The sequence below is a fragment of the Cottoperca gobio genome, chromosome 4, assembly GCF_900634415.1.
Source record: "Cottoperca gobio chromosome 4, fCotGob3.1, whole genome shotgun sequence".
NCBI classification, from domain to species: domain Eukaryota; kingdom Metazoa; phylum Chordata; class Actinopteri; order Perciformes; family Bovichtidae; genus Cottoperca; species Cottoperca gobio.
This window is the reverse complement of record NC_041358.1, coordinates 19,049,264-19,300,698: the sequence shown is the minus strand read 5'-3', so window position 1 is coordinate 19,300,698 and position 251,435 is coordinate 19,049,264. Positions and strand designations below refer to the sequence as shown.

The following is a 251,435-nucleotide window of genomic DNA, read 5'->3' as shown; positions in this document are numbered from 1 at the left end:
CTCTAAGAAGATTATCCTTTGGATTCTCTTGGAATATCTGATGCATTACAGTGTCATTTGATTGATGCATGAGGAACATCTAAATAAAGTTGAGCCGTGCATTAAAACATTGGGATTGTTCCTCAGTTTATTCCACTGGAACGTTACTTACCATGACCTCCATTTAACACAGCTCTATGCAGCTACATTACCTCCCAGCTCTTACACAACCTCACTCCCTCCTTCACTCACCGCGGGAAAGGACAAAAAAATAAATAGTCTGAAAAGAAATGTGGTGTACTTGTGTCCTTCAGTGAACACTCTTCCCGTGAGGCTCAATATTTGAAAGATGAAAAAGAAGTGGAGAAAATGGATTAATTACCGCGGCCACTTTCCACCTACAGCCCAGGGGACTCGCCGTAGGACTGAAAGATCCACCTAGTCTCCCACCGCTCTTTCCATCTGCCATGTCACACCTACAGTTCACAGCCCGCGCACTGCAGCTTCTCCAGCCCACAGGGCACAAGGGCAAATTAGAAATACCTGGCTTGGCACAGGATGCTTGGAAACTCTGGGAGAAAAACAATGGTGAGGGTTAAGGGTTACGCACAGAGAGGAGAGGGTGAGGTTAAAGTGTCTCGACAAGAGCTTTGAAGCCCACCAATGTGTGTGTGTGTTAGCTGCTCCCTGTGAAAGCGCCACAGGGTTTGCCATATCTTTGGCAGTAAGCTCCCTACCAGAGAGTGAATGTCAGCGTGGCAATGCAATGTCCTGCTGCTACTCCGAGGCTTGTCATTCACACTGTGGACTTTTTTTTCCCTCAGCGATAACACACTCTTCATCACATTCTCTCTTTTTTGTTGATTCTACAGGAGTTTTTAACACGTCTCTCTAGAGAGTCAAGCATACTGATGGACGTTCAAGTGTTCTCGCACCAATGCTTCTACTACGGCGTCCCACATCGGCACTGACCTGAATTGAGAGAAGAGCACCTGGCCACTGTTGTCAGAATTCAGCACATCACAGCTTTGTCATGCTCTATAGCCACATGAAAACCTCTAAGGAACCCAGTCACTACACTGTAAAGTAATTACATTTTACAGTACAACAGTAAAAGGGACATTATGTAACCTGTGACTGGACTAGACTTTGTGTTTCGGTGGTTGACGCATGGATTATGTCAGTGTCAAGCCGGACAGTGTTACCTTCTCGTCCTGCTTCCCACTTCTGCATGGCCTTTTATTTTATTTCACTTTGTAATGTGTACAGCCTTTCTAAGCTGGAAGACTAGATGGCTACAGATTTGCTGTGTGTTGATTTGATCACTTACAAACAACATGTCAGCACAAATCTGACAATGTATGAGGAGAGACTTCAGATAATGATGACTGATGAAGACGCAGCGGTCTTTAAGTAAAGTTTTTTGCCTTTAATCCGTGTGTTTCGACCAATTATCTGAAGTCTCTCTTCATACATGATTGCCCTACTGTGAGACCGCCGGGCTAACATAATGATGGTGTTGAAACCATATTTTGACACAAGGACCTCTTCAGGACAGGATTGGTAATAAAGCAGGACCCACTTAAGGTCCCTGTTGTGAGGTACATATTCCCAAACACATTTTCAAATAGACAGTTCACACATGGTAAACCACAGAGCCCCTGGAGCTACGGGGCTCTGAGGCACTTGGCCGCTTTGCACAGTCGGGCATTTATCCTTTCATGTGTGGTATTTTTTTACTCTGTGAAGCTCATGTTTTTGGTTAAATGCTAAAAAGATAAACCCAGTCCCGTTTTACTTTTTCATTATTTAACCAAGATGACGATCTATGCACTGTGGGTTGCCACGACGAAATCATGAACCTGTTAAACATGCTTACTTATAAAACTAATAAAATACTTTGAGCACACATTTTGCTGATACAATCAATGTGATTTTTTTTTCCAGCTATGTTGATAAATAGAAAACATAGTCCAGAGGACATTATACATATTACTTATATTTGCTTTTGCAAAATTAGCTGTATATAAACATCATTTCTGGAAGACGGGGCGAACTTGTGTCATTGGCCTGTAAATAGTATTATTATTAATTAATAAAAACAATAAGTGAGCAAGTTAACTATTTAAAAATAAATAATGTAATATATTACAAGTGCAAATATTTAGATAATGCTGTCATTTGCTCTGCTGCGGCACGGCCCAGTTGCCTATTTTCATCCATAAAAAAAGAGCATAAAGGTCATAATGTAAGTTTTGAAAAGCAGATTACTCAGTGTCTGAAATGTTCAGTATTAAAGCCCTACAGATATACTGCTTTATTATGGTCATTTTCTGCTGTGGGATGGTAAAAATGCAGGCTTAATGTACTCTTAACAGCTACATATGGGAAGCGATATGTACGAGTGTGTGTGGGTGGCAAAGTGGAAGAAACATTTCTTTATTTCCCACTCCAAGGGTGAGAAAATAATGACTTTTTTGCCGCAGATCAATATTAATATCAATATTAACTCTGGCATAAGTTTCATGGTGTTTATCCACTGCAAGGGTAACATTCTCCATCATGTCCTCACTGTCTCCCCTTTTGAGGAAGTCTCAAAATGGAGCCTTCAGGCAGAGTTTGTCAATCGAGCGGTTTGAGTGTCGCCCTCACCGCAGGCAGAAATCCACTCTCACAGACTCCCCTGCTCCCCACAAATGTTTGTGGCAGATCTCTGGGCCATCATATTATAGAAAAAGGCACTGCGGGTTGGTCTGTCTAGCAAAAAAAACAATGGTGGTTTTTTTTTTTATGCTTCAGTTTGTTGTTTTACAACTAGAGCTCGGACCAGCAATGGATTTATGGATATCTATTTGTGATCGTTCAAATCTTTTGATAGTTTTTGCCCATGAAAAAGAAAAACATTCTGCCTTCTGATCTGACACGATACATTAAAAGATAATGCTGAAGCCACAAATAAACCTAAGTGTAGCATTAAGCTTCTTGTAACATGAATATGATGATGTACAGCTTATGTTTAACATGCTTGTCTTCGCTTTATTTTGTTCCAACATATCGACTTTTGAAACTCAAACCATCCGTACGGTAGTTAAAACTTCTAATAACGTGATAACAAAAATATTACATCACATTACAGTTCATTTAGCTGACGCTTTTGTCCAAAGCGACTTACAAAAAGTGCAAACAATCATGAGGATACAACTCAGCAAGAATCTTGCAAGTACATGAGCTTCAAAGAGGTACAATCGTATAAGTTTGGAACAACAGCTTCAAATAAGCCAAAGAAAAGTGCAACATGCAGAAACAATAGAATACAAATTAAACTATTAGCTACAAATAAGCCAAACCAATATAAGTGCAACATACAAAGAACCGTTTTTGTTTTGTTTTTCTTCATTCGCCGAGGTGCAGTCGATACAGGTGAGTTTTCAGTATGCGACGGAAGGTGTGTCCTGACATCAATGGGGAGGTCGTTCCACCATTTTGGAGCCAGGATAGCAAATGTTAAAATGGAAACATATATATCATATATGAAAGGATTTCATGTAGCGTTAGAAACAGGCCACAGTTTGTCATGTAAATACAGCGCAGAGGAAAACTAGGACATAAGCAGGTGATGGATGGTCGGATACATCTTCAACCATAAACAGATTGTTGTTTCAGTAGACTACACAAAACTCTCTAAAGTTGTCTCCCTTGACAGAATATGTGTAATATGATAAGATGAACAATAATATTTAAATACTGTTATCATTCATTACAGGTTTGAAAACAGAACAGAAACTTTTGTATACTCAAAACAAATAATGGAAGAATTATGTTCAAATGGAAAAAAAACGAACTGTCGCATAAGCGAGCCACATAACGTGACTCACTGTTGAACGATATGGAGCAGGGAAAATGAGGTGAACCATCTCACGAGGCAACTTGTTTTTGTGCAAAGATTTTGTAAATGCTCTTTTGGGACAGTAAACATAAACACATCAATAATCCTTGAGAAATTGTGTTGATATGTTAATGTGGAGATGTACCTATTCAGCTCTGAAATTCTCAAAATAAGCATCTGAAGACCTGGAAATAGTTTGAGTGATCATAGGCTGATACAGATAATGCTGTCTCAGCTATCATAAAAAATGTGTTAGGCTTGTTTGGGGGGGGGGGGGGGGAATACGCCTGTTGGAAGTGCACCGCAGCATTAATATGAGAGCTCTATCCTCCGAGCTCAATAATTTAAAATGTTATGCAGAAAAAGGTGTCTCCGCATGTACGAAACCATGTCACCAAGGAACACTCTGCACTATATTAAATTACAGTTTATATATTTCATCTCAGGTGGCAAATATTCCTTACATCTAAGTGGTTCTGGTATAGCGCGATGGGGTGACATGTTGAGAAGCAAAAAAAATCCTGACAGCAAAAGCAAACACTTGAGCTAAAAATATCACAAACACTGAATGTGACTTATAAAGAAAAGAGAGGGAGATATGAGGGAGGGAGAAAAGAGAGAATGACAGACGGGGAGATAAAAAACTGTCCCCGGCATAATAACTTTACATACACTGTTAACATCCATATCATCCGTACAGTGAACCCAAAGAGATAAAATGCTATTACATTAGAAATCTGTTCTGCATAAATATACGGATGTCAAAAATATGCTGCCGTAGCTGTTCTCTGCAGAAACAGTTACACTCTCCTCGAAAGCCTGGGTGTCTGTTGACTTCAGGGAGCAGTGACCTCTCTGTGCTGCTGCTGTGAGAAGAAACGGAACCTGCACTTTCCCATCCATGCACCCAATGGCAGTGTTAAATTCAATGTTTCCGCTCTCACACCCTGTCTGGCTGGAGCACGGTTTGTTTTGAAAGATTGGGTCAAGACAGGAGCAGCTTAACATCCCCTCTGCTTAAACAAGGAGCATAAGCGGACCCCAAACCCTGGGTAAATGATCTGTAACAGCAGCGCTGGGCTTCCTGCATAAACATGGGCCACTGTCTGACACTTTTTTACAGTCCCAATCTGACACAGTTTGATTAAACTTGTCAACACTCCTCTTCTCTTCAGCTTCCAAAGTGGTGGTGAATGCAATCACCACAGGATGGACCCGAGACTGCCGATCCCTGCCACTCACCTCAGGTCACTGTGATAGCATTGTGCTTTGTTCCTCCCCCGCCGTACAGCTAACCTCAGCAGAACTGGAAATACAGCGTTATCATATTATTTATGAGGGCTGGCCTTCTGGGATGCAACTCGAACAGGAATACCAATTGAGCTTTCCTGCCGTCCTGCTCCCGAGCCTGCCTCTTGGGCTACGCACTTGCACTTCGGGCTCCCCGGGCAGAGTGTTATCTTAAAGTTGAGGTTCAGTGAGTGTTATTTATTCACCATTTAAGCAGACGTCGTGCATACACTGTAGGTGCTTTTATTTGCAAAGCCCTACATTTGCATCTCAGTGGGGAACAAACTGTAAACCTGATTCGTGTTTTTGAGATCGTCTTGCGCCTGATGATTCTCTGTTAGTTTGCGTTGTTTATGAGGATTTGGTTAATATGCCTGAGCTCCACTGAAGCTCGCCGGTGCCAACACAAGGATATGATCTACTGTCTGTCTTGGCCACAGACAATCCGCCAATCTGTTCACTGGGATGTGAAACACGGAGCTTCTCCCAGTGTTTGGACTGACAGATTAGATTGTTAGCAGAAAGTCATTATTTCCAGAAAGCACACTAATCTGCAGGAGCTCTCCAAAAGCGAGACCTTGACTCATCCCTCCAACCACAAGATATTGTTTCAGAATTCACATTATAAATGAAACTAACAAATGTGATTGCAATAACATCAATACGTGAATATCAAGAAGTGTGTTGGAACTCTATTAGTCATTAATACCTCTTGGTTTTTTAGTTGGAGAGGGCTGATGAGCCTACATTTAATTTCTTTATGCTTACACAACTGATCATCAGACGCTCACAATCTCTCTTCTCCAAAATATTTAAAAGCCAAGTTTATTTGCATCTAACACTGCTAATTAAAAATACAGCCTTTTTTTTTTTATCTTGGATGTCAAAACATTATGAATTCATTCACTTGAAACAAATGTCCTAGGTGATAAGCCGTCTGAAACCTGACAACCTACAGTAATTCAGAGCAAATGAGGAAAAACAGTTTTAAAATATCCAGCAAGTCTTCAGTTTTTCTCTTGTAAGAAGTCATTTTGTGCATTGAGTGTTTCCTTGATTAACTCGTCTGAATTAAATTTCACCTAATAAATCTGCTTGGCATACTCCGCTGTCGGAGTGATTGCACATGCTGCTCGAGAGAAAAAAGGCTTTGAGTGTGTTCCTCTGCATGACAAAGAACTGGCCAAATCTGAAACATTTACATGGCTGAACAGTCAAAGTTAAAGGGATTCTGTTTCTCTGCATTATACGCCAAGTTTATTGTGTGAACTTGTGCTGAGTTAAGTCGGGTGAACAATACTTTTTTTTTTGTTGGGAGGACTGGAAAGCATTTGCCTTTTGTAGTGATTTAACTCAAACTGGCTCAACTACCACAGCGAGGGAAGTATCAGATTGAGGTAAAGATTTCACAATCCCCAACAATCCTCCCTCCTGTTCCACAACTCAATAGTAACAAAGACGAATCATATGTAGGCGGCATGCATGTCACACAGGACTGATAGTTGCAGACACATTGCAGAAATTGCCTCATCCTCCTGTGAGCTTTTTCCCCCTACTGTCCTCAACCGCAAAATACAGAGAAGCAAAAGGTTGTGGGGAGTGGCATCTTGGGAACACTCAGGCCTCAGCAGCATGTCTCCTTTCATGCCTCATTCATTCACTTTATCACCTCATTAGACGAATGTGAAGGTGTGGAGGAGAAGCCTTGTCACCCTGAGACAGGAAGGGAGGAGCCGTACTCCATCTTCTCCTCCCCTGGCCCAGCTCTCCCCTCCGCCTGCTAGCTGCGTGCGTGGCTAACATTACTCCGAGGGGGGGGAGGGGGGGGGGTTTCAAGCTGCCATATGAGCACACTTCATCAGGTGACACCCCAGCACACGTGATTTTATCAACAGACATTCACAGATGGGGGGGAAATGACGAAGCAATGTGAAAATGTAAATCCTCATTTATATATATATATATATATATATATATATATATATATATATATATATATATATATAATATTTCCTTTGTGCGCTTCATTTATTAATTGCAATTTGATTTATGTATTTGTTTAATTTTGCCTCATTGTATTTCCTTTGCACATTGATTTTTTTTAACTAAGTAATTAATTGAATTAATAGGTGTGGTATAATGTATCCGATTAATTTCCCTTAACACTAAGCACTGTTGGAAAGGATATTTGTCATGTTAATAAATGTGAGGTTTTGGTATGAAAATGGAAAGCTCCCACAAGCTAATTCAATCAGAAACCATTAAGTTCATATCAGTCAAATCACAGTCAGCATTTACATTTAAACAGGCGTGTACTGTATGTGAGTCTATAAGGCTATTCTGGTTCCACATCTGTCTTAACACAGCAAAGTTCCCCCTGTTGCCAAATCACCTCAGAGAGGAAACATAGCAGTAGTGAGTATCATACAGAGGGGATAAATTGCACCTACTCCCTGGTTTACAAGAGAACATCGGTCAGGCCTGCCCTGGATACATAACCCAGATGAAACCATGAATACACACACATACACACACACACACACACACACACACACACACACACACACACACACACACACACACACACCCCAAACAGAAAAACGAGCAATTTGTCATTTTTTGGATTAGAACAAAAAAAAAGTATGTCGCGACCAGATATGACATTAATCACGAACACCATCCACACTGATTTGGAAAAGGTGAGAGGACAAACTATTGTCCTCACTGTATCACAGGATCGCAGTGCAGAATACAAATGGAGCTTTTCATTTCATGTGTCGGAGTGTCGCACAGTCAGGAGGACAGCAGTGTAATGTAAGAGTTTTTAGGAGCTCTATCATTATGCTCAGCGTTTTTATTGATATCCTCTGGCCTCACGTTGTCTTGTGAATCCCTCTAGTACAAATTGCCTTCATATTATTGGGATATAGCCACGGCACAGGCCACTCTACAATTGTTTATTAGATGTGTACTTGGTTGAAATAGCTTTTTGCAGAGAATAAACAATAAGTAGCTCTGATGAGAGAAAATCCCCTTTGATGTTTGAGCTGTAGCCTTTATGTACCTAAGGGTTTATGTACAAGTAGATACACCAAAATCAAATGCTCCAAGGTAAAGTATAATCCTGCAGGAGTATATTATGTGTCTAAGCTTCCTCATGAATTGAAAGTAAGTGTTAGGACTTTTATTATGTAAATACATAAAAATCGGATGCTTATTTCTTTTTTTTTGAATGCCTTTAAAATAGATCTTCTGTCATAGTTGAAACAGTAACACCTAGTGGTTCTTACGGGTATGCTGATATGCTCTCTACAGGCACTAATAACAGTGGCTCCTTTAGGTATCACAGGAAATAACCTTTGACCTCCTCTAACCAGGAAGTGGGTACACATGCCATGGAAAGTAGCTTCCTTCAGTGTTTCAGTCCGTGTGTGGAAAGCAGCAACATCTGCACACATCTTATCATTTGTAAAATAATTTTGTGTTTATTCACTGTTGATAGTTCACTGTTTCACTCAATGTGTCACATTTGTAGATATTTTGTTAGGCCATGTTTGCTGATGTTGTTCAAGCTAGTTTGTGAATCAGGCTATTTTTAGTTCTTACCTTAGTGTATTTTTATCAAATTATAATATATGCAAAAAATCTTGCATAAAATGCACATATTTTTGCTGTTTTTGGTACAGATACAAATATATAGATAAGAAATCTACAAGGTTGAAGCGCTCAATGTTCGACAAAACCTTTTATCTGCCTACATTTCTAAAATTCTATTGTCGTTCTTTATAGTTTCACCAATTCTTCTTGAGAGTCCCGATGAGAGAAAGGCAGGGTTTGAGCGTCACCAGGCCGCCATGTTACAATTCCTTTGTTTAAATACTTTAATGCTGACTTTATTAGAATCTAAAATCTCAGCATACAGTGCACTTTGAAATTTCCTCTGTCCCAGCGAGATAAGCCGTCTAAAGGTGTCTGGATATGAATATGTTTGCTTTGGAGTTTGACAGGGTGTACTTTTTTATACATATAGATTTCAGATGTTTATTAATGTGACAACACTTAACCCCTATGAACTGCCAAATAGGAATGGAGATGTAGGACATTTATGACAGGCTACTTTGAATTCATAAACTGTCAAGGCCTAAGCATGGCTCAGTGAAAGCTTTTCCTTTATAAGCAATTACACTGAAGCATAACATGATCTTGAAGAAGACATCTTTGCATAATTCATCATGGGCAACAATGTTTGGCTTGTATGGAGAGGATAAATATCTAGTTTTTAGATTTTATAGATTTTCAATTTGGAATATATATATATATATATATATATATATATATAAATAAATAAAATAATCTTATTCTTGCTATGGCAGTATTCAATCACTGGTGGCGTTGGCAGTCTCTTATATTTTTGTATTATTCTTTTTCTCTTTTACTATCTCTATTTAATCTCTGTAGTGTTGTTTGGTCATTGATTTTTACCGACAATCAAATTAAGTTTTTTTTTCTTGTTGCTTGAAAGAAAGCTGCCACTGCTTTGTTTTTCTTTGATCATTAAAGTTAATTACCTAATCACTAATGTGGGTAACAACATCACTGTAATGAAAATATAATTATTTACTTGTGTGCGCCAACACTTTCCGACCGGTAATTTGCACTTTCACAGTTTTCACTTATTGTTACAACAGTCAGCACACAAATCCATCTGAAGTTAAGACATCAGACAGAGGACAATGTGTGGTTTAAAGAAATAAAAAAAGATGATGTGTATGTCATTTATGTCAGGACACAGAAGACAGGAGAGAGGGGATACTTGACAAAGGTCAAAGTGGGATTTAAGCTCACAATTTCAGTAGTAAATGGCACATACCTGGAGGCAGCGGGGTGTTGAATCCTTACCACCTCCATAGCAGGCATTCTGTAGCTGAGCTGACCTCTGACCTTCCTGTGAAAAGAACATTATAGTACAAAATTATTTGCCGGACCATGTTTTCCCGCACATTTAACAATTTAACAAACAAAAGTGCTTTTTTTCAGTTCCAATTGATAGACATGAAATGTCACAACCTTAGAATTTGTCCTCATTAAAACTGGTAACAACAGATACTTCCATCAAATTTAAATCATTATTTGAAAACCCGGCTGAACAGTTTGATTATGCTCCTTCCAGGCAGGTGGTCGAGTAATTTCCGAGAGTGCCTTTATGTGCGAGAGAGTTCAAAAATATTTATTAAATTGCAAATAATGTTATATGATGAGGAAAAGGTGTCCAATTAAACACTGAACACGTTCAATTAAAGATATAATTGCCTAAGGTAAGAAAAAAAAAGGCTGACAGTAAGGAGAGAAAGACTTGAAGTAGTGGTACCAAGAAGCAGCGCGAGCATTCAGATAAGGAAACTCCTCATTTCCGCAGCATGTGTGTGGTCAGACTGCAAAGCTGTAACTGTCCAGTTGAGGAAGGAAATTGGGGCTCTTGACTGTTTTCAGAATACAGAGTAACTTCTTACTAACATTAACTAATAACAGAGTAACTAAAACCTTTAACACAATGAAGATTACTATCTGTTCAAAAATGTGATATGGGATAAATTAAAAGCATTAATTAAAAGGTAAGCAGAGACTAAGTTAGTAAAAAATGAGTACTAATGGCAGTGCTGTATTTCCGGTTTAACTATGAGGTTAATTTCAGGTGATTAATAAAGAAATAATAAAATATAATATAAAATAAATATACCTGCAAAGGCACGGCTTTGGAAATGCTCTCTTTAAAAGATGTGTTAAATGGAAAACGTGCCTCATCTGTGAGATATTTCTCACTTTGAACACAGCCACGGCCGGATTGGCAACCTTTCATTTTAGTTTGGAGTGAGACAGTAAAATTACTTCAAATTTGACATGGTCATAGTCAGGGTCATTCTAAAGTTTCAGCAAACTATAGCAAAATATTTTTTTTATTTAATTTATGAGAGTTAAAAAATGAGCTACAATATAATTTGAGCTAACTTCCCCAGTAAAACTACTTATGGTCTTAATCAGGATCTTATTGAGCAGAAATCCTCCCACATAGTCCCACACCCGGGAATTATTTTTTAATTTTTTTAAATGGAAACTGTTTTAATTAGGAATTCTTTGCTGACATAGTCAACAAGACTTATTTAATATATGATGTGTAATATTGTGTCAATTTTATTTAGTAGCGTATATAAAAGTTGAGAAACTATTGCTGTGATGTCTTTCTTCATCCTTTTTTGGCCGCTCCAATTACCGCTTCTGTAACAGCACAAATAGACCTGCATCAAAATCCAAGTAGCAGCTGGCATGACCGGCCACAGTGTTTTGTTTGTGCACTCTTGTTGTGCTGTGCTGCTCTGTCTTGTCTGTCCGTGCATCTGCGTCCGCTCTTTGCGCTGCAGCTGCGATGTCATCGGTAATACATTTGTTTTTTAATTGCTTGAGAAAATGGACGTGTGGCGTGAGAGCGTGTCGATTGCATGAGTCTCGCGGTCAATTTGTTCAAGTTGGCAGCCCTGAGTGGACCGCTGCATGTAGAGATGAGAATTATGTGCACTGTTCAGATTTTGCATGCATCACCGTGCATATGCATTTGGTATGTATGGCCCTTCTGACTGTGACATCTTTTGGGTAGGTCTACTCTCTTTTTAAATCAAGTCATCTGGAGACATTCAAAAGTCACCCGCAGACGATGATTTCAACCAACTAATGGACCTAACGTTAGCTTAATTAGCGGGCAGAATTAAAAAGTGAGAAACCTGCTTTTGTCTGAAGTCAAGGACCCATTGTTTATTTAAATGATAATGCATTTTTAATGGTAAATTTGCCACCTGTATATATTCATCAATATACATCTGCACAAGTGGTGTGCAAGAATGGAAAGTTTTACGGGCGTAGTAAGTATTAGGCGGGGAAAGCTACGGTATATCTGATGAAACAAGAAACCCATTAGCGTTTGTCTCACCAGGAGCGAAATTTTTATAATTTACAAACCACATTGAATCTCACGATCTCTTCTCATGGAGCCTGCCGAGCATTCATCTTATGCAGCAGATACGTTCACATGGAATGCCTCAATCGCATTCTTCATGGATTAGGCCTCATCTACTATCAGTGTTCAGGGATTAGCTATCTAATCTGGCATTCAATCACACACAAAGACAGATGGGATGATTAGCTAACTACACTTGAACCGCTTTTAACCAATATTTTCCCAGCGCACTGACACGATTTCACATCACAGTCAAACGTCCATATTTTCTCACAGGTTACCTCACAAATCTGTGTACAGCGTAATGTTATTTCTCCTTGAGTGGCAGGCCACATAGAGCAGGGACCTCCCTCAGGAGATAGAGAGCATTTCATTTCACCCTGACATGTTCACCTCTATCCTCACCATCCCGCTGACGGTTGCCGGGGTTTGTCAACCGTGGGGAAATGAAAAAGGAACTGAAGCTTTTGCCGGAGTCAAAACAACATGAAAACTGCATTTGTGACCACAGAGCAAAGATGGTAACAAAATCGCTTGGATCCCTCTAGTTGGGCAACGTATTCATGTTGTTGTATTTCAATGTCCCTGTTCTATCTCTCTGTTTTCCTGCAAAATAGCCTGAGGATTTATATCACCCTCAAAAAAGGGTAAACACAGGGGGTATGAAAACACAGGTTTTGCTATATAGGAGGAATAAAGCTGTAATGCCTCGTTCCATTCCCCTTTGTATTTACATGCAAGAGGTGAAAATATACTGTATCTTTGTTTGCCTTTGGTCAAGTCAGGGTCAGCCTTCCAATAAAGCACACACAGAGGCTGGTAGCAGTCCAATAAATTGGATTTTATATGCTTGCCGTGAAAATAAGGCTCATCCAATCTGGAGACTACTCTGCACTTTTGAGAGCATTCATGATACCCTCAGGCTTTTCATCTCAGTGAAAAGCTTTGGCATATCACTTCTCATTATTTCTTGCTGAATCTTTCAATCTAGCCAATTCAAGGTAAAATACGACACATCCGTTGTTCTCCTGAGGTTGAATTTGCAAGGAACACTGGGCAGGAGGAAAAGAAGTGGAAGCATTAGCTGTTGTTTCCTGAGCTATTCATTCACATCATTTGTTCTTTCCCTATTCGACTCAACATGCATTCATCTGTTAATGAGCAGGAAGCTGATAGTCCTTTGTCAGTCAGGGTAAACAAGGTGATAGCTTTTTTATTCAATTACAGATTTAATTTTTTGTCACATTAGACTGCATATTTGATTGTTTATTCATTATCTGTTTATAGAAGCTGTTAGTTATAATCCATTGAAATAATATTTTTTGTGCCTGTATAGATATTAGTTGAGGATTTTATTAATAAATCTCCATTTTTGAGAGGAAAACTCTATTCTGTTGTTGAAATGTGTGGAAAAGCAGGAGGTGAGAAAAAAAACCCCAGTAAACAACTCTGTGCTCCGTGTAGTCATACCCCTTTTTCAAAAGAACACATTGAAGAGTTCTTCTTCTAATTTTAATATGATATGCAATTGTTCAGATGCACACAAGCTCATCCAATAATCAAATAGATTTGTTTTTGAAGAACACAGATGGACCTTATTGTTTCTCGTATTGATAAAATACAAAATACCTCTAATGTTATACACAAAGCTAATGAGAAGCCAGTCTGATGTCCTTTTTGGTATGCATAAGGCAACACAGGTAGTTAGAGCAGAAGCTCTGGAGGTGTGGTAGGTAATCTAATTTCTCTGTGCCAGAAGGTCAGACAGATTAAACTCCGCTATGAAGATCCCAGTTTTCCATGACAGCTGTCTGCAGGGGAGCCACACAGCTCTAAAACGGAGTCCTCATTGAGATGTAAAATTAACTTCCCATCTTCCAGTGTGAAGGTCATGCTTTTGTACCAAAAAAGATCGCTTAGCGCACCCTCATTGTAACTGATGCATTTTTCGAGGTCCACATTCAAAGGGGTGAGACTGAAGCCAAAGGGCTGAGTGAATTGTGAAACGGGCACTGAAGTGATCTGTATGTCACAATCATCAAGCTCCTGCTACATTTAGAGTTTTGGTCATCATTTCAATCTAACACAAAATTCTAATCTCCATAATCAATACCATACATGCTACATCAGCCAGAGCTCTATTATGCAAGAGATATATTTCACTGTCTTGTATTGAATGAGAACAATCATCCTTTCGAGATAATATTTTCTCTCCATTTCATTCAGACTTAGCCCCTCTTATCACTGTCGTTTTTCATTGGAATAATCACAGATAAAACTAAGTTCCACTGACATTATTATCACTATTAAGAATATTTTGTTCTGATGGTTTTAAAGGAATATATTTGGTCCTTTTCATCGTAATAACGTTATCTATGTAATAAAGACATTCAAGAGCCTAAGACAACCGTTCTGACCTTAGCTGGTGGGTGATTCCATATTAAGTGATTTTCTTTACTAAGCTTGATTGTTGTTTGGAATATGGTCAAAGGTCACAGCTCTCTAGGTATAAGATTAAATCCCAACAAATTTAATTTGTAAGTGACATTTAAGATCTTTTATTGCACAAGATGTCATTTATAACACATCAACTTAAACATGTTTTGTAATGTTTAAAGTGAACAACCAAACTGCTTTGTTTTTTATTTACAGGTTAAGATGCATGCTAAAAATGAAGGCATCTCATTTCACTGTTATGCAGACGACACACACATTTATCTGAACGATGCAAACTCTTTAAAACCACTGTCAGACTATCTCAACAACATCACAGCTCGGATGACCTTACATTTTTTTTTACTTTATTGACCTGATATTTGGACCCAGTGGTGTCTGTGATGCCCCTCGAACCAAAATGTAAATCTACTGTTAAAAAGTCAGTTGTCATTAAGGGATTTTGAAACGGTTATACATGCTCGACTTGACTATCGTAATGCCCTTTATGTTGTTGTTACCTCCCCCTTCACACTAGCACAGGGGTGGGGAACCTCCGGCCTCTGGGCCGTTTACGGCCCGCGAGACCATTTGATCTGCCCCTCCTAGGTAATTCATAAACACACGCAAAAAAATAGAAAAAGATATAATAATAATAATCTAGACAGAAATAGAATAAAACGAGCGACTGATTGTTTTTCCTGGCAAGGTCAGGGTCCTTGAACACAACACGTGGTCACGTCATGTCAAACTTCAATATTAAACGAGACGGTCATTGACATCAGTGAACACAGCGTGGCGAGTGTAAACAAGAGAAAGCTGGATGCGGAATGTCGCACTTTCCAGGAGAAATGGACGAAAGATGATTTCTTTGTGGAAGTAAAAGGCCAGTGTGTCTAGTTTGTGCGGACGCGCTTGCGGTGCTGAAAAATAATCTCGAGTGTCATTACAGCACGAAACATGCCGAACTGCACGAGCTGAAAGGATGAGTGCGTTTGGATAAAGTTAACGCTCTTCGGCGGAGTTTGGCCCAACAAGCAGCTCTCTCCAGAGCGTAACATACAAACATGGAAAGATAGAGAGGTAGACCACCACACCAAGAACAGACTGTTCCACCACTGCTGTGCAATTATCACTGCCATGTGCAATACTCACTTTACAACTTTCTATCAACCACTTGGTACTTATATTATTTTTTATTCTATTTAAATATTGTGTACTGCCACTTTACTTCATACGTATGTTCTTTTGCTGTAACAAGGTACATTTCCCCGTTGTGGGACTAATAAAGGATTTCTGATTTCTGATAAAACAGAAAGATACATCGATAAAAAAGTTGCTTTTTTACACAGCATGAAAGAAAGGTGAAATGAATGGGCTGTGTCTTTAAAAAAATGTGCAGAGGTTATGAGTTCAATAATTAGTATGGGCCTCGAAGGATGTTGTAAAAATTTAAATGGCCCTTGATAGGAAAAAGGTTCCCCACCCCTGCACTAGCAGGTGGTCCAGAATGCGAGAGCACATTTCTCCCATACTGTCCCCTATTCACTGGCTCCCTGTACGTTTTAGGATAGATTTTAAGATTGTATTGTTTACCTACAAATCATTAAATGGGCTAGCTCAAGCCTATCTCTCTGACCTTTTACAACCATACGTCCCATCAAGGTCACTCAGGTCAGCCGACCAGTTGCTCCTTGTTGTCTCTAGATCAAGGTTAACACATATTTATTCTCTGGCTTTTAAATCACTGTGATAGTTGCCTTTCTATAGTGTCTTCTTTTGTCTTTTAAACTGGTCTTTGTGTTTTACTTAGTAGTAGTAGTTTTTTTAAATAGTTGTTGCTATATTTGGATTGTACAGCACTTTGGTCAACTGTTTTTGTTTTTAATATTTAATAATGCCTTGATTTATTTTCAAGGAAACCTTCAAAAGAAATTCCCATTTTTTCGACAGACACTAAAGAGGGACACACTTCCCTTTGTCACAATAAGACAGCAATTTCATACTCGGTAGAGCGTTTAGTGGCATATTAAACATGTGAAATTCTAATTTAACGGCTCATATTATTCACTATGACACCAAGAATTTTCAGCCAAGGGAAAAAAAAACTATAATTTATTTTTTGGGAGAAAAGCAATATTGCACAGTATACAAAAGTTGTTTGATATCCATACATAAATACCTTTTCCTGTTTTTATATAAAAGTATAATGCATATAAACAGAAAGAGGTATTTAAAAGCTGCAATACTTGTGGGCTGTAACTCAGTGAAACTTTCAGAAGTACAGTATATATCCGTGTGTACACTTCCTCAACACATCTACACAAATACACATCTTAATCTACCCACATGTATAGTCTACATACATATGTGCACTTCTACTTCAATCTCTCAGCAGTGGTGTTTAACATTCTTACATGTACCCATCCCACACTCGTTTAAAAACATAACTATAGAAGCAGAGGAGCTTACATTTCTACTATTCCCATCAAGAAGAGGAAAGGAGCATGAAATGTGAGGAGACTCATACAAAGTCTGCTCGCATTGGGATTATGAATTCGATCGATTTATTCCAGATTTGATAGAATTTGTCTTTTTAGATCTTCAAAGAATAAGTAAACTTTTCCATTTTCAATATTTTCAAAATGATCCCATACCAATCTTCCCACGTAGGTGGTACTGGATTTAGCCACTTTCTAGTGATTGATTTTTTTTTTTACTTGCTGGGAAAAAGGAAAGTCAAAAGATTAAAGCAGACTATCAAGGTAGCAATAAAGAGAGGAAAACTGTTTTGATAAAAAAAAAAAGAATCAACTTCTGCTCGGTTTGCTACGTGCAATATTAACACTGCCTCGAGGCTCAACAGGCTCGAGTCAAAGAAAACTCGGCTGGAGCCGAACGCATCAATGAAGGTGATTGTTATGGTGCATGTTATAGTCACAGACAAGTGCAGGAATGTGTTAGAAGTAGAGAAGATAATGAAGAATAGAGATTAAAGCCTGGTGAGTGGCAATCAAATCAGCTCTGTACAGCCCTTGCCACAGATCGCCCATGCATGTTTACTGTGTCTGAGCTGCAACTTGAACTAGTAATGCGTACAAAAGATACATAAAAAGGATAAAGTTTGGTATTAAATGGGGCTCATGCTCACTTTTGTCCATCCCTCATTTTAATGATCTCATAAGAAAATAAGTTTTTGTTAGATCTAACTTCTTGGCATCGCCATCTATCAGCAAAAAACCTCTTGTAAAAAGTATTTAATTCTCTTCTTCAAAGTGACTACAGGATTATATAACCGCCCCCTCTTGATTATGCATCAGATGCACCATGCTTCCAGCCTAGATGCTTAATATAGGGATAGTACCTAAAAGGACCCTCTGTCCTGAGATTATAACTACGATGGTAGCACAGAAGGCACAATATAAGTAGTACCCTAGCAGCACTGGCTGCGTAATAACAGTAAAGAATATTCTTTGAGTTATTCTTTTTGTTTAAAAGTCATCACTACATGTCTGAAAAGTGCTCTCGAAAGTGTGAGGACATCCTTACAGAAATAGTGCAGAACAGCAACCAACGAAGCACAACTGACTGAGCAGTACTTTCTGGGTGATTGCTTAGATAAAACTTCCTTCTGATTGAGAGCCTTTTCTATCTACTCATTCTGCTCAAAGCACCTTTATAAATGACGGAAAGATTAGTCTATTAACAAAATAACGAATCAAACACAGCAGAACACTTCTTTTTTACATTGTCGCCCTCAGGAGTCACCTTAAGAAATGTATGATTTTGAATGGACCTTGTATCAACCTTGTGTTGAAGACATTGTGTTGAACAGAAGGAATATTGTAAAGGATTTTATTATGACTTGTATTTAAGCTGGTTTCTTTGAAGAAATAGCAGTTCAAAGTATTTAATCTTGGCAAATACACTAAACATTTACCCTGATGTAACACAAACTTTTTGGTACATACAGTAGGGGGGCTTTGCCATGCTAGCTCACACAATCAAAGAAAACAAACAGGAGCTGCTGCTTTGCCTGTGGCTGGTGTTTGAGCTGAACACAGAAAAAGAAAACCTTGAGAGCAGGAAGGCAGCGTAACCTTCTTTCCGACACAGTGAAGTTCTTAGATGCTTTACACTGCTATGCAACTACAGAAGTTTGTTCATTACAATAAATTCAGTGAGACGGCATGAATAAAACAATGCCGTCTCACTGCACACAAACAAATGTTTGTGTGCTTAGGAGTAAAGGTGATAATTCTATGGAAAAACAGATTGTTTAAATAATAGTTATTCAGTCAAGCTGAACTCATCAATCTTTTTTTAAAGTAACAATGGATCACATTACTGCTGTATGTGTAATGCAAAAGTATTCGCTTGTAGTGACGAACTTTCATAGAATTACCACCAAATGTTGCTGCGCACGTCAGCTCCCCGAAAGCTTTCAGCCTATTTTGGATCAAAGCCCACTTTCGTAAACCTCGTTTGCAGCAAAAAAGAAACACACTGTACACTACCTGCCCAGCACCAAAGAGCAAAAGTAGGGACTGGCTGGTACACATAAAAGAGCATAAGAAAAAAAAATCTAAAACTAAAGGAAGAGTGAATATTGGACTTTGGACATAACGGACATCTGCCGGGCGGCTATAAAATGTTCTCCATGTCCACTGGATGTGGTAATTGGAAACTGTTTGCTAACACATTTGCCATAACAACTTTGTAAGGTGACAATAGGTCAGTATTGTGTTTTCAACTTCCCTGCAAGTGGCTAAAAATACATTATTACAGCTTTAAATAAAGCCTCTGACTAACCCAACAGCAAGTGATAACTTCACATCCAGTCTTTGGCTTTGACTCGATGACTTTAGTCTAAGTCTCCACAACAATCGATCCTCTAGTAAGAGTTGCTAGTAAGAGTCATCTTGAAATAAATGAATAAAAGAGCCCTTTGGCAATGTTTCACAGAGAGTGGCACATTTTTAACACTCTTATTTCACTGCTTATTAATCAATATATTTAATTTCATCACATCAATCACGTCGGGTCTTCGATTTTTGTCTGCCTTACAGTTATAAAGTGTTTATTTAAAGTGTACCAATTGTTGTACTGTATTATTAAAAATAACTCGTCTGACTCAGGATCAGTAAATCATCAGTTTAGTGTTATGATGGTTTCATGTGTGGTTTTATCTACTGTTGTTTCCCAGAGTCTCATTATTATGTAGCCTAAAGCAAACTCGATCCACCACGGACCACTCTGCGTCCAGCCAACTGGGCACTCAACTGTTCCCGACAGCTGTTCCACATTTAAGCAATGAGAACTAACAAGAAACTACACTATGTCTTATAAAGATGTCAGTAAATGTCTCAGAGCTGTCTATTCTCAATATATTTTGTGACAAGATGAACTTTTCACTCCCTCCATCTTTTAATTTGACTTGTTTGGCTGTGCTGCACATCCTGGAGAAAGTTCAAAGTAAACGCCACTCTTGGGGCTAAAAGATCAGTTTCCTGATATCTTTAATGGCTCTGGAGAGCTTTTTGAACTATCCACCATGTATAAAATGTGTAGGTACTGTCTGAGAGTACAAATCAGTTATGACTCATGGGTGTTGTAGATTTCGTCCCACATGGGCAGTGCAGGAAAAGCAAAGAAAGGAGAGGCTCAAAATAAATCACTGCTGGAGGGCTACATATATCAAACTCCATAGTTCATTCAAAATGAGTTTTGTCCACTATATATGTGTGTTGTGCATTTGGACTTTGACAGTAAGGTAGAGTTTGAGAAATGTAACACATTACTTTCTACTCAGACAAGTGGCAGTTGTTGAACTATATAACATAATGGAATTTCTTATGTGAAGAACTCAGGGCCAAAAGCAAAGTCATCATGGTTGCCTTGTTTTGTATTTCCTAGAAAGTCAGGTCAGTCTCTTTTGAAAGCCGAATGTCACAGCTGAGATGGTGTTGATTCAAAATTTGCAGGTGGAGACGTTCAACCTACTTTTTGTTGCAAATCTATGCTCTATATATAGATATATATATATATATATATATATATATATATATATCTATATATATATATATATCTATATATAACAGCTTTTAGAAAGCTTCAAATCTATCACACGCCATGTTAGACTGTCAAAGGTTTACCAAACTCTCTTGTTTCAGGTGAATTCGTAGGCATTGACATGTTTTTATTCTCTTTTATTGAAATGATAGTAACATATAATTAATGACCTTGTGTGCATAACATTGTCTTTAAATAAATGTGGCCCCACTGGTGTCATTTTCAGAGGCATCAGTGCAGGAAGGGAGTCACTGCGCTGCAACCTCATGACCCCATGGGATCAATGCTCTGTTTTTTACTTTCTGTGAAAATCTTTGGATAGTATTGTGTTAGTATCGTTATGTTTAGATGAAGCCTAAAAAAGTAGAAGTTGTCCAACTAAAAATACTTATTTGCTGTCTTGAACTCACACCAGCCAGTAATGCCAATTTGCCTTGTAAAAATAAATAACATTTCAAAACTTGAGATGGAGGGCTGTTGTACAAGTTTTATAATTATTCATTAATTAAACACAGTCTTTGTATATTTGTAACTAAAACATTGATTGTTTTCTAATGGGGGGGGGGGGGGATATCAGTTTTTCTTACACGTTTTCCTCAGGGATCTTTCTTCTGTCCTGTAAACCCATACCTGCAGGGGTGCATTTAATAGAACTGCTCAGCATTCACATTTTGGTGTTAGTTGTGATCGATTGGCACACTTCCCTGCAGGATGTCCCTCATTATCATAATAGCCAACCAAATCACTATTACAGAAAAATGACCGTGCACTTACCTACTTCAGGAAACAATAGCTTTCATTATACTGCATTACTCAGGTTAATAAATGAGTCCCGTAAACTGAGGTTGGCATTGTGTGTAAAGCCAGAGATTGCATACCTGAACAAAATAGTGTGACAACATGCAATAAGGCAAAAAAAAAGAGCAATAAAAGGATCTATGCTAAGCCATTTTAGTTTAAGCTTATCATTCACTCAGAACAGTCAAAATAAGGCAGCATATGCTTGATTGTTTTTTGCCACATCGTTAGCATATATAATTAAGACAATAAGCGTTTTAATGCTGCCAATCGTCGTAGGATCCACTAAAACAGAAACACAAACGAGGCCATTCTTCTTGGGTTTATGCTTCACTTTTAAAGATGCAGATAACACTACGGGATAGTACTATATATTAAAATCTACTGGGGAAACATGTCGTCCTGAGAAAAATAATCAATGTGTCACTTCATTCACTCCCTTTTTAAAAGCAAATTGCATGAATTGATTTTGCTGTGGCTTTAAAAAGACGGCTAGTTATGAAAACTGTGAAGAAATGTCTGAGGTATCCATTACTCAGAACAGCTCAGGCATTGTGATAGCCCAGTGCCTGATCGCTTTCATCTTGTTCATAATTCCTTAGGTTATTATGAGTTGAATATTAGAGGCTGCCAGTCTTCTCTCCCCTTTGCACAGTGCACTAACACAAAATGGAGTCATTGTAATTATAGCTTTCATGCATGGGAAGGTTCATTTTCTGAGGTAATTTGAAGGGCTCAGCAAAAAATAAATAAAAAAATTAATAAAATGAATGTTTGACTGACAAGAGAAGGATGGAAAACATCTTACTGTCCCAGCCCAAAACACCTCTGTCACAAAACCGTAAAGTGTAAGTGTTGGTATTGATGGTACCATCACAGCTATTAACAGTAGAGGGAGCTTCAGTTATGCAAATTACAAGTGTGTTTGTGACAAGATGAACTTTTCACTCCCCCTTTGTTAATGCTGCTTGTCATGGGTGTTGAATACTTTTCAACAAAGTCAAAATGTTCCTTGTAACATCTGGAAACCAGCTCTTTGTCTCGGCCAAAGAAATGTATCCCAACGCCTACTCCCTCATACCATTGCGATAAACAATTTATCTCCTCAGATAAATAATAACCAAAAATAGAAAGGCAACTTCTCAACAAACCTAGAACACATTTATGGAAGATCAAGGCTCCTTTTCTGATTTTAAACTAAAAAGCAAGGCAATAGTCTAAAGCTTGTTTCAGTGTTAAAAAAGTTCACAGCCACTCAACCCCATTTAGTTTCCATGGAGCAGCTCCAGACAGTGCATCTTGATAACATCACAAAATGCTATCTTGGCTCTGTGGTCTGTGAGATAAGATTTTAAGACAAGATATCCTGAAACTATATTGATCATCTTGGGGAAATCAATTATAAAATAAGAATTATGTGTGAGAGTTTGTTATATAGAATTCAGAGGAAAAGAATAGGATACTTTTAGGATATAAAGAGAAAAAAGGGACAATACAATCAGCAATAAAACAACAACAAAACGAAACAACACCATGCAATTATTGCATGGGATAATATGTTACTTACTGGTTAAAGTACCACATTTGAATATCCCTACAGTTCATTTTGTATAATAATTTAGTAAGAGTCAATTTTAGGCACTTGCTCTCTGAAATACTGACAGAAGCTGACTGCTTGATCTTCTGTTACTATTCTATGAAAAATCCACAGGGAAGTTTTGTTATGTGCATAACAAGACATGTGTCATGTGCAATAATTAAGAGGGGCCATGCCAACATGTCACCTCAGACAAATGTATGTCATTTCCATGGATACGGCTGTACAGTCTGTTAAGTATTATGTAGGCTAAGTCAAAAGGCTTAAAGCAGCATGATGCAGTGGCTACAGCTCTAAAACAAATTTTGTATTTCCCCTGTGTGTCCATCTCTCTCTCAGAGAGTCAGAGTTGCAGTTTTCCTAGCTCAATGAAATATCACTCTAATATACCCAAGATCTCCCAAAAGGGACTTATAATATTGTCTTAATTGTATTTAAAAAAAAATATTTTATATTAAAAAGCTATATTACACACGTAGGCTATAAATGATGACATGAAATGATGCACATTTGAATAAACATTTTCTGAGATGTTGTTATAGTAGGCTATATTTCCCAAGAGTTTTCCTATGGGATACACTTGCGTCACCAACAGTAAACTCCATTTCCACCAAATGCTCAGATTTTTAATTTCCTTATGCAGAATAAATAGAGGGTGGTTCTGCAGTCGATATCTTTAATTGCTCCTGGGCTGTATCAATACCTTCCGGTTTTACTGCTCCATCACGAGCCACTGGGAACGGGTTGCCCGGGAAACGGCCGCATGGCAACAGGATCAGAGCCTGGGGGTTGTCTGCTTCTAGGTCTGCTCCCATTTTACATCGCATTTCCTCACTAGATGGTGTGCAAGCCACTGGAGAGTACACTTCCCCGCACAGTGGGCTCTACATCCAGCAAAAACAAACCTGGGAAACTATACGGCGGACCATTTCTTTACGGGGCTCCGAGGAGGAAAAGTGTGGAAATAAAGCGTCGTTTTCTTTTCTTTTTTTTTGAAGCTAACTCCTCGCTTTTTCTTTTTTTTTTGCAACAAGAAGACTTGGGAGAAAGCGGCAACAAAACACAGCTGCGATGGACATAATGATTGCGGTGCAGGATGCTTGTGTCTCTGGTCAGTGGCTTACTGCGATAATTCTCAGCTTGTGCTGCTTTCTGCCGTCCTGTTTGCCCGCTGGACAAACTGTGGACTATTCCTCGGTTGAAAGTGTGGTCAGCAGACAAGGCGACACGGCTCTACTGAGGTAAAACAAGCTAACACAACTTCACTTTCTCCCGCTCACACTCACTCGCTGTCGGGAGTTCTCCAAATCTCCCATCCGCACACGCTCCTTAAAACCAGTTAATCGTTTTAAAGAGGTCTATTAACTACTTTTTTTGAACGGGGTTATCGCCCAGCGCCTGTGATAAACACACAATAGGCCATTTACCCTCCATCCCGTCCTTGTTTTTGCCTGACAGGGGGGCGGTCAGTGCAGTGCAGTGGCCGCTACGCAGGACGCAGCTCTTGCGACAAGTGAAGCGGCTGGTTCTAACGACAAAGTTTTCTAACATACTTTCCCTGTGTGTACATGAGCTAACAGAGATGATGTGTATTAGGTGTCTATTTGATTTTTACAGCTGCTCGCAAGTGGGTAGATATCGCCGGAATTAAGCAAACTAATAGCCCACCACGGCCGAACGCTTACGTTATATGATGGTCGTTGATTCCCACATTTTCAAATGCTATGAGTGCTAAAAAGAGGAGCTGAAGATACAAAACAGATATTTATTCAGTGCTGGCCAGGCCGTTTTGCTGAATGTAGACTATAGTGTGATGTCGCAGTTTCAAAACGAGGCTGAAGAGTGTTTGTGGTCGCTGTTTATCAGAATCGAGTTCTGACAATGACGCGCTCTCTCCCCCATCCTCCCCCATGTTCCCTCCATCACGTATGCTACGATGCCAGCTGCACAGGTAGCTGCTCATTAAGGAACACATCTACTGGGCATGGGCGTGGCTTGGACCAGTGCACAAAGAAGTTTGTATAACATATTCTATATCTCAGTATATCATCAAACATTAGTTAACAGTTTAAATAATAATAGTACTTTTTTTTATTGCATAAGCTCCAATATACCACTCTTGCAGTTTTCTTTCTAGAAACTATAATTGCAAAAATCTCTGTGCATTTTATTTAATTTATCCCGAAAACTCCACACAAAACACAGAAAAAAAGATGCAAATCTTTGGAGGGCTGTGATAATATCTTCTACCAATATCAAATATCCGCTGTGATGACTCTCAGAAAAGGCTAAAGGGGGCAGGCCTGCCCCATTTCAATATGAATTCTATGGATGTTGACTGAGAGTTGCTCAGTGTGGACCTGAATACAGAGCAGCTAACCGTCTAAAGTTCCACTCAGCTTGGCTTTTAGTCATTGTTGTCTCATACTTGATTGCTGAAGAGCTGAATTGGTTCTGTGGCATAAGGTCGTCATAAGTGGCTGTATGGAGATAAGTGTCTTACTATGAGGGTGGTTTAAACGTGTGTGTTGGTGCTCATCATCACATAATTACCTTGGCAACAGCTAAGGGGTACTCACTATTTTTACCATGTTCTTTCCATGCCTAAAGGGACGACTTGTCAAAGAGACTTACACCTCTGACTGTCTCTTAAGAGAGGGCGCCTAATTCCCTGGTGTCAATCTGGGTTGGCTGTGATCAGCGGCAGAAGCTTTGCCTGAATCCCAATGTTTTATTGGACCAGAGATTATCCCTGGGCTATGAATCAGCTCAATAAACAAGTTTCCTCCCACCCTCTGAATAAGGCAACACTCTCCACAAGCGGGTCATCACCTCAGTAAATGCCATGTAGGAAATGGATAGGGAAAACATTTTCAAGATGCTTTCACTGCCAGGTTCTTATAGTTAATTAATGGGTTATCCAGCACTCGCTGTAACCATTCATTGGCTTTTTTCACTCACGTGAATGCCGCCACTGTGAAGTTATCACTTTGCTGAGCTCACACCTGTTGACCTAATAACAGAGATTGTAAATCTCTTAAACTGCTCTGCTTGCCTCTGGATCGCATCTAGTTGCAAAACACTGTCATCACCAAAGTGATGATAAAGGCCTGATCTGTCTTGCTTCAGTCATTTTCACAAACCACAATGAATCATTGCTTCTACTTTCTTTTTTTCTTTCTGATGTGAGAGCCAGGCATCAAAGCATGAACCATTTCTTTTAGGAACTCAGTGCTGAAAACAGTGCCTGTTTGTTGCATTTCTCTATTTTCAAGACCGCAGACTATTAGAGGGCAATTTTGCTGTGCCCCTAAGCTGATTGCCGGCTAAAAAATGTGAGCATTCTCAAATACTGACAAACCCAGAAGCATGCAATTAGTCACTGCCTCTGGATTATGGAGTAGCTCCCGTGAGGTGCGTCCGCTGTCATATGTTCATTTCCCCCACCTCTTTAATTCTTAGCGCTGCATTACTGCTGCCCTGATTCATGTTGGACAGTGGGTCCACATCAATTAAATGATTTGAACTTCTTGAAGATGAGGAATAGTACGCGAGTGTATCATCACCCTTTTAATCTTTTTTGATTACTTTAAAAGCCATTTTCAGCCTCTAACAAAGGGCCTTGTATTTGAAATGAGTTGTGCTGCTGCTTCTACAGTGTCTTACATGAGTGCATTCAAGTTATGCACGCATGCTGCATTCTTTTACATACTGGAAATCTATGAGCTTTCTATAGGCAGCACATTGTTTCAGAGGAACCACACATTCCTTTCTCCCCCATCCTTTTGCCGATTGCATGTCATTTGGATTCAGTTGAATAAACCTTGACTCTTCCCAGTAAATGACTCAACTGGCAACACATTTGAGGGGGACAGCCAGATGAAAAGACAGTTCCCCATGCTGTCAGGAAACACACAGTATCAGTGACAGACTCTTCCACATGGATAAGCAGCTGTAATCAACAGCAAAGAACGAGTGTCTGTAAATTTAGTCCAGGTAGACTGAAATCTTAAGCATAGTCTGCTATCATACAAATGCTATTTGCAGTACTATTGTTAAAATATGTCTGTCTTTTTATCCTGCTATTTTCTATTTTCCCAATTAAATATGTATGATAGGGTGAGAGCTACACCGATCATGCTTTAAAAGCGACATCTTACGTTCTTCAAAGGCAGAAAATAGAAACCAGGGAAATAAATAGGAGTGAGGCTGTACACACCAGGAATGAGACAATGAGCTTACCTTATTTTTGTCATTTACTTTGACAGTTGGCCCTCAGCCACAGAGAAAGGCCTGCACCACAGGCCCCAGACTCTGTAATGGTGCAAAATTGACCTGTCACTCGTTTGAAAGTCTGGTATTCGTATAAATATAAAATCATTGCCTCATGTCAACAGACCAGTTGATGAAAATCTTTTCTGGCTGTACATGATTGTACTGGAGCTTTGTTTTTTTTGTAGCCTTATCCAGGACAAAAACTGTGCCATGTATCATTTTCCTCAACTGTGTCATTATTATGGCTCTGAAAGGTCTTGACATTTTCTATAAGCACTTGTGCCAGAGACAACATCTAGTTCAAATGGCTCGGTGTCCCCACCCCAACGAAGATGCTGGTAAGGCGGACTAGAGGAATATTAAGTGTTTAAACTCCACAGGACACAATTTAAAGAAGGAGTTGTTGACTATCTCCTTAACGCAGACCACAACCATGGCTGAGAGGCACCCTCTCCACCTTCTCCACTTTCTGCATTTCATCATTTTTCTAATTAGGCCACAGCCAGTTCTGAAGAAGTATAAGCAAGGCTACTTCATCTCCAACAGCTTGGTTGGAGATATAGCAGATATAGTGTGCACATCAGTTAGCTAAAACAAAAAAACCTGGTTTACCTCTTTTGACACACACGAGTCTGTCACTGTTAATTAAATGCCATAATCCCCTCGCCTGTTTGCTGCACCACATGTTTAATATAATCAGTGTTGCTGTCAGCACAATGTTGCTTTGTTTCACAGTCCTTATGCTCATCGTGGTCCCCACTTCTCAAGGATCAAGTGCTGGGCAAGTAATTTGACCTCATTTTTGGCGAGTGAAAGACAGTATCATGATGCAAAACAATGGCCATGGGGGAGGGGCTCCCAGATGGAGTCACCCAGGCACAGATATAACTATTGCAGAGACACTCGTGCTGTCTTATGTAAAAAAAAAAAAAAAATGTGACATTTCCTTTTTAAACAGAAGAAAGCAGACATATTGCTATCATTTTGGGTATGTGCCCTGTTGCTCAAGGGAAGCTGGATATACTAAAGTATTCATCAGATTCATTACTCTGGCATCCATTTGCAATAGATGTGCTTTAGTACAGATGGAAATCCGCCAGTAAGGTGACATTCTAGAGCTTTCATAGCAGCTGCCTCCTTTAAGACCTCCAGTTAACCTCCTCTACAGCATCCATTTGAAAGTCAGAGCCTGCTGACATGTTTTGAATTGTTTTATTCAGCTTGTTTCTGAAATCAGCCGGAGCTCTCAAATAAGACAAGAAATGATCTCACATATGTGAACCTTTTTAGTCTTTTATGTCATAAAGAGATGAATCAAATGGCTCTTTGTGAATTTACAAATGAGCCATATGATAAAGTTCACTCCTCGTTTTAACAATGTACAATGTATATACAGACAATCCAACTAGTGATGGAAGGTACTTTTTTCTGGCTTCTTAAATAAGGAAAATGGCAGAGTTTCTTTTTGTATCATGCCATAATTTATGGCCTCATGTTGTAACTATGTAGTAGAGCAAACATATATTGAAAGCCAAATGAAACTCTGTAAGCCACTGTAAACCATTTCCAAACGGTATGGATTTATATTAATTATTTGTCAGGCAAGTCAATCCATTGTACTTTTTTTTTTAAATTAGGCATTTCTATTTCTAATATATTTCAATTAGCATTAAAGTGATTGAGTGCCCCGGTGAATTAAAGATTAAATAGAAATGTTTTCCTAAGGTAAATCCTTCGAGGCGAATAGATGCTATGCTAGGTTTTAAAGCGTCTTTCTAATATTCTTATAATCACTACAATTATAGGGGATAGGGAAAATGATTTGGGGTGGAAAATGGAGCTTTTACCCGTACCCAGCTGTGAGCATCCACATAATTGCAATAATTCTACAGGAAAATCTCAGAGGAGTGTTTGCGTGTTGTGAAAACGCTATAAACCTCAAAATAAAACTTGATAGAAAGCGACTGGAAAGGCAATAACAGGTTATCTTTTGGGAAATTTTTAAGTGAAGTTGCTGAAGTCTGCTGTGTAGGGAGACGTCTCCTTTTTTTTTTTTTTTTTTTTCACATCTTTTTTCACAGTTTGCTATTTAAATTGAGCATTGGACTGTGATTCGTCCACTTATTATTTACAAGTGTAATCATTACACGAGTGTGGAAGTCAAGTGCGTTAAGTGCTTCAAGAGTTTTTAACAGACTGCTTAAGCAGATAGTTGACTGCATTGATTGTCACTAGACCAATATGTATCAGAAATAACACTGGTTCTGTGCATGTTCTTGTGAATATATATTGTCTTTTTGTTTAGAAGATTAAGCTCCTTTCTCTGAGAGCCAATCCAGAGTAAATTTCTTTTTACCAGCTCTTTTGTTGAGCAGTGTACATCACTTTCTGATCTAAATCATATGCCAACACTTCCTGTCTTTCATCACAGAGAGCTCAAACGATTCCTCAGAGCCCCCTCAATTAAAATCCTTAATCAATCAGTTAGCATCTCCTTGTGTTTCATGATAATTAGTTGTGCTACTCTGACAACATTGCGTAATCTCATCTGGGCCTCCTAAATTGAGCCTACTTATATAGCAGCAAGTCTTGTTATGCCTCTCATGTCAGCAGGTTATAGACACAACTTGCTGACATCCGAGTTTGAAGCCTGTGTGATGTTGAAACTTTGAAACAAAGAGTGCAGGGGTATGTGTGGTACACTTTGCTTGGTATGCTTAGCATGACAAACACCTCCAACCTTTAGTAAGCTTCTGGGAAACGTGATATTTCCTGCTTGGAAATCTCTGCAGGAGGCATAATCGAATATTCCTGAAATCAGCTCTGTTGAGTCCTACTCAGAAAGTGAACTTGTCACGCAATTTCGTCAGACCAAAATCTCCATCTCACCAAGACAATGTGTTTCTGAATTTTTTAAGCCTACAGTATTTCCAATGAGTTTTAGTTGCAGAAGTGAGACTGAATCATCATCTTGGGAGATATTCCCCTAGGATAGAGTGGTTGGTGTCGTTATCTTCAATGTAAGATCTTTATGTGTGCGCATGGTTTGAAGCTGAAGGGACTAAAGGTAAACATTAGTTTGATCCCACAGGAATAATAAATCAGAAATGTTGACATTTGGTTGTCTTAGCGATGCCCTTCATTGAGTTAAAACAATCCATAGGGATTTCAGCTCTTGCAGAGCGTTTTCTCTTGTCCTTTAATGAAATTCACCATTAGCACTGTATCTTGAGTTAGCACTTGAAACATGCATTTCCCTCTTGAGGAAGCATGATTTCAGAGTTAGGAACAGTAAAGATGGCTTGCATGCTGTCCACTACATGTTGAGCATGATACGTGCGACCTTAAATCATCTTCAAAGCAAAGCTTGAATAGCCACTAGAAGCAAGCTAAATATCAGATGACGTGAACCATTGGATCGTTAAAGACTAGAAGAATTTCCATTACTTTTCTGGTTGCCATAGTTCCTCTCAATCAAAAATTGTCAATCATTTTTCAATACTAAGAAATCTTTATAATTACCTTTGTCAGTGTTTTCAACAGTCAATCAAGGAAATTCTCCAAATTAAGAAAGAAGTTTTAACTGTAACCTCTTTTTTAGCACTTCAGTTAGCTCACTCATTGTCACAGTCCACGTTAGCTCGAAACTCCAGCAGCTAAAGTAGATGCGCATTGTCATAATTCATTTGGCTCTTTGTTGGCATGGCTAAAGAATTTTAATTGGAGTCGCTCTGAGCAGGTTTTGGGTTTTGCCTCTCTCTCTCTCGCTCTCGCTCTCGCTCTCGCTTCTCTTCTCTTCTCTTCTCTTCTCTTCTCTCTCTCTCTTTCGCTCTCGCTCTCGCTCTGTCATCTGCATAATGAGTGTGTGGATTTCAGACTGCTGTAAATGTTTGTTGGAGCCGAGGTAATTGGAGAGTTTGCATTGGTAATTATTAGTAAATGGAGAAAGAAGCATTGGAGCAAATCAATATCACTGAGAATACTGCTACCTTTTGTTTTACAGTGGGGTCAGGAGTGAAGGTAACAGAAAGTGTAGGCCTAATTGTCTATGTGAGGTTGGAGTACTGTTGAAATACTGAAACATGTATTACTGAAAAGCTTTTCTTTTAATTTTGTTGTTGATTATATAGGGCCATGACAAATGCCCCTATTGGATACTTGCTGCTTACAGTAACGTAAGGGATTCCCTCATTGATCGGTCGCCGATTGAAATCGGCTGAGTTTTTAGTCCAAATATGCCATCGGGAGATTGTCATTAATGCTTTCCAGTCGCCGATCACGGCGGGGGGGGGGGGGAACAGCCTGCAGTGTGGAACTTTTACAAAGTGTGTGAGACAGATGTAACATATGCCATCTTCAATGTTGACAGAATAAAGATGCCTCGTGGGGGACGCAAGTTACAAACTTATTAAAGTGCTAGAAGACAGCGATGCATGGCAAGTTTGTTAAGCCGACAGCAGAGAGTAAAAAGAAAGGGGCGGAGAAAGCAGGACCCAAATGGCAGGAAAGCAAACCACCTTAGAGAGCACCTGCTCGTATGAGCGTGATAGTCAGAAGGCTAACAACCTCTTATTAAGGTTATATAATGAAGCCTCGAATGTCTGTTAATACAGGAGCGGGCCTCTATTTGTCTGTGTGCGGCAAGCTGGAGATTGTAACGTTTTTTTAAACACAGTGAAAATGTCGTTTTTGAAAGGCTAAACGCAGACAAATATTAATTGAAGCAAAAATATTTTGTTTGATAAAACGTGTTGTGAAGATTATATCTTTTTCTAAAAAAATGTGACTGTGTGTGTGTGTGTGTGTATTAGATGAGCGAGAGAAGACGGATAGATTGTACTGAATGTTTCTGTTTCTGTAAGTTTGAATGTCAACGTTATGAATGAAGCGTCAAAATATTCAGTACAGCCCTACGAGCCACACAACGATATTCAATCTAGGAGGAAATCATCAGGGAGAAAGGCCGAGGATGGATAAAGAGAAGTGGGAGCAAGAGAGGCGGTAATGCTAACGGTGTGAAGGAACACTGACAGGAGGGGAATATTTGTTAAAATATTAACAATCTTTTTCCTGAATCACAGACTCCACCTTAAGCAAAAGCATGTTGTTCACAGAATCCAACAAGTTTGTATTCATACTGTAGAGTCACCGATAATGAAATATAGCTATTCCAGCTGCTATAACCAAACAAAACAACAACAAAACGATCGGTATCGGTTGTGTTTTGGCCAATGTGGCTCATCGACGATCATGAATTGGCGTCTCTAGTAGATTAATAAAAATGTATTTACGCTATGCTGTTTTGGACAGATGGCGCAAATGTTTGTTACTGTAGAGTAATCTGATTTAAACAGGACACAATCTGGTGTTGCTGAAATTTAAATCAAAACAGTCCCCTCAGTACCTGACCTTTGGGAACACAGATCACTATCATCAGTCACAAAGGTTATGGCTGTGTTATGGAAAAGGCCCTCGACTTTCATTGTTTAATAGCATGTTTAGTTATGTGTACTGGTTAAACAACCCCTCTGGAAGCATTCAGTTCTTTAAGGAAGGAAACAATCTAATCTTTAGCCACAACAGACTGTGAAACTCTTGAAAAAAGATAGAGGATTGAGTCTAAACATAGAGGAAACACTTTGACATTAATAGGCTGTCAGGCTTTGTCCCAACCACACCATGGAAGGGGGATAGACTCAATCTGTGCTAATGTTAAACAGCAAATTCATCAACTGAGCTGTGAGACTGCCACTCATTAGGATTCTAATTTTAGACGCAGGGGGGGTGGTTCACTATTCATAATAGGACTTTGATTTTTGAGCACTTCTCTTACTCTGTCTCTTACTTCCCCTCTCTCTGTTTCACCTTAGCTTTACCTAGTTATCTCTTTCATTATTGGATCTAAAGGTAAGCAGCCAAGGCAAATGTAGTCGTGATCAGTTACTACCTACAAATAGATGAGCTCTCTGGTATTCTCTGTAAACACTCCAGACTTGGTTCTGTCTTTGGTCTGCTCGTATACAGCATGTCACCTTAGCCGTGTTCTGTTCTGTGTCATATTCAGCAGTCAACTCATTTTGCTTAATCAAAGGGATCACAATAAATCAGGGATGGGAAAATGAATAGAATAAACACAGTCAAGGCCCATATCAGTCATCAAATGATCAATTATCCCATTTGAGACCGAGACTGGAGGCTTTTAGACAATCTAATCACATATCACCATTATAAGAGAGATGCACACATAAAACCACCCTCTTTGGTACTTGCAACAAAACATTGATGAATCATTTTAATTTATTTATTTACATTTGCAGTATAACTGTCAAAGTATGTGTAATGACTGCAGAATATCTAACTATGATCTCAGTCTATGATGTGGGCACGGCGTTAAATGCCTGGTAAAAGGAGCCGCCATCATGTACGAGGTGTAATGTTCGCTCATATTGAAGTATGCGCCTGCTGCACGCACCTTTTCATGTTATGAGCTCAGTGTGGCGGATTCTTATTTTACCAAGGCTACAGGAAGCTGTAGCTGCTTCACAATATAACCCTGATGTGTTTGACCAGTGAACATTTTTCATTGTGAAGCAGTGACAGAAGGTCAGTTTTGTTTTAATAAAATGTACAAAAAATGTAGGCCAGAGCGGGAAGGTTTTTGCTAGTACTGTAGTAATGTTTCTCAATTGATGATGGTGAGCAGCGGGTGCTTGGTTAAGAGAAATAAACACTAGGGATTTCATAAAAAGAAATTGGAAAGACAAAAAGAAATTATGAAAAAAACTAAGATCCTACTGCATTTTGATATAATTGTAGTCTAATTTTCCATTTCTATGTATGACGGTAACCCAAATAATGCTAATTTTTCTTTTACAATGACTTTTGGTATCACCATAAACATTTGTGTCTAACCACTGAACCATCCAACCTTTTGATAATACAATATTGATACAATACGAGTGAGTATATGCCAACATTATCATTTATGGTCTGATTACATTTTTTAGGGCTGAAACAATTCGTCAATGAATTGATTAGTAGATCAACAGAAATATAATTATTTGATTTAAATTCATTAATCTGCAATTATTTTGACATTCACTTGCAACTACTATGGTGAGGATTGCTGCTTTTCTCAGTTTTACATTAGTGCAAACTTAATAACATAAGAATGTGGACAATTTGTCAAAAAAATTGGAAAGATGCCATCTTAAGCTCTTAGAAATTGTTCTGGGCATTTGTTACGATCAACTTATTAATGGAGAATATAGTCGTCCGATTAATCGATAATGATAATGAGCCTGCATGGGCATAAACACCCAACCAAAAAATTCAAGGCTGTAGCCCAGTTTCTTAGCAGCAGAATTAACTACATTGCTCTTCCACTGGTGTCTCAAACCCACAGAGTATGAGCTTGGCAGCATTAAAAGATATGCAACTAATTCAGAAGCTTTTGGACCAAGAAAAAGGATAGTATTTCTCTCAGGAGGTATTTTAACTATCCTCTTTAACTCCATCAAACTTACATGCAAGCTTTACAGAACAACATGGAATTAACCTCTACTAGGTTGTCTGTAGTGATGTCGGGCTCTGTTTCTCCTCCTTATTATATCCAGTTACCATTATGGAAAAGGGGATTACAGCTCCGAGCTTATTAGCATCCAGCCCTAGGAGCTACAAATGAAATGTATTTGTAGATAATACAGTGTATGTAGCTGCTATACCTACGTTGTGTTAGAATATGCATGCCAATTGTTGGATTTAACACACACTGTTTAATTTTTACTGTATTTTGAGAGACATAGTCAAGTGTCACAATAAAACTTCCCTGAGGCATGCAATCAGTTTCCAGCTCCTACAGTACATGCTGCAATCTCTAAAACAGCCAGTTGTCTTCAGTGGAAGTGTGTGGGCCACGTCTTTCTTCTGCAAACCTCAATCCAGGCACTGTCTTTGATTCCAACACAATGCCCCCGCTGCCTTCCTCTACACAGTGAGAGTGTCACTTACATTTCAGAATATTCACTCTCGTTTTTGCCAGTGCAGTCGCTAATGGGAAGTCTTTTCAAGGCCTGGAGAGGATAATCCTGTCATCTTTGTTTTCATGGCCACCTCAAGCCCATTCACCAAGTTCAAAAGGAAAAATGTGCTGTGCGGTGTTTGTGAGGCTCGTTCTCACTGTTGTATCTGCTATAACAGGCAGGGCTACATGTGGAAACAGGTGCTGAGCTGGACGACTTCAGCGCCATGTACTGGCTCGCTTAAGCGAACATCTTTATTATTATAAAACATTTTTTTATTCTGTTAATGTTGATGCCAGTAAAGTGCTGGGGTGGGAGGTGGTTCTTGAAACAGTTGCTCTCCTTGAATTTACCGCTTTCACGATTCATTTAGGCTTGATTAGGTTTACAGTCTCTATGGATGCCTCAGATTTTTCTTGTTTCCACTAGTGATGTACCGATTCATCAGCCAAACATCGGTACCGGCAGATACATATTGATCGCCGTTGGCCTTTTGCAAATAAGATAATGGCACCATGGTGTTTATCTGTTGTTTCACATCAACTTCGTGCTAGCTAAATTTTGTGCTAGTTATTTGTGGTCAGACTCGGTAGTAGCTAGCATATGCTGTCACTGCAGCTGCTGCTTCGGAGAAGAAGCCACTTGCTGGGCTGCAACTTTAGCAGGTTGTAAGAGAGCAATAGGTGCCGTGTGCACATGTGGTTTGTTTATTTATAAAGGTAAAATAAATTGTCAGCAGTGTGAGAGTATTACACTGCCTCGGAGAAAGATCAGGAACAAGAATGTTGTATTATATTTTGAAATGCTTCTCACAGCAAATATTGATATATGCCATTAATTTAGATTCATTTAGATTCATTAATCACAAAGCTTGTAATTAATTTCATCGCTTGACAGCCCTAATTATGTAAGAAAAACACAAGAGGTGATAGATTGCCCTATATGCAGTATGTTTTTTTTCACTTTTATCACTTTTATGTTTACATTTAACATATGTGCTGACCTTCTTCTCATTGAGCAGGTTGCTGTATAGCAGGATAAAGGCTTTTGAAGCAGTTATTTAAAAAAATAAATATTTTCAGGTTATTTGATTCATTTTTATGGTTGAAATTGTGCTCCGTCAAAGAAATGCTGAATGACTTAACAGCAGAACAGAATATTTATTTGTTTCCCTGGCTTAAAAGGGAGAATACACAACATAAACATTGGTATCGGCATCGTCTATCTGCCAAATTGTTATTTTAAACATCGCTGTGGGCCCAAAATTCAATTTGAGCATCTCTAATTTCCACAGTATTGGTATTTGTTATTTGGGAACAAAATGCTTTACCTTGAGGGAGTGGCAGTGTTTGAATTGATTGTAAGGACTTGGAAAAGAGCAACTTGTTCATTTCTGTTTGTGATGAGGAAATATTTTCAGGTAAGTGTAATACAGAAGCTCTAGAATCAGATTAGTTTCACATCAAAGCAAAACCACGGCTTCCTCGCTTGTCCCAAGAATAAAGACGTTGACTGTAAAGAGGTCTGAGACATGATTTATGAGATATTTTTATCTTACACAAAGAGTGAAAGTGCATGCATTTTTATTACAGTGAAAAATAAACCAGTATATATACGAGTTAAGTAAGCCAGGTTTTTGCATGGACATGATAAATCACATATATCAGGAAAACTGAATCTGTAATGAACACATTAAGTTCAAGGGTGGAAATAAATTAGATGATGTTAAAATACAACCTGCAGAGACAGTGTAGTTGTACAAGACATACATTACTATTTCTACACACACACACACACACACACACACACACACACACACACACACACACACACACACACACACACACACACACACACACACACACACACACACACGCAAAGTGTGGGAATATAACATTTGGCAACATTTTCATTATGTCCACTGAACTCAAAGCGAGGCAGCTCTCCACTCAGAAATAATGTGTGTTGACATGTGCATTCAAATTAATCTTGCCTATTAGATGTATTGTTTAGGCCCAGAAATTGCGTAGTCTTGCAAAAGGTTTAGTTACGGCATAGCTAAGAAAATTGATTGTGTGATAGTTTAAAAGGAGAAAGGACAATAAGCTGAGAGTTAGATGACATATAATACAGCCAGCCAGTAAAGGCCCTGTCAAACATATCCGTATGACAGAAACGTATGCGAAATATCGGCAATAGGTTGATATAAATTAAGGGTATGTTGTGATCGCTTGAAGGACGCAGACTTTACGCCGAACACGCCAGACATACACAGTTCCGTACGGCAGAAACATGCCGGCGTATATGAAAATTAGCTAAAAATGTCCAAATACGTTCAACTTTTGACAGACTTTCGTATGCGCCAGCATACGTTTTTATCATACGGATATGTGTGACAGGGCCTTTAGGAAGCTATTCCCTTCACTCAAGGAAAGTGGTTCAACTTTGTCTAATCAAGAGAACCTTGTTTCCTGTAATAAACTCCGATTTCAAACTTGATTATGGCAATCCGTGTAGTGTAACAACATTAGTAAAAAATGTATATAAATATTTTGATACTTCTTGTTTATGGTGCGAGGACTATGCAGCACTGATGCAACTCTCTTGGTTTTCCACTTGCGTTGGCAATGAACAAATAATGGGAACACATTTACAAAAATATCCAAAGTATTTGGAAAACAGCCTAGACTGACAAATATGTTCCATCAGGGTGTTTATGCCTGTGTGAGCAAAAAAACCTAACACTGTTACTGACTTATTTATACAGTATTTCACTCTTTACTGGTTTTATATTATACAGTATATCTATAGTACTTTTTATAGTATAGTGATATAGAGACTTGCTGCCGGCATTTCACCGTACCACATCTGACAGCAAGGAAACCTTCACTCTGTGAACGTTCAGAGCACTTCAGATGGACACATGCCAGTTCCTCCCAATTGATTTTTACTCTCTGCGATCAGCTCGAATATGCACTTCTGGTGTGTCAACTCAGCTGCTGCTTTGCCGAGTAAATTATTCCACAGATAGATATATTTTTTATCTCACAGTTAATAAATAGGGGGGGGGGGATACTGTATACAGCCGCATGAATAATTCATGCAGGCATTCCTTTGTAGAGATTAAAAGCGGAATAAGAATAATTCACGCTGTAAGCTTACATAAATGGTTTTAGAAACTGCTAATCAACTAGCAAGGCTGTCTGAGGCAAGGCAGCTACCTTACGTTTGTCATCAGAAGGGCCTGCTTAAGACCAGCTGAAAGCCAGCCAGAGAATAAATTCAAAGGATTCTGTCCATATCATCTCCACCTCCTCCTCCTCAGTATAAATTCTTATGATTTTCTCTTGGACGTGATGCGCTGAAGCCTTTTATGGTTTAGCCTATTCCGCCACTGAGGAGGTGACAGGTCCTAATTATACAGTCTGGCGGCCGAGAGACACTTAAAAATGAACAAATACGTTGGGATAAAAGCAACAGATAAAAGGAGCGGAATTATGAGACGAAAGCAAAGGCCAAGAGAGGGAAATGCAACAGAAAAGGGATTTATAAACAAAAAAAAATTACTTTTTGCTGATAAAGCAGCCAAGACATTGAGTTTGGGGAGAGCAACATGACAGTTATGGTTCTTTCGACGTGGTTCAATATTGTAATCAGATTTAGAGGCACATCATGTATATTTATTCAGGAAGGTTTTTTACATAATTTCTGCTCACCAATTGCACAGATAAGTCATGCCTCAGTGCGCAACAACAATTTCTCAACCCATAAGCTGAACCTTTGTCCTTCATTGAAAACCAGTGAACATACAGCAGACTGTTATTAGATTTCTTCCCAACCATATGGTTTGCAAGCTTAATAATTGCCCGGGCCTGCAATACAGAACATTGTGGATGAATTCATGATCTGAACATGCTGTGCTGTTTAGCAAACAGTTCGAAAGGACACTGGCCTTCTGTGTTTCTCTGCTCAAACCCTCCAAGCTCTAAATGGATTAATGATCCTGAGGTTGTCAGTTTAAACGCAGGCGCAGAGGATACTGCTGATATGTCCTTGAGCGAGGCACTTAATCTAAGTTGTGTCAGTTAATATCCATCTTCATAAATGTATTATACACATATCATAGGTTATGTAAGTCACCCTCGATGAAGTCAGCAGAAACAAACAATGTGAGCCCCAGATAGCACCTTGGCCCACAACACAGTCATGGGGAATATCAAGTGGCTGTTGTCTGGATTGTATTGCTTCGTCATTGTTTTGAGTCCCTATCATAATGTATTCTGTAAGTGCATAGGGAGCCCTTTTCTTGCAGTTAGATTTAAATAGTTTGACGGTTCTAAAAGGATACTCATATGTTCCTATCTTCTGTCAACATTTATGGTTTGTGGTGGCCGCCCTAATGTATGGCAAATGTGCACTACACAGTGAACATGAGCACGGTGTGTTGCTGACAGAGGGGGCTTGTGGGTAGTGCTTTATCAGAACAGTATAGCTCAGACACTTCTCTGAGTGGGTGGTTTGCTTAGACCCGGACCCCACATACTCTGGGAAGAGAGCAGGGTTGCCCAATTAGTGCTGAAAAGTGTAGCAGTGCGTCAGCAGGGAAGTGTGCACCAGAGGAGGCGTGTCATCAATCATCACTCCAGCTTCAGGCTTGTTCCAACCCTTTTTCCTATCTGGCAGAAGGAGAAAGAAGGAGAGGAGAGAATGACACTGGCCAGCCAACTCCAGGAATGACAACAGACTGCGCTGGAACTGACTACATTAAAGCCTAGCTTTAGGCATCAATAAAGTGCAAATATTTCTTTTGATCATTGTTTTATATCCTCAGAAGTAGATACAGAGAGGAAATTCATGAAATGTGCATTTAGTTAAAAAATACATAATGTTATGTTCTATAATTCCTTTTATTCTTTAACTATAGTAATGCTATGAAAAGAGCAAAAACAAAAATTAACTGACTGAACTAAGTAATTTATATAGCCTGTAAATTCAAAGCCTGACATAACTTATTCATCTGTAGTGCTCCAACTGACGATTATTATCATTATCATTTAATCTGCTGATTATGTTTTCTAGATTAATCAATTCATTGTTTAATCTATAAAATGTGAGAAAAGAGTGAAAAATGTCCATCCCAGTTCCTCAAAGTCGAAGGTTATGTCTTTAAATGTTGTTTTTTGTTAGTCCAAATCCCAAAGAGATCAACTTTAATATGATACAAAACAGAGAAAAACAGGACATTTTCTGACATTTGTGCATGAACAATTCCTTTAACTATTAATCGATTATTTCTGTCAATCGACTAATTGATTAGTCGACTAATCGTTGCAGCTTCATCTGTGCCATAAACCTTCATTGCGAAACATATCATCAGTGAGTCCCACCATTGAACAGGGTGATACTGTATACACCTTCATACTGTTCATACAGCTCACCAAATCCGTTGCTGAAATTTTACCACAACAAAGCAGTATTTAATTCTGTTTGAGTATTATTTGCTCAATACTACAGTGCCCAGCTGTTTTTAGGTAGTTATCTAGCCAGGGGCAGGTGCGGATCAGCAGGTAGAGTAAGGTGTCCCCTAAATCTACGGTTGGCGGTTTGATCCCCAGCTCCTGCTGTCCATGTCGGAGTGAGCTTTATCAAGACACGGAACGCCAAATTGCTCCCATGGTGCTGCCATCAGTGTGTATGCAAATTGGATTTTTTAAATATTTACGTATAGAGTAGGAATGAAGGGGATGGGGCTAAGAACAAGCTATGGAGGTTTTGCATAAATATGCATACAAATCTATTTAAAAATAAACCTATATATAAATATCTATAGTGCAACATATTAGTACTCCATGATATTTATAACTACCGAAGCTGTTTAACTGGATCTGTAAGGAAATCCAATTTGGAACATCATTAATTGTGTATTGTGGGCTTTTGTGTGGTCATTAAAAACAAACAAACAAACACTGCCAGTACGCAACATCGTGCATCATGACCTCCTGACAAATATTGTATTTCTTAACTCTTGTGTCAACTGTTCCTCCTTGGCTTTAACACTGTAACATAGTGCGCCCTTGGCTCTAAGATTTGTAACGTTTCCAAAAATGGGTACTTAGCTCTGTGCGGAGGGTATAATGATAATGACAGTTCATCATCATATAAAATGCCTCTCATTTAGTGAGTCTTCTCACTGCTTTGTCACAGTCTTGACAGTGTCAGCACCAGCTAATGAAAGCTTAAAAGAATCTTCTCTGAATATTATCTTTGAGGTATTTTATCATGTATGAAACTTCTAAAACTTCACATTTAAATTATGAGTCCTTTGTTTCTTTTAATGCCCTTTGCTCTATAGCAGAAAGTGTCCATGTGGAGAATGCTTAAAGATAATCTCTCTTTAGGGAGGTGTACAGTAATATAATACAGGATATAACAGAAGCTGCCCTCGCATGGAGCAGCACGACAAGGGCTGTGATAGAGAGAGGTTATCCAGATGATAATGCATTTGCAGTTATGGCTTTATTCAACCTTTTCAAAAATATCTGCATGTTCAAATTGCTCATTCTGGACTGTAATCTCATGACCAGGTTTGCAAACATGATATGGCCTATGGCTTACTGTCTAACTGAATGACATCCCTTCATAAAAGTCATCAACATTAGCTGAATTGTATAATTAAGTTTTTGTGCCTCCATTAAAGCAATATTTCATCACTTGCAAATTAACCTCACCAACATTAACTTTATGTTAATGTCCATATGGCATTCGGGATGACTGTACCACACTCACTAGCAGGGGTATAAAATGTTATTGTGCCAATGGAGATTTCTCTTGATTAGTGAAAAGCAAATGATATGACACCAGGATATCACTGAGGCTAGCCAGGTTGTTTTTTTTATGCCTATAAGGTCAGAGTTCAATGTCTTTGGTTATGTTTCAGAGAGCATGGCTTTGTAGCAGCATGTGCTCCTCATAAACCATCACACTCAGGCAGGAGAGGCATGTTGTTTTAGACCAAAAGTGTCTGTGGGAGAGTAGGATCTACTGGTAATAACCTCTTCTTTAAACCGACAGTCATGAAAGGCAGGGCTGACCTACATGCTGTAAGGAGGATTCTCGGTCTCTTGTTAGTGTGTACTGGTGGGGAATTGAGGTCTTTTCTGTCAGGAGGTGATACGCTGCAGACTATCTCAGCTAAGCCCAAGGAAAAAAATAAGAGAGAGATGTAGAGCGCAAGCTCTTTGAGAAGGAGCCAAACACTATTCAGCTCATGGGTGTGTCTGTGCACATGTATGATCGTGTAATGTGTTTCGGGGCAAGTGTGTACTTGGATGTGCGTTTGTCTGTGTATACGTGTGTGTATCGGTGCTTGTGTGTGTGTGTGTGTGTGTGTGTGTGTGTGTGTGTTCATGTGAGAGAGACAGTAGGAGGAGGGGTTGACTGACAGCCCTATCTCCCACAGCACTATGGAGCTCCATACATCATTAATCGTCGACAAAAATGAACATTCTGGTGTATGCTTTGAGGGCTAAAAGACTATACTGGCAGCTTTTCCTATTGTAAGACTGTGTGTGTGTGTGTCCAATACATGTTGTGTAGGTGAGAATTCACTACCTACTTGAGGTTTCTGACCTGTGTGTTTGGTTCAGTGCCACTATGATGGATGACATGGTTATCAGAATCTCGCCTTCAGGATGGGGGCTGTCCTATCTTGCTGTCAAGGTCAGTGGTTACTAGGTTTTATAACAGCGTGGCAACCTAGTGAGCTTTCTGAAATGCACCCTATATTCCATCGAACATCTATCATATCAAATGTCAGATTCAGTATGGCTGCTATCACCTTTACTCTCTTGCTCTTTTGCTGTAACAGCGTAAATTTCCCCGTCGTGGGACTAATAAAGGACTTCTGATTCTGATTCCTATTGGACAAATCTGACCCTAGCAGGGGGCAAAATGATTAGAATTAAAACTATATAGGATTATAAGTATGGCCTTATTGTGGCTAATCTTATCTGTACATCTTAATGATGATTAGATTTGTTTATTTACTCAGAAATAATGCAGCCCCTGTGTGTGCAGATGCATTCCAAAAGACGTGTGTGTGTGTGTGTGTGTGTGTGTGTGTGTGTGTGTGTGTGTGTGTGTGTGTGTGTGTGTGTGTGTGTGTGTGTGTGTGTGTGTGTGTGTGTGTGTGTGTGTGTGTGTGTGCCAGCCAATCAAATGGCAGCTTGGTTACAGCTTGATTGGGACTAATGTTGAGCCAGGGAATTAGCCTCTCCCATTAGTCCGCGAGGAGTTGATAACAGATTGCAGACTTTAATACTAAAATAGCCTCACCAGAAATGAGCATATACCATAGCTTCGACTGCAAAATCCACTTATTGAGTAATCACTCAGTGGTGAGATCAAAGGCAGCATCAAGACATTAGCCTGCATTTAGTCGAACACTGAGAAATATAAAAGCATGCTTGTTTCCTTTGAACTTGCTCAGGTTTGATTTGACGAAATGTGTCTGTGAAATATTTGTGGAAACACAAAAACAACCATTAGTTAGCAAAATGGTTTGGACTCATCAGTAATAATGTAGAAGTGTTTTTGCCTTAGTTTGCTTTTTGTAATACCTCTGTGGGATGCTCTCACAGACCACCTCGTGCTTTTTTCTTTTCACACTATTCTGCAAAGTTTGAATTTTCTCAGCTAACCTGCTGATCGCAATTTTGGTTGATTGCCTTCCGCTTCAGCTGCTACAGCTACTTTGAATCTCATGGGCCAGTGAGATCGCTGTCCATAATTCAGCAGTTTCTATTGTTTTCACTTTCAGGCTCTCCTACAAGTGATGGCCCTGCTATGCCAGAGCAGGTGTGCCCACAGTAATCTTATTCAGGTGCATTGTTTCGTCTGAGGGTTTTTTTTTCATTGCCAGAAAATTCAAAGATTATATAAATTACAAATCTTTAGCTCACCCTTTTCCTACATCTGTGTGCCTACCCTACATTGCAATACCCTCACCTTAGTAAAGCAAAGCATCACAACAATAGGCACATAATAACACTGTTCATACATGTAAGACTATGACATAAAATGTACATGATGTACAACATACATCTCTAACTGTAGTGGTAGGACAGTGCCTGGGTATACAGTATTATAGGAAGTGAACAAGCTCACGGAGCACATAAGCCAATAAGGTTTTCCTGCCTTCTTGCTTTCGGCTGTGTGATGCAGCCCACTGCACATGTGCATTACTGCTTGACCCATAAACACACTGGACTTCATGCACGCAAAAGTGACTCTTCTGAGTTCTAAGACAATGTAACGCATTAATGGTTTAAAAATGTATAATACAAAGAGTCATAATTTACCTTATTTTGCAGTTTTGAGATGATCCTGAGTGAGTGCAGTAAACCAGCACTTCCATCCTGAAGGGTTTTTCCTCCTTTTCTTCTACAATCTTTAAAGCTTCACCTCCTGTGACAAGAAATCAAAAACAAACACAATATGTTAGTGGACAGCTTGAATCAATTTAGCAGTGGCAGGACGTGTAATGTTTGCAACAATAAACAACAACTTACTGTAATTGCAGCCCCAATGGAGAAGATTTAAAAAAACAAACATTTTAAAGTTTTCTACCTTTAATGTTGCCTGAATGTTAAATACAATGGTATTCGCTTGCTTGAGATCAGAGAAAAAAGCAGTAATGAGCTCTACAACACAGTAAGTGTGCATTATGTGCTGTGGTATTGCAGTAATGGGATAACCTTTCCAACTATGTATTTATTGTTTTTTAAATTGCGAGCTGGTGCAGAAACCAGGGGTTCTTTTCAAAGCTACAGTAGAATATAATCATTAAGTGTCTTTGAAGATGAGCATTTTTGAAATTCGTGTGTGGGGGTAGGATGCATTGGCTTTGCTAAACTTAGTGGAAGATAAAAACACCTTATACAGGCTGGGCATCATTCAGAATTGTTATCATACACGTTCTGCACCTTATCAACAGTGTCAACGGTCAGTGCACCTCTGAAAACAGTCACCGGAAAGACATCTGTGCTGTGAAGGACTTGGCTCCTTCACAACGTAACCAAACCCCCGGATGATGGAAGCAAAAAGCAAGCAGAGCTCTGTTCAGCCATGCTATGCTAAGCTGTGTGTAAAAATAGATTCCATTAAGCCCTGATTTGCACAGTGTTGATATGATTTGCTTCCCAATGTGTAGGGTGAGTGCTTGCAATAACTCTTGCTAAATATTTTCTCCAATCGTACCCTAAAAAGGAGGCCAGCAAGATTGCCTCCAGGCTCTCAAGACACACTTGCGGCCAGATGTTTATAGTTAAATGAGCAACCCACAGTAGTTGGATTTTGTTTTAGCATTTATGTTGTGAGTGTTATATTCCAAAATTATTGAAGAAATTCCACCCATCCATCTCAAGGTGTCCAAGGCTCAAATTAAGAGCAAGGAAAGCATTCTTTCACATCTAATAGAAAGCATGTCAATGGAAAAACCCATTACATTTGCCTTTAGGCGCTTTCCTATTTAACACTGTTCTCTTTAATGGGGTTATTCAGTAAACCTTGCGGGCATCTTCAACTAATTGCATGTTTCATAAACTGATAAGGAGAAATCACACAGGTTACAGGCTGCAGCCCATACATCTTATTTAGATCCCTGCTCTTCTGTAACCATCCAATTTAAGAGCTTAGCTGAATTGACTTCTTATCAGCCATTTTACCTTCAGCCGAAATTACATACTTTATAAACTCGGTTTGTGAGAGCTAGAATTGGTGTATACGAGACACATTCCAGTGCTGTGATCTCAGTCATATGCATTATCAACGGGAATGAGTTTGAATCACAAAATCGTGTTGTGTTTCTTGTCAGTGTTTGATGAGGTGAGCTTGTATCTTGTGCAGAATCATCAAACCCTGCCGAGTACAGAATTGTGTGTTTGTGTACATGCTCATTTGCCATTGGTTGATTTGACTGTGTACAGTGTTCGTAATGAGCAGCCAGAGCTGTTGAGGCATTATAATACCCAAGGAAGGGATGAGATGGATTCTCTGCTGGTTGTTTCTCTTTTACCATTATTATCCTGGTTGCCAAGATGCTAAAGTCCGGGATGCTGCAGGAATTTAAATGGGTTTAATGAACCTGTTAGCTGAGACAGACATGCATTCTCCCCTTAACTACTGGCATGGGTGGAGAAGAATCGGGCCCAAATCCATCATTTAATAAGCTTTAGATAACAGCATCATGACAGTTAATATGTTATTGTGCCAGTGTGGTGCTGCCTTTAGAGCTGTGCTGTTGTCCCTGCCCGTTACAATGGCTTTATGCAATTGATTGGATGTGCTAAGCAAGAGGAAGAATTTTCTCCAGGATTTTTGATTGGTTTCGTCATTAAGGAGATTAAGTGGAAGAATAACAATTGATCAGGACTCTGGTACGTTATTGAATTAAACTAAATTGTTATGCGTTTGCTGCTGCACTTGGATGATTCTTTTTTTGTGTTTTAATAAGTTGGAAGATTATTGCCACTAATGCAAAACTTGTTGTATAATTTGGTTTCCGTTCTGCCAATGATTTTTTTTTTAAAAATCCAAACACAACGGGCTTGTCTGGGGAACATTTCCAGACAATAAGAGCAATTTCTTGTTCAACACAACAGTACCCTCATTTAGCTCAAACTAATTATGTTTAACAAGGTCATTTGGTAACAGGCAACTGTCACAAAAATGACAATGGAGGTTTTAGGTAAGCCAATGCCCTCCTGCAAAATACAATTATGTCATTTAGACTCCATAACTTTGCTTTTGCTATTAATTTTCTTTTAAAATGTCGGTCAATCATTTGTCAACATTACCAACATGTCTCAAAGTAAATTAAATTGCAGTTCCCTACCAGTAACTTTCTCTATAGACAAAACACCAGACTCGAGGCTTCTAGCTTACTACCTAATTAATTAAACTTACCGTTAAACTTACTATCAAATAACAGAATGCAAACGTAATGAAGGACTTGAATAGGGAGGGAGAAACCTAAAAACAGTCCTATGTTTATCATTAAACACAAATTGTTTGGTCCAGCCTACCTTGCACGCATCAGTCAGCTTTGGATTGTTTGACTGCCTCTTTAAAGCTGTGTACCAGTGTTAACACTCCTGGAGGAATAGGATTGTTTTTCACCCTGCTGCCCACCACTTCAGTGAGTAAGAGTAAGTGCAACAGACTCTGAGCCTATGTGGAGTGAGGTAAATAAGTGCCTCTCCAACCCATGTTGTGCCCCCTGTTGGCTGTCATCAGGAAGTAAGGTTTAGACTCTTCATTTTTTATGCCTTTCACGGTGTCCTGAAGTCAACCCAGTTGGACCACACACACACTCAGGCATATTGATATCTTTAATTGCAGTAATAGTTACTTCTACTATTACTGTATTACTATGTAGACCTTCCAGTGATTAAAGCAATTTTAGGAGTGGAGTATTTGCTCTATCAATAAAATTACTTACTCAAATCACTGTTATGAATCAGAGACCTTGTTCGTGGGACGGACCCTAAACTGAGCATAATCCTTGCCAAATGGACTAGCGATTAGCTTAACTAAGGACTTTTTGGTCCCTGCCAACACACAGGCTCTGCATTTTAAGCAGAGGAGCATTCATTGAATTTCTGTATTCATCCAACATTCTGCCGCCTCCTCCCATACAAACAGGCTAACGTGCATGCATATACATACACAAAGAAAAATATGAATGCTGAAAATGTCTTAACGTTTTTCAGTATTCACATCCATTGCTTTTGAATAATACATAGGAAAGTTTGATACAATGCATTCTTGCCTGCCGTTAAGAAATCTGCAGAACTCGGTCATGATAATTGACAAAGTACAGATTTATGCTACGGTCATTCCCTACAAACACCTCACGTCTATGCTCCATAACTCGGATATTAGTAGGCGCTTTGGATGAAGTCTTTCCTAATGTTTCATGGCGAAAGCAGGATGCCGAAACTGTTCATGCTGTACAACACAGTTCTTTCCCCCCCCCCACACTAAACTAGGAGAGGGAACCGCGCGTGTACTGCATGAATGTGTGTAACGCCACGAGACGGATAGAAAAAGGACTGTCCCACAATCAAGCAAGCACAAATAGGGCATGCAAAATATGACTATGCCCAAAGGGGCCTCTTCTCTGCAATGTATTTATTCCAATATTTGCAGATGACTGAAAGCAGTTAAGTGCTGTGGCAATTGCTTATTTCCCTTTGTCAGAATGATGAATGTGGTCGCACCTATCTGACTGTGCAGGGGTTCCAATGTCCTCTGACAATGAAGGATTGTCCATTTGTGCTATGGACAGAGCACATCAAAAAGGGTAGATAAAGCCCTGCAGGAAAGCAATAACAAACACTCCTTTGTTACTGTCATTGTTTATGACAGAGGGTTTTTAAAGCATGGCATTTTCCATGTCATCTGCAAACATTGAAGACCTCACATCACCTGACATTTGCCCTGATAGGAATCCAAATATCATGTTTATACCAATGTTCAGTAAATATGAGATATGTCAACAAGGGATGTAGCGAATAACTGTGGGCAATACAAACGCCACCTTTTTGTAGCCAAAACATTTCTGAAGCTATGGCACATGTTAAGTATGATTATGGTTTTTTGATCAATGCCGACTTGGGTTTCTAACGAGACTTAATTACGCTGTGTATATGGGCTGGAAATGGTAACCTGAGACGAAGCCCACAAGAGGTGGCATTTGTGGAATGAGAGTAAATGTAATACAATGCAATACAAAATAAAAGCATCCAAATATATATTTGCCAACATCTCGGATTTTCTTGAAAGCTTCCCAATTTTCACGGTTGTATATTTCAGTAGCAATTTCTCATATTTTACCCCATAGTAAAGCATTTTCCCTAATATCTAAATATATATGACCCTAACGTCATCATAAACTCGTGTGGCCCTAAAATCAAGTCTTTACCTTGTCAACCCGATTAATATGTTATCGATACAGCAATACACACTTCTTTTGCATTACTGCATTTTCTTTTTTCTAATTTTTATTTTAAACCCTGAAAAGGAATCACATATTATACAATATTTCATGCAGGTAACATACAGATGGCCTTTACAAGTGGTGTCTGTGTAGTATTAAGGAGTTAAATTCCAACATGTGGAGTGAACGTGTAGGGGGAGTCAGATGGTTGAGCCATCTCTGAGATATTTGTCCTGGCATCTATAAAATATGATCCCTGTTTCACTCTCCTCCAATTTTTCTGTATTACACATTTTTTTCTAATCGGTGCAGTCAGCAATCAACATGGACAATTGAAAAGGTAGGAATGTCAGAGAGCAGTTCAGGCTCTGCCCATTTTCATACCTTTGCACTCCAGCCCGTCACTTTGGAAACGGATAGTTACAAAAATGAATTACTACTTCCTGTATATTTGTATAAGTGTATAAGTGTATAATCTGGTGTGCTTTATTTTCCCTTTCTTTTCAGGGACAGAATAAATGTTACAATTAAGTACTCTATTGATTTTTCTTTGAAAGAAAAAAATTACTATTATCTATTTTTAATACTGTAGCATCTTCAGTGGAGTTGACCATGAGATCTAAGTTCTTTTTAAAGTTTTGAGGTATTATAATTGTCAGCTAAAAAGACTCAGCATGCCCCATTCCCTTTATAGCCATGGTCATTTGCAGTGACATTTAAAAACACAGCAAGCATAGCCTTTCTTGTCATCTCAAGATTCCTCACACAGTCTAGAGAGATTATATATACTAGGGATATCGGGGCCGATCAATGCATTCTTTAACTGATCGGTATCAGCTATATTGAGCTATTGAGGCCGATCCTTTTTTACTTTTTTTTACGTCAGCTGTCACTCAGATGTTTTTACTCACAAAGCTTTTATGCACAGCAACGTAGCCGTGCAGCCGTCGTCAACTCTCCAACTCTCCAACTCTCCAACTCTTCGCTGTCTGTTTTGAGTTCTGTGTAAGAACAGGGGCTGAGACTCGCCCGCGGCGAAACACCTCATACCATAAACGACAGCAAAACACAGTACGAGACTGTGTATTTATGTTATTTAGGTCTACCTCATGTCAACCTAGTGTGAGTGTCTCTTGCGCTTTGCTGTCATGTTTGGTGCGGTGTTTCACCGCATGGGGAGCCCCACAAGCAAAAAGCTAATATTAATGTAATCCGCGCAGAGATGCATAGACGACAAAAATACACACTCAACGTAATACAGTTAATTCAGGTAACTCAGGCAAAGGCTGCACGGAAACAACAAATACTGGAGGACACTTTTAAAAGGAGAGAGAAATTCCAAAAAGATTACAGGGAGAGAAAATAAAACATTATGGAACAGCTTGGATTTAGATAATTTTTTTCTTAATGTTATGCAGAGCTATTCAATTGGTGCCATGCCATTGTTCGGACTGCCCATTGATCTAAAACTCCAATAGTCCAACAAACGGAAGCACATATGGCTAATTATTATGCAGAATGACTGGGAAGGCATGTCCTGCCATACTCTGCCTCTGATTGGCTTACCCTGATATTCTTACCCTAACAGCAATCTCACCACCACCGCCTAAACCTAACCAACCCAGAAAATGAAGGCTGAAGGAAGCCTTCTAACCAATGACGAAGGAAGTACTAACCAATGAGATTCAGAATAGGGCGTAGTAGTAAAAAACATATCGCTGTCATTCTGCATAAAAATGTACCTTAAGTCTTGCTTTTGTTACAGGAAGAGAAAGTATTTTCTGAGCAACGGGCCTTCGAAACAATGGCTGTGTTTGTTTTCTGGTTATTGGGCTTTGGAGAAACGGGCTTTCAGTCCAATGGGACATTTTTTCGAACTATTGGGGTTTCGGAATAATGGACCTTCAGAACAATGGGAAGTCCCCATTTAATTTTCATGCATATACATTGGATTGATTTGAATAACTTTATTGTACTCATCAGATACTCAATATTACTCTGATTGGGATCAGGGGTAAAACAAACTTGGAACAGGACATCACCATCACAAACATGCTTGTTTGGGGCGTGTCTGATTTAGATTGGAGTTTAAGCTATATTATTGAGCACTGTAGACTCATCTGTAAACTCCAGGCAAACAGTCGGGGAGTGACTCCACCCCACACCCAGCCTTGACCTATCCCTCTGACTTCACTTCCCTTGCTCTCCCTGGCGAACTGCCAAGCCTGACCTGTCACTTGGGCGGTGAGTGGTGTGGGTAAACTGTTCAGCAGTAGAATACCCAACCAGGCACATACTGATGAAAGGAATCACCTCACACACACACTTCAAAGCACAAACAAATGAGGTAGAGGAGCGGACCTGAATAAGAATCAGTCTATTTTGAAAAGAAAATGCATTAAAGGTTCAATGTGTAAGATATGGCAGACTTTAAACTTAAACCATTAAAACAATTAACTAACATTATCAACAGAATGTGAAGAGGTACAGTTTTGACGTTATGTCAAAGACTTCTATGTGTTTTGTTGCAGAGATATCTACTGAAATCAGCATCTAACTGACTAGTGCCGCTCCGACCAGTCTTGTAATACCACATGTTCCTCTAGAGGTGATAGTGAGTCACTGTAGCGGCAGTCTGCCCTCAGTCCAGAGGGAGAAGAAGTATAGCTGCCTAACTCACTTGTAAATATTACAGCCATGTTCCATGTTTTATAGTTTGTTTATTGAATTACATTTAAAGTGGCAGAAACAAGAAAATCACCCGCTTTACCTCACTTTTGTCCTCACAGCTGCCAAGAGGCTGTTTTGCCCAGGAAACAGCGTAGCTTCAGTTAGCTGGAGTTCAGCCACAGCTCTGGGAATATGAGACGAATATGTGGTCGTTTTCTAGTTTCTGCCACTTTGGATTTAGTTCAATGAACAAGCTAACGTAGCGTTACACGGACTACAGCCTCCGGTTAACATTAGTGCCCCAGTAAACACAGATGAATGAGCCCCACATGAAAATAAGACAGCAGTGTTTTTTGACCGGCTCTCAGAGTTTCAGCAGTTGAAGCAGTCGGATTTTTTGTATTCTTGCCCACTGACCGACTGACAGGCATTACACAGGAGTAAATGCAATACACAATAAAAAGAATAAATTAAAATACAATAAATATGCCAAACTACTAGAACTAAAATATGAATGTTAGAAATTGTATGGACCCAGTTTAGAGGTGAAATACTGCCCCCTATTTCTTTGGAGCAGGTGGCTCAGAATTACACATTGAACCTTTTAAAGTGTAACATTAATCAATCATAAATCATCAGTCTCCGAGGTTACTTTTCTCAAAGTTAACCTAGTGCACATCTGGTTCTCACCTCAATAAACCATCACACTCTCCAAAAGCCACAGCATGTCGACCCACTTTCTGTGCTATGAAGTACAGCTGTCATTTATAAGTGATGTGAAACTCTTCAGCTGTCGTCATATATTAAGGACAATAATGTATCTTTCCACTGTGTGGTGTGTGTGGTGTGTGTGTGTGTGTGTGTGTGTGTGTGTGTGTGTGTGTGTCTGCAATACATGCTCAAGTGTGTTTGTCTTTGAAGTTGTAAAAGTAGAAGCTAGATAGAAAAGACTGAGAAAGGAGAGAGGAAGGTTGACAGGGAGTGAGGGATTAGGAGGACCTGGGCACAGATGGCTGTGGGAGGAAGATGTCCCTGCTGAGCTGTTCGGGGAAGTCCCTGCCAGCTCAGAAACGGTAACAGAAGTATGCAGAGCAAATAGGCTACCTCAGAACGGGTGGCTAGATTTGGGAAAGCAGATGCTAAAAAATTTGTTCCATGTTCGAAAATGTCACTAGAACCACAACATTACACGCAAACAGCAACCCTCTGAACAATTGTGTGAAAGTTTTAAATCCTCCAAAATATGTACAACAAAGGGGAAACAATATTTAGGATGCAATTGTTTGAATGATTTCTTGTGTTTTGTCTTTTGAGCAATTCAGCATTTCAGTAAGAAAAACAGCACTCAGATCTTTTGAAAGGTTTCCAGCAGCACAACACTATGGGAGCTTTTCCCAATGGTCTGAGTTTATAAGCCCTGCACCTAATACTGATTGGAATGACGCAGTAGCACATTAGTGAAACATTTCTGAAGATGTGCATGTTGCCAGCTGGTCTATATCAGCTCTCTTTTATAGTCATCAATTATTATTTTGTTAAATCAGACACGTTCAGTCAACGCATTGAGGCGCTCATTATGTTCGACAAGCTTTCACTCTCGCGCCTAATTGTTATGCTACTGTTGGAGGCTACGTGGTCTTCTCCTTCTGGCCATACAGTACTGGTTGCTGTGATTGATTTATTTTTATTCACCTCTTCAACTCCAGATGTTCTCGTTTCTTACCATACTTGGTGTTGGCATCTCTTGGAGTGTGCTTTCTGTTGGCTTCTGTTTCTGATCAATTGTCTTGTGTTAGTGGAATCACATCGTTATGACAATATTTTGGTATTGTAAATCCCTATTCTGTCTCAATAGGATGTTTGTTTACTTTTTTATCAGTGGCCTGTGGATACAGTCGCTTTCCCCAGAGATTTTACAAACCGTAGATAAATTATCTACTGGGTTGAGGGAGATCTTCCCGAATATTTTTCACACGTAAACAATGTGTGTAAAACATGTGGGAACAATTGGCGTATGGTAACATTCCATGGTGCCAGGGAGGGGTATTACTTTGCTCTCTTATGCATTGATGAATGTGGAGCTTAAAAGTTTAGTCCATTTATTGATAAGTTGATCAACAGCAATTTTGATAACTGACGAATCGTTTTCGGGTTCAAACTTCTCAATTGTTGTCAAATTGTTGCTTTTATTTTTTGTATCTTAAACTAAGTATTAGACAGTTGGTTGGGCAGGCTTTGGGGAATTGGCCTTTGAAAATATGTGATTTTTGTTTTCTACAATTTCTTTTGACATTTTATAGACCAATTGATTAATTAATCGTAATTAATAGTTTACGATTTACGAATAGATAGTTAATCGAGAAAAGCAACATATTTATTTATGATGAAAATAATTGTCAGTTGGAGTGTTTGATCATCAAACAGATAGAGAACATCCATAACAGGTAGGGTTGGGTATCCTTTGGATTTTAATGATTCCGGTTCTGCTTATCGATTTCGGTTCTTAATTTTGATTCGTTGAATGGGTCACAATAGGTCACATAATATTTCACAGAAAAAAGACGTATTTATGAAAACCTTTACACAGATGTATATTCATATTTACAATTCACTTCATAAGGATTATGTATGTATGCAAATGCATTGCATACAGTTTCATTTGGTTGCTGTTACTAAATAATATGATTCAATAATAATTTGTTCATTACTTTTTTCATTCACAAGTTAGTTCTGATTGGTGCCCGATCGTGTCACTGCTCGCAGGTACCCGGTACCTGGCCTTTTTGGAGTCGGTTCTTGCTTGGAACCCGAGTTTCAGTTCACAACCCTAATAATATGTAATCCGGTGTACTTTTTGCTTTCCACACTTTATACCATAGTTGAAATGAAATGAAGCATAATTAAAAACCTCCCAGGGCCCAGGCAACATTATACCACTCCAAACTCCATGTGTGCTTGTCTGGGGATGTCAACCACCCACTGCTTGCCTCCGTTTGATCTCAGGGTCTTTAATACACAGCAGAAATGTAGTTATGCTATATTCCTCCTTCCCAGTTATTGCATATAATCTCCCCTCCCTTATTTCCATATGGAAGGAATTAAACAGACATTCATTCATTCGTGGTGACTGTCAAATACCATTCACCCATTACAAGCTAACAATTGGTGCATTAATAAGAAATTACAAAATCTTGCGACTCTGAATGACTCTCACTGTTTTGGTGGGGAGCAGTGGAGTTTCATGGATGACCCAAATGTCATCCATGTTTTATAACCTTCCTAAAAAGTATTTGAACATTTTCAGTCGCTCTTCCTGCTGGAACCACATGGAGCTGGCGGTGTGCAGTTCAAACTATCTGTTTTGAAGGACAAGGTCATTTAAATTGGAGATACTTTGTTGGTGGTCTTTGCATCCACAATTAATTACAGTCACCTGAAAGATGCCTTTAGGGAAAAAGCAGTGCAGTTAGCTGTTCTATAGTTAATTTAGTGATGCATACAAGGCTATACCCACAGGGCTTTTCACTTGGAGTCCTTAATGCTGTTTTACAAGTTAACACAAGGTTAAAATCCTGTAACTGTAGTTTCAATAACCGCTCTCCTTTAACACATTAAGGTAGTGTTGGCCTCAGTAAATGACAGAAGTCTAATATTATCATTGAAAGAAGGATGATCTGAAAAGACACTGGCCATTGATACTCCCTCCTAATATTCTACTACTCGGACATTGAGTGTTGGTGGAGCACATTGCTTAGCTCACGCTCGCTCGGGAACAGAGCAACTCTAAGTCAAATTACTTTTGAAACATTTTTAAGTGCCTTTCTAAAATGAGAATAGCTTGGTACAATAAAGGGTATTATTCAAGAAGTCAAACTGTGCCTGCTTTGCACCGCAGGATGCCCGGAGCAAATTAAAATAAATGCAGTGATTTAAAATATGTCTTAAGCCTGCAGCATGTTTCAATTTCATGAAAGAAATACAGACTCATTCATCTCCTAAGTGTTTATCACTGTGAGTCATTGCTACAGGAAGTTCAAATGAGAACTGTTTACCAGTAAACCTGTTCAGGCGGTGTTCTCTTGTCCTTTGTTTGGATCGTTTTTAAGATGGCTGAATGTTAGAAAAATAAATGCTATTTAAGCAGAGATGCTTGAGTACTCTGTGTGAAGAAATCCTAATAGTTATCTGTATGTAGCGGTTGTGATTCAATTGTACTGATTTTGTGGTCCAATAGTGTGTTTACAGAAGTGCTATCTGACAGTGATATTGAATAACTGTAGAGGTTGCCTAAAGAAATACATTCCCAGACAACATTCTGTTTGTTTACCAGGTAATGGGGCAGTAGACTGCTTAAATGTTTGGTCGTGCTTTGTCTAGCTGGGTTTTGATTGTGACATTTAACAGTATCTGGGTGGTAACTGCACTCAATTTTGATGTGAATGTATTACACAGAGATCATTCACATATTTATAAGGGGGAATCGTCAGAGATGGAAAAATCTCACCCATTATCCCTCAGCAAAGGCTACTCTTTATCCTCTCAGAATTCCAGCTCCAAACTTTTTATTCAACCACTAATTTGTGAGCCCCATTCATTTTTATTCACTGGAAGTTGAATTCATTCAGTCAATGTCAATTCTCGCAAGGAAGAAAAAAAGGATTCAATAATGTGCATTAATCTAGAGATTACTCGTCTGAAGCTTTGAACAATTTTCTGTAGATTAATTGGTTTACTGAAAGACCGGTGTTAACTTGTATTTGAAATAAACAGCTTGTGAAATCTTGCACATGTGAAGGGTGTACTATTGTTCACACATGAGAGATGACCTTTTCTGAGTTACATATAGTGAATGGCTTTGACTCGGCTGCTTCCAGCATGTGAAACAAGACAAAACCATTCAACCGAAGCAATTCAAGCACAGGTCACTTAATTTGTATGCACTAGTAGGGAGCAGGGCAGGTTCACCTTGAGGGGACCCAAAGCTGGAGGGGACAAGGTGAGGCGTCACAAGGTTTGTTGTGTATAACTGCTGTGGTAACAACAGAGTGGGGGCATTGGTTTTACATGTAGTCAGGAGTCTGACAATTTCTTGATGCTCCCTCTGTCAAAGGCTCCATCTCAGTGTCGAAATGAAACAAAGAAAGAATTCAAACCAGATCAACCTCAAAGTCTCGACACTTGAAGTGAGATTTTGGAGTTTTTATCGGCTATGAGACAGTTGTTATACTGTTCTGTGTCTGTGATGTTAGGTGTTGGTTTCAGCATTGGGTCAGTGTGGATTATAGCTGGAAGGCTTCAGATGTGTCCCTCCGGCCACAGTCGACAGGATTATTTTAGGGATTAAGAGCCTGGTGCTTTGTACTTCAGTTGCACAGCAATACTGTATGTCCTCATTCTCTGCAGCAACTCAACAACCCACCGCTAAAATATCGAACCTCCAGCAGACAGACACAAACCTGCACCTGAGCTCAAAGAAAAAGGGAGAACCACCGCTACAAAAATAAATAAAAATGAAATTAGGAATGGATTGGACTTTCATGGAAGACAAACAAAAACGGCAAATGCTCACATACAACAAAGGGGAAACTAAGATCAGGGCTTTCCAAATGTGTATATATATGTGTGTGTGTGTATATATATGTGTGTGTGTGTATATATATATGTATATATGTATATATGTATATATATATATATATATATATATATATATATATGTGTATATATATATATATATATACACATATATATATATACTATATATATATATATAGATATATATATATACACATATATATATATATATATATATATATATATATATATATATATATATATATATATATATATATATATATATATATATATATATATATATATATATATATATATATATACACATATATACACATATATATATATATGTGTATATATGTATATCTATATATATATATGTGTGTATATATATAGATATATATATATCTATATCTATATATCTATATATCTCTTCTCCTCTGCAACCAGACATCTGCCTTTAGGCTTTGCAGTAAGGGCGGTAGCTCCTGCGACCCCCTCACTTAGCGTTCCTGTCGAGAGTAAAGGGCAAGCTTTAATGCTCGCCATACAATTACAATGTGAAAATGGCCAAGGCTGAGTTTAAGTGCAAACAAAATGAATACATATTACGTCAGTGGTATAAGAGGCTTAATGTGTGGCCGATAATGTGTCAATGATTGACAGAGATAGACGTGACAGCTGCTAGCCATAGAAGAACATAAGAAATTAGCTGTAAAGTTGACTTGTGTTAATAAATGTACAGTGTCACACACACACACACACACACACACACACACACACACACACACACACACACACACACACACACACACACACACACACACACACACACACACCCCCCCCACTTCTGTAATCGGCGTTGCAGCTTGGCAGTGCCTTCAGTGAAACAGCTCAACAGGTTAAAGCTTCACAGATCCACAGAAAAAGGCATTATATTAAAAGATCGGTCTCTGGATTCTATAAATTAATAAGGAATCATTATTATGAAGATTGATTTCCCCTAATAATGGCTATTCGATTTATCCAGAAAGTAATGGCAGATTAATTGATAATAAAAAATGTGTTAGTTGCAGCCTTTAGCTTTTGAAGATGTAACACCCTTTCTTTTTTCCATCATTTCTTTTATTCTTTAATGTAACTATAAAGTAAAAGTACCTTAGCAATCAAAAAAAAAAAAGAAATACCTCTCTGACTTCACAGCTGAAAAGACCTGGGATTTTCACACACTGATCACACCTAGCCTCCTTTCACTAGTGCTTCAACATCCAGTCAGTCAGTGTGAAATGCATTTTCTCATTTGAGGATTCATTGGACAGTTGAGCTCTGTTGAGGGCACTGAGTCGTTTTAAAGGTTGTAGAGCTTACATTGCAGGTACAGTCATCACATCATCACTCTCTTTATGTGTGAAACTGCCAAAATGGGTTGAAACATCCGTTCCTGACTTGTCGATTAAAGGCTTTTGCTCTTACATTTCAATGGCTGTATATCTCTCTCACTATACTCTTCAAAACACTTATTTTATTCAAGCCCGTTTACTGGATGTCGCTATTAACAGAAACTCAAAAGCATGGTCTTTTAAGCAGATGATTCACTACAATGATACTGTGCACCACTCATTTTCTAACATACTTCAGTTCAACACTCACTGGAAAGCGAAATATACCAGGTGGTCTTCTCAGTGACTGAAACATGATTAATACTTAAAAATGTCGCCGGACATATATGATACAGGGCTGGCTGTTGATAGATTTGAGTGTCGAGTGTTGCTTGTGAGTGTTAGTCATTTTTCCTGTACCTCTCTTTGATATACAATGCACCAGGCACCTTGTTGTCCTCCTCTCCCTTTGTTAAAACATTAAATTATTCCACTCCTTCAAATTATGCAATGTTTCAGCTTATAGTAAGCCGCTATTTCTTTGCAGAAACCTAGCAGGACTTGGCCTTTTAGTTGCTGTAGTAACAATGCACTCACTCTGTCATTATGTGACTTTGTACCACAGAATAAATTGGCCCCAAGTAATGCTATCCAATTAAATGTAGCTATAATCATTAAAAGTGACCAAATGATATGCCGATGTTAAAGCTACACTGATAAAAATAATTGCTGCTTTAACCTAAATTAAGTGTGGTTGCAAAAATGCTAACATTAGAATGGGGAAAACAAGAAACATCATGGGCCTTATTCAACATTTCACCTTTTGACAAAAAATAGTTACTAAACAGACCTCCATGCACCTCTTCTAGGGCGGTGCTTCCCGCCCCAGCAACGCCCCACCCCTGGAGATTCAGATGGGAGAAGATTTAGTCTTTGCACTGTTCCAACAATCACCAACTCTGGTTTGGTCAAAATATAACCTTAATTCATAGAGTTAAATGTAAAGATATGCCGGCTCTACCCAACTGTGGGCTGCACAACGGAATGACTGATGGATGATTCGCTGTCATCTGCGATAGGGCTGAACAATTAATGGGAATTTTTCTCAAAATTCCAATTTGGACGAGTGCAATATCCAAATCGCAGGACGAGCAATCATTGTTAAAGGCAAAATATGTGTCAAAATACCATTCTGAATTAAATATTGCGATGCGGCAAAGACAACCTCCTGACGACCTACAAATCATATTCTACATACTTCTGACACAATCTTTGTTTGGTACAGATCCTCACAAAAGAATCACAAATCATATATTTTTCAATGAAAATGTGGACAATGATGTAAAAAAATGTATTCCCCTCCAAATATGGTGATCGTATGGCCAAATATTCACAATTCTATATTTCTTCTACTTAAATGTTTTTATTTAATGCTTTTGCTTTGTTATATGGATAAATCACAGCTCCTTTGTTTTCACCCCCGTGCTGTGCCATGCAGTGCGTCAGCTCGTCCAGATGCTCGCCACATTTCTTTTTACGTTCATACCTCATAGGCGGGGCACAGAAACTCTTAGGCGCTGCATCTAAGCAATGGAATGGTAGGTGAAACTCTGAACTAAGAATATATCTCATCTACCGGTAATGTATTTATTAGAGAACATAAGTACTGCTGTAAGTCCCTTTTGATTTGAGTCAGGAAAAACGGTGATAAAAGTGAGCGTACACAGGGACTGCATGGCTTGCAGTTTAAATGTCCTGTGTATTTATTATGTAACTGTTACATAACAACAAATCTCAGACTATAGAGGGACTCATCCAGAAGTGTATTCATTTCTTCTGCCAAATAGAAGAAAGAACTGCTGAATGTGAACTCCTAGACTGTGAAACATTGAAATATGTTTACAAGACGAGATCTGTGGAGTTGGTGCCAGGAAGAAAATTTCCAGTTGAGCAATCTAGTAAACAATTTTATAAAGCAAATAAGAATCTGGGTCAGAATGATGCCCCAGTGTTAATTATGGCATTTGATCAAAGAGCTTGAATGAGTTTGGCTAAACGGATTACAATCTGCTTCTCTTACCAGCTGCCATACTGTAATTAATGATTTGTAAGGTGCTCAAACACCAGCTTATCAGTTTGCTTTTTTGCACATGGTGCGTAATCAGTGGGGTTTGAATTGAACTCTGTTATTTGTGAGCCAAAATCCCCCCAAAAAATCGCTTGTAATGAGCCTCGTTCCTCCGCAGTCACTCGTCAAAAGCAGGGATAAATAAAAGTATCAATTAGTGCATGTTTTAGATGTCAAAGCTGCTTCAGAGTAGATGCTCTGAGGTCTGGAATAATTACCTCAGCTTTGTATAAACCATGGGAAGTATGTATCCTGGTGGGCTCCTAAAGAAAGGGGGCTTGATGAAAGCAAAGCCCATCTTACGTGTTTGCAGTTGTGTGCTGCTCTCCCTGATTGAGGCAGAATAAAGAGACGATAACATGACTTTGCTGTGGTTTCATGATGTAACATGTTTTTAATGCCTGTGTTTTTCATGGTATATTCCATAATTACTTTGGACAGAAAGTCAAAGTGTGGAATGAAAGATGAAAAGAAAGTATTTTTTTTCTGTCAAAGCAAATGGAAAAACAGGATAAACCTGCCCAAGCAAAGTATTTAAAAAAATAAAGCATTGTAATCACTAAAATCCTTTCTTTCCACTGGCATTAAGCGGGATCTGTTCCGGCTTATGTTTATCTGTAAAGATGACAAGCAGGTAAACAGTCCAGCTAAATTATCTTTAATTCTTTATTTACAAGCACGATGAGGAGTGATTTAAAGCGAAATAAAAGTGACTTTGTAATAATCTGCAGCGAACTTACTCAAGTAAACCAGTATTGAATCTCTGGTGATTGCAGACATATCGAGTTGACAGAACTGATTTCAGGGAGTTTGTAGATGTTTCAGGCAGATTTAGGCCACTGACTATTCCAATTTAATCACAATACTGTATACCGTACAGACATGTTTTCCGTATCCATTGTTTTTTAGTTTTTTTTTATCATTGCTTTGCACAGTTATCCAACTCAGGGTTGTCAAACTCATGCCAGGGTTGTGATGAGTTCCAATGTAGTTGCTATTCCTATAAGATAACAGCAACAAAGGAATCATCCATAGTAAACAACAACACCTTAGACAATATGCTCTTGTAAAAAATGGCCTGTTTTGTTACACAGCTTTGCGAGGAGGTGGCTAGATACAGGCATCTGTACGACTCCTTGGTGTGAGATTACAAAGACGGTGAGATAACAATAATAATTTCAGGAGGGAGAGTGCAAAGACACTCAGCAGTGATAAGCAAACTGCAAAAACAGCGAAAGTAAATCAAGGACAGATTCATCAAGATGAAGGAAAATGTCAGGAGTCCAAGTAGAGATGCTGGCGAGGTGAAATGTCCTCCTGCCCTACGTCTGGGACTACGGCTTTGTTAATCCCATATCTATCCATGAAAGGTGGCTGGTAAATGTGTGTCCTGCTTCACAGACAGCAGCTGTTGTCAGCAGTGTATATAACCATATATTCCGCACGACAGTGACTTGAGACCTTTTGATAATTTTATAAGCCATAAAAAAAACCTGTCACCATTGAAGGACATAGTACCTGACAGATGACCACAGCTTCTGATCTCTTTTGAAGGAGTTCACTTTTTAACAGCCACCTTTCAAGCCTACACGGAGTGAATAAGTGATAATATAAGAACACTTTTGGATGAGAAAACAAAGAGAAATAAACCCGGAGAAAACGTTTTATAAGGTTACTCTGTTTTATGAGGATATAACGATGAAAGCCCAGCAAGTTGTTGACATCAGTGGTTGTGGGCTGAGCACAGGTGCATTGTGTATTGATGTTCAGCGGTCCCACAAAGGTGTGTTCAATTATTAGTCACTTAAGGTTTTGATCGTTGAGGTAGGCAGGTTGCAAGCCGCCTCACTACACTTCAAAGCTGTTTTTACATAGATCAAGTTTCAAAAATTGTGAGAGCTAAATCCGCACTTGACTTTTTTGCTGTCAATAATAAAAAAAAACAGAAAAAGAGGAAAGGCTGCCTTGAGGCTCCTTCAGTAAATCTTGCCTTAGGCCATGGAACACCATGACCTAGGTTGTCAATGGGCAAATCGACTGGTCCGTGAAGACTTTCTAAATGACCTGGACTTCTCTCTTGTGTTATTTTTATTACTAGCCTTTCTCCATTGTTTGCCACTTATTTTTCACAATTCCTCAAGGACAGTGCCTTCTCTAAGGGGAGAGCCTGGACTAGACCATTGTCCTCCACCCGCTCTCCTGACAGGCATTTTCTTGGCATGGTGGGTAAAGAGCTTTGTGGTTAGTGCCAAACTGATTTCCTCGGTGGCTTTTCTACTCGTGCTGGCGGTCTGGATGGCATGTTGACTACAGCTAAAGAGCCAAACTTGATTGCCTCTTTTCCCACTCATTATTACAGCATGTGTCAAAGAATATGATGCAGTTTCTTAAGTGCAAACAGCGCTGGAGTGATGAGTAAAACAACTGCCTTCAGACAACATGACCCAGCATCATCATGTTGTACAAGTTACAGACCCATTGTCTGCGCAATTAGCTTTCAAAAGTAAATTGCTTTGAGCTTGATAATGGTCACACAGGAATCTGGTCGTAGACTACAGCCGATTCAGAGATGTTTCATTACTTGTGGCTGAACTGAAGACCTCTATCTTCACCAAGATAAAACAAATAATAACTTGATGGGTCCCAGTTGTCCTTACTTGTTAAGTTTAAACACAAATCGAATAATATGTTGGTGCAGCTCGCATGCATGGACACAGTCATACCACAAACTGAGTGCAACATTACATTTACATCAGCTTTATGCATACAGAATCAGGTGTTATCACGCCACCTGGGAAGAGGAAAACAATGTTGTGTCTTTACTATGAACACATTTTTTGTACAATTTTGTGCAGATATAGCCAGGAGTTGTAATTGTAAAGTACAATATGCCCAATACTGTTTGCTTTTACTGATTAGCCTATTTACAGTCAGTCTACTGGATTCCTATTCTGTATTCCACTTTTTTGCAACTTTTGGTCTGATGTTTCATCCTATACACTGCATGAGTAGTTTTCAGTGGCCGCTGTACTTCTGATGCATTATTTACTGATGCAGTTATTTTTTTGGGCTTTTCATACCTTTATGATAGAGAAGTGCAGATTATGAAGGGGGGAGAGAGAGAGGGAATGACATACAGCAAACGCCACAGGCGAACCAGTGGCCACTGTGGGCAAGGACTAAGCCTTTGTATATGGGACGCCTGTGCTACCGGTTGAGCTACCGGGACGCCCCATTATTTACCATTTACTATTTTAACAGACTTTATGTATTATAAGTCGCTGCTCAAAGGTTTTCTTATTCAGTTACTTAACTTAGAAACCAATCTTTTCTGGGCTCTGAAAGGTGAACGTCCCAATTACAATGAAATGGTACTTGTGAAAGTGGAGCTAGATAGTTTCTTTCTAAGTGGTTTCTTACATTGTATTCCCCGAGATTGGTTGAAGGAAACTCTCTTAATGTTAACATTTCTTTTTAAATATAAATCTCAAACATTGGGATGTTTGTGACAAATACAGGTAGAAACACTCTAAATCAACTGCTTTAATAAAGATATCTAAGTCTGCTCAACCAGACCTTTCAACAACTTGTCAATGAAAATAATGACAAAGAAGCACTTTCACATTGCCCACTTAGAAGATCCAACAACAGCAAAGCCATCCTTATTCACAACTATTACTCATAGCTCTGGCTATTTTAGGCTTTGAATCTTAACACAGCTGTAACAGGTCTTTTATGACTCACTTTCTGGCACCTTACACATGCGGGCCTATAGCTAAAATGTGATACTTCCTTTGGTCCATATGCTCTCTGGCCTTGCATAAAGAAAAATCAATATAAGGCAAACATTTTCAGGATGTCTGGTTGTACATTAAACCTCAGAACCCACATAATCCTGAGCTAACAGTGAAATGTGCCTGCTGAGGAAAGAGAGATTATTTATTATCAAGAGGGATAACGGCAATGTTTCTAATGGAAACAATAATCTTCTGTCGGCAAACTGTCGAAATTCAAGAACGTCGACTTTCCTCACGTGTTTTTCAAAGTCGGACAACAAGCATGCGTCCAGATCTAACTGAAGTGTCTCTTGTCACTCTAGGTGCTACCTATTGGATGGGATCTCTAAAGGAGCCTGGCTGAACCGCTCAAGCATCATATTCGCAGGAAAAGACAAGTGGTCCGTGGACTCGCGTGTGTCCATCGTGTCCAGCGTCGGAGACAAACATGAGTACAGCCTTCAGATACAGAAGGTGGATGTATTCGACGACGGCCAGTACACATGCTCCATTCAGAGTGAGCGCAACCCACGGCCAAAGCTCCTCAACCTAATTGTAAAAGGTGCGTATAGATAGTCCTTTATGGGCTGAACTGGCACTTCTCCGTGCGTATGTGTTGTTTTCTTTGTTTGAATGAACTCAATTCTTCATTTGCCATTAGTAATTACTGATGGATTGCAGTTGTCTGCACCTCTATGCTCTCTGATATTTGATGAATAATTGCTTGCTTTTCTTTCTGTCCTCCTCTTCCTTATTTCAATCCAACATATATTTTGTTACTTATTACACGGATCATTTAGCTAACAGACTTTCCATAGCGTATCCGACAATGTCTAGTGTTGTCCATGTACCTAATGGTCACAGGTGTATCCGACACCATCTGTGCTGCAAACATGTCTTGTCACTCTCTTATACTGTGAGTAAGAACAAGAGCCTGAGCTATTTTTTGTGTGAAATAATAAAACAAAATCTTTTCATCAGAGAACTTTCTTCTTTGGAGGCGAACTGACATTGCAGGGTACATTTTGTGCCCGTGGGCTATGCAACACAAAGTAAAACTGTGTCGGTTTAAATGACTGGAGGCAGACTATGTAGCTTTAATCAAGCCTCCCTGGGATTTGTCACAGCAGGTAACAAATAAGATGTCGTCAGACTCTTAAATTAATTTTGTATTGTTATTGATATGCTGTATGTGTCATTGGTTGGCAGGTGTTAAAGCTTTGCATTTCAGACTTTAACATAATAAAAGTGCCTTTGAGCTCTTGAGAGGCCGTCCAAATTGGGATTCATTATCTGGATCTCCGCTTCTAACGAGGTCAATAGGTGTATTTGTGTTTTATGGGACATTAAGAAGGCTGTTGTGGGCAAAGAGAGCGAATTGACGACAGCATCCTAATGCCTACTTGTTGGGGTAATAGGGTGGTGGCTGAGTTTGTATGTTGATACCTCAGACTGTGGATTAGCAGCAAGAAAACAGCCTCATTGAAAATCCATCCTCCGAGTGCCATGTTCTATTTCTTTAATAGGCTGATGCGAACATTTACCACGTGCATGGTCCACTTGGCTCTGCATATGTTTAGGTTGGGAAATTAATGGCGTTGTCAGACAACCGGTCAAATGAGAAGACACTTTTTTCATCACTGTTTTTAATGTCAGTATTTATTTCACAACATGTGAAGACCTGCACTCATTGGCCACTGATAACACCCTAGTTGTATCCCTGAGCAGATATCAGATGTATTACAAGTTCATACCAAATTATTCTCATTCAGTTCAAGCCATGGTTAGGATTTCAAAGGAACATAATGTTGGAATATGCATACTTTCACACGGGCAGTATAGTATTAATAGAAGAGTTAAGGGTCAGACACACCGCTTGTAGAAGTGTGAGCTGTGTTATGTGAAATGTAAAAGTGGAAACAGCTCTCCAGCTGGTATTGCCATTAAGGCATATGGAGTAAGCTAAATAAACTACCCTGGTACAATAACACTAAAGGTTGTAAAAAAAGAGAAACAACTAGAAAAGTATCATCTATTCACAAACAACCTTGTTGACAGTTTTTTGGTAAAGTGTCATCCTGCGAGGTTGCAGATTTCACTGGGGATGAACAGAATAGTCATAACAAAGCAACATTTACCTTCTCAGGTGTCCATACCTGTTACCCCTCAGCTCATTTTTATTATTCCACATTTTCTAAGCTGCTGGATATCATATGTCAACATCCATCTTCTTGCACTGTAACTATAAAATTAAGTGGGTGTAGGGTTTTGTGCTGTGGTTTGATGTGGTTTTGTTTGAATGCCCTGAGTGACTTTTTTTGTTTTTTGTGGTTGGCTATTAAACTGGCAGGATGGCTGATGAGAAGAGTGCAACTCCCCTCACTACCCTCACTTACAGTGTTGGTTGTTGATACACACACATTAGCTCAATGCCTAACATATAAATGCAATGCTCTATCAGCACTTGTCAACTTGTCAGAGAACCACGGCCTTTGCAGTAACAGCGAATGTCCCATTGCTGAAAGGTCACAGGGGCAATCCCTTCCACTGCCAATGTGTCCATCAACAGCCTTATGTCTTGTTAAAGTTCCCTCAAGCTAACCTTCCGTGTGTACTGCACTCCACCCTTGTTTCCACTGTGTGATGGTTAAGTCACTCAATCTAACTTAAACTGATCTATCGAGCTCATTTAGATGTGTTTAGTTACTGCTCTTACATCCCGCCCTGAATGTGCTTCACAATAAATGCTTTTTAGATCCAAGGCAGTAGTAGGCTTAGAAAAATTATAATTCAAAGTTAATACAAATGGACTGTAGTTCTTCCAAAACTATATTTTCTGCAATTTTTGTAGGGAAGCTTTTATCACATCTTTAAGAAAGATATATCAAGGAGAACTTCTCCTTGGTATCATATCAGCACTTGGCAACAACAGATACCCAGAGTTTAGGCATCAGGAGAGAAAAAGTCATATCAGTGTATCCCGAGATGTTAGTTGCCGGTGGAGAGTTTATCATCAAATGCCCTAAGATGGTTAAAAAAAAGGTCTAACCGCAAGTCCAGTTATGACAGGCAACCCCTATGATGGATTAGTCAACAGAATTGGCTAAATGGTGCCCTATCAATGTCCAACTGTTTGTTTCCTTTAACTTATTGTGCTCCAGCTTTCAAAATTGCATCATTGTCAGTCCATTAAAACAGTGGAACTCTTTCCCGATGTACGGCCCTGTGAGTGAGTGGACTGTGTAGTGGCTGAGTTACAATTAGTGCCATTCACACTGACAGTTAGCAGAGCTGCTTCTCAAACAAACAGTCACTTTACCTTTGCTTCAGAGTGTACTGTGATTCTAAATATACATGTGACAAACCACAGTCAGCTGCTTGGCAGGCAGTAATGGTCACTACAGGACCATCATGTTTTTGTAGTTGTTGCCTTTCTGAAGTACATTCTGTAATGGGAATCTTACCAGGGGTGTTTCGGGTCATGGCGGCTCCTCGCCACTGGCCATATGGCCACAATCAAACTGAAGCTAATGTGCCAGCTGTCAGCTTTATAATACGTTTCGCGATGCCCAGAATTCCTAATGGATGTGACCTAGTGGCTAAGATTTGGCAATGGTTTGACCTACAAATAGCAATTGTTGCTCTACAGTTCACAAATGTAACATGTTAGTAATTTCAGTCAGAGGCATCTGTCACTTATATTCATATTCCACCAAAAAAGCTTTATTTGGTTAGATCAAGCTTAGAAATAGCACTTTGTTTTTTAACACCTGACCAACAGTCTACTTACAACTTCATACTTAACACATTTGCAACCAAGAGTCTTGAAGCCAGAGTCATAATTAGACAATGGTACAAAAAAAACAAAAATAATTGACAACAACAAAAAAAGATGTTTTCACTAAGATGACGATTGGACAATATAACAGTATGAAAACACATTTTTACATAGAGTTCTAAATAGGCTTTGTACTTGTTACTTTTACTGTTATCTGTTATTAACGAAGTATGATGGTGTTATGATTGTGTTATCTAAATCTGTTACTGCGGAGTCATCAGGCAAATGGGTCCTAGCCGTTGAGACAAAGCTGTGTATCAGACTGTGAGCTGCGGGCAGGAAGTATGTCGAAATACAGATGACTCACTCCAGCTGATAAATGACACGGCTCTCAAGGTAGTTAAAAATGTGCTTCATTCTATTGCCAGCCACTCTGTCATTTCTTTATTCATGTACGGCGACAACATATGTGTGCTGTTATGTTACCTCCATAACAGCACACCATATTGCACTTTTGTTTATTTGCTTTGTCAAAACTTCAAGTGTTGTGAATCATTACCTGTCACTGTGCGATACTTGTGTACATTTGCTTAAGCCCACTCATGGAGAACAGAGGGATTTCTTTACAGATGAGATGTAGCAAGGGAGCAGCTCTGTCATGTTGCAGATGCTTCTGGGAGCACGCTGTTTTTTGTTTTTTTTTATCTGGTGAAAGGGAAAGAAAAAAGCCAGACACTTTAATCTGGGCTTTTCAGTCCAAGCATACACCATTTATTAATGCTGCAACACGAATGTTACAGTTGAAGTAAAAGGATTTCATGGCTTTGGATTTTTTGGCACTTTTGCTTTGCTAGACAGTGCACCGTGAGGAGTAACACAGAACATTGGAGCAGGCAGGGATTACTGTATATGTATGGAAATATGCAATGGTCTCAACCCATTTCAGGTGCATGGCAGGGTCCTTGACCAGCTCATCCTCCGAGCAATTATGCTTATCTGGAATGTATATCTATGTCAGCGGTGCTGCGAGGCTTTCTCGTGTTCCGTCATGTTATTACTGTTCTGCCAACACATTTTATATTTCAACCCAGTGTTTGGGGCGTTGACAAAATAGAAGTGTGGAACTGTAGCTGTGTTTATTTAAGGGGAAGCCATCATTTCTTTAACCGATGATGGAGATGGAAAATATACTTAGCACTTTGCTTCATAAATTCCTAAATTCATGCATTTGTGAACAGTGACGAGTTAGTGGTTCGGGAACGCACTGAAGGTTCTAAAACTTAGAAGCATGTTCTTTTTTAGAAATGAGTGTTTCCCTTTATTTTGTCCTCCCTGTATCAGCAAATAGGTCTTTGGCAATGAGAAATAGCCATTCATTTTGACATTGGAGCCACAAATAATTCTTTGTCATACATCCCATGGGGTTTCTCCATAACTAAACATTACAACAGTTTTACAGGGATTTCTAGTTATCGTCACACTTCTTAACACATGAATCACATGCTGCTGCATTAGAGCAGGAGGTTAGATATGGCTCTGCCTGCTCACTCATCTTTCAAAAACATGTCATATCTGCGTGACATTTATCCCCCTCAGAGACCTAGTGTCACCTCTACAAATTAAATGTTTGCATCCGTGCATCCCCCTGCATAGCTTCATCACCATTGAACAGCGCCCATGAGAAGTGAGAAAATTGTGGAATTCCAACACACTATATCTTTGCTTTGAAATAAATCAAAAGTGTTATATGGTGGTGGTGAAAAATCAATCAATAGAATACAGTAGGTGAGATTCAGTATGATAGACAAGACGATAGAGAGAAATATATGAGAATAGTAATGTTCTGTACAGTGATGCAAAGGCAGAGTTGCAAAAGTGTTGCTGCGGCATCACAACAATCATCTTACAGGGCACACCATGAGCTCTACCAGTGTCGAAATGGGTCTCTCACATAATCTCAGCCAAGAGCAATAATCATCAGGTAATCATCAGGGCCATCAGGGTCTGCTGTATTAGTAAAAGGGTCCATGTTTTCCGCCAGGTACATTTGGCTCAGGTAACTGCTGAGCAGTTAAACACTTCCTTTAAATACTTGACTTAACAAGATTAAACTAAGAGGGTTCTGCCTCGTGGCCCTGCACTGATTACTGAGTAAAACTGCGATATCAGTGACATCACTGACAACCCAATGAACTATGACCATTGCAGACTCCTGGTCCACATCAGCCCAGCTCTTCTCTGCTTGTTTTACTCCTCTACTCTACCCCTGGTCTTCATCTGCATATCCTCATCTCCACCATGTATACACTGACCTATTTACAGTCTACCCTGACCATTATCTGATGTAGGATACAGAGGAATGAGAGATTGGTATCAGGCCCAATCCGCCCTTCTACACATCACATGACTACCCTCCATCTCAGCCGACAATGTCCCCCCCCCTTCCTCTCTGTTAATTAAGATTGTAGATGTGATAATGTATTAAATATGCACAGCACCTCTCATCTAAGAATATCTTGTCACAGTGAGGCGGGGGGGAAGAGGCAGACTTCCCTTCAGCAGGGACTGCTTACATGGGCATTGGTAATGTGTTTGAAAACTGTAGGCCAAGGTGTTGAGCTTTTATTAACACAAGTGCCTGTTCCCAGCATGCATCTGCTACCAAATTATCACAGGATCATGCCCTATCGAAATGAAGTGCAGTTTATCTTTAAATAATTTTATGTAAGGCTTTACAGATGCCTCAGGGTGATGCAGTTCCTCATAGGGTTAACGTTTTCAAAAATGTGAGGCATAATCCTGTATGTGATGAAAATGCTTTGGACATTAATATGGATCAGAGCGGATCCACAGTGAAAACTCATCGCCCACGCCCATTGAGTGAGTCAGTGAGGGAGTGTTTCTCAGCAAATAGTAAAATGGAGGGTTAAACCTCCAGGTCGTCGCTCCTCTCTTTGATGTCAGGACAGAGATGGAGTATAATTACACAGTACGGTATAATAAGGCCCAGCAAATCACAGTTTATTCTTAATATGCTATGATTCTGCCACTCTCTCATTAATTGCCGGGTGCATTTTTAAATATTAATTTTCTCTTGACCTCAGTCCGAAAATACATTCCTGTCGACTACACTTTAACACAGCTCTCTGAATTAATTCAGAGAATGAACACATTCAATGACATTTCTCCCTCATTTACCGTCGCTTTACTGTGGATTCCCCTCGAGTATTGGCTATATCAATACTATAAAGTGTAAGCATAATTGCGACCTAGCTCTACCTTGCTCTTTATTCAATTAAAAATAGATTGCACTGTGTGAACATATTGGTTAAACCATTTCCCATTTAAACTTGATGTTGAGTAGCTTAAACAGTTTAATGTTAAATCATCTATATTTCATTGAAACGTAGCAGGACATTTTGTCAATAGTCGCTGTGATTCACCCAAAGATGAAATTGAATGCTGCTATTAGACTGGCAATTTTCTATAATAGCCTATAAGTGTTATAAAAAATGAACAACCGAAGAAGTCATTCTCCTAACTGAACAGCCATTTCAGTAAATGAGGGCCCACCCACAGGTGTGCAGACTTAATTTCTTAACACCGATATAAAGTGGTTAATGTAGATCACTGGTTAATCTCCTCTTGCAAAATGCTTACATGTGCAGTATAGTATGACACATAGAGTAATATGTAAAGCAATGTGCTTACGATAACATAAATGTTATAGCCTTTTGACACAGCTTTGATTTTGCAAAGGGCGCAAAATGTACTTTTTTGTTCCACGGCCAAAAAGCTAGTAAAAGTTCAAAGTCTAGCAGCCACTCAATAGATCGTATTGATTGTTTGGCTGGTAAATGGTACTATCCCCATCAGCTGGGGAAGGGGTCGGCAACCTGCGACTCCGGAGCCACATGCGGCTCTTTAACCCCTCTGCAGTGGCTCCCTGAAGCTTTGACAAAGAAAAACATGGAAATAAATAACATTATTTTTATGTATGTTTTTGTTGCACAGTGGACAATCTTTCAAACGGAACAGCTCTTATCATGGAGTTCGACGTGATATTGTGACACTGAAATACATTTAATAAAATTTTTACATTTGGTCCACTAAAATATGCGTCACATTCTCTTGCGTCTACGGGCGCGGCACCTTTCCCTGCAGGTGGCTAATCTTGAGTTTCCGACCCCCGGCTAACTCGGTAAGCTAACAATGGATACAACTAAAAAAAGAAAAGTCTCGGGGGGAAAAAAGAGAGTTTAATTGTGCGTGGACAGATGCATTTGCTTTTACTGCCAACGACGCTGGCTCACCTGTCTGCTTGATATGTGGCGAGAAATTAGCTAACAACAAAAAATGTAATGTCGAAAGACATTTCAAGAACAGACACACGAGCATTTGCCGAAAAGTACCGAGCTGGAGATGTGCGAAAGAAACGCGATTTCTGAACTTCTGCTGAAAGCGGAGCAGAGCAAATATTCTTTCAAGAAATGGATGAAATCTTCAAACTCAACTACTGCTGCTAGTTTTGTGGCCGCTCAGGAGATAGTACGGCGTGGAAAGCCATTCACAGATGGAGAATACATGAAAGAAGCATTCTTAAAAATATCAGAACATCTGTTCCCTAACCCAATCTCAAATTGAAAATTTGAGATATGTCTCTCTCTGCAAAGACCGTCGAGGACAGGGCTATTAAAATGGCAACACACATCACCAAACAGCAAATTGAGCACATAAATTCAGATGAAGCATATTCAATCGCCTGTGATGAGTCAAGGGATGTAAATGATGTTGAACATTCAGCGCTGTTATGCAGGTATGTGAACTCTGATGTGGTGCAGGAAGAAATCATTGAGTTGATACCCCTAAAAGAGTTTGGTGTTGTCCTAATAACAATTACAAACAACAATACAATCTCAACCTTTCCTTTGTCTTTCTGTAATTTCATAAATGCAACAAATATAGTATAACTATATATACAACTTAAGCTGTGTTATGAAATATGTGTTGCGGCTCCAGACACATTTTATTTGGTGGAAGAGGTGGCAAAATGGCTCTTTTGATAGTAAAGGTTGCCGACCCCTGAGCTGGGGTGTAGTGCTATTTGTTTAAGTACAAGTCTGCGTGCGAACGGTTAAGTTGTCGCCCGTTTTGAAGGTTACTGTCAATTAACACTCTACAGCCAAAATCGGCAAAAGCAGGAAAGTCAGTAAATCTATGAATGAATATGGGTGATTCACACAGTATCTGCTGTTCACAACTTCTTTCTAGTATGAAAAGCTCCTTCAGTTCATGAACTCCATGACTGATGTGTTGATAAATCTGCAGCCTCTGACAAGTGCTGCGCCAGAGCACAGAGCCACTGTATTTACCTTCGATAAATCTGCTAAAATCGAGGCTGCTACAGTATAACGATCCTGCCCTGTACACATCATACTGCTCGGTTATAACTCAATATTCGGCTTTTCTATGAGGCAGACGTCCGGTTACCGGGACACATCATAGCCTCTTTTCCAACCTTCTTGTTTTAGCAAAAGTAGCATGTTTTATAATCGAATCACATTGTAGTGCTGTTATGTAACAGTAATTACTAAACTATGCGACCATGTACGAGGTGAGATACATTTGCATTATTCATAAAATAGCGACGGTCCGATATAATTATAGAAACCGTTTCACCAATCAATTTATTTCTATTTATTTTTCTATCACTATTATGAAAACTACCTGATGTAAAATCATACTCAATCTGTCTTTGGGTGCATATTTGTCGAAATGCGTGTTCATGTTGTGACGCTGAACCATCCAGAGAGCTTCCTGTTTGCTGAGCTGTTGTTATCACATTTGATTGGCACAGCTGTTTCACAGCTATTGAATAATCTGCACACCTGCTGATCTATATTTACTTTCCCCACATTGGCTCTCTTGCCTGACATACGCTTTAGTGATGATTGGATCTTCAAGCCTTTAAAAAAAGACGAATTTCAACCGGATTATCCAAACTGTGAATATTCTGTTTCCTCCAAAAAAAAAAAAAGAGCCACAACCAGGATATGTTGCTGTGGTTGAATGTGACATTATTCCAATTGAATTTGCTTAAACATACGCCTAAACTGATATTACAGCTACAATACAAAAATCTGTTTTCTCAAATGATAATAGCATCTTGTTTCATTTGTTAGTCGTCAACATAAATATGCCCATTAGTGATTGGAGATAATGATGTTGAGGTTATGGAGCTTTCCATAGTTTTGATTGAATAAAGATTTAGTGTAGCATTTGTCAAAATGTAATTTTGGTTGGTATCAAAATGAAGAAAACTGACACTGTGACCACCCTGTTGCAATAGTGCCTCATGACTGTAGGTGTTATAAGTGCTGTGAGAAGAGGATAGTGAATTGGTTTCGCTATTCCCACCTGGAATAATTGTGTATCAAAAGTCTCGGTGGAATAATAATGCATTAAAACAACACAGCCTGCCATTAATATTGCAGAGAAAGTGTAGAGAGAATATGAGTGTGTCTAAAGGAACAGATTTGCCATTATGGCCCCTGACATTTAGTTAGCCACTAATCATTGTCGTGTACGTGTGCGCGCGTGTGTGTGTGTGTGTGAGTGTGTGTGTTTGTGTATCCCTATCTTCGCCCCTGTAAATCTCTGTCCTCTCTAATGTGTGTGCATGTGCTTCTTCATGCACGTGTGGGTAGGTGATTGTGTGTTTGTGCACTCCCACTAATGTGAGTCCTCATCACGGAAATGGCTGATATTAGCCATGGTTAATTAAAATGAGTAAGGACAAAGGTCAGCCACTCAGCTCTCACGTCTCTCTTCTCTAGAGAGGGAATAGATACAACACAAGTGGAGAGTAACTTAGCCATTTTTATTTGGGAACTTGGAATAGGCGTTATAGGTAGCACAGCTTAACATAATAGTAGACTGTCGCACTGTCACTGCTGCACATTTATAGCACACATTTTCTTTCACCTAATAATGTTATTCATCTCAAATTCAGAGTGATCCATTATGTAACGCTTGATTGCGCTCTGCATGATGATTTTGGACCTGCTTTACTCACAGTGAATAGCAGGTTGATGTTTTTGTACTCATTTTTACTTTGAATTGCATGTTTACAATTGTACATCAAAATGAGCTTCAGATTATAATAATGGGGTTGTTCCAAAACAGGGAACGTAGAATCACTCCCCGAGTATATTCTTGGATGCTGTCCCACTTCAATTATGCTTCCTTTTCCAAAGTATTATCTACATGCCTGTACTTGTGGATAATATTGTATTATTTGGGCAGGACAAATTCATTTCAGTTGTCACTGACTGTTGATGATAGTAGTACATATTTAGTGAAACACAGCATGTTGTAACGGTGTGGAGTTTTTCAATTGTGATGATAGTTTTGATAATCAATTCATTGTTTAAGTCATTTTAAGCTGAAATGCCAACAAGGTCAATGGTTCCAGCCTCCGTTCTCGTTCCAAATGTTAATATTTGCTGGTTAAAAATACATCTACAAAGATAAAGTAAATATTTTTGGGTTTTGGACTGTTGGCCACACAAAAGTCAGACTGAGAAACTGCAATGGACATTTTTCACAATTATCTGGCATTTTTTTTTTTCAAGCAATTAATCAATTAAAGATGAACTAATAATCAAAATAATGATTATTTGCAGCTTTTATTTTATTCATATTCTGTTCCAGTGCCATGCAAGATGCCTATCCTTAAAATTAAGTGGACATGAACGTAAGCTTGTTCTAGTCCTTCATTTGTAAATGGCAGTGTATTATGTAGAGAAAATGTAATAAACTATTTACTTTTCATAAATTCCAGACATGCACGCCACTCTGGAAACGCCGGACAATCAAATTGAATTGTGAGAACAGTCTAAATGCAGAGTTTCCATCCACCAGTGGTGTTAGGTCATAGTGTTCATCATACAATACAACCTTCATCGATAGCGGGAAAGCTGTGAAACGGATTCGCTGGAGATGACGCATTGGCAGGCACTTCAGGGATACACTGGCCTTAATTGGGCAGATAAATATCACAGGCTGTGCTCCCTGGCCCTACGGCACTGTTGCATACATCACCCTAAATGCGGACTGACCACCAGCAGTGGGGTGCCGCCCGCCTGTCTCATCCCTGAATTTCATCTGTTGCCCAAAGTGCAATTAAAGTGCAATGAGAGATTTCCTCTATCAGTCTGCTTCCTTGACTTGTAGCTGTATTAGGGTCAAGTTGCAGAAGTCCTCCCGCTTTGCTCGGGAATCCAGTGGTCAGCTTTATTTATAGCGGCAGAGTACTATCAAAAGACATGTAATGAGAAACACTTTCTTATTTACAGTGATCGCTGATGTTCTCTATAAACATCATTATTTGAACAATCAGTGCTCTAGAGTAACACGGCAAACAAACAGCAAGAACTGACATCTGTATTCTGCAAAGTACAAGCACAGGGTTTTTATTAATGAGCAATTTATTGAATAGTCATGACTTTGGCCTTTCCAAAGCCCTCAGTGGGTACGAATCACATACGTGTTGTTTAGTTCAAATCTTCTCCTACCAGCCCCACGGGGCGGATCGTGAAGGAAAGCAGTCGATACCGAGGACCATTGGAGAATGTGGCAGCTGACACACGCAAACAACAATACACATACTGTATGCACACACACACACACACACACACACACACACACACACACACACACACACACACACACACACACACCCTCTGAGAATAATCACTAATCCTCTTTAGCACTTGGACCTTGACTTTGCCAGTGCAATGTATCATGCCTAATATTACTCACCAATGAGAGAAATCAGTCAGGAAGGATAAAAAGAGGAAGGGAGTGTTTGACAAACAAATGCACGAATGTGTTCGAATCCTCCTCCCACTACATAATGGCTTTATGTCATTTGAAATTGATTAAAAATAAAAGACAGGGCATTGCACATTGCTCCGATGAAGATAAGTCCTTGAGGAAGCCCAAACTCGGATATTTCAAAAGACTCTCTTCATAACTATCATGGGTACTTTGAGAAGGATGACGGTTGACAGTTTCTCTGAGAATTTGTTTCCCATGAGCAACTGGGGAGTTTTAATTAAACTGCATGTCTGAAAAGGCAGATTATCATCGTATACATCAAGTGGTTGTACTGTGGATAAAAATGCCCTTCATCTCATGGGGTTGGACTATCCACATTGTTTTTTGAATCTTGAATTTGGCCCCTAAATGTTGATGAATAATGACTGCAAAAACAGTGGCACTTAAAAGCCTTTTGTCTGTCTTGACTCATCACACAGTTGGAGTATGACAAACCGATGAGCAAAGAGCCAGTAAAGAAGGGATCCGCCCGCCCGCTGAGCTCCTTCCCTTTGACTGGATGTGCGTCTGTTTGCTGCCAACTGCTCTCTCCCCATTAATCATGACCCAGGTTCTAAAGTTTGAACTTTGACATTTAGCGCTGCATCAAGGCTCGGTGACAGATGGAGACAGAGCTCCGTGCCCTCCCATCAGATCATCCATTTCACACACACACTTGGAAACACACATGGGCCGAGAGCTGAGATGCACAGAGGATCACCCATGGCAACGGTCGTTTGGTCACAGACTGATATTTCGTTGTTGGAGAGCAGCTTGCCCTCTGACAGGCTCAGTGTTTCATTTCGACAATAAACTATTTGAAATGAGCCTTGTGCGTGGCTGCGCCTATCAAAGACACTTTGTAGCCACGCAGCTAATTGAAAAACCAGTGATCATCCTTGAAAGCGAAAGTGGCGTGGCCCATGCTGAGGCATTTTGTTTATCATAAGCAAGATGCTTAGGCTGAAAGACGCTGATTAGCATGAATAAATTAGAAACTATTTCAATAAGTGCGTGATAGCTTATCTTTGAATTACATGGCCAGCGCAACTCTCCCATTGAAGATTAATTGCCTCTCACAAGGTATTTCGAAAAGTTCATTTTCATCAATTGATTTCCCCTAATTCATGAATTCCCCAGAAGTGCATGAAATTGGTAACAAGCTCTCTGTAATCATGATTTCTGCATCGTTAACTTCATTGGCAATTACTCATCATATGTATTGGATGTGACATTTGCGGAAGCAAGTTATTTTTGCCCCATTAGGTCATGACAGCAATATTATCATAAACTAATGATTAATTACAAGTTGAACAGAAATGGTCTTCATAGTCACCCTGGATTTTTGCGAGGAGCTAAACTTTTTTTTCCAGCATTTTCAATAGTGAAACATTTGAATGTTTTATCGTTCAGCCTGATCAATCCACTATCTGCCATCATACATTAACAGTTAGTTTGGACCAAGTAATTTAATTGGACAAGAGGCATTTAATGAGTGCTGATACAAGAGTACAACAGCACTGGGACTTTTAACTAGGTATCACTCCGCTTTACAGGCGTTCCAATAACTGTTAATTACATTAACGTTGTTCCCTTTCTTAGATTGTAACAAACTTTGCACTGCAAAGATAAACGTATTTCAACAAATAACATTTGAGTTACATTATGAATGGCCGTCAGTGGAGGGAGAAGGGAAGAAAGGAATACTTTAGTACAAACCTCCAGGTGGACTCATATCACATCAGCCGGCTTAGACAAATTAGAGAAGAGCAGAAATAGAGCTAACAATGTAAGGTAAACAACCTGGGCTTTAACTGCTTTCAGACTTCAGTCCATTAAGAAGACTGAGCTAAATACAGTTTTGAGGCAGTTTTATGGATCCATCCGGACAACTAAAGGGGAATCAGCAGCTACCTTGGACTTCTGGATTAAAATTATATATACGAGCCTCCAGCTAGCCGATCATGGACATTAATCACCACTGCCGTAGTGTCTGATCAAGCTGTTAACTAAACTACAATTTACTAACTTTAAGTAGCAAGCCAGAAATGCATAAAGAACATCTAATCCTGGTGTGTAAGAAATAGTTTATGTGTTGCTCGGCAACAGTCCAGTCCCAGTCCAGTTGCGGAACCATTTGTGTTGGCGGAACCAAACAATGATTCAATGAACAAACAAATCCTAACCTATTGTCTCTTATTAATGTGCCGTTGTACTGAATATTAGCACATCTGTTATTGTCTTCGGCACTCTGCCGAATCACATATTGCTTCAATATAATTACATAGCGACAATTATTATGACCAATACATGCAGTACACATACATCGATGAAACTGCAGAGACTGTTCCAACAGATAACCAAGAACTTGGACATGGTGAAAATGATGTATGTACATTGCGGAGGACATCTTGGAGGCTCTTGGTTTCAAAATGGCCAATGTTTTTTCTTTCTCTAAAGCTATCAACACCTCACCAGTATAATATTGTTACAACAGTATTGGGGTCATTTCTGTTTCAGTCAGAGACAGGAATGCTGGCTTGAGGCAAACAAAAGTGGGCCACTGGTATAAACCGAGAGCAAAAGAAGACTTCAGGGTTACAACTGAAGTAATGGGGAAATATTTTACTGTAAGAATTTATGCCAGGTGCATTTACAGTGATACAGTGAGGTGTATGGGCTTAGGGAGACGCAGCTACAAAAATAGCAACTGGGTCACACCTACACGATAAAAGCTACGACAGAGGAATCCCATGTTAAAGACAACAATTTGCACTTGCGCTATATTAGACAAATGTTAATATCAAAAACACAAATCTCTGTTCTGTTGAAGTTAAATCTGATATACAGTATATCATTATACTGTACTGCTCCTACACTAAAGCACACTATCATTGGACCCTCAGGCAAATTCCTGTAGTATATTAACAGGGTAAATCACTGGATTCATCATATGTAATGATACCATTATGGAATAATGTCCATCAACTAATGTGCACTTGCTGGGAATCTATTTGTGTCTTCAGCCGTTTGCTCTCTGCTACAACTCCTCACATCTCAATTCTTAACCTACCTAACATCTTTGCCACAAGGAGATCGTAGAATATGAAGAGATGCCAAAACCAGACAAGCAATAAGGGCTAATGAGGTTTTATGTCTTGGCCCTCCCATTCCAGCACTTAGTCCACCTCCTCTATTGCTGCTGGGCTCAAATAAATGGAAAGAAAAAGAAAACATCCCTTTTTTTTGGAACATTTTTATTGCTTTTTATTATTGGCGTATGGTTGTGTGTGTTTTTCTGTCGAAAATGATAGAGATTGATATGTTTAGTAATGGTATGAGAGAGCAGCAGGCAATATTGGAGGTAAAGCTAAAGTGACTTTCAAAGTTTATGGGCTGAAAGTCAAGTACTGTATGTCATTTGTTTTAATGCAGGAACTGCAGGCACTTGAGCATGAGCCCATGCTCATACTTGGACACACCCTGCTGTCTATCCAACTTTTATCTTCAGAATTACACATATTTGTGTACAATACATATAGAGTAAGTCAACTGGCTATAAAACGATTATGTCAGCCATTTTTACACTAAAAATTGCTTAATTGGAAGGCCAAGGTTTTTCCAGCCACTAACGTTGGTTGTTTTTGTCATGTGAAGTGAAGTGATGAAAACCGTGCCAATATTGACAGATTTTTCTTTCTACTTGGATGAACTTTTTCCAAAGTTAAGTAGTACAAATTATCTGTCCCTGCTTTATGACACTGCAAATGGAAGTAATCCCTTTGAGTAATATAATCTGTCACTGTTTATGTTTAGCTTCCGTGTCTGACACCTCATTAACAGGCTGGAAGTTGGTGCTTTCTTGCTGCCTCCAGTGAGGAAAGGGAATTGAAAACCTTTAGGAATAGCTGTGTGCGAAATGTCTCATTACTGAGGTTTATATTACGTCCTACAAATACACATATATTTTACAGGTATATTATGATCCTTCCTTATCAATGTTATCTCAAACAATCTGCGGTTTGCGGAAGCTTTGGACTTGGTAAGTTTGGAATTGCGAGGAGCTTTTGAAAGATCACCTCAGGATTTATTCACTGTATCAAGCAAAACTGAAAAGGAAAACTCAAATCTGCTCCTAATCCAATTTCAAAGTGCTGCATGTCGTTGATTAAGGATGATCAGTCCTCAGATCAGTAAGCAGCTGCATTTTAATGAGACCATTACATCGTATTGTGTTTGGACAAGAAATATGCTTGGGGCACCTTGACTGCACCTTTTCCATTTCCACCATTTCCGCGGCGTGCGTAGGATGATGGTGGACAAATGAAGGATTTGAGTTACAGAAAATGAAGCAGGAATTTCTCTCATTCTATCTCTCCATCTCTCCTTCCCTCTCAGCTCTCCCTAACTTTACCTCCCTACCGCCAATACTGCCATCCATTACAACAAGTGGCCAGGCTTCCCCTCTGTGCTCTAATTGGAAAGCTGGATGGCAGTAGGTTTAGCCAGTAATGGGGTCCTGCAATTTGGTAGCAGAAGTCATCCTGGAGAGACCTGTCACAGTTCATAAAAGAGCCCAGTTGTGTGCATCCCACTTTGTCGCTCTAAAACCACTGCATTTTAATAGTGCAGCTGTAAGCATTTCCGTAATTCAAGGTGGCGTCATTAGAGCCTTATTTATTCACCCGAGGCGTCTGCCAGGAGGGAGATGATGCCGGCCCAGATCAGCTGTGGCAGCTCACTCTCAGCACCTCCCGCGGAGCTGGAGAAGGAGAAATTAGAGAGGAATGGGCAAACATGACAATCATAGCGTTGTTACTGAATTAGCACCTAAAGAAAACAACAAACTATGTGTAGGTATTGAGGGATGAGTTATAATGCTCTGTTGTTCAAGGAGCAGCACAGTCACGACTGTGGTGTTTCAAGAGGTGGAGAAGGTGGAAGAGGTGTACAAAGGATAATATAGGGCACTCAGAGAGATGCACCCTAGGAAGATAGGATGGTAATGGACTTTGCAGGCTTTCAAGATAATGTGGTAACCAAGAAATTGGCAAGCGAGGATTCTCGTAACAATGTCTAAAAGGCTTTTTACAGCAGGGACGAACATCCATGTAAATATATTGCACCTCAGACATGATCAAAATCTTTCTCTAACACACTGTAACCAAGGGGTCGCTTTTAGTCACAGCACAACAATAACCAGAGGAGTTTGTCAAAACACAACCTGATATAAAGGAATGTCTGGACTAAGGACATTTTTTAAAGAAAAGCTTGACATTTTGGGAAATGTGTTTATTTTGCTATCTGGCAGAGAGTTAGGTGAGAAGATATATACCACTCCCATATCTGTCCATTAAATATGAAACTACAGTGAGTTTAGCTTAGCTTGTCACAAAGGCTGGAAACAAGGAAAAATCGCTAGCATGTCACAAACTGTGTCTACCAACACCTGTAAAAATCACCAATTACCATGTTATATTTCACTTGTAGAGTCCGTACAAAAGGTGTAAAACCGACAATACGTAGGTTATGTGCCAGACAATTTCTAGTAATTTAATTTACTGGAGTCTTCGCTGGTTGCCTAGCAACTGTTCAGAACCAAGAAATAGCCCAACATATAATCCCTCGTAAAGCGATGAATTGTCATTTTTAGTCATCGTATGGTGAGTTATAACGCGTTAATTAATGAGTTTAAGAGGCAGATTTTGTAACCGATGGACAGACCATGCTAGCTGTCTCACCCTGGTATTAATCTTCTCATCTGAATCTCTGCCAGATAGTGAATGAACATATCTCCCTGGATGTGGAGCTATTCCTTTAAGAAAGTTTTTAAATAAATCAATACTCAGATATTTTTTTAACTAAGGTTTTCAGCATATTGTTACTCGTCTCTAGCTTTGGATCCTTCGCTTAACTAGGTGTCAGTGTAACAGCATCGCAGCGCTTTTGTACGGCAAAAATCCTTGATACATTGAGGTAAAAGCTGATTGACTTAAACACTTAGCAGAAACACATTTTGAGTCTTTAGTACTTATCCCACTTCAAGTGTATTATACTGTAGTATGCCAAGGTAAGGTAGGTATTACTTTGCTGCTTTTCTGAGGAATTGCGCTGCCATTCATTATGCTTAAATAAATCCATGATATCATTTCAGCTAAAAAGAGGAACATTGTCATTGTTGACACTATTTGTAGACTCTGTTCCTTTCATCAAATCCAGGTGCCTTTTCTCTATTTCCATGTGAAATGCAATGGGGAAAAAAGCACAAATCAACGAGCTGGTGTGACCAAAGGTTGGATACTGTAATTCTGTATGCAAATTTGTCCCATATTGCCGCTGAGTTTCTGCATCACACTGGTGTTAAAAAGCTTGAATGCTGTCATGTAAGATGATGGTAGAGCTACCTCAAACCCCATTCACTGGCATTGTCTTCACTACAAGGTGTTTTTTCTGCTGCTGTTAACTTTTAACATTGCAGATGTTGATAGTATGTACACTTACACCCATTCATTTATACAATTAGTGTGTGACATCAACAATTATAACTCAGTGTGCAATTACCCAATAATAATTTTCACCATTAAGAGCCAACACTGGAAAGTAGACGTAAACGGAACACTTTCCTTTCGGCAGCCACTCGGCCACAGTAACTTGATTTTCTCATTAGCGGGTTTGGAATTTCAAATACGTTTAAGTTTCTATTTGCCAAATGGAAACCCCTTTTAGCTCTCAATATCATGTGTTCATCCTATGGCCCCGCAGCAACAATGCAATTGCAATGTCTCAGCACTGTAACCTAGCAACGAGTCTCTCACTTATATAAGATCTTGTTTAGGATGTTTTTTGTTTTTATTTAATGAGGGACAACAGATGGCTGAATCATATTTTGTTTATGCAGTAGATGTGTCCGAAGTCGCTCTATCACTCGTTCACTATTCCCCACATACAAAATAAATGCTTACTGAACAGTGAGCAGTACAATAAGATAAGGAACACTTGGGAATCGTCAGCATTGTGCACCATACCTGACAGCCTAACTGCAAGAGCTTATATTGTGGTCATTTCTTTTATCAAAAAGTAGTTAACCTGCAATTATTTTTGTTCTGTTTTTGGAATTTCGTAAACTTGCCAATAATTCAAACTTAGAAATATGTTTTGTGGTGCCTCAAATAAAGATGCATAAACTAAATATCTGAAAAACTTGCTTCTTACCTAAAGCAGTTTTGGTTGCCCCCAGGTCTGTAGTGTTTGTTGGTGTCTAACGACAATAGCTTTTAAAGACATGAAACAAAAGCATAGTTGTTCATGTCTGGTGAACACATTGCTGTTCTGTTCTTCAAAGATATTCCCATTTGTCTAAAGTTTGACTAATTTCTATTGATCTTTTATTCTCTTTCCATGACTTTTTTGTTATTTTCTGCTGGAGCAAACAGTGTTATACAGTAAAACTGAGGGCTCTTCATCCGAACCTTAGAAAAGCTCTCAGTCCCTGCCAGGGAGAGATAGGATCAGTAGACAACCCCAACATTTTCAATTTTGTGCTATCAGACACTGAGGAGATGTGTCAACAGTGGGGTCCTACAGCAAGTAAACACAGGAGTCTGACAAGCAATAACCTCGATTCAACATCGCCTCCGGTCCTCCCACTCAAGGTTCGCCACTTTCATCTCATTTAGATTGAGATCTGTGGATCAAAATGACGCCTTTCCCCCCGCAACACAGAAAACACCAGTGATGAGAATGTTCTCCGGAGCAGACCCGCATATCTTTGAGGGCCTGTGTGCGACTGGGTCAATACAGGCCAGGGTGGTCATAGATGGGTTTTCCCTGCCCCCATGCATCATAGAGGTTCCAGTTATATCAGTCTTGATGCTTTTAATGATGCACCATCCTGTATTTGGCAGTAGGATATTTGCTCTTAATATACAATTAGTGCTCATACAGTCAATGCATTCAGAATGTGTGGGCTTAATGTTGATGGGAAGTAGTGGGTCCAGACCACAGAGCATTATTATTAGTACAGTTAAAATGTTAATTGGTTAACTTTTTATTTTTATTTTACTCCATAATACAATATATGAGGAAGACAAGAGCAGTAAAGTACATCTAAATCAGTGTAAAACATATGGTGGATATTTACATTATTCATATGGTATGTTCTTGCCCACATCCTCTGTATTGTTGCTCATATGGAGTGAAAAGGAGGGTGACTGCAGCTAAACTGGACAGAGCTCAATGACAAAAGAGACCACGTGACTACAAAAGGTGTTGCTGGGTCTAAAGAGGAACTCAGGAAATTGTTGAATCAACTTTTCTTTTGTTAGTTTTTTAGCAGGCATCAGGAGAGATCAGAGGGCAGAATAGTTTGAAGCCCCAGACGACTGAGAAGCCATTACTGTACAGCACAGTCCACTGCAGAAAAGCTCCCTTAGAGATTCAAATCTTGCAGATTAAAATAGTGCCTCATAAGCCTGTGTGTGTGTGTGTGTGTGTGTGTGTGTGTGTGTGTGTGTGTGTGTGTGTGTGTGTGTGTGTGTGTGTGTGTGTGTGTGTGTGTGTGTGTGTGTGTGTGTGTGTGTGTGTGTGTGTGTGTGTGTGTGTGCGTCTTGATGTGTGCTCAGTTGGTTGTGTTTAAATGCCTTTGTGGGTGGCTGCATGTGTTTTGATCATCCTAAATACCGAAGCTTTTAAGTGCACATAAACTTGTCTATTATGATTGTAAGTGATGTCCAGCAAAGACTGTTGATGAGCTGCCATCAATAAAAAAAAAGAACTTCACTTTTTATAAAGCACAGCTTCCAAACCACCTTAAGTATAGCCTGGTGCCAGACCTATGAATCACTGCCCACGTCTCTTCTTTTTTTTTTTGTTGAGTGATTCAAAAAGGTCTGCTTTTTGTTCTTGTGAATAAATGTTTCAGAAAGGACTGAGCCAATCAAAGGATTTGTGGGTGGGACTAACTGACTGCCAAGCTCTGTCAGGAAATATTAAACATAGTTACAGTCAACAGCTTAATCACTGCTCATGATTAACCGTGTCTAACTATGAAATACAAACAAATGAATGATGACCATAATGATCTCATTGTTTTAAAAGAAAGTTGAGTATATTACGCACAGTGAGCAGACACAGACTACTGCACACAGGCCTCTCTTTATTGCCTGGCTAACATTTGCTGGCAACATGTTAGCAACCAATAGAGTACTGCTTATTCCCAAAACGTTCTATTTTCCTCATATTATTATGATAAATATCAAGTTACGTGAGAAAACTATAGTAGCATGAGAAATTGGAGGCTAACCAGCATGTTACTGTCCGTCTGCTGAAAAGGAAATCATTATTACAATTATTTCTTTAGTTTTTTTATTTTTATTATCCAGTATGGCATTCTAAGTCCCTAGAATTGCCTATTATTTTCCGTGTTTGACAAGGGGAAAATCAAATCCTCCCTCATATAGAAAACATTTAACAAGATGACAATGTCAAACTGAATCATGCAGTATGAATATAAGTGGTTTTAACCCAAGTGATGATCATTTAAGTATAGCGTAAAAATGTATCTTCTTGTTCCAAACTGTTCTCACCTTTATCGATTTCCACCTTTTTACTCTCTAATGTAATATATGACATAAAGATCATGTTGGTGGATGAGCCAGAGGTTGCAGATTTGAAATGCTAATCTTGTTTCTGTATTTTATTTTCCTTCCTTTTTTTCCAGTTCCTCCCAAGATATATGACATTTCCTCTGACATCACGGTAAACGAGGGCAGCAATGTGTCGCTCATCTGTACAGCCAGTGGGAAACCTGAGCCGAGCATTTCCTGGAGACACATAACCCCATTAGGTGAGTTCACTTCACCTCTCACATACCTATGCTAATAAATGGGCAAGTGGATAAATGGATGGACGGATGAATTGTTAGAGGAAATGAGACATGGACAAGATCAATAGGTGATAGACTGAGGACGAGAGAGTCATGTTGCAGATCAAGAGATGGAAGGGGGAAGGGATGAGGTTGGATGTATTCATGACTAAAGGAGGGAGAGGGAATGGATATATGTAATAATATATTCAAGTAAACATACAGTATCATGGAGACCTGAGTCCATATTGAGCTGCTGCAATAATAATGCCATCTTAGGCCAGAAGCAATCGCAAATATGTTGTTTTTCTGTGAATCAGTTCAAGAAATAGTTTCCACCCACTAACCAACCGACATGCCTTATCTCTTAACAGCTGGAGAGATACAAGGTAAGATGAGAGAATTACTTCTTTACACATCTAAAAATTGCATTTATGCCCACTCAACCTCAGCTTAACTTGTGGAGATGTGTATATCTTGATTTACAATTAAATAACAATAAACTAGAATAGCACTCAGAAAGCGCAGACGGTCCGCCAAGGCCAATGGTGCATTCACATGCTCCTCAGACGGTCCCATTATTGGGAAGTCGTTATTTTGCCTTCGGTGAGTTCATGAGCTTTAAGTCATAATGTGGAAACAACAGGGACGCTACAAAGATGTGTTGCATTTTATTGCTCATAGTTCAAACAACAAGTTGATATGTTTCTGATTTGTGGCTTCATGCTCACCATATAAGAATCAAACTCTGGTCCAACATGTTTTGTTTTTTTACATAGTTGGACTTGAAAACAGATGTTATAGAACAACTTGTGTGCAGTGAACTTACATTCCCTGCATCATTGCACAAAAGGTTATTTAACAAATCCATGTGCAGGTTCTTAAAGAAGTTATGATTTAAAAAAACAACCAAATTAAAACAGTGTTAACCTTGTGAGTTGTGTGGCCTCCTAACTAACGCTATAATATATAATAAGTGCCTTTCCCAAGATGTTGAACTTTTCCTTTAACTCTAGGTTTGCACAACGTGTGTCTGGCATAATGAAAAATCTTCTTTGAGAAGACCATTTCACATGAAACTAGCACGTTCATCAGTCTGTATTAATATATCTATGACCCAGCTCAATATCTTAGTTTCTGCCTGCCAGTATGGAAACTCTCCGTGACTGAAGGTCCTCATGGTGTTATGAACATGACACAATAGGTGGGACTCAAAAGCAACAACTCAAGACGAGGTTTCAAAAGTAAAAAGGTCTTTACTCAAGATCGTTATAAATTACAACAAAAAATCACTCACTGAGGAAAAACATGGACAAAAGGAATTGCAAAAAACATGAACTTGATTTAGCCAATATTCTACAATGATTACGGATTCTAAAACGCTGGCTCTCTTAGTGGTAAGACACAAGACGAAGGGAGACAAGGACTATATATACACACACGAGGTAATGTGAAACAGGTGGCAACAATCAAACAAGCGGGAAACCTCACAGACAGGAAGTGCTCTGAAACGAGAGGGAAAGGTAATTTATAAAATAAAACAGGAAGTGCAACGACAGACGGTGCATGACGAGACGAGACATGAGTGACTGTAACTTAACAAGTGAACAATGAGACAAGACTAAACATAGACTCTAAACTAAACATGAAACATAACATAAATACATTTACACACATGACGGGACGTTACACATGGGGTTTTACTGCAAGTAATGAAATCAGTAGAAGAAAAATGTATCCCCTTTTTAAAGTACAATATATCTATCTTAAGACAATGTGTCTACATGCTGTAAAAGTAACAGTATTAAACAAATGAACATATCTCCTAAGATGTTCAATGTGTTACCTTAGCACATTCTGCCACAAAATCAAACATGCTGATGTGTATTGAGAATTTCTAGTATAAAGAATCACCACTGCAGGGGCAACTCTGATTTGCTTTGGCAGTTTGTAAACTATCATTTAAGGTTCATTAACACAGCTTTTTTAATTTCTAATATCATTATAATTAATTTAGTTGGCTCCTACTCAGAGCACACATACACTATTAAGTGCTTTGAATACTGAATCTTCCCTTTTAAAAAAACTAATTCCAAAGTATTTAACTGTTGCTCCAAAGCCCCCACCCAGCCATGTCTAGTCCTCCCTCATTTTCATATTAATGGATTAGAGCATGCTGTGCTTATCTGATAGCTGTGAGGATGACTGCATTTATCGTATGGCTGTCAAATCCTCCTCTCTGGTGTGCTTGCCCTGATTGCGTTAGGGGAGTTTTCAGAAGATGATCAAAAGAGCCATCCTCCGAGTCCGAGTGGCAGTCACTCATTCTACTTTGAAGTGTCCACACTTTGAAGTATACCGGGGAAGAAATGATATGCTGGTCAAATGAAAGGGCCCGGGACTAAATGTAATCACAGACTGTCTCCCAGCACATCAGAAAGGAAGCCATTTGCCATGGGATCTTTGAGTTGGTTATAATAGTAAGGGTGATTTGTCTTAAGGACGTGGCACAACTGAGAGGGTGTAATATGCTAATTACCTATCGATGGAATTCCATTAAATCTGTTGGATATGAAGAATAGTGTTCTCCAACCAGTGCACAGGCAACCTGAACTTGGGAGGAAGAGTATGATATAGCTGCTATAATGTCAAAGCTAAAATAGTTATGTCATCCACCACATTTAATTTGGAAATTGGGTTTGTGGTCAACTAAAGCTTAAAAACAGTTTTTTGGCCAAACAAGCTCATGCTTTTGTTTTTAATTGTCTCCAGTAAAGGTTTATGGAGATGAATTTAAACTGCAACCGTTCTAATGTAACAGCAGTACATATAGATACAGTACAAGTCATATACAACTAAGATGCAGAAAATACAAAAGAAATCGTCCAACACCACAAACGTTCCCCAGGAACTTAAAAACGGTCTTTTATCTACGAGCAGAGTATATCATTAGAAGGAATAGTATTATTTTAATTTGCAACAAAATCTAAAAGAAACACTTTTAGTATCAAGAAAAGGATAACACATTTTCCACTTATCATAGTTTATTTTCAGTCAAACTTTTTGTATTTTGAGTGTATCGAACAATGAGTTTTGTTTCATGAATATCTGATTGTATCGTTGTACCCCCGTCACAACATTTGGGTTAATAATATCTATATATAATATCTAATATATAGGAATTGCTTTCATTGATGTGAGGCCAAGCAGGTGAAATGGCAGTAAAGGGACAAACTTGTCTACATGGCAGGTTTTATTTGCCGACCCCACTCTCTTCAACTCTCAGCCATTTTGGGGTGGGTTTTTCTTTTTTGCACTGTGGATAGTTCTGCTGCAGCCGTCAGTGAAGTTTGACAGGATGATAAATTGCCCTGACTGACTGTCAAGTTTCTGTTCCCACTCAGACTGTTTTGTGTTTGCATTTTTTTTCTTCTCTCCCCTTCCTGCCAACCAGCAAACTGCCAGCTAATAATAAACGTTGTGCATCCAGTGAAGTGTGGCCGTAAACTGTTTATTGAGATGATAATTTAGCTCAGTATGTGCGCATATAAAGTCCATGCATACTCTTCATTTGGAGAGATTCAAACTATAGCAAGTACTTGTAACACACAGATCATCGTTGTTGACATGCTGCTAGCAGAAGACATGGTGCCAGCATATGTCTGCAGCTTAATGTGCTTAAATCATCATTGATGTTTTGTGTAACAGTTTAATTACCCGTGTCAAAACTGTGCTTGGCAGTGAAGTCCTGAGGAGTTTGGGATGATTGCTGCATGATAAAGGCACTCATGACTGGAAAGCCCGCGAAATCTGGATGTGCAAAGTGAATGTTTCATGCGTTCCCTAACCTTATTAACCGCTGTTGACGTGCCCTTGAGCATGGATTCTACCCCCGACTGTTTCAGTGCTGTAGCTCAGTCACCAGTTGAAAATAATTAATGGGAAGCTGCCATGTTTGTGTGTAATTAATGTGATCATTTTGGACACCACTCAAGGATTCTGATCTTCTCAAACAACTTGAATGGTTAAATAAAAGCTGAATTTAAAGGAGAAATTACCATTAGAAGAAGTACAGTGGTACTAGTGCCAGAAGCCACTCCGTCATTATTAATTTAGCTCTTGACATCTCTACTTACTTTACTTCTGTAGCTCACAATAGCTTGGTGACATGTCAGCCTTTCAGGGTATTGCTTACGCATGGAGTCCTGTGCTGTGGTTTCTCACCACTCTTTCATAGGTCATAGGGAGGGGGGTGAAATAGCCTTTAGTCTGTTTCAGTTCGGTTTGGTTGGGTGGATGGCTAGGCAAAATTGCTTTGATAAGCTTTTTCAATTGAGATTTGAATCCATGGGAAGTGTGACCTTTGAAAAGGCTGACTAGAATACGAGAATACATATTTGATTGTTTCCTGTGATAGGACTCAGTTGGGACATATTTTTCTTTCTCTCTTTCCAAGCAGTCACTGTACATATATCAACTACCCACTGGTTCTTTTTTTTTCTCGCCTTTCATTTAAGTGCACAAGGCCAGTCTTCACTAAAACATCCCTCCAGGAAACCGACAGCATCATCCTCTACACTGACAAGTCACTAAATGTGATGTGTACTGTAGCTTTCTCGAAGCGGGATCCAACAGAACTTGGTTGGTCCTGAAGCAAGTGTATAAGTACAGAAGCTCAGTTGTTTTCAATTTGAACGATGCAATGAATTATTCAAACTTGACTTTATCTCGCTGCTATACATGCCTTGAGTTGTGCCTGCTGGAATTTGGCAGCTCTTTAAGAGATGCTAAGTGCGTACGTTTCTGGCGGTCTGTTCACCAGGGATCTCTCATTCAGCTCTGGGTTCCTTTTCTCGTAGTTTGCAATGAACTGATGCGCAGTTCAAGGGCTGACACTTGAGCACGCTTTAAACACGATGGGAGGTGAAAGATAAAGAGTTAGGCGCTGCATTTTGAATTCCAGATATCAACAGCGGGAGCCATGTCTAACCCTTCCCCATTCAACTGTTGAGCTGAGTATTGCGAACTAAAGAGGTGCTCAATGGGCACATGCTTTATTGAAGTGTTAATAACATGATGACTAGTACACCTTTTTCTTTTATAAAATAAAATGTTGCTGCCACTCTACACATATTTAATGGCAGCTGGCAGCCATAGTTGATTTCATTCCAGGCAGCGGAAAAAAATGTCTTTCTTTTTTTACTCTTTAACACCGACCCCTCTTTGGAAGGAAGTTCCTCTGAATTAAAATAACTGAACTATTTTTGATTGTAAGACCCGTGGACATCACAGGACTTCAGAACTACGACTGATTATTTCCATTAGTGATTAATCTGGGCGGACGTGGCTCCGCAGGTAGAGCAGGTCGTCTACTAATCACAGGGTCTTTAAAAGATAACTCAACAGTACATCGTTGGGCTGCCAGATCACCATTTAGGGAGACACCATATTTATTTAAGGTTTTTGATGTATAATTCTTTTCTGCATTGTTCCTGAAATACCTTTTTAACAATTTGTGGAAAGATGAGAGTCTGATATATTCATACTTCATATTTAACTTTCAGCAGTTGGCCTAAATTTAACATAGTGCTTCCTTCCCACAGATTAAAAAGTGTGTGGGAAAAGGTTAGTGATAGTGTTTGAGTTGACTCTTCTGAATTAGATCCCTATATTACAACAATACTAACCCTGTCTATACATATATAAATATATATCTACATCTGTTTTTGTTTTGATCTTGTAACAACTACCCACTCTGAATACAAAACGGTACAACGTGGTGGCAAGAACAGTTAATTAAACCATAACAAGCACAGTTGAGATGTGGTATGGAGTCAACGCTTTGCAAAGTTGTTACGCACTACAGTTTGTTCCAATTTATTGGTAAAGTAAAACAAATTTCATATCTTGAACTCAAATCCTCTAGGATTAAGGAATTCATATACCAGTGCTTGTTTTATTTACCTCTAATTAACTACATTTCTTTCTCACCCACAAGTTATTGAGAAAATATGCCATACAGATTTTAGGAAAGCAAGTGATCTCTCAATCATTTTCACAGATGGTATTTTTTGACTTGAATAAACAGATTGAATGAATTGATGTGACGAGTTGATGAAATATTTTCCTCAGTCATACTTATTAAGCCTTTTTTTAAGCCTCGTTTAAGCTGTTTCTCTAATCCCACAGTCACGTAGATCTCTCAACCCAGCAGAGTCCAGCACCTGGAATTGTTGCTTCCCTGCGTACAGTTCATTTGGCTAAATATGTCAGCACAGAAGTAACAGGGAGGTGATTCTACTGGTCACTGAGGTGGCAGCATACCCAATCAGACATGACTTAAGGCTCCTTTTTCTCAGTTCCACTCTCTGGATTTTAGCGGCCTCAAATTGACAGCCAGGGATCAGGGTCGGGGTTATGTATCGAGGCAGACTAACAGCCGCTTTTTCAGACGGGCCCTGCACATCGTATGATTCTACCCCTAGTCCTGGCCCACACCTTGAGTTAGGGCCAGAAGGCAGTGGCACACAATGTAGCAGCGTGGGTTGTTCTCCATTTTCATGAGTTAAAAGGATAAATTGATGTAGAAAATGCTGCTCTATGCTATAATGGATTCTTCAGCGATGCCTGCCCTATCTGCGTATTGCAGCCCTGAAGGAAGTGTACTCACAGTTCCCCTACACAATGTGGGAAATTGCTTACTGCAACGGGACTTAGCAAGCATTGGTGCTGAATGTGAAATTAACCTCGCTATGATTTCTTTAATTTGCTCGGAGTGACATCTCCCTCAGGTGAGAAAGGCCTCTGTAAGTCTTTCAAAAATATCTCTCCTGTTTGGTCTCTTGGTGGTTTACTTACACCAACAGTAAAGGTTGTTTTCTTACATCTGTTCTTCTTCTTTTTTTTTATAATACGTAATGTTTTGTCTGTTTTTGTTTCCTGTTATGTCAAGGTTGAGCATTCAAGATATGATGTTCTTCAAAGTGCATATCAAGAAAACCATTCTTCTTTAATGGCTTCCGTGACCTTTGCAAAGCCCCCGTCCTGCTATAATCAATAGGAATAACATTTGCAGCCAGGGCAGGATGATGCAACTAAATATATTAGCTTTCTTGTTTCAAGAAAAACTGCAGCCTTATTAGATTCTTTTTTCACATTGAAATTTGTCAATATGTTTCGGAATTATCTGTATTATTCAAACAGGAGACCATATCGGCTTAGGAAATAAGGCAATCATGAGATAAAAGTTACAGTATAATAAAACCTAATTCGTCTTGCATTAATTTTCTAAATTAAGCCACACTTAATGCTTCATTTTATATGTGAATGATATGGGCTCAAAATAATATCCATTTTTTTTGCTGCATAATATTTTTAATGACAGAAATTGAATAAAGTAAATAAAACTCAAGTAAAATCTTTCAAGATTGACCTTTTTTTCCACTGCACTGCAGGGTAGTATTTGAATTACAGTACTGTCATAAATAAATAATATTTTGTTCTTCCATAAACAGATATGGCAGCAGAAATCAGTCAACAAATTACACCTTTATTGATACTTAGGGTCAATACAACAATCTCTCTAGCGCGACATTGGTCTACATTTTTACTCATATTTAGTATAAATCTTTTCACTTACTTGCCAACTTGTTTTTCCCTTGAGTTTCCTAAGCCTAAACACTGTAGTATTGCCGATTGATTTTTGGTATTCTTGGTTTTGTCCCATAAAATGTATTTAATCTTAACTTCAGCAACATAATTTGTCTGTGGTGCGAACATAGTTTGGCAGCACAGACACAGAAACAGGGGAGTAAAGCCATCCGATCATAATCAAATTTGCTCAGTGGGAACACAAGTAATGGTAATGGTTGTAGTGGTTATTACCTTACTGCACTCAGCAGTGCAACTATAGGTTGTATAAACTATCATCAGTGAAGAAATTTACAGTGTGGTTTCAGCTGTATTGTTATTACTATTAGCAGTTCTAGAGGGCTTTTTTTTCTTCTGTTAAACAGATTAAACACATTACATTTAGTGGTTACCCGCAGACTTTTTAGATTATTAGATTTGGATTTATTTTCTTTCCCGAGCAACCAGACACAAGAAGGCGCTTCTGCACAGCTCACAAAAAGCAGATTGCATCAAGACCAATGTTACATAAACAGTAAGAACAGGGACGTAAGATTTAAGAGCACACTAAATAATGCTTAGTGGCATTTTGTGGGCTTGGCAAAATTGATACAATCATGGTGATGATGTTATATCTTCCACCATACTTCATTCGGTTTATCTCATCTCGGAGGCATGACTAATGTTTTACCACATCAAAGATTAGAGGGTATATTCATGCTGAATCATTAGCACTCCACAATTCTCTTCTCATTTGCGAGCACTTGCAAGATACTGTAGCTCTATCAGTTTAATTGGGAGCCTACATACCACCTGTTGATATCACTAAAGGGTACTTTTGTATGTGGGAGTCATAATTACTCACACCTGCTCCTCATGGTTGTGCCAATTACATTGAATATATATATATATATATATTTATATTTATATAGTGTATGAAATGTGCAAGCAGACATTTTGACTTGCAGAAAAACCACAGGAAGGACTGATAATATTAATAATGGCTGCAATTTATTTTTATATACCAATTGTACGGTGCTGGTATTGTGTACGCAGGCTCACTGGCATGGCTTACTTGGACACCTAAAAAAAAAGTGGAGCCATCATTAATTTAATTAAGCACGCCTTTGCTTGACTTGGTATGACAAGTGAAAACGTCTTGCATGAAAAGGGTATTTTCCATGTTTAAAAAAAGTGTATCTTTCCTTTATATCTCCTTTTTGCTAATTACCATAATTAAGCACAGACAATAAAATTGTCCTGCTGTTTAAACTGGATACATACTGACATTATTCATCATTCCTTCTGTAAATGCCTCCTTCATTTATTTCCATTACCCAATTCTTCAGTGTGTATTTGATCTGTTCTGCATCCTCAATCTTCAGTGATACAGAACTTACTTTGTCTGCTGTATTTATATTGAATCAAACGCTGGGTTTTCATTTTGAAGCCAGTTAGCTGGAGGCCAGAATTGCTGTTTTACATCATATGGTCAACCAAGCATAGGCGGCCCATTTCATACCCACTCTCTTATTATGAAAGCTACAGTTGTTAGTGGCATTTCAGAACTCACTTTCATTTTCCTCTATTGATCTATCTTGAGCCTTAGTTGGCATTCTAATGTTACTTTGCAACGTCGGTAGAATACATATCATACGTCTCGTTGTCACAATCAGTTTTTAACTAAATGAAATCAATAGCTTTAGAAATTAATTTCTCAGACTTCATTAAAAAATGGCATGATTTTCTTTGACGTTAAGGCTTAAAGCCACAGGAAAAACGATTGTCCGGTGTCTGGTGCCGTGCAATTGGACATCAGGGGGAGCGGCGTCAGGCCGAAGAAAACAACTTCCGACCAAATTGAATCGGACAGTATCAGGTGAAACAGATGTGTCCAGTAGAGTGAAGTTGTGTTCTGCTGCCATTTCAAATAAAAGCTCAAAACTCAGAAGCTACTATGTCAGAAGATTTAACTAAAAATGTAATTACTTCATTGATTGCAATAGAAACGTTGTCTGAACACGGCTGAACGTGCACTGTATTGAAAGGACCATACAAATCCTACAAGCTAATATGGATGACGTTTTTTGTAAGAATGACACTGTTTAAAAAAACCTATTGCCGTGTCTTAGCTGCATTCAAGTGTACTGTGTTTATTTAAATGTTTACTGCATGAAACATTTACATCAAGAGTACAGTGCACCGTAGAAAATCAGATAAAACCACACTCCACATGAGAGGAGCTTGTGATTTTGCACAGGACTTCTGGCACTTCTGTCAACTAAAGCCAGGAAAATGTAATTTACATTTCTCCTGAGCGAGTGGAATCCTCTCCCTGATTTCAGTTCAACTGAGTGCAAAAATAGAGGCTTAGAGATATTATTGATTCTTTTCAAAAATCAATGTCAGTGGCATCCAGGCTCCTGTTACCTATAAAAAATATGGTCAGACCGAGGTAGCCGTGCAACACTGTTGGGCAGAAGGAAGAGAGCCTTCCTCTGTTCTCATCCTGCTGATCATAACATGCCTCACCACCTTCTCATAGAACATGACTCATATATTTCATACATAGGTTTCATTTGTATTTAACAATTATTGTTTTTGCACATTGATTGCTCTAACTTGGCCTATGCAATGAAGTGATTCATTGTCCCAGGATGTGAACAAGCTTTCCCGTGGACCCAGTGCATTTGATTCAGCCGGTTGGTAAATGGCATTGGAAGCATCAGGCATACTTGGTCTCATGGGTCACTGCTTTTGATTTCATTGCCCTAGTAAAAGATACACATAGACACAGTGGATTTCCACATCCTGCGTATCATAATTCCCCATTACAATGAAATACACTGGAACTGTGCATTAAGGGCAGTGTATAGGTCAACCATGTTAACTACTTGGTGTGAGGGGGAGGGCAAGGGGGTGGGCGGTGGGGGGATTTTACACATTGGTTCGGATGAAGTCCTGTGAAAGTCTGTAGTTGTTTTATAACCCATAACTGTGCAAATAAAGTGCATTTATATAACAGAAGTCAAAGCGCATCGCAATAATAGACAACCGTGCTGTGTGGGTTCTGTGATTTGTAGCATTGATCATTGAATGCAGTAAACAAGTGGAAGTGGACACAGTGGAACCACTAATGGTTCACACACATCCATTAAAGCTGTGTTTGCAGTATGTAGACATTTATTAGAAAGAATATATTAAATGTTTTTGCTTTGTCGTGTACAGTTGACATGAGTGTCCCTCTGACACACACACCAGCGACTGTACAGTTCTTCACACACATGACCTATTTCTATGAGTCAGTGGTGCATAATTAAAAACACAGTAAGTGGCACATAGTACCGATACACTGACACATGGCCAGGAGCATTACTCTTGGTAATTCTGTTGCTACATTTGCAAAGCACAGCTATGACCTGAAAATGATATTTGAGGGAATCAGTAGGTGTAGTATACCAGTATCAGTCATTACTAAATGATGCTTGATTTGCCTCGAAACGATCCCCCTCAAAACGATTTGCCCAGCCCAGATGTAATCTGAACTTGACTCTCATCTGCCTGCATCATAATGTTAAGTATGTATGCATCATTACTGATGATGTCGTATGTCTACTGTAGAGATGTTATTATATGGCCAATTTAAATCTCAATGAAAACTGCATTAATTATCAATACCATGCGGAGAGCGCTTGGTGCTGAAATTAGGTCTCGTCTACAGTTAAAGGTCTAGTGTCTAGGATTTAGTAGCATCTAGCAGTGAGGTTCTCAACCCTCCACTCACCCTTCCCTTTCCAAGAATGTCAGAGAACCTACGGCAGTGATCGCCAACTGGCCCGCCAAAGCTTCCCATCCGGCCATATTCTATTAATTTCTACTATTCACTTCTTACTCGCACGCGAAACAGACATTCTAGAAGTTTTAGCAGCGCACCAGTCGTTATAACAGCTGTAGCAGCGGCAGCATGCTAGTCGGCTTAGCCCGGTTAGCCCGGTCAGTGAAGCTCAGTTGGCAACCTCCGTGCTAAAGCAATAACTAAAGCTGTAAGATCGCTTCGTTTATGTGACCACACTCAATCTTAGAAAATACCAAATTAAATCATATAGTCAAAGTCCTTGAGCCTCACTACAATATGCCTTCACAAGTGGATCATGGTCAGTCTGTTGTGCATACCTTGTACAAACGAGTGCAAGCTGATGTTCAGGACTTGTAGGCCTGCACTCCCCAAATACATTTACGTAATTACAGATTGTAACCATCACTCCACAATGAACTGCTTCATTGGCAATGAAAAACAACATTAATTTGTTAATAAAAGTGACAATGATACGCTTATCAGGCCTACATTAAAAAATAATGTAGTTGATGACCCCTGACCTACGTTCTCCTCAGTCAGGTCACGTAGGTCTATCCGTTCTGGGCTACTTTAGAAACATGACAGTGCAACATTGGACCTTTTAAATAACATAAATAAAACCATTTCATTTGAATCAAACAGCGCTGTATCTTTTCATTTCAAACAAAGATTTAAGTCCACAGTTGTTAACCAAAAGAGATTTCCTCATCAGAAACACAAATGAGAAAGAGATTACATTATATTTTTTAAAGTGTTATTTTACAAGCAGCATTGTTGCAAGAAAGACAGCTGGCCAGTAAGATAAACACATGTGTTTATGTCTATTCCCCTTGAAAATCTATCCTATTTATTTGCAACGTTTTTTAAGAGGATGTGGTGTCTTTGTATCAGGAGTAGAAGAGCTGGCTTTGGCTGTAGCCTAGCATAGCAGGAGGCCTACTTATTCAGTGAAACAGATAATATCCAGTCCCCGTACGTCTGTCATAGCTTTAATTCTAGGTATTTTACTGAGGCTATAGGTCTCTGCAAGGCTACCGCACAGGCAATGACTTGCACTACAGCTAAAGGAAGAAACTGTCACAGTTGAAGTGAATTACAATGTATTCATTCAATTTGAATTAGATTTAATACTGAAAAACCCAGACATTGTGGATGATTTATCCAGTCCTTTCTTATTTATTTATTACTTGAGAAGAGAAAGTCACATTTCCCAGTATATTATTCACAGAAAGCATAGGTATGTCTGTTTATGTACACAAGGCTTAGGTAAAGTCATAGATACGTGCACGGTAGACAATGACAGTGAATTGCAACATGTTAACCTAGTCTGCATACATTTGTTGTTTTGTACGCCAAACTTGCACCATTTGATCCATACTGACACGTTCTGTACTGCACCCCCCCACTCAGTGGGATTAAGTTGTTAAAAAACAACTTTAAAATGCTTCTTCACTGTTGCGATGCCCAGCCATGAGCTATGCACCGCCACAAAAATAGAGCTCTTTGTGTCATTTCTCCATCCCTGTGCTCTCTTGGCATATTAACGGTTCTTTTTTTTTTCCCAGACACATCCGGTGCTTGTTTATGGATCAACATTTTTCTTTCCTTTGCTGTTGTTTGTGTAGTTACCAATATCTTTGCCAAGACTCTGGGACTTCATTGTTGTGTGAGAAGAGACAGGAAAGCTCATTATCGACAATGCCTTCAGTTTCAAGTTTTTTGACATAGTAGCTAGTAGATAAAAAAAAGCCACCATGGTTGCAGAATAACAAAGTGGCAATACATAAGAATTCAGCTCACTTGCAGCACAAAACAGCAGCATTTCCACTCCTGAAGAATAGATTGTCTAGATTCCTGCTCCTCTTTTATGAGGTATTGCTGAGTCAGTGTCGGGTCTCTGCTATTATAACAGTATTTTGAGCCCAGTTTTGCTTGATTGTGCACTCTGTTTGATCCCCATTCCTTCCAAACACATCCACACACCGTCCATCCCAAAGCACCATTACCACCCTGAAAAGTTGTTTATAAATAGATTTCACACTGAGCACCACTGGCTTGGAAATTAATTCTGGTCATGCAAGAATCTGCCACAGTCTCTCTAATACACATACACAGTGCTGCCTGCTGAGATCCTATAACTATTTATTATAGAGGCTCACCCAGTCAAATTGGTTACATTATTAGTATTCCAATTTCATATCTATCTATCTATCTATCTATCTATCTATCTATCTATCTATCTATCTATCTATCCAATCTAACTAATATTATGTCAGTAAATGCGCAATATTTGGGATCATCTGCAGGTGGCATATTGACTGTCATTACCAAAACTTTACTTAAAATCACTTCATGTTTATATGCCGGCCTGATTATCCTCGCAGAATTATACTGGACAGCAAACTTTATCTCATTATTGCTTCTTTCAAATGAGCATATTTTCACTAACAAGCAATACATTCACAAAAAAAATCTAGTATTTTACTACTATTTAGTTCTAAAGTAAAGTGCTATACTATTTTCTTGTTGATCGGAGTGGACATGTTTGTGTGGATTTGAGCTCCCTCCAGCTAATATGCCAGTCATGGTGCTTTGCTGCTGCTGCCTTTTGGCACCGTTGGCTAACTATAAAGCACTGACATGTGCATTGAGCCATCGAATCCGTCTGTCTTCCAGGAAGTAGCTCTAACTGCATACTGGTGTAGTGTAGTGCAAATGATGAGTGGATGACAGGCACTACACCATTATTGCATTTCCTGCTACCATATCAATATGAATGCATCAATGCACTGAGTAATCCTCTTGCTATTTTAGAATGAAAAGAAGGTAATCAGGAGTTCAGTACAATACCTACTCACATTGCATCTTCTACTCAGGCTTAAACTTAAAAGCTATTTATTCCAAATGAAGGATTTCTACACGCTCACCATAGGGTACAGAAAGCCTCGAGCTATGTACAGTATATTAATATGTATACTGTGTGTGTGTGTGTGTGTTTGTGTGCTCTGTTTGTATTCTGTATAGACACAGTGTAAGTACTTTGCTTCCATTCTTCTATTTCCAGCCAGGAAGTATGACAGTGGTGAATATCTTAACATCACCGGCATCACAAGGGACCAGGCTGGAGACTACGAATGCAGCGCTTTAAATGACATCGCCTCTCCTGACACCAGAGCAGTAAAAGTCACAGTCAACTGTAAGTGTATCTCTTTCTTCTTCCTTACTTCTTCTTTTTGTCCACGCTGGCCTTGCAGACGCATGAAAGACAGCGGGGCAGTCTTCAATGATACCAGTGTCATGTCCCTGACGGTGCACTTCAAGAAAGTACACCTTCTAGAAGTTTGAAAAAGTAGAAAGCTGGAGCTTGAAGTTTCTTAATATTTAATGTGAGAATTCCCTTTTTGTCTGTGCATGCGGGTGATTAATTCACACTAAAGAAAGGTCTGACTGTTCCAAGCACTATTCCATTATGCAGGTAATGAGTCTTTCAAAAGAGTGAGGAGACAGTAATGAGGAGCCAGGGCATTAATGAATGATACCGGACTTTAGGTGTCCTGGTCACATGGAAATCACCACTCGTAAGTTTTTAGCAAGAATGGGTGCTTGACAATTATTGCCAGGCCTTCTCCTTTTAAAAGTCCTCCTTTACTTTTGCTGTTATTCATGGAGGTTTCTGCATAGATGCCCTGTGCTAAATCTCACTTTTGGCAAAGCTTATCATGCAGTCGACTACAGAGACAGGGGGGGGGGGGGAGTGAAAGAAAAAAACACTCCCCCTGGCCCAGTTACTGGAGTCATATCCTGAAAGCTAATCATACAAGTTTTAGAATATAGAGTTATTTTATTTCATACACAGTATTTAAATGATTTACCTCTTCTTCTTTCTTCTTTTTGTTTAAATCCAATAATGGTTTAACTGTATTTCCACCTCTCTGAGTTAGGAATTTCATTGTGGCTTCGTTATAAAAAGCAAGCCACTGTGGCCATTATTTCTGTGTAATGTCTGGCTCTAATGAGCTGGGTCTGGGTGCTGGAGTTTTAGATGCCAGTTATTTATAGCTCTTCTGAGACATGGGTTCAAGGATGAAAAGTGCTTTGACAACTGGGAGTGTCTTTATGCTGCAGAACAATGGAGATATTCACAGTGATTGATAAGGCATGTCATAGTCAGACGTCGTGTTTTAAAGCGAGACAGCAGGGTTATGTGGGTTTAGTGTCCAAACTGAGTGAATTGATTAGGAGGACTTTCCTTTGCTGTCAGACAAAGTCACCACGGCTCGAGCACCGGAGCGATACTTTGGATGGGAGTAGGCTGTAGTTCGTCAAGTGTTAAGCCCGCTGCCAGAGTTATCTGAAGCCGACAGCTACAGAGCTGTTCCTGTCCCTGACCAGTAACTTACTCTTTATTATTGAGCACAATTGTCCAGATATCTTTTGTAGACTCCTTTTAATAATGGTGTGTTATAAATTGGCTTATGAGAACTGTTTATAATGTCTGCTTAATATAATATTTTTCATAATCCTTTTTGGTATAGCAAAAGTGTCTAAAGGAGGTAACTAAATAGGCTATAAACTCTCACACATTACTTCTGCCTTCTGGACGGAAAGATTGAGGTTCTGTATCTCACCAGTTTAACTGAAACACATTACAGGAATTTCTTGCAAATGCTATGTATTATAATAAATACATTGTTGGATACTTTTATTAAAAGCAGCAGCAGGATCCTAAGTGAATACACGGAAATGACACTTTTAGAGTCAATGTCCTCTGAAAGCGATTATCTCCAATGTGTTTATTTTCAGTACTAAGTAAAACAGCCTGTTGTAAGATCAATGACAATACATGTTTTAAAATGTAGGAGAAATACCATAACCCATAGCATGTAAATCATTATCATCGAAGATGGAGGTTCTGTAAATGTTTGATCCAACTGTGTTGAAAAGTGGCTCCAGTGGACATTAAATCTCTTTTTGTAACAGTTCTCAAATATATCATGTCTTCCTGACAAGTCTTTTATTCAAAATATGTCTGCAGTAATTAGTTTAGCAGCCTGTGTCTCCACATAGTGTAAAAGCCAGAGCTCGCTCCCACTTAATTTGCAAATGTTTCATAATTCTTGACGTCCTGTTTGAGCTCTGGCCAACATGTAATTCCATAGTCAGCCTTCTGTGTCCTCACAAGCCCCTCACACATGAAAGGTCCTGTGTTTTATTGCGGCTGTTTAGCATTCGAAGTGCTGCGCAACTATGAGACCTGCATAAACAAACCATGTCGCTGACATTAAGCAACACGCAGCACCGTTAGTTGTCGAGACCTTCAAATGGCAATGAAAGGTAGCTATTTGAAAAATCTTAACTTCAATACCTTGTGACTTTACGTTGTCACTTTTTTCAGCTCTGAAAACACTTTTTCAAAACATTTTGTTTATGCTTGTATTTGTCATGAAAGTTGCCTCGCCCATCCCTACGTAGAGACTTGTGACAAGTGCTTATTTACAAAGAGAAGGGGCAGAATAAATGAATTAAAGTTGTCCATTGGAGCGACTGATATCGCCACAGCAGGCAGAGCTTCAGCCAGCTGGTGGCCACTCTTCACTGCCTCCTCTCCACCCAGGTGCAATCCTCCCTCTGTGAAGGAAGAAGAGAAGAATTTGGACCATGTCCCAATCCACTGTATCATCCATGCTTTACTGTCACACATTAAGCTATATTCACCAAGCGCCCAGGAGCGGGGGGTATTGATGAGGGCCCAGTATGCCAAATACTGAATGAAGATAAAGACGTTAGCTGACGCAGAAACTCAAACGGGAGACGATAATTACATAGCAAGAAGCAAGAAATGAACGTTATTAAAAAAAAAGAAATACACTGTTTGGGCACATGTTCATACAGATGTTTTACTCGGCTGACAAACTCAGCCACTGAACTTCATAAAGGTTCTCCTGGGAGATTTGGCAGGTGTCACTTTTACTCTCTTGTCACTCAACAGCATGAAATGTGCCATCTGAAAGAGTTTTAGCTAAAAAATAACTTTTTTGAAGGATGAAAGCAAATAGGACTATTTTTCATGCAGTTGTTCAGGTTTCATTGGATGCTGTTGATAAATTATGTAGGAGGCTATGACGGTGTTCTGCCACTGACCCCATCAGAGTATCAGCATCAGTCCTCTCAGAGAGTCCTTCTTGTTAAAAGCAGTTTAATTGAATTAAGTCATAAACATCAATCATCCATGCCTGCACTATTTCTCCTTTATCGTTCTAACAAGCGAGCATGTGACTCTGACATTTCATGGGTTAACAGTCTAATTAAATACATGTCCAAACAATTTCTCTCTGCTTTCAAAACAATTTCCTTTTTTTTGTTAAGCTAACAGTATAGTTGACCTCTGCAGGCTAATTGCAGATTAAGGCCACTAATTAAAATAAGCAAACCGAAGTAATGAAAACAAAATTAAGCTCTAGCATGTTTAGAGTTTTAATAACACCAGACAGCCCATAACACTAAGCCTGCCATTTGGCTTTCTATGATATGATGAGTTTGAGGCGGAGGGTTCGAGGCATTGTCATTGTGCAGTCATTTCCAAGTGTTAAGTCCAGTACATGTAACCTCTGTTCGAATTTCACAAAGGCTCAAAAGAGGGCATTGATCAGCCAACATAATTGAGTGACTCTCCTGCCTTTTGTCTCTTGTCTTATCTTCCGGTGATAAATAAACGACGACTGAATACCTTTATGAGTTAAACCTGAAAACATGGCAGTCATCCAGAGGGTGGTATTGGAATCAGATTGGCTGAAAATTCCTGCTTGGCTGAAGGATTTTTTTTCAGAAGTGATTTTACCTGATGAAATCTGATCTCTGACCTACTTTTCAAATTTACATATTCATCTTCACTGCAGGTGGGTGACGTTATTGGCTGAAATTCTCACCGCACAGTGTGACACAAAGGCATAAATATCACATGGAGGTGGCTGAGTCAGAGGGATGAATGAGGAGGAAACAACCGTGGAAAACCTCCGCCTGAGATAAAAAGCCAGCGCTTGATTAATTAATGAAGCCACCTCATTGTAGAATGAAGGTGTCCATTACTAACTACATACACACAGAACAATAATAAAAACCTGTTTCCTTTTTTTCCAAAGCTGGGAAATCAAAGATGCCTGACTTTCCTTTGTAGTCTAGACAGAGAGAGCCGTCTGCCGTTCACTCCTTATTGGATGAGTGTCACTACAGAGATCATGTCGTAAGATGGGATTTGACAGTTTGCACAAACTTTAGTCACACGTGGAAAGTACACAGACAACCAACTGTCTTGTGCTACATTCTATCTGCTCGTCACTGTTTCAGGTGCTTCAACTAAAGCTGTCTGTAACCACGGCAGATGTTCTGATCCTCTCCCCATCTCTCCTCCAAGTAATAATCACAAAAGCTGCCACAAGTCAATTTGCAGGAAATAAATGTGTAAAGAAGACAGATCAGTTGATGCCATGTTAGCGCCACAGATGTGTGAATTATTGATGCAGTGTAGGAAGACCCTTGCTTTTGGGATATCTGTCTCTCTTGTATTTATGTTGATGCAAAATGTGTTTTATATAAAGCCACTGGTTATGTAACAGCCACATTTCCGAGAAAAGTTAGAGCAGAATATTCATGGCATGGTCTTTTGCTCGCATATAGAAGTTTAATTGGGTACCTCTGACACTAGATTCAACTTTCTTTGTGTGTGTGTTTTCAAACTGTTTGCCAGGGGAAGTCTGTATGATCTCGTCCCTTCCTGTTTCAATGTAGGGTTCAGGTTTAAGCCAGCGCAGGCGTATCCCTCTCTGTTTCTCCCTCCTTGTCTTCCTTCATGGCAAGGTTTCACTTGCTTTGCAGAGTGAAGCTATGCCCTGTATGCTTTCAAGTTTGCCAGCCATTTGTACGCCTTCTTCCTCCTCCAGCACCCTGCAGCTGCATATTCTGTACACATATTGACCGTGGCCGTAGTTCTAAAAAGAAGAGCATCTCATTTTTCCACCCTGCTTGCAGTAATTGGCCAACAAAACTGTGATCATCTTTAATTAATTATGAGCATGCACATTAAAAGTGCTTTAAGAAATTACAGCCATAGTGTTGATAGATTTCGGGGACTAATTGAAATGCAGGGGCATACTGTGAATACTTCAAATTCTTTACATCACCTTGTCTTTTGTTTGCTCCAACCCTGCCTTTCCCTTGAAAGTTCCCATCATCTGGGCCTGTTTGGAATTCAAATCCTGCCCTGTTAGATACACCCACAGCATGCCCCTCTCTCTCTCTCCCCTGACAGAGTTGTTCAGGGGAGTCATGGCCGTCTCCCGATAAATAAGAGGCTAAACCTGTTTACTTGTGGTCAGGAGACACATCTTCATGACCCCACAGTATTAGTGTTATTACAGTATGTCAAGTCATGATAAGAGAGTAAACAACTATTAGTGGAGTGTGAGCATGTTTGCACAGCATTAGCATTTCTTATTGAGAATCATTATACAATATAACATTTGCATAGCCGTACACACCATTTACATTCATGTCCTGCATTACAGTGCCCTTGAGTGTGTGTCCAGATCTGCCTCAGTGCAGGGCTGGATTGCACTGGTGGATCAAATGTACAATGAATTAAGTTCAATGAAATCTATTATTGGGAGTATCAGGCTCAGAGTCTCAGTTGAGCATTTGTCGACAGTTTGCAGTATCCATTGAAATACCGTGGCTTACAATTCAAAAGAGAAGGCTTCCTACAATTGGATTCTGATCCAATCCTAAGCAGAGTTAAAGCCAGTACCCTCGAGCTGTTTGGATGTAAATCCATCTCTCTACATCTCTCCAAAGCTCTTGTCTTGATTGCTATTTGGATTCCTTGCTGCATGCGGGGCATGAATAAGTGAGCATAATCTTCATCTTCTGCAGAATAAATGTTCTTGCTAGCACTGTTTTAAAACAGATTGACACACAGCAACTTCATCTTTTAGCTTGGTCTGCAGTTTTTTTGTGACTTCATAGCGTTGACAAAAGACAACGTCATTAACATTGCAGGCTTGCATCAAACTGTCTGTAATGTGTGTTTACTCACCTGGGGGTGACTTGCTGAACTCTCCTGTAGCGTTAATGATGTGTCCATGTGTTGCGGTCGTGGTGTGGTCTTCATCAGTGCAGCCCCACCATCTCATATGTGAATTTAGAAAAGTAGGTGGGATTTGTGTACCTTGAACTATTTAGTGTTGAACACAGACAATAGTCTGAAACCCTGGTGCTGTCGACCCACACAGTCCTGCACACTAAGCCGGTTATTTATATGCCTTGCATTGTATAAAAAGAAGGAACACAATGTTCCCTAGCTTTTCTGAATAGAAATCTTAATTAATTAATATATCTTGGCAGCAGAACCATTCCTGATCGACAAAAAAAACAGGACAATGAAGCCCACAGATGGCAGTGGGGAACAGTGTCTCTGTGTGTAAGCTGATAAGTCATGCACTGATGAGTCCATTTCTTAATTGCAATGAAAACTCATTTTCAAATCTGGCTGAAGAGGTAGGGTTATTAATTGATCTTTTAATTAAAAAGCCTGCGTTCTCTGGGTTCTCTTGGCAAACAATAGTTTCTAGCTAAATAAATCATATTCAGTCTTGAAGCACACCAATTAATCATTAATAGTCACATGAGGATTACTTAAGGCAGCGACCCGGTGAGGCCTCGTACATTAAGGTGCGATGCTCTCTGAACAAACCCTGTCCATGAATATTAGATGGAGAGAAGGTTAACCATTTTATTCATTATTAACATGCTTTTAGTTATGCATGTTGTAGACGATGTACAATTGGAGACATCGCCATTGTTTTGATGTTAAAGCCGGCATAATGCAGATGTAATTACATTACAATTATTACAGGTCATTTAGCAGACGCTCTTATCCAAAGTGACTTACATTGTACAACTACAGGGACAGTCTCCCTGTAGCAACTCAGGGTTAAGTACCTTGCTCAGGGGTACAATGGTGGCAGCCCTGGTATTGAACTCCCGACCTTCTAGTGTTTTGTTTGGAAGGCGTGGTAATGGAAGTTTGTTTGTGATCGACCCACAACTGGCCATTTGTCACCCAGCAGCACCCATTTTTCTGCCATGCCTGTGCTATTCCTGGACCCAACCCCTTACCCCCATCTGGTGGAGTCACCATGACTCCAGGCATGATTTACAGCCCCACCACAGCATGCTCTAGACACTAAATTACCTGGATTATTGGGCCTTCATGATTTTTAGTGCACTACTTTGCATTTACTTCCTCCAAATCCTGATGGTGTATTGCACACTATATGATGATATAGGACGTGCCAGCATTTTGAAATTGAAATTATTGGATCGGACTGGATTTTATGCCTGTGATCTGTCTTAACAGATCATAGTGCCAGGATCTAAATTTGAAAGACTTGATATTATGGATATGCATATAAAAATGCAGAGCATTTTGGACCACCTCCAGAATTCCTTTATTCCAATGTGTTGTAACTGTTGTATAACTTGTGTGGTGAGAAGAACAATTACCTGGGCCCAAATTACTTTCATATCCTACACATTTGCTGCATATAAAACATTTATGAGAGGTGCCCAGATGATGATACATGAACTATATGCCTGTACCGACATAGGTTTGTTTTGTTTTTTACCAACTTCTAATAAAGGACAGTAATCCCTGTTAACCAACAATAGGAAATCCTTTGAGTCTAATGAAGAAAGCAAAGTGTTCTTTTTGTCAAATAGCTGATCCAGTTGGTAATATATAAAAGGGAACACAGCAAAAAGCTTCAACTTCAGAAAAGAAAATACAGCTATATAAAAGGAGCACATTTAGACAGTTTGCCAGTGGTTTTGTGGTGTCAGTTGTAAAAGACGGTGGCTCTATGAGTGAGGTTTCAAGTATTGACACACCTGCCTGGGCCAACGTGTCCACTGTCCTAGCAACTGTACATTGCGACAGCCAGGTCACCCTGGCACTTTCAGAGGCTTCACATGATCAATGGTCCCTCACAATGACACCAATGGAGGATTACAAGGATTCACTAAGCTTCTGTCCGTCCACATACTCCATTGATTTTTGTCATACTTGTTATTGGCTTATATTTCTGGGCTGTAGAGCACTGTTGCAATTCTTTCCCCTTGTCCCCTTCCTTTTCTTTACGTTTTGTACAGCCCTTTTCTGGTGCACATTATCAAACGCTAAACAAGCTTTAGACAATTATTTTTTTCTATGCTGCAGGTTGTTGTGTCTCTTCTGCAAAGATGCTGATGGGACCTGTAACTTTTATTGCAGGCTGTCTTCATAGTGTGGTTAACATTAATACTGGTTGTGATTTATTTGTATTTTTATATATACAAGTCTATGAACTTTTCTAAGATTGAGTTAGAAAAGTGTACTTTAAATGTGGATACACAAACACACACAAACACACACACACACACATACACACACACACACACACACACACACACACACACACACACACACACACACATACACACACACACACACACACACACACACACACACACACACACACACACACACACATCCAGTCAAGGTCTACTAATACCCGCCAGCATGGCGCCATCCAGCATTTCATACAATGATAAATGAACAGGAAAAGCCCTAGCATAACCCATCGCTTGCATCACTGTCTAAAATCCTTCAGATTATTCAGCCCAGCCACAGAAGAAAGGAAATAACTGTATAATTGGCACACATATGCAAGGACAGAAAATCAACATACACTAGTATGAATGTGCTCATTAGGATGCATGGAAGAAGGTTGGCAGAAGGGCATCCATCATCACAGAGCGCACTGTCGCCTCAGTACGCCTCTCTTACATGATCATACGCCACATGTACAAATGCTCACAGGTATCTGTTTCACCTTGCACAGATCTGTTTCATCCCACCTCATCTATCAATGCAGACTTTCACAGATTGGCAATATGTCTATCTCACAAAATCAAACATGTGTGTTATTAAAATGTGGCTACTTCCATGTACCTGGGATACACAATAACTGTCTTATTCAGTAGGAATAGACTATTCTGACATGTTCATTTAATTAATTTGTCATTCTTTGCGTTTTTGAGAGTTTTATGCCAGTTAGTACCTCGGAGTTGTGTCCAAAGTTGCAGTCCATACTAAGGTGTCCAGAACATTTTCAAATGCAATTGGATGTTTTGCAGGCTGCGGCCAAGCTCCTCCACTGGATACAGGCTCCATCTCACACTGACAGCTCCCTCTTAAAAAGGCTCATTGTGAGGAATATAAATAGTCCACATCTCACTTTCAGACATGGCAATTTACTGCTAACTGCAGGACTGACCCTAAGAGTATGTTTTTTTTCCCCATGTATCACAGGCTTTTAATCAGAATCTGTATGAATGACACAAAGTAATTTTGCTTGTATTGTATGTCAGATGACTGTGCATCTGATAGTTTGGAGCAGTTTTATTATTTGTCATGCTGCAGGGAGTCAAGCCAAGTTTATACAATACACAATGTCAGAGTGAGCCCTGTGCCTTATTATGATTGGTTCTCCTGTTACATTGCCTCTGTTGATTAATGGAGAAGCAGCAAACCAGTCATAATAATACCAACAAGCATGAACCCCGGTATGCATTCAGCTCTATGACGATCAGGGCTACTTACAGAAAGCACATCTTGTCCTCAATTGTTCAAAGAGGGTCCTTTTTATTTAGTTTGTCCACAGTTTGAGTTAAGCTTTACTCTGACAATGGCCAATAATTATAATTATAACAAGTGAATCATTTTTATTCCCATTGTGTGACTCAGGGAATGGTAAGAGTGCTGGATTTTGTGTCTGTCTATCCACATGCTGTACTCAGGAAAATGCCATTGTTGTAAGTCTATATAACTTTAATTCATTAATTAAATTTCTTTCAAGACTGTGTTACTATAAGCATAGTAAATATTTGAAGTACAAAAGGACAGGGCTGCTTTAGAAACCGTCCATAAGCAAAGCTGCCTTCATGACACTGGCAAAGAGATTTACAACACATTTCAGCACATGAAAGGAGCCTCATTTTGCATTCACAGAACCTGCCTGTACCATTGAGTCTTTGAACTTCCATTAAGCCATTTATCACCATGCAGTGCAATTCATTTCTTTTTCTAACATTGTGGATGGGTGCCCTCTTCCCTCCCCAACTCCGCCTCTGTAGACTCTGAGTGTTGAATTTACACTTTGTAATGTGTGAACACTGACCAATATGTTGGTGGTTGTCATTTTTAGGATCCACAACCCTCCATCACATGTGCTCTCTGTCTTCCTTTACATAGCCCCTATGCAGGTGCTTACACAGATGTTTCTTTCGACTAGTACTGTATGTGTAACCCGCAAACTTCTCTCTTGGTTTTCTCCAGTTGCTCCAGCTATCCATGAGATGAAAAGCCATGGAGTTGGTCTGGGACGCACAGCTCTGCTAAGGTGCGAGGCAGCTGCTATGCCCTCTCCAACATTCGAGTGGTACAAGGGTGAAAAAAGGTGAGCCCAGTTGGATTGTATGAGCTGTCTTGATAAAGTGTGTTTGCGACATTGCCCCGATGTCCACTGTTGCAGAACGACATCATAGCTCATTATGGCACAAGCGTTTCAGGAGGGGAGGGTCATAAAGGGTCACATATTCATTACAATTATTTGCTGACTTTGAAAACACGTTTGCATTTCATTTATTCGGTAACAGATACTTATGTGTGGCTGTACTTAACTCGTCTTCATTATTGCCATGAGTTACGTCTTACCTGTATTTTGCACCTGTGTTTTCTAAGAACTGTATATTAGCAGAGGAAAACCTTTACACATTTCAGGAACATAAACAAAGAACAGCAAATATTTTTGCTCTTTGTAAGTAAAAAAACAAAGTTAATAACAGATGATTAAAAGCATTGTGACATGTAAATAATAAAAGGTCTGCATGTATTTGCATTCACAAGTGATTTTCATACTTCAAAGACGTGAGATAGACCTAAGCACATAAAGATTTAGGAATACAGAATAGAGCCACGAGCAAAGTGCCTCGCTCACATGCCAGGTGGACATCAGCACATCAGTAACAGAAGCAAAAGGTCGTTTCCAGCAGCCACATCCAGTAGACATTAAGGGTTAGTCCACCAGTATAAACATGAATGGATACAATTAGTTGTATAGGTGAAATAAAGTGTTTGAGATAGTTTGTTTTATCTCATGTATTAATGAAGTGGTTATAGTACGTCTTACCACACTGGATCTAATAGGTGCCATGATTAAACAATCCTTGGAAAGCATAAAATGTTTAGTTTGAGGTTGTCCTGATGCATTATAACCTCCCCAATCCTGTATTGGAAGCATATGTAGAATAAACTAATTCTAATTATTATTTAAAATAACAGTTTTTACTGAGCTTCACAGAGCTTGTAAAGATAGACAGTCATACTTGTTAATGGACAAGTAAGCGTGAATGTGTGATAAGAAAGTTTGGCTTTTCATTAGTTAGCTTTTTCCCAAAGACAATGCATTTGTTTGTTCTGCCATTCGTTTGTCCTCTGGGGAAATCCCACATAAATGCTCTTGCAAGAGTCATTTGTGCCTTGTCCTCACCTTGCATCCTAATAAAATGTTTGCTGGCAACCGGCTTAAATCATTTGCGGCATATACATCAATCAGTCTAGATTCAAGCGTCAGTTCTTGAATTTAAAAACCAAATTACCCCCATTACCCATCATTTACCCACTCCTGGTGAGCACAATTTCAATCATCAGCTCACACTGTGCTAATTGTAATTATGGGGTGGATTCAATTTATTCAAATTGCTAAGGAGGCAAGTTGGCATGATTCTAGTCTTTACTTAATTCAAGTTCTTTTTCTGACTTCTTATATGGCAAAATGTTGATTTTTTTTGTGTCACTCGTCATCATGTAAAGGACTTTAGTAGAAGGACTGAAGCACAGAACATTTGTGGCATCTGTACAATATTAACACAGACTGTGACTACTCTCTGTTGCCCATTTACTGTGTATGAGAAATGAAGGCCATTTCTTATTGAGGCTCTGTGTTGATGCAATCATACCATCAGTGCATTTACTGCTGCAAACGTGTCTCTATCAGAAATAGTGTTACAGTTTTGACAGCCAAATCTTTCTCTTGATGTGTCACTGAAATCATTCTTGAATGAAATTGGTTGATGATTTTTGTTTGTTTGTATGGGTGGGTTGTTTCACTGTGACAGAAGAGAGCAATGACTAGTTTGATGTTAAACTAGTGAAGAGACTCCTGTCAAGATTATCAGTGAATGTTCAGTTCACATTTGAGGAGGTCGCAGTGGGAGAGGGAACAACAGATTAACAAATATTTGCTGGACATAAGGTCGCACATAGTGTTTCCACTCAGAGAGCCTCACGGAGCAACTCGAGCCAAGCCAGAGATCATGGGGGGCCGCAGCAAAGCCAAGATAGAAACATGTCTTCTCTGGAGCTTTTTATTGTTTACAATGTCAAATGTGAAACTAGCAGTAACAGAAACTACACTGGTGAAAACAAAGTCATTTTTAATATCTATGATAATCTCACAATCAAGATGCACAGCATATGCCTTTTATTGAGTGAATTATAATCTCCAAAGGCTGTTAAAGGTTATCATGACGACCAAAGTAAACCATTTAAATGTTTGTCAATTCCATAACATCGATGTACGGAAGCCCTGAGAGGCTTTTTGGGGTGGGCAATGTTCGCCAAAAACCTAAGTTTATTTCATAAGTAAGATTTTACCCTCTGAGGCCAGAAGGATTGCCTGCGGTCCCGGCCAACACTTCTGTCTTTAAAAGGCTGTCGGTTTTAAAGCTAGACTGAAGATACTGATATCATATGAAACTAGAAAACCTAGGGAATCTATTGGGTATCAGAGAGTGAATTTAGGGTTTATACCGTACTGTACTTACGAGATCAAACATTAAACATTGCCCGGCAAAAAATAGTTTCCCATCTTGACTCTCAGGGCTTCCGTACTGATGCCAGGCACAACTAGAGTAGGATTTATTGCAATCCCCCTGCACCTGCAACACAACAATGAACGACGTGTCAATTGGCACCCAGCTGGTTAATCTCTGGGTCATTTCTCTCCCCTCTCGGTCCTTCAAAGCGTCTCTCTAAGGCATACGTGACAGACCAAGGGTTAAATAGATCTGTTGAAGAGGGTGATGAAGTACTGTACAATCTGAAGATCCACTAAAGGATGACAAAACATTTGTACCGTCGTTGATTCATTGCGCTCCCCCCCCCCTGATACTTTGTGTGTAGTTGAGAAATAAAAGCCTGATTTCTTGTGATTATGTTCTGTTTTCAGGATTATCAAGGGTCAAGACATCGACATCAAGAGCCTCAGCTCCAGATCAGTCCTCACAGTGACCAACATGACAGAAGATCGTTATGGGAACTACACATGTGTCGCCTCCAACAAGCTAGGGATGGCTAACGCCAGTGTGCCTCTCATTCGTAAGTTGTCATTCTATCTGCTTGTGGTTAACTGGAGTGGTGGTGAGTGAGAGGGCTGACAGAGTGTTGTGGATGTCAGTTGAGGGTTTGTGCCCCCACTGACGAGTGTTTTCATTTTGTCGTAGCATTCTTGATATAGGATAAAAGCTAAAGTTAAACCCATTGCTGCATCTGGTTGCCCACATATCTCCAGTAGAAGTGGTTTCTTATTTCCTAGTCATCAGTTTGTGAATGTCGATTGTCTATTATGGCTGCAAAGTCTGTACGTGTGGCTGGGTGTGTGTTATTGTGTGTTTGCTGTGTCGCTTTTAAAGCCTACATGTGCATGTGTACTGGACAAAAACACCACCTGGAAAAATAAATGTAGCTTTGGGTAACAGCATCACAATTACAAAGGCAGCTACACGGGTCAGCCGTGCTAAGTTGAATGCCAAGTAGCAGTACGACTCAGATTTTAAAGAGGTCTGAGAGCCAGCCCTTTCATAGTTTTCAAGACGCCATGGGGCTCTAACAAAGATCCAGAGAGACCAAATTATCAGAGGTCAAACTGCTGGTGCATCAGATAGACAGTGAAAGGCAGAATTTTTTAACATGGTTAGGGAAGGATTCTGTATAAAGAAATTATTATTTGCTAAACATCCTGAGGCTAAGACAGCAAAAGCTTCCTCAAAGCAGGTGCAGACACACAATACTGGCCTATTATGGCATAAACCCAGGTTCAATCCTTGGGCTTCAGCAACTACAGCTTCGTGGTGCTTTCCAACAAACACAAATAACATTGTTCATTGGTGGGAAGCCAGTGAGAGATAATGTCCATGTCACTGCACTAGCAACTTCCTCTAGTTGGTCAGGGTGTCTGCACAGAGGCGGGGAGATCTTGGGAAGATAGAGTGAGCCTCTGGCTGCATTTTACCTTCCTGGTGAGGGCCGGTGGACTTCATGTGTAAGGAGGCATGTGGCTGCCAACGCACTACCCATACCAACAGTAGAGGAGGCAGTCATAACAACTAAACTCCATCAAAACCTCTGTGACACAGCCCAAATTAAAATGATACATTATGAGATTAACAAAGCAGTAATTATGGAGTCAAATATTCAGAAAAGGCTTGATAAGAAAGCCATCACACAAAGGCACATGCCATTGTTTGAGGAGATCCTGATTGCCCCACGAGCACTGGGACGAGTTGCGTTGTTTAGTAAAACCTTCTTTCAATCTTTTCAGATGAGTTTGAGTTTAAAAAGCGTCTGAACAATAGTAGATGTTGCCAACTGCTGAACACACTGTAGTTTTAGATGAAAATGTTGAAAACGCTCTGAAGAAGGCTCCGTGCCGCAATGCCTCAGCATATGTTTAATGTGATTTGTGCCAATAAACGATTGGAATGATAGTACTTTATCCTCCTCGACTTTGAAAACTGGGATGTGCTACCCTTTTACAATTTTCTTTTTTTTTTTACTGTAGTTTTAGATTTGTACTGTATACTGTAGGCATATATCTCATCGTAGTCATAATATCCACTGACTGGAGCAACTCATCAGCCTATTATAGGACTACCTGGTGATTTCAATGGCTGATTGGAGTTCTTGATTTCCTTAAAGTATAATAAGCCCAATATGTTGGAAATGCTCAAAAGACAGAAATGATCAAAAATAAAGATAAAAGCAAAATGCCCCAAGCCTTCTTCCCATTGTAGCTAAAGTCTGACAACAGGTAAATTAACGGACAATGAATACAAAGCTTTTTGAAGTCCTGGTGCACAAACGGGGAAACATTTCCCTATATTTCAAAAGAGTGAAATCCAATATCCATCTACACACGTTCACAAACTTTTTCAAGAGCACTCTACTTTTCCCAGGACCACAATGTTAGGCATCTCAGTTATTTTGTCAGCAAGGAGTTGTGGAACATAATGTCCTCAATATTTTAGAGAGACTATGAGTGAAATCCATTTAATGTAGTCTGTGATGAAATATGAACAGGTGAATTAAATTATTCACCAGTTTGCGCTGCACCCTCTGATGATAACATTGTCCCTAGCAGGCCAGCTACTCAGAATGCGAAAAAGTTATTTCTGTAGAGTTGGCAATTGTCAAAGGAGCACTCCACTCTCCTGTTTGTGTATGCACAAAGAACATCAAAGGCTTGTCTCAGATCCTCAAATGGATGATCTTAATGTGACACTAGCAAGGCCTCAAAGGCAGAAGCGGCAAAGAAACCCTCAGAATAGTCAGAGGAGGCAGCTTCCTGTGCTGCCACCCCCAACTTCTCTCTCCTCCATTCCCTCTCTTTATCTCTTTGTCTGTCTTTTTCTATTGTGGCTTTGTCTCTCTGATTCTCTTATCTCACTCTCTTACGCTCATTCTTTTGTCCTCTCCCCCCCCCCAACCCTTTGTCTCTCATTCTTCCTCTATATCATCCTTTTTCTCGCACACACACAGCGTCTCTTGTCCCTCCCTTTCTCTCTCATGATCTCCACTTATGGAAGACAGGCCAATTCTGCTGTCGCTCTTAATGAGAAATGGCAAGCAATCGTCGCAGCGCGCTCTCACCGGTACATCGATGCAAATAACAAAACCCAGAGGTTAGATTTCACCACGGGTGACTTTGGATTGCTATTTTAGAACCAGTCGATAGCTATTGATGAGCGAGATGGGAAGGGGGAAAGGGGCATGCATATTTGATAGAGCATCATACATTGAGGTGAATTTTAAGTGGGAACGCAATGTGGGTGGTTTGTGAACTAATTGGAAATGTATGTATATGTACAGTAGTTTCTTTGGATGTTTCTATTACACTGCAAGGTTTAATGACCGTGCATGAATTGATAAGGTCAAGTGAGGGTCAGCCACTAGTTAAAAAGATTAAATATACACCGAAATACGAAGCATTCAGGGCTCTGGTACAGATTCTGAAGTTGAAAGGTTCTTATCCTTCAGCAGAGTTTGTTTTAACCTAACAGAGTCACTTTAAAACAGTCCAGGAAAATGCTTGCCATTATCGCTGATGAGATGAACTGTGACTCTGGAAAGCCTCCTTCCAGGGAAAGTAAACACATTTGCCTTCCATCCAAAGCAGCCACTGGAAGACTGCTCGTTTGGTTTCTGTTTCAAATAAAACAAGTATGGAAAAACAGAATTTGCAACACGGCTTTGTGCACATGTCGACATGGCAGGTTCTGACTAATTTCTGCTTCTTTTTTTTTTCTAAGTGAGTTGGATGGCCGTGTCCTCACTTTGTGCTGCTGTGCGGTTTTGGATTCAATTCTGCCAGTTGTGTTAAAACCATGTGGGTTTGTGTGCTGTTTAACCATTAGTCAGGGATTGTGATCTCTTTCAGCTAAGTACCACTTTAAGCTGTGTGTTTAAAGCTGTGGTAAAACACAAACTGGATTCTTTGGAGCAGAAAGAAAGCATACAACCTTTTCGTCACTACTTGTAGGAGTACTGTGTGTGTGTGTGTGTGTGTGTGTCTGTGTGTATGTGTGTGTCTGTGTGTGTCTGTGTGTGTGGACAAAGCTTTTTATTTCTGATTGCTTTTTGAATAACACAATACCCGATGTCATCAGTGAATGAACAAATAATAAAGTAGAAAAGCACTTGTCAAAATTGCCTGTACTTCTAAACAGTTGTTAAGTTACAAAGGTGTAATCTATTGGATAATGAGCTTGAATGATTGCGATAGAAACAATCAAAAATAACATGGGAGGCTTTATTTTTTTGTGCTTCTATATATGTTTGCAGATGGAACATTTGAATGTAATTGATTACAACTGAACCAGAGCTCGCACAGGTCTAGTTTCCCGCCGTGATTTATTTTCAGTCAGTTAGCTTTAATCACAAGACACTGGCTTCCTCTCAATAGCTTCACAGTAACAGAAAAGTAATCACAATTAATGAGGTTTCAGCTTTCGGAGAAAATTAATAGTTTTTTGTCGGTTTGCATTAGCAGTTGTGCCAAACCAACACTTGAACAAAACCTGCAGAGTGGAACTTGATCGGTGAATTTGTTTTTACACAAAAAAAAAATAAGATAAGATTAATATAAAGGAGGAGTGAGTTTTACTTATTGAGTTTATCTGACGTAAATTTGATATTGCATACAGAGTTAGCCCGATTTGGCGTTTGTGGCCAGATGTTACAGTCAGCATGTTTGCTATTATGTACAATATAGTTTTTGTCATATGTCCACCAGTTTATGTACCATTAGTTCTGGCTTTGCAGATGTTTTGTGTGGGAATTACTATACTATATCAGAATTATGAGCATTTCCAGTTGGATTTTCTTGTAAAAGCTGATGATTGACTGCAGTTAAACATCAGCACCTGTGCTAACTTAATAACATTAGCTCTTAACTGAAGTTGTCCTGAAAAACATGATCTTTTTTTAGTTTGGAGTATGTGGAAATGTGGCACAAAAGAAAAGTAGAGGAGGAAGGAATGGAAGTTAAAGAAAAACCTGCTGCTTCCTCAGCCCCAAACTGTTACAGATGGGAGTGGTGATTCAACAGACTGTGACAAAATGTAGTGATAATGTTTGACAATCTAGTCATTAATGAGAATAGCCTGTGCTACGCATAAATTGTCAACATAATCTTTAGTTAATGATTAGTGTTGTAACGAGTACAGCTGAGCTGGCCCCAGATTGTGTCCTTCATATATATATATATATATATATATATATATATATATATATATATATATTAGCATTATATTCAAGGTTGTTTAACATCATTTACTGCTGTTCTGTAAGTATCTCCTGAACCGTCACAGTCTCTTTCAACCATGTTGTACATTGTATTCCTAATCCAAACAAAGATGGAGGCCAGAAATGTGCTCATTTTGTTACGGATAGTACAACATGTACAGTAAATGTCGTTATACATATCAGTTGTATTGGTATATATTGATGTTTCCTGTTTTCTATAGTTTCATAAATGTGTTAATAGTTTGTATTTTACAGCATGAGCAAGGGCATGGCATGTCCTTAAGGGCAACAGTTAGTGGAAGGTTCTTTCAAAGATTACTGGGTGTTTATGTTTCATTAAACTGAAAGCTTAGCTCTGTGACTCCAAGGTCATGGTAATACATGAGGCACAAGCTGGGGCTAGTGCTGAGCCCTTCATAAGTCCTGCATCCAAGTACCTGGGTAGCCTTGTCAGGCCAAAGATATAGTGTATATGCCAGTTCTATATGCTGTATTGGAAGTTCCTGGAGTATTCTTGCTGTTTAAGAGAGTACAGAAAAAGACATTTTTATATGTACCAAAGCGTCTGACGGTTGTTGTTGCTGACAGTCTCTTCTTGCAGGTGCACAAATAAACTATATAGACACCGCACACTCTCACACACTATATGGTTTTAGCTGAGGTATAGCAATCACCAAACTGGCAATCCCTATTTCAACTTCCCATTTCATGTGCTAGATGGAAGGGAACTTCGATGAAAAGACTGAGGCCATTCACTCCAATTTTCTGAGGAGTCCTCCAGCTTAATTGGTCAAGCTCTTATCCCCCAGCCCACCTCGGCTTAGCCCTGGAGGAGATTTTTTCCGCCTATACCTCTGCCTTCATTTCCTCTTTCGTCCTCTCCCCTCCTCCCCTCCCCGAGCAGTAATCGGAAGAGACTGATGGGGGAGAAAAAGAGTTACTCTCTCTCTCTCTCTCTCTCTCTCTCTCTCCGTCACTGCTCAGCCTCCCTCAGGCAAGAGAGACACTGCTGGCTAGTTGGTTAATGAACATTGTGTTCGTTTGTCACGCTTATCAATCACCGCATGTGTAGGTGTCATTTCAACACGTCTCCTCATCTGCCATTGTTGTTGATGATGTTGTTTGTTGTCACATCGTGTGATTGTATCTGAGTCGTGGAGCAGAGAAATGGGAGCTAAAGGTGAAACCTGAAACGTGGGCGTGTGTGATTGCAGCTTAAAATGCAGGGAAGTAAAAAACTGAAGCCATGTGGGGATTGGAAGGCATGTTTTAGCAAGTTATTTTTTATTTTTGCATAAAATTACAACCTCTTCTTTCATTTAGTCATAAAACCAGCTGGATTCTGACGATATTCATCTTTTTTTAAATTGTTTTTCAGTGTTCTAACATTACGTATCAAAATATGCTGAATAAATCTAGCATCGCGAGGTTGCAGTGTCCTTTATTTCCCCCATAAGCACCCTTACAGTGTTGCGTCATTTACCTATCATTTGAAGGCCTGAATTTCCATATTTAGGCAATCAGAAAATCCATTAACATTTTCCCGTCTAACTGCAATGAGGAAATGTTGCTGTAGCACCAAACATTCATCCTGTAGTGTTCATCCTGCAGCCCAGCGGGCGATGGACTTTATACCCACCCAACCTCGCCGACGCATGTAGGAGGCCAGATGCACTGCTGAGGTACGCTCATCCCTGGATGACTGAGCCCAGTTGATGCTCACCGGATGATACACTCTGTGGACAGCATTAAAAAGGACATAGGATGAATAAGTAATTTGCTGGCTAACAAATGAAAACCGACTGTTCCATCGTCAGTGAGGAAAATGTGAAATAGAATAGCTAAAGAGTTTACACAAGGATTGTGACCCTGCATGAAGAAAAGCATGATAATATGATCAAATGGAGCGATGAAGATGAAGTGGAAGTTTCTTTGGAACATCCTCTTCCTACATATTCCTTTAAGAGGTACTAAGTAAGATTTCTTCTTCTCTATAGCACAGACAATGGCCATATTCTGTCTGTGGGGGTTTGGTAGGATTAGGATCAATATTATTGACTCAGTATGTAATTCATCAGGTGTTGCGTTTTGGCACAAATACTTGAAATGTGCAAGACATGTTGCCTCTCGTTTTATTAGCTCGCTACATTGTCTCTCTATTATCGTGACAGTGAACAACCTCATGTTAAGGACGACCCCCTTACATACTGTGCAGTGGCTGTCTGAGTTGTGATGTTGCAGCTTTAGTATTAACTCCTCATTATGCTTGTGATGAGCTAAACTGAGCGGGGCCACACATGAACATTGATTCCCACAAATCATGTCCTATAAATCTCTCGCATTATCCCGTCTACAGAGAACAAAGAGGATAGCAATCCATGAAATGAAATGGCTGTGAAAACTAATGTGTTTTATCTTGCAAGTGAGCATGCAGCACAAGGTCGACTGCCATATACAGTGCGTGAAATGATGCGTTGCTCTGCTCAATGAGAGAAAGTGCCCAAGTCAGTGTGGAGCTATGAGGGAGAGATTGCATGTCAAAAGATGTTCCACAGTAACGGACCAGTGTCTGAGAGCTCACAAAATGATTCACTGGTGAATCCACACTCCAGTATTAATCAGATAGCAACCGTCTGCCTGTTCGAAGGAGGAACTAAAAAGAAACTGTCTTCACATATGGGCTCCCCCAGGAGTACTTAAAGTGGAAACATTTGTGGAAGAAAAGATGAATTTGACCACTTTCCTACCAATATACCGAGGGGGAAAAGGCATATCATTTCATGTGTGAATGCTGATTCCTACGCAATTTCCCCATCAAAGCGAATGATGAAATCAAACGAAAGCAAATGTCTTATATTGTTGTTGGCATACCAGTAGCCTTTTATAGGCAACACAGTCATTACACAGTTGTTAGAGTGCCTCTGAAAAGTGAAACGGCGACCGCAGATTGAGAGCCCGGCGTGGACGACAGCGCACCCCAACAATTGAAATGGTCATATTGAGTTTCCATGTAAATGGATTAGAATGGAGAGTTTAAGTAGGCTTCTGAACTATCGCATGGCCTAGATACAGCAGCTAACTGCAACACCATAGAGTAGTATTCTTTTTTTTTTTTTGCGTGAATATATGCGTGTGAGGTGAAATCATGGCTGCCATGGTTTTCCTTGTGATGGATAAGTTCCTCCTCCACCATGAAGCCTTCTTCGTTTTTTACCTTTTGTGAGGAGTATAAACTGTTTGGTTTTTTTTAGCTGCAAGTGTAAGACGTACTGTTGGTGTGCCACGAGCACAAAGCTGGAGAAACCCTATGAACCACTGCATCACTTTGAGTTGAGCTCTCATAGTGAAGAACAGCTTTGCTTTGCCAGACATGCCAGATTCTTCCCCCCACGAATGAGTCACTGCACAAAGCTGTTCACAGTTTAACTTGAATTAAGGGATTGTTTACTAAACAGGAAGCCCTGCTATTTATGTATTTGTCTTAAACTTGAGCTCAAATGGGCAGTAATGTTTGCATTACAGTGATATATATTTATACCAAAGCAGCATTGAATAATGTATGCTGCACAGCAGAGTATGGCTTTATCAAAGGAATTAACAATGTCATTTCTGAGTCCTCAGTATCGGTGACATCACGAACACCTAAATGTGTTCCCGTTATCTTTTGGCTACAATATGTGACAGAGAAATCGCACATTCCCCTTTATTCCCCCGTTTGCATCTCTGATCAGTCTGCTAGTTATTACAGAAAACTGTTTTAACCAAGCAAGTTTAGTTCCTTGGACAACAAAATGTGCAGAAACATCTTTACCATAAATGTGACAAAGTATAAGATCTACTTGGTGTGACATTTTACTCGTGCACTTCAAAAGTAAAGAAGATGTTTTTCTGCCGTCCATCCGTGGACACACTAAGCTCACACTGGACTGAACATTTCTGAATGTGATATTATTCCATCTCTCAAATGCCAACAGTGGCTCAGCCTGGAATGAGTTCATAAGGTAATCAGATTGGGACTCTAGAGTTCTGTCCTCAGAGGGATCAAAGGCAGATTTATGCCACATTCCCACTGCACGGTACGGCGCCGCTCTACTCAACTCAACTCGCTTGGAACCGTTCTCTTTTGGTTTTCCATTAGCAAAAGTTGTGGATTGTCCCTGGTACATTTGTTGGTGCCCCCTCGGTCTGAAGCCTAATACTTAAAAGTGGAGTTAAAACACTGCAGACCACTGATTGGTCAGAGTGAATTGTCATAAGCGCGACATATGGGACAAAAATTACGACTTCCAATACGATACCTGCCTAAAGTATCTCGATGCTGATATTGAAACATTACCACGGTAAAAACCTATATCATCAAGAAAATTAATAATATAATAGATGACACAATATGGAACTTACATTTCTTAAACTTAATTTTAACACGGAACATATTTAGATGATGTAATGCAGGGCAGTGGAGGATGTGAAAATGTGAAATATTGTATAGTTTCTTCATACAAACTATACAAGGGAGGGTCGGTTCATACAACCTGAAAACGAGGACATTAAATGGAGAAACGGCCAGTTTATCATCCCATAAGTGTGATGAAAGTTTTTTACCCAATCACAAAACACCTTCAGAGCTTTGAAACTGCCCCAGGTTCCCTTCATTTTTTGTCTTAGCAGCAACCCGTGTAAATCCAAGGCAATTGGGGGGGATAAAAGGTGTTGTTTATGAGCTTGTGGAGTGCCTCTTGTCACAGAGACACCGGTCCTTAATGTATGGAGAGGATTTGTCTCCATTCCCTGTCCTTTTGTCCTTGCATGCGTTTTTATTTTTACTTTACGTCTCCATTCTGTTAATAATACATGAATGTCCTCTTTCCCTCCCCCTCCCCCCCCCCCCCCCACCCCCCCTCTCCTCCCCTGTAGCAATTATTGAACCTACCACCACTAGTGCTGTCTCAAGCCCAGGTCAGTATATGTCACCATGCTGTACAGCAAATCAGCAAAGAGGTCCGCCGCCTCAGACTAACCTGAGCCGAAATCCTCTCCTCCATCTTGATTTATTACAATTGGCTGGCTGCGATGCCTGCTGGGTGTACAGCTTCATTGTATGTCCTTTATTTGTTTGATTTGCATTCCTTTTTTTTTATTTTAGTCATTTTTGGGGTTGGCTTCTACAGCCTGGCTATATATATATATATATATATATATATATATATATATATATATATCTATCCTGCAGCCTGTGTCATCACAACCCTTCCTTTCATTACAACACCACCTCCACCACCCCCACCCACACTTGGAGCAAACAGTAGCGTCATTAAAGTGGCTGTTCATAGGCCTCTGGGTCTGATGCTTTTCATAATGCTAATGGCTTCTTCTTCGTCTTCTTCTCCTCCTCCTCCTCCTCCTCCTCCTCCTCCTCCTCCTCCTCCTCCTCCTCCTCAGCTTTCTCACCTCAAACACCGCCACTCTCCTGCTCCTCAGTTCTACCTAAATGCAGTATACATCAAAGGCGGGAAGCTGTTGGTGGCGAAGGCTCTTGGTTTTGTTGCTTTTTGCAAGATGGAATCTCTGCTGTCTTTGTACTTGCATCACTCCCTTTCTGTCTTAATCTTCCTATATCCCTCTCTTTTCTTTCTGTCTCTGTTCTTTCCTCTTTCTAGAACAATCAGTTGGCTCTCTGCCACACTCTTTAACCTGATCTCCTGCCAGTGCTGTTGTCAGTGCTACACTGTCAATGTCGCCATGTCCCCCTCCCCCCCCCCCCCTCCTCACTGTGTTCTGTCGCTTCCACATTCCAGCCCAGAGTAATCCCCTCTGCCTGGTCGTCTTTTCTCCCTCTCTAATGGTTTTAAGCAAGTCACATAATGTAATCTCTCACACTGGTTACATTATTTTTTTGCTTAATACTGTTCATGCTCACAGAAACATGCAGACATGCACTCACACTGAAAAGCTTTCGCTGGTACAGACACACACAATAGCCACTGACATGAAAACATGGGGAAATATTCAAACATGCTCAAATGCACCTGCACTTACAGTACACTCGTAGTCACATGTGAGGATTCACACTGCATGATGAATCCGCTAAGCATTTTTGTGACTTTTCCATCCAGCTCTGTGGATAGACGCCATTGTTTCCTCTCCGCGTTTCATGAAGACACAGCCGTGGATTAGCACGTGTTTACCTGTCTAGCTGAGCCAAATATAATTATCCATGGAGATTCTCTCAAATAACAATTTAAAATAAGCTCAGCAGCAACGAACAGTCCTGGCATGACCCTGAACTCTCATTTGATGTAACGCTTGCAGAACAAATGACAATTTCATGGTCCAAAGGAACACCACTGGTTTCAATCGTGGAGATAAACTCACTCAGCGACCCACTGTTCTTGTTTTGTTCCAAGTTGTATTTGAAGTTAATGTTTTGATGGCGCCCTCACCAAGTGGCTTGGGAAAGGGAATTATTTTAGATCCTTGCAAATGGCTCTTTGTCCCAACTGTTGTTTAATCAAGTTTAATAATTAATTTTACATTATATTATCTGCTTTTTTTGCCTCTGTGGATAAGTTTGGGAAGATGTGCTTCCAAAATAAGGCATTCTAGTCTGTAAAGCGATCAGGAGATCTGTGAGGTGGGAAAATTGTTCATCCCTCACTGCACTTGAAGTGCATGTTTCAGCCCATTGATCAAGTGCAGATGACAAAGAAATTCAAATGACAGAAAGGAAACAACGTTAATAGGCAACATCAGTCATTGTGCTTTTATATCCAGCCCTGTTGTGCCAGTTCTACACTAAATTAGTTCAGGTGGGCCAAAATATTTATAATATTCTTATTTACATGCTAGATATTAGATTGTTTTGACTCTGATCATGTGTACTCAACTAAGCGTGTTCAACAATGACAGTTTTCACTATGATCCCAACTTGTAATTGAATTACCACCCAGCAGTAAAGGCCCTGTCACACATATCCGTATGGCAGAAACGTATGCCGGCGCATACGAAAATTTGTCAGAGTCCAAATATGTCCAACTTTTCATCGGATCGGAAAAGTGAACATATACAGATACGCATGTCCAACCTATTGATAGAGTATCACTTACTTATACAAAATGTATCAGACGAAAACCCAACGAATGCATAACATATACAAAAATATGGCGTATACAAAATATCGGCAACACGCTGGTGTGCGTAGATATAAGGTAAGGCATAAGTAGTATTCGTTAAGAGCAGGCGGTGTTACGCAGGGGTGCGTTGTTGAGCGCTGATGTTTTGAGCATGTTCAAAATTTCCGGACGTACCCAACGTGTGCTCCATAAGATATGCAGACGTTACACATAAGTTATGTTACGTTAGACATACGTGAATACGGAATACGTACGTGAATACTTACCTACGCAAATATAGTATGTAAATACCTACGTGAATACTTACCTACGTAAATATAATACGTAAATACTTACCTACGTAAATATAGTGCATGAATACATACCTACGTGAATACTTACCTACGTAAATATAGTACGTAAATACAGTACGTGAATACTTACCTACGTAAATATAGTGCGTAAATACCTACGTGAGTACCTACGTGACTACGTTAGAGGAACGTTAGATATAGGCTACGCCGGCCGACGGTGAATCCTACAGCCAATGTATTGATAACGAGTGAATAACCTATTCCTACCCTATGTTAAGATTATGCCTGACGACGGAGTAACTTATTAAACGTGTTTCTACAGTACAGCTAGCGTTCAGCATTTTAGCCGCTCTCCAGCATCAGCATGACGTGAACCAAATGGCACTTTTCCAGCTCCGTTGGCCAGACGCTCTGATACGTTTTAAATAAGTAAGTGATACGATATCAATGTTTGACATACGCATAATAATTTGTTATGTATACGTTATGTATACGTCAGCTACAACACCGCTGTGGAAAAGTTGGACGTAATTTTCATATACGCCGGCGTATGTTTCTGCCATACGGAACTGTGTGACAGGGCCGTATGTCTGACGTGTTCGGCGTAACTTCTGAGTCCTTCAAACAATCACAACTTAAGCTTAATTTATATCAACCTATTGCTGTATGTGTCACAAAACCGCCACTGTTGGCTACATTACAAACTGTACTGTATCCACATAAAAAATAAGTTTTGCCACTGACTTCTCTGTTATACTGACCACAATTTAATAAGTTGTTTCTCTTGCATTGTTGCGATAACATGAAGCTCTTATCAACAAAACTAAATGAGTTGATAGTTGACACCCATAGAAGCAGGAAGCCCCCCTACCCCGGTTATCATCCAAGGAGAAAAAGTAGAGAGATGGTGGCCTCACAGGCACCTTTGGGTCCAAAACAACAAAATCCTGGACTGCTCAGTTGACAGCACCCTTCCTATGAGGAAACTGAGATCCTTCAGTGTGTGCAACAGACTGTTGAAAGTCAGAAGTGGTCAGAGCACAGTTCTTGGATAGAGTGTGTTGGGGAGGCGGCATCAAGGCTGGTGATGCCAGTAAACTGCTAAGGAAGTCCAGCTCTGTGTTCGGGCTGGAAGCGCACAGTCTGGAGTCAGTGAGGAGGACGATGGACACGATGAACGCCGCCCTGAATAACCCCTCCCACCTTTTCCATGATGAAGTGTGGCAGATGGACGACACATTCAGTCACCAGCTCATCCCACCGAAGAGCAAGAAGCTACGCTCCAGGCGTTAGCTTGTGCCCACTGCCATCACAGCAACTGTGACCACAGCCTAAGCCAGCTGTGACCCCCCCCCACACACACACACACACACACACACACACACACACACACACACACACACACACACACACACAACCACATTTAACCCACTCCCACTCAGCCAGGCCTGTCACACTCACTGCTCACATCTCTAACTGCTCCAACATCTAGACTATTATTGTGCTGCTGACATGTAGACTAACTAAATACTTATATAACAACATATTCTGGTTACCTGATTTTTTTTATCAGGTTTTTAATTATATTTGTTATTATAATTATGCTCGGATTCCTTTAAAGGTCATTGTACTTTATGAGGATATGATGATAATAATAATAATACAATAACAATGCTTATAATAATAATAATAATAAAATAATAATAATACATATTGTGTAATATTGTATACCGTGACATTTTGGAAATCGCACCATAAAAATCTCAGATTTGTACAACCCTACTTCATAATAAATATGGCTCTATCTGTCATTTTCATAATTATTATTTTTGTTCCTGGTGGTAGCAGACGTTGTACTAGTGGAGTAGTTTGACATGAAACAGAAAGCCTGGCTCTGTCCAAAAGTAAAAGGAATCAATATAGCAGCACCTCTAAAGCTACAGTACTATGTATCATTTTTCTAGACCGACAGTCTGTATTTTTGATCTCTGACACTTGAATTTCACCCCTGGGCGTCAATATAATCTTGTCTTATCTTGTCCTTTCTTAACTTATCTCATGTCATAAATGTCATACCGATATGTTCACACTTGTCAGGGAGCCACAGACAGAAATAGAAACCATCTGTCATTGCAACAGAATCTTTGATCTACTGCATGAACGTTTATACTTGTTTACAATGGTAATATACCACATTTTGTTGACAATAAAGGTCTTAAGCTTGTTTTATCTTAAGCATATGGATTCGTATGTGTACCTAAACATAAAGCACTGATCCAATACTCCAAAGCAGCTGGCTCGTTGCCACCCTGTCATCCCAGTGAAATGTAGATCTGTGATAATAGCATATGCTCCCACAGGCTTTCACTTCCTTGTATTTCTGCAAATCACTTGACAGTAGAAAACCAATGTTCTTACCACTGTACTGAGCCCAATTTCTTGTTTTTTTGCGAGGCACAGTGTACAGTGCTACTGGTTCAAGGAATATTACATGCATTATACATAATGCATGTGACTTTCTGATTCCCATGTGTCATGTTAACTCCCAAATTCAGGCAGCAGAGTGTAGCGAAGTGAAAATGATCCGCATACTGTTTCACTCTCCTATTAAGCCTGTTCTTATCCCTCATTTCTCATTTCTCATAATATATACATATTTGTTCCATTATCTGGTAGAATCAGAACTAATGACGGAGGAAGAGGTAACTCTGATTCTGTCGTCTTGGAGGCCTGGCATGTGAAGCATTTATTTGACCCCCCCTGACCCAACATGATGCACAAGAGGGATAGGAAGAAAAGATGAATGAGTTTATGTGTCTTGGTAATATCGTGGAGTAGGTCATAAAACACAACTTGTGTTGAGAGGATGCGTGATGCAGCAACCTTTAAGAATTGTTCGCTTTTGAACCCAGAATGATGCACTGCATTTTTAGTCAAATGAAATTTCGATATATAGACGTTTTGAAATTAAAAGTCTCACAAGCTTAATGAAGGCCGCTTTCTGATTGATTTAAAATGTGAGTAGGTCGTATATCTCTCTTTATTCAAGGTCCGGAGCACAACATCAAAGAGACAATCTACCTTATTTAGTATTCTTCCAAAGTCCTCCAAAATTCAAAAGTCACTCAGTCAGCTCCCAAAGGCTCAGGGAGCTGGGCTAATCAAATTATTTTAGTGAGCATGTAAAGCTTCTTCTAATCAAAGGATAGATGGCTAATTTATGTCTGAAATTGGAGTAATGTCTTCTTTGGAAGATTACTTTAAACAAGATTAAGTTTCCTCTTTAAAACATTTTTTTTTGTTATCTGATGTTGCTACAAGTCGGACCCTAAGGCACATTTGTTGATATTACACTGCGCGAGGCCTTCTCAATAAATAAACAACTTGGCATTTTTCTCTTAAGTTCTTAATTAATATTCTCTCTTGGCCAACACTTTGTAAATATTAGACGAACTATTACTGTAAAAAGCTCATACGCACATTTAGTCTGACTTTGAAACTATGTAATGCATTACTTTGATCATTTAATCTGCAGCTGACTGTTTTTCAAAATACTGTTGCAACATTTTCTAACTTTGGCCCTTATACATAATGGATCTTTAGCTGTGTGCATTAAAATTTAATAACGTTTGGACTTTTTATCACAGTTTTTTCTTCATGTTTTTTCTTCATGTTAAACCTCTGGGAATTGATTGGGATAAAAGAGCAACAGTTGGAAGTAACATTTTAAATGAAAGTTTTCAGATGTTCACCAAGTTCAACAGAGGCACTGCAATGTGGATGAGACTGAATATTGGTGGCTTTAAGTTATTAGCTTGTTATGAAGGCAAAGTGACTGAGATTTATTTCTTATTGTTTGAAACGTCTTTTACTCTTTTGTCAATATGGTGTCACATCAAACAAAAGTTATGTTTGTAGTCATTTTTCAATATAAAAGCTTTGACATCGGAGTTGGCCTGCCTCTTACATTCACTAATTCACTGGAAACTATTTTACATATTGAACTCCGAGCTAATTTCTCTAAAAACAGAAAAGCATTTATATATTACAATTTAAATTCTGTATATTGTTTTACTGAAAATACTAACAGGAGTGTTCCTGCTCTTGGGCCCTACAGCTGTGCATACTAACTTCTTGCAATATAATCATATTCAACATATGCTCCAACATATGGTCCACATGGACTACTGGTTATTACTGATTATAATTGATAACCTGAATAGTGGGTCATCCTGAATTACCTGGTGATCAAGAAAAAGTCAAATATTCCCAAATGTCATTGAAGGAAATACTAAAAGAATATTAAAGGTATCTTTGATTTAAGACACAGTAATACGTTTTTGCTGGCACAGTATGTCCTTAATTTCCATCAGGATTAGTTGTGACATTGTGCAGGAGAACGCTGATACTTAGAGATTGATATTGAATTCCCTGGATGTGAATGATTGAGCTGAATGGATCTGGCTGTCTTTTGTTTCACCCCAGGCACAGTCACTCACCGTCAACCAGTCCACATCACCAAATACATAACGCTATCTTCTATATGCTCCTCAATTTCGTTTTAAACCAGACTTGTTTCACATCCTTTATGTTGTCTTTTCAGACAGTTTTAAAGTCTAGCAGATAAGCAGTCTGACAGTCTAGGACAGTCAAAGAGAACCAGGTACCAGATTGTTTTTCTACATAAATTGTTCTGTTGCTCTTCTGTAGCTAGAAGCACGAGCCAGAAGGGCAAAAGTTTAGTTGCGTCGAGTGGCAATTACAATAGAGTCAGCAATGTGACTGCTGAATACTCGGCTTTGGGAGTCACCCCACCAGCTAATGATATTATAAATACACTGCACTTATGAAATATTCAATAGGATGGAACATCTCCCACTGACTAGCTAACGTCAGGGTCTGGTACTGTAAATCTTAGAGGACTGGACTACAGTATTTAACTGCTCGAGGAAACTCTACAGTAAACAGTCTAGCCTTTATTTACCCAGCATGCCTGTCGTCAGACACACTGAGCTACCCACAGATAATCCTTTTTTTGCGGTGCACTTTCAGTTATATGGTGGCAAGATCAAGAGCCGTACAAAACCCCTTCTGCAGCCTCCTCGCCACCTTTCGCCACCCTGACTACTGTCCCTTACGGTTTGTTTTGAGGGGATATGCTGACCTTCATTTTCCCCCCTGAGTGCTAACTCCCCCAATCATCTCTGGAAGGGCCTGATAAGCAGATGGCATGTCATCTATCATACTTGACCCCGAGATCCCTGGACAATGTAAATAGACGATGGGTTTCTGTCCTGTGGAACTGGAGGCCTGTGAGCCAAAAACCTGTTGTTTCGGTACACGGGTTCAAACACACTCACATAGGCTGTTCTCAGGGAAAGACACTGCCGTTTCCAGCTATGCTCATGTACATCATATATATATAATGAAAAGTAAATAGGAAAACATAATTCTCCAGTGACTGCATGTACAAAACCCCTCACAACGCACCACATTATACAGGATCCATCCAGCACTAAGTAAGACTACTAATTAAACTATTTTATAGCACTCCTGAGCTTTACAGCATTATCCTCTGAAATATCAAAGTATGGCAGTGTTTCCAGAGTTCATTTAGTTGATCAACAGTACCCATGCCTTGAAATGAAAGCTGTTTTTTTTTTTTATATTATAGTGGTGCACATTATGATTGCCTTATGATCTTCTGTTTTCTCTCTGTAATTCATTTTAATGAGTATGAATCAAAGGAAGTGTTATTTTTGCTCTTTGGCTGATTGGTGCCTGGTTGTTTGTGTGATATTATTCATTACGGGTTAGGTTCTCTTTAGCTGGGGCTGCCTGGGCTTTTTATTGTAGTGCCCTTAAACACATTCTAAAGTGCTAATACTGATTAGTTAAATGTAGGAGATACCGACAATGCAATTGATTTTGGATGTACTGTGCTGGGAAGAATGATTTAAAACAAAGTGATGTCTCTTTGTCTTGATTTGCTTTGGTTAATTAATTCGGAAACACTAAAGATATGCTTCAAAAAACAACATTCAGTGCCAATGCAGGAAGGAGTTGTTGGTATGCACAGTGAACTGTCCTCCTTGTGTGTCGTAAGGTGTAGAAAAATAAACAACCAGAGTAACTCCACTCAGAGAGACACTGAAGACAGGAAATGGCATCCAAGCTCTATGTTTTAGCCAATCCAAATATTGGACAGTATTAATAACAAAAATATGCTTAAAATCCTCCCCAGTGACAGATTTTATGCCAAAAACTGATTAGCCAACAAACATCATATTCATCATCTTATTGCTACATCATTTAGAAATAATAATACAACTCAACTATTTTTTTATTTAATAAATGCTACTAAAATAAAGTCCCTAATAAAGAATAGACCTTAAAACATAAAATCCACTCACAGGCAATGCTTTGTGAGGGCTCAAAGGAGATTTTTACATTACAGGTCATTTAGCAGACACTATTATCCAGAGCGATTTACAGTGAACTAACTACAGGGACAGTCTCCCTAGAGCAACTTGGGGTTAAGTACCTTGATCAGTGGCACAATGGTGGCAGCCCTGGTATTGAATTCACAACCTTCTGGTGTTCTATTTGGAAGGCGTACCACCAGACCACTAGGCCATCACCATCCCGAGATGATTGCTATGGATTGTACTTGTTTACTTCCTGGTTTAGATCCTGGTTTAGGTATTTTTAGGGCAGTACCATAACCGGTCAATAGGGTAACCAAAGTTAAAAAACAACAAATGAACTTATCTTACTCACTAAACCCAGGGATTGAATGATGGACAAAGCGAGGATTTTTCAAACGTCGACATTGGGCATTTAAAAAAACAAAAACAATGTTGCTACAGTGTTGAATGTATCTCGAGGTTAGGGATGCCACTTGTTAAATGTCAATCAGTTAACAACCGTGGATATTTTTGACTGGTTACGCATGTCGGTCTATAGATTAATAGACGGCCTGTATGTTAATTCAACAGGACGGGCCCGGCGCCACAGATCGTTTTTGTATCCAGCTCTCTGAGTGAATGAAAGAGCAGGCGTATGAGTATTTAAAACGTTTCAATTCAGAATGGCTGCCTCATCTGATTAGCTCGTTATAGAAACCACCGATCAAACTACATAGAACGAATATCAGCTCATAGGGAATGGTGGCCTATTGATCCATCGACCTTCTCAATGTGTGCCAATAAACTTCAACAACCGAAAATAAAAAACATTAACATTTCAGCACCTCTAAATGGAAATAGAGCTTTGAATTGTGGCGACAAAGCTCATCGAGTCAATGGAGAGCCGGACTAAAGGAAAGCATCTCTTGTATTCACTTTGTGTTTGCCTTTTGTTTTTTTGCTGGTTGGATACCTGTTAATGAGAAGTCTGGGATAATGTTCTTCTGAGACTAATACAGTATATCCCAACATTATTCTCTTTCCAGACGACTCTCATAGAGCATTCAGAACACATATTGAGCTCCCACAAAGGCCCACTTACCCATCTTCCAAGAAATCTTTACTATATAAACAGATTTTTATCCATATTTCATGGGCCTTAGCCTTCGCTGTTCATCTCTGCCCCACGCAATGACTCGTTTTCAGGGTTGTTTTTCACCTGTTTGTCAGTCTCCAATATAAACGGCTGTGCTGCCCCCCCCACAGCAAATTATTCTACTTACCCCACTTCTCTCTCTCTGAGTCTCTCTGCCTCTCTGTTTCCAGCTCTATCGTTCCCTTGCTCCCACATGTACCGTTCTCCTCTCTGCCTCTGATTATCTCTCCCACTTCGCCTCTCCTCAGGAGTGTCGGCCATTAAATGCAAACCTGGTCATGCTTGTAGTCCCACGCACGCACAGAAGAAACGCAGCGACACACAAAGAAGCCGTAATAACTGTCTTCAGAAGAACAAGTAAACTATTTCACAGACTTCACTTTTTCTCTTGCTCATCTTCCATGGATATTTCTGCGTATTTCTGTGGATAATATTGGTGGTGGGTATTAAAACTAAGACCTGTCAGAGCCTTTCCAGTTTTTAAATTGTGCCAAAGAATCTTTCTTTTATGTGTTTATTCCCACCTCTCATTTGAGCTCTTGTTGCAGGCGGTGCTTTTATCCCTGTCGCTGTCACTTATATTCTTTTTCTCTAGCATAACTTTTCAGAGTTTGCAGATCACCAAATCTCACATATCTGCCGCTGTACCCAGAAGATCAAAGCACATTATGCATTGTAGCGCTTTCAGGTCTGTGACATCCTTCCCCAGTTTTGATGTTGATGTTGTTGTTGCACACTGTTAAAACCTGCATTCTCACTTTTGAATTGAAAGTTTGGCAAATAAGAAGAAAAGACCACACAAGGGAAATCATTGTTAAAGGGACAAGAATGGGAGTGTTTTTTGTCAATTCAAATCTTTTTCCAACTTTAATTGGCTCTTTTGCCACAGCAGTCAGGGCGATTAATAAGACAATTCATTTGGAAAGATGAGTTTTGGTCCCAACAACAGACCTAACTCTGCAGTTGCTGTGTGAGAGCTGGAGCAGAAAATGGATAGTCATTTACTTTTATGACCACAAAAGGCTGCTGTAGAGATTCAGTCTTGGTCTATAATTGAGACACAAGGGTATATTCTCTTTCTGGACAGACTCTAATGGTTAGTGCATTAAGGAGGATGATTGAAGAAAGCAACACACTTACAGTAGAGGATGCGGTAAATCAGAAAGGATGGCTTTTTGGCCCACTTGTAGATTGCAGTGTGTTCACACTGTGCAGTGCTTTAGGTCTTTCCTCTCTCTCCTCTCTGGTGAGAGCACTCTTCAGCAATGTTAAATGGGTGTAATTTTCTAGCCAAAGAGAACACTTTTAGTGATAATGGAGAAGAGGCTTTGGACATGTTGTCATTGCCCTTTGAAATACAGTAAATGCACTATTCCAGCCTCGGTAGTTGTTAGGAGGCTCTTCCATGCATCACTCTCAGGTTTTGTATTCAGCTCATGAGGGATGAGGAGCTGAGGCAGTATCTTTCATCAGCTGGACTGCATATTTACAGGTGCATAATCCTGCCATATCTAACTAAGCCTCACAACAGTGTTCATTTTGGGATTGTATCTTTCTTTTAACAAGAATTCACCTTCTAGTCATTTGATTATTATTCGTTTTAATGATTTCTTTTTTTAATCATGTAAAATTTAAGTCTCATTGCATTTTTACTTTTTTATGTCTTCTCAGAATTCTGAAGCTTTATCTGTCGCCGTTTGATGTGTACTGTTACCATGGTTACATGTGTTGTGTTATCACTAGGTTGCCGCTGATTACTTTGTTTATACCGGAATGTAACGCACAACGTCACGCTGCAGAAAAACAATAAAGGCAGTGTCCTTAGTTGTCATTCCCAAACTCTGGTCTTTTTCCTATAGTTGACCGTCTGCCGTCACAGAGTTCACAGATAACTCGCTGTCATTCTCAGTGCTGCTAGCTTGAGCTCTCCACTGCATGTGTTGCACTGTACTACTACTATTCACAGTCTGGGTTTAGTTTAAGACATCTACTAACTTTAATGCAATGATATTCTTTGAGACAACAGCTCTGCGGTTGACTGCTAAAATAAATGAAATCTTTCCTACAGATAGCTTATAAACATTAAAGATAGCCAACTGAACATCACATCCACAGCCCCTGTAACGATGACGTTAACATTAGCTTAGCTAGCTCAGATATGTCAGCGTGCTGGCCCGCATGGTTTTGTGGTTTGTCACAGCTGTTTTATTATTATTTGGTGTAATTTTCAGTTGGATTGTATATTCATTTTGTTCATAAATCTGTTATGTTTTACGTCCAAGAACGAGTAAGGTTAGTCTTACTTTGCATTAAACAGTAGTTAGAGCATTTGTTTATTCGTCCATTCTTTAGACTAAAAACATTTATTCATCGCGTCTGTTGAAGAAAATAACACTACCTACCAATAATGTGATATTGCTATGAACACTGAACATTTATTACAAAGCTTCTGTCAGGCAATTCACATTTCCTGCAAGCTTCACTTTTGACTTTGGGTGTCAGGCCTGGGCAGCTTGTAGTGTGGTTTCATATATATTCATATATGACAGCTGGCTGCCAACAGATTACTTGTCTTTCATGTGATTGTGCCAGAGGGGGGGGGGTTGAGTCTTTGTTGCCAACTATCTTGACATGTTTTCTTCCTTGTATTTGAATCTCAGAGGCATTGGGTGCCTATATGTCACTCCATGATAAGTGTTGGAAATTACACAGTAATTAGTTTGCCCATTCTAAACAAACCCTGACTGACGCTGACAGTGGGAGACGCTTGAGGTGTAAAGATACTATGCCCACTGACTCCAAAAGCAACCTCTGCTAAACACTTGAATATTATTATAGGATTCGTTTCACTTGTATGAATCAAACATACATACATAATGATATGGAGATTAATGCAAGCTGCTGTTTTATTTTTTATTAAGTCTGTTGCTAAATCATTTTCTTTTCATTATGCAACCAGATTAAGTGACACTTCAGAGGTTTTATATTTGTGCCGTTTTTTCAGTTGTACTGTACATTTTCACAGTATATAAAAGTAACTGTAAATTAGTTTTAGCAAAAATAGCAATAACCTAATATTTGATAGATATTATTAACTACGTGCCGTATGAACTGGGAAGGTGATACGATGGTATGACAATAGAAATGTGTCAATCCTCAGACATTTTATTTTACCATATATACTGAGGGTGTTCTCTCTTTTATAGCTCTAGCTGGATTGGATCATTGTTTGCAATATTCGCAATATTGGATATGCAAGATTTTTGTATCAATATGATGAAGGGTCTTGTTTGATTCACTAAAGTGGCCGAAATCCAACATTCGCATCTGGTTATTTATCATTGGGCATTTTCTCTATGGAATTTCCATAAAAGTGATAAATAATCTTTCTATATTACCCACATCAGTTGTTTAGTGTTATAAATATTAACAATTCACTTGCAGTCTTCCTATTTAGTATTTGTAAGCCATATGTAACATTTAAAAAAAGGTTTAAAATGCGGTATAATGTAGTTGTAAACAGATAAGTGTACATCTGTCGACAACTATTACTCCTTCCGTGGGCACCCATAAGTGGAGAAAGGTATAAAAACAGATAATAAAAGTATGTAAAACACAGTTGTTATATCTTCATAGAAAAAGTTATAAATGTTGACAAAAACTGTACATTGATAAACACTTTTTAAAAAAGTGTCCTTATAGCTACAACATTATATGCATCTGTTGTAAACCGAATATAAAAATGTTGTATACTGATGGTACATGCTTAATATAGGAGGACTTAAATGAAAGTGTTATCCATACAACCAAATCCAATTGGGATCAGTTTTTATATGCATATAAATAAAACATATAGATGCATTTAATAAACAGAATGTGAGTCCAGTTAGCTTGAAGACATGACATAGCAGGTTTGTTCGGGGCTCGCCTGAGCTCGCTCCATCGATTGATCTTTAACTCCTACTTACAGCACTTGCATGAAAAATGCCTGCCAGTCATCACAGATGTGACCGCATTGACTACCGATTTGCATTTCATCCAGCTTTGGCTGAAACAGAATTCAAGCTCCTCTTAATCGCAGCAACTCAGACACAAAACCGCATAACTCAAACAGCAGTTGGTTTCCACTTTGTATGCATGATTATTCTGCAGGAAATGTGATAGTAGGATTCACTACTGCTATTCTTGAGTCAAGTTAGGACGCACTTTTTTTTTTATCTTTGTCCACAGAGAGATTTCTAAATGAATTCTGTAGACTTACTGCACTTGTTTCCTTCAAAAACATTGTGTTATCGATTAGGTGGTTCCATACGCGCTGTCCTTATGGCACAGCAACGATTTTTGTCTACAGTCTTCTCAAAGCACACTCCAGACACCTTCCCCTCATCTTTTCTTTAATTCTTTCCTCACTTCTTTTGTCAAGTTTGATGTCTTCAGAGTCGCCCCTCCGCCCTCTCAGAATGAACTTTGTGCTCAGTGTTGTTTTACTCTGGCAGACAATTATCTCTGAAACGCCTGGACAGAAAGAGCTGCGCTTCACGACAATTTCCCCCTAACCTTAAATCAGTCCAACACTGCCCATCACCCACTAAATGGCACACACACACACACACACACACACACACACACACACACACACACACACACACACACATTAAATCATGCTGACGTACACAGGTAAGCGTTTTCTCTCTTTTCATTTCTCTCGTATTTATGCTATTAAAGCTGTGTGGACTTGTAGTAAAGTTCATCTAGCACACACTTACACACACACACACACACACCGCTTCAATCACTGTCACGAGCCTCAGGAAAAACCTCTCAATCAGCCCAACAACAGATGACAGTATCTATAATAAACCACCCATTAAAATATGAGCATATGCATTGCCTTTCTCTCCGTTTACGCTCCTCAAGAATTTTCAAAATCTTTTTATTGACAAACCACACCTTGAAGACCTTGGAGGTTTTTAAACGCGGTTAGAAAAGGTCATGACATTCAGAAATGACATTCTCTTTGGGGAAATGGCTTGGATGTTTGGCCGTTAAATAAGGTTAGTTCTATTGGCTCGATTTCCGAGCTGTTTAACGTCCTCAGCATTACTTGAGAGTGGCCGTCTCTGCTAACACTAAAGGTTCTCGGTGCAAGTTGGGTTACACCATGTGTGATACACTCCCCTAGAGGCTATTAAAGATTGCAGAACATGCTCTCTCACACACACGCTACCACACATACTGTATAAGCACTTACATGCCAAGTACGTTCCCATTTGGTGGTAGTAGTTTGTGTGGAGGGTTATTGCTGACAGTTAATGATACAGTTCTTCATTCGCAAACCCATGCACATGCACAAACACTGTTATGCATCCTGCACAGCTCACTGCTATCTCAGTTCCCCGGTTGCCCTACTCAGGTCTTCTCATGCAACACAGGAATTGAAATGCAAGTGCTTAAGGCTAATGCCTTGAAGGCCCCAAACAGAAACGATTAACCCTTTAGTATTCCCCTGGCCTCGCAGCTAATGAGCTATTCAAGGCTTTTGACAAGGATCCACACTCTTTACATTCATTAATGATGAAGAAAGGTCAATAAACACGTTGAAAGATGCCTTTGGCAAAAATAATCTCAGAACTCAATACACCAAGGCTCTATGGGCCTCTGAAGTGATAAACGGCTCTGTTTAAAAAAAAAATCCAAGTCCCCCCGTCCTGCTGAATTACTGTAACGTGTTTGAAACAATCAATGGGCTGAGCTACTCACAAGCCAGAGTCCTGTCACCATTGACACTGTTAATTAGCACTGAAGAATCCCAGGCGCTTTTGTCTGAGCACATTTGAAAGGACACGAGCGGATTAGACCTTTTTGTTTTACATTTGTTATTCCTAATGCCATCTAGCATGGGGAGATCTTAGTGATGGTGGGTGGCTCCCAGTGGGCATCCAGCCACAGATCTGCGTACCAACATGAAACAGCTAAAAAAGACTGGAAATGGGCCCAGGTGCCTTTCACTAGAACAGTAAGCAATCCTAGTACAGATCAGAATCAGAGATATTCTCTACTTCCATGGTTGTTCATTGGTATTGCTTTTATATATGTCTGACACTGAATTAAAATGTTGCATTGATGGTTAACATTTGATTAATATGGGTTGTGTGATGTATAGCAATCCTCTTGTTTTTGTTCCAGATCAGACCAAACCAGACAAAAAGGATTGATAAACCACCCCAAATATAAACTTGGTGGTTTATTAACCATCAAGATAGCTACAGTATATTTATATAGAATTTTACATCGAACATGCCTCCACAAAGTGTTGCAACATGTACTATTTTTGGAAGATAAATAAATCTAGTTATATATTTTATATTTCATGTGTCTACAAATTCCACGAAAATACCAAAACCAGCAATAAATTGATCACTAAAAGGTATTGTATGTGTATCTAAAACATGATATCTGTGCTACACTGTTGTCCAAAAACAATTGAAACACATTAATGTGCCAAATCATTGCACTGTGTAACATGTTCCTTTATTGCAATGAAGGTGGGCACTGCAGTATTTTAAATCCTTCCCATATACACCAAAGTAGTGCCTTAAATACTCACTAGAGCAAACATTACTCCTTTTTGAGTAATGTTTGCTAAAAACCTACATGAGGAAATTATTTAACCTTTTTTTTTTTTTTTTTTATTAAACAAATGTTTTTTAAGACGTTTTTTAGAGATTTACATCTTCAGTAGGAACCAATGGGGTTGGGTCTGCGTGCCACAGACAAGACAAACTAACACATCGTAAGATTTGGGCTTTCCATGCGATTTGTTTACAGTGACAATGATATGTAATATTTCCTGCCGTATGCTAGCTATAGAGAATTGACACCTAAATACTTCTGGAGATGCTGCAGGTGTCCAGAGTGACTTATGTTGTATTCAAGGTGGAAAATGATTCAATCACGATGTACATGTGAGCTGAACACTGTTGGACTGAAGCGAGACATGTTGTCATGAGTCATACAAAGAGAGCATGTTGAAATGAATGATTATGTGTTACCTTACACAATCTGTGGTCTCTCGTTGTAAGTTTAGCAAGTCTGCTATTAAATATAGGAAAGTGTTTTTTTAAAGAGGGAGTTTGATTGTGTTATTTTTTTGACATCATATTTATAACTTATGTGGAAATATTTTTTTCAGCAGGCTGTATATGTTGCTTTGATAGGATAACATCCTTACTTGGAAATATTGGAAGTCTTGATGAAAATAATCTTGGTCCACTAATGAACAATGATAGAATAGGCCAGTGGTCAGATTCTGGGTCTTATTTACCAATAAAACAGCATTCTTTCTTAAATTGCTGGTGGAACTTTGATCATTATTTTCTAGATAGATGGCATTAGCCCCTTTTATATGCCTCTTCTGTGACCCTATATATTCTATATTTTTAATAATTGCCTTTAATGGTATGAATGCAATATAATTGTACTGACATTTGGCATACTCTCGTTCATTGTCACGAGAGCAGTGAGTCAACTTGATAATGAATACTGTATGTAAATGTGAAAGCGTCTACTCTGTTTCAAACCACAAAGGGACATGTGTGTGTTTTACCAAACATATTGATATTTGCTGCTTCTGGTACCCAGCTGAGTTGAACCAGGGGTCAATCCACCGCTCCAATTTGTCGGTAAACGCAGACTTATTCCCCTCAGTGATTCCAGTCGATAATGTTTGACCTCATGTGAAAAACAGGAACACAGAGGCGGAGAAAGTGGTACTTACAGACTTGGGAGCTGAAGTCACCAAGTCCCACATCAAAGGGAAAGAGCATGTGTCACCATAATCAGTTCTGGTATTTATGCAACCATGAAAGTTGCATATCGATAGTGTCAGTGTGGCAGGGAGGATAAGCCTGCTGAGGAAAGACTAAAGTGGATTTGGAGTGGGGGGAGGGGGGGTGTATGGGAAGGAGCAGATAAGAGTTAAGGACTTTTTTTAGGATCTGACACATTTCAGTTTGAGGTGATATTGTCTGCCTTTTATTCATACAACCTTAACTTCCAGTCGTTCATTGTCATTGTACAGAGTGCACACCAGTCAGCACTTGCAAATAGTGGTATAAAGCTTGGAACGATCTCAAATTGGATGTGCGTCACACTTAACTTTCAAATGCACCCATTGTTTTTATTTGGCAGCATTCTGTGGTGGTGACTTTTCTGCCCTTAAACTGTTTTCATTTTCTGAAGCATTTAAAAAGCAGCAAGACCTGTGCAGCTGATGTTAGCCACACTTAGAAAGCTAAACATGGAAATCAAGTTACATTAGCACAATTTTGAGGTGTTTGTACTTTAATTTAGTATTTCCATTTTATGCTACTTTTACCACGACATATTAGAAGGAAATGTAGTCCATCCATCAATCCATCGTCTACCGCTTATCCGGGGTCGGGTCGCCGGGGTAGCAGCTCCAGTAAGGAACCCCAAACTTCCCTTCTCCGGGCCACATCTGCCACTGGGGGATCCCAAGCCGTTCCCAGGCCAGTGAGGAGATATAATCTCTCCACTGAGTCCTGGGTCTTCCCCGGGGTCTCTTCCCAGCTGGACGTGCCTGGAACACCTCCCTAGGGAGGCGGCCAGGTGGCATCCTTACTAGATGCCTGAACCACCTCAACTGGCTCCTTTCAACGCAAAGGAGCAGCGGCTCTACTCCGAGTCTCTCACGGATGGCTGAGCTTCTCACCCTATCTCTAAGGGAGACGCCAGCCACCCATCTGAGAAAACCCATTTTGGCCGCTTGTACCTGTGATCTCGTTCTTTCGGTCATGACCCAGCCTTCATGACCATAGGTGAGGGTAGGAACGAAGATCGCCCGGAAGATCGAGAGCTTTGCCTTCTGGCTCAGCTCTCTTTTCGTCACAACGTTAAGCGAATGTAATACCGCCCCCGCTGCTCCGATGCTCCGGCCAATCTATCGCGAACAAGACCCTGAGGTACTTGAACTCCTTCACTTGGGGTAAGGGCTCATTCCCTACCCGGAGTAGGCAATCCACCGGTTTCCTGCTGAGAGCCATGGCCTCAGATTTTGAGGTGCTGATCCTCATCCCAACCGCTTCACACTCGGCTGCGAACCGATCCTGTGACTGTTGAAGGTCACAGACCGATGACGCCATCAGGACCACATCATCTGCAAAGAGCAGCGATGAGATCCTCAGGAACTGCAACCCCTCTCCTCCACGACTACGCCTCGATATCCTGTCCATGAAAATGACAAACAGGATTGGTGATAAAGCGCAGCCCTGGCGGAGGCCAACATTCACTGGGAACAAGTCCGATTTACTGCCAAGTATCCGGACACAACTCTCGCTTTGGGCGTACAGGGATTGGATGGCCCTCAGAAGTGACCCCTCACCCCGTACTCCCACAGCACCTCCCACAGTATCACCCGGGGGACCCGGTTATACGCCTTCTCCAGATCCACAAACACATGTAGACCGGTTGGGCGTACTCCCAGGCCCCCTCCAGGATCCTTGCGAGAGTGAAGAGTTGGTCCGTTGTTCCACGACCAGGACGGAATCCACATTGTTCCTCTTCAATCAGAGCTTCGACTATCGGCCGAACCTTTCCAGCACCTTGGAGTAGACTTTACCGGGGAGGCTGAGGAAATGTAGTGATTGTGATAAATGTATTGGTCTACTCCACTACATTTATGTAACGGCTCTTATATACTTTTCAGATAAGACAAAAACAAAAGATAAGCTTATAAAAATACAATCCATTGTTAAAGATTAAACCAGTGACTCCCAACCTCTTTGGCCTAACCCTTTTAAAAACAGCAGCGTCTTGTACGGGCCTATTATACAATGTGTGGTGTTTGTTGAACTGTATTATGAAGGCCTACCCATCGCAATGTAAATCAGAGCTTCAGTAAGCTGGATGATTTCAGTCCTTCCGTCTTCAGGGATCCAACAGAAATGTCAGACGAAGAACATCAATGTGACACACGTCATATGCACTCTTCATTTCTGCCTTAAATACGTCCTCCAGATTAACTGCATCTGACATTGGTGACTTAGCTTTTAGGCTTTTTAGCACAGCCCATCTCCAGGACAGCAGACCGTGGCTATTTATAATTAATTATAAGCACAACAATTAGTTTTCTAGTTTCAGTTCAAAAAGGAGTTAATTTTCATTCCCAACTGCAATCTCGCAAAGGTACATGCGTCAAGAGGGTCATTTAAGAAGAATTGACACATTAATGTTTTGTTCTGTTGCAGCATACTTACGTGTGTGTGTGTGTGTGTGTGTGTGTGTGTGTGTGTGTATGCAGGTGTATGCGTGTGTAAGGCAGACTGCTGTATAAAATACCCCTCTCTGAAGCAGTGGTGCTCACTTCAGGACTCTATAGCTTTTATCTGAACCTCCTGCAGGCAGTCAGCAACAAGGTGGGGAGTAGAGACAGGAGTGCATTCACTGCCTCGGGTTCTGTCTTGGCGTAATAAAGGAACATTTCATGTGTGACACTCACACAGCCTACGGGCGTACACTATCTAAAGCAGACTTTGAGCTAGCAATAATTAACGTAAACATATGGCGTGTGCCTCCATTGGATTGTGCCTCTCCACCACGCAGCCTCAAGTCTTATGTAGCGCCTCAGCAAAAAATAATCCACTGCACATGCTAATCACTCGCCAATTGATTTGGCCCTTTTTGGTCCAACAATTTCTGTAAACCACTGAATTGATCTGAGAGAAATCAATTAACAGCTTAAGGTAGGTAAATATGAACAACAAATATGGATTGCTCTGTATACAATATGAACATCTGAGCAAATTCGGGCTGCAGCTTGTGCGGAGATGCTCAGCGTGAGCAAATTCCATTCAGGTCCAACTAGCCCCAGGTGAACTGTGATAACCAGGCAGTCTGCAGTGATAAAGTTATCTTATATCCATCAAGAAGAAAATGCACTTAACCCTCAACATTCAGACCTGCTGTGTTATCAGCACCATAATGGAAATTGATAAAAGAGAGCTGTCTTATCATAATCCTACGTACATAACAGCAGGGAATTGCTATTTTAGGAGGCTACAGGCGAAGGAGCCAGGCGGAACGGAGAGGGCAGGAAGAGAGGCTTGCCTCCTGGTTGGAGATGAGATGTTATCCAGCTATATTGATGGAGCAGCTCATGGAGATGCAAGTAGCGTCAGTTTGTCGTAAGACATTTCTCATAACCAAAGCCAGACTGTAGCTGTCATCACAGGGGCGCAGTAGCTAAGCAACGGCTGACTCAGCAAAATCCTTGGGCCTGCAGCAGGACTCGCACAGAAATAAAACCCTGATAAGCATTAAAAAGTGAGGGAGAGACGGGGGCTTTGGGAGTTATTAGAGATAGTGAGAGTGAGAGACCCAAATATGAAAGGGAGATTATTATAGAGACAGTGAAAGGAAGGGAGCGGAAGAGAAAAGAAAAGTGGGGCTGCATGAATTTGCTACATGCTGACACCATTTGTTTGCGTCCCTGTGCATTTTATTAAGCCTCTAACATTAAACAGATTTAGCTGGAGCAGCCAAAGTCATAGAGTAATTATGCTTTTGGAAATGATGTGATTAAAAACGCTCGCTTAAAGTATCAATCCACTATTTATTTTTGTTTATTCCCAGAACGTGCTGATGTGGATTTACCCTCTAAATTTAGAAAAAGAGAAGAAGAAAAAAGCTACAAGGGAAAATTCATAAAACATTTGAAAAATGGAGATTTATCCATCAGGCATGCATATAAAGTACATCATTTGCAAGCTCAGTGATTTCCTGCATCAAGCATGTCCTTGAATTGATAGGTGCAATAAACATACGTGTAGGTCACTCTGAATTTTGGATGCCAGACTCATAAGTTCACTATTCAGTATATATACTTTCTGTTTAAGAAAGAGGAGGAAAGAGAAACTGTATATGTGAGGAGGCGATCAATAATGAAAAAGAACAGTATCTAGAACGCTTTGAACGTCTTCTTTGTCGGGATATCTTCCTCCAGCTTACACTGTGCTGAGGTGGCTCTTTTATGTGTCCAGATACCCCACAGAGACGTTGATTAAGTCAAGCTGAAGGCCAAAGCCTGCCTGCAATCGAGAGCCCCCAGCTCACTCAGTAAGCTATCAGGTGACCCGTCTCTCTCACTCATTCACTCTCCAGTTAGATACTGATGCTGAGAGAGCTATTAGAGACCGGGCTCCAGCCCCAAAAAGCATTCTGCTGGGTGTTGATAACCGGCAGGTACGAGGAGGGAAGGAGGCTAGGAGGGAGGGGTGGGGTGAGGATATGGCAGCACTGGGAGGCGGAGGAGGGTAAATGATCTCTGAAGGCCATCTTATTAATGGGGGCTTTTCATTACTAGCACTAATGCAAATGATTGGTGGGGCTAATGAGCTCGAAGGTCCGTGTGAATGAGAGCTCTGAGGACCAGCAGTGTATGATGATCATAGCGGGAGATGAAGGTGATGAGTTTTGAACATCATATCAGGCCATGATGAACATTTTGCTTGTAAAGAGGAACAGAGAGAGAAATGGATGAATGAGCTGATGGGTCGGCAAGTCAATTGTGCAGCAACTCAATATGGCAGGCTGCTACAGGCAAGAGGGTACAAGATGAGTGGCAGAGGAGACAAGTGTATTTCACTGTCAGTGGATTGAAGTGAGGTAAAGCATGGAAAATGTCTTGATCGACTTGCACACTCTCAGTGTGTAAGCATTTAAAAGACGATGGAGCGCTGCGCGTTCTTTGAAGGGGCGGCATCCCCTCATCAAATGTCATGAGCGTTGCATGATATCCCATTTGCACTCTTTACTGAACACCAGCGCAGTTCCCCTGCTTTTGGTTTGTGCTGTACTGTGTTAAAGACACCCTTGGTGGTTGCTGTGAACCTTGCATGTAGAGGGATTTAGCCCGATTTACAGCATGGTGTGTACAGGATCAGTTCTGGCTCAGGAGTGTCTCATGTGGGCTCTCGCAGGGGAGCTGCGGGGGGAGGACCGAAGGCCACTGATGGATGGTCAAGGACACTGAACCCCTCCCCCACCGCCCTGCTCAGAAGAGCCCATCTCTGAAGCCGTGTCCTCAGGGGGATTGGGATGCTGCCTGGCTGGCTGCCGTCTGTGCGGCACTCATGACAGCCTGCTCGGAGGATACGAGCAACTCAAGCGATGAATTATCCGCTAAACAACAAAAGAATGAATTGGAGACTTAATCCAACACAAAATATTCTGTTTTCTTCTTCTTGCATTTTCACATGTGCTTTGTGGAACATGTATGAAACTTACCTTAAAGCAAATGCAAGATTGGGGATTTCTGAATGGAGCTCAAACCCAGCGTGTGTGACGGGTAAAGGGCTGACAAGAGGCAGGGAAAGGAGCTCATGCTATTACTTAATGAATGATGATGTTCCAGTGATTTACAGTGCAGTGCATAACACTCGAGATGGTACTCAAAACAAACCCCGCATTGAGTGTCACTGTTGCATATTTCAGTATGATTCACTATCTGTGTCAACACTGACTGAGGTTCAGGGCCTTAGCATTTGTTGTGCATATGATATGTGGGTGACAAAACTGCTGTCGATTGAGATTTTGGTGGGGAGGGAAGGAGAGAGAGAGAGAGAGAGAGAGAGAGAGAGAGAGAGAGAGTGTCTGTGGCTCATACTCCCGACACACTATTTAAAGCTGATGGCTTTAGTCCAGGATCAGAGGAGAGAACTACGGATTGTTATTTTCATATGACTGTGGCTAGAGCTGGGGAGGCTTTAGTTTTTCATTTCAATTCGGTTGCAAAACAGTAATCGAAGCGTATCGCTTTCATCTCCACTTATCTCTTCCACTCCTCTCCCTTTGGAGCGCTGCTCGTCTTCCCGGCGTTTGTGCATCTTGACACTGTTTGTTTCTCTATGATATATTGTCTGTGATTCTGCTACTTCATTGTTGCTCGGTGCTGATGTACATGGCAATTAAATTCAAACCCAAAAGAGGTATAGCTCAGTCAGTCCCCCCACCCCCCTCCCTCGCTCTCCTGTCCGCTGCTGCTGCAGCCTCGCTCTCGCACCCCTTTCAATCACTGTCTTTTTCCCCAGCTCTCTCTTCCTTTGATTCCTTGCTCTCCCCCGTATCTGTCTTTCTTTTGCGCTCGCTTTCTGTCTCTCTCTGTCCCCTTTCTATTCCCTTCATGTTAATAAGCAGAGTAATGGTGTTGCAGGCAGTTCCTGGTTGGGGAGTTAATTAAAATGGCAAGTTACAGCCCACACAGTCAAAACAATGGAGGCCCCTGCTTTTCACATTGACACAAGGAGATATTAAACAACCCAAAATCAAACACTGTAAAGAGGCAGGAACACAGTATCACAGACTATCCACTAACCTCACTTCCACTCCTCAAGTACTGAGGGCTTTATTGTTACACTCTCCAGACCAGTCAACATTAGTCAGCGCAGGGATCCGGTAATTACCTTCCGAGCTCCCTGAACTGCTGCATGAAAAACAGTTGTGTACAAGATATTAATGTCATTACTGCAGCATTCACTGTGCCAGAAACTACACTGACACTGATCAGATGAGCAGCTGAAGGAGGGGAATAGCAACATCTGCCTATTCCCCACCCACCACCACAAACACACACACACACACACACACACACATAACCTCAATGATTGTGCTAGCTTGGCTAGCACAATGCAGCGCGCTCGGGCAACAGTGGACCGGCTGAGCAGGACAGGAGCAGTTGCTATGGTTACCATTTCTCGGCTCGCTCTCACAGCCCAGGAAAAACTGTGTCATTATCCTGTACTTTGGATAGGAGAAGAGAGAGAGAGGGGAAGGATACAAAGAGAGGGAGAGAGGGAGGTAGAAAGGGGAGACAAAGATAGAAAGGCAGAGACAAGGAGAAAGCAGTTCAGACAGGCCAGCCGTGCATCTAACACACACATCATCAAAATTTGCACCCATTTGTGCTCCTCTATTCACCACTTTTCCCTCTTTCCCCCCCCTTTTCCGCCTGTCAGCAGGAGCTGTGGTTTTCACTCTAATAGGTAAACAACTTCAGTGCCGACAGATAATGCTTGAAAATATCAGGTAAAAGCGAGGTGATAATGGGATCTCCTGTGAAAATTGTCTCCCACAAGCTTTTATGTTGGTAAAAACAAGATCAATCTCTGCATCATTGTATTTATTTTAACACACCAACAGCCATATGCCACTCTAATGACAACCAGCGCGGGTTCTTATAGAATTAGTACCCGAGCCACAATAACAACAGCACAGTGGGATAACAATCCTCCTCAAAGACGCTACCTATCTCAGAAACACACGAAGGAAAGGACGTTATACTGTATGTTCATGATGGCATCTGTGTGTGTGTACAGTACGAGAAAGTGGATATTTGTGTTGTTCGCTTTGCCTGGTAGTTTGTGCAACGTGAGGTCCACATCAGAGGAGTTACATTGTGAACTAATTACATGGCTGTGTAAATAGTGGCACCCTGCTGATATGGGCTGTGCACCACATGATTTCCCCTGGTAGAGCAGAGCCTGTTTGCACTGCCTTGCCGTGAGTGTGCTTGTGTGTGAGTGTGCGTGTGCAGACATACATGTGACCCATACATGCAGGTGTGTATGTGTGTGTGTGTGTAGAGAGACAGCCTGTTTTGTAACCTGTGAGGTGGGCTTTATTGAGCTGCAAACTAAAAGAGTGTGTCTGTTGTTGAGGAGGCAGAGTAGCCCCTCCAAATGAAAGGCTGGCCTCTCCCTCTCTGTCCGCCTGACGCAGCTCTCCAGAGAGACCTGTTCATATTACTGTGGCTGTCTGCTGGTCAGAGAAACACAAACAGCACAAAACAAAGCCTGTGATAGGAATGTGAAGAAAAAGACCTCGTGTTGCCCTCATTTATTCTCCTCTCTCCACTGATTACTTTTTTTGTATCACTATTATCAAAGACGGGAAACAGGGAAAGTGTTTTGACACCCAACTAGAAAAATATCAGAAGGAATAAAAAGTGTTTTAGAATCTGTGGTTAGTTAAGTATTTTTCCTTTAATGCTGCTTCATGTTGCTACTCCACTTCCACACAGGGAAATATTTTACATTTTGCTCCACTTAATTTGAGTTGCAGTAACATACTATTGTAGTTACTTTTTAGTTCAAAGAACCTGCACACCCACAAAGGCATTCGACCTCTAGTCATGTTAAATATATGGACCAATAAGAATAACAGTTAAGTTCAGTTGTCCCGCCCCTTACAGTACAGATGCAGAATAGTGGGGGAGCTGTCAATCAAACCTAGATTGTACAGACCCTCTATATAAGTCAAAACACCTGCATCAGTGGACTTCGAGGGTATGGGGGCTTTTTTAAGTAGGCCGAGATGATACAATGCTTTGCTTGTGATATAAAAAATATCTAGTTGGGGCCCCTCGACACATTCCAGATGTCATTGAGCTGTTAGCAGTTCCTCCAAAGAGTGATTTCCCCTCTGAACTTCTCACAGGGTTTCATTTAAATAACTGTTTTTTGTTGATCAAAGATCAAAAGCTATGATTATAGAGCAGTCAAAGAAAAATGTGTTGCTGATTTCAGTTGATCAGGAAGAAGCCTAGAAACCAGTTCCCAACCACATAAAAAAATATATATATATATATATATTTGAATTGGGTTAGTTAATAATAAGAATAATAAGAATAATTAACAATAATGAAAATGCCTCTTCAATAACAATAAACTCCTTTAATAATAAATAAATGCTTCCTTGATAATATGCAATATGCATTTATAAAATTAACCAATAAACAAAATAAAGCCTGAAGGTTTTAGCTCATAATAATAATAATAATAATAATAATAATAATGTGTAAAGCACCTTTCATGGCTAAAAGCAATCCCATGGTGCTACAGAGTACAATTATTGCTATGCGAGCATAAACTCCTGCAACAATAGCACTAATCTGTGCCCTGATTGCAGGTAACCTAGTACAAAGGTGTTCTTTAATAATCACTCTGCTAGGTTTCAGAATGCCAAAAAACTCCCTCAATCATAAAAGTTAAGACGGCAAACAATTCTCAACAGGGCCCAAAGAGTTTCTGGCTGATCATATCTGCTGAAATGAGGTTTGCATTAAGTTAAGGAAGGATCAGAATGCCCATCTCTCATAAGCCCTAAAGAAAGGGTGTCGTCACATCCTGATTGGCCAAGAGGAGAAGTGCCCCAAGCTGCTCTCAATACTTAATTAGCAGCCCGTCTCCACACCCTGCGCAACAGGTGATCTCAATGACCCTCCAATCAACTCAGGGCAACTGTGACATTCAGCTCAGATGAATTGTGGGAAAGAGAAATGACAGAAAGTACCAAAGAATGAGGGACTGCCCTTTTTTCCTACCCCAGTGCCTCCTATTGTGTTTATTTAATTGTATCCAAAATGTTATCCATAATTAGTGTCACTTATTTATTTTGATAAGTGACAGTGAGAGCTAGCAGTACATATTCACCAATTCCATAAATATTTAATGAATAGATACTACACTATACAGCATAAAATCGTAGGTACAAACAGCTCAAGCTGTACCACATGTTCTCCGAACCCAGACACAACTTCCTTAGCAATGCATGAACAACTGAAACAGACAAGATGGGTATTCAACAGCCACGTTTAGTACCAGCTGCTACTCTGCCTGCTCTTCAAGGTTTCTAATAGAGCTAATCCACTTGCAGATACCAATTGAACTAAACCAGGGCTTCTCAACCTTCAGTAACTTAAGGCCCACTTCTGATTTGTTAAAAAATTCTGAGGACCACCTTCCCAAATAAATAAGAAAAGAAAGACAACATGACAAAAAAAAGGAATAAGTTCTTGCCAGTTATGCCACTGTCGGCTGCAATGACTCAAATAAATGATGGCCACTGCAGGGATGCTACACCCGAGCGAAGCGCTAGCTAGCTAGCTAACAGTGGCAAAACGTGATGATGTCGTGATTAGCCTGCTGATATTCAAACGTAACAGGTCATTGAAATGATGCATTTTAACATGTTTTTTTGTGTATTGTTGAGCACATTTAGATATAAATGATAAATCAGTATTAACACTCTAATATATGATAATATATCAGTATTAGTACTGTGAATGTTGAGGTTTGAAGTGTATTTTGCTGGTAATATTAGTACTTTTACTTAGGTAGGATTTTAAATGGAGTACTTTTATGTTAACTTTGTGGCGTTGGTACTTTTATATAAGCACAAGACCTGAAAACCTCTTCCATTGCTGTTCAGAATCTACAATAGCAGGAGTCTGGTGAAGTATGGGTTTCTCTTACAAGCAGAGAAACTCAAAACAGCCAAAGTGGAACAGTAATTGCAGTTTAAACAGTCTCATTTTGAAGCACCATACCAAGACTGCAGGTTTTCAAAGTGAAAGCGCAATCACAACTAATCAGAGCTTCTCTTGTTTCCTGCCCACAGCGCCCAACACTGCACCCTATGGGAGCACAGGAAGTGCGCACATCCCGCTGGCCTGCCAATACCTGGTCCTGGCTCTCTCCTCCTTCATCAGCGTGTACTAGCAGAGGCCAGTCCAGATACAATGACTGTCGAGAGCATTTATGAATCCCTTTTGACATTGCTGAAGGCTGGAATCCAATCTGGTACAGTTTGTTGAAAAGCCGTGAAGGGGGAAAATAGGCAGCGTTACTTTGTGTGGGGATATTTACTTTTTCTTCCCTTTTTTTTTCTATGCTTTTTGGTGAAATGTATGTCATGTAAATACTATGATGTTTTTTTATTATTATAATTATTATTATTATTTCCTCTCTTCTTTCACCTCACTTTGTGAATCAGTGCAACACCCCCCCCCCCTCCCTCCCCTCCCCCTCCCCCCCTCCAATCATATCAAAAAGCCCCGAAACTTCCCAAATGAGTTACTTTCATGCTCTGGGAGGCAATGGCGCAGAAACATTTTCATCCGTTTTTGTACATGGCTAAAAAGAAGCAATTGTGCCAAGTCTCTCAGTACACAGAATTACCATGCCAATGTTGTATTGAATGTATTATGGGTTGTTGAACAAAGGGAAGACACTTAGATTCCTAACAATACAAATTCTGATTATGGAGTGTGCTTAAAAAAAAACTGGAGAAAAAAAACTGGAGAAAAAAAATCAAAAGAACAAAAAGACAGGGCTTTTTCAGGACCTGTATTGTCATGATTACTCACTAGATGGATGAACAGTGTTGAAGGTGTGTTTTGTTGTATTCTGAAATGGGTCCTTCAGTTACTATGCCTGCCTAACAGATTTGATCAGGCAGCCGTCAAAGTAGCAAAGTATACTGTATTGTATCTTTATATTTTAATATAGTGTAGGCTTTTGTTTTAAAGAGGGACCAGCTTTTCTCATTCGACCAAGAACATTAACACAGACTTTGTACAGTAAGAAGGGAGGAACATCGCTGCCCTATGTTTACATTTTTCTTGAAAATATAAATACTACATTATATACTCCGTACTTTTTCCTTTCAGAGAGTTCACATACGTGAATGTCTCAACAATCTGTTGCAGTCGAGAAGAAAAAGCAGAGCCCAAGTTCAACTATTGTAAGCTTTTCTCCTAAAGATGCGGTTCTTTGAAACATGCCACCTTCAGTGGGCGTCTGAGCAGAGCGTTCTGCCTGTGAATTATTATTATAACCTCCTGATCATCGACTGGCTGAAAACCCACATCTGCACACTGTAAGTCGCTTGAGGTTTTTGGCTTCAACTTTTGGCATGATACTTAAATAATGGACTCTGGGAAAGCAGCAAATCTGCATCACTATATTTTATTCCTCTTTTTTTATTTACAGATAATTCAATACCTAAATATATTATAGTATCTTACAGTAAATATATGTACTTTATCTCACCAGTTAACAAATAAGGGACACCTAGAGAGCCAAAAGTTAAGATTTCTTGCAAATACACCAACATATATGATCTAAAATGTATAATAATGAAACCTGCTTTGCCTCCAATCTGAGTCCTTCTCATGTTAGTTATGAACACAAAATAAAGACTACAAACATGCCCTGAGGTGCTCAGAGCTCCTCCAAGATGAGAGTTCATTTTATTCAAACGGCTGATAAGTGTCCACAGGGCCAGTGAATGTCCAGCAGAGAATAAATTAAACCATGAGGTCGTTTAATAGGAGAAAATGTGGCTTTTTCTTCACTGAAATCAACCATATCAAGGCTCAAAACAGTTTACTTTTTGACTGTCATGGCATATTCATCCTAAAGTATCTTCAATTCATGGTGTAAACAGAGATACTGTACTGTAATGCCTTAATAGTACCATAGACATTAAATTAACCTCCTTTAGAAGGACACTTCCAGAAGCTCTCAATAAAATACAACTCATTTGTTTGACATATTACTGCTTATTGAATGTTCATGAACCAGTAGCTGACTTATCTTTCTAATTCGGCGTTATTCAGTAAAAAAAAAACTAAATTTCTCAACTCGTGGCTCCTGCAGGTATTTTCAAATAAGCCAGTTGCATCTGATTTAAAAAACAAAAGAAGCAGTATTTGTCATACAGGTTGACATGTTTGCAGGTCTTGTTTGGATTTGGATTGTGTTATATTTTGCCCTGCGATCGAGGGACTAACCGTTCACGCAGTATTTTCACATGAACTTATAACTGCAAACTTCTAGAGAAATAGCCATCGCAGTTAAAAGACTTAAAGCACAAACACTGTTATTACTTTTACGTTTTGTGGTGATTTGTTTTAAGGTCTGCTAATCATTTTTATTTTTGTTTTTTTATTGTTTGTACTGAAACTTATCAGCTTGTTTTACAAATTATAAAAATACTGCACCATATGATCTTGTTTAAATGTTAAGGTATAATGAAAATGGGTCAGAAGTATATTTATTCTCTTCCTTTATGAAAACAATGTATAAAAAATTACATTTGAAACATGTAATACTGGATATGTGACATTTATTTGAATGAGGCACAGTATGGCATAGTTTATAATGTTGTCGGGTTCATTTAGATGCCATAGCTGTTGTTGATTTTTTGTCAGACGAGTACATTAAAAAGAAAAATGTTTGCAATCAAATTACCTACTTTTTGAAACAGAGAGGGTGTGAACCAATATAACAGTATTATAGAACAGAATCAATGTGTGTATATTTGGAGAAAATAGGATAACTTTTGATCTTTAGAGCCAGTGTGTAGTCATAGTTTTCACACACTTGCGTGTTTAACGATGTGCAGAGAGTATGGTTGTGCTGCATGTCAAAGTTAACCTGTGTTTTTGAGGTGGCCATTTTACAAATATTCATACTTTTTATGAATGGAACCAGTTTTTTCCAAAACCGTTGGTTCTTAAACCTGGTCGAAAAATACATACCTCCTACAGACCAGCCGGCTATGTTTGTTTGTGATTTCTTTGAAACAACTTTTGCTGATTAACTAAAAACAACTGCTGTTCAGAGTCATGATGATTATTGTGGCACATTGGTGACAGTCTGGAGTTTTGTTGGTTGCTTGTCTGAGCAGTCAACGCTAGTATTCATACATATGAAATGTACTGGATGTTGAGTAATGGTATTAACAATCCCTTTTATCGAATCACTATTATTTGCAATAAAAGTCTTCATGTTACAATATAAACCCACATCTGAGTTCATGAGCACTCAAAAGGGGGTTTGTCATTATCACTGGGACAGGGTTTGAATCAGAGCGCGCCAGTAAGACGAAGTCCTCCTTAAAATACAAAATGTCTCGTCGCCACGTCAAAATCCTTCCCCGTATGTTGTAGCTAGACGGGAGTCGGCTAAAGCTAGCCAATATTAATTTAATAATACTCACATACACACACACACAACATTTTATCCCCTAAATCAGGATCTTTGAAAGTGTAGGACTGAGCCGATCAATTTAGATAAAACGTGATATCTTCAGCTTTTATTGTCAGATGTGCTTTACCACATTGTTGTCACTATTTCCAGAAGCAGACCACTACACAGCAGTCTCCACTAAAAAAAAAATACCACTTTTTGGAATAATGATTAGAGTAATGGAAAAATAATTTTACTTTGCCGCAGTATTGTAGCTGCACATTGCGAGCTGCGGTACATTGGTCTGCTTTTGTAGATACAAATGAATTATCAAGTCCTTTTGAAGTTGACAAGCAAAACACTGATTTGTCAGTGGAACAGTTAAACCCTGGTGAAACAAACACTGCTGGGACTATTCAGAGGCTTGCGAGGCGTGAGGGAAATATCAGTCTTTGTACAGCGTAGCTTGAATTATTGAGTCATCTTAATTTTGCCATATCATGCATATTTGATCCCCTCCCCTCTGCCCTCAAACCCTGCATAAATCCTCCTGAGCCCAGATGGCCAGAAGCCACAGTACATAGGATTAAACACCATTTGCACTGCATCCTCATCATTGACTGGAGTGTGTCGCTCAGTATATATGATCTGGAGATATTTACAAATGTAAATCACTGCACATTCATCATCCATCAGAGGGCGATTACGCCTCTCTTTTTTTTTATCGCAACAGCACAATGCTTTCGTGTATCCTCTGACCTGAATACACTCTTGACTATATAATCCACGGTTGTGTGACCTACCTCATAAAAGTTCAGTTGAAAAAGTCGTGTTGATGTACAAGCTGAAAAGAGGCCATGCCACCCACCTGCGGAGATCACTGCGTCACCCAGCGTCCCCAGCTCACAGTGCAGGGGAAAAAAATCTCTCTCTCACTTTTAAATTTAAGATAAGAGGATTTTAAATATTCATGCTAGTGCGTATTATTACGGCCCCACATTCCCCACTTTTTAAATTGTCCATTTTAAAGCTCCTCTCACCCCGATGCATCAGAATCATATTGTTCTGTCTGCATTTATAACAAGTTTGGATTTATGGAACAACAGCTGAGTCTTAAAGGGGGACAAGTACTGTACTGAATGTGCCTTTAAAATATTTGATCAATCATAACCAGCCCTTATTTAGATCACTAATGCTCCTGCACGCAGTCTTTTAACTTATCGCTCACCTCAGTTTTCACCGGCTATTTATAACATGAACTAAACATTCAATATGTCAACATAGAAGCTGCATCACTAATTAAGTTTAACAGTTATTCTAACACATGTAACCCCAAAGTAGCATAGACATACAAATGAATTAAATAAAGTTAAATGTCATAATTAAATTAATTAGGATTGATGCATAGTTCAAGTGTAGTCGTGTATTTGACAGAAGGTTCAAATCATCTTCTTCCTGATTATTATCAGGTTAAACTGTGTACACAAACTGTTTTATCTTCTTTATTATGAAAGGCATGTTAATAATCTTCTCTGTGACGGACATACTGTACCTGACACTAAAATATTCCTGCTCCAGAAAAAAAAAAAAAAAAAGAATACACAGAGCTTGAGTTTAAACAAACAGCAAGAAATGTTTTGCGGATGATGTGCCACTCTTAAGAACCATCAGGACTAAGTCAGAGACTGCTGTGACACTGCAACAGTGTATTACTCCGGCAACAGGAGCACAGACACTGTATTGCCAATACCAAGCTCATGTGTGAAGTTGATTCCATACAAAGTGACATTCACAGGCTTCGAAAACAGACATGATTAAATATCGACAAAAAGTCTTTTTTGTATTGCAACTAATACAAATGTTCAACCCATCCGTGTGTGTTTTCAGCGCAAGATGCTTGTTATGTGACCACTCAATGCTTTTTATTCTGCAAATGAATATATGTAAAACAGCATTATCCTGCAGCAAAACAAAGGCAGCATAAACTGTAGGCTATGGAAATGATTAGCATTGTGTCAAAGTGCTGTTTGGCTCTTCAGAAAGGCGTCTGTAGCCGGCATGAACGCAGAGGAGAGCGGAGGAGTTGTGAGAGAGGGATTCCTCCTGACCCCGCGGTTAATGAAACCCTTCCTGTGCCTTTGTCAGTTTAAACTGGGAGATGTTGTCATACTACACGCGGGAGCTGCTGCCTGGCTCCTGCAGTGGCCATCTCACTTCCCTGAGCAGCATACTGAGTTGTCAGTATCAAAAACAACTCTGTTTCTTGAGTGCTAGTGTTCAGTTTGGAAGATACGATTGTTGAACAGCAGGAAAATGCTTTCCCTCCTGTCAAACGCTGGCAGAAAGAGTCAAATATATTTAAATTCTGCCTCTATAGCCAGTCTCTGGGCAAGTTTGATTGAGTACTAAATAAAAAAAAATTATTCAATTGGTACAAAAAGAGAGTAATTTCTGACTGGTGTGACTTTTCTTTGAAATCCCTCTGATAGTGTGGCAGCTGCCAATGTGAGGTTGCATCAAGTATTTGTCAACCTGTCCCTCATTATTTCCACTGAAGTGGAAAATAAGTTGCTAGCCAATGATGCACAGCCTGAGATACTGCCTGGGTTTTAAAGCAAGCTATCTCACCCAGGTCTCTCTCTCCATGACGCCGATGACTGAATGGCACACTGCGAAGCGTTTTCACGTAAAACTCCCGGGCAATTGTCAGTTTTGGTGAAGGATTGAACGGGTTTGCCATAGAGAGAATGTCATCATTTGACTGACAGTAAATGTAATCCTATTTCCTTTGTTTTCATGCCCCAAAAGGCAGATTACACATTGTTTTATATACACTGAATGACACAGCAAATCAGTTCTTTGTAGCTCCATTTCATCATATGTGTCTTCTGTGTTTGTTTAAATGGAGTGACCTCTGGTAGAGTTCAAGGTAATGAGTAATGAGGTGCTTTGTTTCTGTAAATTAGATATATTTACTTGCCATTTTTGCCATTTTCTTTTTACAAACACTGGGAATGGATATTATAAGGTTGAACATCCTGACACTTTCTACATGGACTTTTGTTTCTCTTTTTTTTTTTTACATGTTTGCTTTATTTAAATGTTCAAATCGCCATTCTGAAAAACAATATGATGAGAAGTCTGGAATGGAAATGTTTACTTAAATGTGTATGAAGGTCCTTTAGCCACCAGGGATATAGTTGTACATTTATAGGCTCTAGATCACTGGAATGATATATATGGCTTTAAGTGGAATTGATATATCTATATATAATATATATAAATATATATTGATATTTGTCCAGAAATAAGAAAATTCATGTACTTTAATTACTTTAAAGCTTACATTGTGTATAGCACGTATGCAAGTCCATTTTCATCATGTTTGATGTAATTTTGTAGCAGTGGTTTGATACTAATAAATGGCAGTTGATGATGGACTTGTAGATTGTGTTTGTGTTGAACTGATGTGACCTTCACAACGACGACGCTCTGCTTTTCATATGTGTTCAAGAGGAATCCGCTTAACTGAACATATTCGCTCCGGAGCCGCAGTGGAATAGCATAATCTATTCATAACAACATGTCACAGACTAAAAATATCCAAGTCATCCATTTAATGAACAGATACTTTGTGATTAGAGGTTCTTGTGTGTAAACAACCTTTGTTTTATTTGTTTTAATGGGAATTTGTCATTTCTTTAATGGTTTTTTAGATTTTCTTTAGTTGTATCCTTTATATAAAAGTCCCTTAATAAGGCCCTGTCACACATATCCGTATGACAGAAACGTATGCCGGCCATATGAAATATCGGCAATAGGTTGATATAAATTAAATACGTCCAACTTTTCCACAGCGGTGTTGTAGCTGACATATACATAACTAATTATTATACGTATGTCAAACATTGATATCGTATCACTTACCTATTTAAAACGTATCAGAGCGTCTGGCCAACGGAGCTGGAAAAGTGCCATCTGGTTCACGTCATGCTGATGCTGGAGAACGGCTAACATGCTGAACGCTAGCTGTACTGTAGAAACACGTTTAATAAGTTACTCCGTCGTCAGGCATCATCTTAACATAGGGTAGGAATAGGGTTATCCACTCGTTATCAATACATTGGCTGTAGGCCTCACAGTCGGCCGACGTAGCCTATATCTAACGTACCTATAACGTAGTCACGTAGGTATTCACGTACTATATTTACGTAGGTAAGTAGTCACGTACGTATTCCGTATTCACGTATGTCTAACGTCACGTAACGTCTGCATATCTTATGAAGCACACGTCGGGTACGTCCGGTAATTTTGAACATGCTCAAAACATCAGCGTTCAACAACGCACCCCAGCGTAACACAGTGAGCTCTTAACGAATACTACTTATACCTTACCTTATATCAACGTACACCAGCGTGTTGCCAATATTTTGTATACGTTGGGTATTCGTCTGATACATTTTGTATAAGTAAGTGATACGATATCAATAGGTTAGACATGCGTATCTGTATATGTTCACTTTTCCGATCCGATGAACAGTTGGACGTATTTGGACTCTGACAAATCTTCGTATGCGCCGTCATACGTTTCTGTCATTCGGATATGTGTGACAGGGCCTTAACATTCAACAGTAATAAAAGAAAGAAAACTATGGACTTTGGTAAACAGTAAAACAATCATTATGTCTTCTTTCATTTGCAACAGAACAACAATTTGAGAAATGCAGAAGAATAAAGTCAGAAGATGTTTATAACAGGCACTAAGATCTCTGTTAGTTTCCTGTTTCCTTACTTTAATCCAGGAAAACCATCTTTCCCTAACTTTAACCAAGAAGTTTGACAAAACAATCCCAACTCAAGGTCATCTTAGGCACAGTGGTACCCGACCATAACCAAATGAGCCCAAACCTTAGCAAGCACAAACTAGGCTGCAGCATTCAGGTGTCAATGATGTCGATGAAACATTCATGTGTGTCGTTTTTTTGAAAGGAAGTTTAGATGTCGTGAAAATCAGCCCCAATATTCCCACTTTAACTAACTAATTAATGGTTTAACACAATTATTAAGTCTCTACTTGTTCCCCCGGTCCCTCTAAAAGCCTGTCACAGTGGCAATGGGGAGTTTGATATGATGAGAAATGGTTAATCCAGTGGCTGAATTATTGACTGGAACCAAAATGTGAGGACAGAAATCCTCCGGGAAGAGAGTTGAACTGAAGCTGCTCTACACTCTAATTGCCCCCCCCGCCCACCTTTCTTTCTTGGCAGCCCTTTGTTGAATGTTACAGAGCACTGATGAACTCGGCAACACACTTTAAATGTTCCAATAATTAAAGCCCACTGAGATTGTCAAGATAATGCACCACACAACAATAAACTGCAGCAATCCAGGAGACAACAGGTCTGAGCACATTGCTTTAATTGTAGTGTTCTTGCAATGGGCATAGCTTGGAACATTTTTTTTCTTCATGTGGTTTACCCTCTCACCTGAGAAGACAGTTGAGGCAAGTGCAGACTTTGTGGCTCTGGAGAGAATATGCAAATGTGAGGAGATGGAGTTTATGATCCAAAACTACTCTGCTCTGAGATGGGACAATAAGTGCCGGCAGCTGAAGTCAGGAAGGAAGAATTTGCAAAGTATTTGTGATATAAAAGTGAGAATAATGAGAGATGTGTCTCAGGCGGATCCCTGCTCTAACATGCCAATTAGGACGACTGTGACAAGCTGAGATGGCCATTTGGACGTTTGATACGTTTTGATAGAAACGTAATGCTGCCCGGATTAGGTTTTTTATCACATAATGAGGAAACTTCGCTAATGAACAAATTGTTAATAACCTCAATTCCAACTCCTCTCCTGTGTGGTCCTTCCGTCACTGAACTCAGCTCGCTCAGCAGAACCTCTCTCCGTCTTCAACGGACGCTTGAAAAATACGATATTTTCGAACCGCGGTGACAAGTCACGTCCACATTCGTCAGCGGCTCATCAACATCGTGCTGGAGAGGCTGTGACCACCTTTTGTAATCGTTCAAAATTAGCTGATGTACAACTAATACTGAGAGATGAACCAGCTGCTGTTCCTTATGGAAACAAAGAATATATTTTAAGATGTTTATCGTTAATTGTGGGATTATTTAGTACTCTTTGCTGGTTACAGAACCAACCAACCACAATCACACAGGACAGACAGCAACAATCAATCCAGTATTCTGTATATAATGGAAAACATGAAGGAAAATTTAACTTTTCTTCCCCACAGATGGACTCCAATCATCACATATTTGGCCAAAGAAAGACATCTGTCCCAGTAAACAATCCCAGATTAATAATATGTTAAACTAGAAGATTCACTGGCAAGTATAACGTGTATGTACATGTTAACATCGACATAAGTATTTTTAAATGGAGCCCCTGCCACTTTCTTCTTAAGAGGGTACACATCAGTACACATGTATTCTTTCAGGACAAGTTTCTTTTACATACATGGTTTAAATACCGACCCTGCTCTTTGACACTTCCTACACTCCTATTTAAAGACTCTTGTACATGAGTACATGTTGCATTCTTCTACATTTACTAACGTCTTGATAAACTAAAATGAGTTCATATTCATTGTGTCCACCACTGCCGGTCTGCCGCCATGCTCTCCCAAATCCGACAATAAACACGCAATCAGTACACACATTTGCAGTTTCTTCAAGATGTTGTCAAATTCAAACACACAGAGTCAGGGTGCCTTACATAACCATAAAAGTAAGCCTGGCGGGGGCTGTCATCAAAAGTGTGCCTGCAGTCGCCTTCCTGAGATGAAAAACAAATGAAACTCTTTGAGGCTGAGCTGATTCCCTTCCTGTTCTGCAACTCCATCTGTCACTCCCAGCGACTTATTCTGAGCAAGAGTGCCTTCCTGCATGACCTCCATCACAGCGCGAAAGATGAACGAGGTGGGTCTGGTCTCTGTCCTCTGTCTTCTCTGTGCCAAGGCAGCAGGGGCGCCGAAGCATCGAGAACACCTGCAAACTGAGAGTAATGAGGCAGCAGGCCGCGCGGCCGCCCATCCTCCCTGCACTAATCAATCCAGCTAGCCATTAAGGGAACCAAGAAGAACTGCAGCTAGTTAGAGAAAGTTGCAGCTTCATACCTCCATAAACCCTTGTCTGCTTGGTGAAAGTGGTCATCTGTAGTTTCTATAGGATGATAATTAGTTTTTTATGTTTTTACACTGCACATCCCAGTGACCACATCCTTGACTTTTTATATTGCTGTTGAGTTTCTGCCACCATTTCTGCCTATTACAGCTCTTTAGTCCATTGTTGGAGCCATAAACATTAGACACAGAACTCCTGGTGATCAGAGCAGGGAGTTTCCATAAGCTGAATTATTTTTCGCATAATAATCGTGCATTTATCGAGGGTCTAATGTAAGTGGAATGCATGACTATGGGCTAAATAAATACATTTAATGTAATTGAATCATTGAATCTGTATTTATATAAAAATGCAAATGCATTTAATGTTGATGTTTAAAAGCAGGGCTTACACACTTCCTGAGAGATTATTTTTTCCCGAACCCCCTCAAGCGGTGGATGCCATCTTAGTACATGAATGGCGTTTGCAAAAAGATGTTTTATTTTGGCTTGAAACGTCCATCTTCTCTCTCTTCCATCCCTTCAATCTCGTGGAGTCTTCTTCTTTGCTTTCCCCGCTTCTCTTTCTTCCAGCCTCCGACACAGAAGCCAGAGATGCACTGGAAAAAGACACGCTGTCACACGGTGCATATCCCAAAACAAATAATCATGCCACCGTGTCATTACCCAACCTCGACTTTCTCGGAGCAATCACATTCAAAGAGCATTTTTCAGGAGCTCCCTCCTCAGCACAACTAGTAAGCATGGCTAATGGAAATTTAATCAGCAGCAAGAGAGGACAGCAGGCATAATGCAACAGATGATAAATAGAAGAAAGATGCAAATGGTATTTATTTTAGACAGGCCGTGCTGACAAGCCTGATAATGCCTCATCACGCAGTTTCTCCCTGAAGCTTCATTTTGATGGCTCCAGAGTGGTATGCACCATATTTCACAGCCTATCATTTATGGAATAAATTGTGTTATTCATAGAAATGTTTTTTTGTACCTTTTTTCCTGAATGTCTCTTGTCAGTGGTGCTTGAGCGCCATGGCTGTAGGCTTAAATTAATAAAGAGAAATGTAAATTCTTGCAGTCATTACAAACCAACGGTACTTCAGAATCCCCAGCCTGTCCATGTATTTAAAGACACAATTGTTCCTTTTGTGCTCTCTTCTAGTATTAACAAAGTTTGTACTTTGAGCTAAAATAAAACTCTGAATAACCTGCACCTCCAAGAAAATGAATTTACCCTATTTTATTTCTATAGAAATGTCCATATAATGACATTTCTTTACAATTTCATTACAATGAATGCTACTGTATGAATCATGTGTATGCAGCCCACGCATGACGCACATTCTGTTTTTCATCTCAACATGATCTCAAGTACAAAAAGTGTTTCTTGAATCTATCCAGTGACTAAATACTGTGTTTAGTCCCAAATGTCCTTTCACAGTTGGCTCTGCGTCCTCGGTTTGTAACATAAAAGCTACGTTCTGGACCTAAATCTGGTTATTTTATTATGTGACTCAGATCTGTTATTAAAACTGGCATTATGTTTTCAGGTTGCAAGTACGTGCAATAATCCGTCACATTCTCATGAAAGCGATATCACAAGAACGCCAAACTGATTAGATTTCCGTGTTCAAAGGTTGAGGTAAGTGTGACCTCACAAGACATGTTTTTCTTCATATGCTAATTATGACAATGTCACAATAAAATAATAAAGTGATGACATTTTGGACAGACGTGGATATAAACAACTTCACCAGTTGGTGAAGGCATGCAATCGCAATTTATCATCACAGTGTGAACAGCACAGATGGAACATGGACTCTGATCTTTTCAATTATGATCTGGGCCACCTTCACATGTTCGCATGGGACCAGTTCACGCTGAAATCACATATTTGCCGCTTTTAAATAATAATGTGAACAGCCAAATAAATTGGATCAGAGCAGTAAATACGAATTGAGCTCTAAGGCTTGCACTGTGAACGCAGCCCCAGTTTATTTACATACAAGTATTAATGTCACTTTTAATTTAGTGTCAAATGTCTGTCACAGCTGCAGCATGTTGCTTAAAAACTGTTGCCTTTCAGTGGTAATCATGTGGGCTCCAGAACAACAACTAATTAGACCTTGATTAGATTAGTGTTGTGCTGATGTGTCAACAGGTCAGGTAAGTGCATCATGTAAAACTCTGTGAAATGTTTTATTCTCTAGTCCTATTGGTTGTGTATTAAGTGTGTCATTTACATCTGAAAGGGCTTCATTGCTCCCCCTGAATCGACATGCTTTCACGCGGATCCAGCAGTCATTCTGTCCTGCAGCCCAGGTGCATCTGTGCCACAAAGTAACACAGCATGTCATTAGCACTAATATAGCTGTCAAGGGAGAGACAGCAGGCAAAGAACTCTTGCCTAGACAAGAGTGCAGCTGAGCTGGTTCACGTCCCTCTCTTAAGTTTCTTGTTTTTCCTCGACAGCTTGAATCCGGCTGATACCTTAGCTGTCAGTACAACTGTACAGCTGTACAGAGCAGCATCCCTGCAGAGCCATCGCTAATCAAGTCTTGTTTTGGTCCTCAAAAGCTAGCGGTTGGACTTTTCTGAAACTGTCAATGCTGTCACACATCTCCTTGAACTGGCAGCCCATGAGAGGAAGTAATTAGATGAATCCTGGCACTGCATGCACACAGCTTCTATGCTTCATATAGTATGATCCAAAAGTGTAAAAGCACAGCTAGAGATTCATATATTCTCAAAAGTGTTGAATATATATTAATGTTAAGTCTGTTGTGCACCTTCAGAGCACTCCCCTCCACAGAGTACGACGAGAAAATGGTAACATTCATTTAGCAGCCGCCTCTTCCAGCTATATGCTGCTGCAGATTTCTGGTTTGACATTGATGTATAATCTCTCATAAACACCTAAGAATTAAAAAATATAAAACACCCCCCTCTCCCTGGCTTCAGCTATCTTCCAAAATTCTAAATGAAGATGAACTGAGTGGAATCTACTAAGCATATTGGTCTGGGAACAAATGCGACAGAGAGGGAGCTTGCTGCACGACGTCCTGCTGAGATAACACAAGTTTCCCTGTCATGATTTTTTCTTCTTCTTTCATAACAGCAATGTGGCAAAAACAAAACAACCACAGGACTGTATTTCAGACAAATGCAAGTAAACATATGAGACAACCCTATCATTGATCAAACTAAGCTGCTCCACATCTTGAAAGCTTTTTGTTTATACTTCAGTGTCCTACTTTAAATTAATCCTTGAAAGTTTGTAAAAAAAAAAACTTGACTTCAACACGGGCCGAGCTCGGCGCACAGGGAAACAATGGTGATAATTGTGTTTGTTGGATGATTAGGACAGTTTAAGAGAACAATGTGTGCCTTGGTGGCTTCCTGTTGATTAGAAAAACATCCATTTTAATAGCTCTTCTTCTCCCTTTTCTTACTAGGCACAAGAAAATGGCACCCATAATAAATGGCATGCTATTAAATGGGAAATAAAAGCTCAAAGTAGCAAAACAAAGGCTTGCTCAAAACTAGCATTGCATTAGCTAGAAGTTGCTTAATGTTTAAACACATTATGCTGCTCCAGTACAACAGACCTTGTGTGATGAAGAATTGATTTTGAATTGTATTATTTTGGTAATTTTTGCTGTCCATCCTTGAGTTCAACACACTACTGCTGCATCATGCAGCGTGGCATATGTACAAATGGTTGAGCTATGATTACAAAAAGCTTATCCTGCTTTACCTCCTCATCACCAAGTTTCTGAGGTCATGACTTTTAATAGTAATTATTGTCTCCAAACAGAGAGGAATATATCCGATCAATCTGTAAGTAGACTGGTGACTTTTGGTGACGCATGGGATGGACGGTCGCTCTCTGGACAAATCCATTACCGGCTTTTATCAGTCTAACAGCCCGAATGGCCCTCTCAACATAAGAGCTGTCCTTGTGACATCCCCAACATTCAGCAAAACTATTCCACAAAACATACAAAAGGATCTATGCATTGTCCAAATCCAATGTTTGATCTGAGTGATCCGAAACCAGTGTGGCGGTACTGATCCCCCGGGGATCGGGCAGAAGCCTGAGAACCATTTCCCAACCACATAAAAAAAATACATTTATCCGAGGCATATCCAAGCTAACATATTCAGAAGGCTCGGATTCTAATTCAGCAAGCGAAGGTTCAAATACCACCCAGATACACAAGAATATGCACTCAATAAATACACTTGCTAAACGTGACTTGAAAAAAGATGTCTTTATTTTAAAGAGTATGCTCCGTGTGACATGTCCCTTCGTGGTTGCCAGTTATATGGCGGAACTTGACCCTCGTGGCTCCATACCGCCTTATTGAGCATGTAGGTCCTGTGAATTAAAGATTTGCCCTCGAGGACACGGGACAGGATCTACGGGTGATTAATGTCCGTCTCTTTAAGGAGAGCCACACTACCTTTGCTGATGTGGAGGCTCAGGAGAGGGGAGCTATCCTGCACATTTTTTGCGGGGCAGAGACACTAGTGATACGGAAGGATTTATGTTTTTTTTTGTGAAATTGGGTAAAAAGGTTAAACTGTGTGAAGGATGCTGGATGTGTAAAACACCTATGTTGTGATGTTTATCCTATGGCGGGGGGGGGGGGGGGGGGAAGTGTAGCAGTCCCTCATTCTTTGGTACTTTCTGTCATTTCTCTTTCCCACAATTCATCTGAGCTGAATGTCACAGTTGCCCTGAGTTGATTGGAGGGTCATTGAGATCACCTGTTGCGCAGGGTGTGGAGACGGGCTGCTAATTAAGTATTGAGAGCAGCTTGGGGCACTTCTCCTCTTGGCCAATCAGGATGTGACGACACCCTTTCTTTAGGGCTTATGAGAGATGGGCATTCTGATCCTTCCTTAACTTAATGCAAACCTCATTTCAGCAGATATGATCAGCCAGAAACTCTTTGGGCCCTGTTGAGAATTGTTTGCCGTCTTAACTTTTATGATTGAGGGAGTTTTTTAGCATTCTGAAACCTAGCAGAGTGATTATTAAAGAACTAGGTTACCTGCATTGGGGCAGATTTTAGTACTATTTGTGAAAGACTTTATGATTACTTAACAATAAGCTTATACCAGCAGGCTGTATTTTGTTTATTGGTTTACTTTTATTGAAACCCCCTTCACGCATTTTGTAATTGAAGAGAGGTTTTTTCATTGTGAATGCACTTATGATATTAGATTCTCCAATGAAATATATATATATATATATATATATATATATATATATATATATATATATATATATATATATATATATATATATATATATATATATATATATAATTATTTTTCAGCAAGGATCTATTTTTTTCTTGAAATATAACCCAACTAAGCATGTCTAATAAATTCCAAATGTGGCAAGTTGCTGGTTAAAAATGCAGTTTTGAAGCAAATTAGAGCTTCACTTGCTCTCCTGAGAGTAAGTAAGGTCCTCTCTAAACAGAAAAGGAAAGGATGTTAAGTTGTTGCAAATCATACTAAGGAAAAGTTCAGGTTGGTTGGAAAGGCTGTTTCAACAAAGCATTTGCTGACCAGCACCTCTAGAGCTCACTTAATAACACATTTAATTATATCTCACTTGTTTCTCATGACATTGCATTGCCAGGCAACCAGCTGGGACTGTTACTGTTGTAGGTTGTTAGAGGCTTTTTTTTTTTTACAGATTAAACAGATAAGATATATGTTGGTAGTTTATTGTAGGCCTATATTGTTACAATTGGACAAACCAGCAGTTTTCCCCTGTTTCCAGTCTGCTAAGCTAAACTAAGCCCATATCTTATATTTACAGTACGAACATGAGTGGTATCAATCTTCTCCAGACAGGCAGACAGTTCACATCTCATTACCAACGATGAACACTTTAAAGTAAAGTTAATTTGGATCGCCCTATTTTGTCAATGTGATATGAAAATGTGTTGCATGGACAATGCAAAGTAGTTTGAGCTCAATATGGACGTTTAACAGTTGTTAAAATGAACAGTTGTGGCGCACGTTGCCGTAAAGATCTCTTTTCGTTAAACTCAACGTTTCTCCAACACACAGAACCCACATGATATCCGTGGTTAAAACAGTCTGCTTTCCTCAAAATGCTAACTCGCATTTTGTGGGCAACATTTGATTCTGTGGAAACGTGCGGAGCTGGAAGGTTGTTTTTTACCGTTAGAGAGTCGGAACAATCCCAAGTGGGAATAGTGTGTCCTCCCTCTGTCGTTTCCATCTCAGAACTCGGCAAACTCTCCCTCAGGAGAAACCTCAATAGAAAAACAAGGTGATTAGAGAAGCAACCTGCAATACAAAATGACTCACCATGCAGTTTACCTCCAGACATGAGCTTTTATACCAGCTGTAACTCTCCATCGACACATGCGCTCGCTCGCTCAGTCACAGAACTTGACATTTCAAAGTAATTACAGGTGTTTTTCACTATTGTCCGTCTAAATTGAGGCTATTTTCTCTTGACACTGGCATATGTTTGAAGATAAAGCGTCATTGAATTACTTTGACTTTCATGTGAGGCCTGCGTGGATATGCTTGTGTTTTAACTTCCCACCTAAACATATGGGTAGCTGTGCTGCTTGTGTTTAGCACTCGTGCCTCACAACACCAAGAGCTGTTTTCAACAAACGCATCTCGCCTGGCGCAGATTAGACACGGTGAATTACAAATCAACCTATCCTAACTCTGATCTTTGCTCAGGCAACATGCTGCCACTGTTTTCATGTTTTGATCTATCTTCTTAAGACTGATAACAGCGAGAGATGCCTGAAATGGAAAAAGCTAGCATGTGTATGGGTGCTAAACTCCCCCAGAGCGCCCCCAAAAGTTTGTATCTCCAGCATCACCACATCAAGTGTCTTTGCTGAAATGTCACAGATATGACAGGTGATAATTTACAATGTCAGCTGCAGGGCGGAGGACAGAGTGCTGGCACAATCTCCATCGATTACATCTGTGTGTGTGCATCGCTTTATGGCACATATAAGCAAGAGAGTGTTGGTTTTAGCAGTGCCTTGGTGCACGCCGTACATCTCATCTCTGCTTGACAGCCTGTTATGAGCGCTCCTCTCTCCAAACACGTCATTGACAAGTGTCTTAAGCTGCCCGTGTCTCCTTGAACTGAGGATAAATGACTGTGTCCTCTTGAAAGCTTAACAATATAAATGATTTATACCACCCAAAAGTCCTCTGGGTGATTCATGGCTTGCTGCATGTATAGCTGTAGCTGGCATTAAATGTATAAACAGCTGAGCTAATGGTGTTAGGCTGAGGTACGACTCAGTGTGAGACCATGCGTGTGTGCACCTGCTTACTTCAGATGAAGAGCTCTCTCTGGCATTAAGGGGTGTGACGTTTCGGCGGCCAGTGGTGATAAACCTACTCCTGAAGCCAACCGTGCATTCGAGAACCTGATGTCAACTTCTATTACACACACTGCTTGTAATCTGTGCTGTACAAATGTGCATTTGCATACAGAAATTGTTCAGGTTGATATTTTACAGTATTAACAAAAACTGACAGAGCAACAAATATGTCAGTTGTATTCTACTCCTATGGTTTATTGTCCATGAAATGAAAAATAAAAAGTTTGTGTTAAAACTAGATTGCAGACGACAGGGCCGTGGTGAAGTTTAACAAATGTAACGCTTTACAAAAACACACTGCTTCACATACTTTTCATTTATAAAAAAATAAAAAAAAGACTTTTAAGGTCAACTCAATTACCCTACCTTCCTTTTCAGAATTGAAAACTCATTTGCATTTGCTCTTCAATACTCTGAAATCAGTCAGCTGTGGAGAATTTGCAATGTGGTCGTAGGTGCCAAAGCTTAGATATTTCTTAATTACAACATAATTGATGGATAATGTTTCGTAGCAGGCAGGAGAGTTGTTGTTAGTGGTGCAGTGGCATGAAAAGGCAGAAGTAAACTTGACTATGCTTGAGCAGCTGAAGTTATTATTTCATTAGACCCTGGGATACACGTGTGGTGCTCAGATTTGGGCACACAGCTATCAGCCTGGAAAATCACGCCGAGATTGTGTTTACATGGTAATCGGCATTCAAAGTGCACGGGTCATGATCAGGAGAATTAATCTAATTAGCATTATTTTATTATCTGATAAATTGGCTGTCTTGACAAATGCTCCCTGAGGATAGACACGTGGAAAATGGCAAAGTGCAGAAAGTCTCTGAGTGGTTCTGCAGAGGTGATCAAATTAAAACTACTTCGTCAGTCATGCCTAGGCGTACACATGGGGACAAGGACGGTGTGAAATTAAGGTTACAGTATAAATTGAGAAGACCATGAAGAAACTGTTCTGGGAAAACAGTCACTCAAGAGCAGAGAGACACAGGACACGAAGTAAAGGTTGAATGTCAAAGTCTTTACTCAAAGTACTAGAAGTCATACACAGGAGGTCAGTCCGAACTGAGCTGCAAATCCAAAGAGGGAGCACGCAGAAATCCAATAACATGGGGAATAGAGCATAGAGTCAAAAACCATGGAAAAGCTAAACATTGGGAAACGCTGGAAAGCTATGTACTCACGAGGACAAACAAAGATAATCTAGCAAGGCAACAGGGAAAACCATGTATAACAGGGGGGACAATTTGGCAAAATCAGGGGCAAAGTGAGTAAGTGAGGGCAGGTCAGGGAGGCGGGAGACACACAAGGGAAGGAACTGAAACACTAGGAGAAGTTAGTATTTCAAAATGAAAACAGACAAAATAAAATGTACAAAAATCAGGATGTATAATGTGGTGTTGCTCATTTCACACTTAAAGGCATTTCATGTAAATAGAAATGGGATTATGCCTCTTTGGCTTACATTTCAATCTTTAGTCAAAACGCTGCTTAAAACTGTTGCTTGGAAAAAGCTTGGGTCAGGGTTTAACACTGAAATGTAAAAGTTTACTTCCTGTCAGCGACTGGCAAGAAGTAAACTTTTACATTTCAGTGTTAATGGAAACAGAGAAATGATCTTGGCAGCTGCAACTGGCTGCCAACTTGTCCAAGCTAAAATAGATCACAGTGAGCGTCTCATTATACAAATGGAAGGTCATTCTTCATGCACTTTGTTAGCCTGTAGTTAAGATTGACATTTCTCCTCAACGATATATACTGTATATATATAGTTGTATCATATTTAGAGGATCTTTAACTCATTGCTCATGTCAGGGAGCCACATTTATGTGCACAGGAAATGAAAACATATGGAAAAGTTAAGTTTGGTCCAATTGATATGGGTCATTTGTGATCACCACTAAGATGCCCTCAGTCTGCTCACAAAGGGGGGACTTTTTCTGTTCCTTAATTAAGATAAGACAAGATAAGATAAGCCTTCATCTTGTCTTCTATAAAAACTCAAATACAACTAGAAGCAAAAATAGAAACTATACAAGAACAGTTAATTACAAAGAAAACGTGACAGCTGGCAGCATCCCTCTCAAACCACCTCACGCATCCATCCCCTAGGATCTCTTATATACTCCTATGTATTATAATCTATTAATAAATTATAATGCACAGTTCCTATCTTCATGATCCACAAAGCTTGCACCTACAGTATATGTGACCAAATCTTCAAAGTGGAGGATTTTCTCTAATCAGGCTGTAGATAAAAATCTGCCTTTTTCTGGTGTCACAATAAAAGTAGCAATCTTTGGGCTAAAGCGTTGTTGTTTTTTGGAAGGAGTAAGGCGCACAAGCAACCGTTTCTCTTAATTTACAGTCCTCATTGAATGATAACATAGTGCATTTGTATGGTAAGGCCTTTCCTGTCAATTCTACTTGAGAGCCCTTAAAGCAAGTCTTCACCAGAAGAGCTCTCTCACACCATTGTGTGTTGCTTCCTGGCATGTTGCTCTTCCTTTGCCATGTTACACTTCAACCTCTGTATTTGTTTCATGCTAAACACAGACACAGACACAGACACAGCCTAAGATTAATAATCTGATGGTTTGGGTTCCTGAAGGAGGGAAGAATATTTGCTCACAAATGTGTCTCAAGAGAGGTCTTTGTCCCTCAGATCTAAATCTCTACTCCCAGCTTTGAGCATTGATCTGCCAAATATTTATAAGTCCTGCTGTTGCCTGGACTGGACTGTAAATGTGAGCAGGGATGGGCATTTTAAGTCATTTCTAAATTCAAATACTAGTCAAGTACTCAGGTACACATCCCCTTCCATACCTTCGAGTATATTGTGTCATGGCTGCCAACTACATTATCTATTTACAGGTCATTTCACTCTGATAGGAACATTTATAGGAAACTTCTCACAGAATAACAAGGTTCCTATAAACTCAAAATTTACACGTGGAACCAGAACCAGTGCAGAAACAGGGTTTTCAGTTTTATAGAGTCATAATGAATCCTCTGATAGCTGTATAATTAAATGGACAGTTACCACTGAGCTCGCTCTTGCCATTTCATGCTTTGTGTTATTGTGTGTTTGTTATTCCACAGCCTGTGGAGTCAGGGGCTTGTTAATGATTTCAGGGCGGATGCGTAAAATAAATCATGACCTCTTGGCCTCACCTCGGCTCTTCCACAGCGCCTTTACATAATAAGCAGTTAATCGCACTCCACCACTCTCTTTTATTCGCTCTCCTCTACTGTATTCTAACCCCAAGATGGGCTGACCCGTGGAACCTGGCAGAAGCTGCTGACTGACGGCATAATTCATAGTTGCCCATAATAATTGGTTTAGCCCTGGCCAGTGGAAACCACAGAGGACATTGGGTAATGTTTGTTGGTGTGATTGAAAACAATAACAGTGCGCACACACAAATGGACTAGACTGTCTGGCATTTGCCCCTTCAGCCTGCACAACTGTCTAGACAAGTTTCACAGATGTTTGTCATGAGAGGCCTCAAGGTCACACTCGCAGCGTTTCAAAGGGCTGCACTCACGTATATCTCTGTATTTGCTTTGTTTTTTATGCTTTTATACCCAAGCGTTTATTTGGCACGTCATCAGATGAGACCTCCCACATGAATTCACCTTCCTCACACTACAATACACAGAGCAAGCAAGTGTGCTCAATCTTAATTTAGGTTGTTGTGGCATCGTCCTTCTTACTTATCTCCTGCGCTGCTATCAAAATATTCACAACACCTCTCCGTCTTCAGTTACAGAACTTGAACTATACTTAAACATGTTAATATGAAACACTGTGAAGTGTTTTGCTTATTCCAGGAGGTACCTGGGTGTCTATAACTCATGATTCTCATTGCTTTTCAATTAGAGGAGAGAGAACAGCCACAAATGATCTGCTGGCCCGTGGTGCTTCTTAAGCCTCTGCTTTGCTTAAAACAGTAAATAATCAGAATGAGATATAAATAATGGTTTGCTCTGTGAATGCTGATATAGATGGAAAGACAAAACAATGCAGCCTAATGAATGAGGTATACAGTACAATAGCTGTATGACAGAAATAGACATGTATCAGTGTGCACACTGCTGTAAATCTTTCTGCTCTATGCATGAATGCATAACACTATACTTTTGTGTCAAGCATGGAAATGACTGAAATGATACATTGTGTACAGACTATGTTCAAAATGTGTCAAGACAGAGGCACTGCATCACAATGTACGATGTACCCAGTTCCCTCTGTTTGAATGTGAAACACATACTTTTAAAAACTTGGTTTACTCGTGTGGTGTGAGTGGAATGGATTAAAACTATTGATAAAAATTTAAATACATGTTAGCCTAATATCACAGCGTACCAGAGACTCTGCTTAGACTCTTGCAGTGGACAGGGGGGGGGGGGGGGGACACAATTATTGGGGGAAGAGAATGGAAGAAACTCTCCCAGGACGGACAGACATGCAATAGAATACGTGTGTACAGAATAAACTGCATAGTAAAATGACTATACTAAACCATTTGCAACTGCATCAGTTGAATTATTACAGGAGCTTGAGCTTCACCTGTTTTCACATCCAATTGCTGAAGCTTCTCTGTGCTCACCTTAAATTGGTGCATGACTAGTTTTTAAGCCACTCATGGTCTAGTATGCAATTTACACAGGTGTTTAAAACCATATTTGCATATTCATAGATTCTGGATTTTTAAATGAGAGAGAAGGGGTAGATGTAATTATAGTCTGGCTTTTCACTACTTCTTGCATTGGCACTGAACATCGGCATTGGTCATAAATCATGAGTTGGTATCAGCATAATTCCTAGGGATACTGGGCTGTGTTACAAGGAAACACTTTAGTATTTTGTAGAGATTAAAATATTTTTTTCTCCCTAAATGATCCAAATTGTTGCAATAATTGCACACTTTTTGCACAGGATGATGTCACTTCCATTCTCCTCTAACCATCCCTACTGTATAATTAAAAAATGTTCGAAGAAGAAAGAGAAGTTGAGCTGAAAGTGCAGTCACACTATAATAAAAGTCCCTTATGGATACGCAGAGAGGGCATACACCTCTGCTGGCAAGATTGGTGTAATCAAGGTATTCAGAAAATCACAATTGAGCAACAATAGAATCAGCCACGTGTAGCAGTAGATGTGAGAGAAGTTCAGCTCCTCAATTTTCGAGGACAAAGCTGTCATTTATGCTTTGTTCCGCACAGGGTGAATCTGATTTAGGCAATGAGTCGTCATCTGAATAGAATTATGGGTATTGTAGTTGACACTAACGCTGAGCTGAGCAAATGTAAGGAATGTCCTCCTTTCTCTCAGTTATGTACAGTATAGGAGTAATTGTTTTTGGTTTAAGTGAAACATTAATATGTACGGCAGATGATTTAGGGAGAATTTGTTATCGTTGTTGTTGCTGTTATTGGAAGGAAGCAGTAGGAGGGAATGATTTTTTTTTTTCACGAGTCAGTATGAAGGGTGGGGGGGGGGGGGGGAGCAGAGATGAGAATGTCAGGTTGTGGTGACAGCTCAGACTTTTGATCAGTGCATTTCTGTGTGGCATATTGTGGCCAGTGGATGATATGGGAGTGACAGGAAGAGATCCATGCATACAGGAAGAGCAAGGAAAGGCTTTGTCACATCAGTTACTCACAGCCCCCCTGTCAAGATGTACACCGCCTGTACAGTGGTGCATGAACACATTGAAAACATTACAACCTGTTCAGTATTCCTATATATATTTATTGATTTACCAATAGATGTGAGCCTTACACTGTGACTCATAACCAAACAACAGTAATGGGATGATGTTTACAACCATGAATGATGGTAATGTCACAGTAACCAAGCAGACAAAGTCAAGGATGTGAAACGTAATGTTCATATAGCGGCTTGTTTAATGTATTCAAGCCGCAATCAGCTGTCAGGCTGTAAAAGAGACTGTCCAAACTTTGTCTTCTGGTCCAGCTCCACAAACAATCTTACCATCGAGTCTGAAAGGAACACACACACACACACACACACACACACACACGTTCTTCACGAAAGGCTGAACACACTGTCATTTCAACAAGCAGCCAGTGAGTCGAATGACAAAACAAGCCTTCACCTTCTAACCTGACAGCCAATCAGGACAACGAAAAATGAAGATGGTGGTGCCATGGCTGGTGGTGGTGCCAATACAATACAATACAATACAACCAAGCAGGCAGTTTTTGACCACTAGTGGAGCTACCGAGCAATGTTTTGATGGCTGAGTCCCAGTGTTGTTTGTATCTCACGCAGGCAAACGAGGATGCATTGGTCCCTTTAAGCTTTCCCGGAAAATTTGACAATCGTGAGAGAAACGTGGTGAAATCTTTGGTCGTATTGTGCAGCAACTTCACCGACTGCACACCCAGTGCTTTGGCGAACAAAGACAAAGAGAAAATTTAGGACCAAATGCCAAAAGTCACTTTGCAAAATCAGCTTTTCATGTTGCCAGTTTTTTTCCTGGCACCGGCCAGTATCACATACTCCTTCTCCTCTTTTGATGCCAGCATTGTCCTCAAAGCTTGTTTATTAGTTGGCTACATTTTCAAAACATGAGAGCAGCACAGATTGTGACCAAGTCTTTATTAGTCATATCTTTCACAATATAGGGAAGAAGAATAAAATATTGCTAGCTAGCAAACATGGATATAAACAGATTCAAATAATTGTTTTTTTCTAAAACGCATTCAACATATTTGACAGGCATCAATCATAAACACTGTTTGGAAAAAAAATCCATAAAAATTGGTTTAAAGTGTAAATTTATATTAATTAAAATGTTATAATCTAATGTTTCAAACAGAGTGGATTGAACGCAATAACATCATTTATACATGTCTGATGAAGACGTGTGATGAAGACGTGTAAAACCAGACTATTATATATTTTCATTCAATATCTAACAGCCACAGGCGTCTAATTGTTGTAAATGTCAAAAGTATTATAACTATTGTTCCCCTCTTAAAAGCAATGGGATTTCTTTTGTGAAGAAAGAAAATATAAAGAGACACTCCAGCTCCTGAATCGACAGTTTGGATGTGGCTTTTTTTTATGTGTTGGTGGTCAAAGACACCAGAGACAAAACAAGAGACACAAGAAACATGCACTCACACAATGGGACTGTGCTGCAGTGGAGATTTGTCAGATCCAGGAATTCTTCGGGATCTTTTCTCTGACTGGAAAGTAAATTACTCCAATGAATAATTAATAACTCTCACGAGGACAAAAAGGAGAGGTATAAACTGTAAGGCTGTAAGTTCCTATCTCAACTGTTTTTCTCTGTGAGCGAGGAGCACATCAGACTGTGTCACATCTGCAAAATGTTGTCACTCAACTCTTGTGGTTTATTGATGTTCACTTTCTGATGTGCCTTCCCATGCATCTAACGACTTGGATGCACCAAAAACAGCCGCGAGTTCAGCGCACGACAAGCACTAAAACAACAGCAGACCTAATATAATAGCATTTTCTTTCTCCAAAGAGAGCTGCTGAAGTTGTATAAAGAAAATGTCGGCTGTGATAAGTCAATAAAATGTTGTATTGTGCAAAGATGAATACGGTGTAATGGCTTTTTTTTTGTCAGATTTTGCTTCAGCTTTTCAAAAGTGTGTGATTGTTAGAGAGTAAAATGGACATTAAAGCAAGAAAATGATGCTGGAGATGAAACCCACAATAAGGAATCGCCATGCTTCTTATATTAAATTGAAGAATTTAATCATATCTTCTAGGGAAAAAAAGCTTTATTATATTTCAACAACTTTTAGGCTAAAACGTGATGTTTAGCTTAAAACAGCAGAGAATAAAAGTGTAACCTTAACATGCTGTCAGGTGAAACATTCATGAGTATACATACATTTATAAGAGTATTGTTGGGTGTGACAGGATAAAAAATCATTCTCTCCCACTGGCCTGGTAATCCTCAGGCGGATAATTAAAAAGAGTGTGTCACAGTCGAAAAAGAGAGCGAGAGAAAAAAGATTAAAATAAATAAATAAGTGCGGAGAAGGGAAGAGGCTCTGTGCAGATCCCGGGGGGATCCATTAAAGAATGTTTTCTTGAATTGAGGTTAGGTGCATTGATCTCTGTCGAAGCTGGCACAGCTGAGAGTTAACACTCCCTGCCTGCGACTCTGACTCATTTCATACATTATTCCAATTAAATCACTGTGGCCTGCCTGGCTGCCTGCCTTTATGTTTTCTTGGAAAGCGGGAATTGGTACCTGCCACATTAACTCCACTGTCATCAAATATGACTAAAAGAGAGACATTCTTCAGTCAAAGCTAGAAGACAAAAAAAGATGGATAACTAAGGTGATGCTTTTTCTACGGAAGCAGAAGAAACGATCGAACGTCCACCATGATAGATTAGACACATTAGGTGCACGCTAATAGGTGCACTGTCCTATACAGTAGACCTATGTGTCATTGTATGATATATTGACTGGTGTGAGCAGCCATTGTTTTTGTTATCATTTGTACAGAATGTGAAAGGAAAGCCCATTACTTTGAGTTACTTTGGGGACATTCTTTGGCATTTAAGCGGTTGATTGGTACATTCGTTTACACTCTATGTCAACCATGAAAGACCGTATACTAAAAACTTCTATTGTTTTCAAAACCTTATTCCACAGTCGCTAAGCCGTTGCACACTGTGGACAGCAAAACCTGACGATATAATCTCACCACCAGCTCCATTTAGTAGCTGTTCTGGAGCTTTCGAGTGGAACACAATGTCTTGCTCAGCAGATTTTGAGTAGGTGGTGAGATTATTCTGCCCACCACTGTTTCCAAAGTCAACAATTAACCTTGAAGCTCAACTTTTAAGCTAACGTGGACAGGATGTCCTCAAATCGCTATTGTATCCAAGGTCAACTATGAACTTTCCATATCAAGACGCTTTTGTTTGTTTCTCTTACTCATGCATTCATGAATTCTATCTTTTTAACTACAATATGTTTTGATTTGTAAGGGAATATGTATAAAGCCTGCATCCTTTCTTGTGTTGACAACAAAAGCTTTTAGATATGTTAGTAGCTGATACTGTACAGCCATAAGGCTCGGTGGTAATTGAACGTCTGGAACTAAAATATATATATATATATAAGCAATAATAATAATAATAATTGGCAGCCGTAACTGGGCAGATTCAGCCCCTTCTCCAGTGGTTACCTGCTCTCCTTCTGTGGATGAGGCTGAGGTTGAGGCCAAAGACCACCCACATGTTTTTCTGGCATGTGCTGTCACAAGGGTTCAGGCTGGTTCACACAAAAAAAAAAGTTAGAGGGTGAAATAAATTTGCTCTATATGTCGTGCTCCCCTTGCCTGCCTTTCCCTTCTCTGTGTCTCACTGTACTTGTTACAGGAGCAGCAGGCAACCCTTCACTAACAGAGCTGTTCCAGCAGGTCCGGTGGAAGAGATGGTAAGTGTGGCACATGGATACTTCCTTGAGGAGGATCATGTCGGGGGAAAAGTTTGCTGGTGGTGCCATTTTCCAGATTGTGGTTCCAATTAATGCTGGGACTTTTGAGAACTCCCCCTTCTCTTAATTTGCTTGAGTTAAAATGGATGAAGTGGGTTCTTTGGATGGAAATGGATTGTTATGGTAACAGACTGAGGTTATTAAAATGTCCTTATATTTTTTTAATGGTGTGATTTTTGTTTTGCATTTGAAGCACGGTTTTTCCCGTCGTCTTTATGGGGCCTTTATGTGTGACAGCCTCTATCCATCTCTCTCTCCTATCTACCCCTCTCTAGCTCTCTCCAGTTGTCTGTCTTCCAGGACTGCCAGTGTCGGGAGGTCCTTCAGAGTTGGTTGGCTGCACCTGGAGAGGGAGGGGCCTAAGCATAAAAAACGTGCTGCTATCCCAGGAGTTCTTCCCTTTTAGGTGCTGAGCAGCCAGGATGCCCTCCACAAGGCCTTCACCTTAGAGTAGTCTGTTCTTGTGTTATTTTCCTTTACTTCTACCACCCTCACATCACTCATCGACAAATGTTTTACTCCACTGATGCCTAACATTCCCATATTTCGTTATGAGTTGTTATACTGAGTTTAATAAAAGTCTTTTTCACCTTTTTGTTCTGATTTGTTGCAAGCCCTGAGCCATGTTGGAAGTGTTTGTCTACTAGATGCCCGCGCAAAGGATCAGTCGCTAAAAGTAGCAGAGCATTTTGAAGTTGATTTCCCTAGTCAGGGGCGTAAAGTCTGTGTTTTGGGTGTAGTAAAGGAAAGCTCGGCTAAGTTAGAGGGTTTGTCTGCTGTGGTAAAGGACACTGTCACTCTGAGTGTTGTGTTGTTAACCCTCTGGTCAGTCCTACTGAGCAGTCTGTGAAATGTGTGCAGCCTGTAGCTGGGTTTGGGTTAGCTCTGACTTTTGAGCAGCAAAAGAAGCTGTTAACTTTGCAGCTCCGTCACCTAAAACAAAATTGGTACTTACATAAACTGACATACTGGACATTACATTACATTTCCCCCTGCTGATAGCACTTGAGGAAAAGTCAGAGGAACATATTACAATTCATCCTCTGGGGAACATGTATGTCTGTGCAACATTTAATAGCAATCCATGGAAGAAATTTCAGTCTGGAACCAAGTGAACAACCCTGCCATCCCGAGAGCCCCGCCGCTGGTTTAAAAAGAATCAATCACATACCAATATATAAACCATAGAAATCTCCCAGGACCTGACATGCATATCGGTGGGGGTCTAATCTGGGTTAGGGTCAACTGGGGTACAAAACAATGCTGATTATGAAACCTCATAGTTCAAAATGTCCTGCATGTTGCTTTATGGATGAAAACAACTTGGATCAGCAATCCCCTGTTGAACTGCCACACACAAATTTCAGTGTCGAACGAGCAGAGAAATGGAGTCATTACAGCCGCCGCTCAATAACACAAAAACACATTGTTTCAGTTGTTTCCCTCAGGAGCAATATGCATGAAGCTAACTGACAGTGGGATCAAATTGCCTTTTTCAGCTTGTTCCTTTCACCTTACCACAGCCATCCAACAGGCACAAACAACGTTAAAACGAAAAAAATATATATATTATTGTGTTTCCTATCAGACTGGGGAATGATACGAGGAGTAGTGTGTGCAGAGATTCTGATGCACGCTCGGGTCACTAAACCAGACAGTTTTCAGCCCGGCAGACTGACTTTACATAAGCGTTTTTCATCAAGCAGCTTTTACAGATATGACTTCAGTGGCCCAGCGAGGATTGGCTGGACACAACACCCACATCAAACATCTTCTCTTCTCGGTGAGAGGGATTAAAGGAAACGCTTTCCTACAAAGGGCATTTGAAAGCCTCATGCCATTGTAAGTGATCATTTGGTTTCAATAACAAATATTTGGAAAAAGGACTATTAGTGACAAATCCACTGAGAGTATTGAAATGAAGATATCCCTTTAAGGAGCTAAGATATTCTGCCACACAGTGATGTGATACATTAGAGATCTTTTCCCTCTCTTACGCTGAAATAAAGGAACATTGATTCAGCAATCTGAAATGAATGCAGACACAGAGAAAGAGACACGAAAACAAGACTGAATCAGCTGGAAAGGGCAACAGAGTGGAACATTTGACTAACAAGCAGTTTTTTAATGCACTTTGCTGTTGTCTCAGTAGAAACTTGGTGCCTCCGAGTCTTATGCGTTTATTGATCCCGTGTGGCTGATGGAAATGTCAAGAAAAGAGGGGATAGACCTTGAGGACAAGTCAAAGAAATGGTAATAGCCAGAATAAAAGGACGGAGGAGAGTAATGGATGGACAGGATAGAAATTCTACTTTCTTTCAGTACAGATCCATACACAATAAATTGAGGGCATATGCTAAAGCCTGTCTGTAGTGAGCACACACACACACACACACACACACACACACACACACACACACACACACACACACACACACACACACACACACACAAGGTTAACTGAAGCTTTCACTGGAGGAGAACACAGCTCAGCACATCATTGTCTGATAATGGGGGTAGGTTGCATTGTATCCCCAGCGCTGCACGAGGACATGCTTTACACTGTGTGTGTGTGTGTGTGCGTGTGTGTGTGTGTGTGAGAGAGGAAATTAATAAACAATGCATGTGTTGGCAGGAGGGGAGTAAACATTCATTAATGTAAGGGGGGAACATGTTTAGTTGCTGCATGTAATGTTCTATTTATGGCTAAGTTATCTGGGCCCCAATTACTGTGTGAACAGTATTGTTTGGGTTCTTTGTATCATAAATATGCAAATGCTGCTGTCTTTTGATTCTGCTTGTTTTTACATCTTAAACTAGCTTTCGAAGCATACATTACGACAACTCGCTGCTTCTGTGAAATGGATTTGATAACGTAATTCTTCTTTCATGGATTCTTATCCTCCATTGACTCACCATGTAATCATATTACAGGCAATGTAGTGAGTCATTTGACCTTCTCTGTATTCATAACAGGGACACAGCTATAATCTAATATTATATAATCTAATGTTTGATACAATGACATCTAGTGCCTGCTCTAGACAACACAGAGCCTAAAATGACCGTATCTCCTTGTAGAGGCGATTACAATATTAAAGACATGTGAAAAATTAAGAAGCTGCAATATATACTCTGCATGGTTAGCAACAGTTTATAGGAGCATATACCGGTTTATTTACAGTCCCTGACAAGTATTTTGAATATTCATATAAATGATAAAGAGGGGAAAAAACTTTTCCTTGCGTCCCTACTTTCAGCTCTGCATCTGCAGACTTACTGCTCGTAAAAACTAATGGAAAATGCATGCAGGATTTCAGCGGAGGCTCCGATCCATTTTAATCCTGAAGGCAATTACTGCGTGGGGTTTTAGGGTCAGTAGTGCTGTTGATTGATGGGAAGAAAAAGTCACTTTAACAAAGTGCCTTGAACTTCAACCACCTGGCTGCAGCACAAAGGGTGTTTCTTGACGCGCCAAGACTAAGCTTTAATGTTTTTATAATGCATTCAATGAAAAACACAAAATGTAGAATTAATGGTGGTGTCTCTGATAGGGCCCTATGTGTCAATATCACTGATGTCTTTTAAATTGTAAATTAATTCCTTAATTCCTATGGATCATTTGCTCCTCTTGCCTAAAATGAACGTTGTAAAGTCGTCGCCACCAGCCGCACTGACACTGACACATTTAAAAGTGGATGGTGTCATTGATCAGTGACATATTTGCGATGCCTGAAAAGGCGGGTTTGTTTGTGGGGAGAATCATTCGCTTCACTGTTTTCTTCTCGCTCCCTTTTAAGAGCCACGCTCCGTATCCTAGCAACAGGACTCACTCGCCCCCTCCGATCTGTAGAGTCGGTGGCGGGGAGCACGGGCGAGAGCATAGGACCCCTACTGTCTCCTGTCACTGCCACACAACACTGGTCACATTCTGACCTAATTCTACTGAATAGAAAGTATTAAAGTATATTTACTCAAGTACTGTATTTAAGTAAAACCTTTTGAGTATTTCCGTTTTATACTTCTACGTCACTTAATTTTAGAGGGAACTATTGTTATTTTTATTACTTTCCATTCATCTGACAACTATAGTTAATAGATTCTGATTCAACATACAACACTCATTGTTAATGTATAAAATATGATGCATTGTTCCACATTAAACTGCTCAAAAGTACAGAACCAGCTGCAATTCATCCATAGTTATAATTCAATAATATGATATAATATATATATATATATATATATATATATATATATATATATATATATATATATATATATAATACAACAAGTATTACGAGTACTTTTACTTTTGACAACTTTTAAGAACATTTAGCTGGGACCTCTTTTACGCAGGTAATATTTTGATTGCAAAACTTTAACTTGTATGAGTATTTCTACATTGTGGTATTTCTACCTACTAAATCTACTCTAATCAATATTATTATTTTTACAACGGATCGAATGACTTTTCATCCAACTTTTTAGCATCTTTTATCTCATTGTTTTGATTTTTTGCCTACATCTTTACTGTTTTGTTACACTCTCATTGCTCCTATTGTTGTCATTTTCAGATGCAACACACAGCTGTTTTCTGATAAACCCAAAGAACAGTATCTACTCAGCACCACACGACAGACATTCAAAGTGAGCGACTAGCTGGAGAACATAGTGGAGCATCGAGCAGCTAAAGAGTCAGATATTCCCTTCACCAGTTGGTGGAGACCAAAAACAGAGCTAAAAGAGCAACACCCAACTTCCTATGAATGGTAACGTAACTGCTGGATGTGTAACTAGGCAACTGCTCACTAATATAATCACCATATCAATTGTATAAGGGGAATTGCCTTGAAGCTTGCTTATTAAAAATATTTTTGCACAGATTTGAGTTTGTGGATGCTTATTTTAATTCATTTTAATAAGGTTAATGTGAAAAGGTTAAATAAACCAATGCAGGTTTAAGTAAATTATCTCCATCATTGCAGATTTATTCTTATAAACCACATTACTAAATCTGCTTCATCCGAGAAACTACAAAGTGTAGAGTGCTGTTTTTTCAGTAGCACACTCAGAAAAAAAGCACTCAACAGGAAATGGCCTCAAGTTGGAGATAAAACTGGAAGGATATGGAGAGCTTATCAGTGGCTGGTGAATAATGTGACCCACTGTTTGAGCTGTTGCTGTTCTTATTGACCTCTGTGCATATGAGGTAAGCCCCCCTATGCTCCACCTCTATTCCCAGTGCCCATACATATTATCAGACAAAGGAAATCTACAGAACAGCAATCTGCCAAGCTGTAGCTCAAAGCCGGTGTGATTTTCCTATCACAACACACTCCAGGCATGGTTTCTATTCAAAATACTTGAGGGCTCAAAGCTCTGCCTCTTCCTTTCAAGTTTGCAATCACCAACCATCACATATAACAGGTTGCACGCTGTATAGCAGATGCACAAAAGTGCACAACAAAAAGGGGGAAAAGAAGAATGTTTTCCTGCTAGTATGGGATGATGTAGAGGAAGTATCAGAGGGTACAAGGTGTCTGTGAAGGCCCAGTATATGAATGCTTCTTCCATGGTCTGATCAGGATGTGACCTCCCGTTGAGTCACCAGCTGAGGTGCAGATTCGCCCTTCTTTCTTGATTCTTCCAGAGTGTGCATGTAGTGACCAGACTGCAGCAAACAGGAAGAAAGCAACTATAGTGCTCCCCTGGGGTAAGAAAGAAACAGATGATAGTAATTATGGGTCTTGCCAAGACAATCAATTGTACGGTATAGGGAAGCATTCTGATTTCTGTTTATTTCTTTACGTCAAAAGATTACGAGAGGGCGGTTAAAACAAGCCTCTGCCTCGACTAAAGCCTCGTGATGGTTGTGCCTCAGGTTTGTTAACATTAACTTGACCACTCGCCCATTATGTAGGGATGAGGAAATAAAGACCACGGCCTTTGATATTTCACACTTTGCACTGTGTTTACTGTTTGCTAACAATAGAAAACTGTCACAGCAGCACAAACGGTAATGGTGGGTATGTCTACACAGAATTCAGGTTGCAAAGCAGCTAATATGTAATGTAATATGCAGAGGACATTATTCTGTTGATTCTGTGAATTCTTTAAAAAACATTATTTGCACCAGTCTTTCCTATCTATGGAAAGCACCAGTGCATTTAACCACTTTTTTGTGAACCTTTGATAGTTTTTTATAAAGTGAGAAAATATGGATGGACAACAGATAGGTGGACTGAGCTGCATGATTCATATGTGAAGTTACTATGGTGATAATAGTTACTTATTTAAAACCATATTTCAGCGTTTTACTTTATTAGGTCCTAGAGATGCAGACAGGAAACTGTGGAAGAGACAGAGAAGTATGACATGCATCAAATGTCCCCAGCAGGAGCTGAATTGGGAACATTCATAATTGATGTGTCTTAACCACTCGACCACCACGGCGCTCCATAATTTAGAAGAAATGGCCATAAAAGTTGTCACCATTAGAATATATTTTAAGATCCAGATGATATGATATCTGCTGTTCTCTGTGTAGGACGAAACGACAAACATTTAGCAGCCACCTTTTAAAGGCTTGCAGAGAGTGAGTATTTGAGATTAGATAGATTTAGAGTGAGGTATCACTAAATAAAAAAATTAAAAAAATGAAGTATGCTACATTTTATATTAATGCTGTAATCTTCATGTGATGTCATATAAAGCTTTTAAGTATGAAAAGGTGTCATTGTAGGCATTTTCCTTTAAGTGTAAACAATTAGCTTGTTGTGTTCACTCTGTACTCCTGTCCCAGGCATTTTTCAAATGATGCTGTTTTCATATTACCGTCCATGCGTGACATGAGCTGCCGATATGCTCTCCTGAGACTTATATCCACGTGACGTTTATAGCTTTGCATTCACGAGACAGTCTGCAGTCTATCTTGCTTTTATTCGCCCCCCCCCCCTCCCATAACCACCACACAACTCACAACCCTTAATATTTTTCTAATAGAAGCTAGTTGTTATCTGTTCAATGAGAGAGGAAAATAGAGTTAGCAATTAGCATTAAAACTTTCACTTCATGTGGCCGCACGATTACACACAGCCACAAGCAAAAATAATTATACAAATATTGTATGTTCTAGTGTTACATGGTAAACAAATTATACAAATTTTTTACATAAATGCAAACAATATCTCACATATTACCAGGATGCTGTTTCTGTAACTAATGCTCTCCTACTGTTGGCTGATTATAATTTAATAAAGTAATTAAACTGTGATGTGAGCACATCGGGTGAATCTCTGAAATATAAATACTAATGCATGCAATGTGTGAAATAACTCAAAGTAGTCCGCAAACGTAAACTGTCACGCATATCAAAATATGTAATTTGGGGCAATAAACAAAAAGTATTTAGCAGCAGCTAATAATGAGATTAATTACATAAATTAGAATTCTACAACGAGGTAGTTATTAAATCACAAAAGCATTTACCCTCCAATATTTAGAGCAGGTGATCCAACAACACCACAACACATTTTAATCATGTCACCAGCTGAAGTAATGATATGCTACTGGCCAATGGCTAATCAATATTGTAATTGCAAGCTTTAAATTGCATGCACTTGGTAGGATGTGTAGCAGGACTTGTATTTGGATGTTGCTCGAAACATTGCTCTAAAGTTTCTGCTCTGTGAAATAATTAAACAATAGCAGTGGCAGCTGATAAGAGGGAGAGATATGTATGTACAGTATGTAAAAAAAAAATGACATTGCCAGAGATTGTATTGTTTGTCGGCCAACTAATTATATTACGCTTCACCATCACATGGACTGACTTCACACATTTGCCCGTGGAGAGATAGCAGATTGACAAAGTTGTCAGTGCAGTTTTTAAATGATTAATTTTTGCACAGGTGCAAACACTACAATGAATGATGGATGTTTATCAAATTACATTCTATATTTAGAGGCAAAACACCTCACCTTAACAGCATATTCATTGTACAGCCATACTATAATCAACCGTATTTTTATAATTACAGTTTTGTGAGTTGTACCTCTGATAGAAAAACTATAACTTATTTATTAAGTTGCTAGAATGGAAACGCAAGACTCAAGTTGCAGCCTGATGCTTCTCAAACCACCGTGGTTATTTTCTTAATTCTTAATTTGGTATCGCCCCAGTGGAGTACATACATCCTGTTTTTTTAGATCTGGGTCTGCTTTCGGAGACCTCAAATCAAACCAAATAATTGCCCCATATTTATGACAGTGACCCAGATTTTACGTTAACAATGTCATGAAACAAAATTAGGCTCATACAGGACACAGTGCTCTGAAAACAGGCTTGTTATTGGTTAATTCTGATTCAGTGGGGTTGCCCTTTTGAGTGCCCGTTTAATAAAAGTATTCATTCAATCATGATATGTGTGTGCCCTGAACATTCCCTTCTTTTCTTTTTTTGCCCTTGGCCAATTCAAATGAACCTCAGTGCATCTCGAGTCAGTCCAGGTGCCCTGCTGATCTCTCTGGTTAGCTTTATTGCTGCTGTCATATGACCTTATTAAAAAAAAAAAAAAAGGAGCCCTAACCCTTGACCTGTGGAAAAGATGGCCATTTTAGGCACTGTCCCTGTGAGAATCTATTCACACCAGTGTTCCCATTAGATCAAATTAAATCAGGTCAGTATGGCTCCTCCCAATGATGCATTGCAAAAATCCACATGTGAACAACTGATCACCACTAACAGGCATCTACACTGTTCAGGGCAACCGAACCCTCCTCAGTCAAGTGCTTGAGTGCTGAGCGAGTCACAGAGATAGACAGACAGTGTAGTAAAACAAAAGAAGATCCAACAGAACATTTAAGCTTGTTGAGTGGTGTTGTCATCACAAATTCCGCTATGGTTAAGTAGGAGCGTAGCAGTGGCCGCAGGGGGTCCTCAGAGTTACTGCAGGAGGTCCGCCAAATTATTGTCTGATAAAGTTTTTTAAGTTTCTTTTCAAAAATGAAAATATGTCTGAAAATACCCATGACAGTTACATGAATGCAACATATTTTTAGTCAAAATAAATCGGCCTGTTTGTAAAAAACAAACAACATTTGCACAACATTGATGATAGTCCAGCTGGTAACCATGAATCCTCACGCAATCCTGTGAGCTAGCTAACCTATGCTAAATCACTGTGCGGCACCGATCCATAACGGCAAACTAGTGGCTACGTGTTGTTATTTTAAAAGCCTAGTATTGTATGCACCATAAAAAGTTATGTTTATACACGGCCCTTTTGGCTACACGTTATTTTAAGCACTGTTTATTATGCAACTCAATTCTTTACATTTGTATTTGGGGGTTTCTCAGCTAAGGCCTCCTTGGCCTGTAAAACGTTCAAGTCCCCTGCTTACGACCTTCTGCCCACTGTATGCTCCTCAAAGCTCTGCTTGTTGGGTTTAATAACTGTAGAGATGTTTTTTTCAATTGTGTCTCATTGAACAGTAGCTGAACAAATAAAAAAATCCCGATGTGTCACTTTAACATCAACAACACTGAGTGTCTTGACCCAGTGCAGCACTCCCTATTTTTTTTCATCAGCAGCTGAATGAGCTTCTCTGGCTGATGATTTGATGAAAGCTGTTTGGCTGTAGCACCTTGCCTGTCATTTTATTCATTTAAAAAGATGGACTCTTTTTTTAAGTTTAGAAAAGAGACAAGTGTCACACAGTACTAAGAACTGCTGCCCTTGTGGTCGAGGAAGAAAAAGCTCTGATGTGGGAAAAAGCCAAAGAGAGAGCTCTTTAATTGCACTCAAAAATATTTTATTTTTTTCAAACACTAAGAGGACTCGGGGGAGAGCAGTTCTTTGCCCAGACAGTATTAAGCAAAGGTGGGGAACTCACCTTGACTGGATATACAAAAACATTTTGAAGAACCCAATTCTTCATAGCGGCATCTCTCCTGTGAAATGTAAGCTTTCTTGTGTGGCAGCATGAAGATGCAGGAGGTATGATGCCAGTTGTGGCAGTCGCTCTGCTACTCTGCTACTCTGCTAGACACACCAAGACAGTTGCTATTTGATATGTGAAGAACATTTAAAGCCAATAGGGTACAATATGGCTGATTACATTGAACACCAGCCATTCACTAGTTGAAGCAAAAACTGGCATCTTCATCAGAGGAAAAGCATCCAGCATCCAAGCTATACGAATGAACTTTCGCTGGTGTTACAACAATTTCAGTAATATGGATCTGTGTTTTACTAAAGAGCAGTTATCACTGTGCTCAACAGAATGATCAGACAACTGTAACTGTAGCCTATTAACAACAATCAGAAGACTAGTTGAGCATAAATGAATGAGGCTACAATTGTAACTGTAGCTGTTTACATTAACCACAAAGTAAATGTATGCATAGGCATTTGTGTTTCAACTTCCTGCCTGCGTGTGTGTATAGACTTCCTTTGACGGGGAGGCTTTGAATGCAGGGCTCAAAAGTCCCTCCACAAAAAGAACTTATATTTTTTTTTCATTTTCCACAAATCTACTCCTACACTATACTTCCCTACATCAGCTTTAAATGAACATATACCAACAGTATTTCTCTAACAACACATGCCATATTGACTCTCAAAGTGCAGAAGTGTTTCTTAAAATGAGAATTAATTAAGTGAATAAACTGTGAAACGTTTGATTCACTGACATCAAAAACCTCAGCATATAGCCAGTGGAAGAATAATAAAAAATCACTACAACAAACAAACATTTATACAAAAAATTGCCAACAAAGTCCCTCAAAAGTGTTAAGAACTTGTGTATTAATGCTGGTTTGCTGTAACTTACATTATTCTTCACTTGTTGGTGTTGAGGTGTGTGAATGCAGAGGGTATAAATGATTGATATATTTTGAGTTGTTGCAGTTGTAAGTATTTGGCCTGAGGGAAGCGTCTTGAAGAAATAGTGGAGAGGATGTGATGATCCTCAAAGGATGTTATCTGCCAGCCCACTAACTGCCTCCAGGAGAAGGCTGCTAGGGAGTGGAGTTGGCAGTCGTCCTGTGATTTTGCTTTCTGAATTATTTTTGACTTAAGGAGTGTGATTCAAAAGACTTACTCAATTGAAAAGGGGCTGCAAGACCTGGATAAGTGTGGCCCTAAAGCTTGTGAAGTTTCATGGGATGTTTGTTCTTTTTCCCCTTTAATAATTATTTTGGGTATTTTTTCCTTCATTGGACACAATGAAGAGGCAGAAAGCATGAAGGGACTGAGGGGGGCTAGTCATGCTATACAGGTCCCCGGCCAGAATGGTTATGTGCCATGGGATGTAACCATGCGGCTACGGGGGAGCCACCGTGGGATTTTTTTCACATTAACATTTTTCACAAGACAGTTAGCTTTGATGGCTCTATGCTCTATGAGTCTATAATTTGAACTATTTAGGTTAATAATGTCACAAGACTGAGATAGCAAAGTGCCTTTTACACCTCTGTCAAAGTCAAAAATAATTTAGATAGGCTCGCACATTTAAATGCAACCACAGTTACCAAAATGCTGAACAGGATCAAAATAACAAATTAAATTAAAGTAAAGTAAATGACAGCCATGGAAATTGTGATATTAAAGGTTTTTGTTCATCTTAACGTTTTATAATCTTTAAGAAACAGATGTTTTAAGTTTGAAACACTGCAGATAGAGAGTGGGGACAGGATCTGGGTCGTGTGAAGATGTTCACCTGGGGTCATCAGGTCATCCATTTGTGTAAATCCCGTTTTATTAAAGAGTGTGTTTTTTAATGCTCCTCCCAAAAACCATTCCCTCACACTCAAAAAGTCCCTGCTTGTGCTTAGCTTCTGCTCAAACTGTATGCTTGCACTCAGATATATTGTTGCTTGCACAGATTGCCTGCGCTCCAGCTTCAGCCCTTCTGCTCACACTCAGGCTGCTTCTGTGCAAGCGTGAAACGTCTGCTCTCGGATTTCTCCTCTGCTCTTAGATTCTTTTGTGCAGTAACCCTGTCCATATTCCCCAACCAATAGAATGCCAGGTGTAGCGTTGACCAATGAAATGATCCATAACCCCGTCGATGAAGCTATTATTATGCTACAGGGGAACGAACAGTGTAAACAAGCAACAATGTATCTGAGCGCAAGCATGCAGTTTGAGGAGATGCAGAGCAAATCTAAGCACAAGCAGGGAATATGTGAGTCTGAGGGATTGGTTCCAGGGGAAAAGGGTTACAAAATCCGAACGTAAAATCAAGGAGGCATGCTCTCAAATAGAAAAACATGCTCTTGAATAAAGATAGTAAAAAAAGCTCCATAGGGAGGCCAATACTGTGTTTATGTTTTCTATTCCCAGTTAGAAGACGAGCGGCTGAGTTTTGTACTAGGTGCAGACAGCGTAGAGACGACTGTTCTACACCCACATAACATACTGTGATGCAGTTCAATTGGAATAACCTGCGTCAGAGGACGGACAGCAAATGTTCATGTGCTCAACTGAGCGCAACGCCATGAATGCTTCCAGACTTGCTCGACAACACGTGGAACAATCGAGCACTTTTTGAGCATACCCTGGCCTTTACCCTGCTCCTGACCTTTTGATGCTCTGCTTTGGATGAGAGAGCGAACACAAGCGTCTATAATGGCTCTAGGATTTCTATTAGATTGCAATAGTGTTGTTAAATAATTACTATAATCATAAAGATGTTGTTTATTTTTTCAATCGAGACACTTAATCATGTTAATGATTGTTCAGTGTAGGTTGCTGCATTAAGCTTTCATGATGCAATCACATGAACATATTTAAGTATATTTATAATATGTCCTGTATTCTCCACCGGTTGTTATTATCAGACAATGTAATTTCTATGGTCAAATAATATCTCGTTATTCATCAATGTATTATATATGTTTGTTGCAAAGAGACTGTAAGCAATACCCTATGGTGGAAAGCATGAAATTAAATAGAGATAATTATTTTAATTACTTTCTTGGCACACCAGGTCTGAAAACAGCAAACAGATAACATAGTATTTTAAAAGGTTCCGGCTTCTTGACTTTCCCACCTCTTTAATTTTTCAGCGTGTCTCCTTTCTTTTTTATCTTCCTCCTCTATCCTGTCCGTCTCTTTCCACTACTCATCGTCGTTTAGCCCACCCACTAAATCAAAACTGTTATTTTGTAGCAATTCATGTGGCACAGTAATACTGATGTAATGCGGTCACAGGTGTGTGTTTATATTTTTACAATGGCTTCAAACTCAGCCAATGATAATGAAGAACTGCAAATATCCATTTTATAAATTGAGAAAAAGAATTCAGCTCTGTAACAAGGCGTCCCAACAGGCTTGCAGACTCACAGCTCAATGAGTTAGCCAGCAGTTGAGCTGACTCAATCTGTTTGACTTTCTCTATGGGGCACATGGAGCCCTGGGCAGGCAACAAGGTCCTTGGGCTTGGCTCACATTGATCTGAAAATTCAGCATCGGACTGCCGGCCAACTCTTAAATATTTGGTTTTAATTACTGCCACAACCTTTACTCTGGCAGGTTACTGTTGAAACATAATCCCCAAGGGGCTGCGCAACAAGGGCATCACACCATTATTCAACCATAGAGGGGATGGCAGCCATTCCCTTACCAAGGCATTTTTTATCTTGGAAATGGGACACAGCCACAGCAGACTATATAGGCTGCTTCTGACAAAAAGCAATAGAGAATAGAAATGAGAGACACTCTATAACCCTTAATTATACAGCAGCTAAGTTCGACGGAGGAACGCAGCTTATCTCTCTGGTGGGGTTGGTGGATTTTTGAACTTCTCATTTGATTACTTGCCCTGTTCACCTGTCTGCCTCAACAGCCCACAGCTGCACTAATGAAGGTACACACTGTTCCTCTCACAGATAAAGAGATGATTTTATAATTTTGCCTCCTATTGTCCACAGTAAGGTAGGGGGGGGGGGGGGGGGGGGAGTGAGAATTCTTGTTGTAAATCAGTTGCCTAAGGGTAACATCTGCCTGTGTGTGAGTCTCCTCAGCAGGGTCCTGACAGTGATAGGACATTTCTCCTGTTCACTCTTAATTATCTATTTGCATCGCTGAGGTAGAAAAACAAAATGCATTTTCCATTTGGGATTTATTCAGAATACTTTGCTCAAGAGATTGTTTGTTATTTTTCCCCGAGGCTGCAGCATCCCATGATTCAAAAGAAATGTTTTATAGTGCGGGCCAAGGAAATGTGCCCTCAGCACACATTTTAAATACTGCCAATGGGATGTAACACCCTTTTTGGCACAGGTAGATACAGTATGTTGGGTGAGAACAAAACATTTCTTTTCAGACTTCATAAGGCACTCTTTGGTACTCACATGAGCAATGTTGGAGCCTGATAAAGCATCAAATCTACTATCTTTAATAAATGCACTAATATGCTATGTTTGTTGTATTGCTTTCACATTATTACCCATAAACAAACTCCCTTTTTTTGCTGTGAAGAAATCATTGTCCCCCTTGGTGTGAGACTAAAAAGGCATGGAAGGGTGGAAAAGTGCAAAGTGTGTTTTACATATTGGCTTTTAATCCCGACACTCCAATAATTGGACTCCATCACATGTATCCTTTGATGTATTTCTGCCTTGGTAACCACAGAGCTGTGTCTAACCCACAGACTGTGCAGAGACAAAATCTTTCAGATGGAAACACAGTTCCTGTTTTTGTTACCTCTCTCCAAAACCAGTGTGTACCACTCTCACAACAACAATCCCCACAAATCATACTCGCAGGTAAGCCTTGAGTATGGGGAGTGTGTTTGCTAAGGGGGTAAATATCGTCTATAACAGTGATCCTATCACCTCCTGATTAAAAATGTCAGTGAGGCCCTGGAGGTGACAGATTGCAGGGTTGCTGGCATCCCTAGGTATTTGTGGTGCAGGGACAGGTGCAGCACGCCTTGGAGACCTGAAGGGAGGAGTGTACAGGAGAGAGGGAGGGAGGGAAAATGGAAAGCATGGAAGGAGAGAACTGGGAGAATGAGCTGCTCATCGATGCCCTGTGGCTAGCCTACATCATCTACTACCTGGGCCGGGCTCCAGAGCTAATCTGTGTCAGGCAGAAAGGCCTGATACTCACAGCGTGATTGTAAAAGGCCCTTTGCAAACATGTTTGTGTGAGGTAGCAGACAACAAGCTCAGGATTCATTTTAAGGTTCATGATTTTACATACAGAGCCCTGCATGGTCAAGCACCTGAGTACAGGTCTGAGCTGCTCCAGCCTTACTACCCCAGTAGGTCACTTAGGTCTTCTGACCAGGACTCACTGGTTGTCCCTCGAGCTCGACTGAAGACTAATAGTGACATTTGAAATGGTGGCATCGACACGTGAAATGTTTGTCCTATCAACATTCGATCTGCAGGTACTGTTGACGCCTCTCCAAAGCTACAAACCCACTGATTTAAACAGGCCTTTGTCTTGCCTCGTGCTGCCAAGTGTTGTCTATGTTTTATTTTTTTGCTTCTAATTTCATGGTCAGTTTTTTTGCAAAGCACTTTGTGATCTTGTTCTATGAAAGGTGCTATACAAAATAATCTTTACTTACTTACTTACTTGTACTGTAGATAATCAGGTGAGTTTATATCCACAACACTTCCTTAGTCCACGTGGAACCAATGACGCACATCGAACAAACCCTACGCGACTGCCAGGACAACACAACCCTATGGGGGATGGAGACACTGCCAGAGTTCATCAGGGCCCTCCTCTAAACCTGATCCATCTGTTCCCACTGGTCTTGACTCTGACTTGTCATTCAAGGGGCAGCGCAACCGTCTGTTAGTACTTACCATGCCACTTGGAAATGTTGAGACTTTCTGTTTGATATTTTAAGAAACAATTTCATAGATCATTCATCATTCATTCGATAGATAGATAGATAGATAGATAGATAGATAGATAGATAGATAGATAGATAGATAGATAGATAGATAGATAGATGGATGGATGGATGGATGGATGGATAGATAGATAGATAGATAGATAGATAGATAGATAGATAGATAGATAGATAGATAGATAGATAGATAGATAGATAGATAGATAGATAGATTGATAGATAGATAGATAGATAGATAGATAGATAGATAGATAGATAGATAGATAGATAGATAGATAGATAGATAGATAGATAGATAGATAGATAGATAGATAGATAGATAGATAGATAGATAGATAGATAGATAGATAGATAGATAGATAGATAGATAGATAGATAGATAGATAGATAGATAGATAGATAGATAGATGGATGGATAGATAGATGGATGGACAGATAGAATACATATTTGTCAGCAAAACACAAGTTGGTTCGTGTTCGGTGGCATAAAGCATTCCTCTGAGATCTCATTCTCACATATGAACAAAAATGGCATCACAGATGACAGGCAGTGTAGTCTATGCAGTCTGCAGCAACTGTGCTTGTTGATGTCTTGGGGAAATCCATTTTGAGTTGTGGAAGATAAGCATCGCAACAGGATAATCCTAGATTATTTCCATGGGGATTGCTTGGTATACTGTAATCAAGTGCTCCAGATTGAAACGTGTCAAAGTGACCTAACCACCTCTCTGTACTAAAACCAACCTCGACTTGACATATGACATATTTGAGATTAGCCATTACGACCACACATCTCTAGTCACATGATAATAGCCAGAATGGTAAATATGATACATGGCAAGTTTTATGTTTTGAATAGTCAACAGTGTAGGATGTGAAGGACATGTGGTATGTAGGAGCATCACATTATTAACAACACGCACAAATGTGAAAAAACAAACAAAAGTAAAGAAAGAATAGAGATATAAAGAGCAGATGGCAGGGAAGAAGAGACAGGTACATGTATAAATATTGTACCCAGACACACACATAGGACAAAAGAGGGGTAAAAAAGAGCCATCGGACCAGCTGAAATGACTGAGGCTAAATTATTGATCCCTTTCACATTGATTATCTCATAACAAAGAATGTATGAGGCGTGGCTTTTCTATCGTGCAGAGCTGTCAACCCCTGACAAGGCCACTCCACATCTAAGGCATCACCGCAGAGGGCTCGCAGTCTTTTATTGCTGTCAGCAAGCCCTGAGCAAAGCAGACACTCGCCTTTCAAACTCATTAGCCAACCCTGACGTGATGAACTCATTGAAGGCATTGTAATGAGACGAAGATGTGAGGAACCGACGCTCTCAAACGTTCAGCGTTTCCCGCTCTTCCCCCATATAACCAACACATTATGGAGTTAGTCCATAATCGAATCAGAATTAATTGTGAATGCTTATTTTAGAATGAAAGTGTGTCAAGTTTGCCACAGAGAACAGTCGTAACAGCTGTGAATGTTTGGATGTGGTTTCCTGGGAATGGGCCAAGTTGACAGCTATGTCAGTTGTTCTGTGCTGCAAATACACACACACACATACACACACACACACACACACACACACACACACACACACACACACACACACACACACACAATGCAGGTTATTGGCCTGCATGTAAATCAGGAATAAGCATGACAGTGTTGCCCACTGCAGATTTAATTGAGGCAAGGGTGTGATTTAGTTTAGCTCATATAGATATATATAATTATACAACACATATATACTGCACAATATTTAGAAGCCAACAAGAAATGAGATGCAAATCCAAAAACGTTCTTCATTATGTTTTATTAGGAATGTAACACTCAGCTAATCTGCTTCATCGTGTGTGTGTGTGTGTGTGTGTGTGTGTGTGTGTGTGTGTGTGTGTGTGTGTGTGCGTGCGCGTGCGTGCGTGTGTGTTTTTTTCGATCAGATTTGATAGGCAGTGGCAACATACGTAAGCAAACAGCTAATTGAAAGAAAGTTGAAAATAATGTTTTCATGGCCTTTTTATTTGAGTGTCCAAATATATCGTGCACACTGACCAACTTAATGCAATACGTTGCAATTGATGGATGCTAAAATAACAGTTATGTGACACTGCACCTGTCAGTGACCAAATCTGTATTGACCGCTTCGCTGCAGAGTAAACTATTGAGTGTCTGTTATATAGGGCAGTAGTTCCTGACCTTTTTTGACACCACATCTGACACCACATCACAGGTTATTGCATCGGTGTGGACATAACTTGTAAAAAGTTCAACCAATAAGTAAACATTCCCTCACACACTGTTTCATTTGAAGGATTTTAGAGGCCTGATGAGGTTAAATTCAATATTTCAAAGAGGGAAAAAGTAAAAAACAAAAAAAACAAAAGAGACCCGACCCGCAGGTTAGGAACCACTGACATATGGCATAGTCCGCACAAGTGAACAAGAGTCTAATTAAGGACATAGTTTTTGTGGTATAGTGTCAGTGCTGCTTGAGAGAATAGAAGTCTTGAAAAAGTGCTGCAACATTTTGCTTTATAACAGTTTTATCTGTAAGATAACTGGAGACACGAGTTACACTCTCTAAACAAAAAACACTAATGCTTTATTCTGTTTGTTACCACTTAAAATGACACTGTTCATTTCATTATTTCTTGCAAATGGAATAATAATAGAATATAAACGATGGAATGTCACATTTAGATGGGCATAACACAAATATCAGCTATTAGCAGCTTCAACTTAAAAATATCACTGTCATGAATCAGCCTTCATAAAGCCTTTAACAAACAACACCCGTCTAGATACTGCATATAACACGTTCTGTGCTTTGCCACCTTGACTGCTGTCTACTCACACACACACACACACACACACACACACGCGCACACACACACACACACACATACACACACGTCTCCTGCATACATAGGAAGCATGCAGGGTCTGTGATGAACAGAAAAGGAGCTGGGAGAAAGAGTAGAATGTTGATTTGAGGCATATGGCGTGGTATGCAGAGGTTAAAGATCAGCCGTGTAACACATTCCACTATTTTACCTCCATGGAGACGGCAATAGATATCTGGTGAATCCTCACATTTAATTTCAGGATCGGCATTGATGTGAGTGGAAGTTGATGGGAATGCGGGGAGAAAGCACAGTGTCTTGGTTGAGTTGGTTGGTTAAGCCAATGATTATAGGCTTTAACTTCAAACGTCTTAAAATCCTTAGGGAGGATCAGGACAAAGGAACTACGTAGGGAGCCATTGCTTACATAAGAAATGGCAGCACAAATTACTCCACTTTACAATACTGTACCTTGTTTCAAAGCACTTAGAAAGTTATTTTTAATATGTGAGACTGCTTTTTAGTTCTGCTTTTATCACTGTTTATCTACACATTTCAGCACAGGGGCTCCCCAAGGTCAGTTCGCCTTTTGTGTTTCCTCTGTATGTGATCGTTTGAGCTCCCAACCTAATCAGTTTGTAGTTTTCTGCAGTTTACTCACAAGCAATTCCAACATTAAGTGGACAGATCGTGGTGTGACGAGCATCATTTGCACATGAATGTACCATACACGGCCATGACATCATGACATCAGACAGGACTCTTCTTACAAATATTTAGGGGTCCACATTGATGAAGAACTTTATTAAAAATGATAATGTAAACTTGAAAATAAAAATCTAATTCCACACTGTTGCAAGTGTCTATGCGAGAATCCATCAGCGTAGAGTTTTTGGTGCCTGCTGGAATAATTGAGCTTATTCTTTAAATACCATCGAGTCCATTTTACGTAACGGTATTTCCAGCGGTTAAGTACGACGGCAGGGAAGATTATGGGAACGCCCACACCCCTCATCCCTCAGGATAATCTTCAGCAGTCTACTATTCAGGTAAAGGGTTCCTTTGTGTAAGCACAGTCATTACAAACATTAATTTGTCTCTGTCAGTTTAACGTATCAATGGGCAACTCCCGGAGGAGCAACAGAAGGGCAGTGAGACCCTACTGCAGGTTTTCACCAATTGTGTGTTTGCTTGTAATGTATGTATTAAGGTGTGTAAACTTTGAGATTTACTTTTGCAGCTTTTAAAAAGGTGAGGGGCTTTTTGGCACGTGTCTACACGTGTCTTATTTAATGTGTTTAATTATGATGTTTGGTTCTGATGCAGCAATCCAAGACAGGCTTTGAGCAGGTAGAGGGCACTCAAAATGTACACAAACATTTGTGTGCATTGTAGAAATACAAAATGCTTGAGTGTGCCCCTAATGTACTTAACGTTTATGTAACTTAATTTGTTTGTTGAATATAAGGCTTCAGCCTGAAAAGATTGGAAGCAGGGGGAAACTAAATCTGCATACCAGCACGTCTAAAGCTCACTAATTAATTAACACTAATGAACACTAATTTTTCTAATTACTATATTATATCTCATTTGTTTAATTTGTGCAAAAAACAAAGTGAAAAGAAGGCAAGTTTTTTGGTTACAAGGTTTATGTGCTTGACTATATCTCGCAGTGACTCCCTAGCTGTGTCGTCCCCGTGAGGTTGACTGGCAAGCGGCAGAGACTACATTGGTTAGTGACCCTCCATGGTTGATGGATGTATGTCAGTGGATATATATTGCATTTGTTCTTGTTAGTACACAACAGTTAAGTACAAAGCCTTTTTGAATACTAATGTGGAAACAGTATATTATGAGGATTATAATAATAGCAGTGCATACTTTATAAAGACATATAATTGCTCGTGTCTCTAACTCCTAGTGTTTTCCTTAGTTTCCCTTTTCCCTGTGACTCCAGTGTTTCCCTGTTTGTCTGGGTGTGGCGTGGCTGTTACCTTCCCCACAGGCAGCCTCCTCATTACTCTCAGACACACTTTTCCTGCCTGCTCAGCTGTTTTCCATCTGCTTATCAACGACAGTATAACTACCCCGGTTCTCCAGTCACTCATCGCCAGATTTTGGTTTCAAATGTTGGTTCACTTCTGAGTTTTTCTCCCACGTAAAGTTTTCTGTCCCTAACGTGTTTTCCCTCTGCCTCCAGGATCAAATCTCACCCGCCTTCCGACCTGCCTGCCTACTCGCTTCCCCAACCTGACACCATCTCCAACTTGTCACAGCATCACCTGCCCGCCCTGCTTAACTCCGTTCTCGCCATTCCCCCAGCTACGTGCTGCGACGTCATTCACATGCTCATCCTTGTGTGATTTGTGGACAATAAAACCTTTCCTTCCCTCAACCCCCTGTCTGTCAGCTCCCCGAACTGATCCACCCCTAACAGTAACAGGTATGTTGTAAGGAAGTGGGATTTTTGATCATCAATCAATACGAGTGAGATATCCAGGGAGAACGAGCTGTATTTAACTATCCATAGTGATGACTTACCTTCCCCACAAATATCCAATAAACCTGTGTCTGCATTAACATAAGTGTGAGTTAATAGGACTACTGGGAAGATATACTGTATTTAACTCACCACAATCACATACATCAACTAGAACTTATTTTGTATCAATATGATAGGATATTTATGGAAATATAGGAGATAAATCATTATTTTCTGCCACCACATGCATATAATGACACCTATAAAACACATCCTACTGACATCTGTATCTGTTTGAGTGGAATACAGGCCGACAAGGTGTCAGCATAAATAAAAAAAGCTTCAACAGAGAAATCAGTCTGTGCTTTTTCCATTGGCTAGCTGTCCTCATTGATAATTATACACCCGCACGGACATTCATGAAGCATGAATGTCTGTGAATGCTACTGGATGTTTATGGGAATGAGAGAATAATACACAGTAGCCTCATAGTGTTTGCTCACTGATTAGGCATCCATATTTATAATTCACCACACCCAAGGACTTCAGCTAAACCTGTATCTGTATCAACATGACAGGAAGTCATTTGGGAATCAGTAGAGGATATCTATTGTGTCAGGCTGTTACAGTCTGAAAAGAAAAGGGCTTGACTCAATGAATAGGTTTTCATATTCATAATTGGCTATGCCCTGTGTCTCTGTGTAGTTTTCTTTGCATGCTTATCACAATAACACAGAGTGATAATCAGTTGTTATCTCAATCCCCAAAACTCTCATTTCAACAGAGGTTATTAGAGAGTGAAATAGCTGGCCATATAGCCCCTCACTATATTCCATGCACACACCCGCTCTCAGATAGAGTATGAAATAAGAGGCCTCTCAACTATTTAATAACCCAATTTACCGATGATGATGAAAGCATATTCCCACTTACCTTTTCATCTAAACCCTGTTATGTTAAACCTAAGTAGTTTGGAATTATAAAAAGGGTGGGGACATCAATATTAATAAACAAGCCTCCGGGCTGATACATCAACAGTGTCCTCTTGTGGTGGCATGGATTTAGAAGATGCCCCGTCTGCTTGTTGCCTGAGTCCAACTGTCCTCGATTTGTGTTGCTTTGCCATGATGCCTTGACATCTGCCAGACACAATTGTGCCCAGCTGTCTCGAAAGGTGGCAGCAATGTGGCATGATTTGCAAGGAGGTCTGAGTCTGAGCTGCGCACGAAGAAGGAAATTCACTCACCAACAATTCGATGGTACACCATTAGGTTGTATTCATTTGTATGTCAATCAAGAAAACAAGCAAGCCACCTTCGTTTTACACAACCCTTAGTAGTTAAATTACAAAATAATAGAATACTGTATTACCAACTGTGTTTCCATCTCACAGTATGTTTTCTATTCAGAAACAACATGCACACAGTTGCTCAGCAACCCCATTCATGCTTTTGGATCCAACCGTTCACAGGAGTGATAAACTGTTAATCAGTCAGATCATCATGTTTTCATAAATGTCAAGGATTTGACCTGGAATTGTTACTATGTCAAATACCAGACATAATACAGTGCATTGTATTTGACTCTGCCTGCTCTCTGCATCTATCTCTACATAACATCTAACTTTCTATCCCATTTCCTACCTCAACACATACTGAAGACACACGTTCTTATCCTCCTCTAACCATTCCTCTAGATCTTCTGTGGGGATATCTTTATGTCTGTTGGCAGGTTCCCAAGTCATCCTAAATTACCTTACATCCTCATTATTCTTTGCAGCCAGGCCCTTCAAAGCAAGCTGTGAGACGGCAGCGTATAAATGACAAAGTGGTGTATGATCTCATACTGATTCCTGCTCTGACTGATACATACATCCATGCTGATTGCTCACGCTAATATAGTCAACATTATTACGAGGCTTGGGAGAGAAGAGCCTTTAAAGTCGTCCTCAAAAGAGGATGCTGTGTTTCCAGCGATGTAAATAATTTATTACATCTTGCAACGCATTTGTTAGTATCACTCGTATTTCAGCGGGCTACAGTCGTGTTTTTCCCACCATGACTCCAGCAGGCTGTGGGTCTCTTAAAGTTAAAGCAAAAAGTATGTCTCTGCTTTAAATGCTCAGTGGTCTCTTAGAATGACTGATTCATAGATGTGGCATGTGACTGCGCACTGATTTTAGTATATGGGTTAATGACTCAGAGGGTGCTTCTGGTCTTGATCGGTATAAAAGATGTGGGCACAATTCTCATTTAGCAAATAGTCATTGTGGCTCTTTAATATTACCTCTGTGACATTTCCCCCGGCATCCAGCAGAGATGATTTTATCAGCTTTTATCAGCCGAGTTAGCCCCCTCCCCCCTTATCCTTTACACATATTGCCCTTCCTTGTTCTATCTGCCTCTCTGGTACCCCTTCCCTTCATTCTGACAGGGATGACATGGAAGTGGTAAGACCCACTTCTGTGCACTGGCTGGGCTGCTGAGTGGCTGGCACATCACGGCACCTCTGCCTCAGGAGATAGAGCCATTTGAATTGTATTCCTCAGCTACACTGGACATCATCGTCAAATGGGCTGCAGTATGAAGAATCTGACACAACTCTGATGTAAATTGAAGAGTCAATATCTCTGCCGTGGATGCGTACGAGGAGTGTGTCTTGTTTGCGTGTAACGAGCAGTCATGTGAGTAGATGGTGATTGCAGCAGGTTTGTCCATGTTGCAATGCAAAGTGTGTTGTATTCAGAGAGATGTGCAAAAGGGGCCAAGCAGCTTCCCCCACTTTTCCATCAGTTCTTATCAGGTAATTACCGGCTCACCCTTGAAATATCAACATGGCGGTGGTACACTGGTGATGGTGGAAAGGCGACATAGGTCATCTTGTAATTATGACTTTTTGCCTTTATTGTCTGTGCATAATCAGCTCCATCAGGGCTGAAATAATTGATTCTCTATTTATGCTAATGGTATGGATCTGGAGCAAATACTCAGCCATGTTGTCGTTCGGCCGTGACATTTAAAATGAAATGAAGAAAGTGTTAGACTCCAGTCAGATAGCAGGATGTTTTTGCTCAGGCCTCAGTGACAGCCTTGTACTAACCAGACCAGACATGGAATGGAAACGAGACCTTCAGATGTATTTCACTATTGCTTGTTAAGAGACTTTTACTATTGTGTATCAACTGATGGAGGTAAATTAGATTGCACTCATTCATGCAGAACCTTACCAATGAATCCCTCCACCAACCAGGCTTCAATACACAGACATAGACAAGACAGACCCAAACAGGCCTGCTTGCTTGCAATGTTCCAAAAATATCTGACAAACACTTCATAAAAACATATCAGACCAATGCCTCACAACTACTTCTGAATCCTTTAGTTCTTTAATGTCAATCACCTGTCAGGCTGTGGCTGATAGGCAGCAGGCTGCCTGGGGCAGGGAAAGGGAGCACTCACTCATAGGAATTAAAGTTTTCCAGTTACTATTCATGACATGAGCAAATCCCTTGTTTGCCTTGTGCTCTTTCCATGAAGAGTGATTGTAGTCAAATGTGGTAAAAGGCTTCTATTTTTTTGTTTTACATCAAATTGATGTAAAAATGGCCTGACCTGGGCTGCACAAACATCTGAGTCCATCTTAGGGATGTACTCAATTTCATGAAATATGTCTCAGCTGCCAGCCACCAGTTCTCCCCATGCCAAATGGGCATTTAGAAATGGCCAGTTAACAAACCCTGCACACCAAGGAGCTTCTGCCATATTGTTCACTGGACAGCACTCTCCCCAGAGGAAACCCCTCAAACAAAGGCAACACGGGAGAGAGGAAGGCCATGATGGCTCTATCTCATTCCTCCCTGCCACTCACACGGCACATACATCAATCACAGCCCGCTGGCCGTTCCTTGGATGCAATTCGTCACAGGTCCTTAGGCTCTGACATGCTTCTTAAAAGCTCAACTAATCTGCCTAAGATAAGGGTTTTAGATTTATTTGGTGGGTGTTAATCAAAATGATCTGCTCTGTGTCCAAGAAATGACCACAGCGCAATATGAGGATGGACCTTGCAATCAAGTACATCGTTAAGATAATAGGAATGGATGAGCAAAGAGGATGGGATGATTTTTGACATTTTGAAGAAACGCTCCTTTTTTTTTTTAAAGAATGGGAATAATTGATAAGAGCTCTATTTTCTTTTCTAGTAAAGCAGATTTGGCAATAAATAAATTATGTTCCCATACAACGAAACCGCATTGCGAATTACGTTTCGAGGAAATGTGTTTTCTCCTGGATTATGTTTGTTTTTTGTTTTATCACAAATATGTTTCTATTCAAAGTCCACGTAAGTCTGTGTAAGGAAGAGGTCAGGGTGTATGGATCTTACTAACACAAAACTTTCACCCAGGAGACTGCTGTTTTTTTCCCGTTGGAAACCAAAACTAAAAATTTAAGTGAGGAATTTAAATTACGTAACAAACATACTTATATTTAGTCAAACCACGATGTTTTACTAAACGTAACCAATTTGTTTTGTTGCCTAAAGTTAACCAAGTAGTTTTGTTGCCTTTTTCTTTCATTTAGTTTCAATTACCATGTTTAAAACTGTGACCATAATGCAGGAGAAAATACGTTTGCCTCGAAACGTGACAGGGAATTTAATCTAGTTGTATAGGAACGTCATTTTTAAGAGACAGGGACGCAACAAGGCAAAGGTAAAAATTGAGTGAAAAGTCACTCAATCTGATATTTGATTCTACTTTCTACTTCCTTACTTCTTTGTCATTCTTGGACTCAGGTATTCCTTTAGCATGAACTTTTCAATTCAGCACCAGATTATTCATGAATAAGAGTTTACATTATTCAGTGAGTGATGCTTTATTCACCATCCTGCATGGAGAAAGAATACTCCAGCAAGGAGGATACATGCCACCCCTTCAAGAGCAATTGCCACTCTCAGTGAGCCCTCCGTGGGAGGAAGCTGCTGAGAGGTGGGTTGTGATGGGCCCAATTTAATGCTCCATTATGCAAATTGATCATCTCAATTGACCATCACTCTGGTAATAGGACGGGCTGACTGGGTGTGAGGGACCTTTTAAAATCTTAAGAAAAACATCAGACCATAATCCCAGGTGCTAAAAATAAGCGAGGTGAGCAAAAACATGAAGGAATGCATCATAACTTCCACCAATGAGGCGTGACAGAGATGAGTGACAGGAAGTTGCTGACCTCTCTAACGACTAGTCACATTTAAAAGTCACCTGTCTTGTCATTCATCTGAGAAATATAAGAATAAAACACAGCATTAGCATGATGAGTTTTAGCTTGATAACATTTTCTCCTTCGATTTGACCCTCCCAAGGCGACTCCCTTGTTCATGATTCCATAAATCCAAATAGATTAGCGGAGGAAAGCAATGATGTTTGTTTTCATTTCAATCTAACTTGGAGTTAATATTACAGAAATTATGCATTGTAGAAAACACAAATTGAGTTAGATCTTATTTAATGGGGAGATTTTCAGCAAGCTTATCCCCTTTGCAACCCTGTGAAGAATCACACGACACACTTTAGTTTCCCTGAGAATGGACAGGGCGCAGGAAAGTCAGCGTATCGGCGAATTAATTTTGTCAGTGCCTAATTGCATTTATTGGCCATGCCTGGCACCTCCTAATCCTGGATTATGATGATGCATTAACAGCTGTGACTGGCTGTTTACAAGGCATTTATTAGCCGGTGTCAACATAACGAGACAAATTCCACCTATCACATTAATCACCCCACTGCCAAGACTGTGTCACTGCCAAGAGCAGAGCCAGATGACGCATAGGCCAAGGCTGCCCTGAAGCTGCTTCCCATTTTTCCGCATTAGCCATTGTTATATGGCAATCAGATTACCTCCTCAGTAACTGTCAGCCCGGCAGTGAGTTTGTGACGTGAAACTTGAAGTGAATAAAGAGCAATGAATCGGGGGAGGTTAAAGATAACGGGAGAAGAATTGTGGGATCAAATGCACGGTTGAGTGGGTCAAACCACAAAAACAATTTTCCCCACATAATACTTCTAATTGAAGTCAGGTCACTTAATTACAGTGTGACTATTGTTTACTCTGAACCCATCTCCTCTGGCTTTTTCTCTGTCCATCAGTCAATTTCCCCTCACTCTACCTCTAACTCATTTTAATTTTCTCTCCTCTGCCACAAGAATATACAACATAGCAAAAAACCGAACACTGTTTGTGTTGAGTGAAATGTTATTAAATATGAATTTGTGAAGAATTGGTTTCATGAATTATCTTTCATAATTGATTAAAGGCTGATTCAGAATGAAGCATCTTCACTGTCCTATAATTATCAAATGAATATACTCATCTTTGGCACAAAAAGAATATGCATGTTACAATACCTCTAATTACACTGAATGTAGCTTTAATGAAAGGGTTAAAAGATATTTCACGATGGATCAAGTATTCCGCTAAAGGGGTGCTCGCTTTATTGTGTCTGGGGTTGGAGCAAGACGGGCATTGATTTATTTTCATTTTCATGTGGTCTCCAAAAGTGATGTGCAGGAATTAAACAAGACTCGGCAAGACAGACCTGACAAAACCATTTGACAAATGACATCGGAGAACGTCCCGCTGGCCTTGCTCTAATGGAAGCGAGGGGTATAGATATTACATTTTGCACAGACACATGGGAATCATCAAGTGAGATCGTCTCTCGCTCCTGTAAACACTTTATCTGTGGGGTTCTCTGATTCCATTTGAAGAACAATGTCTGGTCCCAGACTTTGTGCCAACATCATTCCTCCAATTCTCCGGTCTGTCAAGATCGGTTGGACTTGACACATTGATATTGTCAGTGAGGAATGTTCGATCACCTGCAAGCTCAAAGTATGGTTGCCTCTTCTTAAAACATGCTTCTGTTGAAAAGAACATAATTTAGAAAAAGTTCTTCCTGGAGAATCTTTACCAAACTTCACATCGTAAGCCTTAGCTATAGTGACTTAAAAAATGGATAAATTGGCTTCAAACTATCAGCACCAGTAGATATACAGTGCAGACATAAAATGTTTAATGTGCTTACACAATCAAAACTGATGATCCAGTGGAACTCTCTACATCCTGCATTTTATTACTGCTAAACAGTAGATTTATGTTATACATCGAATCATGCTTTGTAGATTGCTTTTACAACAAGTGGTGAGCCTGGATTGTAAAATGTGTGCTCTCTGGCTCCTAAAATGAATGTGCTTCCGTGATAAGGACCGGATGAGAGGGCAGGAGATACGGCACAATGCAGTGGAACATCTCCCAGCACTGTGCAGTAGTGTGCGTTATATAATTCTGATGGGCTTCGCTGGCACCTTACAGTTCACCTCCCACCCGCTAAAGTGTGAACACAGGGCCAGCTCTTCGGCTTTGTTGGACTGCCCTCTGACAAATGTGCAGAAACAAATAAAGCGTGCCTCATAAGGGCACAGTTTAAAATTACATTCAGTTAACAAACAGCCCTAGAGCTGACTTGTGTTTGGCACGTGGGAAATACATATCAACCCCCTGAATCATGCTGAATCATGATATTGAGTCAAGAGCAGAGGGTGGAGTGTGCCAACGTCCACCAGCCTCCAACTCTTCACCCTCACAGTAACCCTTTTCTCGGGAACCGCTCCCTGCCATCTGTCAGTATTGGAAAGCCCGGGTGGCTTGCAGCAGGTTTCTCCAAACCTACATACATGGCTGCCTTTCCCTGTCAGAAACTCTGCTGTGCATGAACCTTCAGGCGTAACCAGCCACTGAGCTAGGAAACTGTGTCAGCCTAGCCAAAGCCTCATTGACACCATGAAAAATCTCTCTTAGTAGTGTTATTGACCCGGGACATAATCAGCTGGTGGGCTGTACATTGGCCGGAAAAGGACACAGTAAAGTTAAGAAAGCATTACCACAAGTGAAGCCACTTTAATATAATTGGATGTTGTTTAGCTAAGTGCTATTTAAATGCCTGACTCCTCACTGAAGCTTTCATACTACTCTGTGTACTGCAAACAAACATACCAAAGCATTGGCAATGTCTCTTTATTAGTTATTCATGGCTTCATTTGCTTCATATCTCTCTTCACTTGTTTCTTTGCAACACTGAAAGCTAGCAGAGAGTACATCCTCAGCTGAAACCCGTGAGTAGACATGGCTCCTGCACTATCAGTGAGAAGAAAAGAGGCTTCTTTTTAATAAAAATAGGACTTTGATGAAGTAAAAAAAAAGTCAAAACAGAATAGAAAGGATGCCTCATCTTGAACAAATAACAATATGCGGGTGTGGAAGCCGTTGTTTTCATGCAATATTACACTTCTGTCCTCTGTGTATTATATTGATGAAGGTCCAAGAGTCATTTCCTTTAACAGAAGGAGGATGACTTATACAATGTGCCTCTCTCGCCTCTGATACCTTATTTTCACTGGCCGTAGTCCTAATAAACCTTGTGTGGGGCTCATAAATCAAGTGCATGTCTCCCTAACAGATACGCGATGATGAAAACGATGTATGATTAAAAAGTCTTGTTCAGTTCATCTCGAGTGTACTCAATTGAATAAACCCAATCTTGTCCAAGACTTAAACGATATGCATCAACAATCATTTCATCCCTGTCAAAAGTAGGCAAAAGAAACAGAGGGCAAATAAAATAAAGGAATAGACTCCAGCTGTAACACTCAAATGGCTACTTGTGTGGCCTCAGGTTCATGGACCAGCTGTGACAGCGACCTCCAAGAGTCTTTGACTTCGACCAACAGCAGATTGGGTGGACAAGGACGCTTCTAGAGCAGCTTAAGCTCGGCTGTGTAGCCGTTGTTAAGTAGTATGATAAATAACTGCAACTTAAAGCCTTTCCTTCTTCCTTATTCATAGTATTGACATCCCTTCAACATATGGTGTGTTACTTCATGCCTGCATCTTAACTACCCTGATATTAAGATTAGTAAAATGATCTCACAGAGAAAGGTTTTGTGTCATTGGACTGACCCTGTTCTTGCAAGATTAAATCTGATTCTAAATCAGAATACGATTTATTGCTTTGGTTTATTGATGCATGGACAAGAAACAAAATAAAATATAAATACTATTTACAATGAAAGAGCTGGGGGATATGCAAAAATATATTCTAGGGATGTACAAAGATTCACAGCATTTAAAGAATATAATAATAATATAAAGAATATGCAAAGTACAGAGATAATAGTCCAAAATGATGTGCGTTAATGTAACGCATGTACAGATGTGAAGACGTAAGTGTAGTGTAGTGTCTATGGGAGGGGATAAGAGGCAGAGCCAGTGGGGTCCTGGCCTTGTTGATGAGGCCAGCTGCAGATAGGAAGAAACAGTTTTTGCGGCAGAAGGTTTTGGTCCTGATGAACCGCAGCCTCCTGCCAGAGGGGAGTGTTTCAAAAAGTTTGAGTCCAGGGTGGGAGGGGTCAGCCACAATCTCTCCTGCCCGCCTCAGGGTCCTGGAGGCAATCAACTTGCAAAAGATTTAAATTAAATTATCTTATGATGAATTTGTGCCTTAAGAACTAAGGGTACATAACTACATATCAGATGCTTAGGCCTTTAATTTTTACAATGCATAGTGGTTTGTTCATATGTGAATATCACAACCATGAATTATAGTCCTCAGCCAGATCTTTCACAGAAGAGCAGGCATACATTTATTTCTTACTGAGCATAAAATGAATCTCCTTATCCATCTACTCATTTTATTTCTGTACAAAGCATGAGAGGAATTTCTCCATATTCTCCGTTATATGCTATTCTGCTGAGAGATCAGTGCTTTTACTGAACTCCCACTAATATCTATGCTACTGTCAGACACCTCTGACAAGTGGATACTTTAACAACAAGTAACTAAGTCACTATAGTCAAGTGTTCTTGGGTCAAGTGGCTTAGAAGCTATAAAAAGGATGTCACAACGCTTTTCATCACTATCACCTGCTGTATATTATCAAAGATCTTTTGAAGCACCTGTAAGAGGTAAGAATCATCTTTTCTTTGTGCAAGTGTGGCTTATGCGACACTGCAATGGTTCACTTACCAGTCAACAACATAACTCTCATATTGTACTGAAACAATTGTCCTAAAAGTTTGACTGTATATGCCATATAGGCTACATTTGAGTAATCTATAGAATCCTACTACTATATATTACTACACCTGGCAAGTACACAGTTGTAATCTCTAAGAATGTTTCTTTGTGACAGTAAAATAACAATAGAATTCACAAAATACATTTTAATTCAACTCTAATCATAGTTTCTCCTGCTTTAGGTAGCTTTTATTAGAAAGATTCTTATAGTATATATTTATTAGATACATTTGTATGTGGAATTCAGAGAAGTAGGCGACATGTAAACACACACACTCTAGCCCTCATGAAGTATTTTTTTTTCACGCCATAACCAGCCCTAATTTAGAAGAAAAAGCTTAATCATTGACAATTTCTGACCAGAAGACTGACAATATATATATATATGATAAGAGGTGGGTCTATGAACATGTGTGGTGATAAACGTTGGCAGTAACTGCCATCTAGCGGCTAATATTAATATTGCAAGAAAACAGAACTGAAAGATCAGGGTTTCAGACCTAAATTTGGATTCTGATCAATATTCATCATTTAAAACAGATTTGTAATCAGGCGTGAGCTAAATTATTGTCACCTGGACATCCAATGCCTCAGTCTCAGTATCTTCCATCTCTTTGTTTTCAAAGGTGTAGGTTCAACATTGTAAATCAACAAAGTGAATACTGATTTTCAGTTTTTAAACCTTAATATTACCGTCTCTGATCCTTAATTTTCTCTTTTTAAATAAAAAGTACGTAATGAGAAGGGTTTATCCACAAGACAATATAATAGACTATACCTAAAAGGATGTAACGTGTGTAAATAGCAGGTTTATAGCCACCATGTAATGTATCATATTTGTATTCCTAGGAACTTGCGTATGCTATATTTACTGTGATACACATATTTGCATGACATGTAAATTATTACTGTTATCTTTTATTGATAAAGCAAAACAAAACAAGACAATATAGGCATAATAATCCCATACTACCCTATTTGCTGGAAATGTATCTGCATGGCAGGCCTCCAACGTTTCTCAAGAACAACAGGTTAGTAGTCCTTCAATGTTGCATTCACGTGTTTTCTGAAATATCGCACTTTCACGAAAAGAAAATTGGGACTATAGTTTTGTAAAACACTTCTAGTATATATATATTTAATTGATTTAGAACACGGAATGCAAATAATGACCGTAGTGTGATTATTATTTGAGGTTGTGTACAGAATAACAGGTTACATGTATTCTTACACTGTTGCACAAAGTGGTTATGGTATCCCAAAATGTACCATAACCATATCATGCACAGAATATGTGGCATATTCACAACACGTATTTCCAAATTACGAGCAGAGAAATGCGAGTTGTAAATGCTACCGAAGAGCACCTGAAGGTGTCAGTAGAGGGAGCAGGAGGAGGCGCCGTGCTAACACACAGCGCACGCCCTGCCAACGAGCCAGTCAGTGTTAAAAGGCACAAACATGTCGGGGAAGAGTTTTCGAGTAAGCGACGGGGACTGGATTTGTCCTGATAAAAAGTAAGTGCTCACATTTAGAATACGTTTCCATCTGACCTACTAACTGGTTAAATGTAGCAGCATATGTTTGCTTAATTTGCTGGTCGTGCTAGTTAGCTTAGGCCTTGTAGCATTTCACGCTAACGTTGACTAGCTGAGTTTTTCCACGTTTACCTTATTGTTTACATCATTACCTGCTCTATATTCACATTAAACACGTCGTGATTATTGGGCATTAACCTGTGGGGACGTGTTTTGGATTAGCATGCCAGTAAATCCTAAAATAAGTTCATCAGTGTGCGCATACTTACAAGATAGCAGCCTAGCTATCGTTAGCTTCATTGGGTTGGGGGAAAGTCATGGTGTTTACAATGTTGTAGAAGCTAGGTTGTAGGGAGTGTAGAGTCTAACTTGGGTAACGTAGTTAGTCAGCAGTATCATGTTGCACATGAACTGCATCAACGTCTTAAGTGACAGACAAGCCAGCTGCAGTTGTCAGTGCACAGGCCTTTCACTCAGGCAGTCCCACCAAAGACTACAAGCTAATCATGTTGCACATGAAAGATAAATAAACCTACACTACTAATCTTGCTTGTAGCACAATCAGATTATGCCTGTATGATGAAGTAACATGCTCAAGTCTTATCTGTATCTATAATGTGTTCTTTGTTTATGCTTTTATAGGTGTGGAAACGTGAACTTTGCTAGAAGAACCAGTTGTAACAGATGTGGCCGGGGTGAGTCCTTCTTTATGCATGTTGTTATATCTTGCAGAAGCCCAACACATCTGTCAAAAAGCTGATTAACTTAAAAAAAAACATTTGTTTTGCTTCCACAGAGAAAACCACAGAGGCAAAGATGATGAAAGCTGGAGGAACAGAGATAGGGAAAACTCTGGCTGAGAAGAGTAGAGGCCTCTTCAGTGCAAATGATTGGCAATGCAAAACGTACGTGTTATTGTAAATTATAAGGAACTACCAAACTGTTTGATTTACTAGGCCCTAGAGCAATTAGACAAAACGGTTTCCTAATGAGAAATGCATAAGAAAACTATGCATTTTAATAAAATGAGACTTAAACTTTCTTTTTTTTTCTTTTTTAAATTAGTTGATTTTAAGATTTTTAATTTTCCTGCCCTCCCGTTCTCATACAGATGCGGCAATGTCAATTGGGCTAGAAGGTCGGAGTGCAACATGTGTAACACACCAAAATATGCCAAACTTGAAGAGAGAACAGGTATGCCCACAAATATGTAGTTTGTCAGTTCTTGGTGTGCTTATGAAAGCCGGTTATTGATTGCCTCTTTCTTCCTCTTTGCCAATCAGGTTATGGTGGAGGTTTCAATGAAAGGGAGAATGTGGAATACATTGAACGAGAGGAATCTGATGGTGAATATGATGAAGTGAGTTGTACCTGAAAGTGTAATGTTTAATAGTTTAAACATTTCAGCTGACATACTGTTGCATGTAAGCATAAAAATATGTTGCCTGGTAGAATCTTCATGTCCTGAAACTGCCTAACAACCTTTACGTTGGCAGAGGTACATTTATACTGATGAGTGTATGCTTTCTTTTTAATGTCAGTTTGGTAGGAAAAAGAAAAAGTTCCGTGGACCTGGCTCAAAAGAAAGTGAAAAGAAAGAAGTACCAACAAAAGTTGTAGCTGCTGAGGAGGAGGATGAGGAAGAGGAAGAGGAAGAGGGTGACCTTTCCAAATACAAATTGGATGTAAGATTGGTGGCTGGAGCTGGAAATTCAAAAGGACACATTTTATTTAAATTAAAAGTACTAGCCAATAACAATGTAATATTAAACACTGCTTCTCCAGGATGATGAAGAGGAAGATGACGATGGAGACCTCTCAAAGTACGACTTGGACGCCAGTGAAGACGAGGACAAGGCAGCTAAGAAAAAGGGCAGCCATTCGGGTTCGTCCCGTTCCGGCTCATCCTCGCGCTCCTCCAGCTCCAGTTCACGGTCGAGGTCCAGGTAAAAGGGTACAGGTCAAGGGTAACTCCGGGCAAAATGTCAGTATCAGCTCAATCCTCCTTCTGATTTACTGATCCACATCAATTACATGTCTTGTTCTGCTGATTTGTTGTTTTCTCAACCCCTCCCCTTCTGTGGTGTTAGAGACTTGATGTGCAGACTGAATGAGTTTTCTGGATTCTATCTTTTTATGTTTGTTTTTTTTGTTTTGAAATGCCTGACTTTAAAGGGAAGGAATGCATTGTTCATATTGTAGCCTTGAAATGTGCACGTGTTACCTGTACAGGTTTTAGTTGTCCTTTTTTATATTTTCTCCAAACACCTATAGGCATATTTTTGTGGTCTAATATTTTCTCATTGGTTATGCTATACAGTAAGGCAAAAATAGTTTTACTCAAAGACTCTACATTTAAACGCAGTTACATATGTCTGTGCAATGCCGTGTGAACCATCCAGCTATTTCTTTTGTTGAGAAAATATTGGAAAGGTTCTGTTTTTTGTCTTTCAGGTCCCGCTCTAGAAGCTCATCAAGTTCCAGGTCTGGATCTCGCTCGAGGTCTCACTCCAGGTGAATGAGGTGACATGCACTCTCTCCCTTAGAGAGTGTATGTATGGTGCGGAACGCTCCAGAACAGTCCTATTCCCTAGTTTTAAATTTAAACAAAGACTGAATAGTGCTTACTCCACTGCAGTCCTCTTTCTTAATCTGCAGATACTCATTTTGGTCGGAAATCATAAGGTACATTCACAAACTGCTTTGACGGTTTTTAAGAATTTGATGTAGGGTTGTTTCAATTCGGCCACAAGAGTATAAAAAGTGCACAGTTTGACTACCTGAACTGAGTTTTAATGTAGTCTTCTGGGGTCTTCATCAAACATCTCTCAGAAGTGGTGCTGGCTTTCATTATATTCAGAGGAAGCTAAACATTTTCTTCAGCGTCTTGGGTAAAAATGATCAGTACGATTGAATTAATAGTTTAGTACTCTTAAGCTTGATGAATACCGACGCTGATGAGACTCTGTCTTGACCATACTGACCTCAGTGCTTGGTTTATTCCTCCAAAAGATCCAGTTCCAGGTCGGGAAAGGGCTCCTCTCCCCGGAAGAGGTCCCGCTCCTCCTCACCTGAGAGGGGACAGAAGCGCAGTCGCTCCAGGTCCTCATCTGGAGAGAGAAAACGGAAGCGTTCTAGATCACGTTCGTCCGAAAGGTTTGGGTTTCTGTGGAATACCACAATGGCACTGATTATTATTAGCCATCTGTCGCCTCGCTTATGGGAGTTCAGATTTACAGAAATATGTTCACATTTTGCCTGTTATATTGTTTTTCATTAATTCTTTGAACTTGTACTTGTTTCAAGAATGCATAAGTGAATGTTAATAGCTGAGCCTGCTGACCTTGTTTATCTTCCCATGGTTTGTGTGATTTCAGGTGCCACGGCCAGTCCTCTGGATCCTCCCATTCTGGCTCCAGTTCAAAAAAGAAATAACTTTATTACAGCCTTAAAAACAAGAAAAGGAAACTTAGTAGAAAAGTGCATGTTGTGTTGGAAGGAAAACAACCACATCATTTCAGTATGCTGTCCATTTTCATAGAAAAGCCTAATTTTCCTCAAAGACAGCGGCAACATGACTTCTCTCTGCCATTACCCATCATTACAAGCTCCCTTTTTAAAACCACATACACCCCAATCTGTGACAAGTGTCTGTAACTGCAGGAGTCCAATAAACAAATGTTTAGTCCCATAAGAAAATCCGATATACTGTAAAGAGGCTGTATGCCATTTTAAACCCAAATTTAAGTGGCAGTATATTTTATTGTACTCGTCTGTGGGGAAATTGAAGTAAATATTTTGGTTACTTTTTTTTGTGGCCCTAGGAAACATCTGAGATTGTGTTACTTTATTTTTTTAATAAATACATTCTTAATTTTTAAATAAAATGTGAAGTACTTAAGCACCAACTTAGTGTAACAGATATAGCAATGCATTTTGGCCCCTCTGTTTTATTTTCTTGATAAATATATATTTTGCTTTGTGTCAAGGTAAGTATTTTACTTTTTGATATTGCTTGTTTTAACTAAATGGCAGTAAATTCCACATTCTTTGGTTTAGGCGATTAGTGTTGTTTTTTTTTCTTTACACAATTGTCACTTGTTTTACCACTCAGTTATTCTTCATCAGTTGTCACTTCGGAAACTAATGAATTCAACAAATAATTGATATTCATACTCCAGATTAGTACAGGCAGAATAACAAACACCATACAGTATATCCCGATTCATGGTAGAATGTGGCAATACAGTCCTTGTTGGCGATCAACTCAAATGTACACGTGTAAATAAACTCCTGTCGACATTGTTTCTTGTTACTTCAATGTGGGTTTGATTTAAAGAAAGAGAGAGAGACCTTTTGATATTTGCTCAATCTGACAGATGTGTGTAATTTATCACTGTGTAAATGTCATTTTGAAGTTGGGACACTAGTAAAGGTTAACACGGCAGTCATCTGAAGGGTTGAGAAGTTGTCAGCTAAAGCTAGATGTTCTATAACCATGCAATGGGTTCACTAAAGCCCAACTGGTAACATTACAGTACTGGAAAGACCGTTTTGCAGCTATAGAGGCTTTTCATAGCTAATGAAGTATTTATTTTATACATAAAACTAGCAGAGAAAATGTATACCAAGGCATAAACAGACACAATACAGGTGCTAATTTAAAAAAAACAATGTTGGATGAAAATAAAATATGCAAGAGTCAAATAGTTATTCTACATAAATCAAATAAATATAATACAAAAATAATTGCTGAGCAGTTAATCTAAGAAACGAGTTAGCTTCACCCGGGATCCTAGTTCACAATGTGATTAACGATAGGATGTAGAAAACGGAATTGACTCCGTCATTCACATTGTAGTCAACAGGAGGCACTCTTTGCTGCTCCTGGTGTGCTGAGTTTAACAGCGGGAGCGATCATTACATTGGTGTGCTTAATATAGTGGAACATTCATCAGGCCTCACGTCATAGTATTGTCCCCAACACCTGTTCCTTTATGTGTCTGGTGCAATATGTCTCGGACTGCATTCAAACTGGGTAAAAGTTACAAATGTACACCAGTTGGCACTATTGCAAACTGCTGATTGTGATGCTGTGAAATACACCCTACACGTGCTGTGTTTGTAGCCTATTTGTAGTTGAAAGTAGTTAATATGACGATATTTAATGCTCTAATCTAATCTCACATTACCTGTCGTAGATAGGGTATTTGTATGAGCAATGATGCATACTTTAATATCCCTAAATGCAAATTTCCCCATAATGATCAGGAACCGGAGGTAGCCTAATGATTCAATACATCCGCTTTCAGGTGCTCAAGGACAATGTTTCAGTGATTTCTCTCCCAAAGAGGCGCAGACCCCCCCCCCACCTCATCAGACGAGTTCCCCCGTGTGCTCACTTCCCCAACATGTGGTGATAATCTCTGGCATCCTGACTCGTTCCAAAGCAGGTTACATTTAAAGTGCCATAGCTTGTTCTCATAAATAGAAAGTTAATTCACTGGTATCACCATCACATATGTCCTACATGGTTTCCAAAAATTGTCTTTATAATGTAGTAAGTGTATTTAAAAATATGCCTGTGCTGTTCTTTGGGCGCTTTTCTGAGTAGTCCCGCCTCCAGCCCGTAAAAAGGAGCTGACACGCTTTTACGCACTGCATTCAGTTGGAGCGCAACACACATATATATGGGTTATCTGCTGCATACAGGTTTATCCTTTCCGAAAGAATGCTTACGGACGGTTGTGATTCTCTTGACGGGTTGCAAAACATTACTGGAGAGATGCTGAACTTCAACGTCTCCAAGTCATTGCGCGAAGGCAATGTCACCAAGAATTCCAGTTGTGGATCTGTATCAGTTGGCTTCCCTATAACCATGATGATCACTGGCATGGTGGGCAACACATTAGCTCTTATTCTGGTGTATATCTCTTACAAAAAGAAGGAAAATAAAAGGAAAAAGTCTTTCTTGCTTTGCATTGGATCGCTGGCGTTAACTGACCTGTTTGGACAGCTTTTGACAAGTCCAATAGTGATATCAGTTTACCGAGCAGATCTGAAGTGGGAGCGCATCGACTCATCGGGCAAATTGTGCGGTTTTTTCGGTGTGTGCATGACAACTTTTGGTCTGTGCTCTCTCTTCTTGGCCAGCGCCATGGCAATTGAAAGGGCTCTGGCGATAACAAATCCTCACTGGTACTCCAATCACATGAAGACAAGTGTGACAAAGCAGACTTTGGCTCTCATATGGTGTCTTGTGTTGCTCTTTGCGCTGCTGCCCATTGCAGGGGTCGGGGAATATACACACCAGTGGCCGGGCACCTGGTGCTTTATCAGCACGGGGGACAGGAAGGTCCCTGGCAATATGTTTTTCGCCATCACTTTTGCTGTACTTGGGATTTTCTCTCTGCTTGTTACACTTTCCTGCAATGTAGTGACGATCCGGGGCTTAATTATCCGGTGTAGAACAAAGTCTGGCACTTCTCAGTCTTCAAAGCAGTGGGAACGGCTCACCACGGAGACCGTCATTCAACTGTTAGGGATTATGTGCGTCCTCCTTATATGCTGGTCTCCTCTGCTGGTATGTTTCCATAGGCGCCTGCTACCTATACATTTCTTATAGCATACAACCAATAGTCCCTATGACCAAACGATACTGACGATATACTACAATTTTTTTTTTATAATGCTTAATTGTTTGCTCTTAAAGTTTAATACAGTGAAAGCCCCTGTACTTATATAATACACTAACCAGTGTCATAATTCACAATGTAGTTGGCTTTTATTGTCAGCTGCAAATCTTTGTATGTTTGGAAATATCTCCCAGGGAAGCAAAAGCAGAACTGCACACACTTTTATGTTTTCTTTATTCACTTATTCACTATGTCACTTTCCTTTACTCTTCTCTCTGCCCTTCACACACAAACACAAACCATACTTGCCGCTCAGATAAATGCTGTCATGTATGATCCTTTGAAATGCTGCTGATATTTTCCATTATGGAGCAATCCACTTAGCCGAGTCCTGTTTGGGGGGTCTGCTCAGTGTGCTATGAGATCATGCATTGTCAGGCACATATTTAATAGTCCCACCAAGGATATTAATAGAAGACACTGCATTGTGGTAACAGTGATGGCAGTACCTATCACCTAGTACGTGAACATTATGCTTTTCTCCTACAGTAGCTGTTTAGGATTAATTTGAGATTTGTGACATTAAGTATTATCTCTCACACAATAAGTGTGCATATAATAAAACATAAACCTCTGGGAAGCTTTCTCATGAGTATATTTTTACTAAACAACATAATTTGTCCTCTATATCCTCTATTGGTACAAACAGATTGTGCCTGTCTCTCTCATCAGGTGCTGATGCTGAGAATGATCTCCAACCAGGTGTCCTCCCACGAGTGCAGTTCATCAGCAATGGCCTCCAATCGCACCTCGAGCCGAGAAGTCCAGTTGGACTGTAACTTTTTTCTGACAGCGATCCGCTTGGCCTCCCTCAACCAGATCCTGGACCCGTGGGTCTATCTGCTCCTCAGGGAAATCCTCCTCCGCAAGTTCTGCATCGTGGCTAATGCAGTGTCCAACTGCTCCATGGAGGAACAGAAGGACACCCAGACGGCATTGGATGCCCTCAACAAGCAGAACCCGCAAGACAGCAAACACCTTGATAAACCACAATGTAGCGAAGTCAACCTTTGACAGGAATTTCCATCTTGTGGCTTTAAGTCTGGACAGATTGGATGGATGTAATAATGGAAACACGATTGTCTTGGACGAGTCAAGAAAAACATGGGGACAAAATGTTTCTCCATGTCCTTGACAGAAGGATATTGTGCAATGTGGGACAAGAGTGGTCTCAGTTGCAAACGTAATGAGAACCAGCCAAGTGTGCTCGGGGTGAATTTGTTTATCTTAAAACGCATTCCATTGAAAGTCACCTAACCAGCATGTGGATGCATGACCGTGTCACATCTCACATTTGGCTGAAGCGCGGCTGACAGGAACTCCTTCATTGCTTGCTTTCAGTTTTGATAACTCTCCCAGGCTCAAGAACTGAATATGGGTGACTCTAAACTGACTTATATGGAAGTGATGCATCTTGTGCTCTTGGTCATTGCGTTCATCAATTTGAAGCCATAAACCACAATACATTTTGTGAATGTCTGTAAATGAAGAAAGAAAGAACAGAAGAAGAATTTGCATATATTAAGTTGTAAATAGCGTTGCCATATCTTACATGAAATGTAACCACAGAGGTCGTTTCAGAAGAAAAATGCAAATCTTAAACTGGAGCCAATTGTTGATTGTAAGATTATTTATTAGTGTCTGTGGTTATATGAAGTGTTATATTTCTGTGCTGAATATCAGTTGTTGTACATTGCGTGGTTTTCCTCGGACTATGAAATGCAAAGCTTTTAGTTTGTTGCTACTTTCCCTCTTGAATATGAAAGCATTGGCATATCGTTGTGCAATTATTTTCTCAGCAATTTTCTTATGAATGAAGTGTGTCAGGGAAAGCACTGTAAATGTGTGGTGTTCAACATTGTGAGATTATGTTTGGCAGGGTGGCCTGATACTGTAGTTACAAGGCTGTCAAAGTGTCTTAGAGAAATACTTGCGTTTTACATTGGATTAAAAGTACCTTTGTTCTGTTAGTACACATTATGTAAAGACAAGTGTACCTAATTTCACCAGCCAAATGTTAATGCGGAGAAAAGTTACGTCGAGTTATGTCAATATAAGTAGAGAGAGTGGTACTTGTTGGATACGAGGCTGATAAGCAGAAGAAAAAAGAAATGAAGGAAGCCATGTCCAAACTGTCCAAAACACGCACCATAGAAAAGGTAATGCTTTTTTAGCTTCACAAGCTTTCATCAGTGTGTAGGCCAACGGTGTTAAGTACTCACATAACAGTAATACACCAGTACAAAGGGGCTGCAGCTGCAGCCATAGTATGCTTTAATGTTGTTTAGCTACAAGAATTCATGCTTTTCATTTTGTGGTGATTGCCTCGGACATGTTGAATGTGTCATTCTGTATTCAATCGTTTTTCTTCTTATCAGCCAAGTCGTGTCCTTATAGCCTTGATGCTACCTCTAAATAAAAGTAAATGTTCATTTATTTTAAATGTTTACAGTGGAATTCACCAGAGGTCTCAGATAAAATCAAGGTACTTTTCAATGAGGTGGTTTGATCTTAGTGCCAATTTACCAAGAGTGCTGCTGGCAGGCAATGGCAATCCATTCCTTTTACGGTGATATAAATATGATATGTTTTTCAGCTGTGTTGTCATCTATAGCGCTGTAAATATATTAAAAGAGGTCAGTCAAAGACATCTCAAGGATGGACACATTTTCCATCATGGTAACCTTCAGGTTGTGGGACACTTAGAAGGAAACAAAGCATTTGTTCAGGAGTGTGATGCACAGGAAATAAATAATTTTGCAATATTCAGGATTATTCTGGAACTCCTTGCTAGCTATGAATGTGCAGCAAACGCTCATTTGTTCCATCAGTTTCATTAAGTTACACTAACAAGGAGTGTTCACTGTAATTAATGCTTCAGTAATTGAGGTTTATTCCATGCATATGTTCATTTTGTGCAGCAGTTAATATGCACTTCAACAGAAACATCTGGGATTTAGAACATGCATTTTAAACAGTGATTACATTTGGTTTTGCAAGTTGCAGTGGGATATAGGTTTACAATTGACTCAATCACGTTCAACTTGAATCTGCGGAATTATCTCACTTCTTCGTCCAGGAGACCCTGAAGCTTCCTGGTTTTCAGTATATAAATAATAATTACGCAAAGGAATATACCCTTAAGGCTAACTGGCCTCACACTTGGTTGGGAGCTTTCCATGGTGTTAAATCCCACCAATCCCAGCAGTGGAAAATGGAAGAATGACAATTAATTATTTTTGAATAGAAAACCTGATACATTTCCACCCTAGACGGAGTAAAGGGGAGTTTATAAGGAGTGCTTCCTGTGGTGGTTCTGCAGTGCAGTTTAAAAATAAATGATTAATAGAACAGGGAGAGATACACAGGGATATGAGATGAAAATATGTGCAAACTCCAGTTTATTGAACAACATGGTGTAGTCTTCGATGATAGAACATAGCTTCATTAAGAGGTGTGTCAGGATTGAATTTGCTCTCTGCCTCAAACACTTTTTTTGCATTTTAATCTCAAGCTTTGATTTTCCAGACTGTGAAGGTTTGCTCATGTGCTTGAATGGTGTTCATTTAAGTTAGGAGCAGGCCATTTCAGCAGGCAATTACACAAGAGAGTCCTGCGCCTGCATCAAAGGGAGTGTACAGTTACATAATGATTTGAAGAAGGAATTCTGAGGCCTGCAGAATCTGGTGTTGTCAGCTGCCTCCATCTCTCTCACTCACGTCACTAATGCATGAAAGTGATTTTCTGATTTCCTCTTGAGCTTAGGAGTCACTAGATTACAAGAAGAGATTGTTTCTGATAAAAGAGTTTCAATAATGTAAAACTCTGGTCATAAGATTTGTTTGAAAAGCCCTTGTCAATGAAAGGCACAAACCAAATCAAACATTAAGTGTAATCATTGTTGAACGGGACAAACCAACCTGGCAGGTACGAAAAGCAAAGTATCCATCAAATCTTTTTAAAGAGCATGTGATGGTGTCACATGTGCACACAGCACAATGGAAACAGGTTTGGCCCACCAGCCGAGGCTCTGATGAATGTAAATACATACCAGATGTCTATCATATGTCCATTCTCTTATCTTTTGTTCACATTATGCCTCTGCTTTTGAATGTTCTACAAGAATTCTTTGCACTGAAGGGTTTCCAAACTCTGAGACAAGATTCTCAGATGAGGGCTATCTTCACATTGTCACACAGCTACGGTTTCTTTGTCAGCGCTCGTGTTCCTTTCCCTCCGTGTTCAGCTGAGGAATCCTGTAAATATTGGAACCTTTTAGTATTTATTTTCCCCTCAGATATTTTTGACATATCTGTCATAAATAGGCTTAAGTAACATGTTGCTGAAATGAAAAAAATAACAATAACTACCTACCTATCAAAGTGTCCTATTGGTACATTATGTATTTGACCTCTTCTTGAGTTGAATCAGTTCAACATGCACTTTTGATTCATTTTGTAGCAGTGTTCTCGGCTTATGTGGTGGTGTAATGTTCCATGAAAGGAAATTATTTCAATATGTGTTGGGCTTTTGCGGCTGCTGAAGCATGTTTTCCTATTAAATATTAATACATCTTCACTATCATACTAATTAATGACTGATGCAAGTGGAGTGAACAGTGTTTTATTAGTGGGCCTCCTCAATGAACTCTGGTTAGGCTGAGCCAAGCAATATATTTAGAAGAAACTGAGGAATTGGGGAGCATGGTCTAAGACTCACACCCTGTAACAACGGCATTAGGCATTAGAAGCATCCTTAAACTAAAAAGACGTGAAATACATTTGATATGTCCTTATTGTCCTTATTTTACATCCTGGCAAGTCTTGTTTTCTGTGTTGAAATTGCTTCACATATGAGAATGATGATTTAAGTGAGAATTATGTTTTTCACTGGTAAATGTTTTGAACATTGTGAATCTTGCTAAGTGCTGCGAGCCATTTCAAAGCATGTGTAGGCTTTAATTGTTTGTTGACCTTGTGCAATGTGTTTATCCATGGGCCAATAAATGGATCAATGTGGTACAAAGTATTGTACAGATCATGAATCATTGCATACATACAACAATTGAGTTGAGAGGTTTGATAATGGGAGACCAAGGTTTCTGTTTGATGGTGCAACTCATATACGTGTATGAATGCATACTGCATATAATATACTTATTACATACAAGACGAACAAAATCCATCATGCTTTATATCTCATTTTAAAATTAAATACAAATAATAATAACACGTTAAATGTCAAATCACTGCATCTACTCTACTAGTGAGGTTATTTGTTAAACCGTTACTGGTTCTGCGCTGATAAAATAGATGGATTAGCCTCAAACTTATGATAATGGCTACTTCAGATAAACACCTCCTGTGTGTTACACAGTCTGTTATTGAAGAGAGACATACCTAAATGGGCATCATCAAAAACAAAACTTAAAATGATTGCGTCGTTCTTTGCTCAAAACAAAACAAAAGAATAATTCATACATTTATGAAGTATTGAAAATGTATTCCCTCTCATTTTTGCATTATATATTTGAACTTTCGTACACCTTAGCATTTTGCCGTGAGTGTGATGATCTTCTCAAAACTGTTCGCAAACTTCTTCAAAGTTTTAAAGTGAAAACTCAAATGCCAGTACCAATTTGTAAAGTGTAAGGCTGTGTTCAGTTGCAGCAGCCTCCTTTTTGAATGTCAAAACCACTAATAATGATAAACAGAAGCTCTTACTGTATTGTACTTTCTTTAAAATTGACTAACATTGACATTGACTCATCCAGGTTATCCTTAAGCATGTTATATGAAGCCCCAAGGGCTCAAATGTTTAATCTGCTCAGTAGCACAAAGTACTAAACTGTGCTCATTGAATATACCCTCAATAAATAAAAAGACCTTTCCATTGCGCTATAGATGACATCTGTGACTAATTTTGAGACTTTAATTCAATTAGTCTTGAATTGTGTAAATCACCTGGCTCGGTCTCCGGGCTCTGCACCGTGTACTCAATTTATTGCTGAGTCAGGGCACTGTCTGCATCTGATAAATTCTAGTGGGCCCATTAAAGACTTTATCCTCCCATTAGTTATCGCTGTTAAGCTCAAAAGGCCGAGGATGTATAAAAGCAAAGAGAGAAGCCCTTCTGTGTTATGGACATATTGTGCTATAGTGGTATATTCATATAAATTATAGATATAACATTCTGTAGAGTGCTTGCAAAGGTTTTTAGAAATAAGAACACAAATCCATATTTAGTTGAAAGCACGACATGCATCTTATTTAGCAAGGGTGAACAGGACTCTGTTTTAAATAGCATTTTTGAATTTGTCAGAATAAAACATGCTGTTGTGTGCTTCTTTAAATTGTAGTCCAGGCCTTTTCTTGTTTTTGGCTGAAGCAGAGGCGTCTCTCTGTGATAATAATAACACGAAATGTGCAGGATCAGTACTGCATATTCGTTTAACCATTACCACCAAGTGTTTGAAAAGAAGGTTATATATCTTAATTTAGAGGCAAAACAACTTGACGGCGAGTTAGGACAGTTTCAATGATTTTTGAAGTCTCCCTCAGCAGCAGAGCACTCACACAACAAAAACATCAGTTTTATTCATTTGTATTCTCACCCAGAGGGTTCTTTATTTAACTACATTATATCACAAACCTTTTCTATTGTCTCCACTACGGCCTTGAAGAATGTCGGTAGAGGTAATGCTCTCTTTCTATAGACCATTATGCTAAGAGAGATAAATGTCCGTTTGCTCTAAATGACATAAATGCTCCTCCCGGGCATCTCACGGAGGAGCGGAGGCTTTAACTGAATTAATCAGGTTGGTGATTTATGCTTCTACTTAACTTCCCTTATGCTTTTAATGTATACTCTGAAAGTATGGACGAAGTCTTTGTTCACAGACTGTGCCCTGAGGGAATAAGGCAAGACCATGCTGCAGGGTTAGTGTGAGAACCAGTGGCGTAGCTAGGCCTATTTTAGGTGTGCTTCTAGAAACTGGCTGCAGAGGAAGTCCACCTGCGTCATTGCCACAGAGCGCGATTACTCTGCTGCTGTGGAAAAGGTTTGGCTGTATGTCCTTAGGTGATAGTCCATTATGGCATAGTGGTTGGTATGTGACGCTGGTGTATGCTCTCACTGAATGGTAATGAGGATGAAAGGGAAGGATATGTAATCATGTTTACTCAATCATCAATGTACGGAGACGTGATTTCCAGTGGGGCCAAACACGTGCGCAAAAAATAAATGCCTAAATCTGAAGTGTCAATAGGTGCTGTAGATCATTTCAGCAAATCACTTCGACAATGTCACACTTTGATACATAGACTGCCTCATTAATATTCACGATTTCATGCCACATTGTTTTTCTCTCAATCTCAAACCTGATTTATGCGTTTTATTAACATTGGGAGAATTGTGGTCAGTCTTTGCGAGACCCCTATCAGTTTCCACCCCCCAGCCTGTCACTGTTGCTCTCTGCTGTTCAAACACAAACTAATGAAGCCATAAATACATCCAGCGCCTACTTGGCACTTCCAGTCCAGCAAAAACATCTATGATCAACAGTTCTCTCACTTTTGCAGTCAAGCTGGTATCTGTCATGTAGTTACCACCCTGTTAATATAGCTGCAGAGATACTGTTATACTACTATGTACAATGAATATGATACATTTTAGGGACATTTGCGTCTTTTAACGAAGTAGACTGATTTAGATTTTTAGATTGTGTACCTTTTTTGTATCTGTTCTGCCATAAAAGCTCTGTACTTTTAATATAAACACCATGAAAAGTAATAAAAGCTTCAATAAATTACAGTGTCAATAATGTAAAGGAAAATGTATTATTCTTTTAAATAGAAGGCAACTAAAATGGATCTTGAATTTTATCTGAAGGATAAAAAAAAGGGACCAGTGTTTAGGGCAAACATAAATTGGTACGCTAGGATACACTTCCTCTGTGGAGTCAGGGATACATTTGTGTGTGTGTGTGTGTGTGTGTGTGTGTGCGTGTGTGTGTGTGTGTGTGTGTGTGTGTGTGTGTGTGTGTGTGTGTGTGTGTGTGCGTGTGTGTGTGTGTGTATGTTCATTCAGAGTCATAAGAGGACAACCTGCACTGTTATGCTTCAAATGCTCTGTTTGTGTTTTTTATTATTATGTCAATGAAGCTTTTTATGACCTTGTGTCAAGTCAACAGCGACACCAAACAAACCTGGAATGAAGACACGACTCACAGGGGATTTAGTTCACCCTCTCGATGTTATTTGCCAGCGTGGTATCGAATATAATTAGTATAAAAAACATCCTCACTCTGCTGCGCTCAGCAAACACAACATGGAATCAACGGCCCTGATATGTTGCTATGGTGACAAGGTTGACTGTTGGTAGGCAACTCCTCCTGGTGAAGTCAAATTGTCAATAGTGTTACATCAATTCTGAAAGTATTAAAATTGACTTTTTAATGTGACATTTAAAATCTAATAAACAAACAAAAATGGTTGAACTGATGAATTGAGTTATGACAATGTAAAGTAATCTGGTAGCCTACAGAATGGCTGCTACACATATGTTATAATTTAGCAGTCTGTATAAAGGAGCAGCGGGGGATTTGGGAGATTAGATTATTTATTTTAGTCTTTCTTGGGCTCAGATTTGCAAAAGCTCTTCTATTACCTTTTTTTAATTACTTTTTATCTCTTTTGGTCAAAACAATAGTAGGGAAAATGAAAATTGATGAATTTAATACATAAATACATATTGAGTATTGGATAGATACAAATCTGGACCTAATGATGGCTTTATGAAAAGTAAAGTGATTAATAGATCCTGAGGGACATTTCATTAAAAAACTGAAATATAAACTTTATGGTGGGCGCCTTGTGGATCCCAGCCTCCCTGGTAAAGTCTACTCCAAGGTGCTGGAAAGGAGGTTTCGGCCGGTAGTCGAACTTCTGATTGAAGAGGAACAATGCGGATTCCGTCCTGGTCGTGGAACAACGGACCAACTCTTCACTCTCGCAAGGGTTACGGGAGTACGCACATCCGGTCTACATGTGTTTTGTGGATCTGGAGAAGGCGTATGACCAGGTCCCCCGGGTGATACTTTGGGAGGTGCTGCGGGAGTATGGGGTGAGGGGGTCACTTCTGAGGGCCATCCAATCCCTGTACGCCCAAAGCGAGAGTTGTGTCCGGATACTCGGCAGTAAGTCGGACTCGTTCCCAGTGAATGTTGGCCTCCGCCAGGGCTGCGCTTTATCACCAATCCTGTTCGTGATTTTCATGGACAGGATATCGAGGCGTAGTCATGGAGGAGAGGGGTTGCAGTTCGGTGACCTGAGGATCTCATCGCTGCTCTTTGCAGATGATGTGGTCCTGATGGCGTCATTGGTCTGTGACCTTCAACAGTCACTGGATCGGTTCGCAGCCGAGTGTGAAGCGATTGGGATGAGGATCAGCACCTCAAAATCTGGGGCCATGGCTCTCAGCAGGAAACCGGTAGATTGCCTACTCCGGGTAAGGAATGAGCCCTTACCCCAAGTGAAGGAGTTCAAGTACCTCGGGGTCGATGGAGCGAGAGATTGGCTAGAGAATCGGAGCAGCGGGGGCGGTATTACATTCGCTTTACCACACCATTGTGACGAAAAGAGAGCTGAGCCAGAAGGCAAAGCTCTCGATCTACCGGTCGATCTTCGTTCCTACCCTCACCTATGGTCATGGAGGCTGGGTCATGACTGAAAGAACGAGATCACGGGTACAAGCGGCCGAAATGGGTTTTCTCAGATGGGTAGAGATAGGGTGAGAAGCTCAGCCATCCGTGAGAGAATCGGAGTAGAGCCGCTGCTCCTTTATGTTGAAAGGAGCCAGTTGAGGTGGTTTGGGCATCTAGTAAGGATGCCACCTGGGCGCCTCCCTAGGGAGGTGTTCCAGGCACGTCCAGCTGGGAGGAGACCCCGGGGAAGACCCAGGACTCGGTGGAGAGATTATATCTCCTCACTGGCCTGGGAACGCCTCGGGATCCCCCAGTCGGACCTGGAGGATGTGGCCCGGAGAAGGGAAGATTGGGGTTCCTTACTGGAGCTGCTGCCCCCGTGACCTGATCCCGGATAAGCGGTAGACGATGGATGGATGGCCTTGTGGATCACCACAATTATTAAGATTCATCCACTGATAGCCATGAATGTCTGTATCTCGTAGGATAAGTGGAAAAGGTAAATTCATGTTCATGTGCATGTAAGCTGTACTTACACATAACTGTGGTCCACTGTATTCTGTGGCTGACTACATACTGTATATTAATGAACAAACATTCAACAATCCATAATTTTCCCTTGATTGATTGACAGACTTAACACAGTTTGAGGTCCTGGACTACATTTGGAACAATTCTTAACTGAACTTAAAAACAAATGGCTGTTCAAGGATGTTCCTTCTAAAAGTTGTTCTGAGACCAGTGAACACACTGCTGTTACATTGGGGAAAATCTTGTTTCAATTCAGTAATAAAACAAATGGAAACATCATAAAACATTGTGATACTAGCTCCCTGTTGAGCAGTATACAACAATGCAGTAAAAGAAAGCATACATAATAGACTAATCATGACTGTGTTTTACTACACTTATATTCTCCCGGGCGACACTACCATAAAAACAGTAATACAATTGTAAGACAAATGTGACCCAGTGCTACATTGAGGCTTTTTTTGGGTGAGATTATTTTGCCATCTTGGGCCCTCCAGATCTGCTACTACAACAAAAACACTCAACATTTCCCCTTATTTCAATCTGCTGAATGTTTATATTTGCGGCCCAAAAGACATACGAATTTGAATTTTTTCCATGTGGCTGGTTGCAGTGAAGAGCCTGGAAACGATACGCTTTGCATCCTCCACTCTGCTTGCCGCTGTCTGAGCGCTAACGGGCCAAATCCAATGAAATCCATCTTTATAATAGCACTCTGCCCTGCTTCCTCCTTGTCTGCAATTGTGCTTCCATACAAATTGGAGGTTTTAGTTTCTGTCTTACTGACCACAGAACAGGAATGAAAATTTAATTATTTAAAATCAACAATATATTGGTTCTTTAAAAATGGTGACTGCCACAGCAGCTTTGTGGAATTTGTTTAGTTTTTTTTGCTAAACGGGATAAACAGCAAATTATGGTGGAATGAAATGAAAAGTGTCCCAGCTCTGTGCTGACAGCTGTGTTTTTTAAAAAGTATTCTGACCTCTTAAGTAAAATATAGTACAAAACCTCTAATACAAGTCTTGCATAGGAAATCTTACTTAAGTAAAAATGAAAATATTTTAACACTTACTTAAAGTATCAAAATTAAAATGATCTATTATGCAGAAAAATGCTCCTTTAAGTGGTATATTTGGTTGTAATTGATGTTACTGATGTATAAATGTGAAAGTATCACAATCTATAACAATGAATCATATTTTATGAATTGATTATATACTTTTTTACTTTTTTACTTTTCATGCTTTAAGTACCTTTTTGCTGATAATACTATGAATTATAATTTTTGTAACTTTTACTTAGTATATTATTCTATAAAAAACATTTGAATGTTGATTTCAGATACTTTGAATACTACTGGGTAGATTCGTGTAGTAGTAGGCTATACTCTGAAAGTATTCATTTAAATTAAAAAAAGGAAAAAAAGAAGAAATATAATGGAGCAGAAGTAACCTATAAATAAGCATAGGAAATACTAAAGTAAATACAAGTATGTTGAAATTGTACCGACTGAAACAAATGTAATCCACTTTTTAGGCTACATCCCTCGACATGCTGACAGTGAAGTAACTACTACTGGAGGTTAGTATGCAAGAAATCAATGCACTTCGTCAGTTTTTTTATGGAGTGACAGCCGTTGGACAGTCTAAAAATGTCAGTTAGTCAGTTTAATGGAAGCGAGGTGACGTTGATAATAACTACATGTGAAATTGTGAATGGCTAGGTCTCTGAAAGAAACTGTTAAGGAAAACCAACGTACTGTGGCTTCACATAAAGGAAACCATGAAAGGTGAGCAAATATCTTTTTCAAAGAAACAACCAGGATAGTTAACACGTTTTCCAGTGTTGCCAGTGATATCAGAATATGTGCTTTTGTTAGCCAGTGAACGTTAACTAGTCATTTGTAAGCTAGTCGTTAACTTGTTAGCAAGCTAGCTAGTCGTTAACTTGTTAGCAAGCTAGTTAGTCGTTAACTTGTTAGCTAACTAAAAATAAATACACAACATGATTGGAAATTCGCCTCCATGACAGATGAGGATCTTCAAATATGGCAGGTGATTTTAACACCTCCTCCGCCTCTTTTTATGCTCTCTCTATGGCTTTCCTGGTGACAAAATGTCCCGCTGTGGTTGTATGTACCATAAACTGTTTATACTATGTAATTGTTGTTGTGGTTATCTTGCTTGCAAAGGCTAAAATGCAACATAGGCTACTTCATTTGTATGAATGTGGCTGGGGGTATAATTAAGCAATAGCTCACGACAGGCCGTGGTACAGTATATCTCAAAAGTGAGTACACCCCTTAGATTTTTGCAAATATTCTGTTATATCCTTTCAGGGGATAACATTATCCTACTGAAACTTTGATATAACTTAAAGTAGTCAGTGTGCTGCTTGAATAACAGTATAGATTTATTGTCCTTTGAAAATTACTCAGTACACAGCTGTTAATGTCTAAACAGCTGGCAACAAAAGTGAGTACACCCCATAGTGAACATGTCCTAATTGTGCCCAATGATGTTGTTTTCCCGCCCTGGTGTCATGTGACTCGTTAGTGTTACAAGGATTCAGGTGTAAATGATAAGCAGGGCTGTTAAATTTGGTGTTTTGGGCACAATTCTCTCTGAATGCTGGACAACATGGCACCTCATGGCAAGGAACTCTCTGAGCGGCTGAAAAAAAGGATTATTGCGCTTCACAAAGATGGCCTTGGCTATAAGAAGATTGTCAACACCATGAAAATGAGTTGCAGCACAGTGGCTAAGATCATACAGCGGTTTTCCAGGACAGGTTCCACTCGGAACAGGCCTCGCCAGGGTCGACCAAAGAAGTTGAGTCCACGTGCTCAGCGTCATATCCAGAGGTTGGTTTCCAAAAATAGACGTGCGAGTGCTTCCAGCATTGCTGCAGAGGTTGCAGAAGTGGGATGTCAGCCTGTCAGTGCCCAGACCATACGCCGCACACTGCATCAAATCGGTTTGTATGGCGGTCGCCCCAGACAGAAGCCCCTTCTGAAACCGATGCATAAGAAAGCCCGCAAACAGTTTGCTGAAGACAATGAATCCAAGAACATGAGTTACTGGAACCATGTCCTGTGGTCTGATGAGACCAAAATAAACCTGTTTGGGTCAGATGGTGTCCGGCGTGTGTGGCGGCACCCTGGTGAGGAGTACCAAGACAAATGTGTTTTGCCTACAGTCAAGCATGGTGGTGGCAGCATCATGGTCTGGGGCTGCATGAGTGCTGCCGGCACTGGGGAGCTGCATTTCATTGAGGGACACATGAATTCCAATATATACTGTGACATCCTGCAGCAGAGCATGATCCCCTCTCTTCGGAAACTGGGCCGTAGGGCAGTTTTCCAACATGATAATGACCCTAAACACACCTCCAAGATGACAACGGCCTTGCTGAAGAAGCTGAAGGTTAAGGTGATGGACTGGCCAAGTATGTCTCCAGACCTAAACCCAATTGAGCACATGTGGGGCATCCTCAAGAGGAAGGTGGAGGAGTGCAAGGTGTCCAACATCCGTGCGCTCCGTGATGTCGTCGTGGAGGAGTGGAAGAAGATTCCAGAAGCAACCTGTGCAGCTCTGGTGAATTCCATGCCCAGAAGGGTTAAAGCAGTGCTAGATAACAATGGTGGTCACACAAAATATTGACACTTTGGGCACAATTTAGACATGTTCACTATGGGGTGTACTCACTTTTGTTGCCAGCTGTTTAGACATTAACAGCTGTGTACTGAGTAATTTTCAAAGGACAATAAATCTATACTGTTATTCAAGCAGCACACTGACTACTTTAAGTTATATCAAAGTTTCAGTAGGATAATGATATCCCCTGAAAGGATATAACAGAATATTTGCAAAAATCTAAAGGGTGTACTCACTTTTGAGATATACTGTATATGCTCATTATATCACAGTTAAGGGGCGTGGTTTCGGCCCGACGCGAAGGTGATATAATGACCATATATCACGGTCTGAAGTGAGCTATTGCTTTTATAAAACGGTTACCAAGTGTGGCAAATATGAAAGAAAAATACACACTCCAATTTAAATAGTTTTTATTATTAAATAATGATGTTCAAAATAAAATAGTCCCTCCGTTGCCTTCTGCACAAAACATAGTGCTAACAGCTAGCGCGCTAACAGCTAGCGCGGTGTTCTGTTCATTTCGTTTTTTTCCATTTGGTCTACCTGCTCTTCACGTAGCTCTGCATGTCGTCTTTTAGGGGCTTTTTTCTCTGGAGATAGGCACTGATCAATTCACTCCTCCAGAGTAGAGAACATTGTACTATACTAAATGGACATCCCAGAACCAGATTGAACTGTAAACACATCTGTGTTTCAGCCTGTATAGTACGTGTTTGATTATTGTCATTTCACGCTGATATTATTTATAATAAAAGCAACCGAACAAATGGAACTCTGTTCTTATTTACATAGTAAAGCTTTGTAAGTTTGTTTCTTAATGGATGTAATTTAACAGCTGTAACGGTTGTAGTTTTTTCTCAGATGCGGAGGGATACTGACTTAGTAACTACAATTCTACCTGTGATATACGCTCATTATATCACAGCTAAGAACCAATCAGATTGCTTGATTTGACATGTCCGTTTTATAATACATTTTAGTCTGGTTTGCTGAAGTTATGCTGTCCACTCACACACTCAGCACCATGGACGCCCTATTAGAAGTCCCCCAATTTCACATAATTAGTCATCAGGTCACTTGTGTGTTTGTAGCCTGTGCAGAGGCTCCTTAAGTTGTGTTGTAAAATTGGGAAATTGCTTTAATAGGTAATTAATTGGTAGGGTATAGTTGTATCCCATAGAGATGTCTACACTTTTAGATGTAATCTGTCAATGGGGGATGTGTGGTTTGTTCTACTGTAGTACTGATCAGTACTTCTAACTGAGTAGGTTTTTATGTTAAAAAGACAAGTGGAAGACATATATATCTTAATGTTATGTGCATCATTTAATTAGAATTTTAACATCATCATAAAACTGAGAAAGTCAAATGCATCCTTAAAATCTTGAAGAATTGTAGATACATGTTGCACTTTGCACCTTTAAAGATGACCTGTTTTCATTGGTGTCCTCTCATTCCTACCATGCCAAAATAGTACGTTACTGCTATAAGAATCCGAGTAATTACTAATACAAAAGTAATAGAAAACAAACGATACTCTAGCATTTTTGCATTGATTTGAGCCGAGCACATAGTGGGTCTAAATATGTTTTTAAGTTTCTGTTATGGTGGTGCTAGTGAAAAAGCTATTCATTAAAATCAAGTCTTTATTTTCATGTAAAATCCAAGCATTTTATATTTTTTATTTCCTTGTGTCCTAGTGGAGTTGTTTGCCTGACTGTGGCACTAGAGAAAAATTCAGTTAGTCTTCAAAATCATTAATGTTTATTATTTCAGGATCATGTAAAATATAATGGAAATATGGTCAGTAGTTGTTGCTTGGGTCCAAACTGTTGGGCATTCACTAACTGACAGACCACAAATCAATACATTGCTGAGGTTGTGGTTACATATTCTTCCAAAAGAACATCACTCTTGAAGGACATGGCACTGATGAAGTGTAATTACAAGCAGAAACATATACATAGATTGGAGCTAACAAACAAAATAGGCAGATCACATAGCAGCTGATGTATGGTCCATGGTTTATTACATTTTTTTAATGGCCTATTAATTTATTTTAATTTTTCTCAGTCATGACAGTTCTGGTTCTTTTCCATAATATATTAGACCAGCATGATCTATAATTCAATTTTCCTCGAGATGAAATGGGATTTCCAATATTACTAACATGGTCTCACAAGAGGACAACATCCTCGCTGAGCCTGAATAGCAACAACATCACTCTTTTCCCCATGGGAGATAATGAATTTAGTAGTAAATCAAAAAATTCTCAGCAGTAAATGCAATTTCTGCTCTTCCTATATATTTGTTTCAAGTTGGAAGTGCGACGACATCAGGAGGTTCTTTGTTCTCGCTACAACTATACAAACAACTGCCAGAAAGATAAAGCCAATATCTCTGAAACCCTGCAGCCTCATTTCAGTTTGAAGCAATAAAATGGGAGGCACAAGGAGAAAAATGAGAGGGGTTTAATCAGGTCAAAACAGCACTAAAACATTTCCACAATGATCATCCTGCCTATTATTGTATAGAAATTATTTGAAATTGTGTGGGTGATTGCACATTGAATACCACATGCTTATCATCAAGCTCCTGATATAAAAGCACTCACTTTAAGAGAAAGGTTGGTAGTGTCATGACAACCAGCGACTCACATTCAATCATAGGACTCATCAACCTCCAAACCTCATGAAAGATCTCTCTCAGACAACCCTAACGCTCAGGGGAAGCTCAACTATATTGTCTTATAGATCTTGCTCCTATTCAATTATCTTCCCTATGGTGCTCAGATGTAGGTGTTGTTAGAGGATACCATTTATTATCCACATCCAGTGATATGTGTGGTTACATCTGACTCTAGACATGGTGTGTGTGTGTGTCAGAAGGGGTAGCAGATACATGACTGGTTTTATTTTGTCTAAATGGGTGTCATGGCATGTATCATCACATCTGCGCCAAAGAGTTTGTTTGTGGGCTACTGGAGGCCAAAGACCATTCTTTTTACTATAAAAGATAAGTCTAGTGATACTGTATATGTCAATGAATCCTATTAAAATATCAAAACCAACAATGAATTAATCCCACTAACAAGTTTTGCCTGCGCAGCCGGATATATCTTATTCCTCTGTGCCATAGAGCTCCATTGTTGTCAAAAACAATTAAAAACACATCACTGAACCACACTGTTGCATTAGCTGACATTTTCTTTTATTGCAACGAGCACAGGGACTGTAATTTATTTTGAGTCAAACATAATGAAAGTGTGATTGATTCATCCATCTAGTGTTGCCGTGGTACTATCAAATCAAATATTTTGCGATGTATTATTGGATTTGGTCTCTTAGTCATGAGATTAAATGACAATAAGAAAAATATAGACTTATGGTAACCTTACCATTTAGTCCCTGATAAGTAATATTTTGAGATACATGTTATTAGATATGTTTGTTCCAAAATTCGTTTCAGGGTTTTTTCTAATGAAACAAGCTCTTTGAAATCTATAATCATTCATTTTGGTTCTTTATGGTAACTGTGTGTAATTAGTTGTAGGGGAAACTTTAAACATTTTAATGTACTAAACAAATCACGGAACAACTGAATGTGTCATTAAAAGAAAAGTAACTTAAATGAAAATGCCTTAAAAACAGAGAGAAAAGTCATTAAAGGCCGCTATCAACAAATGAATGTTATCATCAACTAATTGTCAGTTGCTGATGACCCAATTGCAAGCTGTGGTAACCATATATGTATCTACCTTTAATGTACCTTTATCTTTCTATGTGTGCATGCAGTAGTCTATCTCGATACCAGTATTCTTCTTCTTATATTTTTTTGCCTTTTTGTTGAGGTCATTCACTTCGATTTATTCATATAAAGTCCTCCTCAACAAAGTGTAATTTGGCTAAAGCCTCTCATTTCCAACTCTAATTACTTCTAACTGAGAGGCAGTGCAAATGAGAAGTGAGAGCAAATGGCAGAGCAGACAGTTTACAACATGAAATTAATAGCTGGTATCATGAGTTTGCGGGCCTAAAGAGGAGTCGTCAATTTAGCTCCATCGTGACACCGTGTCATAAAATGGAGCTGAGAAGGTTGTTTGAGCTGCAAGTACATTTTTAAACCCTTATGTATATAAGTGTTTGCTTAACATTCATGCTATTTTTGCACTGCTCTACTTCCCGTCCAAAGTGACACAGATAAGTGTTACTCATGACTGCTCGGTACAAACACTGTTGGTCAGTGAGACGCTTGTTTATGAGGTTGCATATTCAGCAGCAGCTGTAAATTAACAGTCATTGCTAATGTGATTCTCTTGAGATAAGTAAGTAGGGGAGAGCAGGGTAGGATGAGTCATCTCGCAGCAATACACCATTTGTGAGACCTAAAATATAGGGAGAGCCTTTAATTGGTTTATGGATTAATGGATTTGTGTATTTTTTATGATATAGGAAATGTAATACAAAAACATATTACAAATATTAAAATAACAGTCGAATACTCATAAAGAACAATTGTAAACTCCTAAATCCACAATCCAGCTGCTTGACGTCACATGCCAAAAATGTTCTTCTGGTGATTGAAACTTTTGTCTCTTTCATTTTGTTCAATTACAAATACTCTCAAGGAAGCATCCACTTCAACCAGCACTTGTGAGTGATGTTTCTGTCTCTAAGCAGATATCTTTGTACATACTCAACTCTAAACGGAATAGTTCAAAATCCAATTGTATGGCAACATTCACACAAAGATGGCCACAAAGGCACCATGACAGAAATAGTTTGACAGTGAACACTGGAATGATAGAAATTGCAAACAAAAGATACCAAAATAAAAACCTAATGATTTTCTATTTAAATTGATTTAAGTCCGCAAAAGATGTTTTTGCGTTTCTACTGGAAAAACAATTTAGATTCATTGATCATTAAAATAGATAATGTTTCTGTTATTGGCTTATACTTTCAGTTCTGACACAATCCTACAACCAGCAAATTATTAAATGGAAGAGCTAGAAAAAATATATTAAAAAAATGTACGCAACTCTCAGACACCCTGGGAAGTTCTGTAAAGGGTGAGTGAAAGTGTGGGGATGAAGAGAAGAGTGTGTGTGCTTGGCGAGTACATCCTGACGCTTATGAGGAAATAAACAAGAGCATATAAAAGAACTCCACACGCCTGTTAACAGACTCACACCTACACAAAGATACAGCCACAGATTGATAGAAATGTCGCACTGTGTACCTGGCTTCATGTTTGGATTTAAAAGAAAAAGAAGAAGGCGACATACAGTTGTTTTAGAATGAATTCATGTCTCATCCTTCCACAACACTGGAGTCTAAAGTATTTTCCATCACCACCTCCTAATGACTATCATTTTTCATCTTCCACTCAGTAGATGTGATGTAAAGCTTGACCTCTCACATCTACCCGCCTCGACTTAATGGCAGGATGTTTTTCAGATGAAATAATTAAGACAATATCAAGAATCCCATTCTTTATCTGAGTCTATTCTGGGGTCTGTAAGACTTCTCAATTAACTATAGCAATTTATTAGAAAGCAGGAGGTACTTATCGCAGACTTAGCAGCACTTTCGGCTAGGGATATATCAATCTAACTCTTTCAGTCTCGATACCGGCACTGCTAATGCGTTAATGCGGGTTATGCAAATGTATAAAAAAATAGTCAAACATTTGTGTGTGTATGTGTATTAGAAGAGCGGTTTGCTTTGACCTGGACCACATTGACCATTTACTGAAACAGACTGACATAAGTGTCCCTTAGTATGGACATCATGCTTTTAGAGGGAAGTCTGAGGATGCACACGGCCATAGTCGAGCCTCATCTGCTTTTTTAGCCACGTGTGAATTCCGAGTGCCCAAGGTTTTTGAGTCCGCTGCCAATTTGTGCCGTCCTTCAAGGTCTCTCGTTGACTTCATGTCCAATTTCCGTGCAGTTTTGGTCAGCCTACAAATCTCTGTTGTCATTCCCTGGTCACAGAGCGATTTGCAAGTTTTAAGGAGGATTTCCTGAGAAGTCAGGGTCTAGACTTGTTACCTGATTGAATGTGACTGGCAGGGGCTGTACAAATGTTGCAGTAGTCACAGTGCAAAGACCATAGAGAAGTGGCATTTTGATCTGGTAGAAGATCCAGCTTTTTAGAGCAAGTTCTAAAGGTCATTCATAAATATTTCCTTGTGACTGTTGAAAGCTTCCCATCTAAGCTATGAGCTGCTTTGATGTTTATTTCAAACCATTCACTTTTTTATTTCTGTTACAGACCTGTGCTACTCTGATGACACGTTGGCAACTTGTTACAATCTTCAAACTGTTTCAGGTCCCCTAATATGACACCTGACACTGCTAAATTTGCAATGATTTCATCCGCTCATTTACAAAAGCATTACTTAAAGGTGTATGGTGTGAATGACATTTGGGAATGAAACTTGTCTACATGTGGAGCAGAAAAAAGATATCCTTATATAGCAATTTAGATGTGTTGATCATGGTAATGATCAAAACAAAAATATTCACCTTCTCATGAACAAATAAGGTTCAAACAAACGATTTACAAAAAGCTCAGTTTAGAGAATATGTTGAACATGAGTTGGAGCACTAACAGAAAGAACAGTTTAGGATCAGAGTATGAATATGTTCCTGTAAAAGGCCCATTGTCTCTAAATTACACTAAAATAAAAAAAAACAATCCCGTCAAGGACTTGAAGTGGAACTACACAGAACAAATATTTGTAGTTTTGTCTTTCGAAAACCTTTCAGCATTAATTCTGTTGATTACAAAAACTAAAGTATCTAAAATATCAAAATGCCTCAGAGACTTATTAAACCGCTTCTATCAATTTGTCTGTCTGTTTCCCTTTTCCTCCATCTGTCTGTTTGGACTTTTTATGCTTTTTCTTACCCGTCACACTGTCCCCGCTCATTGGCATGTGATGAGTACAATTAAAATATTACAACTCAAGGTGAAATAAAAAAATACTGTTTGTTTATGTGCTTGTATTATCACGACGAAGGTTGTTTGGCAGCAAAATGCAGGGATTGATAACAACTTTCCAAGACACACAGGCAGCGGCTGAACAAGTAAGGTCAAGTTAAGATCAGATGTTTCCAAAAAGGTGTACAACCAAACCAAGACCTCACTCTTTTGGAATATAATTATTTGGAATCAAGCCCTCGTAACGTCTTTAATCATGTTATCCTGTTTTCTCCGGCGTCATTAACCTCATATATCAAGTCAGAGAATAAACTTATTCATGTAGTCATTAGTCATTTAATGTTCTTCCGTGGAAAGATGTCTGTTGGAGTAGGATTACAAAAACATGAGCAGGAGCTGTTTCACACACTAGGTTTTGGTGATGAGAGCTTTTCAAGCATCTTGTACATTTTATAATTTAACAGGAATAGTTCCAAGTTGTGGTTACTGCTCCAACATATATCCATTATATACAATTCATTAATCCACTCAAAAAAGTAATTTCTCTTTTTCTTTTTTTATCTTATCTATTCAGTTTATTTGATGAAGTAGATAACACCCGACATAATAGTGACACTCAATAAATATTTGGTATTTGCTGTGTAAAATAACGTTAAAAGTGTATTAATATCCCAGCTGCGAAACTAGGAAAACCTGTATGTGTAATACTGCACAGCTGCGTCTCTCTGATGGTGAGTTGTAGCTAATACACTGAGACCACAGGTGAATAATATGTTATTAGAACTACAAGTTAATAACAAATTAAACAACAAAATACGTCATTGGTACTCTCTCGAACGACAAACATTTGCGTTTTCTGATCTGACGCCTCTATTGATAGCTATGGTCAAGGAAAGATTATGATTTTTAACTACTAGTTCACACATTACACAAGGACATGTGAGAAAAAGGGAGAAAAAGTAGACAGCCTAATATAAATAAAGATCATTTATTCATTTGTTCATTTATTCAGCCCTTAAACGTCTGTGTGGCTGAAGTAGACCGTCTAATGAGGATGTCCCCTGTCTGTGCATTATGCGTTTCGTCATCAATTATTTTGCTAATATTTGTCAAACACTGAAGATGACTCTCCGCTTTCTACTTGGCAGGACATAATCTCTCATTTGAGCCTACACACACACACACACGCACGCACGCAGACAGACAGACAGACAGACAGACAGACAGACAGACAGACAGACAGACAGACAGAATGATACAGACAAATAGGCACGTTTCTCTATCCTTATGCTCGCACGCTTTGGAAACGGATGCATAGTCAAAACTTGTTAATCAAAGATTAATATAATAAAGTAGCCGGCTGAATTTAAATGAGGAGTAGGCTGTTTGGTTATGGTTATGAAACAATCATTGTCACAGCTAAAAGAAACCAACATTGACTGTAGGAAACGGGAAACGAACATCAGTCTTCCTACTTTTAGGTTCAGATTTTTTTTTGTACCCATCCATCCACCCTGACCTGCTTCAGCGGACTTTGTCGCTCTATAATAATGTCACACTATTTCCTCCTTTGCTACTGTTGTACATGTGTTCATATAAGGTTTTGTAGAATGATGTATAACGTGCCTGCTTCTGTTTACAGCTGTTCAGGTGGAGAAAGCTGTTATGTTTTGTTTAAGACCGTTTCTGACAGGTTTGCTCTGTTTCAGTGGGTTGTTTATTGTGACCCAAGTTTTCTGCTGCTGTTAAAATTGAATTTTCCTTTGGATAAATAAATTACTCGACTATTATTTCAGAGGGGAGAAAAGGAAAATGGATTTTATTGAAGATATGTTTTTCCCTCACAAACGTGTCAAAATAAAGGCATGGGATCATAAAAAGCAGCTGTATGCTGACAACATTTTTCATCATCTGTATTTAGATGCCTTTTTCTGAAGCGTTAGCAATGACTTTTAAACACAATCATACTAATCAATTAATGATATTCCTGTCAGACTGTTTATTGATCCAATTATATTTTGACTGAAAGGTTTACAAATTGATTTATGCATTTCCAAGAAAGAAATGAATTCAGCAATCCATAACATTTAGAAATGAATAAATACAGACAGGTGAACAGAAGTCAATGCAATGGAGCACCTGAAAGGCTCTTGAGAGGAAGTCAGGGAGGTTAAGCCACGGATGTACAAACAGAACTGGATACAGCATTACAGACGGGTTGCTCAGTGGCGAACAAAGCCAAAATGACTCATCTGCCAAGAGATAAAATCACAGGAATCTTTTGCTCACATGAGCCCATAAAGCAAGTGCACTAGCGTTTCTTTTAACCACCAGCCGCTTGGCCTCGGGCTCATTCGCATGAACGGAGCAAGGAAAATAACTGTGTATACTGTGAAGACCTAATGATCCAAATTAAGGCTATTTAAGAGTTCGTAATGGGAAGTTAATTTACTTTTTTTTCGAATTATCCGTTGATTTACAGATGTCTTTCCCTATGTAAGTCTATGGGGAAAAGTCTTTTTGGGCCCAATGGCACGGATCCGGCTCTCGTCCTGGAGGCTTGGGTTGAGCTCATTTTGTTTATCACTAAGTTTGTCCCTCTGGTTTTTGTGACTATTGCTTTCATATGCTGGCAATATCAACTGTTGTCTGGACAAAAGCTCAGCATCATGTTTTCTTTTTTATCTCTCCCAAACACTGCAAATAGGGGGAACACTTAAGATTTTCCCCTTGAGCTGTGCGACCGTGGCCTGTAAATGCATGTATATATATATATTCCTCTTAGAACAAGATATCAATTTAATCTCAAGCATCAAAGTTATCTCTCGATCTGGCAGTCTGCGGCAAAGCTAAAAGCCCACTTCTCTTATTACATTTACCTCTGCCAAGAGGGCAAAATGGCTCCCAGGAGCATTTATTCCAGATATACCCTCTGTTATTAAAGCAAGGGTAGCAGAGTATAATGACTCATTTTAAGGGTGAATTGCGTGATTGAATTTTAAATAAGAGTTTAGTTTATTTGAGAACTACCGTGACTATGCACATCACATAGTGCCAGTCAAATCCGTCCTGATCGCTTGTTATTATCCTACAAACAGCCAAACTGAATAACGGTGGATGTTCATTGACATTTGAAGGCTAACCGAGGCAAGTCCCAAAGTATGATGACTCACTTTTCATTTACCGACTCTTTCAATCAATTCTTTTTGAGAAATGTGCACTATCCAACATTGTCAGAAAGGAAGGCTGTAAGAAGCACAAGATGGTGTCCTGCAAAAGATGAAATACACGAAGACGCCTATTTGACAATTGCGACGATAAGGAACATTTTTATTGCCACATATCCAAAAAGACACAATATATACGTAGAGGTTTGACAGGATTATTGATCAAAACCTATGACTCAGCAATTATTTCACTATGTGCTTAGGTTCCAGGCCCGCAGGACATATTTTCCAGTCTTTGGTTAACCAGGAAGGATCATAATACAGTGTTAGTGAATGATGGTGCAATCTTCTATTTATAATATATTGAATATACCATATAATACAATCCAGTTGAATAACACCACAAGCTGAATTGAATCAACACATCCCCAACTAGGGATGTGTACTGAAACCTGGTAATAAACGGGCCCTGGGGCTAAATAAAATGGTTCTTTAATCGGTAGTTTTTAACGTGTTGGTGTATGTTATTATTGCGCTGCAGCCTCTCCTCTGCTCTCTATGTCGGCCTGAGCTCCACCAACTACGTTCATTACTATAATATGCAATACCACATCAATACACCTATTCAGGTAACCCTGTCCAAGAAACCCATTTTGTTTTACTTTCCAAAACAGCGATTCATTCAGCGATTGGTCAGGTGTGCAGATGTTTATTCACTCAACTACTTCCCTCACCTTTCGTTTGTACAAACAAGTGCAGCACTATGAATGCCCTTGAGGGGAGACTGTTTAGTTTGTGCCCTTATCCCATTGGTACAATTCCAACAAGTCCTCCAAAATGTAACGACAAAATCCGTTGTTTGCCCATGCCCTCTAGAACGACACGTAGGAATGATTTTTTAATCTGATACCCCTATCAGCAGAACATCATTTGTCTGTACTTTCCAAAACTGTTACTAACTATAAAATCCATTTAACAATGTGACAGCAATATGGTTAAGGTTTAGTTAGGTTTAGGAAAAGGCCATGGTTTGGGTTAAAATAAGAACTTTGTCATGGTGAATTCTTTGTTAGAGGATTTCCATGGTCATGGTTACAATGATAAACACGTGGTTAAGGTGAGGTAAAGGTCATGGTCATGCTTTAAAAAAAACAATATTGACTGGTGAAATGAGGAAACAAACAATGTTTTGTTGACCGCCGTGGGGATGTCGCTCTATAACAACGTCACCTGTTCGTTTTAGGCATACTGAAACCGTAAGACTTTTAGAAAAAGGTTATTTTTAATTGCTTGCTTACTCTGGTATTTTGTCCACCCTTGCATTCCAAAAAAAAAGAGAAGGTGTTATTCCTTAAATTATGGACCTTTAATAAAATGCACCTTTAATAAAATGCACCTTTAATAAAATGCACCTTTAATAAAATGCCTTTTCCAGATCAAAGCTTAGAATATCGATAAGTATCTCTGTCATTAATGAAAAGTTGAAATGCCTCAGACAGATTACTTTAAAATGTTTAATAGATTGTCAATGTTTTGATAACATTGTATTTCCCCTCTATTTCACTTTAATACGCCTGAAATATTTGTTGGGATTTCATAAGGAACGTTTTCCATGACTTGTTTTCTGAGGTTTTACTGTGTTTATGTTAAGCTTCATATGTTCCAGTTGCCTTATAGTCAGTCTTTGTATATTGCTGAGTGTATTCTAGTTATTTATGAAACTAGTTGTTGACAGTACCTGACATTCATGCATTAAACTGAATTATACTGTTAAATCTGACCATAGCACAGCAATCAAGCCAGATGCCAGATTGTGTCTGAAGAGCTCTATTATGTGACCATTACATATTTATAGCAGTGAGATCAAGCAACACAGATACAATAAATCACACTGTCAAGGGCTGCCACTACCAGCACCAGGAAAAAAGATTTGTGTGACAGAGGAGATGCACTTCGTCTTTTGTAGCAGTGGATTGTAGCTGATGGTGATGAAAAAATGGAACAAGTTTCTATATTTGTCATTGTACATTTGGTCTTTTTCTCTCAGAGAGCTGAGGTTTCATCCATGAAATAATTACTTTGCAATTTATACACATGTGATGTTTTGCTTCTGTATTCATTTGTAGTTAAATCACGTGTTAATAATAACAAGGTTATTTCACAGTACAGTTTGAACTTATATATCTCATGGGTGTTTTCTCAGAAAATTCCTCGCATGAGTTTCATAGTATGCAATAATTAGAAAAATAAATGTTTGTCCAAATGTACATTACATGTATTGTCAATGCACAGTACTAAACAAAACAGTGACAGCTGTCATGAATCAGCAGGCAGAGATATGAGTTTCTTCAATTTCTACAGAAACTTAAGAATTAAAAATACCTCTGTACTGTCCACACTGTCCCACTGATGATCTCTGGTAGACATTAACATTACCAACATTATGTTCCAGTAGTCTGTGGGAAACAAAGTCATTTTCTATTCTGTTCTACTGTTTATTGCACTTTCTCTACTCTACATACAACAATAGATTTTTCAATTTATCATTGTCAGATTATAGTTGCAATTCATATAAAAGAATCATAACACAAACTTAATTCCCTTTTAGTTCAAAGAGCCGATGTCGTGTCCTAATAAAAGAGCAGGAGTTCAGGGGATTTTCACTGCTGAACAAAAATAATTATGCGCCAATAGTTTTCAGTGGAGCATTGTATGTACCTCTCAGAGGTGCATTACTGCTGGGGGTATAGTAATAAATCAAAGAGAGGACAAAATGAACCTCCACTGGCTGTCATTGTCTTATTGCAGACAAAAGACAATCCTTTAGTGGAGGACTAGTGCTTTAATGTATTCCCCTTACTAAAAAAGCCTGTAGTCCACCATTGATTTAGCTGAGTTCCTACTATTTGTGACTGAGTAAGTGAAGCATACATCAGGATCCAATAAGATAATTTCACAGTCCTGTGCTGCAGGCACGTTCCCCGTTTCAAGGACAGGCAGCTGCTGCTTAGTATGGTGCCATGAAATAAAGAGAGCAACCCGGATTGGCTTTTGACTGGAATTATAAACTACAGTGTGTTTTTCTGTGTTGCCTGTGTCGATAGAATATTTTGTTTGTTACTGTGTCTGAACAATAAGCCATGCAAGTTTTTGATTACTCTTCAAAAGTAGATTACTTGTCCAGAATGCCTAATGAGAATAATTGTGTTCGGTATTTATGGACAAAAAGTTAAAGAGTTAAAAAAAAGTTTATCCAGAGCAAAGGCATCTAAAGGTTTTATGAATAGCAATATATTATAATTTAGTTAGTTGGCTCTAAATTTCTGCTATTGATTAGGCGGACTGGCTTCGGTGGCTAGGCTCACAACATCCATGTTAGACTAGAGCTGTGGTTCCCAAAGTGGGGGGCACAGAGCTAAACGTTTGGGAACCACTGGACTGGAGAAACTGTGCTATATTGTGCAACTTTGTCAATTAAAACATAAAAAAATATACACTTTAGGGAAAATACTCATCAGGGGACGTTACTGGTGTGACAGTCTGACTTGCCACTTGCAGTGGCCCCTGCCTTTAGGAAACGGTGTATCTTACCACAGTGGCATACTACTCCAGGTATCGGCATATGCCGCTGAACCATAGTGGCATACCATCAGCCATTCTCCGATCTTGACGCTACTGTTCCTGCAGCATGCGCTCCTCCTGCAGTAGCACCGCCACTGCTCCTCACAGAGATGAGAGGAGAATTGCTGCGAATGTTAAAGTTGCGATAGATCATCCTCAATCATGACGTCGTAATCCGTCAAAATGACGGAGGTCTTCAGATTTTTTTGTCATTGATGGGAAATATTATAGAGCGACCTCTGCCCTGTGGTACAGTTCTGAATGATGCTCAGAAGGCTTGTAATCCGTTAGATATTATAGTGTAATAGATGAGGAATCATTTTCAATCTGCAATTACTACAGTACATGAGGATTATCGACTCAAATGGCACAGAGCCATTTTAGTCTCCTTGGAGTCCCTCCTTCCTTTAAAACCATCTGGATCTGCTATAATCATCTCTGTAGAAAGTACAGATTTGTAATGGGTGGGATGGAGATGATAGATTGATGTGTGACCCCAGAGAATTCACACACATTATTTCCTTTTATCCCTCATGATTTGAACTTGGTTATATTTTTAGCAGCCTTGTGTTTTCTTTTAAAAGTTATTTTACTTGTGTTTTTTAGCCATACAGGTAGCATGGCTCACGGTCCACCACGCAAAATTAAAAGCAAGAGGTTTCATGACCCAGTTTGATCCACTCGGGATAGATCACGCAGAAATCTGAAGCTGTTGAAGAATTCCCAGGCTGTTAAGAAATTCAAGCCTCCATAACTTTTTCTGTCTAAACTAAATATAAATTAAATGAAACATTCTGTTAATGATGTCCATTATCAGAGGCAAACTCAATGTAGAGAGAGCTGCTGCAGTTCAACGAGGGAGCGGTTACACACCTGTAAAGTTTTGTTGTTGGTCTAGGCCTTGGATTTCTACAGCTGATCTGAATCATTTTGTTTTCTCCAGCTGTAGCTATAATAATGATAAATGAAGCAGCTGTTTAGATACTGTTGCTCTGAACGTTAAGAATTGTCTAAGGTTGGCAGAAGTTTACTCTATCTAGAGCCTTTTTATTTTGAATTCACTACTTTTTCATGTCTGACGGACTATTAAAGGAATGGAAAATTCCTTTGCGTCACTTGTCAGCAGGGATGGCTGGCTGCGTAAATTCCTCTAATCCTTTCATGAATGTCTCACACAGTTGGGATATTCAGTGGGAAATGGAGTAGAAGAGCTTCTGTCACAGTCCACCATGTTTTCAGCTCAATGGCCCTTTGAAAAGTCCAGACCATTGAAGTGCCCTACAGCTTGTTATCTCTTCATGCTCAGTGTGTGCAAGTGGTCAATGAGTGAAGCCAAAGAGCCAAGAAGCTGTCAGCGAGGGTCAGCAGTGACACAAAGCAGATGCACAAGTCATTCCTGAGGTTCAACTCTAAGGCAGCTTTTTAAGCTATCAGGGAACAGTTTTGGTTACATACTGGGCAAAGCGTTTACAGTGGATTTTAGGGATACACAATGATATCGGCACATCATCTATGTTGGAAGACAAAGGCTATGTAGCGATGGGTAACGAAACCATGTAGTAAAATTATAGTTCAGTGTTGATAATCTCAGTTGTTGTCGGTTCTTTTATCAGGGCTTTTTAAGGTTTACTGCTGCATCTCCTCTACTCTGTGTGAAAGGGCTGAGCATTTACACACACACACACACACACACACACACACACACACACACACACACACACACACACACACACACACACACACACACACAGCAATATTAGGGTATTTTGGCTCATTTGTTGAGTGTCTATGGGAACAAATAATATAATCATGATCCATAAAGAATCCAGGAATTGAGCCAATCTAAGCAAGTAAACTAAGGGGGGTTGAAGTGGCCCCATTTTCCAATATTTGTCTTATGGAAGGCCCACAGTCTCGGACTTAAAAAAAACCTAGTTTAACTATTTGGCTTAGTTTGCCACTCATCTTAAAATCTGGCAAATTCTTGTAAACTTGCAGCTGATGGCTGAGACAAACCAGCGGTACTTTATTTAGTGACTTTGTTTTTGTATACTGTTGCTGCTATATATATGTTATATAAACAAAGTTTAATTATTTTAAATGTTTGCCTAGTGAAGGTGTATTTGAAAAGCATTGCATTATTATGTCTGACATTATTATTGTATCTGCATCTGCCACTGGGCCATCACGATAACAGAAGGCATAATAATATGTTAATTCCAAGGAGAGACTTGATGTTCTCTGCAATAATGTGGAAAATAATATGTGCATATTGGCATCTGCCAAGGCCAAAATGAGTTTGAAAATATCGGCATATAAGCACAAATCCAATATCGTGCATCTGTGACGTGTCCTGCAACGTTATCAGCAAATATCAGTTTGAATAAGACTCATAACTCACAACTGCCTTAAAACCCTTGTGACTCTCTGGAAAGGAGGGAGGGACACTCGTCTATCTAACTTGGTATCCAGTTACCAAAGAATAAAGAAACAGGACTTCGGTAAACTAATGCAGTGGTTTTACACTGGTGTGTCCTATAGAGTATGCCTTATGCTTTCCTTTGCTCTGGTTATACATGTGTACAATAATAATATAATAATATACATTAACACAAGTGGAGGAAAAAAAAGGACTTACAGGTGGTGCCAAATCAAAGAACTTGAAAACTTGAAAACTTGCCTAACTAAGAAAGCACAATTCTAGTATAGAAAACAATATGTGTGGAAAAGAGAACCCAATTACTCTGAATGAGCCACAAACAAAACACAGAAGTGAGCACTTCCCTCTAATCTAGTGTGTTTAACTGAAGTAAAACCACTCAGTGTAAAGTGGGACCCTAATCTTACCCGGTTGAGACTAATTGGACAATTTTTAGAGTTGTTAGTCAAAGACATAGAGAGAGGTAAATAGCAAACACTAAAGACAAACAAGAGACAGCGCAGAGAGTACAGGGCCTATATTGTATAACCACACACACAGTTAGTTTGAAAGAACAGAAATGCTCCATGATTGGCTGAAACTTCCCAGTTACGTTTGCTATTACTGCTTGAATGAACCAGGGTCAGTACCTTGGACAGCTCCCTCTCTGCTGACAGCAGCAGGGTCAGGACCATGGAAGAGCGCCTTTTGTATTTTGGCACTTTGCACTTGATTAGAGCTGAGATTGACAAGGTTGCCTAGTGTTGTATAATGAGC

The 251,435-nt window shown here is 39.6% G+C and overlaps 3 protein-coding genes across 7 annotated transcripts; all 3 read left to right on the top strand.

Moving 5' to 3' along the window:
- The first annotated feature begins 23,800 nt into the window (after nt 1-23,800).
- negr1 (neuronal growth regulator 1) lies at nt 23,801-158,590 on the top strand. Of its 5 annotated transcripts, XM_029429310.1 has the most exons (9): nt 23,801-24,302; nt 65,204-65,442; nt 87,257-87,382; nt 87,775-87,789; nt 101,950-102,081; nt 112,315-112,435; nt 115,268-115,416; nt 125,035-125,076; nt 153,581-158,590. In XM_029429310.1, the coding sequence occupies exons 1-9, from the start codon at nt 24,133-24,135 to the stop codon at nt 153,679-153,681; spliced, it is 1,095 nt and encodes a 364-aa protein (XP_029285170.1). In that variant the 5' UTR covers nt 23,801-24,132; the 3' UTR covers nt 153,682-158,590. The 5 variants fall into 5 exon arrangements, with proteins under 5 accessions (XP_029285170.1, XP_029285172.1, XP_029285173.1 ...); XM_029429312.1 differs by lacking the exon at nt 87,775-87,789; XM_029429313.1 differs by lacking the exon at nt 125,035-125,076.
- A 55,148-nt stretch (nt 158,591-213,738) lies between these two features.
- Nucleotides 213,739-218,215, top strand: zranb2 (zinc finger, RAN-binding domain containing 2). Its single transcript, XM_029430423.1, has 10 exons — nt 213,739-213,889; nt 214,553-214,605; nt 214,707-214,815; nt 215,022-215,104; nt 215,194-215,270; nt 215,452-215,595; nt 215,696-215,856; nt 216,365-216,424; nt 216,923-217,066; nt 217,288-218,215. The coding sequence occupies exons 1-10, from the start codon at nt 213,834-213,836 to the stop codon at nt 217,343-217,345; spliced, it is 945 nt and encodes a 314-aa protein (XP_029286283.1). The 5' UTR covers nt 213,739-213,833; the 3' UTR covers nt 217,346-218,215.
- A 1,370-nt stretch (nt 218,216-219,585) lies between these two features.
- ptger3 (prostaglandin E receptor 3 (subtype EP3)) lies at nt 219,586-225,617 on the top strand. Its single transcript, XM_029430571.1, has 2 exons — nt 219,586-220,493; nt 221,278-225,617. The coding sequence occupies exons 1-2, from the start codon at nt 219,642-219,644 to the stop codon at nt 221,617-221,619; spliced, it is 1,194 nt and encodes a 397-aa protein (XP_029286431.1). The 5' UTR covers nt 219,586-219,641; the 3' UTR covers nt 221,620-225,617.
- The last annotated feature ends 25,818 nt before the right edge of the window (nt 225,618-251,435 follow it).

Coding starts and splice junctions, on each gene's coding strand:
- negr1 (XM_029429310.1), top strand. CDS start 24,133: ATGGACATAATGATTGCGGTGCAGGATGCTTGTGTCTCTGGTCAGTGG. Junction 65,443..87,256: donor CCTCAACCTAATTGTAAAAG/GTGCGTATAGAT, acceptor CTTTTTTTCCAG/TTCCTCCCAAGATATATGAC. Junction 112,436..115,267: donor TGGTACAAGGGTGAAAAAAG/GTGAGCCCAGTT, acceptor TTCTGTTTTCAG/GATTATCAAGGGTCAAGACA.
- zranb2 (XM_029430423.1), top strand. CDS start 213,834: ATGTCGGGGAAGAGTTTTCGAGTAAGCGACGGGGACTGGATTTGTCCT. Junction 214,606..214,706: donor TTGTAACAGATGTGGCCGGG/GTGAGTCCTTCT, acceptor TTGCTTCCACAG/AGAAAACCACAGAGGCAAAG. Junction 216,425..216,922: donor CGCTCGAGGTCTCACTCCAG/GTGAATGAGGTG, acceptor TTCCTCCAAAAG/ATCCAGTTCCAGGTCGGGAA.
- ptger3 (XM_029430571.1), top strand. CDS start 219,642: ATGCTTACGGACGGTTGTGATTCTCTTGACGGGTTGCAAAACATTACT. Junction 220,494..221,277: donor TATGCTGGTCTCCTCTGCTG/GTATGTTTCCAT, acceptor CTCTCTCATCAG/GTGCTGATGCTGAGAATGAT.